This window comes from Toxotes jaculatrix, chromosome 1, assembly GCF_017976425.1.
Source record: "Toxotes jaculatrix isolate fToxJac2 chromosome 1, fToxJac2.pri, whole genome shotgun sequence".
NCBI classification, from domain to species: Eukaryota; Metazoa; Chordata; class Actinopteri; family Toxotidae; genus Toxotes; species Toxotes jaculatrix.
The window spans coordinates 10,527,192-10,815,549 of record NC_054394.1 but is presented as its reverse complement, the minus strand read 5'-3'; the positions used below and the strand labels follow the sequence as shown (position 1 = coordinate 10,815,549).

Here is a 288,358-nt window from a genome sequence, read left to right as displayed (position 1 = left end):
TTTACTCACTTTTAATGAGGGGCAGACCAATTACTCACAGAAGGATACACGCACGGCAGTCTTTGTTTTGACCGCCTTTCACATGGATACTGACATGCTTCAGTGTTGCCATGGTTGCCTAATGCACATCTCGTGTAACTAGATAAGATATCCCTTGAGTCAGTTTCTTTGACAGAAATTTGTTGAGGGGAAAAAGGAGAATTGCATGCATCTGTAAGTTTTATATTTAGGCCACTGCGTATGTTACACTGCCATGCATGTGGTCTAAAGGGGGGGGGTCCTGTGTGAGCTGATGGTTGAAGACCAGAAGAAATTCAGAATGTTGTTGTTGTTGGCTATAACAATCTAAGAAAATGAGAGGGAAGGTCTTCATAGAGTCTACAGGTAGTCACTGACAAATAACAGTAAGATTCAGCCAATACTTTTACACAGTAAATTTATAACATATTGTTAGACGTCAAATGTGGAAAAATACAAGCATTTACATTTACAAGTGAATTTCAAACTCTGACAACAATGCCAAACAGCTGCACATGGCCATGTGTAAGAGTCACCAAGCATGTCTGGCTACTACAGAGCTGCTCTGTGGTGGATGGGATCATGTTTGTAATACCTATCCTAGGTCACTAATAGAAATCTTGGTCCACAACAGTAACAATGGCTCTAACACTGTAAACATCTATAATCATCAATGAATGATGAATAAAGCTACAATCTATAGCTTTTCATAATTCACACTACAACAAGAGTGATAGAGCATCTAGTGTTGTGTCTGTGATGCTGTTTTACCTTTCTGCTGCTGGTATGCAGTGTAAATGTCACCGACTGATGGAAGTGTTTACTGAAGTGATGAAGTTAGACAGCAGTGGTATTGTCAACCGGATCGGTGTAACCCAACCAACAAAATCAACATTTCTCTGCAGCAAAATATGGAATGGACCATTTCCAACCAGAATATGTGTGCTATTTTTAGTGGTTCACATCTTTACCATAAGGATAGTGATTAATAATGATATATTTATTAAAAACCATTATGGATTTCACCTTTAAAGGTCATGCTTTTCGAAGGAACAGTAGTATAGTCATAAATCTTTTGTCTACCAAATTCCATTCTTCCCTCTGCCTTCCATTTTATAGAGGCAGCTGCTCTTGTACATATACATTCATTCATCCACCCAAAAAGAAGTAGTGAGTTGAGAAAAGGAGATCCCTTTCTCAGGCCATTACCAACTATTTCCCTGAGGTGCAAACCCCATCACACAGTGTTTTTAGAGACTCTGAGAAAGAGACTTGGCAGAGGAGAAGAATACATTTCTGCTTAATTAATCCCATTCCTTACTTTAGGTATTAAAAGGCAATGGTCTGTTTAACAACTTTCGGCGACACTAAACGGGTAATTAGTCACAGCCTAATCATTTTTCATACATTTTATGGGTATGTCCAGGGTGGGGTGTGCTCCCCGGAGGGTCATCCCACTAGCCACCTCACTTTTTCCACGCCCTTTTCACAGCTCTCAACCTCCGCACAGGATTAAGCAATTTCCTTTCATCTCAGCCAGTTCTTCATTAAACACGCCGCGCACTGTGATCAGATACCCACACCTCAGTAGTCCTTAGCTCCAGGTCCAACCACCTGCTTCTGATAGCATTGGAGACAAACCTGCATTTCCTCAATGTGGGGCAGCTAGAGGCAGCCTAATGTGATGTAGAAACCATTTTCTCCAATATGAAGAGAAAAAAAAAAATGGAATGAGAGTGGGTGCCTGGACACAATTGACTATGGCACACTGACTAGCAGCTTGTGCCAGCTGTTGCAGGCAGCCAATCCTGAAGCTGAATACAGTGTTTGTGACATTTATTCAAATGGTTGGGAAATTAGAATCATTTAAATGGTGAGAGCCGCCCACTGCCCAGGTGTAAATATGATTTCAATAATGCTCTCTGTTCTCTAAATAAGCACAGCTGTTTAGAAGAAAAGCCAGGATTGTGCGTTCAAAACACGGTGCAGGACATGTCATCCTTTTTCTCCGAGAGAATATGGACTAAAATAGCTGAACACACCAGTGACAGCTTTTATCTCGCCCTGCTAATAAGCTTTAACTGCCCACAGAAGCAGAGGCTAAAGATAAAATCATTTAAACCAAAGTGCACATCTTCACAGCCAACTCCCAACATCCATTTGAGAATTAAAATCAGCTAAGAACTCTTTATTCCTGCAAAACCTCATTAACATACTTTCAAAGTAATTTTTTGTCACGCAAAATTAATGGGTTTGAATGGTCTCTCCAGACAAGAGTGTTGTCCTCAGCTACAGGTTATGAAACCCTCCACTGGTCAGCATGGGTGTTCTATAATCCACCTTTGGCTGCTGAGGGGTCAGCAAACATTGTCTCCTTTGTTAAATTTTCATTACCCTTTTACTGTCAGTATCCAAACCACCGAAAATCATTTCCACCAGTCCCATTTTCATTATGCTAACTAATGTAAAATCAATCTTAACATATCAATCAGCTCAGAACAAGCCAAAGCTTCAACATAGATCCTGGGCTATTAACCCCTCAAACGCTGAGGTCACCTCTGAGCCGTTCATACAACGTAGTTTCATGTATCAAGCAGGCGAAACCCCGTGCCCCCTGAGCACATGGCACTGGCGCTAATGTCACACTGCTATGTGCCATCTGGAGTGACTGCAGCAGTTACACTAATATTGTTCATTCCTCACAGCTCTGTCTATTTCACCCTATCTGTAATTTTCCAGCAGCTAGCATTTCAATTTGTCCGCAGCTCTCCATGACATTTGTCTACAAATCAATGACCATGACCAGCAGTGTGTAGCAGTAAAAGCCACAGGTGGTGTGACTACACTCATCATTAACCTTTAAACACCCAATAGACCTTTTCTCATGGCAGATATTTTGACCTGCAGGAAAAGCACAGGTGTAACTAATAACATTAATGATGGCTCTGGTACATTAAGGCCTGTGAGTAAGCCATGCCAGTGAGCCACTGTTCACAATACCAATATCCTAAAAGTAGTTCACCTAAACGGACAGCAAATATTATTAATATTACTAAGCATCAAAATTGACTGTGTTTGACAAGTCTATTGACAACACAGGTGCCACAATTACATTTATTAGAAGAGATCAAACAAGGCTAGACCTAAACAGAGCCTTATGTGTCATTATCAAGGTGTGTTAAGGTCAAAGAAAGGCTGTTTCTACATTATTATTTATCTATTTCAAAACATTAAATGACAGACAACAGAATTATATTTTGTGACCTTTTGGGACAGAAAGACACAACCGCCAGAGTTGCAGATATGAATGTTTAAAAGAGGAGCGGGGTAAGAGTAATCTCAGGTAATTATGGTAATCATGTGTAGTTGCTGTAGATGCTCTCGGTGCAAAAGGTTCATTTCCAAAAGCAGAGATAAGAATGAGAATAAATCAGTGTGGTTGGATGATGTGACATCAAGACAGAAGTCTCCATCTAGTAACCAGTTCTTGTGAAACTGTCCTTTAGAATATAAGACAGAAGACTGAACTTGTACCCAAAGTCAAAAGTGGGACACAGCCCATAAGCGTTACTAAAGCCAGGCTGCGCCTGTATTGTCCTGCTTCATTCAAAGTTCACTGACAGAAGGCTGCACTCAAAGTACAAGAAAGTGTAAATACCAGTGAACAGCAATGATGTTTACAGTATGCACAAGCTTGCATCATGATACTACTTCAACACATGACAAACAACAACATAACAAGTTGAGGATAAATATATCAACAACATGCATCTGGTTGACAAGAAGTCCAGACTACTAGCTACTAACAAGAACAAACAAGGAAGATTTTACAGCACTCAGGTGTTAGGTTTCACCAGCCTAGAAATGTGTGAATCTGAATTGGAACACAGCTTGGGTGGTGAAAAGTAAATAGCTCAGACAGACAGAAAGATAGACAAGCACAGCTGCAGGTCACAGCGTAAGGCTGATTAGCAGCCTCATTAATGGGCTGTAACCATTTTCTTACAATGAGCGTGGCCAGAGTAGTTTATTCTGAGACTAGTCCACGATTGCATTTTCAACGCCTGACAGTTAAGCACATGAGTAATAGTAGCTGCAGTTCCATGTTTGCATTGCTGAGAGGGAATAAACAACACTGGTTGTGTTCACTGAAATAAAGGAATATGTCCATTTTGTGTTCACAACAGCATTTAGATTACAATGGAACACTATGGCAGGGAGGCATAGGTTACATTGGGCTGTGCTTATGCTGACAATACTGACGCAGACACGGCGAGGGCTCAAGTATTATGAAATTTAGTAAGACTGCCTTAGTGTATATACTGCTTCTACTGTTAGATTTTTTTAGACCTTGGAATTCAAATTCAAAGTGCCTCTCAAGTGAAGTGAGAATGTAAAGTGTTTTTCCCCATCCTATAGGATTTGTTTGATCGCAGCAGGGACCAAATTCATTTATTATTAATGGTTTTGGAAAAATGTCAGAGCCCCTGTCTGTTTATTGCTTTACAAGGCTTCTGTGTTGTTGTTAATCCTCTTGCCTTTAATTAACATAACAAAATTATTAATGTCTCCTTTCTATCTTTATTATCGTGCCTTAAATCCCTTTAGCAGCTGAGAAGCATGCATAATCGCGAGAAAATGGGTTGTGATATGTGTTATTTCAGCTTGTTTTCTGACTTGCAGCTGCAGTTGAATAAACTAAACCGGGGCTCATATTTATCCAGCGCCTGAGAGTAGGAAATTAGTCCTAACTGGCCCAAAATTCTCACAGTGACGCATATTTGTTCTTACTTTTAGATGTGAACAATTTTTTTTTTCTTTTTAAATGACTCCAATCTCATCCAGGATTAAGGAGAGCTTCAGCGTTGTCCTTAGGTAGCAGATGCTTCACCTAAGATACTGTTGTCTACATTGTTACATTGAACAGGAATTTATATATAATTATAATTATAATAATTATAGTTATGTACATTATATTATTAATTGGTTATACAATTATATATTAATTTATATTGAAAGATCAATAGGTGTACTGTTTTAAACTGTGATGTCAGCAATTTAAGATGAAATAAAATGAAACAGAACAGATCCCCTGTTCCTCCTTCTCCACTTTTCATAATGACTTATATGTGGAGGACGCATCATGTAATTATTCTGACACATTTTGAGGTTTCTACTATCAGACAACTAAACAAGTATATAATACACATTTAATCAAGGATCCTAAAGAAGAAAAATAGTTCCTAAACTATTACCTCTTAACCAGAAAACTGTATTTCAAGTGCTGCTGCACTGAGGCTGAAAAAAGGTGCAGAGGTGCTGGCTTTAAAGAAAATCTGTTGAACCCACACTCTTTTAGCTCTGATACATAATTTATTAGGGTAAAATTAGCAGTTTGGATCATGAGTATGTGGCCTCACCTCCTATTTATTCTAGCAGGCTACATACACAAATGTAATTAGTTTCAGTTTGCTTTTCTTTTTATACACAGACACCCTAATCCTGCATCCTGCGATATTTTTATGATTAAACTAGTACAGAATGGTCCCCTAACATTCAAATAGTGTGAACCCCTTTCCCACAGTTTTCCCCAGAGCTGAATCAGTTCTGAATCAGCTTACAGATTTTCACCTCCTGAACTGTGTCCATATAAAAGTGAAGCCACCCAGATAATTTCACATCTGTATAAGAATCTGGGCTTCACTGAGGAGGCTGAAGCAGACCAGCAATTAGAGATCAATTAAGGAGGACAAGAATAGGATGTTAGAGATGAAAATGAATCTGGTGTCACTTGGTGTCTGAAGGACAACTGTAAAGGAAAGGCTGATAGAAATGTGGTCACATTGTAGTGGCTTCAATATGTCTTCAGTGTACAGATAAAAACATGGAGACTTGGAGGTGAGAAAGACTATGTACGGTAGCAGGTGTGTGTGTGTGTGTGTGTGTGCAGCTGTGACAGAGATAGTAAAAGGGAGAGGGAGACAGATGAGCCTGTTTGTGAGAGAAAGTTAAGTGATGCGTACCCGCAATGGAAAGATTATCTTTATAATACCCTGTAGTCTGAGGTGCACTGTTATTTTTTAACCTTGTACTTTGACAGTGTGCGCGTTTTGAGAACAGATAATCAGTGAAATTTCTCTTTTTGTGCATGGTAAAACCCACGATCAGGCAGGGTTTTAAAACTCCTCTAATCTGAGCAGAGCTTTAAGAGTTGCTCTTTACAGCTCGGCCTTTGGAAGAAACTCTGAACTCACAGTGCGAGTGTGGGTGAGATTAAATAATTCACAAATGTGCAGCAACCCACCTGCAAGTAGGTTTGCTGTGATATTTTAAATTCTAAATTAATTACTCATTTTGAAGTATAAAATAATTGTACAATAAATCTAACATAGAACCATAAATCATTAATAATTGATAAAATGTTAATTATTTTCTTGGTGGCAAACCATTATAATGTTGAATGTCCTTTTTATTTGTTTTAATATACAGTAACAGCATAGTAATAGCATAATTCAGCACAATGACAATGGTTAATCTTAATACTGTATGTTATGATATATTGTACATTTAGCACAGTTGAGTACTCCGTTGTTCTTGACTGAAGAAATATTAAATCTTGTGTTATATTAGATTTTCAGGTGTATTCTAATTGAATCAACAATAACTTTAAGGTAAGTTTTGATTTCTGTGCTTAAAATCTATTCTGAACCCACTTAAAGGATACTTACCGTGTTTATATGCAATTCAGGCAACTATTCGTGGTTCACATTCTAGCAAAAGTATGGCTAAACAGCATTTATTTGTTGATATCATGGTTAGCTGTTCACACATTTATCAGTAATGGCCACTGGGATCAAATGCAGTTGCAAATGTAAACAGCTACACGCAGCAGCAACATCTGGTGAATATGTGAGTAGTTGGAGAATACTGAGCATACGGATGAACAGCACAGAAGTACCAGAGCTGACAAAGTTTAAGATTCACAATCCAATCTTATAAACATTTATAAGAGTTTGAATAAGGAGGATGCAATGTTATTTCCACAGGTCAAAGTCACTGGTAATCTGAAGTCTAGCCTCTGTCAACTTTATATTGGTTAATACACCATATGAGACGTCTGGAAAGTAAAGTTTTATCAGTGCCCCAGAAATACTACTTTATGCATAAGCAGCCTTCATACAGCTTTGTAACCTGCATATATCATAGGGTTACAACCCAACTATAACTTCACACTGGGTCTATTCATCAGGTGCTGTGATGCATAGTGTGATTTTCAGTGTCAGCACAATGTGTGCAGAACAGTAAATCAGATAGGCTATATGTGTGTGTGTGTGTGTGTGTGTGTGTGTGTGTGTGTTTCTGTGTTTCTGTGTTTGTACTATGCACAGACAGGAGCCACTGCTGACATTAAGTTAAAAGAGACAATGTGATTACAATTGATTAAACTGAGCTTTGTTGTTTGTTGGTCCCTCTGTGGTGTGTGCTAATGGTATTTGGTGAGAAAGAGGGTGCACTTCATAAACCATTTCTAAGCAAACAACTGGTAACATGAATCTGATGTATGCTCTGTTTATAATAGAGTGTGGAACTGTCACAATAAAACACTATGAAGTATTATTTTAGTGAGCTTATCTGAAAGGGTATGTCGCCGTTTTATAATTTAAGTTAATATCAATAACCCCTGCATGCGCACAAAGTTCTAAGGAGAATTATACACTTGCAAAAAGATTTTGATTACCTTGTAAACAGACTGATAGCCAACAGAGATTGTCGTATTATAGATAATGAGTGAAATTAATCATCAGATGTACTGAACTTGCTGTACATTTGCAAAATCTTATCAACACATTTACTGTTGATAACACTTCTCACATTACTTCCATAATTTGCTTGGCTCTATAATATACGGTATGTTTGTTTTTATGTAACTACATCATGGCCTTTAACTGAATTAACAGGCTTCATAATAGTGATGATGAAGTGCTTTGAAGCGCACAGCCCTAATTGTGTTTCTGGGCATCTTAACCGTAGTGTGTTGATGGAAATTAGTGATTCGTCCAAATGTAAGCCTCAGCAGTACGGGTGCTGAAATGCTGATCCGTCAGTCCACACAGTTCCCGGCTGTCTCAAATATCAGTCCTCCGAGTTACTGTAACACGCAGCGTAATTGCATAAACCTCAAGTACAACATTTCAAACTGGATCATAGACAGTATACTCAGATACCAGAGAACTGCAAGATGCAGAATTGATTTTCGCAAACACAGGATGACACACGCCTTATTTAGTTGAACTGTGCAGGGACACTCAGTATAATAGTACAGCCAATTACAATACTTACTCTGCATCCCAAAAGACAGTCAGCTCTGCACACACACAGCAAACATGTGTGTTACCATATGGAGACACACAGTGAGAGCAACGATATTCTCATACTGCAGGGTCGAGCGGCTTCATTTAACATTTACTCATGCACCATTGAGTGAAATTAGCCTACTTTAGGCCATAGCAACACAGTCAATTCACTGTAAGAGCTGCTCCCCAAGAAGTCAATAGAATGTATTGTATTACATGCTGGTAATGATGAGGGGAGCAGTCCAAAGGGATAACACAGACTGAAATGCTGCATACCTTAGAGGGTTGCACTGGAATCTACAGTATAATATGGGCAAGCAGAAAAATAACAGCCCCACTCTGTGGAGTGGAACTGGAGGATTCAGAGATCAAATAGATAAGCCACTTCAGACCTTTCCATTTCAGCGCATGATAGAGCTCACATCTCTAAATTCTTACTTGCCACATCATCTCTTTCCTATTTGATCTCAGCTACTGATGCTTAGAGTACAAGGTTTGACTGTGTTAGAGGATTGTGATCCAAACTGAAGCTTAATTAAATTCTTAATTATTCAATTGACCCAGCAGCTGGTGATCAGTGGAAATGAAGCATGAAGAGGGTGTTTTATTAAAACCCGTAATCTTAAATTATATAAGCACTGTCACCTCCAATGTGCATTAGGCGGCTTCTGCATGATGCTAATTAGAACAGGAACTAAGTACACATCTTATTAAAAATCACAGTTAGCGCCGACGTCTCGTGCTTGCACGGTGAGTAAACTCCAGGACTGATGTCACTAAATAAACAGATGTACTACGGACTGGTAATGAAATTACAGACAGGACTATTCCTGGCTGAGATCCAGGCAGGATAAACTGACAAAAATGAATCCATCAGCCTTACACGGAGGCTCTCCCACACACTTCACCCTTTGTTCAGAGCATTGCTAACTGCTCATGGCACCTGAGCTACACCACCACTGAGAGTATGGCACACACGGAGGAAACACTTAAGTAGATATTTACTTCTCTTCAAGGTCTTCATCGTGCATCATGCTTCCTCCCAGTGTCCCAGTGTAGCGGCCCCGCTTCTGTTTGTCAACACTTATTTTGTAGCAGACTGGGAGCTGGAGAGAGAAAAACCTGATTACAGAATCCCCAAGCCGTGCTTTCACGGTAAAGACACCATTTTGATTTTGCTGTATCATTTCACAGCAGAGCTAACACGCAGACTGGCATGAGAGGCCAAGAGCATTCTTCTGCTGTCAATTGAAAAAACCTTTATCTCTTAATTCTTCCAGGACATAAAACCCTAGACTCTAAATGAAGTAGTAACAGTAACCACGCTCCCGGCTTAGTTTATTTTATAATTTCTCCCCAGTTCAACGGATTTACAGTACTTCTCACTTTTGTACTAGGCTTTCGAGGGCTTTTGATATTAGAGAATCATCCACCTACTCACTTTTGTAAACAAAGTTGAAATATTGCTTTCAGGTTTCCTTGATACATGTTTACAAGCATAAAATGGATTTGGAGAGGACCATTATTCCTGCAGTAATATTCCTCCTGCTTAGTGGCATGAGGGTTTGGGAAGTGACAGTCTCACAGGGGCCCGAGTGTTGATAAAGGCCAGATGTTTCCTTCGAACGCACATCAGCACAGCATGGGAAGGATCCCTGTGGAATCATGCTGCTCATTATCCTGCCTGATTGGACACTACCCTGACACAGAAGTCCAATAAGTGGCGCGTCTTACTTGTATCGTCAACCGTAATTACCTTCCCACCAACCTGGTGAGAAGAGACGAACAGATTGTGGGGACTGTGCACGCACACACCCAATGATAAGTTTACAAAGTGAACCTATGTCCTTTCTTGGCATTCTGAACTCCAGCTCCAACTCATCAAGGGATTGCCGCTCACTTTGATGTGTTTTCAGTGAAACACTTGTAATTATCTTGTTTGTGAAGCATTACAGGTTTTATCGTGAAAGAGCCATTTGATCATCCTAAATCTTTGACACAGCCAGTCTGCACGCCAGTAATAACATAACAATGACAAAGAAGAGGAAATTTCCACAGCACTGAATGCAACATTATCCGGGACATTGCCTTTGGAAATTTATATCATTAAATTAATATTTAAAGTCATAAGCTTTCTTCTAAGTCTTCTTTTAAAGAGCCTGTAGGATATGTAAGCTTACTCTTTCTATAAAAAGCTCAGTCTGTGCGTTGCTTTTCTTGTTAAATTTCCTACATTTTAGCTATTGATATTTGAAAGACACACGTCCAGCATTTCACAAAGGTCACCAGCGTGCGTGCTTCTTCAACCTTGGGTGTCCAGTAATATCTTCACCCCCTCGCTGAGTGACAACAGATGGAACCAAATCAAAACGGTGGGAAATGAAGGAAATACATTTGAGTCGTACGGGCTGACAGGACTGGGCTGGAGCCAGACAAGCTGCAATGTAGCGGGAGCCGTGTTCGACATATGTGTTGCTATTTCAGTGTGTTCCAGAGGGGTGCATTTGTCATGACCCACATGGTCCAATATCCTGCAAGCAGATTGGGATCTCAGAGACCTTGTACCATTCAACAGGAGACCTGAGAGCAACCTGAGTGCCACCAACTCTCTGGAACCCTGACAAAGCATTAAAAAAAAAAAAAAAAAAAAAAAAAAAATCACATTAAATTACAAGCTAATTTATGAGACCTATCTGAGATATTAAACATTCATCTCCTGTTGTATTTGCGCTTGATTACATCGCCATGCAAATGTTTGGTAGCAAACAAAAGGTTCCTTTAATCAAACCGTAGGTGATTGTAATCAAACAAAAGCAACAGCCAATAACTGGTGTTTGCTAAACTGCCTCATATTTGCTAGAAATGCGTGAAATGTCAGTTGAATGTTATCAGCTGTGTTTGTACGGGTATGGATTTAATCATGTTAAGTATCCAAAGACAATACTTTGACTTAGTTTGTAAAAATGCAACAGTGAGATTTAATTTGGAAAATGAATGGGTAAACTAACAGATGGAGTTGCACAATATCCTCAATATTAGAACTAGTCAGTCTGGCCAGTCTAAAAAAAAGAATTGGTAACTATTTTGATAATCAATTAATTATTTACATTTGATGGTTCTATGTTCTAAAATGTCAGATGTTGGGTGAATAAAACAAGCAGATGAATACATCACTCTAGGCTGATGAAAATTATTATAATGATTAGTTTTCTCACCATTTTCTAACAATTTAAAGATCAAAGTGGTTAATTGAGAAAATAATCAGCAGATTAATCAATAATCAAATTAATCATTAGTTACTCACTTTCTTAATGACTGACAGAAAGACACAAAGGGGTAGAAACAATAAAGATTGTTGTTTTTATCAGTATTTCTGTTACCCAGACTTATTGACAGATTACAGTGAAATTTGGTCAGGAGTTTGACTATATACCAAGGCAAAAAATTCAGTTTAAGCACTGGCACCAAATGGTAGCCATTTGTAAAGCAGTTTATCTCGTCTCATAAATGAATTCCTATTAACAAAAAGCTAAATTCTTGTTTGCTGCTAAATTCCTTGGGCTGAGATTAATCAGACCACAACCATATACAACAAAACAAGTGTTCCACCATATAGAATTTCTTGCAGAGCACTTTTTTCCAACCACTCCTCCTCAAATTTAGCAAACCCGTGCAGTGCACATTCAACATGTGCCTGTCTGACCACTTGGCCTGTGTTAATCCAGTTTGCAACAATCTTGAGAGTATCATCCAAACAACCTCGCACATGGCACTGCATTTCCTTGGTTGTGTCCCCCAAATCTACCCAGAAATCTTGCACTCAAACAACTTGGTCTGCCTGTGAAAAGCACAGTGAACAAAATGTTACACAATGAAAGGCTGGATCTTTTTTGTCCTTAGATGACTCCAGGGGATCTGTACAAACAGTACCACTCATGAACATTCAGTGTAGACAACTCAATGTTATGTGTTACTGCTGGAGTTGGCTGATCTGCTCTGCTCCGACAGCGGGTGGGTGACAGAGTAGAAAGTGCTGTAGATTTTGAGTTCCACCTTTCTTAAAACCCTGACATGTGCTCACTGTAAACTGTCCAGGTGCTGCACTGCCCTTGCAGTGTAGTTCTGCCTTTAAGACACGCCATTGTCGTAATCGATAACTTCAGTTACGTGGATGCATCGCCCCAGTCCTAACCTGTCGTTTCATGTTTCTCTTTTTATGTTTTTCGAGATCCTCCAATACACACTTGACGTTTGAAGTTGATCGGGTGAGCAGTTGTCAAGAAAACTGAAGGACAGAGATTTCTCTATTTATAGGTAGATCTTTGAATGATCACAAAGTTAAGCTAACGTTTTAAACAACCACAGCACTCCTGGATGTGGATTTTTCTCTTCAAATTTACTCTTTAATCACATGGTTTTTTGATGCTTGTGTGACAAACACACACACTCCGATTCCAATCTTGTAAATCATGGCATTCATGGTGCTGCAGCAAAGTGATGAACTGTCACAGCTCAGTGGTGTAGATTCAAACTCAACTGAAATTTTTAACAATTCATCCTTGTAAAAAAAAAAACCACACACATTCTTTAAAGAAAAAGAGTATGACTGTCTGTTACTGGAGATTGTGATCCAGTTTTGGACCCAAATGCAGAAACCTCTTGTTGTCTTGTAGAAGGTATAGTGCACACTTTCTAACTGCTTCCTAGTTATAATGTGTTTCTTTTAAGGAAATTAATAAAGTATAATTGTCAATACAATAATAATTGTCTTTGCTAGTACCAAAAAGTCAGTCCCAGGCTGTCCATTTTAGTATGAAGAGAACAGATGAAAATCTGGACACATCCCTTAGCTGAGCGTCACCATCTGGGCTTGAACCTAAAGGACTCTTGATAATATAGGACTAAAGGCCTCAGCTTGACCTATACAAGTGAAGGCCCACTCCATCTCCTAAAGGCTTTTAGTTTGGTTGAGTGGGCTGGGCTGTGGGGCAGATGGTTGTAAGCAAGTGGGGGATAGACAAAAAAAAAAGCTGTGAATTCAGTGACCTCTCTGTCTCTCTTTCTCTCTAACGGATGATTTGAGAAGGATGATCTGAGATTTCCCTTAGAGCTATACCTTGGTCTCAGAGTGACACATTTATTGCCTGCTATTTCAGAAAGGACGCCAGAGGAGACAAAATAAGTTTGTGAGTCCACGCACACACACATACATAGAGAGAGAGAAAGACACACAAATTTAAGGTAGGATACAATAAATCCCACATCATGTACCTTTCATACTTTCATTTCAACACGAGTGCCAAATCCAATTGCAAAAATAAACGCCAATGACAGATATGTTGATGATTGTGATTTTTATTTTTGCAAATGATCGATGACCAAAAAACAAACAAAAAAAAGGTTACAGGTAGACATCATCACGGTTTAAGCTAAAATTGAACTGCAATGCCCAATGCAGCTAGCATTAAATAATGATGTGTCCTAAGTGAAGGGATTGAAGCTGGGCATCCTGTGTGATTGGAGAAGAAGATGACTGCAGGCACAGGACTGGGATTAGCCAAGGCTTTCGTTCTCCTGACCATACACTTGTATCTTTAGGCATGGCTTTTACTCTCCTCTTAAGGGACTGGGCACATAAATAAGTACATTAGACCTTCATCAATTATCAGTGGATTCCCATAGCAAAGCCCAGGTGAAAGCAGCATCCCATTAATAAAACAACTCATTTAATATGATCATATCTCTTTGGCTCTCAACACAAAGTGTGCATTAAAGTAATTCCCTTATGGTTTTACATTCTAAATATAATCAATAGTTCACCCACAAGGAATAAGGTCCGTACTGATGTTAAAACATCAAGTCTTACCACAAAGAATGCCTACTTAAGTTAAAACTATGATCAGACCTTACTGCTTAAGGATAAAGATTCAGCTTTGGTGTTGCTATTGGCAGTAGGGTCTACACAATGTAGGTGTGTATACTGTATGTGTGTATGGGAAGGTACATGTGCACACTTGCATTAGCTTCAGGGAGTTATGGTTGTACCCTGAAAAGAGGCAGAATAATAATGGCATGAGAGTAGTATTTATCACATGAAATAACTATTCTCCCTCGACACTGGAGCAGACCTTATCCCTCCAAGCCATCTGCACAAGAGAGAGCACCATGCACTGAGAGACCATAAAATCCAATGTTCATCTGAGCATGTAATATAATACCACTGTAAAGAATACCCATGTTGGCCAGCTCTTGCAGAAGCCTACTGCACATGCACATGGACATTTACCACAGCTCTTCAAGAGGAAGCTTGGCAAATATTATATACACTTCATCAAGCCATTATCCTTGACCACACAGAAAGGTGTAGACCCATGTTTCATATTAAAGGGGAAATCAATAGGTTCCTGGAAGAAGGCTGAAGGCTATAATGCTGCTGTGGAGCCAGTTTACATCTAAGGTTTCTTATACCAGTATCTGACACTTTGCATTACAGTATCAAAAACCCTGTATAGAGTGGCCTGTGTCTAAATATATATAGACCACCAGTTGTGTGTACTTATCTGTTTACTTTGAGCACACTATCTGCCCACTTTACTCTCAAGGCAATGTTCCTTTCGTTACACACTATCACACTGATACTATACACCGTGTGCAGTTTTTTCAAATTGATCACAGTAAAGTGGGACAGCTAAAGCTCATTCAGAGACGGCTTACCTGCTTGGCTGATCATCCTGGATGTTTCTGGAAGTGTCTTTTCTTTTATTTTTTCTTACTGAAAGTGCTGCCTACCAGCAACTCTCTTTCATGCAGAACCAATGTGTGCAGATTGCTGAGCTATCTTCTGTTTTCATAGTCAGGCCCTTAGCAAATGGTTGTCATGGAAATCTTTTTCTAGACTATGACCTGTACTGACTAACTGTACATTGACCTTCAAAATTGAAATGACAGTCACTTGGTGGATGAACAACAACAGCAAACCTCCCATACAAAATGTGTAGTCATTTTAGTAAACTTCCTAGGAAAGCCTCAGAAACTGATGGCTATCTGTGAGACCCTCGCATGCCGGTTTGTCATCTTAAAAATGGCTGTGAAGTATGAAAGAAATAGAGGATGACAAGGTTAACGGAGGCTTTTTCACACCACCGTGAAGTTGCAGCACATTTTTTGGACAGAGTACCATAATGTCTGCCATAGCAAAATCAAAGACAAAAGCACAAAACTGCCTGAGGGAGTTTTGTTATGAGCTCCCTGAGAAATTTATTTGATACTTTATGATGTTCTTTTATAGCATCCTCATTGGCAGATAACACGTATAAATATGGCACACTTGCTAACACTGGTCATGTGAAGTAAAATACATAAATTTGCACTGCGAAATGAATCCCAGAAGTAAATTATTACTGTACTCATTAAAAAAAACACCCTTGCTTGTGAAAAGGCACAGAAACTTCAGAATTTAGAACTACTTTAATGATCAAACATAAATACTGCAATAATCCAATGCTTCATACAAGAAAACGCCCATTGTCCTATTCATTGTATATCACAATTCATACGGGACTATTAAACACTTGGTAAGAGCACAGAATTGGTAAGTGGGCCTCACCTATAGTAAACATGAAGAGTATACAACCAAATCCTGATATTCATGACCAAGCACTAGTAGAAAGAGCCATAATAATTTTGCAGGCCAATTCTCTCTACTCAGTGTCTGGGAAAAAAACTAGAAGCAAAGTATTAGCTGACAATTTGCATTCGGGAATGAGGAGCTATAGGGGCAGCCATCTCTGTCTGCTCTCTTAATTTGTCTCACTGTCATTTCTTCCCTCAATCACTGAGATGCCACAGACATTACAGGCAGGCCATGGACCCTGCTGGGAGTGCAAACAGTGATGGGTATCAGTATTGACATTGGTCTAAAAGGATCAGTTAGCCTTCTCTTTACCCTGCAGGCCTCACAATTCCCTATTCACACTGAAACAGCCTGCAAATGGGCCTTCTACCCTGGTACTCTCTGGTGATCTCTAAGAAAATACAAGGAGTACTACTGCCTAATGCCCCATAAAATTCTGACATCACCTTTCCACAGAAGAGGAGGACACACTCGATTTGATGGGCTAATTGTGTGTGGCATAATTAATCAATGTCTCCTGAACGACAAATTCCCACATGCACACTCCCAATGTCGCGTGAATGCCGTCGAAAGCATAGGGGGTAATTGAATTTACATTTATTTATTCTACTTTATCAAGTGATTTAGTCATTACTAGCAGATATCTGCCACTTTTTTTCACAGGGAGATGGACTCCACGACTGTGCAAGTTGGACTAAGTTTACCCTCAGCAGGGTACAAAATACCAAACTATAAACAGTACTGTGACATAATGGCAACGATTACCAAGCTTAATTAACATGTGATATCAATATGTGATGACGTATCCACCAGTAAAAAAACAAGAAACGTGAGGCATTGTTGTACTCGGCTGAATTCCTAATAAATTGCATTATTAAATAAATACACAATGCTGATATGCCACTGTTTTCCACAGGTATAGTGAAATCATACACCATGTAATGTAGACAGAGCATCCATGAATAGCTAAATTGTCACAATCTGCCCATTGTAATGTTAGAAACAGATCACTCAAACTGTCTGGCAGAATGAAAACCACTCTTGCATTAAATCGTCTAGACTTACCCTCAAGGAATTTTAATTGATCAAAACGATAACTACCCCAAAATGAAGTTACAAGTATAGAACATGAACATAAAGAGGAATACAGTCCATCAAATAAAATTTATGTGTATTTACAGTAAACCCATGAGGTAAAAATAGCAAATAAGCCAGTGGTAAATGTTTAGGTTCCACTATCATCACATTAAGGAGGTCCACCAATTGAATCCCGCAGTGGATTGGATTTCCATTGCTCAGCAAACAGATCAATTTTTAATGTCTCTTCACTTAGTTGTCTCCTCCATTATCACTGTCCACAGTTCATACTGTGTACCACTACCAGCAGGCCTTAGCCAACATCTTGAGAAAGCTACAAAACAACATTTGAATAAATCTCACCAACAGAAGACGGGTCAATGGTGGTCACTGGTGTAGTGAGACTATATTGTTGATGTTGAACTTCACGGTGGTAAATAACAAATTACTGTATACTGGGTGGGGCTGATGAGTTTCCTTTTTTGTCATTAAAATTTCATCGATTGGCAGAAATGGCTGAAAGTGACCTAAATGAAGAGTGACAGAAGGGATGGAATGCCGAAAAGGAAGATTAATTCCACGCTGCCTCTTCAAGGTCCTCACAAAGCCTCAGCTTATTAAGAAGTCACATTTTGCAGTGTAATGTAAAGACAAATTAAGAAGATGTCACATAACTAGTACTCAAAATATCTAAACGTATAAAGTCATTTACATTCATTTAAATGCCATAACATGTCATTTAAATGGCATAACTGTAAATATTGTTCTGACCCTAAAATGGCTGCGTGAAAAAAAAAAAATTGCCATAGTACAAATACACAGAGAGGTTTAAATGTTTTTACCACTTTGACATGAGAAAAAAAACTGAGATTATAGCTGCAGGGACCATTGGGCTCCAGTCCAGCAATCGGATCATGGGGGAGGAATGGGTGAGTTGTAACATTTATGCAGAAACCATACTTCAGTATTGGAAGAGGCAGTGCCATGCTGCAAGGTTTGGTGTATTTTTATTCATGGAAAAGCACATTTTTTTTGGCAAAAGACATGATTACTAGAAGATAAATGAGCAAGGTCCACGCACGAAAGGTAATGTGAAGTAATTAACTGTACAAAAGGGATTACTGTGGATGGACTGCAGCCATAGATGAGTTTTGCTGATAAATTGAGAGTTGTTTTCCAAAACATTTGAAATTGGGCTGAGTGACCACTACAGCATGGCATTAAACATTTCCTCAGTCAGTGCATATGCATGTAACAAACTCTTTGAAATATATTTTAATATTTAAAATCCCACACTGTTTCCAAATGTTTACTACCTTGCAGTTGTCTACTCTACTGCCTTTGTTGGTGCATTGCTGCATTTCTTTGCACATTACCGCTGCCAGTGGTTGATCAGGGGAAGAGCATGAAAGCTACAAGTCTTTGCTACAAGTATTTGGTAATTGTGTCTTTTTAACTACAGTTAGTATGTAAGTTGTATGTAAGAGTTATTTTTGGTTGGTTTGGTGCACTCAGTGAGTAAGGAAATCAGAGACATTTGGCAGATAGATGGGTCCAGAGTGATTTGCATAAACCCTGTCTATTTTGGAGGAGCACTGCACCAGAGAAAAGAAAAAAAGAATGAAAAAAGAAATACATATGAAATGGATCCTTCACAGAGGATGGCAGTGGACACGTACACATACACTACAGCACAACAGTACATGATACCATGCACCAGGATACAAAACAGTACAATACAAAAACATGGCAGGATTTGATATGCGCACCATCTAATGTTGTAAGTATAATGGTTCATGTTCCCCACTGGGTAATTGAGCTCTTACAGCAGCAAACTGTAAATAACAGGCTGCTAAAGAAACACAAGACAAAAACAGAAATCTGAATGTAGCTCAAATGTTGGTCATACAGTAATAGACATGAGATACACAACCAATAATTCCACTACAAAAACATTCAACAACATAGGACATATGGAAGCACAGAGACATCCAGCAGCATTTTTGGAAAATAAATTTACTGTTTGATCCATTGTGATAAGTACAGGAAAAAGCCAAACACTGCCTCTTTTCTCTGTCTTATGTTATTCATACGCTGATAGCTACAGGCAGTGCCTTGCTTTTACATTTGTTATTGTGCTAACTATGTGCTAGTGGCTGGCAGTCTGTGATCTAGGAAGCAACAATCTCACTGTGTTTCTGTGTAGAGATTACTGACCAGCAAGAGAGAAATGAAGAGATGCTGTTTGACATTCTCTCAAGCATATGAAATGCAGCACCGCATGTAGCTGGGTGTCTGACTTTGGGAAGACAGATCTCTTTGATGGTTGCAAAGATCAAAGGCAGGAGATTTGCTACTATCTGCAGTAATTTCAGAGCCCCCCCAACACACATACACATACACACATACTCCTATATCCACTCACCCTCCATTAATCCATTTTTCTTAAACCAAAACAGTTCATGTAGATCATGAAAAATCACATTAGTAAATTTAATATCAATGGCTCCTGTTTCTCACTGATGAAAGAGAAACTAAACCGACAGTTTTACGTTACATTATACGGCAAAACGGTCTTCGTATTAAGTCTGTTCATTCTAATTCGGAGCCTGGTGCTAGCCAGTTTGCAAAGACTTGGCTGAAGTCAAAGGGACAACAGACATCTTTTCATCACAGTGTGAGCTCCTCTGAAAGAACTGGCAATAGCCGAGGTAGACACAAAATAGCCAGATGTCATTGCACTATCATGCACTGCTATAAAACATTTATGAGCCATTAGACTGCCATGCCAGAGGATGCTGCTACTGCTTATGAGGTCAGAGACGCATGGAGAGGGGGGGATGAGCACACACCAGCTGAATTTAGCAAATCACACAAGCCAAACCGCTCTTTTTCTTCATCAGTGTATCAGAGGATATTTGCACACGTAAGCCTACATGTGAATTAACTGAATCCAGTTGAAAAAAAAAAGGAATCATATTCTGACATTAAATCACTCAACGCCCTGAAAGATGAAACATTTCCTCTCATCTGCTAGGCCGTACCGTGAGTGGATATCACACAGCCCTCTTCACTGCATCATGTCAGCTGAGGGGCCAGCGTAGATATGGAAGCTAAAGCCCTTTTTCTAAGGGATTTCTCTGTAAGAAGGTGATTTTGTTCTCTTGGTGTCTGTTATATTACTTTCAGCATTTCTGCAGCTAAGACGAGATCTCATTTCAGCATCGTGCCTGAGAGAAGAGGCTTAAGGGAGATGACAGGCCTCTGTCAGAGCCTCCGTGCCAGGAAAATTAGGGTTACACAATTACACACAGTTCCACAAGCGTCACCAAAAAGCCCTCTTCGTAATTGGATCCATTTTAGGGGGTTTAAAGCCCGCTTCTTTGAGATATACAGTCAGAGGAACCCAAGGAACAAAATCCAGCCTCCTCTTTCCGTCTACATCTCTTTTGCATTTAGACTGGCCCGAGGAAAAACAAAACAGCAGAGAAGTTAGTCCTGTCACATTCGGTTGTACTGAACAGATTCAACATGTCACTCTAAATCTGAATAATTATATCAGCTTCTATTTTTATTTTTGTTTAGGAGAGACACCTCTGTCGTGAGCAGACCTAGAGAATTGTTGACTGATTTGACAATATAACACAAAGTATTGCATATATTGTGTTAAGTTCTATTTTGAGCATTAATTGCTTCTCCAGAGAGGTAAGTGTTTCACAAAAAAAGCTTGGCTGCATAGAGGCTGAATTACAGTGGCAACTTTTGTTTTTCAGCTAAGCCTGATCAGTGGCAAGTGTAAGTCAAGCCTACTACTGTATGATACTCCTCATTAATGAATACAATTAGTGCACGCTATTGCTTTTAATTTGAGAGAAAGAAATTACTGTTAACTAATGAAATCATAAACCTTAAGCATCCTATAGTTATAATCATTCAGATTTTCATTATATCAGATTCAATTTGTGACAACATTTATGGGTAGAATTTTTCAGCATTAGTAATTCCATGTACTTATTTCTGTCCTTACATGCATTTAGGTACTGAAATTAATGTTTGTTTAAAATGATGTTGCTTCACAATAAAAAAAAACAAACAAAAAAAAAAACAACAACAACATTAAACTGGTGAACCACCAGGTGTCTTTTACTGTGAAGCAAAAACAGGAATCATACTGCATTTGTCGAGCCTAGTGGAAATTTGATATTTTCCCTAAAACCAGCTGGTTAGGAAATTACCATTAAAATATCTTTCACAGCCTGTCAGCTATTGGCATGGACTTGTCTTGAACCTGTCTTGATTTTAATAACCGTGTCTGTAGCCTAATCTAGTCTGTAGATGTTTAAGAAAAAAAAAAGAAAAATCCTTAAGAGGTGTGACAAATTAACCATGATAATGGATGCATTTCATTTCAGTGTTCCAGTGTCACAGCCCTGATGTCATAAACAATGGCCAATAACAATCTACTGAACAAAATACCATAAAGTAGCAGTCAACCCATAGATTTCCCGATCTTATTTTTGCAATTGGTTGTTGTGCAGTGGGCTAATACAACAGCTCTCTAATCTTTAATTAATGTATTTATGTCCATTAAAGTTTCTCTTTAAGTTTTCAAAACCTAATTCTACATTTTGTCAATGGATTTTTCTTGAATGGGCAAAATCTTTGCAGGAGCACGCATGCACTCCGATGAATGGCAGAAATCCTCACTGAAAATTTGTTCCACGCACATGCGCTGAGTCACAGGGTCTTTTTGTAGCCTTTAACTACTGTAGGGGTGAAAGCAGAATATGGGCCTTTAAAAGCAGAATAAAAAGTCAGTAACTGCAAAACAACAATGAAACTGCCCTGCTGAATTTATGAGAAAAGGTCTTCCACAGCCTCTAGGGGTTGCAATGGACAGGCTCAACTGAGCACCGCATCGCCTGAAGATCTCGTGCTGAGCTTCAGCTCATAACCGGGGTGGGGAGAATCTTCTTCTTCTTTTTTTTCTTTCTTTTTTTTTTTTTCTTGGATAGAGTCAGAAGATTTCTGAAAAGGTTGAAAGAAATGAGAGCACAGTGCATGATTCTGCTACAAACTACTATCTATCTACTTCCAAGTGTGTAGCATACACTCATCAGTGTTCAAAAGAACAATTTAGTGGTTGAAGGAGCAGAAAATTCTGCCTGTTTGAAAAATGTGTTTTGATATACTGTACACCAGCCTACACACTGCAGCTCACATACTAATTAGATCCTTCAATCTTTAATGTCAGTTGAAGAAAATACATTCATGACAGAGTGGGCCATCACTTCTCTCTTATCACAAAACGCCAACTGCATGTCACCTCGTATTCCCCTGGGTGTTTATTACAGCCCCTGGGGATCAAACTGTCTGGGGGAGACTATAAAGGTGATTGCAGTGTTTATGAGAACTGATTTTCAATCAGGCAAAGCTGGTAGAGTGACTTTCCTCTTGAGCACAACTCAGCCCTTCACATGCTGAGCGATAACTCCAGCTCATCTAAAAAGACTGTTTTCTTGCTTTCTCTCAAGGTGCATCTCCTACATTTGCCATGTTCACCATTTTGGATCTGTTTCTTACCTGTGCACGACTCAAGGAAGTAGTAGAACACAATAAGATAAAGTTACTGGAGCACAATGTCATTTCCCTCAGGCAAGGTTAAATTAAACTTTATCAAAAGCCCAACTGTAAATTGCAGTTTTGTGCTCGGCAAGGTTACATTATTTGTACATCGGTGAAGAGAAGATATTTGAATCCTTTTGTGGTTTTGCCAGTGTTGAGTTTTAATGTGAGAGAGTGAGAGAGCAGAGAGGCAGAATCATCATACATAACCACACAGGACCATCCACAAAGGCACATCTACTGTACACCAACTCGTACAACCAACCTGGCACAGTTGTTTGCCTTCTAGCTTAAAGTACCATGCTGTCTTCCCTCCTCCCCCAATGCATACAACCCTTCTTCCTCTCTTCATTTTCATCAAAACATTGCAGATGAGGTCCTGAGCTCAATTAATCATCCTGCAGCCCCTCCTGCACCGCAACCCTATTAATCACCAAGCCCACCATACTGCAGGGCCAGGCCTCAGAAACCTTTCTTTCTGGGAGTGGGTGTGTTGTCACTGGATGTGTATACACACCCACACCCAAACGCACTCGCCTACACACACCCGCACACATGCATCTAGGACTGCCATTCTTGTACCTCAATGTATTTAGGGAATAGGAATGGGGCTTATTTCAGGGTCCTCCTTCTTTTCTGTAGAGAGCCTGCTCAAACTGAGGTGATAATAAACAATTTACCATGCAGAGAGCATAAATTAAGGAATTCCACTGGCAGTCTCATGGGAAAAAATATGTGTCGTGAAACATGAGCAGAAAATATTTTCTCCTACATCAAGCTGCAATTGTCCAATCATAGCTCAGTAACAAGGCATGGCAGGCTTAAGATTTTTCCAGTTGCCAAAATGGATATGTTACCCATAAGAGTATCTCAGGAACTTGGAGGGTAGTGTCTTTGTTTAGGCTTTACAAATCCAAAAATACAAGAGCAAAGCTGTAAGGGAGGAATGGATTAAACATTGTGTTTATCTGCTCTAACTAGGCTGCAGATGTTAGCATGCTCAGCTAACTTTACAGATGTAACCTGTCTGTTTTGTGTGGTATTGGTTATATATCATCTGTCCTGTGGAAGCAAAGATGCTCCTACATCAAACTTTAGAGACACAATATTGTTGTGTCTCTAAAGTTTTGTACAATATTGTACAAAATTGTTTGTTTTAGGAAAGTTTATACTCACGCAACTCTAGCCAAACTTACGTCAAGGGTTATTCCTCATCTTCAAATCCTCTTCTCTAGTAAAAGTAAAAGATTCAGTTTAAAAAAATAAACATCAAACAATAAATCTAACCACTGTCCGAGTACATTTTTCTATTGTAAGCTCTCAAATCCTCCATTGGTTTTGTTAGAACAGGTAACATTTTATTTACATTTTTAATAGTGTAAGAGTTAACCCTTAACTGAGTTACTAGTTACCAGAGCTAACTACAGCTAACTAGAGCTAACTAGTTAACTAGCTCTAGTAACTGCAAAAAACTGCATTAAAAAATGTTGCTCTTTTATTTCCATATTTCCATATTGTCTACATGGAACACAAGCTGATGATGATGTTGACTTTTTGCCTGTGAAGTGCAGCTTTAATCTTAGTCTTTTAGCAGCATATCATGTCTGTAGCCCCCATGTGCATATTTAAGACCCCTCTTTCAGGGTTCTCAAAAAAAAGAAAAAATCTACTCAAGACAGAGTTTCAATGTTAGCATTATCTGGCTACAGATGATAAAATCTGCTTGCAGAGGTTGTTATTTCAGCTGACAAGAACTCAGCATCCTCCTTCTGTGTGAAATCTAAGACTAGTTCTTTCAAAATTGACTGCAAATTTTGAGGGGTAAATCTGTCACCGCTGTAACTGTAAAGATTTCCATTGTAGCTGGGCACATGTGCCCAGCTACAATTGAAATCTTGACTGACATAGCAACAGTAACTAAGGATAGTACGGCTTAGCAAAGGCTTGCTCTTCACCCCCAAGCTGTTTCCTTCTCTTCCAAAGAGAAAACACCAAAGACAAGAAGTATGCCCTTGATTTCCTTCTATACTTTATTCTTTACATACATTATATTAAATTATATATAACTTCATAGTTAGATTAGATTAGTGACTAATGAACAGCAAATTAAACTTATTTAAACGTGGACATATTTCTAGAAAACTAAGAAACTTTTACAAAAGTCACAAAGTCCACTCAAAATTAGCATTCACTGTGTAGTAATACATTAATACAAGTAACTATGACAACTTTTCACCTCTGTATATTACAGCATCATCCAGCTGCAAGTTACTTTTGTTATATAATTAAATTATATATAACTTCATAGTTAGATTAGATTAGTGACTAATGAACAGCAAATTAAACTTATTTAAACGTGGACATATTTCTAGAAAACTAAGAAACTTTTACAAAAGTCACAAAGTCCACTCAAAATTAGCATTCACTGTGTAGTAATACATTAATACAAGTAACTATGACAACTTTTCACCTCTGTATATTACAGCATCATCCAGCTGCAAGTTACTTTTGTTATATAAGTGTCCCCAATTTCAAGGGAACTGATGTGTAAGCATTTGCTAAGATCAGCCCTGATATTACCCTGATACTACCCAATATTTACCAGCCATGACAGTGGGGCTGGTATTGTTTTCACCTTGTGAGTCTGTGTGTGGGTCATCATGGATAAATGTGGTCCTGGGGACACCTACAGTAACCGCAACAGTTTCACTGTAAGATGCAGTCACAAAACTGTAAAGGTGTGTAGTTCAGATCAAAATGATGGCCGAGTTCAAAGATGGATGTTGTCTGACTGACGAGTACTCGTGTAATAATGTAATACTAACTACCAAGTACTCATATAACAACGCAGTAATGAATACTGAGTACACATGGTTTGTAACATCAACATGTTGACTGGCGTCGCGGCTGGTGTGATCCCACTACAAGATGGTCTCTAGTTATTTATTATTCCCTACCTTCCTTTGCTCTTCTGCTTTGTTTTTTAACGGAAGTAGATAGTACAACAGCTTGAGAGGCAGGGGCAGCTTGCTTAATTATAATAAATTTGTGGCTCTTATCTGTCCTTAGTCAACCTTGGCAATTTTTACTGCACTCCTTTTACTGCTCACTTCTCCAAGGCACAGGAAACACCCATCTTTGTGTCAAATATCTGCTTAAAACACGACAAAGCCCTATCTACAGGCAGCTGTGAGCGTGCTAAGAGAGCAAATGATTCAGCTCCTCAGTACAGCACAGCTTGGCCAGTGATGCATTGGATTTCTCAGCATTCAGGAGACAGTAGACTCTCATTTTGTGAATGGACCTGCTTAAATTATTACTTGATAATACACATTATATCCAGAATATTAACAGACTGAGTGCTCACTACAGCTGAATTCCTATAAACCAAACTGTTATCAATCAATAAGATTCTTTTTCTTGTGAGGTTATGAGACGATACCTGAATCTCTCACTTACAGTGACTACTGAGCAACAATATGGCACAAACAGAGCTGTTGTCTTCCAAGTGCTGTCCAAGAAGCAAGTAAATAACAATCTCCCTGCAGCGGGAAAGTGGAAGACAGTAGTGCTGCATTACCAGACCAAAAGCACACTGCAAGAACACCACAAGAACGCCACTGAGAATTCACAACTTGGCTGTGTTCCTATCAGACAATCTACTGCTGGTGCAGTCACAGTCAAAACAACTCATGGCCTTTTTAGGCATCCTATATTCTACAGTGCACACATTATATCACTAGTACTGTATGACAAGAGACTGGGACTTCTGCTCAAGTTGAAGTTGGGTGGAGCACTGCGGGAAATTATGTAACGAAGAAAGATGAAGAGGTAACGTCCATGTCCTTACAGGTGCAATCAAGCTTTGATGGTACACGCCCACATAGTCTTCAGAAGAGGTCTAACTAGTTAAAATAAGTGAAAACACCTGTGACTGTAAAAATGGACTTTTTCCTCAGGTAGGAATAAATGGGGTTGGGGCTAAGTACCACAAACAGGATAGGGAAGTCAAAGGTACCGAGAGATGGACTAACACGTTGGTTTTGGTCTTTTCATGGGACAATACCAAAAATATAGAATAATGCCTGGGTCATCCTTTAAAAGGTAATTAATCTCTTGCAGACACTGTATTTGAAGAATTATATTATTTCATCCACATTAACCCAGGCAAATTCAAGCTCATATCAAGTACAATGACTTAAGATTAACTCTGATCATCCATGCCTCTAAAACTTGAGTGAAATAAGATAAGAAAATACTTTATTAGTCCCTCAGTGGGGAAATTGCATTTAGCAACAGCAGGGGTACAGTACAGTAAGTAAATATAAGTAAGAGGCCAATATGGCCAGAACAAGATTAAACCCACCTGTGACAAATTCAATAAGCATTTCTCACTGCTAACATGTTATAGCAGGAGAAGAAAAAGTGTCACTAATAACATTAATGAAGGCTCAGCTCCATCCCAGGTGTGCAGGGACCTGGCACTAGAGCACCTTCATGGAACGTTGCCATTAATAATGTTATTGGTTACACTTGTGGTGACAAGTCAAAATGTCTGCTGGAAAAGGTCTCTTGATTAGACATGACTTAGTAGGCACACACTGGTCTATATAAAGTCTCAGTTCACCGTATGTCATGCCTCTGACAGAACAAGTCTTGAAAACTCCCCTGTCCCCCAAGATCATTGAGCCTGACAAAAAGTTTTCTCTTAGATAACACAAGGAAAAATAATCTCCAAAAAGTTAAGTTTCTTAATGAACAGTGTTTCTTGATGAAAAGTGCTGTTGACCCAGCTGTCAATAAAGCATAAAACATGTTTCTGAGTTGTGTGCACTGAGAGTCATGCTCTTGCACGCCTCCAAAGAAGCATCAGAAAGGCCGCGAATGCTAGTTGCCTCTGAAGCTGCTGTCGGTGCACTCACGGGATGTGCCGGCCTCTTTGCAATGCAATGTGTTTGACAGCTGGTTGACTACAACTGGTAATGCATTATGCAAGCAATTTAAACTCTATGTCTTTGATTACACACCATCTATAGCTGATCAAAGGCTCATTCAGAAATTCAAAGCAAACAGACTCGACAAAGTAATCCATTTTAACCCATGAAAAAAAAAACATGCTGTTTAGTGTGTGTAGCTTATCTGGTTACTGATAGGGTGCTAGGTTGCAGGCAGTTTACACTGATACGTAGCTACTGTAAACTTTCTTCCTGGGCTGACCTTCTCTCAGTGTAGTGTAAGATACCACACCATATAGTGATACTTGATAAGGCCATAGAATGTAATAACACCCAGTTATTATAGTTTTAGTGCGAGCACCAAGAGAATCAATAAAAGTGAGGTAGCCTGTATCTGATTCTGACACACAGATTACAGCTTGGAGCAGTAGTGTACATTATTGCCACAGACATGCTGAATTTCTTTTAACCCTGGCTATATTCACTGTGACTGTTTACATCCTCTCTCTCAAAAAAATTGTAGTGCTGCAATTTGCAGTTCTGTTTCTATTTGAAAACCGAAGCGATTCCTGTATCACTGCAAGACTTAGGCGCTGCTTGGCCAAAAAAAAAATAAAAAATTGGAGCACTCCACATTCACACACTGATTTTATTCAGTGTTGAGATACTGAATACACTACATCCTCCACTGGTTCAAACCGTGCAAGCTGGAACCCGTTCTCTTTTTGCTCACATTCATTTTTTCCTCTAATAAAGTTTCTTGACTCCACAGGGAAGGTAATTAACAGAAAAGCAGTGGTGTGCACATTTGCAGTGCCCCAAAATCATCATTTGCACATCAAACAGCATCCGCCTTCATCCTGGTCAATTTGCATATAATACCACAAAGGTGCATCAATGTCAAATAGAAGTCTTCATTCCAATGCAGCATCTTCAGTATGTCTCCTCTGCTGGGATGCTGAGGTAGGTGCAACTGAGATACACAAAGCACTGAGTAAAATGAAGAAATAAGGGGGTCAGGTGAGGAGTAAAACAGATACTGAAATCATAAACTAAAGTGTGTTATACTTAAAGATGTTGTAACCATGATGAATAATTAGATAGATGAAAGCTGCTTTCATATCTCCATGTCCATATTTTGGATCCTGGAGTTTTTAATCACCATGGCCTCGACTCTGTCCCATAGATTGTGCTCAGGATTTCAGCAAACTCCAGTTGAAATCAATTTCAACCCAGATGGAAGAACAGGGAAGTTGGGCATCTTGGCAAGAACCAAATGAAAAAGGGCAGGACAATTTTCCACAAATGTCATAGTTAAATATACTGTGAGCAATGTATGCCACATGTAAGTATGGACATGTAAAATATGAAGCACTTGTAATTCACATGTGTATGCAACGGAACTGATGTTAAAAAAAAAAAAAAAAAAGTATCTTAAAACACAAACACCGCTCCCAGCAACTTGTCAGTTTAACCAAGATTAAACAATTATTCTGTTGGCGTTCATTAGCATGAGAACTGAATTGAAAGTAAGGAATAGTGTTATTGTGGTTATTATTATGTCATAATAATAGAAGTACTACACCTGCTACTACACTGAAATATTGGTCAAAAACACAAGTTGTGACCCATCTGCGCTTCACTCGCATTATTCAGCACACTGTTGATAAACCTCCGCTATTTTCAAACAATCCAACAATCCAAACAGATGTATTCATCACAAAAGTCTTGGGGGGGGTTGATAATGTAACCACTGACTGCGGTTACACTCTAACTATCCAGCTAGCATAACACACTAGTTTGGATACATGCATTATTCATAAATTTTCTCTCCTCAGAAGGACACATTAAATATTTGTTAACTTATAAAAGCATCATGCAACACTCTGCACCTCAGGACTACTAATTTTCCACACACACTTCATTGTAAAGCTACATCTGCTACTCCACTGGTCCTATTAAGGCAAAGGAGGAGGGCTTGGATATCGGGGAGAAACAGTTACACACACAAGGGAGAGACTCTATATCCACAAATAAATAAGGCAACATTGTGCAGCCGCTCTCAAACAACTATTGCAACATCTGAGCTCCCAGTGATGTTGTATATTGGCAAGAAGTGCACAACAAAATGAGACATGTGGCATTGTGACTTTGATAAGTGGTTTTTGTACTTTCAGTTGGTAGCTCTGTTCAAATCCTACACTTGTGGGCAAAACAATGATTCCAGTTAAAATCAAATTAACACAGTCAATGTCTGTTTACTGTAAAGGAACTGGGACCGAATGTCACATTTAAACTTTCCTCCCCTCTTTATCTTTTGGATAACTTTCAATAATCTTAGGATTAAAAGCAGGCTATGCATTGGATTAGTTATTGTTTTAATCTTTATTCTTTAAATAGTCCCAATAAATCATCTTTAATCACTAAACACCCCATGTTAGTATCCCTAATTTCACTTTATGCATGCAGATAGACTAATTACATTGCCTTATAAATAGAGTTAGGTTCTTGTCTGCAGTGATTAATTAGGTTCTATGTTGCTCCAAAGAAAGAATATTGCATTACATTATCAAACATGCTTAGACTCCAAACAAATGAACATGAAAGAAACCACAGTTCAGATTACTGTTGAATTTTACAGGCTTTTGTTTGTTTGTTCGTTTTCTTTTACTTGTTTTTTTTTTTTATTGGACAAAAAATAGGCCAGGAAACTCAGAACACAGAGCATTCTGAAACTTGTTTTCCTATTCATTTTTATAAATGAGAGCATCTCAGTGAGGCACTTGCTTTCACGCAGAAGTGCATTAAACATAATTCTGATAAGGAAAAAGAGAGTATCACACAATGTAAGGTACCATGAAAGGCTTCAAGGAGTATGTTTTACTCTATGCTATATTTTTGGATGTAAAGAGATAGTAGTAACACCTATAGCAAAAATAAGCATTTGCAATATTAACAACTTAAAATAACATGAATGCAATGATTATTATGATGAATACAAGCTAATACGCACCTGATTAGTTAATTTATAATCACAGTAGTTCGACAGACGAAAAGACTGATGTGCAGGATTATCAATACTTTAAATTCAGCTTAATTTTCTACCTTTCATTTATGTGATTATCCATTGTCAATGGCTGCTTTAGTCATCAGTCACGGTCACAGTTTCAAAACAGTTTTAAAATTCCAAAACTTGAAGCTTCCTAAACTCCTTGCAGTTCAGTGTGACATGATGCAGCAACACAAATCTTTAAAAAATAGCCACTGGCATTGAGCTCCAGACAGAAACAACCACAAAGGACTGAGGAAGTTGCTGTCTCACCTGTCTCTTATTCTTTCTTCTACCATGTACCAGCAAATATCGCATATTTGTTCATTTTCAGTTGTGTGATTCCTGTTCCTGTCAATTCAAGACTGTGCACTATGTGTCAGGGACTAAACTAAACTTAAATTTAATATTTAGTGGCTGGGAATGTAATATGCAGATGTTTTTTTTTTCTGACCAGCTCCCTGAAGAACAAATCTAAAAGCACTTTGTTAACCATTTCTGTTTGGTTCCCCGACCGTGGTCCAAGAGCACAGAGGAACTGTGAAAGCTCCAGGGACGAGTGGTACCTGCTCCTGGTTAACCCCCCTCGTCACTCACACTACGGCAGAACTCCAGCAAAAACGAGCTGGGAGTCTTGTTCACCTGGCAGGCTTTAATTTTATTGTTAACTCCTATGCTCACTGTGTTAAAACTTCTGCCGCTAACGCACAACTTGCTCATCTTAACTCTCCAGCATACCTCATCCTCTCGCACACACTCCTGCAAGCTCATCCACAGAACAGGCACACTCACACACACGTGCACGCTCACAAACAACAGGTACGCGCACACACAAACACACAGAACTTATACACTGCCCAGCTTCTAAGGACATGCTACTCTTATAACAATACCCCCACTCTGGATTGATATTATACCATATTACAATCCAGCTGATCCACATACAGGCAAATTTACATCAGTGGTTAAACTTGGAATTCACAACCCACATAGCAGCTTACAGCTCACAGGGGAATCACAATATAACCAGTAAACGTTACTGAGTCCAATACAGGTGGGCAGTAGTGAAAGTGCAGTCTGTAAGACAGCGAAGACCTGGAGCAGTCCTTTTCTCCCGAACTGTGTGCACATCACCCCAAAGAAAATTACTCTGAAAAGGCATCAATGCTGTTCGCCCAGACTACTTAAACTGTGCTTGAACTTAAGTTTACCAAAACACCTAAACTGCTTCCAGCATTACCACTGGCAACAAACAATCACAAATACAGTGGCACATGAAATAAACAGTTTGCTACTTCCCCAAGGCAGCCTCTTAGAACAGTGCATTTCTTTACCTTAAACTTCTTAACTGTCCATTAACAGTCATTAGTGAGCCACCCACTCCCCAAACCTGACAGGTGCCCTCTGCTGGCGGCCTTGGCTCTGGGGAAGACGGGACTGCTGCTCTTCTCCTGCCGCACTACCCCCACTATCCTGAGGGCCCCACACAGCAGAAGAGTTCAGATGAGGAGATGCGGGGAGGTGTGTAGTGGCAGAATCATCCACTCCTTGATCTCGTGAGGCACACCCGTCTTCTGTGTCGGTGCTGAAGAACAACTGGGACAGGCCCAGGTTGGCGTCAGAAATGTCACTGTCCAGGACTCGGGGTAGTACCTCCACTGGCATCCAGCTCTGTGCTTGCTGCATTACCCAGGAGTTGTCCAAGGGGTCACAGCAGCGATATGGCTTCAGCTGATCATGATGTACCACTTTGGCCTTGCTCCTAGGCCCCTTCTGGATACGGCAGGCCAGGTCATCCAGCTGTCCCAGGATGAAGTATGGCCCCTCATACGATGGAAGGAACTTCTTAACTTTGTTCTTGAAAGCCCTTGGACCTTTAACAAGGTACTACACAGCATCGCCAACTTTGTACTGCGTGCGGTAACAGTTCTTATCATACTGTCTCTTTGCTAGTTTCACAGACTCACCAAGAGCTTCCCGGGCAATTTGATGGGCTAGCTCCAGGCACGCTCTCAGATGCTGGACATATTCAGGGGCTGAAGGACTTATTTCTGAGTCTGGGGGCAGGCCAGCCACCAGGTCCACTGGCTCACTCACTTCTCTTCCAAATAACATGAAGTTGGGGGTGAAACCAGTCGCACTGTGCTTGGTCACCCTGTATGCTATGGTAGCATAGGGAATCATATGCTGGAACACCTCAGACTCAAAGTTCCGGCCTTGATCACTGTGCAATGTTTGTGGTCCCCCATAATGACACACCCACTCTGAAGCGAGCACCTCAGCCACAGTCACTGCCTTGTCATTTAGTAGGGGAAAGGCTTCCACCCACTTAGTGAAATAGTCCTGTGTCACCAACACATACTTGTTTCCCCAGTCTGTTTCATTCAGGGGCCGCATGATATCCAAGGCAACACGTTCCACTGGTGCTCCCACTCAAACAGAACCCATGGGGGCTTGTGGAGTCTTGTGTGGTCTGGCTTTGGATGCACAGTTGGTACAGGTGCCACACCAAAGGGCCAAATCCTCCCTCACTCGATACCAGAAGTATCTGGTTTGCAGTCGAGCTACAATGCGCTCCACCCCAAAATGTCCGCCAACCTGTCCCTCATGCATCTGCTTCATGACATCAGGCCTGAAGACACGAGGTAACACAATTTGGGGGTAGAACTGGGTATCATCCAAACAGTAGAAACGTCTCACCACTAATCCATCCTGGATGTAGAGCCGTTTCTACTGGCTCCAGTATGTCTTCGTGGCTGGACTGTATGGCGAGACTGTCTCCCATGGAGGGCGCCCTTTGTTTGCCAGCATCCATGTTCTGATAGGTGCAATGTCTGGGTCAGCTTCCTGTGCTTGGCACAGCTCCTCCAGAGACCAGCCACAGAAGAGCTCAGGTTGTGTGATCTTAGTCATGTAGATTCTCTATGAGTGCTTTAAGAGGTCACAACTTCCACTACCCCCACTGGACTCGGCATCACTGGGTTGATGTCAGAGTCCAACTCACACTGCACCGCCTGATCACTGTGGTTCACCAGTTGGGGATAAGAACTTGGTATTTTGCATGGACAGGACTGACGGCAGGGTCTCCGGGAGAGGCTGTCAGCGTTGCTGTGTAACCTGCCAGGTCGGTGGACAATGACAAAATTGTACTCACCGAGTCTCTCGAGCCATCTGGCCAACTAACCTTCAGGTTCCTTCATCTTCGTCAACCACCTGCTGCTGTGGTCGGTGCGCACGATGAAGGGCCGTCCCAGCAGATACTGACGGAAGTGTGATGTGAACTGCACTACAGCAAGCAACTCCCGCCGGGTGGTACAATAATTTCGTTCAGTCTTGGATAGTTTGCGGCTGCCATAAGCCAACACCTGCTCTTCACCCTCTTGCACCTGCAAGAGCACAGCACCGATGCCAACATCACTAGCATCTGTGTCCAATATCATGTCGCCTTCGTCGAGGGGGTAACCAAGGACTGGCGCAGTTGTTAGTCGGTGCTTCAGTTCGTCAAAAACTGCTTGGTATTCTACAGTCCATTGGAAGTGTGCATGTTTCTTTGTCAGGGCGTGGAGGGGCTCAGCTACGGAGGCAAAGGCTCTTACAAACCGTCTGTAGTACGATGCTAGGCCAATGAATCTCCTGACTTCCTGTAGTGATGTAGGTGTTGGCCACTCCTGCACCTTCTGGACTTTGTCGGGATCAGTGGCCACTCCATCCCCTGAGACGACGTGGCCCAGGTAAGTCACTTGGTGGTGAAAAAGGCAGCATTTACTGGGTTTCAGCTTAAGGTTGGTCTGATGGAGTCTGGCCCAGCCGCTCCAACATCTCCGACACATTCCTGCCCAGCGCGATGATGTAGTCCAGGTAGACTAAACAGCTCTCCCACTGCAGGCTGGCCAGGACACGGTCCATCAGGCGCTGGAATGTCGCTGGAGCATTGCATAGCCCGAATGGCATAACATTCCAGTCAAACAATCCATTTCTGGTGCAGAAGGCCGCTGCTTTGGGTGCTCGGGGGGGGGGGGGGGGTCAGTTCGACTTTCCAGTAGCCAGAAGCAAGGTCCAGCGTACTGAACCACTTAGCAGTAGAGAGGGTGTCAAGAGTGTCTTGGATGCAGGGCAGCGGGTACGCGTCTTTAACAGTGCAGTCATTTAATGCTCTATAGTCAAAACAAAGGCGGAACGTCCCGTCCTTTTTGCGTATCATGACTATTGGCGAAGCCCAGCTGCTATGGCTGCTGAGGGCCAGTCCAGCTTCCAAGTTCTGTTGCACTAGCTGGTCAGCACTGTGTTGCTTCTCCCAGGCCATCCGGTGTGGTGGCAGCTTAATTGGGACACCTGGCCTGGTGATGATGTCCTGCTGCACCAGATTGGTGCGGCCAAGGTCATGGGGCCCGGTAGAGAACACACTGCCATAGATGCACAGCAACTGTGCTAGCTGGAGCTGCTTCTCTTCCCTGAGCTCTGCGGAGCTCCGAATGTAAAGCTCTGTCAGGTGCTGGGGCACAGTGGGGGGCCTCCCCAGGGTCTTTTCAGGCTGGGCCACAGTGTTTGGAGGCTGCACAACTTCAGCTGGCTGGAGGAGCCCTGCAATGGCTCCCTCTTTGATGGTTACAGCAGTGCTCCCTGGGTTAAAGATGTGAAGAGGCACAGTCCTCAGAGGCTGAGCATCTACCACTAAGCGGACAACCAGCAATTTATGCTTTTCTACAAAGCCTTTGGTGGGACTTAGCATTACCTCGCCTTTCACTGGCTCTCTCATATGGACGTTGCCCCGCACCACATACTCCTCACCAGCCTCCAGGACAGTCCGAGCCACTCTCACAGCATATGCTTTTGTTTCAGTTCATGTTTGGAAATATGGCACCTCTTCCCCAAACAGCATAATCTGGCTCTTTCCAAAATCAAGGCGAGCCTTGGCGTGAGGAAAGGATGACCCAGCAGGGCTTCAGCACTAGCTATATCAGCAACCAGGAAATTTCCGACTACTTCGTTTTTGATCTGGACAGGAATGTGAGCTTCACCCAGAACAGCTATGTCACCAGGTCCAACACCAAGCAGAGTCTTTACAACAGAAGGCTGCAGTGGAGGGCGGGCCTCTGGGTGGATAGCATTGTAGTGACACAAAGGCAAGGCATTCCTACTCGCCCCACTGTCCAGGACAGCACACACTTCCAGTCCATTCACCAGCATGCGGACGCTCATCTCCCAGCTCTGGGATTTAAGATTAAGCACAGTGGGCTCTGGGTTTGCAGGTGCTGCTGCCGGAGCCTTGCCCCTAGTGTTTCTGCTTGCAGAGAGGCATTCTCTCTTCATGTGCCCTACACCAGAGCACTGGTGACAGCGTACCTCCTCCCAGTTGATGTTTTAGGGGCCCTTCCTCCTAGCTGTTATACGGCTGGGGTCATGGGGTTGAAATTTCTGGCTTGTGGCTGGGGGTGCAGCAGCAAGCTCCAGGGGTGCAACTGCAGACTCTGGTTCCTCCATACCAGTCGCTTCTCTGATGACAGCTGCTCGGGGCCTCCATTCTGCCATGCTCCGTGCCCCTGACTGCATGAGGCTAGTCACATATGATGCAGCCTGCTTCGTGGTTTCGTGGCGACGGGCTATATCATAGGCTTGGGAGAGGGTGTGAGGCCATTGCTCCAACAGTTTCTGGACAATTTCTGCATCACCTACAGCATTAGTGAAAACTTCAATGCCAATGGCGTCCTGTTCAGTCTCAGTCCTGTCGCTTTAGGCTACTGACACTTTATCATATATGTCGTCTTTCAAAACATGGAGGGCCTCGCCCACTTTACGGACACGCTGCCTCAGTTCAACAGCCACCCCTGCAGCATGCTCTGAAAGGGGCCATATGCAGTCTCCATCTCTTCCACTAGGTGGGCATAACTCCACTGAGCAGATCGGGGGTTTCTGTGGACAATAGAACCTGCAGCTCCTACCAGACACAACTTTAATTGGACAGCCATGGTCTTTTTAGACCAATGGTTAGCTTTGGCACAGCTCTCAAACCTTGGAACTCTTCCCAAGGGTGGGTGCCATCATACCAGCCAGGGCATAAAGTGGCGACTCTCTCTTGGTGGTCACAGTCCCCCTCACAGAGACAACACAGAGAAAAGGGGTTATAATGTCCATATCTTTCATTCACATTGTCTGTCTCTGCATTTGGCTTATGTTTACTGGAGTTAGCGACATGAACGGGTTAGCATAAGTCGTAGCTTGCTCGGACATGTGGGTAACAGTATATCTGCTGGGAGCCGTAATCTTCGTTCACTCCGCCCCATAAACAATGAACTTCGGCTACCGTAATTGTTGCGGTATCTTCTGCCGTTATTTAGCTCACCAGTACTGTGACTGTAGACGTGAGAGGGTCCCTTCGTGGTCGCCAGTGTTAACCATTTCTGTTCAGTTCCCCGACCGTGGTCGGAGAGCACAGAGGAACTGTGAAAGCTCCAGTGATGAGCGGTACCTGCTCGTGGTTAACCCCCCTCCTTGTCACTCACACTATGGCAACAAAAATGAGCTGGGAGTCTTGATCACCTGGCAAGCTTTAATTTTATTGTTAACTCCTATGCTCACTGTGTTAAAACTTCTGCCGCTAACGCACAACTTGCCCATCTTAATTCTCCAGCATACCTCATCCTCTCGCTCACACTTCGACACGCTCATCTACAGAACAGGCATGCGCACGCACACATGCACGCTCACAAACAACAGGTACGCGCACACACATACACACAGAACTTATACACTGCCCAGCTTCTTAGGACATGCCACTCTTATAACAACTTGCAGCCTCCTTGCTACATGCATTGCACAGAAAAAGGTTTTTATAATTTAACAACGAATCTACAGAATAAAACAACTTTTCTCTGAGCAAAAGAAAGTAAATTGGTGATTATGTGCTGATTTACCACATCTAATTGTTCAGAAGGGAACATAGTATCAGTTCATTTTATAAACAAAGAGGTTTGATTGCGTTGCATAACCAAAAGTTCCACTGCTTTGTTATATGCACCCACTAAGAATCCTTTAAAGCGCAACAGGAAATGTTTCAGAGCCAACAACGATAAGCACCTCCCTAAGGAATAAAACTCCTCTTCCTGTCTGTAGTTTCACCTCAGGATACAATCAAGGTCACTGTTATTTAAATTCTCTTTGTACCTTTGTGATTACATTTCAAACCATTAAAATGCCTCTTGTTTTTAGTGGATGAGCCACTGCATTGTGAAGTAATTTAACACTCCAGCTCCTTTCCTCTTGGTATAATTAACATATCCAGTGTGCCTCTAATTAAGAATCTGGATATGCCCATTAGTAACATGTTAAAAAAAAAAACACAAGAATATCATTGCCCATTTTTTATCAGATTTGATGGGGTATCAATTTCTATCTCCTTAATTGAAAATATGTTTCAGAGATAAAATGCAATATGTTCTATGCCCACAAGACATGATTATCCTCGTGATTGAGAATATCAGAAACAGAGATCGAGACAGGGAAGCTGACTTCAAAAATGTCTGATGATCATCCTGCGTATTGTCAAGACAGAAATGGGGTGCACAGGATTTCAGCAAACTATTAATGCAATGTCTGGTCCATCATAGTGCCATGAAAAGTCTACTAAACAAACAGGAGTTTAGAGGGCTGGTTGAGGCTGCCCAGAGGCTCATTAAAGCAGCCTGCCTTTCTTTTCTTAAAAGCAGCTCCACTGGAAGAGTCGCCCATAGAAACTCCAAACTGACAGAATATTTCATTAGAAGCCTTGAATATTTCATTTGAATACACATCTTCGGATGCATTTCCTCTTTCCTCTCATACACTGGGAATTAGACGCTGCAACAATTAAACACACTCATCTGCATATGAAGAGGAGCCTGTAAAATCTGCACTCAGTGAATGTGATCCAGGCCTGCGTTCTGAACGGAGTTATTACATGGGATTTAAGGGACAGAGCTTCCATAAATTCCCAGGCCTGGGTGCAGCACCGAGCCCCATCAGCTGGCTCGTCAACACACCTCACAGCGCTCATTACAGCTCTGGCTACTCCACACCCCGTCTCACGTCCCGTGGCCCATAGAAACCAACATCCAGCTCTCCCGGCCCGCCTGCCACTGCATCACCATGGCAACCAGTCTCTTGCTCACAACCCCACATAGATGTTTTGTTTTTTTTTTCTCCACAGCTACATTTCCTGAAGGCTGGTTCCAAGCATGACAGCTAGCCATCCAACTGGTGTTAAAGTGAAGTTGTGACATTGTCATGTCTTGATTCCCCCCATCCCAAAAAAAAAAAAAAAAAAAGTGAAAATAATTCAGGACAGCTGTGTCATAATCATTTATGAACTGATCTCATTAGTGAATTACCATAATGCAGTGAAGCTTCTGAGCTGTGGTGACTGTTATTGTATCGTTGCCATTTTGTTTTCTGTAACTGCAGCTTATTTATGAGATGCCCTAGCACTCAATCTCAGATCCCAGATCCGGATGGTCATTACAATAAGAGCAAAGGCTTTGAGTGAAGCTAATCAGATTATATTGTTATTTACATTAAATCCAGCACGGGGTACCGCCCTTAAAAAGGGAAGGATAGCCAATTCACTGACTCAGTCTTATAAAATATACTATCAATTTAGATCTATGAGAAATAACTAATTTAATAAGTACAACCAAAACTACCATAACAATAGCTAGTACAGGCTGAAGAGTTTGGAGCTCTGCAGAGTAGATGCTGGTGAAATTAACTCTCGTGCAACATTAAACCAGCAGGTATATTTAATAGCAGGACACCCAGAGGTCAGAGAGCAGCAGCTCATGCTGCAGAGAAGAGAGGAAGAGCTATGCAGGTGTTGCTGCCCCTGTTGAAGTGGTGAAGAGAAGAGAGAGACAAAGGAGCGCTGGCGTTAACACGGTTACGTGAGGGATCGTAGGCCAAACAGTGACCAATGTTAACTGGTTGTTGGGTCCATGGCTGGAGTTCAGGTATAGGTGCGACATCTGAGGGATTATGGGAAGCTGAGTTCAATTTAAATCAATTTGCTGAGTGAGTTTGTTAAAGTAAAATATTTCTTTTATATGAGAACTACATGTAAAGTTACTATAGGCAACTCTGTTCAGAACAAAATTATTAAGGGCATTTCTATTTCATTCATTCATTTAACCTGGGGCTTCTTTTACTAGCGAGCTTTAATTCCAGTGTGCAGGTGCCATTTGAAATTGCATTGCAATAATTTAGGCATACCCTAGTAGTTGATATAATTACTTGATGTAAGTACCACATTAGCTATTGTTCTGATTTTGCTTTTGTGCAATTGCATGTTTGGTAAAATATACAAATTAAGCAGCCATCAGCAGTGAAGCCTCAAAGGTCAGCACTTAGTTACTGAGACACCTTGTCCTGCCACGGTAACCAAAGCAATGGACAAACAGTCATTTTCTGTGGCAGTGACCTAGTTCTGTTTTCATCATACATTTATCTTCACTTTCTTGTTTGATAACTTAAATGTTACTTTATTTTTGTGTGATTTGTCTCTACTCATCTACTGTATCTCCCTCACTCAATTGATTAATTTTCCTCTTTTCATTGTCTCAGTGGACTGTTACTATATCTGGCATTCACTGTTCAAGCTGCACATGACAATTAGACTGACATGATGACAAGCCTTGTACTTACAACTTAACAGCGGCTGACATCTCAGCTCGTCACCTTTAATATCAAAGTAACCAACAATGACAACTCCATTTACTTCAGTTTTCTAAAAAACACACAGGCTATTGCATTTATTCAAACAGCACTGCAGGTTTCCATTAACCATGAGACTGATCTTTTCCTAATCTAAACTAATTAGTTAGTTTTACTTGCCTTAAAACCTCTAAAAATGTGGTTTCAAATATTTCTTTAGCGCAATAAATATTACTAAATACCAGCCTCATCAGTTTCATCAGGACTGTGTTGTTGTGGTTTTATCACATGACTGACAGGGCCTGGCAACATAAGCAAACAATCCACTGACTGTTATAAAATTCTGGTTCAAATATTGCTAAATCTTGATTGGTGCACAGAAATAGACCTGTTACCTGTTTCCAGCAGAGCCTCATCTCCTTCAAACCAGTGAGAAAGGCAGGAATTAAAACACAAACACAGAAATTGCTCCGGTGAACTAACCAAAACTATTCGAACTTAAGAGAGGCGGATTGAGAAAATGGGCCACTGCACTACTTGAATGATATCGTAGATGAGGCATATGAAAGCAACAAGCGTTTTCTGCACAACCTCGCTGCACTGGGACAATTAAATACTGAGTAAATTACTAAGTAACTAATGGTTACTTGCCTCCCACCGCCTGTTTTACTGTTGACTATCACAAGCTTGTATTTATGGTCATTTTAAAGCACACGGCTGTTCTCATAACTTCCATTTACAATGGGGAGGGAACTGAATGCTAGCACCATCTGGTACCATTCCTACCTCAAAGAGAAAATGCTTCAATTCTCAATAGGGATTTTCATTAAAACCTGATATGACAATGTACGATGAAACACTGCAGCACTGATGCCACTTAAAATTTCATTTGAGTCATCTTTTTCTGATGTTGACTTCTTTATGTAGTCACATACAAAACTGTTTTAAAGGGAGTAATAATCACTACGGCAACAATTAAAGTTGTGGTCGGATTTTCGGGCTTTCAAGTATAAAAAGTCTCATTTTAAAGCAAGATAAATAATAAATAGAGTAGTGCATTGTGCTATTCTCTCATCACACATCACTTTCACTGGATCTGTACCAATACCAAAATCTGAATGCAGTTAGATGTGATTAATTACATGAGAATAACATCTTAATCTGTGTATGGTAAGGTCTGTTATAAGTGGCGTCGCTTTACTGTGAGACCATGAGAGCAATTTGCAACAGCTGTGTCTATGGAAGTGCCTTTGTGGATATTGCGATAAATATTGCATACTCAGATGTGTCTTATTGGACTACATATGACAGCTGGCCGCAGCGTGTGAAACTGCAATGCATCTAGATGGTGCTTTTGGGTCAGAGACATATCACGACATCTCTGAGCAAAGAGGAATCTAGTATCAAAGAGGAGAGGGCCTCATCATGTTGAAGTGTGAAATATTTATTCGATATAACAGACACCTACACCTAATGTAGCTCAAGTGTAATATGACTGAAAGCCACAGGAAAGCCATTAATGTTTTACATGTGGCTACAAGTAAAAGATTAACCAGATCATGTTTTTTATTATTCTTGTATTATTTATATAGTCAACAAAGACATGTAGGTAATTAATCATTTTGTTCAGTTTTCTCCCCATTTTTCCGACTTGCCCACTGAACATATTGTTTCAACTGCAGGCGCCGCCTTAAATGAATTCTTATTAGCCATCTAAAAATAGTTTCCTGGTTTCAGGGTCTAGGCTGCCTATAATCTGACAAGCACAGAGGGAGCATCATGACCAGCCAGCTGCCAAAGCCTCCATGAAAAACATAAGGAATATGGGCATTATATAAATCTCCTGTGGAATATCAGTGGTTGTTATGAAAGATTTCTTGCTGATCATTAGCACTGGCAAATCAATATGAGGAGACAGCCACTGTTTGTGGCATGTTGCACAGTCTACAGGATGACTGCAGTTCTGGTGTTGATCGTTATATCCTGTTTTTTTCCAAGACAAATGTTCCATCATCATCATTCAACATGAATTTGCCATTCAGAGTTGTATATTCACACAGTGAGAATCCAGCCATTCGAGTTTTGGGATATGAACACAAAGGCAGGATTTTATGAGATCCCATTGCTGTGCATTTACACTTAGGCTAAACTTAGGCTTGTTATGGTTTTACTGCATGTAATGTTTTTAAGTTTTGTTCATTTATATTCACACTATGGCCCCATTCTTCTTCCAAATCTCTCTCTCTTTTTCATTATGTTGTCCACATCCATATTCATTTGTAGTGTAGCCCTGCAGCTAACACAATAACGTGCCCATTGTCTTGTTTGTGCGTTTGTGTATATGATTCTTGGCACTGATAACAGTCACTAGTCAGAGGTTCTTACAGGATGGTTTTGCAGTGCTTGTGTTGAGATCAGCAGTTTACTAATAGTACTACGGTGGCAAAATTCTTAAAACAAAACAACCACTGACGTTGTTAACACAGCATCTTCTGCACATACTGTATGTTGCAAACGTATCAGCCCTTAAAACAGCCTACAGTTTTTACAGGAGGAAATTTACATGTATGGTGGGAGACCAGAAAGATTATCAACATATCAAAGTAATGTTCGACACCCTGATGCTTTATAATAATGTGCGATTTAAAATTCTTGGGGCATTCATTTTACAAATACATCTACTGATGCTCATTGTTAAAGAGTAACCAAACTTGAGCACAAGTCAGCTGTGAAGGTCGGAGTCAGGGCACAAGCTGCAATTTATCTTCCAATATAAGGATACTGCTATTCTGGGCCATACACTGCATTTCAAACCATTTTATAGAAAGTAAATAGAGCAACTTAAAATAGCTTGGTTAACTCAACATTTCTCATTCAGCAGTCCTCATTCAGTCTAATTGCATGGTTACTTGGCTACAGGAGTGGCAAATATAACATTAAAATCAAGCTTAACTTTGCTTTCCTTCTTCCTTTTGTTCCATTTTCATTTAAGAAATTGTTTTGAGCACAGACTCAAAATAGAGTACCTGATTTGTTTCAATCCGAAGCTAAAAGGTGACGGGCTATGTATGTTTAGAAACCAGCAAGGTGACACAGAGCAGCACAATTGCAGTATAATGACCAAAAACTGATGGTAAAGAAAATTTTACCATCAGGACAAACATAAATCCCTGCCTTTTCTACATGTTCAAAACAAATGAGAGCAAGTTGTGTCATCTGCTTTGTTTAACTGTAACTCTTCAGCTGAAGAGAGATAAATGTGTGCTCTCTCTTCATTTAAAAAAAAAAAAAAAAAAAAAATCCTCACTGGACCATTTAACTCATGGGATCAATAATCAAACACCAATGCGATCAACACACATACACAGAAGCGATGGATGGTGAGAGCTCAAGAGGAGCAATTGCTTTGGGAATATCAGTGTCTTTGAGTGTAATCTGTCTTCCTCCATCCCCTTCAGTCACCATGGGCAAGTTTCAGTGTCTGCAGTGCAACGACCTGGATTCCAGTCCACTGGGAAGAAGGTGGGGATGCAGGATAACAAACTGCACGAGGGATCTCAGTGAAGATTGGCTTTAACACATGCACCAATTACAGTGAGCACAGCGTGCATCCTTTTCCAAACACTGCTGAGCGCGCCACACACCCCCTGAGAAAACATCTGCTTCTGTACACAGATCCCAATTCTACTCCCAAATATACACGGGTATTATTCTAGTATACATGAGCACGCACGCACACACAAACCTTGTAAACGCACATAATCATGCACTAAATAAAAATAAAATAACTGCTTTTTGTTAAATAATAAGGCACATTTTAATTTGCTTCTTTCACATCAGAACAGAATAGTAATGAAAATCTCTTTTGCTGTTATCCTTATGCTCACCAACTGTGAAATTCAAAATTATTTCCAAAAGTACCACAACAATAATTTAAATTTAATCTTTTATTATTTCTATTTTCATACAAATGAACAAACCATTTTATGAAATTCAATGCAATTTTAACTTTGCTAGTCTGTGAGATTCACAGACTCAGTGCTATATGTCCAACAAGCATGTCTTTCCTTTGAAATTAAAGTCTGTATGTACCATCTGATATTTTATTCACCCTTTTGGATCAGTTCAATGGTAACAGCTGTCTTGTGGAGAACAGTGGTCTTGGTAAAACGATACTCCGTTGAGCTTTGAGGTAAAGTAATTGAAAAAATAATAAATTATAATCAATCATCATGACGGTGATAACTATAAAAAAAATAAGATTATCCACCTACTGTTTATCTGTGTACAGATACACCTGTAGAGGTAAGAATCCAGACTAAAGGTATTAAGCATTCTTCAGAAGACAAGAAGGTATACTACATAAAATACATTTTCTTATTTATCCTATAATTGGGTATTCAGCCCTCTTTACATATTACATGTATATGTTGGGTTGCCCACTCAATGAACCATCATCTAATTAAAACCTAAGCTGCCACTGCAACATAGAAAGAAAAAATAACACCATTTGCATGCTGACTACTGGGACAAATGGAGATCTCATGATCCACAGTGGTGCCAAAATCATAATGAATAACCCACAATTTATATTTACAGATCACAAGCAATATATAATCCTATAGCCACTGAATGAGAAAAGCCTCTATTTCATTAGTTCATTTGACATTTCATTTAGGTGCAAACACACATGCTAAGTTGTTAATATAACCAGTAATATATGCAAAAAGAGTGTAATTTATTTTAGTTAAACATTTAAGAACCACATGTACACACATGTTTGTATCAACACCTAAATGGCACTTTCATGACATCATTATTTCTTGGTGGGTGTGGATACGTTCACACAGGTGCATGCTACACATCAATGCCAAATTTAGTTTCCAGAGGCTTGATTTGGTTATGTATGCATTCCTATTTGCAAATTTCCATGTCCAGGACCTGCACTTAATTTGCAACATCACAGGCACATTTGCACATTATCATTCATCTTTAGGATCAACAGACCAGAGCAAAGACACATCAGAAAGTAATCAATTAATACCAAATACCAAAGTTAGGACTTAGTATGGGTTATCTCAAAAATAGAAACTGGTTTGATAAGAGTTCAGAGTAAAAGGAAATTGTTACAGCCAGTTTTGTTAGATAAAACTCCAATCTCACCTGCTGACACAGAGGTGCGTGAAGTTTGCAGCTCAAATTGGCACAAATTTTGGTAGTGCCTGCGTTAATGCAGATATCCCATTCTTCCAAAGGCAGGTTTGAGGCTTTAGTAGGCATAAACAGATCTGAGTTTTGCCTTCTTTACTTTGATATAAATTTTCACACACATCAGAAAGTCTGTACTGTCTTATATTTATTTGCTGATTCATACCAACAGTCTGAACGTTGTTTTTTGTCTTATTGTTTGATGCTGCATACATTCAGGTAATTATTTCCAACTTTGAGTAAAATACTGTCACTGTCATAATCAACACTGTGTAACCACAAAAAGAAATCTTGCCTTCCTTCAGATGCATATCCATTATTGAATACTAGATATTTTTCACATATATGGTTGCTACTTTTGGCAGTGACTATCAAAGATCGTTGCAAAATGAGACGCAGGTGTTCCGGCCAAGGATAGCCATAATCTGTGTTTATCAACTTCCTGGAAGATGGATTAGGGGTCTTCCCCTTCAACTGGTTAAAGCGGGAATAATATGTGCACTGCATCTGCACTCCCTAATGTAAGGGATGTACTGTGTGTTCCCCAATCACAAATCATTAAGCACTGCACTGGTTGCAGATTCTGGTAGCATGACCTCCTTTGCTTTTCTGCACATCAAACTGTTTGGATATTCCATGCAGACACCAAGTTTATACAATGATATCATTCTCACTCAGATTATATAGGGATGAATGCACACTGAGCCCCCTGAAAGATCACACACCACTTTTTTTTCTTCAAGCAAACCTCCAGACACCATTTTCTCTGGATAATCAAAATCATATTTTATGTTGTGTAAATGGGATTATTATGAAGCCCTGTCACTTGATGAAGTCATGTACTATAAATGTTTTTGAACAGACTGCAGTTCCTTTTTGTGCAGCATTTACAGCAGTGCTGTTAGTGTGCAGATGTAAATGTACCAAATTATCACCAAAGCAGTAACAATTTCTTTTTTTGTCTAGAAAGTAAAGAAATAAATAGATATTTTACTACAAGCTGGTGTAGTTTGAGCCAGATGCAAAGATATCATTTTCCTGTGTCCATTATAACTAACGAAAATGTGGTGACAAGAATTTCAGTGTTGTCTAAAACATAAATCAAACAGAAAAAAAGGGTATTATCTTCCTGCATAACATATTTCGGGTGCTGCTCATTTATATTTTGAGTGCTACATACAATATTTGTGCTTTGGGACTTTGTACCTCCCACACAAGAACCATTTCCTCCTAGGAGAACAGGAGATTGGCCATTATTGAAGCCTACAGTGGTGCAGTAAGATTGCAAACTGTTGCAATATTCATATAAATTTGACAGTCTTCATTCATAGTTTTCTGTTGTAGCATAAAACATTACTTGCATACTTGTCACTAAATGAATGAGTACATGTCTTAGCTAAATTCCCTGATTTGTCATCACTCATTGCCAACTGTGTGCTGTCTCAGCACATAGTGACATGAATGATGTGTGTGGGCAAACAGAGGATGGTGGAAATGGTGATGGTGGAATTTCAGCCTGCGTCTTTAACAGAAACTGGACAAACGTTATGCACTGTAATTCTGCTTCAGTGAAAACCGACTTAACCACCCCCCTACACAGAGTAGCATGCTGATGACCAACCTGAAGAGGCAACCAAAAACTACATAGGCTGTCAAAACCCACCTCTGCATCAATGACTCGACAGTGACTATGTAGGTCATCACCCTCTGACAGACTCTATACGCTTAGGGAGTATAGCTGCACACTGCAGAGGCAACTGATGCTCACAGAGAAAAATACACACACACACACACACCCTTCAATCGTTAAAGGCCAAACGCAGTGAGGACAGGTGCAGAAAGAGGTCATGAACATCTCAGCACTGAGCAACTGATATGTCTCTACAACATCATAGAAGAAGAGGATGCAACGACATCAAAAAGCTCACCTCATTTACAGCACTACAGTACTTGACTACAAAAATGTTGTTATGGGCTAAAGTGGGCAGTTAGCATCCGGAAAGCTCCCAACATAGAAACCACTACAGTTCCACTCACAGGTAAGAGCAAGATACAAATCCACATTTCACGCAAAATTATGTTGTGATTAAAAGGCCCAACATACTTAAACTTATGTTCCAGAGCATTACTAGGTGAGATGTAATCATTCGCAGGCATCACATAGACAGATTTCAGCACTCACTGTAGCTCCTATACATTGGCAGGTTCATAAATGTAAGAAGATTTATTTAGCATGAGAAAGAGCCACAATACACTGGCCATAAGGCAGGAGTCCCTAATTACTGCCTTGTGGGGCCTTGCTTATCATCAGCAGCAATTTTTGTGTGGCAAATATTCCCACAACAGCCTTTGATGTAATTACTTTCCAAACAGCTCCCCTCTAGCCAATATCCTGTTCTAAATTCATGGCTTGGCTTGTTTGCAACGTCACTGGAACACACACGTTTTTCACTTGTTTCCCTGTAGAAAACAGAGACGCTGCAGCTCCACCGACACGAGGGAGCAAACCACACAATATTCACAACCACAGCAGGGAGTAAACAGGTGAAGTGCAGACTACTGAAGATGCACTGATAAAAGCAATTCATACATTAAAAAAATGTTTTCATTCAAAGATTAAAAAATAGGCCACATTTATGTGAAAGTGCAAAACAAATTTGAACCACATTGCATATCACATAATAAATGTGATATGCAATGTGATTTTCTAACGATGCAACTAAGAGACTGTGATAATGATAAGACTGAAACATCTAAAGCCACGCCAGCAGCTCTGTTAGGCTGTACTAACTGGTGCTAAATGCTAACACATCTCAGCTTGGCATGTTAGCATGAGCTAAACCAATGCACTGGACAAATTTTGTTTTTACCTGATGATGGCACTAGCAGAAATGAATGAGCGTGAATGTCTACATTTTAAGTTTCAATAGTTGTCAAGACAGTTCACTAAAAAGCACAAATGTCATATTCTGTGAACCATGAATGCATGAACAAATTGTTCTGTCTAATAGATGCTGATATGTGGACATGTGACAACTAGAAAGATAAGGACATTACAAGAGTCATAATCCTCAGCTTCAGAGCAACATGGATATGTTCCAAATTTCAAGGCAATCCATCACATAGTTGTCGCCACATGTCACTAAAAACCAAAAAAGTCAAACAGCTGGTGGTGATGAAAGAAAAGTTAGGGGGATCACCAGAGTCAGTAAGTGTCATCTTCTGGGGACCAAGAAAGTCAAAATTTCATCCTCATCTGTTCCAAGAGATGCTGAGGTTTTTCATTTCGGACCAAAGTGGTGGACCGACCAACAGACTAATAGGAGGACAGTAAATACAGTATACAGTGAAGCCATGCCACCAAAACAAAAAGAATAAAAGAAAAGTTATACCCTCCACGGTCAACATATTAAAAAGATTACTGCTAGTGTGATAGCAACTGAGTGAACATCAAACTTGAAGGCAATTCTAGTTACCAAGCAGCCATTACCATTTTCGCTTCGCCGAAACTGCAATTGTTATTAGAGGCAGAGAACTGACAATAAGTAAACTGAACTTCCAGGTCAGCGTGCTTGCTTGATAAACAATACACATCTCCAGGTGAAGAACGTAAGGATCAAAATGCTTAGTAAATAAACTCGGAGAGACTTCAAAAGCATTCAAAATTGTTATTTTCATTACAATGGCATCCTCATTAAGGAGAGCTAACTCTTAAAAAAAAATATGTCCGTGTACTGGGGTAGCCGGAGTTCAACATGCCTGTGCCATAACACGGTCATGTGAATAAATTGGAATTCATTTTATTTCATTATATTTTCATTCACTGCCCCACCACTTTTATTATGATCCGAGGAATGAAGTTCCTTGTAAACAGTGAGATGTGCCTTTTGAAAAGATCTTTTATTCATGTGCTGTTTCTATAAATATAAATCAAAAACAAATAAGTCTCATTGTAATGTAAAATAATCTGTTTTGGGTGCTTTTCATCACACTTTACGACTATTCCAACTTTACTGGTGACCAAAATGTTCAGCCAGGCCATCGACCTTGACTAAAGTGTGAGATCCAATTTCACTTCCAGCTTTGAAAGAGCCAAAATGATCATTTTAAACAGACAGACATAATTTTGCCTAATAGACTACATTATCACACTGCAATGGCCAGATTTTGTTTTGTCATATAAAAGATTGTAATGGCCTGCTGCAAGTTTGCTGTCACACACCATGAAATAGAGATCACAAACTAAAGGTTTTCAAATGAATATGACCTTTAAACTAGATATCTGTCAATGCTTTCACAAATGCATCGCCATCTTCATAATGATTTGATGAAATCTGCTTCAAAGGACCATTACATATTTGGGGTGGGGTGGAAAGGGGGAATGCATTTCTGCTCATGTAACTTGACAAATTGTGCTTCAAGGTTTCTATTTATATCTTTCTCATCTCACAGGGAGGGTAGAATCTTCCCAATTCCCTTGCCGTTTGCCAGAGGCTTAGTGTGACATATTGCTAATCTGGTTATTATGCAATTTATCAGCCGTCTCTCTTTTACAGCCGTGCATGGATATTATGCAGGTTTCTTATGAGCCTAACTGCAATAACACTGCAAGGAGCTAATGAGCAGCCGCTACTACTGTGGTAATACATCTCAAGTCACTTCAGGGTACTCTTGTTGCAACAACTTGTTAGTCTAAGTCACTCCATTAAACTAACCAAATTATTTTTTTGCTAATGATATAGAGAGCCTCTCAGGCTGGAACCAATGGATTGTGAACAAAACAAGAGAGAAAGATGCCAACAGAGTCTACTGTTTGACAGCAAATTCTTCAGGAAAGAGAAGTTACAGACCTTGCTGCAGACCAAAAGCCACACGAAACCGGTGCCCTGAATGGATGCAAGATGGAAGCAGCCATCTCAGCAAGGATTCATTATTGCCTCTAGCATCTTTCAACATATGAAGTATGGCCACAGCCAAAAGAGGAAGCTGTTTTTGCAATGCGAGCGTGGCTTGATATGGATGATAGATTGAGAGTGGCCTGAAGCAAACATCTTCCTTAGATGGTCATCCTTTTCAGCCGTGACTGCGTTTTTGCAAAATCAGCTAATTAAGAGTGGCCTGTCATTAAAGACGCGTAAATCAGACCTTAATGTGATTCAAGAGTCTTCGTGAGACACTGGGCGGGAAGAATGGGGTCCTCTGATTTAATGGGCCCTGAGCTGAAGGGGATATAAGTCTTGATAATGATGGCCAAGTACAGTGTATTGATCACCGCTCCCTCTGGTGTCTATGTGGGTTAAAGCAGCCAGGAAGGAAATTGAACTGGGATTTCTCAGCTGTGTAGAGCAAGCGTACACACAGGCGAGGTGGTCAAAATAACTTGACTAATGTGTTTGTATAAGACCACTCTGGTTCACTTTGTCATTTCTACTAGATGCCCACTCATTTGTCCATCTGACCACAAAAAGCAATTTCTGTAGGGATTTTGGTAATAGATTGTTCTTGTTACATAAAAGTATTTTCTTTCTACGGGGAAAAACACTAACTTTTGCTCACTTGCAGATGACAGCTGTCCCAGAAATACATGTGCACAAAGGATTACATTGTTCATAAGTAGGTCTATGATTTGTAAGTCTTTAACTGTCAAAAGGATAGACATTCAAACACAGTGGATGCCAAGTAGCAAATTAATGGTAAACTCTTCAATGTGCAGTCCAACTCTGTTCTACACACAATTCCCTTCCTTGTCACCACTCCTTCACGAGAGTGCTAAATGCAGGCAGAGGCTGCACTGGGAAATTGTTAAGACAGTTAGAGCTTCCTCTAATTACAAGACAACAGCAGCAAAAGTTTGACAGCAGTTTGGCATTTTGCATTCCCATCATTATTGAAATGAAACATTAAATATTTATCATATACGAGTCAGAGGGGGAATCATTTTGCCCAGTGTCATTAAGACTTTGGTTAATTATCATGGCCCATTGGGTCCAGCACCTCCTGCAATGTGCTACTACCCTCTGTCCATTATCCACCCTGTAATTATCAACACAATCTGTCTCGCCACCATCACAGCATTTACTCTTGAAAACATGTTCATAATTACCTCAAGATGTTTATTTGGCAAATGCTGTTAATGGAAAGCTCTTGTTAGTTTGTCTGGTTTTGAAATCAAAAGACATTTATGAAGACACTTGGGAGTGCTATCTGCAATTACCTGTTCCCGCAGTTCTCAACTCAGTGTTTTCAAAACTGCTTTCTTGCCGTATTTTCATCATACACCATTTTAAATTAAAGGTACAGTGATAATGTCCTGTCTTGGCGTAATGGCAGTCTACTGTCTGTCAACCTAGATATAGTATCTTTCAAAAATGAAATATTATTGTATTAAAGGAAAAGGGTTGCTTGTACCTCAAAATATACACAACAGTGCCAGGAATATCCATCACTTTCTGATACACAACATCGACAGAAAGATGTGATAAAAACAACCCACCGGACAAGACTGGCACAAACCTTGGGAAGATCTTACAGAGAAGGATGTCACTTCCAACACAGTCCTTTCCTGGATACAGAACACTGGGCAGGAAATAATGGAAGGTCCCTGAAAGAACACTGATTTTAAATACACCTCGCATTGAAAGGTCAAAAATTAAAAAAAATAAAAATGATGTTCCAGCACTTAAGTCAGATTATTTAAAGAAGAAGAACACATATTTGTTTATTCATATATATGTGTCATTTCTTAAAAAAAGAACATGAATCACAAACATAATTTATCCTTTATATAGTCCTGTAGTTCACAACATATGTCCTGTAAATGTAAAATTGATTTTTTCTTTTTCTTCCAGATATGTTTGTATTTATTTTTGTTGTATATTGTATACCTCCTGGTAAAATACTTTTATGTCTGGCAAAGGTTTTTACCACTGACAGTGTTACATGCACAGCGGGCAGCGAGTGTGAAAGGCAGTGTCTATTGTCGGACAGTAACTGTCAGACAGCAGTAACACTCACCAGGGTCCAGAGGATTTTACAGAGAAAAAGGAGTCCCGCATTCCTCTCCAGGTGAACAGCTTCAAACACATTTCACAGCTGCCAGAGAAAATAAGAGGGAAGGAAGTTATCATCGGCGTTTTCCTTACCTAAAAACAGTCTTTAATCATCCACTACTTTAGCTAACTAGTCATTTTGCTACTTACCCGAGTTAGTGGTAAAATATAGGCCACGCCAGGTGAAATATTATTTATATATATTTTATCATTTAAAGTAATCTTCGCTTCAAACGCCAATAAAGACGTTTCAGTTAGCTAAAGTTATACTAAATGCACATATCAACTGCTTAGTTCACTAATATTTTCTTGGACTTGCGCATCCCCCATTTGCATTAAAGGTCAAAGGACAAATAATCGTTATTGGACGTAATTTAAGTTCTATGAGTAGGTGCGCAGCCCTCTAACGCGCTTCTGTATTGGTTAAACTCTTCGAGGCTCCGCCTCTGCACCCTGTTCTAACGGCTTCGCTATTGGTTAAAAAAAAAAAAAAAAAAAGGCGAAGGTCGTTAGGTTTGGGCCACACGGCTTACCTCACCTGTACCGAGGGACCACTAGCAGAAGTGCTGCGGCTGGCATTCATGTATATTTCCACACTGGCAACGTTGCTGCTCTGTGGCGCTGCTACTCCCATCCCAATCTTCTACACTGAGTTTATCTTTGATAATGGCCATCAATAATAGAGTGTTTGATTTAATTTCATTATAATTTAAATTTATATTTATATTTAGTTTAAACAGAAAAAGAGAGTAATAATGAGCACACCAGAAAACTACTGCCCTCTACCTAATGTCCCATTAACTTATTGACATAATTATAGCCTATGTTGGGTCTTTGCCAGACTATATGGTAGACATGTAGCTTTCTCCTTTAATAACATGCAATTGCTAAAAGTGTTTTTTGCTGGCAATGTCACTATGACTATCAACAGATCTTTACACTATTTTTTTTTGTTTTTGAGAACAAAAATAGACCCACCACTTCATGCATAAAAAATAGGCTCCACACCAAAACTAGATGATACTGCGGCAAGACTCGTGCCATGCCACAGACATGTATTTCATGCCAGCTGTGGCTGCTCTTGGCTGTTAACATGAAATGAAAAGCAAGAGGTTCTGCCACTGTCACACAGTGCGGTAAGAGGTGTAGCATGGGTTTTAGGGACTTATACACTCCCAGCTGGACCCCCGCCTTGACCCCTAGAGGCCAGCTACTGACTGGACAAGAGAAAATCAAAACATGAGCCTCACCTCCCCTAGTGGAATGTGTCCCACTGAGTGGGTGGGGGGCTTGTACGAGCCATGGCCTCATAGCTCCTTTGGATGGCATGGTAAATCCAATGAGCAATAAGCAGTCCTCTTAGCAGAGATGAGTGCCAACAGGAATGTAGTTTTACTCAACATCATTTCCAGGCCCACCTGCTCCAGCAGCTCCAAAGAAGGGATCATCTAAAATGCATCTGCAGGTCCCACTGAGAAACAAGATGAAAAGCAATGGACCTTGCTCTGCAAACTGCTCACAGGAAGCTCTTGACTAGTTGGTGGCTTCTGGCCACGAAGCAACCCCAACTATCACGTCCACCAGTAATTGCTGCTGCAAACAACCCCAAGGTGGATGCAGCACAATCTCAACCAACCCTTGCAGAAACTCAAAGATGCCATGCAGAACACAAACATGGGTTTATGGCCCTGCTCCCACAACAGTCAGCAAACACACGCTAACATGTCCCCTAATCCTCGGAAGAGGAGGGGGCTTGAACGTGCTGGATCGTGGAGATAACTATACTTGGCAGGCATCTCTCCCTCTCAACTTCCAGAGCTTGAGGCACCACCCCAAGGCATGCAAAAATGGCATCCCCTGCCTGAGTCAGCGCCAAAAGCAGGTCTGGGATTAGCAATGATTCCGTGACATCTGAACCAGGTCCAGGAGCGACCTAACACCCACAGTCTCTGGCATCACCACAGTGCACAATAATGGCTTTATCTGGATTCTGTAGCTGCAGTACCATCAGTCAGCAGCCAGGGAGGAATGGTATATAGTAGGCCTGATTGTCACACCTGGAGAACGAAGGCGTACACTCCTGGGGTGGGGGGTTGCCCGCTATCAGGTAGAACAAGAGACACTGAGAACAAAAGAGGGCACCGCGCAAACCACTACCAGCTCAGGGAGCCTATGACTGGTGAGATGCTCCACTTGTGCTTGAGTGGCTCCCTTATCCCCCCTTCTTTTCCGACACTGAGGGTCTCATGATGGTCTACAATTTTTCTTATCACTTTTGGCTGTTCCCCGTCAGGGGGTTGCCACAGAGAATCATCACAATTTGCATGTTTCAAATTTGGCACCCTGTTTTATGCCGGATGCCCTTCCTGACTCAACCCAAGCAATTGCTGGTGATGTAAATATGGCCTAGCAATGTGGAGTAGCCAAGTAATCTAACGCGCATGTTTTTGGGATTGTGGGAGGAAGCCAGAGTACCAGACGAGGGTTCGAACCCTCTTGCTGTGAGGCAATAGTGCTAACCACTGTACCATCGTGCCGATGATGGTCTATGATGGTTAATTATTAAATACTATTGGGGTCAAAAAGCCCAGTCCTAGCACATGCATGCAGCACGCTCTCATGTGCACCCCAAATGAGGGCCTGTAAAGAGACAAGCAGGAATGGGAAAAACTTTATGGATTTGTTGACGGTCCACTGGCCCACCGGTGCGGCAGGATCTCTTCCAGTACCCCCTTTGGACAGTCTGACTATAACAGATGGGTCCGTTGTCAGTGTGTTTGTGAAAGAGAGAGAGAGAGAGAGAGGGCAAGGAGAGCCTGAGTGAATCAATGCACTGTGCACAGCTCTACAATGAAATAAGATTTTACCCATTTGAAATAGTAAAAAAATAGAAAATCAATATGTGGCAGTCAATGTTAATATTGTGGCGGGCCCCAAATAAATCAATGTATGAGAAACATTTGCGGTTCATTATGTGGCAGGCTAAGTAATTAATAGGAAACACTGCAGTAAAACACAATAGGAAGAAGCCAGGAAGGTTAGCAGTGGGTTGGTAGGTCCTCCTCCTTGTAGGCACGCCATTTGTCCTCCTCTTTGTACTCTTCCCAAGGTTTGGACATGCCTTGGAGAGAGCCACCACTGCCTCCATCACTGGTGCCAGGTTGGTATGGAGGAAGCGGATGGACTCAGTGAACTTTCACCGCTGTTCATGCTTCTCCTGAGGGAGCGCTATAAAAGTGGAACAGGAGTCAGCTTCGAGGTTGCGCCTCGAAAGATATGACCAATTACGAAGCCTGTTAGAGGGTGGAGCACACACGAATTAGAACTGACACCACTCACTGATTGGTTGACACACCCTCTTCCTTTGATTGGCATAAGTTTACTTAGTTTCAATTGATTAAACTTAGGATCTAAGACGTATGATACAGGCCTTACAGTCTCCTTTTGTGCAGATGCACAAACATGTCTTTTCTATGTCATGTATTATTATTATTAGTACAAAATACGTTTAATATAACACATATTAAAACATGTTATTTGTTGCTCTTTCCCTCTTCATGGTGCTGAGAATCAATAGCAGCACATAATATCTAAAAACAGTCAAGGCACTTGAAATATTTTGAATGCTAAGTTTATTTTGTACTCCACTTTCAGTGGTACAGACTAATGAAACTAGTTCCACTGAACAGCAGCATTTATCACAAACATATGGAACACAAGGAACATCACAGACTGATGATATAATCCTGTAAAAGTATCCAAGGATAGAAGCTCCCTTTTATGTCAGAAGGCTCATTAAAAAAAAATGCCTTTGACTTCTTCCTTGCATTTGGCTGTAAGCAAAACATTTCTGTGGAAGTTTAAATAAATAATAATATCATTTGGCTAGATCTGTTGGTGGGAAAATTAAGATTCATGAACATATTTCTGCATCACAGAGTTGGAGGCTGTCATATGGCTGAGAAACATTTCTTTCAGGCCCCCAGTGTGTCCAGTGATAACAAACAGTGGGAAGGATTGAACACAGCAGCGCTTTCCTTTGCTTCATGCCTCTTCTCCTGCTGAGATGCAACTGCAAGTGTGTAAGTGCTGAGTTTCCATGTAACGTGTTGCCTGTCATGTGCATTAAATTGCCAGTCGTTAATTACTTGTTTTGTTCATGAGTCCAGGCGTAGCATCTTGCTCTCTGTGACTCCTGACAGTGGATCAAGCGCGATCAGATGTGAGCAATCCTTCCTACCCTTTTTCTGAATCCCCTAGTCAATTACTAGGAAGCTGCAGGTCACATGACCTGCCCTGATCACAAACGGCATATTTGGCCATCTGTTAGTGGTTTGCTGCAGTCAGCCTGTGGTAGTAATGAATGAACTTTATGGCCAAGAAAACACATTTGCCTGCCTATGTCATATAAAGTATTGAACATCACATGTGCAGTATTGATGATGAAAATAAAATATCCTTGAGCAGATGTATTGCCTGACATGCCAAATCTAATACAGTAAATTTATGTGTCAGTTTGGAGTAAATGTTGGGGCTCATTTGTTTCTGGATCCAAATGCAGACACTGATAAGGTGCAAGGGAAAACTGGGTTTATTGTAGGATAAAGGGGAAATGGTTATGGTGGCAGAGATGGGAGCCAAGGTGAGGCAGAGGACAGGCAGACTGGCAGATGAGTGAGTTAGAAGCCTGACAAGCTGAAATGACGTGGGTGGACAAGGAGACACAATGGGGAAGAGGGTGCAGGGAATCCAGAATACATCAGAACAGAGTTCATAACAGGCTAAAGGAAACACGGGAAATAACTCAAGTATACCAGATACAGGAGCAGCCGAGAGTGACTACCACAGAGACTGGCGGAACAATCTAAGTGGGTGAAAAGGCTGAAGATAGGTGTGGCGGTGGAGCAGGAGCCAGGTAAGGGAGAACCACTCCTACGCCACACACCAACACACACCAACACACACCAACACACACACCACAAACTGCATAACCACAGCTCTGCTGACTGCATGATCTATAACTTCACCATGATAACTATGGATGCCTAGAGAAGACTTGTAGAATCAAATCCTCAAAATAGTTCAGAGGATTTATTCAGGCTTAATGTGAAAACATAATTGCAGTAAAGCGGTCTGGCTAGTGAGTGTGCTACAGTGACTCACTGGAAAATGTTGCAGACATTGTATTCAATCTGACATTGTAGTCTTTGTCATGAGTTTCCTCCCTTTCTATTCTTTTTGCTCATTCACCACATCATAGGCTGGTGTGCTATAATTCTCATATGCTATAGAAATGTAAAGGCATAGTTTGATATTTTGGGAAATACACTTCTTTATTGCTGAGACTTAGATAAGAATATCAGAAACAAAATCAGCCTACCACCTCTAATCCACACTAATTAACAAGAAAAGTCCCTGCTCAAGAAAAGAAGTGTAATCCAAGTCTGTGTTTTCACATCTTATGCCCTGAACGTAGCTGGCTATATGGTGGGGTTAACTTGATTTTAACCCCTGTGTCCCACCGTGGTTTTCTGACTGTGGTTTTTTCTCCATTGGGACTCAGCAACATCGCTGGACCTGACTGAAACACTCACGTTGTACCATGGCTGTAAGTCAGAGTACCTTTTTATTTTAACACCTAATTGTTTTAACCACTGTAGTACTATCTAGTTATGCAGCTACAGTAGTTATGGTTTGATTGCTGATATTTTGAGGTCTCTGCCTGTAAGACCATATTTTCTTATTTTTTTTCTGTCTGGGTTACCTCCTAGAGCTCCTAATGCTCTATTTCTATTCATCCCAGTTAGTTAGCTACACTGTGACACATCTGCACATCACAGTAAGAGCACAATTAATTTTGTGATTCGGTGTTTTCCTGTACATGTGCAGAAGAAAAAAACAAATAGGTCTACCCTCTACATTTAGCCCCTGTTATTTGCATAAGGGCCTGGAACCTGAACAATAGACAATTGATTGCTGGAGAAAAATTGATTGTGTCATGCAAAATTGGGCTCATCATACTAACTGGTTTGTAAAAGGAACAAAGGCCATGCTGTATGACTGACACAGCAACACAAGTTGCATTCCTAAGCAGGATTTTTTTTTGTTTGCTGAATAGCCAATGCTCATAGAGTTTCTTCCAGGGTGCTACAAGTTAATCAAGACAGCCATTGGGGTGCATCTTTCAAAATAAAGGATCCCTTGAGAAATGGAGCAATGTTGAGGGATCACAAGCTGAGAACTACTGGCAGAATTTCAGAGACTTCCCAAAATCCAAAACACGACTCTGGACTTGGAGGGTTGGTGTGCTGCATTTATAACTTAAATGATATAACACTCATAACTGAGGCTAGTTTGTTATCAGTAGAAAACAGTTTTCTGGAGGGTGCACAGAGGTGCATGCACTTTAAAATGCCTCATCATTTCTTTTCTTGCCAACCCTTTGAGCACACCTCTATTACCTTTTGGCTATAACCTAAACAAACTCATTTCACACTTTTCGTGCAGCCTTTTTGACATTGATCTTTGTATTTAGCATGTCGCTGGCTCATGTGGCTCTACCTGTCAGAATTAATTCATCAAGAATTAATCAAATATGAACTAAACACACCACACCGGCTGACTCCTCACTGTCCTCAATTTTTTTTTTTTTTTTTTTGTAGAAGTTTTACTTCAATTAGCAGCAGGTCAGTATTTGAAGACATGCAAAGGGAGGGTCATGGGGAGTTTCACCAGTCACCTCCCAGAGACAGACTGGACTATTTTCATTACCAAACACAGCTGTCAACATCCAATAAAAAGAAGAAAATAGAGAAACATAAAACTTAAATAACCTCACTTTTATTTTTCCCCTATTTCCTATTTTTTGAGCTCTTGACAGAGGAGGGGGTCATGGAGATGAATGTCAGTGAACAGCTGTGTTTATTCATTATTCTTATCCAGTGTGATAATCCAAAGTTTATCTGATATGGATTGCTCAGAGCAGAAACACACCACAGGAAAGCATGGATAATTTGGCAGAAATAGCAAGTAGCCCCAACACAACCACCCCTAACCCCACCCCCACAAAGGGCCTAATCTTTTATTGAAGAACCTGAATAACACAAATGAATTCGTGCATCTTTATTTGTAACATTCAAAGGGACCAATCATTATCTTTTAATTACTAGTACCCAGTAGTGGGGCCCATTAAAGCAAAGTAATTAATCTAACAGTTTGGCAAGGGAGGGGATCTGCTGTATAAACAGCAAGTTCACTGAAACTGATTTTGAGCTGTAATATTTACACATGAAGAGGCACTGAATAACAAATTAATGGTGCAAGCAAGGACTCAAGTGAGGCAGTACAAACAACTGAAGGCAGTCATGACATGTACACCGCACAATAGTTTATTAGATGCTGTTTCTGTTTTCGATGTTTCGTTATATTTTCTGGCTCCATTGCTGAGCAAAACACCCCTGGCACACTGGCTAAAGATAAAAGAGCACAATAAATCAATAAACAAATCATACACAATGACTTGTGAACTACACCTTTGTCCACATACAATACAAACGCTATTTATATCCCTTTTCCACATATTACATAGTGTGCTCTAGCAATGTTGATGATTGATTAACATGTCAAATTAAATCACTGTCAAAGTAACATTAGTGGTGCTGATATTCCAAACAGTCCAATTACAGCCATTAATTGACTGAACCCACGGAGCGCTCAAGGACAACAGGAGACAGCCACAAAGATCTGGTTTCACTGTCTGTAACCACTGCCATCTTTGGTGTGGTTAATAAAACCATTCGATCAATTTGCTGCATTTTTTTTTATAAACACCCAACACTGCAGCTCTACAAAGTGTCTTTTCGTTCCTGTTTCCAGCAGCAGGAGCAGCACCATGTTCACAGCAAAAAATTGCTAATAAATTTGTTAGCTACCACCCCAGCACCAAAAGACAGAAACGCAGGTTAACATTTGACAAACTATGAAATCATATTTTTCTTACAAATTGTTGGAGAACAATAAATTAGAGATATGAGTCCAAATGAATGCCAACTTTGCTACTGGTTTCAGCTTTTTGGAGAGTTCTTCTGTCCTTGTAGCCAAAAACAAATATCAACTCATGCAGCTTGAACAAATTAATTTTTGCTCTATTATAATTAAAACTTTGTCACGCTCAAATTTTACTTTCCTGTCCTGTAGTAGATACCAGCTTTCAATACTGCAGAGCAAAAACCCCGGCAGCAAATTTTAGCTTTCAGGGATATTGGGGAGAGAAATTATGGTAAAATACCTTGCAGTAAGGATATCAAAATAAATTACACTACATTTGTTTCATCAATTCAATGTATATATGAATATGGAATACAGTGTTATTATTGCTAGTCAGCAAAATGGAAGTGTTAGAAAAATAGGGTAATAATATATTATGATATAGAAGTACTAACCATATAATTTAAATTACAATATGTTAAGTTGCTGGTTGCTGCAGTTTTTGCACATTTATTGTACATGGTGGTGAGCAGACAACTGGCCAGAAATGAGACTTTGGGACAGAGGGGAGAACGTCTGGTCCACTTAAAGCTTCATGATAATCTGTGTCCTACCTCATGACAGATGGGCTATAAGCTCAGTCATTATCTTTCTGTTAAATATAGTAGCTGACTGTTTTATTGTGTAATATAAATCAGTTCGCAAGGGATAACTTGCCTCAGTTAACCGAATGTATAGAAATAATGTCCATTAAGTGAAATATGCAAAACATTGATTACAAAAAAAGACAAGTACCTCTGGCAATATCTACAGTATTTCCTAAATCTGCAGTGGGTCTCAATAATTCCATATTGCTGTGGCAGTATCCGTTTCCCATAATCGAAGTGGATATTGCTGTATTGATTTGCCATTTTGAAATTGCACATCCATTTTCTATATCAGTAATGGACATCTCAGCATCTATTTCACACAAAGGTATGGGTTTTTTTTTTTTAGGATAATAATTCTGTATCATAGTTTGGTGCATACTGTAAAACATTGCATAAAAGGACCAGTCATGGCACTGTGCTTCTGCTAGTTGGTTCTCAGTTTGCTGATGTGTGTTCAATCCATTTTAAGATAATTATTATCATCTATTATTATTATTATTATCATATATCTATCTTACTAAAACCACAAAATACTTGAGAACTGAGTTTTCTTTTAAAAATATAATAATAATAAAAGATATACCTTCATGTTATGAGAAAAAAATTGAACAACAGCCACAGCTAATTACACTATTTTGCAAACTTTTCATTTCTGCCTCAGGAAAAGAGAAACCATCATCACCATTGGAAGAAAACAACAATGTAAGGCTTTAGAGGGAGATGGTTTGGAGATTTGACAGCCCTGCGGTAATTTGTCAGGGTCGTTCTCCATGAGCGTCTCGACATCGTCCCCACACTTCACACAGGAAATGATTCATCTGCATCCAGGAGAGACACAGAGCGCCATTTCTAAATTACCTATGAGTTATCTCCTCAATAACTTCTAATCAGACAGCTGCCGTTTCCTCCACTGTAAACAAAAGTAATTACAGTAGATGTGATGGATGGAAAGAATAAGACAGCTTCTGCATGCTCAGGACCAGTCTGGGACTCTGTAGAGCAGAACACTTTAATTAGGGACGGCCTAGCCCAGCACAACTGAATGAGTCTGACAAAGCACACGTTTCAGTAGCTAAAATAAGCCTCTGCCTATGCATTGTCTTTTGTTTTCCCAAGTTTGGGCCAGTGATTTACTTCAGCGCTTCTGAAGAAGTTGTTTTGAGAAGTGAATAGAATCTAGCATGATACTACACTTCATCCTGATTAAAGGTAATGAGATTCTAAATAGAATTTAGGAGAAAAATCAAATGTGGAACCACAGAGTCAAATAAAAGCTGCAGTTTTCATTGGCCAACCAGGGGTGTCATTACTTATTTGCTCTTGAGTGCACCGGGTGATTGATCATTATTTATGAAATGTATAAACCAGGAGCAGACTGGGACACAAATAAACTGCATATCTTGTGTATATTCAATAATCTGTATTTGAACACACAAGAGAGAAAAGATACTGCACTGAGTGCATTTATTATACAACACTGGCTTATCAGGTAAAGGAGCTGGGGTGGCATTGCAAGTAAACCATATTTTTGTGATCAACAACCAAATATCAACAATAAACACAGCAAATATTAATTCATATATTATTGCTGGGAATGTGAATTCCTTTTTCTTTTGCTGTCTGTGGAATAAATGACTTGAGCCACACTTTATTTGTGGAGCCTAAAATGGACTGGCATCATTAGCTATTTGACTGAGGATATGGTGTTGGGTCCAAGTGCACCCCAAGGAGGTCAAGGGAAAACATTATTATTTTAATTCCAAAACACAAGCTAAAATGTTTGTAATAATAAATTAATTAGATTAGATGCATACAAGGAACATAAAAGTCAACAGTGACTCCAAGTGAGTCCAATAGCTGTAAGATTTTGAGATTCCTAAAAAATTGTGACAGTATGCTATATTAGCGATAAATTTTGTTGTTTTGTTTACTCATTTGTAGAAGTAGATTGAGATCGTACCAACTTTCTGATATGTGACCTCTTATGTTAAAGGTCTGGTGAAGTTTAGGCAACTAATACTAAAGCAACAAAGATATTGCCTTCATGATTTAAAGAAACCACTACTTACTGTTAGAGGAGATGGAACGCAAACCTCAGTCTCCTGAGTTAAAGTCAGCCCACAGCCTCCCACCCCAGAGTTTTTTTGTGGTGGTGGAACAATATCATGCCTTTGCTGCTGAGAGAGAACAATCAGTTATTTGCATGACCACAACAAACAGCTCATACACTGAAAAACAATCCATGTAGTTACCCTGTGGTAGAGAACTGATCCAAATCTTAAACAGTGTTTTACAGTAGATACACTGCAGCATGCTGAAGCATTGCTGCTTTACAAGAAGCAGCAGCTCCTTTGATTTTCATTGCAGCTCTGGGGTATCGTTTTCTGTGGCTCTGCATACCCTCCTCAGATTTGCTCTCTGTAATACGCATTGACAAAGTTGAAAATGAACCTAAGATGGAAGGTATCAACCTGAATTAATGTTATCCTATGTCCCAACATGATGTGACACGGATAAGCGGTGATTAAAGTTTAATGACATTACAAGAAAATGCTTTTACTTCACTGGAAACAAAACTTGCAGAAATCGATAAAGGGTGTAAATCGAACAAATGCATTCCACCACCACATTAAATATGAATGAGAGGTTTTAGGTGTCAGAAAACACTGAATCATGAATAGAGATGGGTCTTTATTGATTAGGATATGGTGGCAGAATATTTTAGCTACAAAACCTTGGGAATGGATACCCAGAACATTTTGAGCCTGAGGTCATTTCTACAAAAGCATCAGACTCAGTTATGCTTTTTCCACCCATTTTCGGTATTGTTAAGTATTAGGGTTGTATCTGCTGTGTAAAGCTGACTGCATGTCAAAATTGCATCTTTAAGATTTTGTGGCATAGTTTGGCACAAAACATATTCTCATTTCTCTTATTTATACATTTGACTGGATGATATTTTTTATTTTTTGTTGGTATTCCTTTTTTGTTGGACCCTTGACTTCATGGACATTGCTTATGAAAGTATTTCCGATTATGTTTACTATAGTATCAAGTGATCTTTAGCCTAGCAGTAGCTTACATATTATACAGTATACCACAACAGGGGCCCACCCCTCTGTGCCCAGTGGGTGGTGGTCCACTATGTGTTATACCCACTGCACCTGAGCATGTCACTGAGCATGTCTCACATCATACTGATCAATGAGGATAACTGCCAGTTGAAAGTGCAGCACACGGAAAGAACGTGTGTTCATGTTGGTGTATAAGGCATGCAGCTGTCAGTCATTCATTTGGCAGATCATCGTATTTTGATGAAATGCCTTGCCAGGTTCAGTTTTTTATTTTATGGTGCCAAAGGTTGGACCAAAGCCAGCTTCAGTGGCCAAGGATTGAACAGAATAAGTACCTATATGAAATAATGCCAGGTGCACTGCGCACCTGTTAAACGTGCAGGAAATCTGTGGAAATGTGTTAACTCATGCATACTTTTACTGAGTGCACTTGTGATTAATGTTTGAGTATAGACTGTTTTTAGAGAAACACCTATTGCTGATAGGGAAAAATCTCCTGAATCTTTTTCATCCAGCAGCAACATAAAACTTCTGTCAGTTCTGTTTTTGTACTGGGTTTGCCAATAACGTTAGCATTAAAACATAAATTCAAAAAAATAAACAGCTTCTAACAATACCTGTCCAAGTGTCTACTTCTACCCTTTTTACCTTCATGGATGGTCTTTCGCCCACTATGACCTTGACTGAAGTATTCCCTGCAAGAGGATGGCATTAGGTCAGTTTTATTAATTTTACAATTTGATTCTAGATACGTTTTACTCAAAAACTACAGTAATACTACTCCTTGAGAAGAATATAATACCCAAGCATACATGTGTGTACCATAGTTACATAATAAATGACATTTAGGAAGAAAAAAAATGTTTGAATTGTGTTTAAAAGCTTTATCCATTCATCCATTTTCTGTTGCTTACCTTGATCTGGCATCCCAGATGTGATTCCTCTCATCTGGGGAGGAAGACCTTCCCAGACCGATGTGTTCTTGGTCTGCCCAGGGGGCTGCTCCCAAGTGGACAACTCCAAAACACCTCCACTGGGAAGAATCCTGGAGGCATCCTGATTAGCAGTGGTGCCACTGTGAACTCACAGTGGACAATTATGTTCCCACACCCTGTCCCTTAGGGTGAGCCAGGAGACCCTGTGAAGGTATGCTATTTCAACTGCTTCAATCTGCAATCCTATTCTTTCTTTAACCAGAGTTCACAATCTTAGGTGAGCTTTGGAACCGATAAATCATGAGCTTAGCCTTCAGTCTCATCTCCCTCTTCACCATGACAGTCTGGTATTGGGCCCTCCACAGCATTAATGGCAATCTATGATCTTATCCTCTAGCTCACTGCTGTAAATATTAGTCGTCTTTACGCTGCCTTTTTTTTTTTTTTAAACTGTAGCGATATCAAAAGGTTTGACATGACAGTGCAATCTTAAAGCTATAGAGAAATCCCTTCTAGGAATTCTGTGTATATATTCACAGCTGGTATTCTTGAAAAAACTGGATTGAGGCTTTACTTCTTAGAACTTCAGTTCTTTTTTTTCTTCATTGGCATGTCTGCCCTCCCAGCAAAAACCTTCATTGTCTGACTCTCTTAAGTCCTTACACCAACATCTCATGCCCACTAAGGCTGCTTGCCATTCAGTAAGGATGATAAAAGTGTTATAAATTCAGGTACGTTTTAAAAGTTTTTTGTTTCTTCTCCCTCTTTCACATCACAATTCACTTGAGGAATTCCAATCAAACCTTGAAACCAACTTTTTTCCCTTGAAGAGGATACCCTGGTATGGACGTACAGCTTTGAAAACGACATGTGAAACATAAACAAGGACCTAAAGAGGTCCTTGTTTATGTTACCTAACTCTCTTATTTGTTCACCTCATAAACAGTTAAGGGAGTAGTTTGACATTTCAATTCTCTTGCTGAGATTTACATGAGAAGAACCACTCTTGTGTATCTGTCTATAAAATATAATGGTACAGCTAGCTTAGCAGCTTAACACAAAGACTGGAAATACCTGGCATGGCTCTACCAGGAACCTAGTCTGTTTGTTTTACAAAAACCAAAGAGCAAAAATGACCCCTTGTGTTTTACAATGTTTTTTGTGCCTGACTGCTTCTTAACCAGGGGTTTAGCTCAGCATAAAGACTACATGGAGCATAGCTAGCAGAGGTCTATTCAGCAGTAAAAAAAAGGCTACATTGCTCTGAGCTTCATAGGCGCTGATAAGCAGATTTTTCTTTTTTACCATTGGACAGAGCTGGGCAAGCTGTTTCCAGTCAAAGCTAAGCTAACCATCTTCTGGCTGGCGTTTCATATTTAATGGACAGCTATGAGAGTGGTATCGATCCTCTCATCTAACTCTCAGCAAAAAAGCAAATGAGTATGTTCCCCAAAATGTTGAACATTTTAATGCAATAACCTAAAATTTGTATGGTCATTTTTATTTCCCTCAAGGACTGAAAGGGGAAGAATCTATGTTTTAAAGGTTAAGATGTCAGTGCCAAAGGGGTTGTAGCAGTCCTGTAATAATTAGGCTATACAGAAACCATGTAATAATCCCATAGTTATAGTGCAAGTCCTTTTATCCCAAACTAGTGCGTGCAGCCTGCCTGTGCAATATGTTTGATAGAAGTACACACTATGACTAACAGACCCATAGTTTATTGTTTCTCAGTGATTATGATGAAATTAGGTTTTAATCTGCAGTAGCCTGATATTTGTAAATTTATATGTGCAATATATATGTAACACAAATATACTCTGGGAATTAACATTCACAGCCCTAAAACCGAGGACAGTCATCCTGGATCTCTATGGAGACCCATGGACTGAATGCTATCTCTGAGCATCATACAGTATTGAGTTAGTACAGTAAACAACAGTATGTTTTTAAGCAGTTTCAGCCCAAGTATCAGTTTGTCACAATTTTTTCTTTGGGCTCTCTTGTTCCCTCCTTTGGACTTGCCTTCCCTTTGGTTAGGATTCCTGTTTCAGGCCTGTTTTATTTTGGCCTCTGTCTCTTGCCACTCTCGATCCGTCCACCAGATGTCCTTGGACTTTGCTCCCTATTCCAGTCACCTGACTGCCCGATCCTCCTGCTCATCTGCTCGCCTGTTCCCCAGTCACCTGACACTTTCTGCCCTCTCACTCACCTCTTCCCACTTTCCTCATTTTCAGAACTTAAACCAGCCAAATCCAACAGCTTTTTGCCAGATTGTCTGCTGATGTTTCAGTGTGTGTACCTGCTACCTTCGTGCAGTAGGCTATCCTGCAGGCTACCTACTAGTCAATTTACCTGACTTTACTGTTCTCTTCAGTTCATCAATTAAAGTTCCTTCACTGGATCTGCCTACGTGTGTGTCTGCGTCCTCCCTGCCTCTGCTGCGACCATCAGCTGTGACATGGTCTCAGTATCGGCTTTCAAAACTCCATACTTGGAGAACATCATCACAGTTGCTTTGCCTGTTTTATGTTTTGCTCCAGCCTCTGCATACTAAATACATTATTGAACCTCCTCAGCAGAAATAAAACACAGTGCAAAATACTGGCAGTGTTTTCTCCTTAAACAGTAAACAAACCCAGCAGATCGTAAAAATGATGCAAGGATGCTCACGGTGAGCAGAATTTTTAGTGTTTACATATGATGCTTACATCCAGAGTAACTGACTACTGGCCGTAGCCAAATGCTATTTACATGCACCTTGATAACTTGTGATAGAGTATCCCACGTTTCCATGAATAAACCAATTACACTGTGGTCTTCAATCCTGGTCCTGGAGCTGGCTTTTGTTTACTACCACCTACTTAATTGCATTCACTTGCTGTCCCTGGTGTGAATCAGTCCCTGATTAGACTGCTAGAATGAAACGAGCAGAGATGTGGGTTCAGAGTACTTGGACTGAGAGCCACTGACCTCAGGTGTCCTATCCCAAATGGAATATGGGCCACTAGCAAGTATGAAAGGGAAAAGCTGCCAGCTGCCTCCTCTCTATCTGACTGAGGTTACTTTTAATAAGGGGGGACAGAAATTATTCATGTAGTAGTGAAATTATGTAAGAGGTGTACATGCTAACACTGAAGGGTCTGTTTAACAAAAAGGAGAAAAGAACTGAAAGGGGGATATTTACTGAAGAGCACACTAAGCATTTACTGTGTACTAAAATTTAAGAAGCACAGCTGGCCCTATTTGAGTGACTACTTTAGTACGACCTCATGTTCAAATCAGAAAACTTTAATGATCCCCACAGGGAAATTGCTTTGTTATAATTGCTCAATTGCTCAGTAAGGAAGTAAGTAAATAAGTAAAAAAGGTTGAAAACTACTGTAAAGTGGTAATAATAATAAATACACAGTAATGAATAAAAAAAAGGACAAATGCAAATGTGCAAAAAGGTAGAAGTAATGTGCGACGTAGAATCACAGTGTGGACAAAAGTGCAAAAATGGGAACAATTAACAGTAATTTAACAGTAAATTAACCATAATGTGCAAAAGTAAACTGAATGAAAAGTGTAATGTGGGTCAACATTAAATTAACAGTAGTTTAAGAGCAGAGTACTTGTAGAAAGAGGAGGAATTGTATAACCGGATGGTCACAGGAAGGAAGGACCTCCTGTGGCGTTCAGCAGAGCACTTAGTCATTCTGAGTCTCTGGGTGGACGTGTTCCTCTGGCTAGCCAGAACACTGTGTAGAGCGTGAGAGACGTCAATGATGGAGAGGAGTTTTGACAACATCCTCCTCTTTACATGCAGAGGGTCCTGCTCCACCTCCAGGACTAAGCCGGCCTTCTGAACCAGTTTGTTGAGTCTGTTGGTGTTGGCCACCCTCAGGCTACTACCCCAGAAGACCACCAGCATAGAAAATAAAGCTGGATACCAGAGACTCATAAAACATCTGCAGGACATTGAAGGACCGGAGCAGAAAATGAGTCTGGCTCTTCCTGCAGATAACTGCAGAGCTCCTGGTCCAGTCCAGTTTTCTGTCCAGGTAGTTATACTCCTGTACCATGGAAAGAGCAAAGGCAGGAGTGCTGGATCTCCTCAAGTCCACCATCAGTTCCTTTGCTTTCCTCATGTTGAGTTGCAGGTGGTTCAGCTCACACTAGTCCATAAAACTGTCCACCAGCCTCTGGTACTCTGATACATCCTCCCCCCGATGCACCCGTGAAGAAGTGATAATATAAATCTATGGTGGTGTGAAGTGCGCCTCTGTGTGTGTGTGTGCGTGCGTGCGTGCGTGTGTGTGTGTGTGTGTGTGTGTGGCAGTTTAGACAGATCAAAACTTACCGAGAACTCTAGTTGTCTCTCTTCTGGCTCCTGTCTCTGTACGTTCATGGAATGTGGACTTGGGGAAACTTGCACCTTTTTGTCAACATACATCTTTGCCTGAAGTTTGCTGCCTAGGTCGAATCTCTATTTGTTTGCCTCTGTTAGTGTTTCTTGATTGACTTTGTATGAACTCATGCCACCTCTAAATTTCAGTAAGAATTGTTCTTGTACATGCCCTTAAAGGGCAACATTCATCTTATTTGCTGTTGGATTTCAGCTGGAACAGGTTTTCTCTCACCATGAGTGGAGAGCGAGGGGGGCTGCAAGTAGAAAACATAAAGTGGCTGCATGCACAGTGATCACGGGACACTTTGAACAGGACTAGAAACAAATGGCTGACGCTCACATACCTACTGCTCTCAGCAAATCATGTAGTATAAAATCTAAATAAGCAGTAATTTCACAGGCAGATATTTGACGTGATATGTTGATATGATGATGTGATGGTGTTCTAATTTCATTCAGATTGTATCTAACACTTTTGAACATAATTTCCCCTCGATTCCAGTTTCCAAAACAAAAATGTAAACAATAAATTAAGAAATTGCTGAAAATTTGCCCTGGTTTAAACAATTGATTTATCATAATGGGGAAAGTTTCAGTTTTACTGTAATTGATCACTTCATCTACTGTTTTTCAGTGAGAATACTTAAAAAACATATTCACAAGGCCAGGTACCTCAAAATGATTCAGCTCCTGTGAGTTTGTTTTAAAAGGAACAGCAGTTGAGACAAGTAAACAATAAGTATGATTTACAGTCGCACCACAAGGACCCTCAAGCAAGACACAATGTCTTTTGTGTTGTGTTGTACTTTTAGATTCAAGACTGTTTAATCTGCAAACCTATTCTTTATGTATGTGTAATGCTGTCCGAGACTTGGCTGCAGGGCAACTCAAACCCTGCCAAGTGTTTTATTTTGATAGTTAAATAAAGATGTGGCATTAACATCTTAAACATTTCTCCTCTTGAGCCCGGGTCTGTGAAAGGTGACATTAAGTGTGATCAATTACAGGATGTGAAGTAGGTGAAAAACTACAACTTGCTGGAGTTGGCGGGTGTAGTCAGCTGAGAGCAGGTTTGTGCTGGATGTCATCTTGTATTTGGTTATATTTAAACTGTAAAATGAAATTTGGTAATGTAGCTCCATACTTTCCAAATGTCTGTCTGTGCTCACTGTCCTTTATGTTGTGTCATGCTGATCTACATTTGGACACACAGAGCTCCTGATTTAGCCAAATGAAGTGGGCATCCTCCAAACGCAGTCATTTCAGTGACAAATCAGAACCTATACTTCAAGTCAGAAGTTTTATTTATGAACTTATTGAAGTCATTCTTTTTTTTAATGCACCTTAGAAAAAAAAACAAAAACACAAAATGAAATGTGCAATAATTTTTTTCCCCTTTTTGATTTCCAATTGATGGTCACGTATTTGAATGTTGTTTGAGGTGAATGTAATTTGGAATTTTGGACTAAGAAAGGCTTGACAGACTTCCAAATTAATGAGGGCTTGGCATTTGCTCCTTTTGTCTCATATGAATGATTTTAATTTAATTTATAATTTAATTTAATTTCCAAGGTGTATATTCAGCAGGGTTAAAAGAAACAGAGCTGCTGAGGTGCCGCTTCACCAGATTTCTCACAGTTTGACTTCCCTTTTTTTGTACTTTGCTTCCAAGCACCCATTTTTCACAACTCACAAACTCATTTCCACTGGCTCTCTGTCCCTTCTTCCTAAGTTGTAAGATTTAGAAGTCTTTGCAGACATTTCAGTTTTAGGGGACCACTGGTTCCAGCGCTCACAGTCAGAAGAAAGAAAATGTCTTGGAGACTGGCATTTTCTTCTCTAAATCCCATGACATTTTTTCCAGTCCCTGAATGAGAGAATGAGCGCTTCTCAGAGAGGGGCCAACCAAATAAACCCCTCTTTGGGCCTAGAGCCACTAATCTGTAATTTAATTTCAGGCGGGTGTCTGGGCCATGAGGACACACAGCAAGGTCAAGGGCTACTGTACAGAGAGAGATCTGCGCAGTTGGGCAGAGCCTGGGGTTTGATCAACAGTCTCATCCAGCTTAGGAAGAGGACACAGTATGAGTATGTGTTCCTGTGCAAGAGTGTGAATGTGTGTGTGTGTGTGTATGTGTGTGTGTGTGTGGGTATGTTGGGGAGGTATTTCTGCACTACTTATATAAGTCAGACTTGATGCAAGGTAGCTATTTCGCATATGACAGCGACAAACAATCACAGGGAAAATCCATTATTCAAAACAAGTAAAATGTTTGGGATGACTGAGCATCTGCAAACAGAGAGGGATTAGCCCTAAAATAGGACTGCGTCTAACTGGGAACAATTCAACTTGTCAGTGTTGATCTGCATGTAAATGAAATATTTGTATTACTTTGACCATAATTCATGTTTTACTCATTATGTAGAATAGTCTGTTCGGCAGATAAATCAACTAATGGAAAACTGGAAGGATGAATTTGAGAAGCATGGCTTATCCTGTGGGTGAAGAAATGTCTGTAATAAACTCAACCTTGTTCCGCCTGAACGAGCACAAAGAGGTCCTGGGAACGGGGACCAATAATTACCAATGACCAGGCAGTTTCACCATGTCTCTTTAATGTAAATAGGCACTAGGTTATCTGACACAAATGGCTTTGGCATTCATACATGGACATATGGCATGGGGGACTTGCTCAAGTACCTAAAAAAAAAAAAAAAGCAATAAAACAACCTGTACAGGCCCTAGCCTGGGAGAGATAAAACATTCTACACCAGCAGTAGCAACTAGCTGAGATAGTCTGTGTTCATTAAAAACAATTTCGTACATATAAGGCTGTCAGGTCAGTGAGAAAATCAGGGTGTATCCCATGCACCATTTGCAGTTTGTTGGAGCTTAGCTGGCATTCAATTTCAATTCCTTCAAGTTACTGAATATAGGAGAGCGGCACACACTGACAGGTACAAGTTACTCCAACGACAGACGCTAATTAGCAAGTGCAGGAGTAATGGGAGAGCCAAGCTCTCTCTCTGGCAGAGAGACAGTGATGGCAATTGAGGCAGGGTCATCTCTTTAAGTGTCTCACTTCCTATTAGACAGGAGATCTCTGGCACATGCCCCATCACAGCCCATACAGACTGATGTCAGCGACAGAGAAAGGATCCTGTCACATCCTGTAGTTTTCAAACAGCTTCTCTTTTGCATAGAACACAACCCACTCAGCCGCATTCGCTCACTGCCGCGGCCCTCCATTGACAGAAAGGGAGGGGAGGCCAATAGAAAATAATGGCACATGATGTGTTTATGTGTTTTGATGGAAACTCGAGGGAAAGTCTTAGAAAGAAGATGATGGACTCATCTTCTGCTCAGCGAGGCTTTGACATTCTGTAGGGGACGCTGGAAATAGTCTCCAGGTTGATGGATAGGTGGAGTGGGATTACCCGCCAGACTCATCTCCTACCCGCCGTCTGGCCCCCGACTCCTGGAAAAAGACACAAAAGCAAAATACGTATAATGTCAGGCTGTTCACTGTGGGAGAGGTTATTAGCTTTGAAAAATAATGAAACACTGCAGGCTGGTCACATTAACCAGGCGCTAACACAATAACTAATGCAATCAGAATTAATCCCACTGATAAGATTTGGCCTCACATGCAAATTACTAATAATAATCTTTCATTGCTATTATTTGCAAAAGCGAGAAAGAAAAAAACTATTAATAAAAAAAATGCAGAAAACAAGCGAATTTGGATCATTAGATAAACAATTACACCTGGAGAAAGCTCATTGGATGTAACAACTTGAAGGATGTTGTATCCTTGGATGTGTGTTGACCCTTCAACTCTTTCTTCATCTACTCATCCTCTTCTGTGTATCACAAGAATCTTTCTGAACTTCTAATGCTTCTCCTCACTCGTAGCCCCTGTGGACCACCCCACCGCTAAGACAGCAAAAAAAAAAAAAAAAAACTGTTCTCCCTGCATCATTAAACAGTTTGAATTAACTTGGGTGGAATTTAATTATGTCACACATGAAGCTCTTCTACTTGAAGCTTTTAAAAGCAATATAGTTGGCTATATGCTTAGAGGTTCAGTTTTTAGATACATTATTCAAGGCAGTCAGCTATTTCTGCATACAACTGGACTCCTAAATGAAGACAGTGGGCTTGCCCATCAGGATGGATCTTTTAATTTCTGCTTCCTGGTGAGAGCTACAACATAAATACCCTGTGAGGAGCTAATAATCTCTGCCTTGTGGCAGTGGAAATGCTGCTCATGCTCTTTGTTCCACTCACACTTTAGCAGTTTTTCTGAACCTATCATGAATCTACTTTTGATTTAGATATACTGTAGCTTCAATAGCTTTGACTCTGCGCACTCAGTGAGCAGATGTACTCTCGTGTGTGAAGCACTCATTGTGTCTACCCTAATACTTCATCACAGGAAATACAAAAATAGTTCTGTTAGTGAGCTTCTCCTACCTCCTAATTGACGCTCATTATCATCCCTTTATTACATTTTACACGCGATAGGCTGGTGTGATGTAGATAAATCCTAAATGAAACCCTAAGGGTATTGCCAGCAGCTTCAAAGTGTCAAAGCGAAAACCAATACAGTCATAAAGTCTGTCATTCGAAATGATAGGAATCTTTGCAAATTGCAAAGCTCACTGCAAGAATATCTGTTTTATGGAGCAGCACTGTATTTGAAAATGCAGCCTGGCTTCCATTTGCTCCCTGTCAGAAGGTAATTCAACTTGCCAACTTAGCCATCACCAAAATGAACAAAACACAATTTTCACATGTGCATTTTCTCATCAGATTCACATCTACCCCTTTGTGCCCCTAGAGAGATCTAAGGACATGTCTCTAAAAGAGGAGTCACACAGAAATGAAAGACCTCTACCTTCACCCAAGCACCGGGGATGAACATCTACAGCAGAGTCAATTAAAATCTTACACAATAGCAGGAACAACCACCCTGAGAAGACTTTTTTTTTTCCCTGGGATTGTTAACACTCTATCAAAAAGTAAACTCCAACTTAAGTGTTCAACAGACAGCTTCTCTCCGTTTGAGAATCCAAAGCAGCCATGGCAGGGCTCCTCCACTCCAACACCTGACACGCAAGCTGATGGACAGATTCATTTAAAGCAGGTTCACGAGATTGCACACTAATTTATTCTGGCTATAGGAGATTGTTCATGTGAAAGATACAGCAGCACAGTGGATTCAATCTAATGAACCGTTGTAAATCCACACTGTGGCCCGTTTCTTTCCTAATTTACATTGAAATGTAAGTGCCATATCCCATTCTCTTTGTCGGTAACTTCCCCTTCTTTTGTTTTATTTATATATTTCCGGGGCAACACACCAACAAAAAAAGCAGTCCTGCTGCTTTTTGACACTGACAGAAACAACAACAAAAAAGTAACTATCAAACACAAACACCAGGCGTGGGACTATGAAAGTAAGTGTTTGGGAATAACCTTGGAGACGTATTCGGGATAATGAGAATGTAACTTAACCTTGGTGATACTTAAAGATCATTACCAGATGATCAAACATACCATGACAATTTAACTACGCAAAAATGGATAATTATGAAATACAATGCACACTTCTCAAAGAGGATATGCAGATCTGCTTTCATGGATACATTTACATTTTAACAAATAGCCCACAAGCCTCCAAGTGGAGGGCTGCAGTAGAAATAGGATCCCATGGGTCCTGTAGGACACAAATAGTGGAGTGTGGGAGATATTTAAATAGCAGTTAGTATCATCAGCGTGGGAAGAAATATAAGAGGCTATTATTATTAGGCTTAACCATGCGTGTAAATACACAGCCTTCAAGTAAACTGCGTGCTTTATGCCTCCAAATACACCACCCAATAAAGTTAAGCACTGCTTTGTTTCTTTCTTTCACTCCTGACCCCCCCCCCCCCCCCCCAGCCCAAAGAACATGTCAGTTAAAGTCAGCTATTCAAACATAACTAACATTAGAAATTATCATTCCCAATGTACAGCAGATAAATATATAAAAACACCATCACTGCTGCTTTTTAGTCTCAAATTAGGGCACCTGATTTGTATAATGTTGCTGTTGTAGCATCAGAGAAGCTTTTAAAGGCCTTTAATGGTGCTTATTTCCAGGTAATGTCTTCTAATGATGGCTCATTAAAGGAATAGTTTGACATTTTTAGAAATATGTTTTCTTGCCAGGAGTTAGATGAGAAGATTGACACCGCTCTCATGTTTGTATGATAAATATGAAGCCATCTAACCGAAAACAGAATCCTCCTACTAGAACTTTTAAAGTTAATTAAATAACACATTATATCATGTTTTATTAATCTGTACAAAAAACAAAGTTTAAATATAATGTGGTTTTATGGGGGATCATGCGCTGAACTATTTCTTGGTCAGGGAAGTGACTTGTGCCAGTGGCCTGGCCAGACCAATAGTCTCTCAGTTTAAAACCACAACTAGTCGTTTTATACTTAGTTTTTTGTAAAACAAGGCATAACTTATTACTGTGAGCTTTAGAGATGCTATTAGGTTGACTATTTTCCTCTTGGGCAGAGCGGAGGAGGATATAGCTGTTTCCAGTCTTTGTGCTAAGCTACGCTAACAAGCTGCTCGGAGAAAGAGGGCTATGAATCTTCTCACCTAATTCTTACCAGGAAATTAAATATTTTTTCAAAATGTCAAACTAGTCTTTTAAATGGTAACTTCAGTATTTCTGAGAAAGTTCACTAGGGTCACGTGTCTTTTTCCCAGCAGGATGGGGCAAACAGTTACTTAGCAGAAAACAGTTGTGCATGAAACAAATGAAAAGGGAGTCCTGTGCAGTGATAATTCACAATGATCACTATGAATGATGCAGTAATCCAGAAGCTCTTGCTACCGGCCTCTCCACTTTGTCCCAATAACAATAAGCCAGAGTGAGGTGTATGACAGGTCATTCTGTTACCACTCCACTGTTATTCCAAAGCAGCAGCATAAGCCACACTCCAACAATCTTTATCAGCTCTTTTTTTCTATGGCTGAGGTACCCCACCCTCGGCCTCACTCCAAAAGCAACCTGCAGCCCCCTGGTGTTAATTATAAGACTCCACCCCCCCGCCCTCAGAGCCTGGGTGGGACATGGAAATACATTAATCTTGATTCTTCACTTCAGTCTAAAGGATCGTTTGAAGAGACTCCTGCGGTAAGCCCCAAAGGCGAGGTGACTCAAGATAGAAGGAGGGGAAAAAGAGAGAGTCCCAGTTTATTCTGTGCTCACACAGGGATGCCAGTCACCTCAATAGGCGAGTCAATCATTTACCCTATACCACTTAAACTCTCTGTATGTTAATCTGGATGAATATTTAGAGTCACACAGGGTGACATGCCATGACAATCTTCCACCTGTGTTGTGATTTATTTGTTTGCTGATGTAGCGTGAAGGTGACTGTCACCTTATATACTGAACTGAACTGAGCAGAGCGGAAGGACTGTGATATGTTTATGTCAGTGATTTTACATTCAGCCCCATTTCATGGCACACTTTCGCTAATCATGTGTACACAGAGGTCAATCCCATAGTAACACGTTTTATAATGTATACATATACTATTTATCTTTTTGCTATTTTAATGATTTTTAATGTAAAATAACACCTTTTCATGATGTGTAAAAGTAGTTTGGTATCTATTTTATGGCAATAAGCATTTGCTGCCTGATGCACAATTACTGACACCCAACTCTGCACCTTGTTGCCAGTGTCACAGACTGCAAAATAGAGGGATAGAAACGACACAGACAAGCATGTAATTGCTTAAAAAAAACACTGCAGAATAGAGGCAGCAATGAAAAAGGCTTTAAGTGATAATAAGTAGCTGTCCTGAATACACAGGTCTTTTTAGATAATATTCAACCAGAGGAAATGAGGAAAATTATCATTTTAATTGACTGACTGACAGGTAAAATATTCACTAATGTGACACTAATCAGTTGCATGTGACACAATAAAACAATCACATCTGATGCTTTCGCGGTAACAAAAAACTTTTTTTCCCAAACATACTCAAGTCAGTGTTTTCAAGTACCTTTCAACAGCATCTTTTCTGTGCACTTGATTTTGAATGACTTACTCTGCACATTTGATCATGGTCCTCCTTATGTCATTAGTTACTGCTACTGCTACAATAAAAAAAAAAAAAAAAATTCTGTTAGTTAGCATGCAGAGACGTGCATGTTCTCCCTCTGTCTGAACATGTGGAACTTCACAGTAATGTGTGCACACTTCAGAAAGCTACACATAAAAGTCATCTCGCCATTCAATAAGCAACATGTTTAGCATATTCCCATCGCAGTGGGGGGACTGCTCAGTGTTTAGGTTTGTGCCATCTGTAAATTCTCTGGTGCTCAACATATTCTCTTTGATAGAACTCTTTTGTTACCAAAAGGCTGGAATCCATTTACAAACGCCAGCTCTTACTTGTGACAAGAATAATTTAGGTTTAAAGATCTGTATCCCAGGCATTGCTGGTTGCTGCAAATGGGATATGTCAAATGAGCAAAAGTTCAAGGACCTTGGGGTAGGCTATCACGTTGCCAAAAACAGAAAAGAGCTTTGGATGAATGGCCACAAAGCACTGTCTTCATTCATGTATGGTTCTCCAGACATGTTGGGTAGGTGGGGAAACTGAGGAGGAATATCAAGTGATGCTAATATGCTATGACAAAAGCCTTGGCCTAGTGACCAAACATAAAGCAAATCATGTCGTTACCATGGAGATCTCAACTGCCCACAACAACACTGCATACATCTGCTGCGGGGTCACAGGTGCTGCTGGGTGTGCTTGTATCTGCATGTACATTTAAGAGTTATCATGGAGACTACAGATCCAGTGCAGCCCTTTGCTTTTTACTTTATAGCTGTCATTGCTCCGTCCGAAGTCCATACTTTGGTGCATAGAGTCTTAATAAAAAACAGCCTCAGAGAATACACATTTGTGAGTGCATTAAGTGTCTATTTTGATTATCCTGATAATCACTTTCATTTGCTTGCTATGGAACTTTTAATGGAGCCATTTTTTTTAATCATCTATACATTGATGGCATAACCCAGCATCACAATGTCCCACTTGTCTGTAATCAGGCATGCGCTTCTGTTTGTGTGTGTTTTTCAACATCACCACATCGCTGCTCTTGTACACAGTCTCTCATCTGCATTATGAGTAATCTATGGTAGTTAATTGAGCCCAGAGGCAGTTGGTTTCAATGAAGGCTCCTGTGCTTTTCTGGCAAAAGCAGGAGAAAAGGAGCTCTCTGGAGAAGGCAGCTCTCTGTCGAGAGGCAAACAGAGCAGAACTCCTACCGTGTTCGTTAGTTGTCATTGATCAGTGATTCAGTCACTTTGCAACTCCTACCACAGCTCGCATATTACCAGTTTCACATCCTAAAAATTTATATAAAGGTAAGAAAGTGCAGCCAGCACAGCATTTTCCCTGTTATATTTTATTTTTCACTGCACTATTTTGATGTGGATGGATGTTTGCCAAGGTTTTCAACAGTATGCAGAGATTGCTACGCAGCACACTTGTCCATTCCACAGTTTTCTGATATCAATATGAGCTACTATATTCGGTTATTGGCTTCCCTCAGAGGCTATCATCGCCCCAGCCTATTCCATCACAGGTGATGTACTGTAGAATGAGACTGCAAGGTATAAAAATGCTGATAAATGGCTGAGACAAAAGTATAAATAATGCAGAGATCGGAGATAACTGGAATAGCGAGTCAAATGCCACTTCAAGACACCCCGCACCTCCCTGGAAAGAGTCCACTGCAAGTATCCTGTCTGACATCATCAGTGTCTGAAAGGCCTCACCTGCCACACACAGTAGAGAGGACCTGGATAAGCTCCCCTCTGTCTCTCCAAACCCCTCACTACCCCTCCCACCAACTAAAAAAAAAAAACAGAAAAAAAAAAAACAGATCATCTGAGAGCTCACGTCCCATCTCCTACACCTGGCTGCAGCAGGCTTTTAAAATCACTTAGACTAGTTTTCTCCTTTCAAACTTCACTCTATTTCACCCCCTTTTATCTCTTCCCCATCCTTTGAGAAATGACTCCCTATACACAGTCTGTACTTATAAAACCATGACAGAGTAAACCCTGAGATATTACTGCTAAAAAGTATAACAATGAGATATATTCTTAGCATGACAGTCCAGTTTAAGTGAATATATAGGGGTGAATTAAATTAATATTTCACAGCTCTGCCGAAGGAGCTGGGAAAGTGCCATTATGTAAAACTAATTGCACCTATAGGGCCTATCTTTTAAAAAAAAAAAAAAAGTCATCTGCGCTCTCATTGGAATTCATCGAAAGTCCTCAGGTAGATGACCGGGTGGTCCATGCTGCTCCTTATTTCACTGGGTCTTCTTTATTCCCTTCATGTCTGCCTTTGAATATTTATTCTCTTCTTATTTGCAGCCATCTCTGGCTAGGCCAAGGTTCTGCACAATACCATTCCTTATTGCCCCCTTTACATATAAAAAGAACCAAAAATGACTGAATCATTGTAAATTATGAACCCAGGTCTTACCATCCAGTGCAAAACCTCCTGTGGAAATTTGTAAGGTTTCTCTAGACAATGTTACTTCTAAGATATTCTGTTTTTGTGCCAGATGAGTCAGTTGTGTGATTAATGCATTTAACTCTAGTGCCCAAAGAACAATATACTGATATTCAGCTTTTTTTCAAGTGTTGCTGGAGCCAGCATTATTCAGACACTGTGGTTACGCAACAGTCAGTGAGGATCCTTCCACTGGCAAAAACAAAAAGGAAATTTCAAAAGAAAAAGCTAAAAACTGTGGAAAAAAACCCAGTGACTCACTCAGCTTTCAGAAGAATCACATTCGCTTATGGACTATTGTGGATTTTGACCCATATTTCTGACAGTTGTCTTGATGTTGACTTAACTCTGCTGGGGGCATGAAGAAGAGAAGGAAGGCTTGCTTAGAGAATTGTATTACTGGTAAAAGAACAGGGGGGAAAGACAACAGTGATTAACAGTCACCTTGAGGAAATTTCTTTGTGTATTACATGTGTCTATCGTATACGTTTCCAGAACCACTAGGTTGCCATAACGATCTGTTTGTAAAATTTGTAATAACACACAGTAAGTCTGAGCCCCTAACGACAGCAAAGCACACAAAGCAGTGTGCACAGTCTGCGAGATATTGAGCGTGCTGCAGATAGCCATTTACTATGTTATCTCTGATGGCTGCTAGTAATGAAACAATAAAAGTTGGAGTGGATAAACATAAGTCACGAATGAACACGTGTATCGATAGTGCAAAGGTTTATGAAAACAAAGTGCCCCCTGACTCTAAAACGACTTAATTAAATGCAGAGCCTTGCTTTATTAAATAAGATATGCTGCACTCTGCATAAATGCATTAATCGATAGCAAAACTGCCACACAAATATTAGAATAATTGATCCAGGATGATTCAGCAGCGGAGAGGTCTAGGGGCTAGGGGATATTACCTAGCAATAACAGTCTCGGTGAAGGTCAGTGGATACTACAGTAATGACAAATGTCCTCTCTTTGACTCCTACTGGCCAGACTTTATTTTGGCTAGTTACAGGAAATTACTTTCTGCACCTTCCCTCACCTTCTACTCACTCTGCGTGCTGTGGCTTTATGGCAATGACCAATCAGAGTATAATAAAAAACAAGCTGTAACTGTCCAACCTTGTAATAAAAAGTATTCACGCAACTGACACCAAACTGCTGGTTATGAAAGTAAGAGTTAGAGGCACATTGAAGCACAGCTATAGTATGGGTCCATACAGTATGCTAATGTGAGATAGTAGTGAAGTAAGTGTGACTCATAAACAGTGGTGTGACTGAGCCGTCGAGTCATTGAGTTTATTTTACTCTACCTCCTCCACAATAAATGTGTGTCCATACTGTACACACACACACACACACACACATGTGGATGCCAAATATACACATCATGTCAAATCCGTTCGGCTTTGAGTTGCTGCTAAGTCTTAGGAATATAAGGACTTCAAGTACAGGTTTCCCAGCTGAAAAAAGATGGAATGGTCTTGAACAGCAAGAAATATTCACCCCTCCAAAAAAAAAACAAAAAACAAAAAAAAAACGAAATTAAATTATTCAAATTCTGTCACACAATTCTGATCTGTCTTTTCTGACAAAAGACAGACCAGCTTCATTGTCCTGTTATCTCTCCAGCACCAGAGTGACAAAAAAAAAAATCAGTATGTGTCAAATCAAAATTGATGGAGTGCCGCTGAAATGTCTCCAAAAATATCAACATCCAGTATCAAAACATCTATGTCACAACAAAAAGGAAAAGATATTTTTCTCCTATGAACACAAAAATATCCTTTGCCCTAAAAACTTCTATGCTTTGTTGGTTATTCCTGGCCTGTGGAGGCCCATGTGCTGGGTTCATTGAGGGAGATGGAGCCTGGCCACACAGGCTGGCCATGGTTGAGTAAACATGGTGGCCACTCCTGGGAATGTCCCATTCCTCTGCCCAAGGGTCACAGGGTCCAACACTGCCAGCACCCCAGCCCCCATCACCGTGGGGAATGCCTGCCTAACTACCACTGTATTATTGCTGCTGTTCCAGGTCCAGGTCACCCTGCTACTGGAGCAGAGTCATTAAAAAAATAGGCAGCCATACAGTCAGCCGTCAGTCTGACAGTATAAGTGGGTTACTAGAAAAAAACACACACCATCTTTACACTCTGAGACACAGCTACCTACCAAACATTCAAACATAGTAAAGACAACACTTCTTTAGCAACTCGAGACTGAACAGGTACCGAGGAAAGGTCAGCATAAAAATGATGCCCTGCACCAGGTGATCATATTCAAATGACACATCATAACTGAGGGCCTACAAAGATATAAAATATAAATGGTATAAAAGTATAAACATCCTGCACTCTGAAGAACATGTGGAAGTCCTTTTCATGTGCACAATGGGAGAGAACATTCACAGAGTGGGATATAGTGAAACCAGGAGTCAGAGGAAGACATGAAAACACCTCTGGAGGGGCTATTCCAGATGATGTGCCCATAATATGTACAGGAAAAGCATCCTCCACCTGTGGTGCCATTTCCGGGCAGTTATAGTACCCATATGCAGAAATAAATACAATAACTCTCACATGCCGTCCCATCCAATGTTGGTGTGGGGACTGTAGCTGTCCATGGTGCTGAAAGTCTATTTACCACCTCCTTCCTCCCCAGATGAGGCTCTACAATACACAACATATACCTTCCTTTGTCTTTTTACTCTGAGAGATATTTCTTGTGACATAAGCACATAGTATTTGTAGTGTTAGATATCTTCATTTCAGTGCATAAAAACATGCAAATATTATGACAAGCTACTCCAGGGGACATTTTTATATTTCACTGTATTATTATAGACAGTTCATTTATGTATCGTGAATGGAATGTATTTTGTGATTTTGTGTATAATGTAACTTCATGCTCTGTTATCAAAGACTGGAAATAGCCGTGCAAACCACAGCAATCCACCTCTTAAGATCAACAGCCAAAATGAAGGTTGGGGGCCGTGGTTGTAGCTGCACGTTTGCTTTTCAGCAAAGAGGTAAAACTAAAACTTGGACCAATATCATGCCATAAAAAAGTTGCTAACGGTTTCAGTTTAACCAGTGCCAACAGGAAAAAAAAAAAGAAAAGCTGACTACTGTGCAAGTGTCTCTACAATGGTATCTGGGGTGTGTAGCTAGCCAGCATGATGGTGAGGGTGGCATATCCGATTGCAAAATTCACAGTGCATACTGGGTAGTGCAGGCGTGGTTAATGGGAACTTGCCTGTAAGCAAAGAATGTCTTTTTTCTCCTTTAGTTTTGCCTATAAATACATGTAATGTTCAAGATGGGCCACAAAAAAAAAGCAGTGACACATTGCTTAAATGTAGCAAAGTGATCCTATTAACCTTATTATGTAAGGCTTGTTGTAAACACCAAAATGGTCTGCTGCAGCTTCTCACAAGCTTAAGCTGGCAGGCTGAAAACTTCATGAGGATGACAGTGAATATGCATAGTTTCCGACAGAAGGAAAAAGAAAGACAGGCTGCGTGAGTCACACGTTAAATGTTTACAATTAATCAGGCTCTTACAGCGGATTTGAGCAGGCCAGGGAATTTATGTTTGCTTGCCCGATAAAATGAAATAGATTTATCATATCAGCCAGTGACCCTGTGATTCCCGAAATCAAAATGTCAGGACTTCTCATATTCCCGACTTTCTGCTGAATTAATGCAGCCTAGCCTCATCACAGCAGCACTTACCCATAGCCTCCAGAGACACTGAGTCCTCCAGAGCATTACTGCTGAGAATAACAGGCAATTGTGATAAGGAGGGAAAAAAAAGAGTGTGACACCTGAGCAACACATAAAAACACAGATATACTTAAAGACACATACATATATACGCATTGAAATCATACTCACCCTTATTCCCTTGGCCTTAACTTTTCAGTGGTGTCATGGCTGTAGACAAGAGAACAAACAAGAATGAATAGTCAGCATACAGCTCAAAATACTGTATCAATAAAAGATCTGTGAACAGCGCAACTGCTGTAAAGTGGTCATGTTGGCATCAGCTTTCAAGTCTATTGTCTCAGGGACCAAAGCATTATCACAGGCTTTGTAGTTGTTATCGCATCCCCTCCTCCTTCAGCATCCCTCCTCCTCCTCTGCTCCATCTCTGTGCGCCAACCTTGCCATGGCTAACAGGAAGCAGAGGGCACAGCGCTTTATTTAATTAGTCACAGCAGCTGAGTGCTCATGTGGAACCAAACAGGGGAGGCAGATTGGGGTAGTGAGATGGATAGGCACTCTCCCACCGGACCTTGGCTGTGCTGTCAGAGGAGCGTAGATTGCATGACAGAAGGGGAAGTGGGGGGGGGGGGGTGTAGGGGGTGGTGGATGGCAGGAGGATGTAAATGGCGCCTGTACAGAGGGATTCATCCCAGGAAAAAGATTGCCTTCTCTCCTAAAGAACCCCCGTCCTCTCACAAAAGCACTCTCACACTGTTACTTTTGTCTAATATGCAAACCAGCGAGCAGTGGGACTGGCCTGTTGTTGTGATGCACAGCACCGAGTGCTTTGACTGCTTTTATTAACTGTGACAACACTCATTATTCGAAATGATTTAGGAGCTGCTATTTTTCCTCTATCTCTTCTGACAACGATCAGGTGGCCTTTTCCTCACGGAGCAGCAGATAACCTCTGAGAGGTTGCAGAAGTTGCTCACTGTGCAGCACATTCTTGATGAGTTTCTTCCTAAACTCAAGGGAAGGGAGGGACAAAAAGGAGAGAAAAAAGTTTCTTGAACAATTGGAAATCTCCTTTTATTATATACAGTGACACTTTCTCATGATTAACATATGTAATATATAGATATTTCAAGAGAAAGCACAGGAAAAATCTACTTGTACATAATTACAGACTCTGATATAGTGTGAGACCTATATGATTTTTTAAATTAATAATAATTCCCATTATCATCAAACCATTGTTACCTGGCCTTCAACAACATAACAGCATCTCTCCGGGTTCACTCTTGGAGAAAACACAGTAGTAAACATGGAGCTTACTGCACGGTGCTGAACCAGCAAGGAACATGAGTGCAGCACTTAAATAATGTGAGCGCAACTACTAAGCAATGGTGTGCAGGGAGCTCTTTTAATTAGCGCTCTTGAAGTTATCCAGTGACCCACATCTAATAATGAAGGCAACATGAATGTTCTATTTACATATGTTTAGTCAGTAATGTGTGACCGCTGGGAGAGCCCAGTGGCTGAGTATGTGGCGCCAGCAAAGAGGGAGGGCATGTCAAGCAGAGCTGCCCGGGGCTGCTTTCTAGGGCCCTCTTATTACGAACTGTAGCAATGTGGAATGGTATGTAAGTGACCTGCAGGTCTGTCAAACTGGGTTATGTTATAGGAATACTGTATACAACTTTTTAATAAGCCTAGGTCGAGTAATGCCACATAGTCCAAGAATCCAGTTCTGGTCAGTTTTTTTTCAGTGGGCCGGTAAAACTCCATAACGTTTATGCTCTGTGGCTTAATGTGGGGCTTGTAAATTTATGCCAATACAGTAGATAAGAAAAACAAACTAGCTTAAAGGTTCCCTGTGGAGTTTTTTTGTAAACAAAAGTTCCACTTACACACACACACAGTGTTTCACACCAAACGATGTATCCTTGAGGTGTAACAGGCATGTTGTGCATTTCTTTACTAATAAAACACTAAAATATTTTAAATTGTGCATTGTTTACATCCATGTTTCTTTGATGGTAGTCTTTATTGCCTTTGTCAGCAAATTTTGACATTTGTTGCAGCGTTACTGACACCAAGTGCTGATCAGGGGAGTAACATGAATTAACAAAGTGCAGGATGTAAACTGCCAGCAAACAAACAAAACAGGCACCAGTTTATAAAACCAGTTCTCCATAACACTTCTAGTGGTCAAAAACACGACAGGGGTACCTTTAAGGTCAGATCATATTTAAAATGGATTACATTCCCCAAGGCAATAAAAATCATGTACTACCAAAGAACATACAGCTATACTTCATATTGAAATCTTTAAACTTCATTCATTTACTAAAGATGCTGCATTTTGTGTCCCATGAGAGACATAAGGTGAATATAATGTTGCTTGTGCATTAAGCTGTTGTATTTTCATTTGCAATGTGAATAACTCAATAGACAAGACAGAGGGGGGATTTAATAAGCACAGAGGTCACTTGGACTCAGGTACAGCTGTCCTTCTTTCTGTCTACCTGCTCATGAGTCACCTTTCCGCAGCCTTAGCTAGGTAGACTCTTAAAATCACACAGTATTTAGGTTGGTGAGCTACTGAGCTTTCAGTGGTGGACAGTGAAAGGGGGCTTCTCTCTGCTTCTATCTGCTTTAAAAGGCCTGAAATTCCCTAACCTTCCACCTTTGGGGGATCTTGCCTCAGTTAAGAAGGGTTAATAAGCCCGTTTTTCATATGGAGCTCCCTTTTCAGAGGGCGTGTCAAATTTCTTTCTGACAAGTCTTTGTCTATGAAAGAACTGGGTCACTGACTAACGCTCTCTTTCCGGGGTCTTGTTGCTAAGGCCTGACACCTCCGAGTGCAGGATTTAGGGAGACAGGGGCTAGTGCACACAAACTGAAGCCAACTTCTTACAGGAGGAGCTGCACTTGCGTGACTGCAGCCCCCCTCTAAACAGCACATCATGCTCAGATTACTGAACACTTTCAAGAGAGGAGGTGGGGCAGCGAGGGATGAAGGCAGGAAGAACTGTACACCCTGCACATCTCTGCAGGTGGATGTACATTAGTGCATAACTGTGCCCTTTCCTGTGTGTGGTGCATGTGCCCCTTTGCATGAGGTTGCATGTGTAGACCTGTGAGAGTGAGTGTGTTTTGCGTGTGAAAGGGTGGCTGTCGGCTTTAGTACCAGCAAATAAATCCAGAATTTGAGCTCCAGTGTTTGTTAAACATTATTTGCCTGTGCTGTAAAGGCAACAAAGGGATCCTACTCCATTGCAAATGAATGAGCCCAGGTCCCTAGTTATCACTGGTTATTGTTCCAATCAGGCTGGCTTTGAAAGGGAAGGCGCACTCTCCTTTGGACAGTTCATTAAGATAACACACAAACGTGGCTCCCCATCATCCTGGGTTTATTAAAGTGGGGCTCATTTCAGCTCCTTTGTCTCGTGCAGGAACCTCTGCCTTTGTCAGCGCAATTGGAGCCAGATGGCAAAACAAAGCTGCCTGTCTGAAGTGCTTACTGAGTGATCTCAGAAGGCAGAGCCATTAACTTGACTTCACCAGCTCGCTGCCCACAACGTCCACCTGGATCAACCAGGTGCATGGACGATGACGAGAGGGAGCGGGAGCAAAGGCGGCTGCAAGTTGCCGTCTTGTCACCGGAGTACAAGCATACTACAGTCTCCCGGTCCTAGTCTCCTTTGCCGAGCCTCTTTAGCTAAAGCTGAACTATTAAGTCTCACTAGCTGTGGGTTGGCTGACCCTGCCCCTGGCTGCACAGATCTCACTGAAACATTCACGAGAGAGGCATTAGAGAATAAAAGTCATTGTCCCCCCCCTCCTCCCCTCACTAAGAGACTCTCCTTCACCTCTCAGCTTATTAAAATCACATAGTATTAACTTTGCTGTTCACAGAAAGGCTAAATAATTCAATCAGACTAAAGAAGGAGTCAAATGAATAACTCTAATGACATTAACGCTTGAGGGAGAACTGCTCAGGACTGGGAGGGGTAGTCACTATGGCTGGGCAGGCAGAAGAAGCTTGCTCTGCTTGCAATTGGCGAAATTAATTCTGGACTCATAAGGTCATATTCATACTAAGCAAAATATCACATCACTCTCATCACGGCAAAATAAGCACACATAGAAGTATTTCGTCCTGGTTCACTAGCACTCTTGAAAAGCGCGAGATGAATACTGAGCAACACCCACGGCTTCTTTTAAATGAAGTTAGAGGAAATCCAAAATTTGTAACAGCCATTGATAGAACAGCTCAACTTTTTGGGAAAAATGCTCATTTGCTTTCCTGCAAAAAGGTAGATAAAAATATTGATGCCACTTTCACCTCTATATAGTAAATATAAAGCTATATAGTCGGTAGCATGTTAGCTTAGCTAGGCACAAAGACTGGAGGCAAAGGGGAAATGGCTAGCCAAGGTTCGGCTTGGTAAATAGGACCATCTGAGTGCAGGACATGGCCGTACTATTGTTGGAACTTGGAACTTGTGGAACTTGTTCCCATTAAATTTATAGACAAGATAGATTTTACAGTTACAGCTGCAGCTTTGGGGGAACGTATAATGTAAAACAGCTTGTTGGCATCACTAAATTAGTGCGTCCGTCTCCCTCTCTCTGCCTCAAACCCTTACAAACACACACACACACACAGTAGAAGAGTTATGCCACTGGGCTGCTGTGTTGAATGGATTCGGTGCCTGGAGCTGGTCTCATTTCTCACGTGCACTCATTCTTCACCAGTGTTCGCTCTCACTTCAGAAAACAAAGTTAACATTCAGTTACTCGTTCTGTTGGGTCCCTACCATGCTGCCACCTGGACTCCTTTTCAAACAAGGCAGACTAATCTGTGTGCGATTCTTATGTTAGATGATATTTTTGGCATTTAAACGCTATGCACAGTAAATAAATTAGCCTACAGGTTCGAAAAAATAGGATTCTAGATCAAGGCTCCAATAAGATTTAGCATGTATAAAGAGTGAATTGGCCTGTTTACAGGCGAAGTCTTGTTGGGCTGTTTGCTTGATACAGCACTAATTCTTTATTTCTGGTAGTCTCCAATGGATAAAATGTACTGATTCTGTGCCTGACAGTGTTTGCAGCCTTGCATGGATACACTGCTCAGAGTGCTGAATCCAAAACACAAATTTCAATATTTCAAAATCAGTTTTATCTAAAGGTGAATTTTCAAGTGCTGATGTTTCTTGACCAGAATTTACGATATGCAATGCTGGCTTAAACATACAGCGGGTCACTGATGCTTGACCAGGTGTGGATTGACTGACCTGTCTTTGACTCTTCTTCTTCCAGCTCCTTGGCCTCTTCAGCTGTGGGAAGACAGAGGAGCCATTATCAGTGGGAGCCACAGTACAAAGGCAGGCATACAGTGTAGTCACTTCATCACAAACCCATAGTGAGCTGATCCTTCACAGCTCAAAGGACAAGCTGTGATGAGAGAGCCTATATGACGACAAAGCTCTACACAATGGTATCCCCAAAACATCATATATAAACACACACACACACACACGCACATGCACACGTGCACACACACACACACACGCACACACACACAGAAACATACCCACCCCTTAACCTCCTATCCAGCCCTTTCACAAAGACAGTAATCACATTAGGCTTTAGCTGCTGGCTCTCTGAAAACCCACTGTCAACAGAGTTAGAGAGGCAACCCAGTGATGGCTGTCACACTTACAAACACATGTGGCACGCATGTGCACGTACGCACACACAAAGAGGCTAAAAATAGGCCTGTGACAGCGTATCCAAGTGGCTGATATTAATTCTGTGACACCGTTTTCACTGCAATTGGATTCGAGATCCAGTCTTTAGTGTCAGATACACAAGATTAAACTGATAATTGAGCAAAATTAAATGTCAAGGCAACGCAATTCATTTGTTTATATTCCTGTACATTTGCCTGATTTTCCTTGACTTTGACAGCAGCGACTACAATCCTCCAGGGAAATTAAGTAAAAATCCTTATTATTACAGCAGCAGAATGTGCTGAGTTTCCAGATTCAAAGAGCCTGCATATGCTTCTACCCACACCACATTCTTCAATATCTCCTCCTTTGTGTTAAGCTGTGGTTTGAAATCAGACTTTCTAAAAACACATTTTAAAATGGCAGGCTTTTCCTTGCCACAATCCCCAAGTGTGGGGAATTGTTGGGTCTTGGTAAATACTATTATAAAGAGTACGGTCTAGACCTGCCCTATATGAAAAGTGCCCTGAGATAACTTCTGTTATGATTCAGCTCCACATAAATAAAACTGACTGACTCACTGAGCGTATGATGCACTATATATGCTCATACATTATCACAACACATTATGATTAGTCAGCCTAAAATATGGCTTTGGTCATTTAGGTTAAGATTTTCTTTAATCTGCAGACTGGTACCCAGAGGACATTTTCTTGGGAACTTTTAATGAACGTCTCGAATACAGATTTGAGTTAACCTGTTAATAATGTGTACACTTTGAGAGTGAAATGTGTGAGTACGTTTACCTTCACTCCTTTATTCAACACCTCCATATCGACAAACAGTCCCACCGCTGTGGCAGCAGTGGAAATACCTTGGAGGAGGGGCAGGGCTTTGATAGGAGAGTGAAGCTCATTTAAAGGAACCTTAAACTCAGGGTGAAGACGAGGGCATCCACAGGCCAGGGAGTGAGAACTGCTTCCCTTGTACATTGAGAATGTTTCAATTTTATGCACCTATTGGCTGCATCCCAAATGTGTAGGGGGTAAGAGGGAGGCCAGTTATGGCTTAAGCGCAAAAGGTGGACAAACCACAAATAAGAAGAGAGAGTCAGGGGGACAGAAACAGCTAATCTCTGCAGCCAGAAGAGTGTTCCTGTTCCTCATCATCCTCCCTTCTGACTCTGTTTTCTTACGCTTTCAGCGGCGCAGCACTGATGCTCAATCTCTTCAAACACTGCTGTGACATCATGAGTGATTCAAATGTAAGCAAAAGCAAATGGCTCCAGTTAGTAAACCTATAGTGCTATAAATACACTGATTAGTGGGCCTAATTAATTCATTCTTGCACCCTAGAAACAGCAGAGCCTTCTTCCTTTTAAAACCGTTGTGCATATTGGGACATAAGTCTTAATGACTGCAGCGTTTGTGCTGCGTAGGTTTTAATTCATTTTCTCTCCCTTTGAATATCAACTATTGATGGCAAAAATGAAGCAATCTTGCTCATTAAAAACAAACAAACAAAAAAAAAACAACAACACAATGAACAGCTTTCTTCTGCCAATTTTCAGGGATCAGGGATTTTCCAAATGTCTGTTTTTTATGAGCAGTTTCTACATAGACTACTATTAATCCATGCATCTGTAATGCCATGGGTTTCATGTGCACACAGAGGCGATCAATCACAGCATTTGGCCATGGATAAACCTTGAGGGTTAAACCCTGTGAAACATGTGCACCACTTAAAAAAAACCCTCAGGGAATCACGGATTTCCTTACGACTTTCATCTGTCGCACAGGGGAAATCCGTCGCGTGTCACCTACACATGATCTCAAGAGTAGGTCTGATTAAATCATATGCTTATCTAAATGTAAAATGAGCTTTGGAGAAATGGAACAGTGGCACTGGATAGGTCATTGAGAGCATATATTAGATACATAGTCACAGCCATTATGTAAGGAACAGAGGAGGAGGACAGAGGAGAGGGATGAAAGTTAAAAAAATATATATATCAGAGAGACAGAGACACAACGCTGCCCCTGGAATGGAGCTTTCACTTGCAGCTGCAATTCCACAAGCTGCTCTGCTCTGTTACGATACACATTCGGATGCTCCACATACATTATGACAGGGAAGAAAAATGACTTACTCACTTCTCCACTTTTACTGACCCTTCCACCCTCACTACCCAGACACGGCAAAGAGAGAGTCAACTTCAATCTGGCCATATCCGGGAACACCATTAAAAGATAAGACAACCACAATTAGGTTGCATTTCCCTGCTTCTTGCCCTTCCCCTACCTCTGGATATGTGCATCACAATCCTATTTTAAGTCCCTCCACATCTGTATTCATATAGTATCATTCCATCAGGAGTATAAGAGTCTGCATAATATGTGAATAAGTAAGCGTTCCCGGGTCTTTGGATTCGTGCTTGGAAAACACCAAAGACTGCAGAAATATTGCTACAAGGGGGCAGAATAAGACTTAACATTTCAATAAGGCGGACAGTGGATGACCACATAATCAATCCCGCCTTTGGTATTAGAGTTGCAGGGGAAAAATGCAGGTCCTCATCTAACCCAGCTGAAGAAAAGGGCCCCATAACCCTGCGAGCCCTTTGCCCGTGGGAGGCACTGCATTATATTTCTATCTTTCCATTTCATTTGATTTCATATGTTCCACGGAGGTATTTACTCTTTCCTCTGAGTCTGTGTCACTTCCATATTTATTTTTAAACCTCTGGGCCCTGGTGCAGACACTGGCTGACCTTTATTTAAATGTCTCCTCCACTCTGAGCGGATCTCATTACAGCAGAGCTGGTGGCTTTGCACTATCTATCTCATTTCAAAACTTTTTCTCTTTGCACTTGCGGCGATCCTCAGCTATTCCGCAACGCTAATTACTGAACCCGAGTAATGATGTTCCTCTCTGCTGAAGATATGTGTCCCACCATCCGAGATCCTGCCTATACGCATTAAGCAGAACTCCCTCTGGATTCTCAAAGTTCCTTGAGCAGTTAACATCTCATCACTGCTTTCTGCTCTCTCTCTCGTTGCGCCTCCCACGTGATCTAGGCAACGTGTCGCAATTATGCATATCGTCTACTGGCCCACTATGTGAAGAGTATAAGGAGTCATTCTGCATTTTAATGAAGGCCCTGAGAAGGGTTGAAAGGGCCTGAGAGCATGATAGGTTAGCATTCATTATTCAGCAAGCCCTTGAACTGTGTACGCAGTAGGCCAGCACAGCCGAAGAAAAAACAGGAAAACATTTCATTACTCAGATTTTTTTTTTTTCGTTTTTTTTTTTGGGGGGGCATATAGCTCCAAAGTTACCACTGCTCTGAGATTCAAGTTTTCATATTGCTCATAATGAAGGCAAGACAGCCCAAAAACGTGCTTTTATCTAACCTTGGGGATTAAAAACAAATTTTCTTAAGACTCATCGTCAATGAATTGTACATCTTGTGTTGAATGTGCAGAGTCACCTCTCCCCCTTTTTTACTCCCTCTCTTCCATTCCCTCTACCTTCTCTTCTGGCCTCCTCGCAGCTCTCCTTGATCTTCCTGCGGCAGACAGCAGCCAGGGCAATGAGCAGCACCAGCAGACACACAGCCAGGCCAACAGTTACCCACAGAGCCACCGGGGGGAATGCGATGTTCTGACCTGAAGCAAAGGGCAGAGGGAGAGAGGGGGCAGAGAAGGGAGAGCCTCATTATTCACTCTTGCTGAGCTAAAATAAGAGCGCAACTGTCACCACTGTATCCATTACCATTATTTCACCATTTGACAATTTTGCTGTTAGAGTTCGTTGTCATAAAAATCCTGAATTATCCCGACTGCAGAACTACTAAAGCACAACATGATGACACTGATGATGATGATTGCCATCATCATCATCTCCGTCATCATTGTCAGCTTTGTCACAGCCACTCCATATTAGGCTTGACTTTCACAAACAGTGGAGCTGTCAGAGAAAACAGGAATGAGCGTGAAACTTTGCTTTATGTGAACTGAGAAAGATCTTCTCTACTAGTGTCCAATTAAGACACTTGAGTCTTTCAATTGAGTCCAGATGGCGCACATGACTGTGTTGTCGTTTCACTCAAACAGCATTGGCACAGCTTTAGGAAGATGTTGGCGCTAACTATCCCACCCCCTGCCTTCTGCTACGCATTGCTCAGATATTTAAAGGTCTGATGCATTCACTTTATCTCATTACTCTCCCATTATTATATCCCTGAAAGTGAATGAAATGTGTATATATATATATACACACACAATTACATATATATGCATATATTATGAAAAAAAAAATATATATATATATATACATATACATATATATATATACATAAAAATAAAACTGCAGTCATAACATATCTTTTATATAATGCTACACTAAAACCACCTTGGAGACAATTACCCATCAAAGTTACTGACACCATCTTGGCAAACTGCAAACTGATGAGCAGAAATAAAAACTGGTCAGCAGGACAAAAAAGATATCAGAGACACGAGCAAATTTCCCTGGGGTATTCAAACTGAACAGAGGGAGAAGAAAACAGCAGAGCAGAGCCACTAAATAGCTTGAGCCTGGCTGTTGCACAAACAGGCCTCCTTCAGAGAGTGCCCGCTCTGGGCAGATAGGAAGAAAAAAAAAAAAAACGGACTGAAAAATGACTGGCACTGGAAAGAGGAAATGATGAAGCATCTGTAAGGACTTGGCATCAGCTATGACGACAGGCAGACAGGCTATGATACAGCCCAGCCAAGATGGAGGGCAAATAGAGGCATCCTTTTGGAGGTGATCAATTCTCAGATGAAAATCCAGTCTGTCTGATGCTGAGAAACAAATGTACCTGATTGTTCCACAAAACAGACTTAATGAACGGCCACAGAGACCCATGGACGGGATGAGGATGAGAGATACGTACTCTCCAATTATAGAAAAGGGTCATTAACAAAAAAAAAAACAACAACTATTAACTCTTGTTTTAGCAGTACAGCTCTAGGGATGTGATCATCAGTCAGTCAGTCCACTGCTTGGGTGCAGACTAAAATATCACAACAACTATTTACAGTATCTGCCATGAGATGTACAGACATGAGCAAATATCTGCAAAACTAATGATATTTCCATAAGCCTCAAGTGTGCTTTGTGTTTAGCTCTAATTAGCAAATGTTAGCATGTGGAATAATTAAGGTACTATGGTAAATATATTAAACTTCATACTAGTTTAATATCAGCATGCCAGTATTGTCATTGTGAGTGTGTTAGCCTGCTGATGTTAACATTTAGCTCAAAGCACCACTGTGCCTAATTATAGCCCCACTGAGCTGTTAGCATGGATGCAGACTCTCAGTCTTTGTTATTGCTACTCTGTGCTATTTGTCCTAATACCTATCCTTGGTGACTTCATTGTGTTAAGTGGTAGTAACAACTTAAAAAGAATCCCCACAAAGAGGCAATTATTGTTGAGGTAGATATTAATATATGCTTCATATTATGTCTTTTATGCAATTATTACAATTTAATTTTAAGGTCACCGTAGTCTGTTTAAGCATATCTATTTCAGGAGTCTCAATACACAAGGCACTACAAAACTGTGGTACTGCCACTGCAAAACAGGATAAACAACCAAATGTCACAGAGAAAGGATAAAATCTGGAAAGTCAATCCTGTCATTTTGATGAAGCTGCATATGCCTCCCCAGGCTAGTCATGACTGATGATGCTGTGGCTCTCTGTCCACCGAGCCCTTCACTCTGCTATATTTAAAGAATGACCATCTGAGAGCCACTTTGTACCAACAGCGAAACCACAAAACATGTATGAAAGAGGAATAATCACACACAAGCTGTTCACGACTCATAAAGTCAGAGAAGTAACAAATGTGTCTAGCTCCATGTGACGAGTAAAGGAGCCGTGGTGTTTTTTGTTTCTATTGTCTCTCTCATTCTCTTTTTATTCTCACACCTTCCCACCACGCTCTCCCTCCCTCAAGGCAGACTGATAAAGACAAATGCCATAGTCGGCTATCATTGCTACGCCGGGGCCCAAAGGGCTGCAGGATCATATTTTTCTTTTTCTCTTGTTTGATGATGTGATTTTGTTTTCTTCAGAAATAGATTTGTCTCTAATGGCTCTGTTTACCTATCGTCTCTTTCCCCTTTTCCCTATTCCCTTGGTGCAAGGGTAAGGATGGAGTGCTTTGGGCTGCACAGTCACATTACCCATAGTCTGCAGACTTCAGAGCTGCACCAAGCAGGGTAAACTTCATTTCACACATTTGGCATTTTCTAGATACTATAAAGGTGTAGCACTCATCAGGATACACATTTAAAGTTGCACATAAGAAGAATCAATTAATATAACTTTAAAACCAACTCTGCAGTGAACACCGCTGGACGTGGAGACTGTGCCTACATTAAGCTGACGTGATATAGTAGAAAATGTTACAACACAGTCATAATAACAGACCTAAATGCCACACGTTCACCAGGGTTCCTGTCTGCATTTACATCCTTTACACTCTGTGTCAGTTGACTAGTCAGTGTACATGAATCACATCTTTTTTTTTGCCTTATAATTTACTACTTATAGCCTGGCGCCATGGTGAAATTCTGGACATTTCAGCATATTTAAACTACATGTATTTTATGAAATTAATTTTTATTGGATTGTATGTTTAATGTGTGGAAGAAAGGCACTGCCACTGTTTTCCAGGAGTCCTTCCACATTGCTTTACCGTGAAATTACCAATCTATAATTATTTTTTTCATGTGTACATGGTAAAATGTCAAAACACTTATTCTGCAAACACAAAAAATGAAAGCGAGCTGCTGGAGCAGAACACTGCATTCTCTTTTATTGTGAAATTATCAGAAGAATACCAGTTAGCTCCTGGAATTCTTGTAATTCATTTATAAGATGTCACTGTCATGTGGTGTGGTCTGGAGAGGGGCCACAATCCACAGCTGTCTGAACATGCGGAGGTCACATCTGTTTCATACATTACTGATAGACCAGAGTACGTGGACGTAATTACAGAAACACCCGCCCTGTATAATACAGCCAATATAACATCTTCCCTATGATGTTCAGGTTTTATGGAGACTGTGTCTGTGATGCACTGAGTCAACACTATGGTGGTTTTAGAAGCTATAAAATGGTGCTGTTGTATTATTTACTATTATACTTTTCATGTACTGTGATGTGCTATTGTGTACATTGCTTGAATCGTTTTTGTTGTTGAGCTCTTCAATAAAAAAATCATGAAAAGATACTACTGCTACAAATGTACTTCCAATTAATGTTTGCAGCATTTTTATATAGGTTATATCGACCACACCTGGAGAGTATCCTCTACTGTTACTTCTTATACAAGGTGGTGCTTCACCGTAGGTGTTTTGTGTATCATAGGAGACCACAGCAGGCTGCAAAAGTAAAAATAGATATTTAATGGGGGCAGGCAAGAGTATGATAAAACACCACCTCCATATGGAGCCTCTAACACAGGGCACATCACCAGTGAGAAATGAGACTCCCTTAGTCTCTGGAAGACACTATAGGGGACTCGCAAGGGGCCAGCTTAGGTATTGTTTGGGCTTCAGTGAATGTGAGAGCCAAGATTTGCAGGCATTTTTACAAGCCTGAGTGTTTTCTTTCCAGCACATTTGGTGGAATAAAGTGCTCCTAAGACTCCCTGTCATCTTGGTTCTGCAACGTGAAGGCGGTGGAGATCAAAGCTGCTTTCTCTCCAACTGTCACCCCAGTTTTACCTGCCTAGAAGAAACCTAGCCTCTTAAGCTGTGACCAAAGGAGAATAATGTCCTTTGACAGAAGGATGGCTTCAGGCTAAAAAGAGCCTCAAGGCTCATTGTAGACAAGCTGGAGGGACGAGGAAGAGGAGAGGAAGAGTCAATTACGTTTTTCTTTCATTGTCAGGATGAACAACCTGGTGTTACCCTACCTGGTTGTGAAAACAGAGGAAGAGAGAAATGGGACCTGTAGAGCAGGAGTGTTGATCACAGAATTGCGAGCTGGACTAGGGGTTAGCCCAGGGGTTGAGCAGCAGCAGGGCATAGCCCTGCTGGAGGGCCTATACAGCCCTAGAGACCAGAGAAGCGCAGTCAGGCCCAGGATTGGAAATAGGCTTATATATCTCTCTAACAATGAGTCACATGGCAGAGATAAAGACATTCATTCAGACAATACAGTAAGGCAAGGTAGAAACAGTAAAGTGAATGAGATATAAAACTCAGTGAGACAAAACAGGAGCTCACACTTAAATCACATTCACCCAACACTGGTGAGGTGATTGATGCATACTACCTCAGCGAGTGCAAACAGGCTTGCCGACAGTGGTGATTTAAACTTCTTTATTCAGTTTCTGTGTAGCACTGCCGATCTCACAGGAAAGAGATTGGCAGAAACAATAACAACAGTGCTAATGGAAAGAAGATGGCCTTGGTGTTAGAGGACACGGATTAGGCAGAATGAAAAACATGAGCATGAATATTAGCATCGCATTCAAAGGATGACTTTGAATTTGTTTCAGCTTCAGTTTCAATTACCAGCCATTATTACCATCCTCAAAAGGTGTCCATCAAAACCTTTAAACCCTCCCCATTCAGCCCGAGCATGAAAAGCTTGTGACCACGCGGGCACACCAGCTGTTCTCGCAATATTTCTAGGAACACCTCTCCTCTCCGGGAGAGGACAAGAAGCCCACTTGTGGAGGAAAAACTTGGCAAACTGAGATGGATGGCGACAGGTTTTTGTCTTGTCAGCATCTTTGCTCTGAGCCTTCTCTCCTCTTTTTGCATTTCAATAAATTGCTTTTCAGCGAGATGCTACCTCACTGTCTTATTGGCATGCAGAGAGGCAATGCGCTCATCTCTAGGACGACCTAGCCCCCATTTACTTACACAATTTGTCTGACATTATTGCCCTTCCCTTGACGCCATGGGCTTGTGGCAAACATGAGTATATGATGTGCAGACGTGCACATTAAAACAGAGTAATGGCTCTGCATTTATAGGAATAAAGTTTCTAACAGCCCTCTTTTTTCCTCAGCGGGAGAACTATAAAAGCCATCTGGTGGTGGTGGTGGTGGTGTTGGGGGATGTGGTGGAGGGTTATGCAAGAGAGAAAGGTAGATGAGGTAGTGAGCCACTGAAGGGTGGTTGAATGGGGTAAGTGGGTGACCTAAGTAGGTAAAAAACAAAAAAAAAACAAGCAGGAGTTTGTTGGCTCACAAGTAAACAGACATTAAATGCAGTTACCCAGATAACATTTTAATAATATCGAACGCACTGTAGAACAGCCACCTTTAAGTCTTTAGGGGGTGAGTATTCAGCATTCAAAATATATCTTTTCAGTAGAATATTCCTTTAATAGACCACTTGAGGATTTTAGTAGTACATCTGGACATTGAACTACTGCACATATGTCTGTATAAGAATGTGCATTTTGTGTGTGTGTGTGTGTATATATATATATATATATACACACACACACACACACACACTACATAATAAATACTAAACTGTAGCTTGGTGCTTCAACATTCACATTACATTAATTAAATTATTATTACAACATCTACATACAGGGAGAAGCTTCCAGCTGCTTTAATAATGTGGGGGACATCTCTTGGTGGCTAACACCATAGAAAGTGTCCAAACATTTCATAGTATCATGTATTGTAAACAAATGGTTAAAACTGAATTCACTGAAGTAATGAGTGTCAGTGATTGTTGGAGATGTTTCTGTGTATTACCACAGCACATGCAACCAAACCTACAATGACAGTCACTGATTTGTCTGGAAGGGAGGCAGGGGGAGGCTAAGTCAGAGGCACACTCAAAGGGATGATTTCAAGTGTTACTCAGATATGCCAGGGGCAAGGTTAGAGTGAATTTTCTCATCTTTACAGTTGAAGGTAATCCCATACCCAGTAGCTTGTCTAATTAACAGAATATACAGCTCAGAGCCAACTGTATGGTTGTCGTGTTAGTAAGACAGATGCTACATTTCAGGCAGAGGGGTGTGAGGATGTGTAATAGCTCAGTGCAGGAATATATAAAAACAAGCCTGGGGTAGAGGTGGGCAGTATAACCGGAATAAACTTCACACTAGAGGAGATACGTGCCCTGATGTGAGATTTGGCTTCACCACTTATTCTGGTACAGAATGGATTTTAAATGTCACGTCAAAGTGCACAGCGAGCATCAGCTCACTGCATGTTAACCAGTGAGCATACGCTTCTCTTTTACACTAAAAGAAACGCACATTTGCATGCTAAGGAAAGGGTGGGTGAGGAAATGGAGTCAGACAGCTAAATAGAGACTGGAGCAAACCATGAGGAAACATGTCAGCAAGTATGAGGGATGTTTGAGAATGTGCCCCAGTGCTGACACAAGCAGCACTGGCACTGGTGTAAAAAGAAAAACCACAATCCAGACATTGTTGCCAGAGTGCCTGTCCTAATGATGAGACAAGTTGGCCGAGGAAGGACACGGTGAAAACACAGGATTCATGGTACATAAAACAGACTCGCAAGTATTTCAGCCAAAACGAAAATGAAGCATGTGTCCCGCAGCTGTTGGGTTCAGCTGTGCAGTGTGTGCACTGAAGTTCCACCAGGTAAGAAACTCTCATCCACAACCAATGTAAAACTATATTAACAGATAACTGATCATAATCTTAATGCCAGGTAATAAATTCTCATCATCCCAGAGTTTTAGTTTTGAATCACATTCTATTGAAATTCAGAGGGAAAAAACATATACCATGATAAATGTCACGGTACTGTCAATATTTATAATACACTGTGATATAAATTTCATGCCGTGCTGCCCAGCCCTAGTCTGGGAGAGAGATGAAAGTGGACGACTATACTTTCTCACAACAGGTCTGCTCACCTCATCTAACACCAGCCCGGCTAGCTCTCTCTCAGCATCTCCCATGTCCCTCCCAGTCCCACTGGGGCCTCTATTAAAAACTCCTCTGATGTCTAGTAACTGACAGAGACTCCATCACTTCCACACATCCCTCTCCACCGAGAGTGGCATTAAGATGTTGGAGGCAGAGTGGACTATTGATTTTCTTTTTTTTTTTTCTTTTTTCTGGTCGCTCCATCTCTTCACTGGGCCATCTTTGCAATGCAGGCGGAACTGGGGCGCAATAATCAGTTTACAACATTGTGTTGTCTACATTTTTAATTGGCTTTTAAACAAGAAGCGCCTGTGAGACGCTGAGGATGTGTAGGAGAGAATCACTAGTGACAGCTATCAGTACCACAACAGAATATCTGGCTGCTGGATAATGCCAAGTGGAGGAGCTAAGAGCAGAGCGACAAGGACAAATAGGTATGAAAGGACTAAAGAGCCATTTAAAACAGAGGGTATGCATTGATCCTGCCAAATAGACCCAAACCTGATTGTATAATTGAGCTACTTTGTGTTCCCCTTAAAGCAGTATTAATGATTTTTTTACAAGCTGTAAACACAACACTGACACATCATCATCTTATAAAGCAGATGGTGATGATGAACCTACACATCCACATCCAGCAGACAGCAGAGAAACATTAGCATTCAATAGCAGTTGTGTTTCTGTCCACTGCACAAATCTAAGTCCAATATTCACTCTCCTTTTAGTTCTTTTCTTTTTCTCCACCAGCTGCTGGGAGAAATATCTTGCTCTTTAGCTGCTAAATGCCTCACTGATCACAAGGTAGTTGCTAGTGCTGTCAGCCTGCCATTTAGTGCTGGTCAAGTAGCATACAGTGTGTTTATCTGAGCTTTTTTTTCTTTCTTTTTTTTTTTTTTGAAAATAGCTGCCTGCCGCTGCTGGAAATAATGAGAGTGGTGAGGCTGAAAACCAAACACTACAGCATCAAAACAACGAGCTGAAGGACACTAAAACGCTCCATAGAAAAGAGGGTCACTGCATACTTCTGTTTTTTTGTTTTTTACTACATGTAAGTCCCTTCACATTGCATTTATTAATTTAATCCACTATCAATATAGAAATACTCTTTAGTGCAGCTTTAAACTGTGTATATTTACATGCTGATAGTGGGAAATCACTTTATGTACATGATAAATTCCATAAATAAAAGCATAAACAGGGCTCAGTATACACAGAATACTTCAGTGACTAACAGTCCGTCTTTTTACTGCTGGAAAGCCATGCTAACATGGTGGATGAGCTACAACTCCATTGTGCTTATAGCAATGGCTCACTGCACCAAGAGGAAACTGCAGCTTGAAACTCTCTGCAGTTAGTCTGTGAAGTGCACACCTATTGCTGAAACAACTCCTGTGTTGCATCAGTATAGTGCGAAGTGGGTGAGAAATATCATCCGGGATATGAACTTTAACATGACACTCACTGAACCATCCACTCAAGTGTTCATTAAGTCAGGAACACACCCAGTAGTTGCACTAGCTTTTAGTCTTTTGCAGTTGCTTTTTTTTTGCCCCTTTAGATTGCTATAGAGCTGTTAGCGCTTAGCCCTCCCATCTACTGTACTCTAGTTATGAAATTGTCTTATCTCCTGCAAAACCTTTCACAGTCACTGTTGATTCTGTCTAACATCTTACAGTTAGACTACAAAAAGTAATCAACAAATTTTTAAGTGTTAGTGCCATGGTTCAGATCCACAGGAACAGTTGCTGCTCACATGATAACATCTCAGAATACAAAATGATAGGATAAAAGCTTAGTCCTACATAACAAAGCAACGCAAGTTCTATCCGAAACATTAAAAAACTCCCTGGACCTCTTCAAAGAGCGCAAGTTTTTAGTATGCTTCTCCCACTGCAGTATTACTAGGAGAATATATAATGACAGATTTTTTTTAAAAGACATGTCTCTGTATGTCTTTGCCTAGGGCTCTCATTATAAAACAGCATTTCTCATTTTCCTCTGCTGCAGTCTTTGGTGGTTACTGGAGAGACAGATGAATATCCTCAAAGCACTCAAGCTCGGCCGGGCCCCAGACTTTGGAGCAGGTCATTCCTGTTAGCCATTCATCTCAAGAACAAAACCAAACCTCTTCACACAATTATTTGCTTAGTCTGGATGCAAATAAATACAAACACTGTGGAAAACACACAGGTGCTGCTCTTAGAGGTCAGGTTCAGCTACTGAATAACACCCCTGGTGCCAGCAGGGACACGGTGTCTTATTTGAGGATCAACATTCCTCACGTTGGTAAGGGCAGATCTTGACAAACATGAGGCTCTGCTCAAAGAAACATTCATATATTCAAAGCTTTTTTAAGAATGTGATGTGCTTGTTGGTGGGAGGAGACGGGACAGGTGGGAGAAGAATGCCTTGCTTAAACAAAGAAAAGTTTAAGGTAAAACACACATATGGTTTGTGCGATTCGATGCCAATGTGCACTGCATTTTATTATTTCTAATTTTAACCTAAACAGGTTACTAGCCTTGTACCATATCTGGCTAGAGGAAAGAAGCTTTGTTTCACACTGACATTTCTGAATTCACTTAACTCACTGCTAGCTTAAATAAATGGCAGCAGCCTCCGAGCAAGCACTTAAGTTCCATTGTTAGAGGAAATGATTAAAGTAGATATTTCAAAGATTTTAGGCTTTTAAACACTAAAAACATCTTTACCATGTCCATTAAGGGCTCAGCTGGATCAATACGTAGAGCTCCTCTTTAGTCAATTATTGACTTTAAATCAAGTAAGTTTCTTCACTAACTTTTGACTGACTGGGCTTGATGTTCTTGTAAAATAGCTTATAATCCCAAAATCACGACACAAACTGGTAAGAGTATCATTATTTAGTAGCGAAATTACATTAAAATGTAACATTTATGGTACATTTACAGTCTTTCTTTATTGCAGTCATTTTACAAAAGCAAAAAGCTACTTGGGGCTGTGCTTTGACAGTCCCTTTAGAAGAGTCCCTAACAATGCCTCTAAGCTGTTCCAAAATCACTGTCAAGTACAGCTTCTCATGGCTTATTGCTTAAATATACTTTGTCTCCTTCCAGCACTTTTAAAATATGATCTCTTGGACAGACTGAAAAAATGACTCTGTAAATCTCTCTCTCAGTGGAATATAGCTAATCACAGTCTCACAACTTGTGTGTAGCAAAGTTATTTAGCCTGTGAAAATGCTCAGCCGCTGGCTGAGAGAGGAGTCAGGGACTATATGTTCAAACCAATGTCCCACAAGGGCAGAACTCTCCACACAGCTAATACATTATGACTAAAATAAGGCTAGCTAATGCACAAATAAGGACATTTATCCTCACATTTACTGAGGGCTTAGAGCAATGTAACTGGGTTCTGATAAAGTCTAAGGAAGTCTTACAATGATAAAAAAAAAAAAAAAAAAAGAAAGAAATTGTAATTTCTGCTTGTTATGCCCTTCTGGCTGCAAGTCTTGAATAGATAAATACAGAAAAAGGGCAAAAGGAAAGAGGTAGAGAGAGAGACATAAGAAAGAAAGAAAGCATGAAACAAATGAGCAAATAATATCATTTTCACATTTTTTGAAAAGTTTACATGGCAGAGAACAATCCTCAGGGCTACTGGCTATTTTTTTTTAGCTGTCCTTGAGCAAGGCATTAAACCTTGTGGAGCTGCTCAGTGACTGGAGGAACGAGACTCTCTGGCTGTTCCCAGGTGTCAGAATGTGAACCAGGCCACTGCTATAAACAGCATGCATGCTAAGCAAGAATTTCCTGGGTAAATAAAAACAAAACTGACTCTTTCGCTTGGGCCATGACTTTGAGACAATGTTTTTCTAAATCTACGGATGTCTGGAAAACCACAGTCAAAACTTTTCAGTGTGTTTTCAATTTCAGTGTCTGAACTAGTTGAAAACACTGAGATGCGATTAAGTCACATTTAAGTACATGAGATGGCAGATGCGTCCAAATGTGTGCAATGCATACGGCTTAATGGCGCACATACTACATTGTGGATGATCATTACCTCTCCCGGCAGTTAATTCCTGACACTCTATACTGTTCTTTTGTGAGACAGACAATAGACCCCTGTCGCCCCCAGTACACCTAAATGACAGAGAGACCTTGGAGCAAATGTAAAATTGACTTTGTCCTCTTTTCTTCCCTTTCTATCATATTTTGACACTATTACGACGCACGTCGCTGTTGTCTTTGAAGCTGTCTGTGCCTTGCCTTAAAATGTTTGATAAATAACAAGAAAATACAGGGAGTAGCATTATTTAAGACATTCTTGCAGAATCAATGGCAGATTTACAATGTACAGGATTACAACTTGAATCCTATTTTACTCTGTAACCTTGACAGCTTCTTTCCCTGCTTTGGAGTACCGGCACTAATTCTTCTCGTGATACACAATACAAAACAGGACACACTTACTTTCATCTCTGGATGTAAGTCATCACTGTGCTGAAGCAGCACATATTTCAAACCTATAACCATTTACATCATTGCGCCCACAGTGCCATCGCATTATGCCGCGTGGCTCTATTGAGATGCAGTGAAATATTGAAATCCAAGGACATCAGTTGTGAGCCTTCCTGCTCTGTTATTTAACAAGTGCATACACATCCTACGATGACACATTAAATTTGTGGGATCCTGAATGAGAAATGTCACTGAAAATGAGAGTGCATAGTGCAAAAAACATGCGATACATGTGTGGGGTTCGTTTATTAAATCTGGACAGTTTTCTCCATCTCCATTTTACATATCAAGGATCTTATTGCTAATATTTGACTGACCATGGATGTTAAATGGTATTAATGATGTATTCAAGGAACATGTTTGGGAATACATTTTGGGAAACAGGCTTATTTTTGCCCTCTTGCTGAGAGAAAATTTCTGTCTGGTTAAAATAAGGTTACAGGTAGTTAGTTTCAATTCCTACCAGCACAAAATATAACATGTAAATTAGTGAGCTTTAGAGGTGTTCTCATACAGATTTAGGGCAAAGCCACATTAGCAATTTGTTTCCAGTCTTTGTGCTAACCAGCTGCAGGCTTTGGCCTTATTGTGTATCTAATGGACAGATATGAGAGTCACATCGATCCTGTTATCTAACTCTACAACAGAAAGCAAATAAGCTTATTTCCCAAAATGTCAAATTATTCCTTTAAATAATATTTAGTTTGTCAGCAAATCTGTTAAATTGTTTCACTTTCCAGTCCCTTTCCAAACATCCGTCTTCAGCTTGGCTGAACTGAATTTCTTGATTCCACAACACGGCCGCAGTTCTCTGAAACACTCTTAGCAGTACAACACTGTGAGGATTGCTTAACCCCTCTAACAACCACATCAGGAAAATGACCCGACATTACAAATGGCATCACTCTTCATCTGGTAGAATAAGTGGCTGAAAGCATCGAGAGAGATACATTATAGATATGACAGACTCTTGCGGTGTGGGTCACTGAGCTGTCTCAGCCGTTGACAGAGGGTTGCACTTACTGCGGCAACACACACGAGGAGGGCAAGTGATGAAATTAAACACAGTTGACAATATTAATAAGGTAAGAGGAGCGAGTTTGTTTCCTCGTTGACAGTTTGTCTGTAATGAGCTGCAAGTTGTCAGGCTCCGGAGAGACAGGCGTGGCTACGGAGTCCGTGCCTGCGGGAAGACATTAATGCAACCTGAAGGGGATGTGAGTCATTGCAAGCCGCTGTCCATTCAAACTGGTATCATAAGGACCACGGCTGCAGCATGGCTTAATCACAGTCATTACTGTGATATTTGACACTGGGGTTGAAATAAAGAGCTCAGTAATAGGTGCATTTCTTATCACGCAGCGAGTCAATGAGTGCTTACGTATTTTCAAGTCAAGCTGTCATATGCAGAGGGAGGTGAACGAGTTGAGCACTACACCCGCTCGAAACTCCTCTCCTCTGGGACACAGCCACACTCAGTCCGTTCTTAACTTCCATTTCACACTTGGTAATCAATTACTGGTCTCTAGAGCTATCGAAGAAAAGAGCCACCTATCCCGAGAATAAGCTAAATCTCTCAACGCCTCCTAATTGAAAACACATTATAGCACTAGACAATGCTCTTTGTGTGTAGCCAGCCACTAATTTGGACTGTTTGCATGCACAGAACAAAGCAATTTACTGAGGTTGCAAACATCCTTTGCAGGACAATAATTCATGGTGTTATCAGGTGCAGAGTTTAAACATCAAATAAACGGGCTGAATAATTAAATAACCAAACTTTGAAGGCGTGCCCAGCCATTTGTTGGTGGCTATTCTCCCAGTGAATCTGAAAAGCTGAAACTAATATGATTTCATATCATGAAGCCAAGACTGATGCCAGACCTCCCGAAACCAATCCCTCTTACAGGATTTAGAGGGAGCTGTGTGAAATGTACACTGCAGGGCCCCATCGGTCCCAATGATAGTCCTTGCTGTGAGTCCAAATCAAAATGAACCCGATCAATAACAAAAGAGGGCTTTTGTGCATTTACTGCCATCATAAATACAGTGTCCTGAAAAGGAAAGCCAGGGAGGACACAGAGAGACAGGTTTCTACCAGGCCGGGGACAGACATAAAGATGTCAGACTGCTGTTTGTGGGAAGGTGGTGGGGGGGTGTGCCATGATATGATGGTTTTGGAGCAAAGACAGACACTGTTTTTGATCACGCCCAGGAGACAGGAATAAACTCAAGGTGTGTGCATGTAGACATAAAGAAAATGTAGGCATTAATACAAATATGTATATACTCTGCAAGCTCACACACAGACTGATGACCTTTTCTTACAGAGCAAACATATAGCAAAAAGAAATACTCACTGTTCAGGAGAAAATATGATATCAATGCATCTTTTAATTGAAAAAATCTGACACCCGAACGTTGCAAAAAAGCCTTTAACGCTAAAAAGTCAAGGCGGCAGAGAGGAGGCTAGAATAAAGGGAGAATAAATCCCAGCACAAAAGAGAGGAGCTCATTTTATCTTTCTGATTGTACCGTTCTAAAAGAGCAGCACACAGACCAGAAACTGCCCACAACTGAATCCAACCCAACAATCCCTCAGAGCCACTAACAGTAAGACCGGGAGCATGACAAATAACTTTGCCCAGGCCATAATACAGGGATAAAATTTCCTATACTGAAGGTCCAGAAGAGGACGTTCAAATGTCTTAGAGTACTGACAGCGGCAAGTGGCCCCAGTTAATAATCCTGATAGGAATTAATGTGCTTACAATGGTGCTATTGCTGCCTACCTGAATTTATTTTAGATTGCCTACATTACTTCATCTGTCTATTCGGTTGTTTTCCCTGGCTGGGTTCCTGATAAGACAGAGCACGCATTCAGCAAGAGAAAGAAAGCCTGTTTGTGCACTGGACACTAATTAATACAGCACTCCGTCGGGAAAGTTGCCTGCTTGCTGCTCTACTGACAACAAATTCATTTATACTGCTGTTTTCTGCTTCTCCGAAGGCTCTGTTAATTGCATTTAAATTAGTCCTCATTCAGTAGAGAACAAGGACAGGCACGGTGGTTTGTTACAGAAGCTGGAAGCCAAAAACATGATTCTGGGCAACATATTAACCCCAAAGTTGATTGATGGAGCTTTTGATAGAAGATCCCAACCAGAGAAAAGGACAAACATGCTTGTAAAATATTTCAAGAATAACTGCAATTACTGCAATTTCACCAAATCAGTTGCTCTAATGAGAGAACCTTTGAACCTCTGCATTTTTTCCTGTTAAATCAGAGTAACATGCTTTTACTCTGATTTAAGACATAAAAATGTTTCAAACTGCCGCACAACATTTTCAGGGATTCTGTTGAAAGGACACAATGTATTAGACAACATTCAGAGAAAACACTGAGGGACAGGGACATTCACTGAGGGACTTCTTAGAAACATTATTGGAATGAGCACTTCATGGCTTGAGTAAGCGCGGCAGGTAGCTATTTAGAAGGCAACGTGCTGTCAGGATCAAGCTCTGAAGACATAATAACATAGACATGTAAAAGGGGAAAGAAACAAGCTGACACACATCTGATGAAGACAAGAAAAAAACTGCGTAATGAATAGCTTAATGCTCTCACGCAGACCACCTACCATTAGCACCTGTGCTAGATTCCATCTCCAAGATAAAGGTCAATGTTTATATAGCAATTAGAGATGTTTTTTAACCTTGATTTATCCAGCGAAGGTTGGTTTAGCACGCATGTGCTTCACAATGGTGCCATAACAAACATTCCCCTTGGGGAAATATGCCCCACAAAAACAGTGTTGTACCTGGAGGTGAATAAGTCAGCTCAGAAAAGACTCTCTGAAGGAAACTAGAAGCATCTGTCTGTAAACTGAGGAAATGTGCGAGTGAATGTAACTAGAAGACATGGCTGAAAAGTAAAGTGCACTTCTCAGCAATTATGTTTATTCCTGCACAAGGAAATTAACGTGGAATGAGCGACCACGTGTATTCCTGCACAGGGGCCTTACTTGAAGTTGACTTGAGTTGGCAAGTCCTTTAGAGAGTGTGGACTCAAGTAGATTCAACGGAGATTAATACTAGCTGCAAAGAAGGGCTGTGTGAGGGCCCATGACAGCTGGTTAAAAAACCATTTGACAGAAAAGTGTTGTTGATGCACAGAAAATAAAACAACACCCAGACAATTTCATTCAGTCCGAGAAAAAAACACACCAGCAGTTTAAAGACTTGCAGATGCCGGCTCTTGGACGTCGCCATCTACAGGCAAAGAAAGTAATAGCTTCTGCAATTCTAACAATGCAGTGCAATGTTCTGCAATGTTTTCTTTAGTTTCTGATAATGTTTGTGTGGGTTTGTTTGAAGTTTTACTTTATATTTTTAACCTGCAAAATGTAAAGGATTTGTTGACTGGAGTATGTTTTCTGCTAAATATTGGAAAGAGTACAGAGTTTAAACTTTTCTGAGTGTCCTCATGTGTCCTTTCTCTACAGAGGGAAGGAGGGGGGTCCTAACAAGATTTATTTGTTAGTTTCTGGCCCCTGCAATCATCTCTTTGGTCCATACCAGCCATGAAAAGATCATTTCCCAACATGGACATGTGAGTATTGTTTTAAAGGGGAACTCCACTGATGTAACACGTGAAAGTCTGTTTACAGGCTTTGTGAAGTGTGAAGAGCTGTGTGAAGTCTGATAGTCCTAAAATGAAAAAAAAAAAAAAAAAAAAAAACTGGGAGTGTGGAGTTAGAAATAAGTTGGTTTACCAGACCTCTGTAGCCTGCTCCCCATTTCTGTTTGAGGCCAGTGGCTAGAGGCTATGTTAGCCACTACAAGCATAGCATACCCAAATCACCGACAGAACTGTTGCCACTGAAGTTGCATTGTGGGTAATGGGCGAACCAAGTGTGGACAATTAAAAAGAATGCATAGATGAAAAAAAGACAAAAGACATTCTTAAATAATTCCATTAAATTAATTTATCCTGTATCTTAGCAAACATCTGGTCTTGTGAACTAACAAATACAGTCATACTTTTAAACAGTCAAGCTTCATAAATGAAGGCAATTTGGACTTTCTAAAACTTGTATGCCTTTAGAATGGGTGAGGAAATGACGAGCATGTGCTCGAAACCCACACAAACATGGGGGAAAGCATGCCAACGCCACACAGACAGGACTGAGAATGGGAGGAAAATCTGGGATCCTCTTACTGTGAAGCAACAGTGCTAACCACTGAGCCTGTGTGCTGCCCAGTGAAAGCCAGAGAATGCCAGCTAGATAGTAAAATTCAGCAGAAAGTCTTCTGCACCACGTGGGGTGATCTCCCTCCCCGTCAGCGAGTTCATCTCCTGCCTGTCAGGCCGTAGTGCCACAACTCTGAGCTCAGCAAACGTTTTCGTCTCCATCTTGCTTCCTGTCATCCACTTCTCACCCCTCCTAACCCTGTCTCGCTAGCTCCCTCTCTCTATCTTCCTGCCTCATCTCTCTATCTCCTTCTTTTCCCCACTCTATCTATCTCCATCCGCACACTGTTCACTGTAAATGCTGTGCCAGCAGAGTGATGCCGGGGAAATGGCGCCATCCTCATTGAGAGAGAGCAAGCAGACGGAGTGGGGGTGGTGCTGGAGGGGGTGTTCAGTGACAGGCCCTGAAACCCTGCCATCAGACAACACACCGCAATCACACAGCTCCAGTAGATGGGATACATTGCTAAAGCTCCGCATTCAGAAAAGGATCAGTAAAAAAATGATAGGATATTGACTCTTGATCCCCCAAAACTCCAAAAACATTTTTTTTTTTTAGGAGAACAAAGTGGTCAGAATAAGCTGAGAGTATGAGACAGTGCAAGCCATCAAGACAGGCGGTGGAGGAGGAGGAAGAGGAGGAGGTGGAGGAGGAGGAGGAAGGGGGGGTTGGTACACAAGCACACTGGCCAGGCAAGCAGACAGGCCACGGTTCATTTGAGGACTGAAGCTGCTCCTTTCCATCATTCGACTGTTCATTAATACCAGCTGTTCCTATGGGTCTCCCTGCAACCAAGCTTTGCTGCTCTCTGCAAAATATATCAATATCCCAGCAACACAAAAACACTGCCTATTCCAGAGCTGAGCTGAAACACTGACCAGCACTCCGCAGGGCGTGTTTACAAAAATAACCGTCTCCAAGATGTCTGATAACAGTGTGCATGTGCCGTGTGCGTATGTTGTTGACAGTCGGGATGTTTCTGGTGAGGTAGTTAAATTGGTGGTGACGATAAAAGAGGTAAGATTAACATGGATGGCTTAACACAGACTCTCAAAGTGCAGCTCATGCCAGCCCACATAGTGCTCTGCACAGTGTGGGTAAAGGGTTCATTTTCTCAAAATTAACCTTGTCAAACTCCTGTTCTGCCTGGGGGAGATTTGTATTACTATTGTAATTTTTCAATCAGAGATTGGGGAGAGTGTGAAATTTTAACATGCTTGTTCACTTTCGCCCCCCGCCCCCCCACCACCACCACCCACGCCCAAACCCCCTCATCTCTCTCTCTTTTCTTACTCTCCTATTTCTTACTCTGTTTTTTTTCCCACTCTCATCGTCCATTTAGAATTTTAAGCAGATTTCACCCATTCTTATAATAGGATTCTCCACTGCCTGAGTGTGGTGTGCAGTATGTGTATACAGCAAGCAAGTGTGTGTTTGCTATATCAACTGACGCTCAGTACACTCCACACTCTGCTACTCCAGCAGAAGAGTTCTGCTAGGTCAAAATTAATTACAAAAGCTGTTAAGCACACACCAGCTGTTGTAAACAAATGCAAATACATTTTCATTTCAAACAAGCCTCCTTGTATCGCGGCACACAAAAATACTGTAAATCTTCTGTGTGTTTACCAAAAACTTGGGCCATCATCAAGCTGTGCTGGTGCTCCTACTGAGAAATTACTCTTATTCATGTACACCCAGTCGCTAATAATCCCGATCGTCACCGTTTTAATTAAGGATTTTACTCAGTTTATTTGTGGATTTTCTTCTTTTGCTGTCTCTCTTTCAATCTGTGGAAGATGTGCAATCAAGGGTGCACCTGGGCGGGCTTGTGCCGTCCAATTTTGTGCTAATGCAACCTATTGCAATAACAAGAGAAGGAATGAAATCTACAGATAACAAAGTGTTAATTCAAATGGCACCAGCAGAGGGCACAAACTCAGTGAGGTGGCAACAACAGGCCTCAGTTAAAACTCAAAGAGGACTGTCAGTGATGTTGCTAGCTAAAAGTCCACAAGCTCTATACCGAAGGCGAGTCACCGCCACTGTTGAAATGGTCAAATTTCCACATTCACACCAGGGAACCAACCTGTAGAGTTAAAAGGTTTGGTTTTAAATGTATGGTTTTGAACTCAGTGGTATTGAAGAACAGAAGAGGAAATAAATCGAAATGTCATTGTCACAGTTTCACATCACCTCCAAGATAAAAATGCATGACAATTTAAATGACCAATCCAGACAACTCAATCATTTTTTTTTTCAAAATGAGAATCTCATTTGCAGAGGGGAAGTAGAGGAGACAAAAAAAAAAAGAAAACATGAAAGGTAATAAAACGATCATATCTGTTCCAACCAAACCTGAAATTGTGAATCGGTCCAGCAAAGGGAGAAGGGTAATGGCACCCACAGACTACTTTAACAGTGTTAACTCACAGTCGTATTTCATTCCTACCATGTGTTTAATACCTTTCCACTCCCCCAATGGTCCGTCTGACCGCTTATCTGTGCTGTTTTGAAAGTGGCCAACCAAACCGTTAGAAAGGCCACCCTCCCTCAGCCATCCAGCAAGCCAGCCCTGCCAATCGGCCATCCTGTTTCCAGACAGCACAGTCATTTCCCAGCCCAGTGGAGCAGCACTCCCTGACCTCTGCCTCGACCTCCGCCTCAACAGCCCCAGCTCCAGCACCAGCTCCAGCCCAGAGAGCAGGCTCGGGCCACCTCTACTTATTTATGAGCCATTTTACACAGTGCTGCTCCCATTAGAGACCCAGCCTTGGCCCACCTTACACAGCACTCTCCTTGCACTTAACACATAGAGTACACCAGCAGGGCCAGGGGGACGTGGGCGGTGGTTGGTTTGAGGAGACCATTAGCCCTATCACACAGGTACTGTCACACACCCAGCTCAAGATTACATCAAACAATCAGAGAAAGGCCAACATATCAATCTACTTCTTGGTTAGCAAACACTTCCTGCAGGCAGCCAATAAGAGACCAATCACTCCACCTTGAACAATCTCTTAATACTGTATTGCCTTTTAAAATGTATGATGAATAGTTATTTGACTATCCTCAGGGAAATAATCACCCACTGAACTCATTTAACGATGCACAAAAACTGATGGGTTATTCTTATTGGACCATAATTGGACATTTCATTATTCCTCATTCATGCCTTTGGAGGTGAGGTGTTACTCTAAGCAGGATACATAGAAAGACAAAGAAAAAAAGTTGAGTCTGTACAGCATAAAATTCAAATGACAAGATTGATTCACAAAAGCATGCAGGACTTTAATAAGAAACTCTGCGTATGCATGACTGAAAACAAGATTAGTCTGCGCTGGTAACATTCAAACACTGCGGGAAGCCAGTGAATATTAGCTTGTTTACTTTGCACTAGAAAGGAGGTGACGAGATGGAAGACGAACACCCACCTGTGATTGTTACAAAGGCGTAGCCCTCCTCGCCCAGTAACGGGTTGATCAGTCGGCAGCTGTAGGTACTATTGGGCTCCAGCACGACTGTCAGCACGCTGGTTATGGCAAACAGCCCTTCCTCATTGGCTACCAATGAAGTGGTGATATTGTCCGTCAGGTTGCGCCCGCCCCCATCCTGCCATATCACGCCAGCCTCAGGAAAACCACCGTAGGCCACACAAGTCAGGGCCACCTCATCACCTGGCCGCAGGTTGGATTCAGGCTCTAAAGTCACCACAGGCTTGGAATAAGGGGCTGAGAGAAAGAGGAGTTTGCACACAGAAAGAAGAGGAGAGGGGTGGGTGAAGATTCAAGAGAGGAGGGAAGAGAAAATGAGGTAGGAGAGGGTGAGAAAGGGGAGAAGATAGGGGAGAAGCAGATACATACTGAATTTAGTTAGATTCTCAGCAGCGAGAGTCACCCTGGGAACTGTTTGACATGATTCCCATTAAATTCTTAATTATATTTAGGGAGCTTAGCATAACACAGTGCTTATGATCCCACAGACACAGACAGCATCTGTGGCACATCCTGATGCTGCATCCCTACACTCTACCGCCGCTCTCTCTAGAGAGCCAAAGCACTGAGCCACTCCCAGAAAGGAAATACAGCGCCAGCCAGGAGGCGGAGGTGGACAGGTCTGGGTAGAAAACTGGCAAGCTCAGAGATTTGGGACGGCTCAGCCTGTGGCATGGAAAAGAGCATAGAGGGGTGGAGGTGAGCGGTGAGGCTGACAACACGCTTCTCCAATCCCTTGAGGTAGAACACGAGTACAGAGGTGGCGGAGAAAGGGGCTGCTGTATTCCCAGAGCCAATCACTGCACAGCAAACAACGGGGTGGAGCCGAGGGCCAGATGAAATAAGTTTGTCTGAGCTGCTTTCTGAAATGTGGAAGCTCAACATAAAGACAGGTTTAGCGTGGTACAGACTAACTTCCCCAACTGTCCATTTGACTGACAGGCAGATTTCCATCGAGGGGCTGCTTTCATTGTCTTCCAGCACAGCATGAAGGAAGTCTACAAAGTTAACTGTAAACGCTGGCTAAAAATAGAACATCTATAAATCTAATGCATAAAATGGAGCCAATTTGTCACTGCTGGAGACATTGTTTTCCCTCTCCCAGGCCAGGAGAAAAAAAAAAAAATGTTATTCATTAACACCGCCTAATGCACATCCATCCTTGGAGAATACAGAAACAATCTCACAACAGATATAGAAATGTGAGAAGGAAGGAAAGGCACACAGTATCATTATAAATAAATAAAAGGCTCTCAGCTGTGAAGGTGGGCAATATAGTCACACAGCAGAGAAGATGTTAGCGATGGGTGATTGACCGTAGCAACAGCTAATAATCAAAGTCAGCAGATATTGACCATGACAGAGACCACAATCAGCGCTTATTGACCAAAAACACTGCTCAGCAGCCCCGAGGAAACTGTTTATCACCTGTTTACGTCTTGTGAGAAGAAATGATCCTAACTCACAGTCTACATTAGCAGATGTACAACACATTTTATTGCATACCATTAGCGTATATGTGGGTATAAGCACTGGGGTCAAATCGCTTTCAACACAATCAATTCAAAGTGTAAAGTGAAGCTACGGTGCAAACACTAGCGAATGAAACAGCATTTAGCCATTATCTACTCATCATATTGAACATATTGTACAGAATGAACCCTTAAAAAAATTTGCCTTTTGTTTAGTTTTTGGGAAATTTAATACAAACATGTTCTCTCACTCTAACATGATGAACCTATAGGGGAACACTGCACCAACTTTACACATGCAGATCAGTTTAAACACCGTTAGGAATACTATTTAGCCTGAGGAAAAGGCTACATAGTGGGGAATTCATAGGATTCAGCCTCATCTAAGTGCAATGCTAAATTTACCTATTTGAAAAAAAAAAAATAGAAAAAAAAAAAAAATACATACATTTAGGTCTGCAACTAAGTTTCCTATTCTGCAATCCATCATTAAATCTATAAAATGTCAGAATTTTTTTGAAAATTTGTTTTGAAAAACAACACGTTGAGGTGTGAGAAATCGTGAGCCTGAGGTTGCGTTTTTCCTTGACGTTTTCACTTGAATCATCAATTTTGAAAATGAATTCAAGTGAATTCTGAATACTAATGTGAAGTAATGTAAATATTGTTTGTTTGCTCATTTAACTGAAAACAGTAGACAAACATAACTACAAAGGGAAAAACAATGCATCTGATGTAATTCACTGTATATAGGAGCTGTAGCTGGAGCTAATTTGCAGCCCTGTCACTGCTTAAGGCAGTGTGTTTGTTTTTATGTGTATGTGTCTCACTGTTTTCTGCATGCCACTGGCCGTAGCAGTCCATGTGCATGTTCATCTGTTTGTTTCTACACGTGTCATGGGCGTCACAGCTTGACTCACCGGCCACCTGCAGCAGCAAAGCAGCACTGCTATAGTCTTGCACCCTGACGAAGCAGGTGTAGCTGCCTTCATCAGCCACCACCACCCTGCTCAGCAGGAGCGATGCGTTGCCCAGGCCCAGCTGGGCGGGGAACAGGCTGGTACGGTTGGCGAACCTCTCGGCTTGGTCCGCCAGCTGGTCGCGTCCCTCCCAGTACCCGTGCACATTGCGTTTGGTGTCTGTCAGCTGCCAGAAGACGCTCAGATCAGACAGGTTGAAGGGGCTGGCGTGGGTGAAGGAGCAGTTGAGTATTGTGTCCCTGCCGTGCAGCGCCACCACTGGCTGCTCCGGGACTTGCACTTCCATCACAGCTATGAGAGAGAAGTTGGCACAAATGAGAGATGTCAATAAATAGAAAGCAGCCTTGAAGTGAAAAAATTGCAATTGTGTTTAATCAACTGGTATTTTGTTGTATGTTTGAGGATGTAAAACACAAGAAAATACATTAAATGAATTTGCAAAATCTTTCTTACAATAATCTAAACTCAGAAGCCTTCGCTGTGTCACCCATGTCGTCTACAATAGACAATCAAAAATATTAGTAAATGCTATTTGGCCAAGGTATATTTTGTATAAACATACAGTATTCACTGAATCACAGCATTAATTCAGTGTGCTTGGTTCAAATGTGACAGACTGGCACCTACTCAAATCTGAACGTCTTTGAAAGAAAGAAAAAAAAAATCAATGCAGCATTTAGAAATATATGCTGTTACTGCTTCTGAAACATCCACTTTGTTTGTGCAGCATGGTAGCAGGCAGCGGGTGAGTCGGGATGAAGGCGAGAGGGAAGAAGAGGAGGGATCTGGAGGTAAGCATTAGGACTTTGTTTGTGTTCCTATAGGCTTTGCCTCCTGGCGATGGCTCAGTGCACTGAAACTCAGAGATGGAAGCAACAACATCTGTACAGCTTTAGTTAAATCTAAAAAAATCTGCTGTGGGGGGGGGGATAACTGCAGCAAAACTCTTGAGTGTGACGCTCGTACTCAAATGCTCCTGATTTTTCAGTGCGTCTGTGCAAATGCGTGTGTGTGTATGTGCGTGTGTGTCTGTGTGTATTGTTTGTCTAGACAAGGCCAAGAGCAAAGAATACACGGCATAATCATTCTGGATTAGTAGCCATCTCAGGCAGTCCAGAGTACATCCATAGTATTCTCAAGAGTCAGCATTCTCCATTGATCCCTGTCTGCTGTTATACAACTCTGAGACACTCATCAGCATCACAGGGGAGGAAAAAAAAAAACAACAACACTCTGCCCCTAGAGCAATACACTCTACTTCATGCTCAGCCTCTCTAATTGTTATAATCACAGTGGCATTTTAGCCTCCTTGCCCCTTTTTTAGCTCTGTCTATCACACAGCTAACATCAGTGTTGAAACACTTCGCTGTGAAGGAGATTTGACGGCTGCAGAGGTGCAATAATTACTTCCCCTATTAACAACAAACAAGTCTTTCATCTGAGAGGGTTCATATATGGATGGGTATTGCTAAGTCGAGGCAGACCTATTTTCAATCATATTCAGCCAATCCCAGCAAGGTAGCTTCTCCACATCACACCCCCACTGAACTGCTCCTCTGTAGGAACAGTGCCACCTACTGCCTAAGCTCACAACTGCAGAGCAATGGGACAGAGAAATGCACAGATTGCTGCCAATTCACTAAACTCTCTCTGTGTGGTTCTTAACCTCAGTGTAGGGGCCTGAATTACTCATGAAGGACTCACAGAGTGATAAGAAGTTTTTCTGGATCACAGTAATTAAATACTTGCATACAAGTAATGGACACTAAAAAAAAAAAAAAAAAAAGATGAATAATGAGTTAAAATATTTTCCAGCTATTCATTTGTCATGTGTTCATGGGTTGGCTTTACAAATTCTGACCTGGAGCAAATCAAAGTCTCCATACCAACCAAGTGCCAGACACACAACCCTTCTCTGACGGCCATGGTGAAAATGGGAGAGGGTGTTTTTTTGCCTTTACTGTGATTACAAACGCTGCTCCACTCTGCTGTTGCAGTGGGGGGTTTTCCGTCACCCACAATCACCCAGGACAGAACCAGCATGGCAAACAATACAGAGGAGTTATCAGGGGCAAAGCATGGCAAAGGCGGGCGGTATTGTGCCACATTTCAGTAGGGATAACCGAGCAAATTTCTGGAGAGTGTATTTTGGCTGTCTTTGGAGGCGGCACAACCTTTACGGTAATGAATAGGTCGTTGATGCTTTTTGTAGGAGTGGAGGGTCAGTGACAGCCCTCTCCGAGACGTGCATGTTGAAGGAGGAGGAGAGAGAGCAATTAAATCACTCCCCGAGCAGCCTGGGATGACTCACACCACTGAGTTCATACGGGAAGGGGGGTGGGAAAGAGGGAAAGCAGACGAGAGAGAAAGGCAGGCCAGCGTCGAGCTCACACCTAAAGATAATATCTGGAAACAAGCCAAGGAAGAGTCTGCGGTTGAGCCTCACACACTAATCCCTCAACACGGACCAAAGCCATGTCAGAGAGGAGACAGAGATAGAAACTCCCCTTTCTCATTCTACATCTCTGCCTCACTGTACATCTTTCACTCACTGCTTCTTTAACCGGTGACCTGACTCTCGCTCCAAGGCCCTGGGAGGATGCAGCTCTACACGGGGACCTTGTGCGGAGACACCGACCTGCTCTTGTTAGAGAGAACACAAGGGGAGCATTTTGCATTGCATCGAGGGGAGGGGACTGGACAGGAGAGGAGGGCAAGCTGTGCTGGCTGACGTCATGGAAAACGCACATCTGATGTCCTACTCATCAGAGGTGAAATTCCATGAGGCAAAGCGAATCACTGCACACACTTTGATCCGGTGCTGCTTACAACAAAACACCACGTTCTGTACAGTAGCTGACTGTTTGATCCTCTCTCCTCAGGTCTGCTCCTGACATAAAAAAAAAAAACCTGTATTCTCCAAAGAGACAAGTGTAAGTAGTAGACGTTAAAGATTAGAACATAAGTGGTCTTTGGTGATAGGGCTGGGCTGCGCCTTGTAGCCAGGCCCACGGTGTCCTCTCAGGGGGTAAGTGGGGACCTCGCCTCTCCCTTCTCCCTCTCGATAAAGAGGTGCTCAGAAGCCATAGAGGGCAGGCTGGGAGACGTCAGACTGTGGGGATTTACACACTGCACTTTGTGTTTATGGGCCTCAGCTCTGTTTGAGTGCCCGCGAGACAGAGACGGGCACTTTCACAGCCGACATGAAATAAACTCATTACAGTCTTTGCGAGCGCTGGCAACGGGCCCCCGCTTAGCAGTGAGGCACAAGGCTGGCTAGAAAAGGCTGCAAGTGATCTTCATACTGCTCTCCACTACTCTACTGTCAAGACTACCCACCACCTTGTCACTATCAACACCTCCTTCCGTCCTGCTCTCCTCAGGTGTGCAAGGCATTGGTGCTGGAGCATTTGCTTCAACCCCGTGTTTTTCAAATAGTGAACCGACGCTAGGCACACAGTGAGTACGGAGGCTGAGTGTGAGACTGAGACAGCGTGGGATGCAAGCAGACAGCAAATAGGAGGATCACAGCTTTTATAGGAAGGGCACATGCAGGGTGACGCGTGAGGCTGTTGGTAAATAAAATCCAGTGATATCTCACATTCCCCTGGCAGATACAGATAGGCGAGCGCGCGTGCACACATCCACACACACTTACAGATACAGTATGTGCAGAAAATCAGATAAGTGGACTGAGATGAAATCAGGCCTCACCAGTCAGTCAAGCTTACATCTGATTGTGATGTCCACACTAAGTTAAATGAATCATACCTGTGTTGGTTTTACAATAAAACAAACTCAAACTTAATTGAGAGAAAGAATAAAAGCACTGCTGGGGGCTGGGGGCGGGGGTGGGAGGCGGGGGGCATCGTTTTAACAGGTGGATCCCTTTTCAAATATCAAATATAATCTATTTCAGATTACATTTATTTTTGGACACATTACTTACTTTTGTGTACCTCAGATATTCACTATATTACTATAAGAACAACATTCACCGTGCAGCATCACAGCGTTAGCATAATCCTGGATAAATGTGGGCATGATACAAAGCAAGGCACGCTTCAAAATGAGGAGACGTCAGTGCATCTTTAACAAGAACATTAACAATAAGCTACAACTGGTGTTCAAGGCATATATAGTAACACATCACAGTGAGAAAACTACAGGTGTAAAGTAATATAATAATGGCTTCATTCCATTTAAATGTGATAACAGGGCACTGGGATTGTGGCATGATTTATTGGAACACAAGGCCATTAATTAAACTAATCAAATTCCTCTGAGGTCTGCTTATTCATTGGTGAATACACAGAATATATTTCATTCATAGTAACATAACTTTATTTATTCATGATGTAGAGAAAAGGTAAGAAAACCAGTCGAAAGAGTCAACATGGTGCTTTTAGACACTTATTACGACTCTTATTTATGTCTGTGGACAATCAATGTTTTTTCTTTTTAAATACATTTTTAAAACATTGAATTATAAAAATTTTCAGTGATTGACAGGCTGAAAAAGGCACAAGATTTCGTCTGTATAAAATCACTTTACATGTGCAGTAAATGTACTGTACACTATGTTATACTTTTATTTCTTTCTGTTCTACAGTAATATGCTGAGTAATTATTAATGAAAATATTAGTACAATTTCATAAAATTTTTCTATAATTTGTATATGCAGTGTCATTTATCTTGTATTTTGGGTTTCTGGCAGCTTTACACTTTGTTAAATTGACAAGACTATAAGTCAGACTTATAGCTGAGTTTGTGCTGCAAAAGGATACCATGCAAGACAAAGACAGAAATAAACAAACAGAACGTCAGCAAATATTAACCAAATTGAACCGTAGACTTATATCTGCCAATATATGGAACACAAAAGCAAGCGCCCAGCTAAAAGCTGAATTTACAGAACATCAAAGTAACAAACCAAATGCTGCTGATGCAGCCACAATTTGCAATATTGTAAGTAACACTATCAAAACAAAAGCCAAGTGTGGAATGTTAACTGGAAACTTGTCCTTCCCTCACTTTCTTTCTGTCACTCATCCACTCACTCACAAACACTGCATACACACAAATGTGTGGCCCAACAGCCTACACAGAAAGTTTCATCCTATTTACTAATTTCACACAGATTTTTATTTTTACGTCTTATTCTGCAGCCCAAGAAGTCAGTCAACAAATGGCTGACGTAGGCATGTGAATGCAATGTGTACTGTTATATCACTACCAATCTCAGACAGACACAGAGATCAACAGCAGTTTAGATGATGAGCAAGGGAGTAGCTATTATCTACAGAATATCATTACATCTATCTCGATCTGTCGGTATCTAGTATCTAACTATTGTCGTGGAATACAACTTGCCAGGGACTGAAATGGAAATTGTGCGTTTGGCTGGGTTTTGGCAAACTGTTTGGAACATACTGAGGATACAGATGGACAGCAGACCAAGTGGATAATGCTGCAAGAGTTTTTATGGTCACTTGTTGCTTTTTTTTTTTTTTTTTCCACCGTGAAAAATCCATTAACTGAAATTAAATCAAACTTTCTACAGACACATTTCCCATCTACAAAGAGAGGGTTTGATACTCAAATTAAACCAATTTAACAGTGAGAACTTGAGAAAAACTGCAAAATTGCAAAGCTATGTCTTTCTCAGAGGCTGTAATCACTCTTTTGATCATCCTTAATTTATATCCATAGACACGAGTCCACAGCCTGAGCCGCAGCATACTCCAGTGGTTGGGAGCTGTATCAAACTGTTGATCATTGCAAAATTCTATCAGCGTGTCCCTTCTGGGAGGAAAATACTCCAAAAATCAATCACGCTGATACCAGAAATGATCAGTTCTGTATGAGTGCCAGTCTGATTTTCAAAATGATGGTTATTTCATTACTCCTGACATTTATTGACTTAAGAAGAAGAGAGGAATGGCTTTGCACAAGATCTATTGTGTAGAAGCAATAACAAGAGATCAGTAGAAATGTATTACAATGGATCTCTACCTCAGTCTCCCTTAGCACTATAAGGTAAAAAGCACAAGTATCAAAAAATCATGTCAATAAGCAGTTTCAAAAGTATTGGTATCAATACAATCCAGTCCCACCCAAAATAACACACACACACACACAATTTCAAACCGAAACAGACACGCAAAGGCCAGAAAACACATTGATATTCCACACCTGTATGACTGCTGACAGCTCCACAGCAACACTCTGTCTGAAGAATTGGACACGAGGTACACTGACACTACAATGGAGACGCTGTTACAAAGCTGCTCTGGAGCAGAGAGGTTTCCATAAGCATGACCAGCAACAGTCACACATACACAGGTATGTACGCACTGCTAGTACACAGGTGTTCAGGGGTCGCTGTGCTGTCTCTGACACACCGAAACACACACACACTCACCATAGGAAAGCACACTCTGTTGTCCGAGTTACTAATTTATACAAGTATTTGTAAAGGCTGTTTTCACTGTTCACTGGCCTCAGATTTAGTCTATATGTTCTGTCAATGGCCACTAGCATGCACATACACATTTAAACATGTAATTCAATACCAAGGCCTTCCAGCTCATTAAACAACACAACTCCCCTTCAGCTTGACTCAGTTCAATACCATTAAACCACACAAAGATTAGCATCTCACAGTCTTTCTTCATAAAGGTGATAATGGCGACAGTTCAATAACTGAGCAGAGCTATTTACCCAACCGGTGGAGCCATTCGATAAACACAGTAAGTACACATGTTTAAATGGCACGTCTGAAGCTCTGCTGCAACATATGATTTCATACATAAGGTAAATCAAGCGCCAGCACTGGAGGGCAAATTACAGGGGCAATATTGACACAGCAAAGTAAACAGGTGCAATACCAACAGACCGCAATGACAGTAGGTTTTAGTCGTGTGAGGAGACAAGCAGGGAGATATGTATGCTTTTACAACACTGCCCCCCTCTGTTGATAAATGTGACTGCAGCTCAACACATTTTCATTCTGGACAATTTTGCACCACCTAAACATCAAAGGATTCCCGCTCAAAGGATCTGTGAGCCCTTTCATAGCGATTATTCTTATGATATAACCAATCCCTGTTAAAGTCTGAAGGGAAAGCTAGCTTTTGATTTCATGCTGTCAGGAGCAGATGCAGATGTCCACAATGTCTCCCATTCGAAAAAAAAAAAAAAATTGCATCTGGAAAACATTAAGGAAGCATGTGCATAGTAAGCATGATTTGGTTGGGAAATTAGCAATGTGAAAAGAATATTTGTCTTGAGCAGTGGTTTCCAAATGGCTTCTCGGTGAAAGAGGCACAACCTGGATGAGATTAAGTGTGACTTAAAGCCTTCTGCAGTGTAAAGGGGTCACTTTCAACATTAAGCTCTGAACATAATCTCTTCCTATCCCATTTTTGCTCCAGGAACTCATCAAGGAGTGTGAGTGCCCTCGCTCAGGGAGAGATACAGGTGGTGGCAAATAGGGAAGACAAGGACTCTGACTTGCTTATTTTCAGCAATGTCATAAATCAGGATGGGACCCACTAATATGCTACTTTCCTGTTTTTTCTCCCTCACTCTGCTCCCTCTGTCTTGCTCCCTTCAGAGATGTATGCCGTCTCATATCCCGTCAATAACCTGTTAATGGGCTCCGGCACTCAGATAATAGCGCTGGCTGAAGAACAGTGAGCAGATAAGGGCAAGCCTCTGGCTTATGAGCCTGAGAGACAGAGAGCCTTTGATGAGCAGGAGGCTGGGAACAGAAGAGAGAGGAGCGGGAAAGGCGGACAAGGAAGCGCCTCAAGGTAGCAGGAGGGTCATGGGTTCAGATCTGATTTGAGTGCAGCAAATTTCAAATAATGGCTACACAGAGGTCTACATAAACTACGGACATCATTACTGAGGAGCCAGAAAGAGATGATGAGGGAGAGACAAAGAGGCTCTGTGGTGTTTTGCATCTGCCGCCTTTCGAAATGTCATTTTTAGCTCTGTCACGGGCTCACATCGTTTGCTGATTCATAGTTTCAAACACCAGGGACGATGTGAGGCTAAGCCAGGGTCAGTTTGTCACCAGCTGTGCGTTGTCTGGATGACAGAGCCACCGCGTCTGACATCACCACCGCCACGTCACTGAGGCAACACCCTGGAGGTCGGTGTCTCCCTGTGTCAGCTGCTGGGCTGCTTCCTCAGCAACTCGGTAGCTGTGATGCTTTCCAAGCACAGATCAGCATCCGATCAACCCATTCATCACAGCCCACTAGACACACAGCAGACCCACACATGGCTCCAGGCCCCCTCTTCCCCTCCAGAACTGCTATCTTGGCATATTACCCTATTCAATTTTTTAACGATCCCACTAGGCAGCCTTTTTAGGACTTGTTGAAATAATCATGAGGTGCTTGTTGGGTAATACACTCTATTTCAATGAGCGCCATGTGAGAAAAGAAGAGCTGGGAAACGGTGAGACAGCGGCAAGCCAACAGAGACTGGTCATTATGTATGCATTGCGGCGAAACCAATCTTTGTTGAGTCTGTCCTCGATTGTTTTTAAAAGGATACTTCACTGGACGCAATCAAATTAGCAAGAACATCACTGATACGGGGTAATAACCTTAAATTGAATTTCTGCACAGGCTAAAGTGTCCCCTCACTGCAGAATCAATTGCTGTGAAGAGAATAGGAGGACAGGAAGAGGGCATTCATAGTTAGCAGACCTTTAAAAAGTACACCAGAGATGCAGGCATGAGGAGGCCATTTTCACGCTCCGGGGCCCTGCCATAATGTGTGCCTGCCCAATACTACACGAGATGAAATCTACCCAATTATGCTAATTAATTTGAATTACCTTACAGCTCCCATCACTGACAGTGAAATCGGGGTCAGCTTTCCATTTCTGCATTTGCATGCATACGATTCTCTTTCATTGTTTGGGTGCTAAGAGCTGCACACTGCGAGCTCTGGCAGCCTAGTGGCTGCGCTAACTGGACAGAGAGTATGACAACAACAAGCAATTAGCAAGACAGCCTCCTGTTAGCTCTGCCGCTGGCTGACACTGCTGTACGCCGCGCTGGAGTGAGCCAAGGATGTTACTGTACTCTGCTGCTATTGTGGCTCTGTCATTACTGTACATATACATTGATATTTTATGCATTCTGCTGACATTTATAACCACGACAGGTTGTAATGAGTGGGACAGGAATAAACTTAAGCTTGGAACTAACCAGGAGGGTCAAGGGGCAAAGCCAGAGCGTGTTGGTGACGTAAATTTCTACACTCCTGCTTCCTCAATAGTATATCTGAGCACAAAAACAACTCGTTGTAGACAAGCGTCTTCACGGCTGCAGTGACACAACAGCTGTGCAGTGCTAGATGTGTAACATCAGGGAGAGGCTTCACTGCGAATGATCCATCATCTGACTCCTGAGTCGGTTTATAGCTGGGAGCTACAGAGACAATGTTACTGCAACGGGATGACAGTGTTGTCATGTGCTGTCCTTGTGTTATTCTTTCACAAATAGCGTTCTCACAATAGGAAGTGTTTTGGCAAAGACCACAAAGTGTAATCATTTCTACTGATATGGGCACTTGGAGTTGCAGTTATCGAGCAATGGCACGCCTGAATACAAGGAAGATAACAGCCAGTAATCCCAACGAGGGACCTGGAGACCCAAGAGACCCTGGACCATATCTACACTAATGTACACTAATACACAAACACACACACACAGCTGCTCATATAACTACACACATCTATAGGTTCACTGTTAACGTGGCCGATAAAAGCAAAATATAAATTATATAATAAATATAAAAATACACAAAAGGCAATTAAAATCACCTTTAATAAGTTACTTAGTTACTACTGTTGTCCTCTACTGGTAAGAAATAGAAATATTGTGAATTCATTTGTCAGTCCACAGTGTTATGAAGTACATACCACTGCGCCCAATCAAAAGTTACACAAGACTGAGCTTATGTGTTGTGAAATGCTTCTGAAACTCTCTTTAGAGGTGGTGCGGCACTTGAAGTTACATTAAATTAAATATACAGTGTTACATGTGCACACTATAGCATCAAACTAGACTCCAACTAATACACTTAGTTCTCCAGTTAGCAGAGAGAAGCGGAATCATTGTGTGAGCTACAATAGCCCATTACCCGTGAGTTAAAAAGCTCCATCAGTCCCCGCCACCTCCTACTCCTCTTCCCTCCCGGTGAGAGGAGCGAGTTAGGCAGTGGATGCCACACAGCCAGTAATGAGCAGGCCGCAGGCCCATTTGTGGTGGGAGAGAATAGGTCCCTAATGAACCACTGAAGACACTTAGGTCCACTGAGTCAAGATTGAAATGTGCCACTGATGGCCGATAGGAGGTTGTGTCAGCTCAACCAGAGAGAAGAAAAAAATAGCTCTTTTGAAATGATGGTGTTTTGGATGGTAACAGTTCTTTGTGAACTTTGTGGGTTTGCCAAAGTATGATGAGGCCATGTTTTACCATTTTGCTTTTGGCATGCAGAGGGGAAAAAAACCTTCCTCCCTAAGGCTCCACATTAATATAAAGGAATATCATCCACTATGAGATTTTAATTTACATTATGTGTCAGCCCCAAACCGACTGGGAAAAGGGGGGTATTAAAATATATGCACTGTTGATCCCTCTTTTGACATGCTCAATTCCCTTCTTTTATTTACCTCGTCGCGAGATGTTATCAAGCCAGCCCCGACTATTTGTTTCTTTTTTATGATGACACAAGTTTTTCTTCGAGCACCATTTCTACTGAAGTAAAACTTCTGAGCGTGTGAGTTATGAATCCTCAATTGCAACATCAACCACCACACTGCTTCCCAGTGTTATAAATATAAGAGGATGACTTCTTCACCGCACTCCCTGAGTCACAGGAGAAAAACTGCACTTCTAGCACTTTTCAGCGAGGGCCTCACCCTAGCCCCGAGCTCTCTACTCAGCACCTGTCTGGAAAAGGTCAAAGCTATTCTGTTTTACAAGCTGAATTACAAGAAAAATATTAAAAAAAAACCTCCCTCCCATATCACAGAGTTGTAACCCTGTAAAAACTAAACTTAAAGGAATTATTGTGAAACATGTCTTTTTACTCCCTAAGGCAGGATGTCTGTATAAATAAGAATATGTTCTTTGTCAGCTCATCTCGATGGATGAGCGTTTAAACAGGGAGGGTTAATAACTCCCCAACTGCTGGCACATTATTTTTGGGAGCAGTCTCATTTGAACTGTTGTTTTGCCCAGTGAAGCCTTTGAAAGATGAAGACTAATAGGCCCTGCAGGGTGTATTGTTTAACAGGCAGTGGCATTTCCCACCGCGGTGACTTAGATCTAATGGTGGGGCATGAGTAGGGGCGACACCCACCCACAGCTTGGACGGCTAGCATTGCAGGCAGCAGGAGGGACAGCATGGTCTTCGAGGGTGGATTCAAACTGCAGGTCAGCTTCGTCAGACACAGCTCTGCAGGGGATAAAAAAAGGGACATCTGAGGAGGAGGGAGATTATAATAACACAGAATACAACAGTACAACAAAATAAGAAGATGTGTGGATAGAAGGGTGATTAGAAAGCGACAGGAACAGGGAGGGGTTTCTTTTATGTCTTTGTTTTAGCTTGCTTGATATCTCAGGTGGGTGGAGACACTCCAACAAATATCATGAATTACAGGCTATATGAAAGTTTGGAATTATTTCTTGTGACTTATCTAAAAGTATGGTCAACGGTGACAATTTCAGTCTTTTCTCTGGCCTGCTCAAAGCCTTCCTCGTTCAGAGGGAGTGGACCTTCGATGACAAATGGGGACTTCCAAAGTTGAGAGGAAACAGCCAAGTCATTCTCTCTCTGCTTTCCAGAGGTAAAACACTACTTTAGGAGTGAGCAGAAACAGACAAAACTATTCCCTCCCCGTCTACTTCCCCTCCACCATGCATGAAATATTTATGAGATATTTATCTCGGAGAGATTGGTAGAGGTCACTATTTGTTTCTGTATTTGCTGAGACAAAAACTTAAATTTGTATTTTGGATAACACTGGAGGCAGGTTTTTTTTTTCTATTGATAAGAAGTCATTGTTCTACAATCCCTGATTATAAATAATTGAGCATATCAACAGTATAAGAACCCTTGGCTGCTTTGTAAGGTGTTTTTTTTATGTAAGGTGCTTTAAAATGTACTATTTTGATGTCACAGCTCCATGTTTCTTGCTGCATGTCTACTGGGGTGAATGCAAGGCTGTTTTCAGAACTTCTCACCACCAGAAAGAAAAAATTTATCTGTATTGCCACACCACACTGTGATAAAATAACTTACAAAGAAATTAAACAAAATATATGTACTATAATGGATTACCTATCTCAAAGGTAGGATAATAGTAAGTTTTGGATCATTTTTTTGTTTGAACACCCTTTTGCACTTTTAAAAATTGATATCCTGGAGTGGACTGTGGCTATGTTTTCTTCATAGGCTTTTCAATGAAAGTGATGCTGAAAAATAATAATAATATGATACAAACTAATAACTTGTGATGTGAAGAATGGGATAATCTCAAAGGTGAAGAGACACATACTGTACACATGTGGATAAAGAGTATGTACTGTGTGCAAGTGTGTGAGTAAAAAAAAAGAAAAAGAGGAAGAGGAAAACAAAGAGAGGAAGAGAGTGGGAAGAGTTTTCTATTATAAAACAGACACTCACCATTTTGAACACTAAGCTAAAGGGGTATTTCTAATTAATAAAAGATTAATAACCCCACTGTAAAATACCGTATATCCAGAAAGATTCTACAGTCGCTGGATATCTTTGTTGGATATCTTTATTGTGCTATTATTAATGTGCTGTATTATGTTGCTGTTCGTGTGCTACAAATAGCAGTTCTGCAGACATTTCCTTATGAGAAAAGGATGTGAGCAACAATCTACCAGCAGTCATACATCATGGTTTCAAAACAATAACTGTTTTAGCATGACATCATTTCTTAGCTTATAATGGAGAGGGCACAGGGATTAGCTTCTTTTGTGTTTCTTTATGCTCATTTCCATGTCCTTATGTCAGCCCCTGTAGTCTCTATTCCTCTCTTCCTATAAAGGCACATGTGTTGAGACGGTGTGTGGGAGCTGGACAAAGACAATTATGGTTGATAAAAGTGTGTGTGTGGAATTTTTACATGATTACAGAACATTTCAAATTACTCTCCACACACTTGCTTCTCTAAAAATGAGACAACGCTGGGGAAAACTGATGCAGTCTGTGTGCTGATTCTCACTTCACTTTGTGCCTGAATCGAATGAGGTGTGTGTGTGTCTGAGTGTATTTTTTATACTACCACTGGGAGTCACCAGAGCTAGACATTTTCAAATCTTGCACACGACCAACGACAACAAGCAGGACAATTAAGAAAGGAAGCAGACTCTATTTTTGGGCCAACATTAAAACTCAACACCACACATCAAGAAAATGGAAGTAACAGCTACTCATACTGTCAGTATGTATAACCCAGCCCAATGGAAAGAAAGATCTGGTCAAAGATCGTCCAATTTGCTGTTAACTAAGGGCGTGACCTGTGAAACACAAGCCGGTTTCCCAAAAACCTGGTATTTGTGATCGTCATTTAACGAGGTATAAGAATGTGCAATAAATCTGAAAATAAAATCCACAGTGTGAAAATGTTTTCTCTGCAAACTAGTGTTTTTAGAACATTTTAAAAAGTTCTACATCCACAGTGAAGCATCAAAAACAGAAACAGCTTTCCTCTCCCTCTCTTTTAGCTTCATGGCTGTAAACAACAAAATGGCACATTACTGCCACCATTACATAAAGAGTGTAGCTGAATTGTTAACGTCTGTCTGGTTAATCTGGTTGGTTTTGGCAGCACAACTCTCCATTTTGATCCCTGTGAAACTCAAGTCATCACACAGTAACATATTCTTTTTAAACAGGTTTATCTCCATAAAGAAAGAGAAAATGTGAATAAGCTGTGAGTCATTTTGAAAAACTTCTATATCCACACCCTAGTAGACAATCTTTCCTTTTTACATTCATTCCCTATTGAGCATGTTTTCATATCAGAAGGAAATATGCTTCCAGTTTTCCACTCTTTATCACATGAGTGGGGAGTCACCCAGAATTTACAGCAACCACTATGGGTGGAGCTACACTTTGAACATCAAGGTGTGGCTGAACGCTGGCTGACTCCCACCAACTCAGCAACAGTAATGAAACCTTACAACTGAGCCACTAAATGTCTGTACAAAACCGCAGCTGCAAGTTCAGCATACTTATATGTTCTGGACATATAAAAACGCACCTCAATTCAGATCAACCAGATCAGCTGTGGTGCTTTGGTACGATGAATCATTTCAATATTGCTGTCAGCTGTAGCTCCACCTCAGGACTTAACCAGAACTTTTTCCATGAGGCTCCATTTATGGCTTCAGCAGAGAGGATGTGGGCAGGAGTGCAGCTTCATCACAAACTTTCCATAACAGCGCTGCTCACCACTTGCTCTCTGGACTTTCAGAAGGCATAAGCCTGCCAGAGACCAGCCCAACACTCCGGTAACTATCTAAATCTTCTTAGGTATCTGTCCTCTGAGGCAGTGAATATGCACAAAAATTTTAAAATGGGAGTAAATACTAAATTAACAAGAAAAGAAAATAACAAGACACACACCACAGCCATTGTCTCCTTAAATACATCTGTAAACTTTCCTAAGGATAGCATGAACTGAACTATGCCAACACACCAAACCACAGTCTGACTCTGTCTGTATTGTCCAGACACCAAAAAGCCTTCAAAGGCTTTTTTACTGAATGACTCAAGTACTTTACCAACCCCCATGCCAAGACGTGCACGCTTTTTTTCCCCCCCTTTTCCTTTTAAGATTCAACTTTAACGATTCAGTCCAACGATAGAGGTCAAAACAAGTAAGTCACAACCTAAAGGCTATAGTGATACAATAAACTTTCATAAGGTACAAGGCTGTATTTTTTAAAAAGCTGCAATATCCTACATCACTACATTACACCAATGAATCAAAAGTATTACCAGCTCTTTATTCAAGTTTCAATGCTGTTCATGGAATTAATTAATAATAGTGCTCGCTAAAATGAAGACCATTAAAATGAAAAAGAAACAGTCAGTGAAAGGCCGTTTGACAGTCTGAACATCTTGAATTTCTTTCAGTGATTGGTCGTCAGCTTTTGAGCCATAATCACCAGTGTATTTCATTCTGACACTGCGCTAAGGATTATTAAGCTTCTTACTGAGGTCAAAGGAAAGAGAAATGATTCTTGAGGTACCACAGAACATTAAGATTTACAATTCTGCTGTGGTCATTGTACCATTGTAATATTCTTTTCAGAAATCTGTGACAGTGGTCCTCTAACAGTTTGTCTTTGTACTGACACCACTGCTCTTGAGTCCACTCCTCTCCTGGATGACGAGGCCATTCTTAAACACTAGTAATATAATGAATCTGACTGACCTTTCTGGGCCCAAATGTCTCATTGGCATATGGCTGGCATCATTGACGCCGAGCTTCTCAAACCATTGGGAACCATTCGGCCCTTGATGATGGGGACATTTCCAACCTGGGTGGCACCAGTCCCATCAAGGGGAAACTGCATCGTGGGATGAAAGTGAGCCTTTCAAATCCATATGGCAGCAGCGGTTTAAATTTACCAAGCCCTCTTTCATGAGGGGAAACGCTGCCCGCATGTCAATTAGTACATTACTTAGTCAAACAGTACATTAGTTTGTCAAACTGAGGACAGAAGAGCTCCATAAACTTCAAGAAAGCTTTATAGCTATGAAAGTTGTATGAAAGTTTTACTTGCCAACTTTCATTAAAACTATGGAAACTCTGATTTACACTTCACACTAGGCCATGCATCAGTCTCATACAGAAATCCAATAACAGGCAAGAGAAGGCAGCACTAGACTGTATATTTTTATCTGCCAGATAATTAGCAAGTGAGGCAGTGACAACTGTAAGACAGATGTGTCCTCTCAAGACCAGAAAAGTGTATAGGACCAGTATGGAATGTGACGGGTTCTCCAACATCCCGCTTATGTGAAGCCACCGGGGCCACTTTAATGTAACCTTTATCTTATGGCAGTTTGACATACTGTACCTATCTGTGCAATAATACGGAGATGAAATATTGGTATGAACCACCCTCTGTCACAAACCACAATCACATTCCCTGGCAAAATTTGCAGCTGAGTATCTCGTACAATGTCAGATAACATTATTATCTCTCCACCCTATCAGTGATCGTTTCCCATACAAGTTGTCAGAATCGTAAATACTACATCCTCCTACATCCCCACAGGAAGCTGTACCTGCCAGCAGAGAACAGCTACACTATCATGTGATAGGGACAAGCATGAGGACAGGCAACATCCTCGCTGCAGCCTAAAGCACATTATCTCCTGTCCCAGCGGTTCCCAACCTCTTTTGCTTACGGTCTCTTAACAGCTAAAGGAATGTCTACTTGCAACACATCACTGGTTGCAGATGTCTTCTTGTTGGGACCAGTTAAGCCAAAGACTGTTTTGTCATTTTCAGAGCTAATATTTCCAGTAAGTCACAAGAAAAAACAAAAAGAACAAAAATTATATGATTATATAGTGTAGCAGAACTTTTTTTTTTTTTTTTTTTTTACTTTTCCATTGTATTAATTATTTACTGACCCCTCACATTAGTCTTGTGACCCCTTGTTGGGTCTTGAACTGCAGGATAGGAACCACTGCGACTATCCTAATACAGTTTATTCCACCCCCACTCAAAAAAAAAGAGAACAGAGAAAGAGAGAAAATGAGACAGAAGAATAATTCTTTTATAAAAGTATTTTTGTAAGATAAACATTTATACAAGGGCCTATAATATAAGTAATACCACTGGGTAAGGATTTTTTTTACTAACTTGGCCTACACATGATCTCAGTGACAGACCGCGGACATAGTGCACAACTTGCCAATAAAACTTTCATGTCCCCATTTTGAGTTATGGAAGTTACCGTTACACTGATTAAATGCAGTAATGCAGTGTTCACTTTTTGCCAAGTGGGGGCGCAGTCCGTTTCATTCATAAACGTTACTTGCTCCAACTATAGGCAGTATTCCGTATAGCTTAGGACGCGTCTGACTTGCCTTAAAACTGCAATACACATATAGTGACCCGTAAACCAGACAGACTGTGGCACCGAGCCAGTGAACAGAGCCAACTATGTGGACCAGTTACCCTGCCCTGAGTTCATCAGGTTCCTCTATTCCTCAGCTGTTGCTCGTCTTTGACCAAACTTCACAGTTATCTCTTTCGTCGTTCGCCTACATATAATAACCTGCTCTGCTTTCTAACTCGTCTTGTGTGTGTTTTTATTCTCGGGCTTACCATGTTAGGACGGCGAAACTTAAAAAAAAAAAAACGCACCAACCATCCAGCGGCGGTGGCTCTTTTTCTTAGTGCAGCTCAGCCGACGTTATTTTCCAGAGTGGTTCATTCCTCTCTCAGTTAAAAAAAAAACAAACAAAGTAAAACTGCTGCCGACCCGATGCCAGTTTTGTTATGACGGTGGATAAAAGTGCAGGATGTGTTTTTCTTTTGTTTTTGTTCAGAGTGTGTAGGTATGCTCCATTGATTTGGGACGGCTCTCCTCACAGAAACCACTCCTTACTGCTTTGTCCAGCAGTGATGTCATGCCGAGGGGGGAAACAGCCTTCATGGTCCCGACCCCCGTGTTAACCATTTGGTGAACACACCGGTACCCACTTCCTTTTCTTACCATACAGTATACTGTGCGATAAACGCACGTTTGCAGTGATACTGTCTTTTTCTCTGAACACCCAGGATTACTTTTTTATTAAAAAAAAAAAAAAAAGCCTTCAACTCTGAAAGACTGTTTTGACTTTTCATATGGTCCTTGAAGGTATCACTGCAGTTTCTACTGATTCATAACCATATGCCTCCATTTTTTTTTATCATGTTGTATTATAAAGGCATGGATCTGTGGTCTTTGGACAAATATAGCTTATACTTTGTAAGCAGAGATTCGTCTGATAATGACACTTTTAGTTAAAACTAATGAACATTGTGCAGACACGTAGACAAAACTACTGTCCGGAATCACATTTGCCCAAAACATTACTCAGCACTGGAAAATCCTGAATTTGCATCAGGAAAATCAATTGGGAACACAGTGGTGTCTAGTACACTGGGGGGAAAATGTGTAGATGTTTTACTCTTTAAACAAAAGTGTATTGGCAAAGTGGCATTTATACTGACATATACTTACTTGAATATTTACGTTTTATGCTAAATACTTCACTACATTTCAGGGGGAATACTGCAGAATCGACTCATTTGACGGATTTAGCTAGTTTTAAGATGAAGATTTTACACACTGGATAAAAGCTTTTAAAATACAACCCGTTGTTAAAGATATAATAATATATATTTGTCAGAGGGACCAAACGAATTCTTTTAATTTAATACTTTAACTACATTTTGGTGCTAGCGCATGACTTTTAGTCGTAATGGAATATTTTTGCAGTTTTTATTTTTATTTTAGTGTTTTTACATTGCTGCATTGACACTTATACTGAAGTAAAGCCTCTGAATACCGCTTCCACCACTGCCTGCGGTTGAAGACAGTGAGAGACAGTAAAATCTCCTTTGTTTGGACAGTAGAATTAAACGTAACGTAGACCACGTGACTAAAACCAGGAAGTGAGTCGAGTGTCAACAACGAAAGGGTGAGTGTGCAGTTCATGTATAAAATGTACAGCCGTCGTGGCGTTTTTTTGTATGACATTTCTTGTAATGTTGTTAAGGGATGGTTTAAATCACTCGCACTATCCGGAACAGTTCGCGTTTAATTTTGCAAAACGGAATTTTTCTTTTGCAAACGCAAAGCAGCTAACCGGGGCTGCTAACATAGCTTTTTCATCCCAAAACCCCGAGTCCCTCCTCTAAAAAAGAAAAAAGTTAGGAATCACAGGCTCACAGCACTAACTGCTTTATTAAACTCTAGCTAGCGTGTGTAATAAGCGTTCATGCTCCCATGTTAAGGCTGTGTTTTGTTTGTGTGATGAGGCAGAGATGGCTTCCGCAGACTGGCACCTGTCTTTGAAGCTGATGGATCAACCCAAATCAATCTTCCACTTCCCAGAGATGATGCCAGGGGATGTTCCACCTGGAGGATACAGGGTCGCTACCTTGAAACAGCTTGTAGCAGCTCAGCTCTCAGACTCCGTCCTAGACCCTGAACTAATAGGTGTGTTACAGCTGTGGTGTTTGAACATAATAAATTAGCTGTGAATGAAATACCCCCTGCACTGCTGTGCTGTCTTTATGTGCCTTTATTGTTTGTCCTTAAAATGTTCTGTCTCTGTTCGTGTTGCATATCAGAGCTGGTCCACTGTGGACGGAAACTTAAAGATGATCTCACACTGGATGCCTGTGGGATCCAACCAGGATCCACTTTACACATCCTCAAAAAGACTTGGCCAGAGCCAGAGAGCAGTCCAGGTCTGTGGATGTGTGTGCGTGATTTAAGCATTGAGATTTGTGTTTAAGTTGTACTGTTAGTGAAGCTGAAATTCTGAACCTGAACATGTGTGTATTTGTGTGTTTTTCTTCTGTAGAGCCTGTGAATAGAGCAACTGCAGCCAGGGAGTTCAGGGTGTTTCATGCTGCTCTTCACTCTCTCAACTCTGCTTACAGAGACTCAGTGAGTAGAAGACACACACGGTGTGTCAAACATAGCAGTGATGCCCCCTGCAAAGTATTCTCCATCCAAACCTCCAAAGAGTGTAAATTATGTTCTATTTGATCTACTGAGGTGTTTTGTTTTATTTTAATAATCATTACTTAAACAGTTTAGTTCATTTTGTCAGTGTTAAGAAGCACAATGTTTGGTTCTCCATCCATGCATGATTGCTCATGTGATTTTTCTCTCTATGCCAAAATCTGTGGACACTCTTTAGGATTATATCTCAGCCTTCTATTACAATCAAAGGACCTAAAGAGGTTTAGGCCTCTTCTAGATTTATCATCTTGTATTCAGAAACATCTAGATGTGCCTGGCAGTCTATTTCAAACGCATGTTGATGAAATCCTTATAATCACATTTAACTACTCTGATTTATTTGGGCTCTGTTCCTTAATACATACATATGAAGTTTATCCTGTCCTCAGTCCAAACCTTGTCCGAGTTATTTAGCAATAAAGGCAATAAACCGGCAGTGTTTGGGAACTTTCTCATGCCTTACTCACAGTCACAAGTTGGTTCGATTTTCTGTCACCGCAGAATGCAGGAATGCATTGGAGTGATTGCGTTTTACTAATTTTTGGACACACGCATACTTGACTTGGAAACTATTTGGTTTGAGTAATTGGATTCTTCTACACTGTCCTTCGGGTGTAGCAGCACCTGTGTTCACAGCTGCTGAATTCTGATTGGATCACCCTAGCTGCATTTTAGTGTGAACAGGACCCTGGACGGCTAGGAGGTAGTCTGTGATTACCCTCAACAGGAACAGGTTTAGGCATTACACAGATTGGCAGCTTTCCATGGTATACTGCAAACCTACCACAATCAAACAGTCGAGCAGTTCTACAATACCGGCATGATGGTTTGAGTGATAAAAGGATAGTTCAGATAGTTCAGCTTCATGGACGTTGACTCAGATATCTGGTGCTGTAGATACCTTTCAGCAATAGATGGGGGCAGCTGACACACCTTTTACATCACAACACATCACTGAAAAAATGTTTCAACCACACAACCAACCAATGCTGCTGCTAGGTGTATGAATGGCACTTACTGTCTTTTCCCCACATGCAGGTATATAAAATGCTAACAAATAAAGAGTCCCTGGATCAGATCATTGTGGCTACACCAGGGCTCAGGTCAGACCCAGTTGCCCTAGGTAAGACCTGCTTGGGTTTGTAAACATTGTCATGCCGTCAAAATTTTCCATGCAAATATGTAAATAGTAACATTTCCCTTTAATCTGTTCAGGGGTGCTCCAAGACAAAGATCTCTTTGTGCAGTTCACAGACCCTAACATGCTGGATGTGTGAGTGTGGCTTGTCTTTGTTATTGGCTTTGTTTTTAAGAAAAAAAACACACAGATGAAGGTCATTAAATTCACATCTCTGCTTTTTCTTTCTGTTTAACAGATTAATCAGTTCACACCCAGCCCTTGTCAACGCCATCATCCTGGTCCTGCACTCTGTGGCAGGCAGTATGCCCGCTCAGTCCAGTGCCAGCTCCTCTCGCAACGTCTCTGCCAGTTCCTACAGTGAAATGCCAGGTAAGTCGGTCACTAACAGTCATCAGGAAATGCTGCTGACAAGTTAAAACAACAGAATTGAGGCAGACAATAGTTTAATGTTTTGATATTATGCAACAAACTACTGGTTCCGTTGCATTGTCTGGCCTTTTAAAATACAGCTTACATATGCGCTTTGAACATTAAAATAATTTAAAATTATTTTTTCACCCACATTATTGTTTACTTCTCCTCCTTGTCTTTCCTTTGTAATTGTTTTTTATGCTTTTTTACGAATCTGTTTTTGTTGTTTTCACTAGAAAATGAACAACAAATTATTTTTATCTGGCAGGAGGCTTCATGTTTGAGGGCATGTCTGACGACGAGGAGGATTTCCAATCTGTGAGTCACTCTGGTTGACGCTCAGCTCGTCAGATATCATGTTTAGGAAAGCTAATAATGCTGAGGGCCTAAGTGTATTCCTGTGTGTCTAAATGCATGTGACAGGGGAGCCCAGCAGGACCCTCCAACAGATCAGGGGTCTCAGCAGGAATGCGACCAGTGTCCCTGAGTCACAGTGGAGCGACAGGCCCTCGACCGATAACACAGAGCGAGCTGGCAACAGCTTTGGCTCTCGCTAGCACTCCTGACAGCAGCGCAGTCACTCCCACGACAGCAAGCCAGGTGAGATTTATTTTCATAATTTTTATTTAAACCTCTGGGCTAATGACTGAACTGAATTTATACATTTCAAAAATACAACCTCAGCCACAAACTTTGCCTACAGCCCTGCAGGTGAATGCATTTTTCTTTTTTTTTTTTTTCCCCTTTACTGTCTTTCTGTCTTTGATTTAGGCGGACCCCTCCAGCGGCGTAGCCCCCATGCCAGCAGGGACCCCAGTCAGCAACGATCTCTTCAGCCAGGCACTGCAGCAAGCTCTGCAAGCCACCAACATGTCTGCTCTACAGGTGAGAGTGGCAACTGGCTGATTCATCCCCATAATCAGTTCTTAGAGGAAATGTGCGGCAAGATGTCAAATAATATTTAAAATGGTAATTCACCTGTTTATACTTACTGTTAGAGGATTTGTATTTTTTGTGCTATCAGTGAAAGGTATACGCTGCAGCTGCAAAGCTCTTTAGACTGGTCGGTCTCTTCTGAATGTGTTTTTGTTTTGCCAGGGCCGCTGGCAGTCCCAGATGCAGCAGCTCAGGGACATGGGGATCCAGGATGAGGAGCTGATGCTGAGGGCGCTGCAGGCCACAGATGGTGACATCCAGGCTGCCCTCGAGCTCATATTTGCTGGAGGCCCAGGACTCTGAGCTCATACCCCACAGACAGGAGGCTTTTATAGAGGAGAGAGCAGGAGAAAGCTTGTTACGCTGCCACTCAAAAATAATAAATTATGGATTTTGACATGCAGTATGTACATTTTTTTATTATTACCCTAATTACCGTGAAGTATACAGTACATACATCACTGTTTCAACTGAGCTCCACAAAGCTCAGTTGACAGCTTGACAGCTTTTTCTTATTGATGTGACCAGACTTGTAATAAATTTAATCATGCTCATCAAGTCATCAATCTGTTGTCCTGTTATTTAATTGGTGGCACTGACTGAAAATGTATTACACTAATCTACGCACTCTAAGTTATCCGCTGCGTTTACATCGCCTTCCTGTATCAAATGTAATTCCCCCATTTGTACACTAGATGGCAATATAGTAGTTTATTTCTATCCAGACATGACCGACCATCACAGATCATCCTCACACACACACACACACACACACTGCCTATTTATTTGCCTTTTCTTCCTTTCCTAAATTTAAACTAATGTTCTTCACCTGTCCTCTGTTGAGCAGTGTTTGATAAATGGTTGCTGTATTTGTAGTTGTGTGGATTAATTTTTCAAAGAGGGCAATGTGCTTTGACAGTCAGTACCATAAAAATGAAAGTTGCACAGATAAGGTGATAGCTTTATTAACATCCTCTGAGATGTCGCTGTGCTTGTCAGAGCATTGCTACCATTAGCTAAGCCCCCCCCCCCCCCTCCTCCCCCAGCCTTATTACAGACGGCTACATTTGCTTTGTCTCGTTGTCTCCCATCAGGGTATTTTAGGGGAGGACATATTGCGAGCCCCCCTCTGCTACCTACCGTTCTCCATCTACAGTAATTGCCCTGCTTAGTTTTATTACTGCATCTGTGAATGTGACAGCTCAATCAGTGGATTGCCCTTTCATGAGCACAGCACCCAAACAGCGCTTTGTGTCCGTCTGTCCCCATTACCATTTTATATGCATGCACACCTGCGGGCAATTTCCACCTCCAACTGCCTCCAAGGGTATTTTAAAAATAAAGCATTTCCACCACGCTGAAGGAAACAGTGTCATAGCTTCAACTAAACAATAGTGAATAAAAGTGTCATTGTCTTTCAAGCAAATTTAAAAGGAGGCAGTTGTGCTTGCCCAGAAAAAATAGTTGAATTGTAAACCAAGCAGGGATAATGGAAAACAGTTTCGCATTGATTTCCAATCTAGACATGTCTTTTTTTTAGAGCTTCACTGAAATCAGGTGTTGCATCACACATACATTGTAGTATATCGTGTCTATTTACTGTTTTTAGTGCAGAGGCTTCTATCTCAAGCTTCTTAGCTGCAGCTTTCAGGATATTCTAAACAATTTACTGTGGTAAATCACCATGGAGACGCTCAGCAGTGTGTGACACCGCGTCACACATATGGTATAGAAAAGACGTCTTTGCACACAGTATGTTTAGGTCCCTTTTGTTGTCAACCGTGAAAAGTATTGACTGTATGTAATCTCTCAGGGCCTTGACTGATATTAAATTCTCAAAAGAGAACTGAAATTACAGTACGGTATATGAACTGACACGAACTGTTTGCACCTGTCGACTCTTTCATCACCTCTAAATATATACTACCTGGCTATTCCAAAAACATCTGAAGAATATATTCATTCCTTTAAAATGATATAAATAAAGATATTGAAATTGCAGTGAAATTGCCTTTTGAAAATCCAACACACGAGAGAGGTAAATCTTTAGGTTTTTCTTTTTTGGTTTCAACCATTGGTGACGCTCACCATCACAAGAGCACCACCAACTTTGAAGAGGCAGGGAGTAGTGGAAGACAAGCTGTTTCCTATCAACAGTGCTTCCTTATGTTTGAGATCTATGGAGTCCCTCTTCACTGAGCTTCGCCCCAGTCATCACACGGCACCTACGCCTCACTACAACCTGTGGTCAGTGTGGCTTTGAATAAGAGTCTGTGTTCGTTTAATTTTTCAAAAGTTACCACAATGACGGGGCGGTGGACGCATATCTGCGAACAACCTCTTCTGAGCGGGAAGAGGAAATGGCTTAAACAACGAGAAAGTTGCTTCCTAATGAATCGAGCCCGGGGCTTTGAAGCTGGCACATATCTGCCCAATTACTCCCACAGTGACCTGGGATTCAGGTAATGAGCAAGGTTCTGCACCATGTCATTATGGGCAATATGTTAAGCCAATAGAAATCATCAATGTCACATCTATTGAAATGGTGTAAAAGCTCCTCTAATCAAGCCTTCGCAGACAAGCAGAACAATACCGACACTATTCTCTCCTGATAAAATCCTCTGACATGCCAGAGGAGGAGGGAAGGATAGGGTTGGTATAATTCGCTCCATCTGCTTTTGTCTTTCTGAAAAGGGGCACTTCATGTGTTATTAACATAAGGTCTGTTACCTGAGATTGTTTTGTGCCTGGCGTGACTGAGCGGAATATGAAATGAGCCTCTGATGGACACAAGGCCATTTTATCCCCTCGTGGCCCATTCATTGCTTTCAAGCCATGCTTTTATTCTTCCCCTTCTTTTCCAGCACTCTTTTTGTCCACAAAAGCTTCTTTGATGCATTTCATCCCAGGTGCTTTAACCCTTGATGGAGCTTCTCTGGAGGAGAACAGAGCTACCGTGGAGGGAGAGACAGGGAGATCACGCAGGAACCACCGTGGGGAGTTGGAATGGAAACTTAAAATAGCAACTTCACTCCTTGTTCGAAGCCCTGGATTTGATTGAGTCAACTACTAAACCTAAAGTGACTTGTGGAGCCAATGCTCTCCTTGAACAATGTTTGTCCCGATTCTTTTTTATTTGTGTAGAAGTTCTATGATTCTTAGCATAGTAATTTGCGCAGACTTTTCTCCAAGCCCGAAGTGTGAGCATTACAAGTTCTGCCTACTATCAAATGGCTCGAGAGGCTGAGTATTCAATGTTTCCTTTCATCAACCCCCTACTTGTGCCATTCCTGAATGCCTGCCAGTTGTTTGGTGGCCAAAATTTTGCTTACATTAAAAAAAAAAAAAAAAAAGCAACAGTCTCACAATGCAACAGTTCTGGAAGCGATTTTAGGGTAAGGGATTAGGGATATCACTGTTAAAATTGCCTTTAGCAGTATTGAACGCTGGACTCCGAGCAGTTTCATTTACATGTAGCCATAACACCCCTGAAGGTGTAAGTATCCACAACCACAGTGGGGATTGCAGTGCAAATAGTACAGTTATGTATTAATACTGACTGTGGTTTTATTCTGTATAAAATATTCTAAAAGAATAAAACAAATGCAGCGAGTGCAGTTTTAGTAACACATGAATATTGAATGGGTATTTTTATTTCAAAAGAATTTACTATTTTGGCTATAATTAGGAGTACCAATGTACAAAGTTCTTCCAGGAAATTTCATGGGAGATTATTTTACAGACCCACAAAATAAAGTGTTACCAATGAAAATAAACACTACTGTTCTGGCTCCTCTTTGTTGGCGAGGAAATGTCCTCTGAGTCCATAACTTGAGGCAAAGACTCTCTTCAAATGCCAAGAATCATATGTGATTTACACTTCATTAAATACACAGCATGGACAAAAATAGCTCACATGCACACACTGCTGCTGTAAACCACTTCATTATCAAAAAAGGGCCAGAGGTGTGAATACTGGAAGCCAGGAAATATGGACAAGCAAGCTTTGGACAGACACATATGCAAATGCTACTGGCATGAACAACAGAATGAAAAAATATTACAGGACTGTGCCACAAAGTGGATCAATAGAAAACAAATGCTGGAGTACAGGCTTGATAATAGCTCCAGCATTCTGTCCTTGACTCAAACAATGGTCGCTCTTCACTATTTATCGAAGGGCTTCGCCATGGTAACTGGAGATGGTGAAGGTGCGGGAAGGGGCTCTGCTCCTACTAAATAATTATATGTCTGCTTTATTGTGTATCTGTCTGATACAACAAGAAAAAGGGGAATCAAAATATCAGATTGCACATTTAACTCATAAACCCAATTTTATTTATTTTGAACCTTGATGCCTCTATGTCCCCATACAATACATTCAGTATATACATTTGGCCATGAGGGACTGTACAGAGATATGTTATAGTAGTGCATACATACGTGGCACGAAAATGTACACAAAGGAAACTCATACATGCCACTTTACCACAGTAAAGTGATACACAAGATACACACGGGGGCAAGTCAATGGCTGATGGCTGCTTACACCAGTACATAAGCTCACTCACATGCACCCACACACACACACACAAACACTGTTTCATGCATGCACAATCGTGTGTACACACACACACACACACACACACACACACACACACACACACACACACACACACACACACACACACTTTAAGACACTTCTGAGGGAGGAGCAGGGCTCTTTCAGGTTCTCATAATAGAAACATACGAATGTGAAGAGTGTGTCTGCTGATCGCAGCAACTCCCTGCCCCTGTCCTAACACCCTCCGCTCTGGCTCTCCCTTATTCTTCTCCTCCATCTCTCCAGTTTTCTCTTTCTCTTTCAAAGCTAAGGCCTCTCTCTAGGCAGTGTGTCCATCATACACAGGCTCTTTCCTGTAGACGAGAGATACTCATGAGCAGCAGTAACTGAATAAAGAGCCTCTACTGTTTCATTTCTTAAACAGGGAACATTTAGAACATAAAGGATACATCACACGTATAGTTTATTTTTAAATTTGCATTTCTTCTTAGGATATCTTCTTTCAAGGAAATACGTAGGTCCACTGCAACAACATACTATTCCCTACTAAAGCTGTAGAGGTTGCCTCATCACACCAACAGGCACCCTCATGAGACGCACTGTACTTATCTGACGACAGCAATATCTCTCTGCTCACTTACCGCACCGACAAAATAAACGTCTGTATACATCTCACTTTCTGCAAACTACTTTGACTAATCAGGTCATACAGCTGATTACATTTCTTCCCTGTGGACATTTTGTACCATCACATGTCAGCATTTGGTGGAGGCACACACTCCAATCATCTTCCCTTCAACGACTGCAGTTAATAGTTGCATAGCGCACAGCGGAGATATAGTCAAAGCCAAAGTTTATTTGACTTTGTATATACAGTGGTCATGCTTGCTAAATTCAGCTTCTAATTCCTATTGTCAGTCACGTTCAGCTCAGACAAAGCCCCCAAAATTTAAAAGTTTACTTGCATTTGCTCATTGAACCACCAACCAAATGAATTTTGCAACTCATAAGACTGACAAAGTTTTTCTCTAAGGAGACAGTTTGACCATACAAGCTATTAGACACTCTCATTAGATGCTGTTGGCAAATCAGCGCCTTCTTGCTGTGACTGGTTAGCAGTATTAAACACTGGGGGCTGAAATATTATTGGATCTTTTACAATAAACTACAGAGAGCAGGCCACAAGACAGACATGTCATCCATATGAGCTGCTAAAATCAAATGTGGTTGATGAGTGAATGCAAGAAGAAAAAGAAAATTAGCAAGTCATGGGGCTAAATTCTAATTTCTTGAGGTCAAGGGAGGGAAAAAAAAGGTGCCGACAAACCAAATAGGTTCAAGCACTAAATGTCACCAGTTTGTACCAGCAGGCTTAAAAACACACTGGAACTCAGAAAGTCTGTGCACACTTTCTCATTTGCATACAAATACCGTACACATGAACGTGTTTGACACCTGCATACTCACTCCCATTCACACGTTTGCACATCTGGAAGTAAATGGCATATGACAGAGGGGGCTTTTAATGCTTTAAAGCGGAGGCATGACAGAGTTGAAGTTAGGTGTTAATCCGGGTTCTAACAGGCTGCGCTGTGATTGGTCCGCGATTGGTCTCTCATGTGAGGCTTGACAATCCCTTTGGTCAGGAGACGCCGTGACTCACGTCCCCAAGTCAGGCCACTGAGGCAAACGTGCATTTAGCAGAACTCGAAGCAACATAAAATGCAAAGCACCACAGTAAAAGAGGCTGGAGTAGTCCCCGAAAAACACGATCACATCGGCACAGGACAATGAGGGCGAGGGGGCCAACGGGCCATCACAAATGAGGAACACATCAGTAATAATTACCCCAGAATAAATTACAGTCACAGAACAATCGTTAAAAGCAGAACTGGAAATCATCTGATCTTGCGGACTGATTTGACCCATGCATTATAAGGCATTAACCAAACATTTGTTACTGACATCACACAGTATCATATTAGTGACTATACATACAATTGCTGATCTGGAAAATCTGTTTTTTTATGAAAATGTTTTCATAAAAAAAAAAATCTTGGATTAATTGAATTGAAAAAAAAAACTTATTCCTAAAACCAATGATGCAATTTTAAGGGAACTGGGAATGTCGAGCGGAGGGCAGATCGTTGTCTGCAATCCCATTGTACCTATTGATCTCCAGATGGGCGAATGAAATTGATTTTCTGAGGTAGACAATGCAGGCATATTTCATTCTCCCGATGCAAAGCCATTCTAAGCAGGGGTATCAGGGGTAATTTGGTCCATTTGGACAGGCTCTGGTCGCTAGCCTCAGCCAATTGTACTGTGTCGCATGGGATGACCCATCCATCATGCTCTCCTGCCTGTCTCACCACTATGGTACTTACACTGTCACTGGCGTGATACACCCACTCAGTGATGGATAGCAGACAGCATGCACTATGACAAGATAGAGAGATCACTCTACACAGCTCACAGGCCTGTTGTCTCTGTGCAGCTGGGGACACACCACTCATACAAGGCCAGTTTATTCAATATCCTGGCCACTGTATGGGGCCCATGTGGACAATATCCCTTAACATGCCTCATAAATGTCGCTTCCCTTACATGGGTCTTACAATCTTCAAGTCCCCTAACAAACAATTACAGTATCAGTAGAGCCTAACCAAACGAGAAAATCAGACAAACTTGTTCATACACAGTTGTTATGATGTGCACTCTAAGGTAAAAAGGTACAATGTTATGATAAAAGGTACATCCCAATGACAAATGTTACAGTGTTGTACCTTTCTTTTTCTTTGAGTGTTAAGTGCTAGGGGAAGTCAGCTCAAGAGTGAATGAAATGATGTTCATCAGACAGTCAGTCTATGATGTAATGGAGCGGGTGACTGTCATAAATAAAATAAAATAAAATAAAATAAAATAAAATAAAATAAAATAAAATAATAAAGACTTCTGCAAACATTGAGTCTGTAAGTATGAGATAGTATGAAGTAGGCCTTCAAAAGGTCTGGATTCTGTCGGCCAGTGAGGTGAGTCAGGATCAGCAGTTTGGGATGCCATTCGTCTTCCCATGAGCCTACAGGGTTCTGTCCAAAGGACAAGGAGAGTGGAGCCACAGAGTGGTCCAGTGAGTACTGCAGGGGACGAATGCCTGCAGGGGGCGATACCACTATAGTGTCCTGATGGCTACGGGGTAGAGCAGGGACATGTGTTCGGCACCCTTGATGGGCAGCTTGCGGCTAGAGTAGAAATGGATAATCTCAGGCACGCTGTCAAAAGGGCTGCTGTTCTGGCCCAGAATGTATTTGTTCTCCTTTGTTCGTGACAGCTTCATGTGCATGAAGCCCTGGCTGCTCCTGGAGACAGGGAAAGACAAAAGACAGGGACAGAAAACATCTTGTTAGTTCTATAAACACAAGAGTCTAACATTGTACATCATGTTTTCAAAAGTGACCGCTTCATCTTCCATTGCATGAAAATGAATTGTAACCTGTGTAAAATAAGGTTAACCAACAACGGAGATACTAGCACGGCTAGCATCTCCGTTTTTGGGTTAGGTACAACGATGCTTTGAGCTAATGCTAATGTCAGAATCATGAATGTCTGACCATCATAAAAGAGACAGGCAAACAAGATCAATTATTACTCTTTGCACTTTGTGACTTTTTAAACCATGGATGTTTGATAAATTTTCCCAGAGTCTAGAAAAGATACTTTTATTTGCATGATACATTACAAAGTAAAGTCTATGGGCCAAGCAGGACCACACAGGCAGAAGAAACATGAATGCACATGTGCAGTGAGCTGAACAACGTGAAAGCAAACGTGAAACCTTTTACTGTCTCGCTAAATTTAATTCAAATGAATGGGTGTCATCTCAGATAAGCATCCACTGTTAGCATGCTAACATGCTCACAATGACAGTGCTTTGACCTGCTGATGGTGCAACATGAAAAGTGAGGGGATCACCACCAGAGTCATTAGGATTCATCCTCTGGGAACGATGGATATCTGTACACAATGTCATGGCAAACCATCCAATAGTTATCTGGAACCAAGAGGTAGATCAACCGACAGACTGACTGACATTGCCATATGTAGGAGGCACGGCGCTACCATGGCTAAAGAATTTGTGGTTTAAAGAGAAAAGTATGTAAGAGTGAACCTGAACCTGAGGGAAACACAACAAATCACCTGTCCTTAACAGCCCATTTCTCATTTACCCATGCAGTCGTTGCTCCCTACAGTAAGTGACAATGTTCTGAAAGCTGGATTACCGCTGATAACTTTGGAGCTGTCTGGGGAGGAGACTAAAAGGCAGGTTGCTTAAGGTTCTGGGTCTCACATCCAGAGCACAAGGATGTTGCTAATGAACCCCCAGGATAAATCACTTAAGCTACAGCAATAAATGCACAGCAAATTAAAAGCTCCCTGTGTGTCTCCAGGAGCCTTCGATCAATACATTTTACATCTTGCTAGTAATCTTAAGCCTTAGAATAGAAAATGACTTTTTTTGGGGTGTTGTTAAGTGATGCAACAGTAAGCTTTAGCAAGGGGCTGGTCCCTATATCCTGCTGTAATTATACTGTTTTGATAATTTTTCATTACAAAAATACATTAGCATAATCGCTTTTTCAATCAGCAGCTAATGCTTCAAGCAAGTTATGATGGCTGTAGGCTCAGATACGATGCCCTCAATTGCTACAAGTGGGCATTATGGCCTGTCATCAACATAATGTGCACCCATTTTTAACAGCTCACTAAACTCCCACCTATTCTACTGTGTATGTTTTTTTTTTTTCTCCTATTCTGAAATGTAACTCCTGCTGCTTAAATGGAAAATAAAAAGCTGTGCCAAAGATTACCAGGTCTCACTAACCCTTTTTGTGACAAGCAGCCAAGCACACCACATCAGGTAGGCATGACGTCTGCGAACACACTGACTCATGTGGCCAGTCAGTGTTATCTGCACTTTGCATTCTGTTTGTGTCAAAGATGTTGAGGAACAGGACTCTCACGAGGACTGTGCACATGCAGGGCAAGTGTGCACAAGGTATTAAGTACGGGGGATATTATTTATTCTATCAACAAACCTAGGATGTGGGAATATTTTTCTGAGAGCGACAGACATAAGAGCACAGTGGTTTTGATAAGATGGGGTGGTCAAGAGTGTTGATGAGGTTTACAACCTCTATCACATGCCGTGCTCCTATTTTCCATTTACATTTGTTTCTATTCCTTATTAGTATATGAGTTCACAAATTGTCAGGCAGACAAACAGCAGCTACAGTTTTTGAGGCCACTGAATAAATTCCCACTGTAAATATATGTACATACTTGTGGATGTGCCCATTATCTGTGATGAACAGGAGCAAGAACTGGGCTTTAGGCATCTTAAATGTGAGGCAAGTCCATTCTTTACTTATCTCGTAATTGCATGTGTAAAGCCTGCGGATGTGTTCTCTCCCTGATGCACAGAGAGAAACCAGCACAAAGATAACGCTGAAGTGGGGGGAAAAAAAGCAAAGAATGTACAGAGTTCAATTTAGGGACATCCATCAAGAGTAAGAACACATTTAAACCAGTGAATGGTGATAGCTTCCAGTGAGATTATGCTTTATTTCAATAGATGAGGCTAATCCTTCTTTTAAGATTACTGTGATTATAATTATTACAGAGAGAGATATAAAAAGAAATCTATGAAGTTGTGGAATCTATGGAATGTACTGTATATGGTACATGATGGAGAATATTTCAAATATTTCAAACACTTCATTGCTAAAATTTTTTTTTTTTTTGTAGGCGAGCTGAGGTAGAAAGCTGCAGGCTGAAGTAAACACAACTATCAGGCTTCTCCATTACTGTGCCTCTGGCCTAGATACTTGAGCATGTCATTAACAAGTTCATCATGATTTGAGGAGAGCAGGACAAATTTCCCTCGCCACAGGTCTCTACAGTTCTACCATTCTGCAAGTGGTGCCAGGAGAGCTCATATTAAAAAATCTTCCCTGCTAAGTGCATTTGATGAATCTTCATGTGGAGCGCTGGGAGACAGGTGTTAGGTTACATGGAGCCACACTTAAAAAGGCAAACACATCAATAGCATCATTTTTAGATTCCCAACTGATTTTCCAGTCGGTGTTCAGGGCAGCTTATCACGTTACAGTCCTGCAGAGACAGAGACCGGGACAACAGAGCAATACAGCGAGGCTGCTGATAACATGAATAAGGGGCTATTTTTGAGAAGACAGGCCTTTGTGGTGTTATTATATCCCTGTGTTTGTGGGCTTCTATTGTCTAATCAGGATTAATCTCACAGGGGAGGTCTGCTGTCCTGTTTATTGAGGTTTATGACTTTGATTTGAACCCAGTGGACCTCAAAGCAGGAACAGACTGACGGCAATCACGGCTTATCTCCACCTTCAGCATATTGGATTGCTCCATGAATGATGCTCTCTGTGTTATGAATCTACAGAAACAGAAAAAGGCAACGTCAATTGCCAAAAGATAATGATCCTTGGCAGAGGCGATGACCTTTTTAAGCATTACTGGGCATCAGATATCCTGTGCGCCCATTATTTCATATGAGTACAAATTGAATGAGTCCATCCAGGATGATCCGTACCTTTTTGTAAGACACACCTGAAGAAAAATGGACATAGTGGTGTGAAGCGCGCTAAGAAGTTCAGAAAGAAACAAAATCCCTCATCTAGGTTGATGGACCAAGCAAGAACAATGAAAAATATTTGCTTTTTACTCTTGGATAAGATTTGCTAGAGTAGCTTCGATTTGTGTTCTAGACAGTCCAGTATCTCATCTGTGCCACAAATCTGATCTTAAGTGTCTAAACATAATCAACAACAACAACAAAAAAAAAAACACAATAAGCGTCTTTGGAAGAGGAGTACAGCTGCAGATGCAAAGACTTTTTTTGTTGTTCTTTCAATTGGCTATTTAGTTCGCCCCTTGTCTCTGCTCTGGCATCAAACAGATTCTGTTGGATAGAGTTTCTTCTTTCAATAACGATTTCTCTGCTCAGCCAGTGGAAACATGCTGCGCAGGACTCTGTTGTGAAGTGAGATTCAGGATGACTGCTCTGAGACACATGTGAAGGATTTAATGTGTTTCAAACACCTAAATGGCTTCTCTCCACAGAAAGAAAAACGGAGGGATGGGAGGGTAGGGGGGTGAGGGGCAGGTGAACAGAAAAAGGGGTTAGGGGGGCACAACAGACAGAAATTTCTTTCTGTCAGGCCATGAGTACTCCTGGGGCTGGGGGTCTCAGCAGCGTTTGTCCTTATCAATAATGCAATACACATACGTGCCATCTCATGGCCTTATACATATTTCAGCAACCTCAGACATGGAGGATCTTCACCTTGGGTTTCCACTCATTTTCAGTAGTAGCGGGGGGAAGACGGGTGAGCAGGCTATACTCAGAATCACCTGCGCCTGCAGTGTGGTGGCACCTGTCGTTCCCATGAATCAGCCCACTGATTGTTTTTCTGGTCTTGAATCTGACTGACACCAAAGGCGCAAGATATGAGGTTCTGTGACAAGAAGGAGCGGACTCACACAAATATACACATCAATGTCTACACACACACACACACACAGAAGCCGAAACCTTCAGAAAACATTTTCTATGTCAATGATTTGCCTCTTTTCTTTTTTCTGCTGCAGGTGCTTTCCCTGCCAGATATTCAGCTCGCAAATACAGGGAATTGTGAGCAGGTTGCTATGCTTTTACAATATAGAGGAAAAAAACAATTTAACTTGGTGTGTAGCAATGAAATCCATTAGCCTTGATGCCAAGATTTAACTATTACTCCTTAGAAACTTCTTTCATTACAACTTTGCCATCAGATTTGCCATCACTAAAGCCAACGCCATTAACTATAAAGGTAAGGAACAGTAGGGGAAATCATAGCCTGCTAAATGTCGGCTTAGGGCCATCAAGGCATCCCTGAATCTCATTCTGCTTCAGGCCCCAAAAACCTGTGGGCTGGAATCAACTAACTGTGAGATGGGGTAGGAGTATCTCTGCTTGTTAAAAGTCCAGGCCATCCTGTGCTACAGTTCCCACTGAGTCACAGAGATTAAACACCTCTCCTGCACCAAAAGTAACACAGTCTTTTCAGCATGGCTTTTTTTTTTTTTTACTCTACTTCTATGTCTCAGTGTGACAAACAGCTATTACGGGTGCCACAGAAGTCATCTCACAACTTGCTTTTAGTTTCTCTAAACCGTAGCCTTTAGGTCAGAGAGGCAAGTGTGTCGGAAGAAGATGGTAAAGCTAAAATAAAGTTTTGCTCACCTTTTCAACAGAGAGGCCCATTAGTAAAACACTTTACTGCACTCCCCTATTATCTGCTCTAATAGTGCAGCTCATTATTGAGGGTCAGTTGGACAGCTGCAGGATGTGAATTAGTGTAAATACATGAATGTTAGTAAGTACATTACTGAAGCAGAAAGTTGAAACATTTTTTAAACACACACTAAATCAAATAAATATTTCTTTTAAGATAAAATACCATGTTCTAACTATATCCTGGTAGAGTGCAATTTGTTAAAAAATATTTCGGCCACATAGGGCCTACAGCACTTTTCCCCAGCCTCCTGGTCTTCCTTCACAAAAAAAAGAGAAAAAAAAACTTAATTCATTCAATTAATCCAGCAATCAGCAATTTAATTTGAAGAGGTAAAACACCCAGCACTGGGTAATCTCCTTTTCGCTAAAACAGAAAGATGGAGAGAGAGGATTGATACAAAAAATATATGAGATATGATTTAACACTTAAAAATCCTGATTAAACAAACTGGTCCTTAATTGTGTATGGACAAATAGTGTTCTGTTTTTCTATGTGTTTGTGTGGTTTTGAACTATATGTTCTGGGCTTCTTTTGGGCTATAAAGCTACAGTACTGTATTGTTCATATGGGATACATAATCAATAGCTGTTAAGTTTCTGACTATCCTGGATGTCCCTGATGAAACTTCTGCATTGCCTTCAGGACAAATGCTATGCAATAAAAAGGTTAATCAATAAAAAGGCATTCACTGTCACCAGATCTGTTTTTAGTTTCAGTGTTTTTATTTCCATTTTTTTATGTTTGTTTGCATTAGATACAGGGATGCAGTGTATTTATAGGTTCATTATAGGTGTTTACTGTCAGACAGACATTTCTTCTCTGTTACCTGTAGTCAGTCATAGGTAGTAGCTGGTTGGCTAGTCAGTAGTTAGATGGGCAGTGAGCTAAAGTAGTATAAAGAGAATTGGAGCAGTGAAAAAGATTTGTTTTCCTGCCAAGATATATAAGCCTACAGCTAGATGTGTTCTGCTGTAATAACAAAGGCTAATCAATGTCGCTCAGGACGTTATAGCTTCATCTCATCTGAAGGTCATCACAGAGCTACGGAGATTTTTCTAAATGTCACATGGTTGAGCCTGTCTTGTAATGTAAAATGGGCTTTATATAAAGTAATTATGAAAAGAGCATTTGTCAACAAAGATACTAAGATTTCATAACTGAGACATTTAAATTTCGCAGTTGTTTTTTTTGTTTTTTTTTTGGCAATTGTTCAAATCGATTTCTGGTTAAGTTTCTGACAGTGTTGCCCGGGCAGCTGGTCCTGACAGCTGGTAGGGGTGAAAATCATCAAACCAAACCCGTCAAAAGAATGGGACGTGACCGCACCGCGTGCCTTCAAGCTAAAGTAACCTCTAGCAAATGTCAGACGAGACTAAACCAATCAGAGTGGCTCCTCTGAACTCTCTGCTGGGTGTGGCAGAGATCAGGGGTTGCTGATGAAGGGCACCTTTAACTGAGTTGCGGGCACATCAGAAAATTGAGGAGCCCGGGATGTCAGAGGGGTTACCGGGAGGAGGTGGAGGACACAGGACAGACAGGATGTAGGTGGGAGACAGAGGTCGGAAAGGTGAAAATTATTACCATACTGAAAAAGCAGAGTCAGCAGACTGGTGGGGCACAGGTATACAAGGACCTTTACAAGCAAGGCATTAGATTTCTCTACTATGTGTAATCCACCAGTAAGCCTGAGTAGCTACTGTGAGACTTGACTCATGTTTCTGTGGTCTGTGGATAAATACAGACACTTGATTTTGTTAGCTCTGACACTTTATCAGGCTAAACAGTATGGAGCTTGTGCAATTACGTTTTGACCCAGCTGTCATGCGCTTGTGTATCTAATAATACAGTATGAGACTCATTAGTAAGTAAAAGAGATTTTCTTTCCTTACTTAAGGGAGAGGGAGTAGTCGTTCTTGCTGGTCTCGCTGTTTCTCACCAGGTAGCTGGCCTCCTTACACAGCCTGAGCAGAGACTCTGCATCTGTTCGGCTGATCGCTCCATGGTACCAGCTACAGTGAACAATAGGAAACACAGAGAGAGAGTAGGAGGAACAAAGGAATTGTAAGAACAGGCAGAAAATAGAACAAAGGAAATCACAAGGGCCAAACCTGCTAATGAAAACAAAAAAAATGAACAAAAGGGCCAAAGTGGTGTTTTTGAAATAATTTAAAAATTCCAGTTGTAACAAAACACCACCAAGATCTGACTCACAACTGGTTCTCCAGGGGCATGGTGGGGTCAATACGCTCCCCGAGAGAGGAGCTGCAGTGGTCCAGTGACGTCATTTTAGTGTTGACCAGACAGCCGCTGGAGTGTCGCTGCAGCGGGCGAGTTTTCCCCTCCTTTGTCGGAGACATTCGAGACTTCTCCACACCATCAAATTGAACTGTAACAAAGGAAAATACAACAGTTGAAAGATTTTATTCTGGGAGGATATGTTTGATATTTCAAAAACACTCACAGCTCTCATGATAACACAGCAAAGTCCTTTACATACACTTCAGCTAGACTTCAGTTTAAGGTCACTTCAAAAAGCTTGTGTGCTTAACAGGAAGTAGACATTTGTAAAAGTTACGAGGTGAATTGCTGTTAAATATTTCTACTGAACTAGATCAGTGCAACGTGGGAGAGCTGAAATTCAAGTTTCTGCTTCTACACATGTACACACACACACCCACACACAGGTTATGCTTCTACACACACACACACACAGTGTCACTTTTGTGTAACTCATCCAACTGAAGGACATATACACACAATGGAGGAGGCATAAATCAATTCTTCCCTACTGTGTACACATTCCAGTGAGAGAAAATACACAAGCATGCAAACTTCCCCTGAACCACTCAAACAACCACGTGTCTGTAAATACAGCTATATATATATATATATATATATATATATGCAAACTACAGTATGTGTCACTCTTGAGGAACACACACAAATGTGCACAGTCATACAAACAAGCACACCTGAAAAATTCATATGCACAAATACACAAACTTGTGCACACACACACACAAATCCCACGCACAAGTGCTGCAAGTTAAACATTAAACTGGCTTTTCAAAACTCTCACGGTTAACTGTGGACACGACAAGCTCTCTTGGCAACCTCACAGGGAAGTGTTAGGAGGTATGTGGGGGCTGGAGGTGACCTGTGCTCGTGACATCGCTGGCGAAGGTTGCTGGGCAAATTCACAGCCAATCAGTACACAGAAAAAAAAACATTTACATTTATTTACAAAAGCTAAAGTGAGAACAAAAGAAGATAATATTCGGAGGACAAGTGAAAGTGAATTTGAGCTTCTGGCAGAGGGTTGTGGAGGCCAAAAGGAACAAAAGGCTCGACAGTGGAGGCTGGAGTGGTGCTGTTTGTGTACATCCTTGGCATTGGAAACACCTATTTAGAGCCACTGACATGCTTCTCAAGCAATAACGGAGGCCGGGCTTCTTAAGTCAACCGTATGACAAGCTTTAGCTGGAGACTGTTCGCTGCTTTAAGGTTTAAGATCAACATATCAAAGCTGAGCCATTGATGGAAGGCGTTAATGTATTCTGAAGCTCACAGCCACTGGATTGCGTCTTTGCAGCTCACTGTCACTAATGGCCAGTCTTGTGTCTAGTGTTTAATTACTTGGGCTGAACATAGCAGCTACTGTGCAGACAGACAGGCACTGTGATCTTCACAACATGTCGATGGAGCTGGGCCTACAACCGTCTAGACTCTGCGTTTCAGTCAGAGGATGCATTACACTTTGCAGTTTGTGAGCTTGCCAAGTGTTCCTATATCACACTGAGCTGAAGAGCTGACAGCATCGATCCATCAATTTAGGCTACACGAGACAACATCATGTCAACAAATTTCATTGAGCTTGTTGACACCCCTAAGTGGAGCTAAATGGGAAAACATATGACCTTCTGTAGACAATGTAAATTAAACAATACATACAAATGGTAAAACCTGCCAACAGGCTTTGAAAAAGATTAAATTTAAAGTTAGTTTGTGTGTGATTGGAAAGGCTTTATAATACAACAACTTCTACTGAGACAGTTAACCTGTAGTGCTGCATCCTGAGATCTTGGGATCAGCAGTAGAAAGTATAAAATTGTTAGAGATTTGTGTAGTAGTTTGCCATCTTTTTGGTTTGCGGGCCCCTACAAAAAAAAATGGTGTTCGGTGGGGTGCCCTGGGCACATGTACAGTTAAGCAATATTTGGCAAAAAAGTAAACACTTTGAAAACGTAGGAAAAGAGTTTGTGCAGAAGACCTTTTGTTTTTTTCTCTTCCATTCCATTAATCATATCACAACCCCTCAGACGTATCTTGCGACCTTCTGGAGGGAGCCCCAGCTCTATACTGGAAATCACAGGATTAAACTACCTAAATTACAGTAGTTAAATGTTTTGTCGCAGATCAAATGCTTTTTTTTCTTTGAGTACGTTTGAGTAGATTTTGCAGATAATACTTTCTCATTTCTACTTGTCAATACTGTTGTATTAGGACTTTATTAAAGTAAAGGATCTGAGTATTTCTCCCTACACTGCCTGTGAGGGAACATAATCCAACAGCAGCTTTCTGATGACAGAAAGCTGCTGTTTCAGCTCCGACCACCAGGGGCTCCCCTTCACCTCCACACTCAACTCCAGGTTGAACTCGCTGACTCTGAGCTTCACTGATGCATTTCCCTAAACATGAACTCATGGAAATGATTATCCCAAATGACTCCAACTACCGTTGTTATCTTGGCCTCTGCGCTTCTGTTCATTATAGAGCTACGGCTGACTCTTAAAATGACAGCCAAATTGTACTGTTGCATGACAGCTGGGTAAATTGTGGCTCTAACCTCAGACTCGTGGAGGACTAGGAGCTTCACTTCCTCAGGGTCTGATGCTTGGGCTACAGGCAGTCAAATGATGCTCCTGTGTTGCACGTAAGTCTGCATGAAAGACGTCATTATTTCTTGACTTTCTCACGCAGTCCATCTGAACCACACACTGACGGCTGAAAATACAGTGCGAGCTGCATGAATATACAGTATATGTAGTAAGGGTGAGAAATAGCGTTTCCATGGAAACTGACCAAGGGGACAAGGGAGATGCATGTTTGCTCTGCTCATCCCCGTCAACGCTGACAGATCACAACATGAAGACGCAGCCAATTGCTCTCTCTCTCTCTCTCGTGCTCTCCCTCCTTCACTTTCAATTTCTCTTCCTGTTTGCATATATCTGGCCCTTCCACTTTTTCTCCTCCTCACCTTCTCTTTTGATCTTTCCATCTCACATTCTCTGGCCTCATCACTCTAACTCGCTCTGTCATTTTTTTCTGCATTTTTACACACCAAGGACAGAAAAAGACAGAGGGAAAAGGAATGTGGAGGAATGTCACCTCAAAAAAAAGAAGGAGACTGAGCAGTAACAGGTTTGATCCATTATCTCCACTGTTTCTGATGGTCTTAATGCAAGGCTGCCAGTCAGTCACTGATTAAGTCTGTTCCTGCAACAAAACTGTTGCTGCTTACATGTTCAAACATAAACTATACTTTGAACAACATGTCTTTTTGTGTGTTTTTTTTTTTTAGTTCACCAGAGATCTAAACACACGAGGCTGGAAATGGTATCTGTTATTGTGGCATGAGGAGGAATGTTGCTATCTTGGTTTCTCCACACAGTCCATCTCTCAGTGTATCTGCAGCCCACTCAACCATCCGCCTGACCTCAGCTCTTCACATTTCTTCCATTCTCCCAGTGCCCACACTAATTCCTCCTTTTCCCTGAATTCTACACAATCAGTGCTTTATTTGACCTTGATTAAACCCTTTTTCCTCCTCCACCTAGAAAGGGTTGAGTGGCTATTCTCAGCGGAGCTCACCCGGTCAACCTTTCCTGTCAGAGCAGAGACTTTTCCAAAGGCAGAGTGCATAGTTCTACAAGAAGAATATTACCCTGAAGAGAGAGCCTCCAAACTAAACAAAAGCCATCATTTTATTTGCTCAAGTGTGAATGCTGCCATGTCTGCTCTGATTGCCAGCCATCTCACCAGCACTGGCTTCAAGCTGTTGTAGAATTATGTTTTAAGGCTGAATATCAATGGGAGTGAACTGAACTCATTCCCCTTTCATTCTCTGGAGCGCACACTCTGAGACATGGCCGACAGGAGATTGACGAGAGGATTGGGCCACAGGAGAACAAAAGCCCTGAGAGGCGGCTTAAGAGAGACGGGAGTGTGCACGTATTTCCCAGTGAGCACACACACATGCCGACACACATTCACACACAAAGACACAAATGTAAATGTGCAGGGGCATCTGTGTTATCACTATTGTTGGTTGTAAAGTGCAGCAAATGGAATCTGTGTATCAGATTGAACTGTCAGTCAGATGGTGACTGATGGCTGAAAGATCTGCCCTCTTCCAGAGCGCTATGAAAAAAAATAAAAAAACATAAGACGTTAGGGAGGGGGGAGTGTGTGAGAGAGGGAGCTGATTGGCTAAGACACAGATAAACACAGAGGTCAAAATGACATTTCCATGATTACACTGTGGCCAAAACAACACGACGTGCTGCAATGTAATGCAGCACAGCAAGGCACAGCATAGCACAGCACAGCACAACACAAAACAAAACACAATAACCACATAAGAATTCAAATAAGAAAACACTATAAAATGGATTAGTAAACTTTTCAAAGGTGTCACTCTCCTCATTCTCAATAGGCTTGTTTTCACTGCAGAGTAAACACCACTGCAGAGCCACAACACGAAAAAATGTAGCTACATTCATCCCTGGAATATTCTGAATAACCTGACTACTCCTCTCCCCCCCTCTGCACACACTCCTGCACAAATTCCTCTAATTAAGCTGGCTAATTAATTCTCATTTACTAATAGTACTCCTATCAAAAAGGATGACTAGACTGAGGGGCGAAGCGAGCCATCGACCGCGATATTGTGAGGTGAAAATTAAGTTAGCTTTCCAGCTAGGACGTGAGAAATGATTAACAGGTCTGCATCTCATTAGAATTCACTACACACTGAAAATAGCTCTCAGCGTGATACGATACCCCAGGAACTGGTACCTTTAAATAAATCACTCACTTTTATGTTGATATTAATTATGTGCTTTGGGATCTCAAACGATGGTTTGTCGGACGGCTTTTAATAATATATTTTTAGAGCCCAGAAGTTGAATCTCTGATGACTGCGACTACTAGGAATATATTTCCTTCTTTTATATAAATCCCCAAATGATATTCTAATCAGGTTTTCCAAGACAAAGGGATGACCCACCAAAGTGTCAGCTTGTGCTTCTATTCCAAATTAAATTTGGATATCTTTTAATTTTTTCTTTTTTTTTAGTCTTCTTACTGCAGATTAGAGGAAGGAGAAGGTAAGAGAAATGCTTCCAAGTGTGGATAATTAATCCATGTCAAAAAACAAAGGCAAAAAGCTTTTCATTATACTCTGACAAAAGAGGCCTCCATTTATATGTAGATGTAATATCTGCCCTGTCAAGCCTCATTTAAATTTTGATAATGAGGTTGAAAAGACAAGACAGATTTCCCAGAACTGTAATGGATATTGTTTTTTCCCGGGTCTATATTAGAGCAAACCACAACAGCCTTTATAAACACATACAGACCCTCAGCTCTTTACCCTGGCTGATTCAGTCTTGAGTATGTAAGCAATCCTGTGTATAATGGATGAGTAATGACTTGGTGTGTGGTGAAGGTTGTGCCTGTACGCTGAGGTCAAGAGAGTGCGTTGTAACTGTATTCGCAGGGGTCGTGGAGGCCATCAGTCCCCCCCATGTCTGCCAAAGTGACCTTTGACCCCAAAGATGTAGACTGGGGCCATACTGGCTCAGACAGAGAGAGGATCACGTTACAGCTGGATGCCAATCTTAAACCCACTCACATCACAGAGGGAACCAGAACCTTTCCCATGGATTTATGGACATAAATCAGCTCCTTGCCCTGTCCTCGCCTACAGCACACAGTGGTGTCATCTTACATGGCCTCACTCTAAGTCTTCCCACTCTGCCAGGGGAAATCCCATTCCTGGCATTAGTTCTGCTACACGTCCTTCTTTTCCCTGGGTAATTACGGCAGTCAGAGTGTGAATTTGTGCAACGGCTTCAAAAATCAACTAAAGGCTCTATTGGTTGAAAATAGATGAATTACTTGTCCATTGTGTTTGATAAGATGGTAAATATGGCTGAACCTGAGGTGAAGAGACTCAAGTCAAGAACTGAAATTGCCTCAAATGAGTTTGGTTTTTCAATTCATGTAAGCCACTTGTAGTGAACAGCGGGCCAGAGGGGCATCTGGGACGGTTATGAGTATGTTGACAAGAGGAAATGGGGGTCGCAGCGAATGGCAATTACGCATGCAGAAGGCAGTTCAGCACAATTAAAACTAATGAGCCTTCAGCCCTAAAAAACCTGCACAACAGTTAGTGATTTTCTGCCACATGTAATCCAGATGGAAAAGTACAGCCATTACTGAGCTAATACCCAAAGTCATTTTATACAGTGCCTCTTTAAGTAAGTCATCACTGACCAGCAAATTTAAGGGAATGCTTTCACATAATATATATCATACTTAAATGTCTCTGAGTTAGTGGGAGCGCACACACTCTTTATTGTTCAAAGTGTTCACTAATGAAATCAGATAGAGAGCCACACTGAAGGATGTTGTTGGATGAATGGACGGATGGGATGGGAAGATGGATGGATGGACAAATGGATAGATGAGTTATTGGATGGATGGATGAATGGATGGACAGACAGACGAGTGGGGGGGTAACTGGAGGGAAAGACACTGGACAATGTGAACACCAACACCCACCATGGTGGTGCTGGTCACAGCTCGTCTGTCCTGGCGAGGGCTGAGCTGTCTGGGAGGGAGACTCCAGCTCCTCCACCGGGGGAGGGCTGGTGTTGAGTTGCCCGACAGGAGGGGGCCATGGTAGGTCCTTGATCACTTTAATCTCTACTGCAAGTGTTGCCCAAGTCACCAGAGGAGAAGTGGAGTGAAGGAGAGGACAGTAACGAATAAATGGACAGCGGGAGAGAGAATGAAGAAAGGGGAGCAATGACAGAAAACAGAGGGAAGAAAAAAGAAAAGGAAGAAGGAGTAAGTGAAAAAGATAAGAGCAGAAGATGCCAGCATTGTGGTAGAGAGCTGGTTTATATTGTGATCCAAGAATCAGCAGCTGTAGACTTGAAAAGGAAGGAATACAACCAGACTGAAAAGGAAGATAAGTTAGTTCTAAAAGTTGAGTTGGGTTCTGATGGCTGGTTCCACTTTGGATCAAGTTCCAGGTTCATTAAAATAGACAGATTGCTAAAGAACTGAGAAGTGAAAGTTACAAAAGGGATCTGAAAGGTCATACAGATATAATTCTGGACTCAAATTCAATAAAACGCTCTTGAACCCCAACCCTACCTGAAAAGCCAGACCTTTTGGGCCTTCCCCTCTACCCCCGTGTGAACTATCCTCAGAATCAAGGCTCAGACTCTGCAGTGCAAAGTTCTGAATCCTGACTTTTACTTCTAAGTAATGAATGATGTGCTGTGTGACAGACTTGGCTGAAATAATACAACGCTGTGCCTTAAAGGTACAGGCTATAAAATATAAAGCTGCTACAGACAGTCACTGATACAGTGCATCAGCATACAGTCTGCTGTTATTCTTTTTGCTCACTCTGGAAAAAAAAAAAGACCTCAAGCCTTTATTAAGATAAACAACAATGTAGACAATATCCTTCACCAGAACAAACCTCAGAGCAATCCATCTTGGTAGTGGACACTCCCCAGGCTTTGCCCCTTAAATAATGTCCAGCCAGGGTATTACCAGGGTAAATTGAGCGCTCTTGCAAAAGCGTATCTGTCACTGAGGAAGGGCCACTTGTTAAATAGCTGAGGATATTTAATAAATGGGATGGAGAGGGGAATGTTTTTTCGTCATCCAAGCGAAAGCTAGTGTTAGAAGCCAAGGCTAATACAGAAATGTGGTCCAGCAGTAGCAGCTTTGCAGAGCTACTGCATGTTCCTCTGGAGGTTAGGATTGTCTGCCTATGACTGACTATTTACATTGTTTTTTCATCGATGTCCAAACACAGATCCTTCAGCAAGGCAAATCGTAGTCTTATTAAGAACAATTTAATGTAACTGTCCATGGTGCTGGAGATCTAACTGCAGTGGGTTAAAGTAAGGAAAATAAACTAAATTCAGTGTGATTTCATCAGTGTGGCTGCTGCTTATGAAAGACAATGCCCTTAAATGCAAATTAAGAGGCCTCAAAAACAGTGACAGTTCTTACTGCAGGTGTTGCCCTCTCAACTGTGGCAAAAACACCAGTCGAAATCCAAAAACCAAAAGAAACAAAATAGGAAATGATATCAAAACATACAATAAAATATCAAGAAATATGGATAGATGAAATTAAGCCTGATTTAACTTCAGAGCAAGTAAAGGCCAAAAACCCACCTACTTCATTAAACTAGACTGTTTAGGACTGAAATGAAACTATGGGTTAACACTGTGTTAGCCTGCACTTCTATCCATCAAAGTGCTCTGACATTTTCAGTGTGACAGCTATATGTCACATCAGTCATGTTGGTCAAGTAACAGTGATGATGGCCTTATTTGACCCAGTAAGACGATGATGAATAGAGAACAGCAACAGATTGGCAAATGTAAATTAGCCAGCACACAGCGAACATAGGGCCATATCAATAAGTTGTTCCTTAGGGTTCCTTCATTGTTATTGTAGTTTTGCTCTTTTCTCATTATTCCTATTGGTTATAACATGTATTATTTGTTGTATAATAACTAGAAAACAAAATGTCAATACTGTGCATCTTTTAAGGGCTCACGATTGTTTATAAGTCAACATCTAACAATGAGTTTAACTTAAATGAATGACAGCATTTTGATTCAGTGTTGACAAAGTACTACTTCATCTGCATAAGATGAAAACAATGCAGCTGTATTCATAACCATTAGTGTGTCACTGGCCTTTATCTGCTGGTATACGGGCTGGTTTTCAGTGGGAGGATGAGCATAATTTTATGGACCTGTCTGTCTTCCACCCTGCAAGGAATTGCAGCACAGTGGTGGTACAGGACATGCTAATGAGAAGCAATATCTGCAAGCTAGATGAAGGGGAAAACTGGAGAATATTCAGCCCGACAAGCAATTACATAGCTGGGCCTGCGGTGTCAGGGGGCTAATCTAGAGAAAGGTGGCTGGAAAGTGGAGCTGCTTGCTGTCTATGCTGATGGGAGAGGTGTGGGGTGGTGGAGTGGTGGGGATGGAGGGTGGGGTATGGAGACAGAAGGTCAGAAACTCTGGAAGATAATATAACTTCCTCTACTTTGGGGTGAAGTAAGGGACTCTCTTCCTATGAGATTTATAGCCTAATACTCATTTCACATTGCAGATTAGCGTGTAATTGTTTGGGGAGCAGTAGGCTGGCTGCACTCTGCAACCTCACAGTGAGGACGAGGAGACGATGTGGGCGAGTGTGGCTCAGATTCGCTTGGCTGCACAGTTGAACAATAGCATTTAGCACTGTGAAAATTAAGGTAAACGGATTCAATAGTCAGGTGTTTTGTTTTCGCAAAACTCTGGATGACTGGAATCTGCCGCACTTTGTGAATTCAAAAATACTGCCAGTCCTAAGGCCCTCCTGAATAATCATCGACTCTAGATGACATATTTCTGCTATTTCTGCTTGAATTAAAGACAAATTCAGTGACAAATTCAAAGTTAGGACTAAGATGACAACAGCAGAAGCCTACACACACTAAGAGCTGATTTACACATTGACCCTGAAAGATTATCACAGACATTTTCATATATTCACCCTCATCACACTGTCCTCTGTGGAACATTTACAAACAATGCTCAATAACCATGTAAACCGCTATACTGCCTGATGCAGATTTCAACTGATTATCAGCTCTGTGGGTGACATGTTGTAGTGTGTGGGAACAACAGGTTACATGTTTTAGAAATTCAAGGTAAATATCAGGTAGAAAATGGGCTCGATTTAAAGCACCATGAAAGGCAATGTCCAAAAATAAATGATTATTCTCCACATATTGGAGGTTCTGATTCTGATTACTGTAATCAATGGCACTGGTTTTTATATCTTACTTTCTTGAAAGAGAAAACACTGAGATCTTACAGAGTCTAATGACTGTTTCTGAAGGAATATGTAAATACATCCAAAGATTACAAGATCTTTGTCATTTAATCTGACTGCATTCAGATCAATATGCAATCTCTCATCTGCATAATCCTCAATCCACATTAGTACACAACGCCTCCTGTTGACATAGGAATAGAGGCTATTCGACAAAGCACCTGTCACTCAAATTAAATAAACAAACATGGCCATGTTAGGACTTTGAACAGGAAAATTTAAAAAACAGCTTGATGTATCTCACATGTACAGCAAGCTTTGGAAAAGTGAGATGTTGGCAGGATGTCACCTTGACTACACACTGCCAGTCCAGCATTCAGTGAATTGTCATAAATGGTGTAGCTGATTAATTATTTGCTTCACAGCTATGTTGACAGCACAGTTCATCAAAAGAACCAGAGAGTACTTGAACAATGGGCAATGGTCCGTTTTTATGGGAGTTTACCTTCCCTTTGTTCCTCCAGGAGCCGATCTATTTTTAAAGCCAGGTATTTGTTTACCCAGGCTTTTCATTAGCCCATGGCACTTCATCACTGTAAACAGTGCAGCACCATAAATCTCCAGCTATGCTTGTTTCCACCAACGCCATTTAATTTAGTTCTGCTTAATTTGGTTGGCTAATTGCATGCATATTCAAAACAAGCTGGAAGATTGTGATGTTTATGCTGCGCATTATGAGCAGAAGAGCTCGGAACACAAAACCAGACTCCTCTGAAGACGTGTTTGTTCCATCAGCACCCGAATCATTACAGATAACAACTGTGTAATGCTCAGGGGGAAGTGAAATACCACCTCATAATTCTCTGCATACTCTATCCGTCACATTATACAGGCCGGCTCTTTTTCAAAAGCACAGACCTGTTTTGAAAGACCACGTGTATGTGTACGAAAACGGGTGGTGGTAGAGATGAGATGACAGCTAGGCCTTTTCCTTGGTCTTCTACAAAGACAGAGAAGGGAGAGATGGGTGAGTGACGGCCGATCAGCATGAGCTTCCAGGGGGGGCTGGCTGGCGATGTGCTGCTTCTATATTTTGTGAGGGAGGTTTACAGTGCTGTTGTGTGTGACCAATGTGTGTGAGTGAAGATAACACCCGTGGCAGCGCCCAGAGAAAGATGGCAGGACACATTTGAGGCTCATGAAAGAGGACTGTCAGGAAGGTTATCAGCAGGGTGTTGCAGCAGGGGCCAGGAGGATGAGACAGACAGCGCTGGGGGGGGAGGGGACTGGATCATCCAAGCAGAGAGAGACAGAACCATGGCACCAACAAAACAGCTGGCTTTTACCCTGGTGCAAATCACCAGCGCAGGACTGTAACTGAATCAATTATTTATTTTAGGACATTAGACATGAGCCTCAGATTTCTGGGTCGTTAAGCCCATGAAGATTCATTAAAAAACCATAAAGCTCCCCAAGACTTGCGGGTGCAAGTGACAGCACCTCCTCTTATCTCCCGTGTTAAATGCATGGTACCCCGTTGGCCAGGAGCCAAGTGAAAGGAGTTCCTAGGAGGTAACAGAGGGCAAGGAGATTAAGTAACAATGGCTCTCGATCCCATTCCTGCTGTGGCGAGGTTCAGATTACAGATGGTGGCGTGTCCATGTCTGGGTGTGTGAGTGAGCGTGCCACATGCAAAACCAAAGCATACAGGCTTAAACTGATGGACGTGTGAGCCCATTTTTTTCTTGCCCTCACATGCAGGCTTCTTCATGTGGTCAAATTCTAATGTGTCTTCCTCACTCTTCACTTTCGGGTTCATCCATCACCTACTCAGCAGCCAGGAGGGAGGCAGGAAAGAGGCTGCGGCAAGTGTGTGTGTCTGCGTGCGTTCGTTCTAGAAGAGGGTAAGGGGGGGTGGGGTGGGGGGGCTCAACAGCGAGGATGAGTGATTAACCAAACCGCAAGTACACAGCCTCCCAGCACCCTAACAAGGCAGGGAATTTACATTCCATTGCATACCTGTCAGGAGATAGCCCAACAGTGAATAATAACACCAGACCAAGTGTTGTGAAGAGGCGAGCACGCAGGCAGCGATAGGGACAGCTGAGGAAAAAAGGGCTGTAGCCGGGAGCATTAGTCTGCTCTCCCTCCACTATCATTAATGAAGACAAATAGTCTTATATGCAGATTGCATTATTGTATTATACCATGGAGGGAGGGCGTAGGCAGCACTTGGTACTCATTTAATCCCTTTTCTTTTTACACCCACTCCACGGTTTAGTAAGGTTGTGCATCTTTTTTTCCATTATCTGTTAACACTTAGTTTACAGACACATAATTGTCGGCATATAAACTGTGAAGGTTTTGATGTTTGCAGAAAAGTGCCTCCAAAATCTAAATGGCGAACAGTATCATTAGTCACTTATATTACACAGCTACTACAACTATAGAAAAATAACTAGGGAAAATTGCTCTTTAGAAACACAACAGCACGTGGAGCTATAGTTAGACTGACTTTAAAACAGGCAATTTCAGTCTTGAAATTGTGACCGGGTGACATTTTTAGGTGCTAATTTAATTGATACTGCAACACCAATAGACTGGAGTCAAATTGGTCAAATACCATGAGTAGTCAGACAAACCACAAATTTTCAGTTCAACCATGTTCTCTACAATACTTAGCAACTGGCAATGAACTGAAGTAAAGGGTACACAAAACACTGTAAGACTGCAGGAAGCCAATGTTAAATCACAAGTACCTTTGCAAAATCTAGTGAATATTTACAACAGTTAGTTTGGGAAATCTAAAATTAGCATTTAGTTTCTCTTCCAAATAGGTGGTTTAGTTTAAAATGGCTAAACTGGGGATTTGCTACACCTTCTCTGACAATCTGTCAATCAAAATAAGATCTTTTTTTTCTTCTTAATATAACATAAACATATCCGACTAAATGTAAATTCACATCAACCTTTTTCCACATAGTATAGTCACTACTTTTTTAAAGAGAGTTCCAACAACTCAAAAAAAAGTTCAGAAAATGTATCTCTAAAGATGACCCTGCTGTGAGAAACCAAAATATCTAGTTACAGGATCGACTAAAGAAAGTAAAATATAAAATAAGACTCTTAAACTTCCCTGAAATCATAGCCCAGCCTGGATCCCACAGCTACAAGCACAAACATGTCCAGACGTCTCATATTCTTACAGTAAGCCCATGACCTCATGACTCCAGTCTAAAATTTCATAAACTGTACGTAACCCTACTTTGAGTATGGATGCATGACAATTCAATACCGCCACTATGGGACGTGAAAATATAAAGGATGAAATTCATTGCCAGTAAAAGCAGTGTTATGGAACAGCTGTTCAGCCAGATGTTTAAGATGGGGATCTCCAGAACAAGATCAGGGTAACCTGGAAAAATCTGAGAATATATTCTAGGCTGACTTTTTAAACAGTTCCAAAAGGGATGAGACAGCGATGACTTATGAAGTGGGAATTATGGGATTGTCAGCAGACTTAAAGAACTGGCTCACAAGTGGACTTAAATGCTGAAGCAGTGTATAATTTCTTGACATTGTAGGTAAGCTGGTTGCAAAGATCAGAGCCTTGGGTGCAGGCACACAAGCTCAAACCTTGAAAGGTGGGAAACTTTCTCTAAGCCTCTTGATGTCTGGATCCATCCAAGGCCAGTTTACAAAAGCAACAAGCCTGTGTTGACAAGGCTTGTCCCAGAGACGTCCTTCTCATCTTTCTTCCTTTTTTCTGTCTTCCAAATTGTGGGGAATTATTTCTGCTTGAATTAAACATAACACAGAATGAAGACGTGCAAATAAATCAAAGTGCTTTTTGGTCCGCAGCTTTCTTCTTTGAAAGACAACGTAAAGACTTATCTTTCCAATTCCCAGCCAACACTTTGACGTCCAATGGAAATTAAATTAATCATCATCAAAAGAGGGACGCTGTCTGTAAAGGGGAAGCTGAAAGAAGGATGTGTTAGTAAATAGCACCCTAAACAAACTCTTCTGAGTGCTGCTTGACAGAAAAATAATGAGGGAGAGAGGGAAAGTGATTAAGAATGCAACATCCTTTATTTAACTAATCACTAGCAGAGGCAGAACAGCGTGACTGCTCTGAAGACCTCAGTGCCTAGAATACACAGAAGAAAACAAGAAAAAGGAATTAAGTAATAGAAAATTAGGAGAACATAGAGAGACGATGTGTGAATAGGCAGACATATATGTAGGACATTATAGTATTAGTATAGTTTGATTTGAGCTTACCCAAAGATGAATAAGCTCTTTGTTCTGCTGCCACAATGCAATGAATCCATGTATCATGTCATTTATTCTGTTACTAAGCGTTAAACAACTGCTACACAAGCTGGAAATCATTTTACACATGGAGAAGTGATACTTTCTTTGTGTAAGGAGATACTGGTATAAAGTGGTGCGCTCATCACCTGCAGGTATGCACTAAATACTCTCTAAACGTGTCTCTTCCTCCACAAATGAGATTCATGAGCTTTCTACCATTTAATGCCACATAAGTGACTTTACGCAGGTTTAAAAATGTTACATATTACAGTGAAGTTCACTTCAGCATCATCTCTGTCTCTCTCCGCTCTGCTGCCGCAGCTGTTGCTATGGCTCACCTTGTCAATTAAACAGAAATTCAACCTAAATTAGAACTATCCTTGTACTATTCCAATTCCAAGTAATATTAACATTTACAAACACGAGATGGAAATTATGGCGTTATTATAAGTTTTTGATGCTACAATCTTTTACAGTGTCATCGGGGATGATTTACTAAGACTCATCCATCAACATGGGATTACTGACTGAATCTGTGAGCTCACACAATGTTTGTTTGAGACATGACATAAAAATTAGATCCACTTCCAGGTCTCTAAAGCAGTCCCCAGCGAGTCCATCAGCACTACTGCCAGCACCACACCATAAGGGATTAATCGCTCTCCCAATCTCTGTATTGTAATCAATTTTGCTTTATTGAAATGCCATGTAAATGCTATACAGCGCTCCCAAGGCACACAGATGGGAAAATAAGAGATGAATGAAACAGAGAAATATCTAGAAATAATAAGAAAAGCATTAAGAAGTAAATGATGAAAATGTACTTGTGCATTATTTTCACTGAGCTTCTTGCGCTGTGAGATTTTTATTTATACTTTTATAAAGCTCAATTACTCTTCCAAGTGTAAGAAAACAAATTGCAAACTTTACAACTTATTTTCCCAACTATATATTACAATGAGCCTTCAGGCCATGCGTACTTTTAATGGCTTTCATTCAGCTGTAATTAAAAAAGAAATCGCTCATTCACTGACGATTCAGTCGCCCTGATCTTACCATGCAGAATACACTTTCACACTGAAGACTTTCTGAATCTTAAACTAAATAATGGAAGAAAAAAATCTTCATAGAAGGCATTGTACACACCTAAAATCTTATGAAACATGGTTATTCATGCCTTGAATGCAGTGTTCACCATGTAACTGGCAAAGTACCTCGGTAAGAGCCGGGCCCTTTGTGTTCACTACTTGGTTTGTGCGTTCATTTGTGCCTTTTTATGCAGAAGGGAAACATAGTGTGAGCTTTGTACGCTGGGCAGCACAGAAGACATCGCAGTGTGAGTCAGCTCGAGGATGTGTGTGTAACATCCCCAAAGAGGAAAATTCACTTTTTCAATTTAGTTTTTTTCTAAATGTGTTGCTGATTATTCTCCTCCACCTCAGAGGTGTACAAGACACAAATTCACTCACTCAAATCCATACACCCCTCACCCCATCAGCCCTTCTTCTGAGCACCAAGATGTGTGCACTTGTTGCACTTGTTACCATTGTGTGTCCACTGAAAGACTGATTTGAGGAGATTTTTCACGGTGGCAGTGCCATTTTTAGTCCACTTCAACCACTGGGCAATCACACCAGTCGCATCCTGATAATGTCATTCGAATCAAGAAAATTTTCAAAGCAAGGTGATTAGTTTTTGAAGTGGATGACCTTTTCTCAGTCTACTGGTAGAGTTTATTTTGAGAATTTAGGGCTCATATGGTGAGACCTAAATTCTAAAGCAGCTAATAACCTGCAAAACATTGCATGTAACATCAGTTTTAATGCCATATTGAACCTTGATGCTGAGGATTTAAACAACAACAACAAAAAAAAAACCCCAAACCACAAGGTTCAGTGCAACCCAGAAAATTCAGGCTTCACTGTCATCTAAAATGAATAGATACAGACAGACAAGAGACAACCCCCAGCCCCGTCTCCAATGGTACCTGTGAGGGATTTAGAGGTGCAGTCCTTTCTTCTGTGGGGACCTGATCCAGTGGCACTTACTGAGCCCTCGTAGCTAATGCAGTCATAACAAAGCAGAGCTGTTCAAGGATAAAAAAAGAAAAAAATATAAAGAGAAAAGGGGCGATGAAAAATAGATTCAAGGGTTGCTGATTTTTTTTAATGAGTTACAAGGTTTGGCATTTTGCTTTTCTTTAATTTGGGGGTGCATATTTAAATTCCAAAGCCGTATTCCAGGAACAGCCCTGTTTGATGTTATGGCTGTGTTAGCCATGCTGAAGCTCTCAAAACACAGTGTCTACCTGCACCTACATGCACCTGCACAACCAATCATGCCTCCCCCCAAAACAGCACACAGTATACTGGACACCTGCAGATGAACTTAGCTGGAAATTTAACAGAGGAAAGAAATAAAAAATAGTGTTAACAGAGTTTAAAGCAGCAGCAGCAGCAGCAGCAGCAGGAGCAGAACCCTTAAACCTGACAGAGCCATAATCAGATTTGTTAGAGCTGGAAAAACAGACACCTGGGTTAGTTTAGCAGAAAAGAAACAGTTTCAGATTTAACTGTGTTAAAGGCTTGAAATTCAAATAAGTCAACCCTTACTGAAATGCAGTCATTGCTAAACTGAATTTGAACATAAGCAGATTCACTGTGTGAGCTTTTGACCTTGTAACTGACAATATGTAACGGGTAGGGCTGAAACCCTTTATGTTCTTTTTAAAGTTTAAATGTATTTTCATTTCAATTAGAATGAAGACAGATTTTCTGTCTTTTTGAAGAACAGGTGTACTTCTAAAATCATCTTTTTTTTCCTCAAATGTCATTTTATTCTATGCAGTAAGTTACTGATTTGTTAAAGCTACTTCTCCTTGTGTCCAATATTATGTTAATGGTTTTTTAAGTCATTTTGACAGGGTAAAATAACATTCAGTCTATTGTCTCTCTGCACTGCTTGTAGTACCTGCAAATGCTTTGGAAATCCTCTCCTTTTTCCACTCCCAGGGCTGGTCGTACTCCTCGGGGGGTCGCTCATCATCCTGGGGCAGTCGGCTTTCTCTAGGGCAGCGTGAGCGCTCAGGGTCCGAGTCGCCACCATTCTCGGCTGGCTCATACGGCGTGTCGTACAGGGGCAGCTGCCTCACAGGTCCTTCCTTAGGCCCTCGTCCACCAGATCGTATTTCTGCAAACAAGGAGAAAGCCTGGTCGTTAATCCTACATCTCAATAATATCACCTTACAGATGAAAACAACTCAGTGGGGGAGAACACTGCCAGCATCTAAGAAATTAGGATTTATGACCGTAGATGCTCTTACAAGATGCTACAGCAAGAAATTTTGTGAAGCCTAACTTGCACATTTCTTGTATAGAATACAGTGTGATGAATGTAAGGAGATATTTCAACTGATTAGACTGGGAGACAAAAAAGCTTCATAGTCACAGTTTCAGCTACGAGCCTCCTTGTTATTATATCGCTGAAATCACAGCCAATGCCATCAGTTTGAAGACTAAAGGCCTCAAATAACATAACTTTGCAGGCTTAAGAGTTGAATTTATTCAGAAATCAGCTACAAGCCCAGCAAGTCTCTCAGTTTTTTTATGGCTGGTAATGAAAATTTTTTTGGCGCTGCAGTACGAACGCATAAAGGGCAAAAGGGAAAACTAGGGTCAACGAATCTATTAAGTTCATAAAAATGGCGATGGTAAGTTGTAAATTGTTCAGTGAAGCTGTCCAAAAGTTGCCTAGTGTTGTACAGCTTTGATAAAAATGTGAACTTAACCTAGAAAATCAAGTTTCTTTCTCATACAGTAACTGGATGCATCTCAAACTGTAGCCTAAATGAATATTAACAGAAGTTATCCAGGCAGTGTGAGTCTTAATGGTGACATAAGATGGCTATGGATGCTAAATGTATGCTGGGCACACTCTCTCTTAGCCTCATTTTATATCTCAAGTGCAAATCCCCCAACCAGCGGTAGTAAATGCTATACAGCAGAATTGTGCACATTGATAGGACGTGTGACTGGTAAGGCAGGGGCCTCTTATATGAGGTGACTTCTGGTGACAGTTAGCTGTTCCTGAACTGATGACAGCAGGGGGAAGCCGAAGACAGAGCTGAAATAAGGAGAGAAGAGGGGCAAAAGTACACAGTGTAACCTCCCTGAATATGGCAAAATCACACCACAGGTCTGTGCAGCCTTGGCCCAGACCATCGACCAGCATCTGCACACTTAACCACTGTCAAATTCCTGAAGGTGGTCAATTTTCACACAACTGAACAACCTCAAGAAATTTCCTCTACAGTTAATAAAAAAAACAAACAAAAAAAACAAACAAAAACAAACAAAAAAAAATATATATACACACATACATATATACATATACATATATATATATATATATATATATATATATATATATATATATATATATATATATATATATATATATATATATATATGTTCTGCACAACAGCTTAAAGTACGACCTGTCAAAAAGGGCTACTTTACAGCATGTGCCACTCATTCAAAGATGGAGAGGGAGAGAGCACTTACAGTGCCAGAGAAGAAATCGTGGGACCAGAACATTATTAGTCTCTCAATATGGTGAGGATTTTATCTATCAAAAACAAATGAAGTCATAATGGTGTTTCTTGTGAAATCTTCACACGTTGCAGAAAAGGACCCACGTGTTTTGTTCTGAGATGCAACCTGATAATAAATATGCCAGCTCTCCCTTTTTTAAACAGCTCCAGCTCTCCACTTTGTCCGTAGATGGAGCTGTGTCCATACATTCTATATATGAAATCATGAATATGATTTATCTGGTAGTTTTTTTCTGGACACAATACTAAAGGATGCTGCAAAAAGAGGTATTTAAATCAGATTTTAAAAATTTCTTTCAAAATTGCATTTCTGAGAAATATAGTATAACTTGCTTCAGCGTTGTGGTCTTTGTCATGTTAACATTTCAAAGTGTCTCAACATGACTTTCTTCCTATAAATGTTCCACATAATGTTCAGAATCTTGAATCCAGCGCATATATTCTTGTTTTTATTTATATTTAATGTTATAAATGCACTTAATATTACCAGAACTCAACTAGGATGCATGCAAACCCTTTTATTCTCCACATTGAGAGGTGAAACAGACCTGACTCCTAATGAAGCATCATGCCCTTGAGAACTCTCCTCTTCTCCCTTTTCCACCACCTCCTCCTCCTCCTCCCCTCTTCAATCTCCCTTTACTCATATGAAGTTGTTAGCAGCCTGCACCCTTCCTCCTGGGCCACATGAAGCTGTTAGCGGCCAGCACCACCATAGAGTAATGCAATGTGAAGAGAATGAAATATTATGCCACACTACTGCATAATTGCCTCTTAGCCCAAGGGAGCTCTTGCGGAAAAATGAGCAATGCGTTGAGCCTAATGGAGCTACCCGCCGGTGGTGGAGGTGGAGGGGTGGGATGAGGTGAGGCTGCCAGATCCCGTATCTCAGCGTAATCCCGCATTAGGCAAACTTGCACTCTTTGATCTTAGCAGTTAAAAGACTTGGTATTACGAGATCTTGGCATGATTAGGTCCTACCTCCCCTGCAGGAGAACAAATAGCTGTAGAAGAGGGAGAAAGAGGCAATGGGAGGCTGCCATACGGGGTAAAATGAGTGGGGGAGAGGAGGTGGGTATTATTGGTGAGATGGTGAGTAAATCTTGTGGGAAGAACCTTTTAATTGCAGGCACGCTGCCTTCGATAAACTGCTGTGGTGGATTGAGACTCCCTGCTCGCTCCCAAGAACGAGGCCTTGTATGTGGAGATAGGAGCTTTGTTGACCTCCTTCTCTTCCTCCCGCTGTCTGTTTTGATTTTGTTCTTCCTTCTAACCTCCCTTTCTTCCTTGTTTCCTTCCATCCTTCTCTCTTTTCTTTCTGTCAGCTCCTGTTGAGGCATGCTTGGCAAACTGGGTGGGGACACATCTGTCTAGGCAAATTACAGTGATTGGCATGACAGTGGGGCTGCAAGTTGCAGCACAGCTGCAGTCTATCTTCCGTCTTTGACCTCTACCCTCTGTTTAGGGTAAGAGGTCAGGCACCACACCCTCCCTTGATGTACCTTGTACCTCCCCCTCCCCGGATGTCAGAGTTCCTGTCCAGATGCTGCACTTCCTTTCTTTTGCCTTTTACCCTTCACCTACTTGGCCTTTGCAACTCCAACATTCATGCCCCTGAAAGGCTTGGAAAATCGGATTTGTTTTCCCATTTTTACTTATATATTTTTTAAAGTGACTACAAAGTCTACAAAGACTCTGTTGTTCCTCCAAAGTTCTGTGTGTTTCAAGTATTTTAAGCCACAATTACACTACTACAGTGTGTTTCAACAAACGTAGTGAAAGCAGCAGCACTGACCACAACCATCTGTTTAGTGCCACTAAAAAAGATGAGTGCGGGGACAGCAGAGCATGCTGCTGAGAACCAACCAGCTGCACTCGAGCTAAAAACCATTTCTCCCTAATGAGAAAAAACACAGATTCTGGCTGTCATAAAACCTCAACTGTAAAGCAGGCGTCGGTTGAATGTAGGTTTTCACGTGTGAGCTAAAAATCAGAAGCAGTGAGGAGAAGCATTAAGATTTGAAACAAGTGACAGATCCGGTCTTTGTTATCGTCTTTCTCTCCAGTTCATGAACTGGAGAGATTAATCCTTTGGGAGAGAGAGGAATATATTCCTTGCAATAAATCCAAGGAGGCTCCTGTTCCACTTACTACAGGAGGAGCCCTCTGGGCATATTACCATGGCAGTGCAAGCGCAGGAAGAGAGCTCTGGATTAAATCAAAAAACATTAACTGCAACCAACCTGGCAGCCGCATCCTGCTGCATATCAAGGACTGACCAGGCCATCTAGACCTCATCATCCAGACCACTCCTCCTTCTTCTCCATTACTGCCAACCACTAAAAGTGATTGCATTTGCAAGAAAGTAGCAAACAACTGCATAATTGTGCTTTTATTGCAAGGCTAAAGCTTCTAATATGTAAAGGAAAATCACATTTATCTGTCTCTCTGGTTGACTGCCACCCACCCACTCCTACTGAGCCTGAGAGACTTCGCTGCTGCAAAGCGCTTGAAGGGGCACGGTGAATATCTGGATTTGATTGAGGGGATCTCTTGTGCACTAGTGAAGGATTAAATCCGATTAACTTTACACCCCAGGAAAACAATGGCCGGAAAATACCCAGGCTTCAAGGATTTACTCCACTACTTCCACCAGCGAATTCACTTTTAAGGGGGCAACATGTTTCATGGATTAACTAAGATTAACAGCAAGTGAAGAAATAACAGTTTTGACACTGTGTCAAAGATGCCTATGTATTACGTTGCAGAGGTATCTACTGAAGTTAGCATGCTAACCAGCCTCAGACAGTCTCGTCCTGTAATACAGTCCCTCAAGAGGCTATAGTGAGTCACTGTATTGTCCAGTAGGCTGTAAAACTTTGCTGCAGTTGTCCTCTATCAACGACATTCCTCTGTTCTTGTCAGTTCAGCTATTCTCTCACTTGCGTGTCTTGACTTCCCTTGGCTTGTCCTCTACTCCTGCCGCCACTACATCTTCCTACCAGTTACATAATCCCATTGCGAGGTACCTGTGTGGAAAACATTATTTGCCAATTCACGCAGGTTTGGCAACACGTCAACAACTGCACTTTACTGAGGTTATATTTATTCAAGCCAGTGTTAGCTCAGTGTGAGGGTGAGGGTTGAAACTTGGTTGTGAGTACCCAGTGAGCACAGTCCCAGAACAGGCACATAGCACACTCTCATGCACACCCTGAATGACAGGCACACAGATAGCGCAGGTAAAAACTTTGTGGATATTTTGGACAGACCATCAATTTGGCTGCCTACCTGGATTTCTCCTGATGGCCAGTCCAACTATGGCACAGGGGATGGGGAAGGAGGCCGAGGGACCAAAGAGTGCATTTCATTGTTTCCTATAACAGGGGTGGACATCCCCACTTTCTGGTAATATGCTGCCATACTCCATATTAGTTTGGAGTATGAATTCGACAGTTGGTCAATTCTTATACGTTGTCCCTTTAAAGAAATGTTGAATCTGTGTAGCTATTATCATTTCATTCAGATTAATAATTAACAAGGTGGATCTATACTGCCTGCTTCCATATGACTGAGTAAAATGAAGCCGAATATAGATTACACAAACAAAAAGATAAATGCGGATGCACTGCAGATGCTTTCTGATTCACACACATTGATTACTAAACTCATGCCTGAACCGCTTATGAATGCTTGTGCTTAAATGTATTTTCGTAAACCTAGCCATCTGTGACGACGGCTCAGCCAAGCTTTTTCCATGATAAAGATGCACATTTAAGAAGGTTCCAGGTTTTGATTAACAAAGCCTCGACAGAAAGGCTTGTATGTAGCAGAGAGACATTTCTGTGGCTTTGATTTCATTCTGCTTTATTGCACAGGTCTGCGAGGAGCAGACAGTGTCGATCTAGAGGCGCCAATCAGGTATTTGAGCTATATCAGGGGCCACCCACAGGTACTGTGTGTCAGCCGAAGAGCTGGCTGACAAGTGAAGGTGTTTGCTCCTTGACCCATGGCGCCCTCCTATTGAGTGTCATTTCACTTCTGTGAGTGACGCTGAGAGGAGGCTCTCGCCGCCAACTGTTCCCCACAGACCTCTGGGAGAATAGGTACAATAAGAAAAGACAAAACAACCCTGTCAGCTTTGTGCTCATATCTTGCCCCAATTCTGATTTCATTTTCATGTCTCATAGTGTTTTGAAGAAACAAAGGCAGCAAAGACAAAAGGAATAATTTAGCATGTCTGCTTCTTCTGTATGTCTTTTTTACAGCCCGCAAAATTTCCACATTTCTTACTTGACTTGATACTTAGAGACAATTTGTAAAGTGTCTGCAATGAATAAGCGCAGACTTTTCCAGTCATGCTTCTGTCTTTCTGTGAACATGACAGGTTTGTCCATTTGCAAAGAGTGTGTCTGCGTGCTGCTGCGTCTCCATCAGCCTCCTGCAGACAGAACAAAAGCAGCCATGGCGTTTGTTCTCTCTGTCTCCTTCTTCCTCCTGGCTCACACTGTGCCAAGCTTGTGGTGGGTACACTCTGAGGCCTCTGCCTGCCTGTCACACATGTACATACTTTAGGGGAGCCTGGAAGCCAAAGCGCAGGCAGAGTCTATTCTTGCTTTGGTCCAGAGAGAAGAGTATTTTGGGTCTGGCTTCACTATTTTTGGCTTGTGCTTTCTTATAAATGCCTTTTCTGCTAGAAGCCATACTTTTTGGCAGACGAATGACATACTGTGAGTGGTGCTTTTAGGCAGACCCAATGAGCAGGGCAAAATCTATCTAAATGTCATCAAACAAGCCGCAAATGTGCATTCATTTGTTCATAGACAACAAGCAGAAACTGGAAATCAAGACCATTAAAAAAGAGTTAAGAACTGTGCAGCCAGTCATATGTAATATCCGAGTGAAGGAATGGCTGTGTGGGTGTGTGCACTCGTGTATGTGTAAATCTGCTGTTCCCCAGATGGCCTGAGGGAATAGAAGCTGAAGAGTGTCTTCCACAACACGCTGACATGTATATGGATTCACTCCCATACTGGAGCAGGAGAGTAAGCCACAGAGACAACATACACAAAGCAGAAAACAAGAAGGAGGTGGGTGATGACGGAAGTAAGCCAGACAAAGTAACAGAGGCAGGGAGAGAGGAGGAGAGGGGAGCGTCAGAGGGAGACAGAGGGGATGTGTCAAAAAAGAAAGAGACAAAGAGCAACAGTGACTGAATAGAGAAAGGGAGGGGAAAAATAGAAAATTAAAGACAGGCAGGTGATGCAAGTTTGTCACAGAGGGAGAAATAAACAAAGAGACTGCGTCAGGAAGTCGAGGGGAGTGATGGGAGGAGAGAGTGGGAGACACAGACAGAAGGAGAGAGTGGTGAGAATAATAAATATGCACGGCAGTGAAAGGCTCTTCATATCCAGCAGCTAATGAACACGCATCATTTGAAAGCTCACTACAGATGAAAAAACTGTTAGGTAACTTATGAGGTTCAATATTAACAGGCCACTGCTTCTCTGTGCAGTAAACTTGTATCAAATTAGAACACTTCAACATAGCCTTCTTAAGTTCTTATTGTAGTCACTGTTAATCGTGTCAGTGGCTTTCTGTCTTCGCAGCAGTAGGGACGACATCCTAAACTTATACACACGTCAACCCGGCCTCACAGAGCTGTGCTTTCGTTCAGTACTGAACAGTGCTTTGAGGCAAATGCTCAAATCACCATATATCACAATAATAGTGCTAGCATGTTAGCATGCTAATATTTGCTAAACAGACATTTTAACCTGATGATGGAACTAGATGAAAAGTAAGGGGACTAAAGTTTCAGTTCCTGCTCTGGGGACCATGAATGTCTGAACCAAATACTATGCAATCCACCAAACAATTGACAGGATATTACAGAAACTCTGAACTGCTGGTAGTGCTAGATGTCAGGGGATCCCCAAACAATTCAAACTCCAGGGAACTTGAATATCCCCTTGCAAATTTCATGGCAATCCATCTCATTGTTGTCAAGCTATTTCACAAATGTAAATCTTGTGGTGTAAAAGTCAGTGGGATTCACCATCTGGGAACCTTGAATATCTGTACAGAATCTGACTGCGATCCATCCAATAGTTGTTGAGATATTTCAACCTGGACCTACGTGTTGGACGCATCCCCCAACCCGACAATGCCATCCCTAGAGCCATGCCACTACCATGGCTTAAAAAAGAAGTTTGATTCAACCCTCCAGAAACAGCACGAGGTCAAGTCCTAAACACAGACAAGCTTAAGAGGGAATCGAGTTTCCTGTTATCACTGAAAGGATTGCTAATTAACAAAGTCTGGCATCCAGTAATGAGTAATTAACTGGATTTGCTGTGTAACATGGGATGATGTAACACTATTGAGGGACGCCCTGTGATTTGATCCTGCCTCACTGTGTAAGACTGGCAATGTCTCACCTATGTAAATGCCTGTCCACTGCAGGGCCACTGTTTGGACGGTGCCATTGATCCAATGCGGGGCGCAATTGCAATTACAGCTCGTTAGGACTGAGGTGAAAGCTCATTAATAGAAGATGAATGGGGACAGCACCTTGGAAAGGTGCCCGTCTACCTATATGAATCACAGAACAGCCCTCACAGCTAACTCACGCAGCTCCGCAGTGAACAAACAAAAAGACGAGCAGTAGATCAGCATACTGACAAGGCGACAGCAAGTACAGATGCGATTAGTCATTTGCCGTTGCCGTCGATTGCGCTGCAGTAATAGAAATTCCATTTGGACGACAGTCAAACACACAGAAGCTGGAATCTTTTCTCGACACGCTGTGAGGAGGACTTAATGTGAAGCAGTGACAGCCTGCTTGGCTGACGCTGTTGGATGCAGAGGGGCCCACAGCCTTGTGGGAGAAGAGCTATTTTTCTGCAGGCTGCGGTTCTGAGCTGTGCTTGCTCTGTGGCTATTGTTCCTGAGCTGAGATAAGACTGACGGTGGATTAGAGGAGAGTGCACCCAGAGTTCAGGTTGTGTATGGCTGCTGGAAGGGGAAGACAGCTCCGGGATGGGATTGGTTCTGGGAAAGAAACTGGGAACAGGAGAGGGGATAAACAGAGGGAAGCAAGGAAAGGAAGGAAAGGAAGGGAAAGGAAAGAGAAGAAAAGGAGAGATGAGTTGGCCATGTCAGTGAGCGATTTTGTCATGATGCCTAATCTGCCTGTGTGGTAGCAGAGGAGGGGGGACAGGGGAGTCTGATGACACGTGGATGTGGCTGTGATGAATAGTTGCTTCATGCCCCCACCCCAAGGGGGGTCAATAGCCCATTAGTGGTGATAGGCCTCCAGCAACAGTCAGCAAAGACCCACTTGCACCCCCACCACCTCGCTGCCTCAACCTTCAACTGGCTCACATTCCCCCAGGGGATGTCAAGACTGTTCATTCCACTTTACTCTGTTGGAAAGAGAATAGCATTGAGGAAGAGATGACACGGGAGAGAAAAACCCTTCTCATGGCACAAGGGAAGCACTGTAGCAAAGGCCTGATGTAATACAGGATTGGGTCAGACAGAGGTCATATACGTATGAATTCACAGCGACTATAGACATTTCCATTTAGCTTTTAGAATGCTTGAGCAAACAGTGTCTTGGTTAAGGATGCTTTTAAAATCCTACACTGTATGTAGCTCCTGGTTGGAATCGAACTCAAGATCATCCCGGTGCTTGGCTCTTCAACCAATTTTTCCTCAATAACCATCTGCAAAACCCAGAGTTAAACAAAGCCAGCACACACAGATGTACACTTAAATTTGCGGCTTGCTGCGAGTGGGAAGAATCTCATACTTTTAAGTCTTTCCATTTTTTTTCTCGACATTTTTCCTTATTGTGTGATAATCCGATAATCTCTCCCCGCAGCACAACAACACAGACAGAAGCCGCTGCCGAGAAATCAGTGGGAAATTAAGTTCTATCACCTCCTCACTGAGCAGAGATGACAGACACTACGCTCTCTTTGGACTGTCTCTCATTAGCGGAGATGGATGTATGGTGAAACGCTGACATACTTAACTCACAAACTGGGTTACAAACAGAGAACCGAAGCAAATCTTTTCCTGTTGCAATATTACACAACCTGAACTTTGTATGACCTCAGTTTTACTATTAGTAAGACGCCAGAAAGGACAAACTATAGCAGCTTTTTACAAATACACCCCACGGGAACTTAAAAAATAAAGCACAATGCCACTTCTACGGTTCCTGAACTTCAAAGTCAAGGCTCATTATGAGGCATATCAACCATAAAACGAGGATGAAGCAAAAAAAAAAAAAATAGTGTAACTACTTCAACAGAGTAACATAAATATTCATTATGTCCAAAAAAAAAACAAAAAAAAACAGTTGGCTCTTCAGGCTAAGAGGGAGAGAGATAGGGAGACACTGGAACACTCTGTATTGATTTGTTCCCTTTATCCGAGAGGGCTACTTCTGCTGGAGCAGGATTGTGACCTGTTTACCAATCCTTCCAGTCCAGAGGACGCGCAAGTCCTCTGGGAAACGTGCATTAGCGGGGCTCTGGTAATGCAAATAGTTACACAGCAGTGACCTCGGTCTCTCTCTACGTGCGTGCTGTTTTGACCTTCAGATGAGTGCCGCCTCTTGCTAGGTGCTCCCCACATGACTATATGTGGAGAGTGTAAATACAGTAAGGGTGGATTACCACGGTAAGCTGCTAACAGTGTTTACATGACTGTATGTGATCTGATCCCTGTCACCCGGCGTCTGAGTGAATAAAACACAACATGACCGCCAGGAGATTAAACAATGGGAACACTAACCGTCCTTCATAAGAAAACTGGATGTTTTACGAAGGTGTTTTCAGGTCAGTGAACACTGAGACAGTTCTGCGAGTAGCCACAGTAAATCTGAGTTATAATGTAAAACCAGCCAACCATCATTTCATAAATGTTAACATCTACTTTCAGAAAATATGGTATTAAACATTTTAAAATAGTAGAAGACAACTTGTGTCCTTGACTCACAAATCCCTACAGACTAGATTCATTTTACGGAAATATAACTATGATAAATCAAGTGTATTTTGCCAAAATGAATATACTGCATTTTTTAAAAATGAAGTTATTTGAGGGCAGCAGCAATTTATAACCTAATCAGTCGGGGATTTCTCTGGTACATAACACAGCATGTAGCTTGATGCAAAATCTTATTCAGCTTGTGCTTCTATAAAAAGGCAGAGAAAATGCAGCCAGACAAATGGCTCCAACTCTGACATCCGGTGCATCCAGTCCAACTATCAGATATGAGACACTGCAATTAGCCACAGCCTAATTAAAACCTACTGTACAAGTGTCTGGCTACAGCTTGAGGCTGTATTGTTGTTTACTCCAGCTTAGCTTTTGTTCACACATGTGCACTTGGCAAAAAAACAGATCAAAACATGAAAGCCTTATGCATAATAGTGAATATGATATGCCTCACCCCTCTACTGCTCTGTCTAAACAATGTCTGTCCACTCTTGTCCTGCTCTTTGTTTATCTGTACTGTACCCAGCAAGCAGCACAGGACTAAAAGTCTACAGTGCTAGTGTGTGTGTGTTTGAGTTAGCGAGCCCGTCCTCTTCAGCTTCCATTAGATCAGACATCAGAGAGCCTGGAGAGAAGCTTCTGGAGTCCAGTCAGACCTTTCAGCTCTGTCCAACCTGATTCACCCTGACAGGTCAGACAGACCAGTGCAGAGTAGGGCACATGACATATGATCTAGCTGTAATACCACAACTTTCCAAACTAAACTGAGGAAAGCAGACATAGTGCAAAGGCCATTATATACTCTGAGATGCAAGCAAACGTGCATGAATGTAATGTTAGTTTACTATCACTGAACAGAGAATCAGAGAAAACAAAAAGTCCTCACACGTCTTCCTACAGCTTCTCCTCATTTTCATCTGTGTTTCATCCACATGCCAACCAGTTGGCAGGAATATGCTAACCAAGCTCCACGCAGGTGCAGCTGAGTGTAGACCTGTCCATATCCAGTACAGACTCCAAGAACAAACAGAGAGTAGCAGATGGTCATTTGCATTATTGTCTTCAGCACCACTGTTGCTCCAAAGATATGGCAGATTCGAAAACCCTTTTTTTTGATAAGCAGGCATGTGACATTCATGTACTGAATTTTATTTTTATTACAACTTTTCTGTTTTGCCGGTTTGCTATTTCATTACACTGTCTTAGCGTTGACATTTCATTACTTTCATAAGCTATCTCATTGATTTGTCACACAGCATCAGAATCAAAATTCTAAATCCCTTGTTGGCATTTGAGTCAATATTTGACAACACACTGCATGGTATGACTCATAATTTATTTATTTATTTTGGGGGGAGGGGATCCGTGTTTGAAATTTCATTAGCTCTTCACATGGCTCACTGTTGATCGAAGGGTTTCAAAATTCATGGGAAGATTTTAATACTGCTGAGCACCTGCCCCTGAGGAGTAAACAAGATAAAACACAACAACAACCACAACAAAAAAAAAAAAGAGAGGCTGTCATTTTAGCTGAAAAGGAATACATTTCAGTACTGTTGTGAATTTCTGTTGTTTGGACAACTGAGGCTGATTTACTGGTAAACTACTTAACAGTGATATCTACTCTACGCTGACATACAACAAACACACTCAAAACACAAATCCCACCAGCAGTATGAGTGCATTGTGACAGCATGTAACAAAACTCAAACTCAAATCACTTCAGTCTCTTCCCAAATGAAGTTCCTAATTCAAATCTTTTTCAAATTTGCTTTATTCACACTCTACAAAGAGCTGTCCCATAATGGCGAGCTCATTTTCCTTAACGAGTCAAACACACAACAAAAACTCCAGACGACTGAACAATGAATGCAAATCGACCCCGAGGGTGCACTGTAGAAAATGAGCTCTTGTAAACAAAACTGATTACCCACGAAAAAACAAGCTGCAATGTAAACCTTGACTAAGCTAGTTCTATCACTGGCTAATGAGCAAATCTTTTAACATCTCCTGCAGTACTGCTATTCTTACATGGGATATTATGTACAGTAGTTCATATACTGCAGGAGTGGGAGTGGTTTAGGGACTGCTTATTGACGGTGTGTGGGAATTAGTGTTAAAGATTTTTGGCTTATCCCTTAGTGACCTCAGGTTAAAGTACTGCTATGCCAATATAAGCGTGTAATGGAAAAGTTTACATTAGCGTATTTAATTTTGAAGGCTGGATTTCTGTGATTGCTTCTACAAATATGAGAGTAGAAGTCTAATTTCTGTCTTGTCTTCTATTTTTAGCACAGCTGCTTTGTTCTCAGACATTTACATTATTTGTTTTAGATAGTATCATATTATAATGTACTTTAAAAATTCTTGTTAGCCTTGTTAACAGTTTTTTTTCCAGGGATTAAGAAATTGGTTGATTTACAGGTTTCCTGCAGCAATGGTAGTAAATTAAGGATTAAAGTTTAATGCAAATAATTCCTACATGTGCCCAAACTTTTGTTCCTTACTTACAAACCCTCTGTCTGTGCAAAGACAGTGTTAGAACAAACTGTGTTCCTACAGCCTCTGATGCATGATTAGGACAATACTGAACCACAGGAAGTAGTACTGTGTATTTATATCAGACTGTTGAGAAAAGACAAGTAACAGAGGAAGACAGACTGGTTGGTCAGGGCTTCATTAATGATCTGAAACATTAGAAGGAAAGAATTAGATGGTGTCTAGAGAATTAGAGAAGAATTAGACACAGTCTCCTGGTTTGGGACGAACTGGACTGAAGGAGAAAGCAAAGCAAACAACAAAACAAAACAAAACAAAGAAGAACATTATAGAGAAATTTAGGATTTAAGATACCATGATTCATTAAAAAATGAATAAAATTACTTATTTGTTCAATGCTTTAATTTCACAGTAAACTGAAACATTACACTATGTAAATTTCAGTAACAACTGGAAAAATGGAGGTGCACTAAAACTTCTGACTAGTAATGTATGTGGAAATGTTAAAAATAGTACTACTCATCTGTCTTACACCAATAAATCTCAACGTCTTCATATCATTATAATAACCTGAAAAATCCTAATAAAGGGAAAAAGGCACAAAACAGTGTGAAAAAAGTCAGAAGTGGCATAAGACAGACAAACACGGCTGCCTTCATTAGTGCTCACAGCTGAATGAGGATTACACAGTTATAACACAATGTCAGTGTCTGCTGTGCCAGGCCCCATGCCTGAGTTTTTATGATGCCTCTCTGTTGGCTGGGCCCCAGACATGTGGCTGCAGCGTGCCACGTGGGCTTCTCCACCAACCTCGCAAGCAGCAACAGCAGCACCACTAGTCGCTTGGGAAATTCTGCCAAACATCCATCAGCACGCCACGGACTTTTACAGCCCAAGTCCCAAAAAAATACCACTAATGAAACTATGGCTTTGAGAGCTATCGCTGCCAGCACAGTGTTTTGGAAAAGGCAGTGTCACTATTTCAGAATAGTTATTACCATCTGACTGGAATCGGGCTTGGGAGTTGCATGGCAATGTCCCACAGAGCATCACTGCGCCCAGCAGTTAAAAGTCAATGGCAATCCCGTAAAAACACTCAGGCCAATAAAAATGGATGATGCTGAGTGAGTAATCTTTGCCTCATCCCCTTCCCGGATTCAATAACATGCTCCTGCCATTGTGGAAAAAAAAAATCCCAGCAGAAGGTTGATAAGGCTTTGAAGCTATGGATCACACCACTGATGTAACAGAATAAGTTAATGTGACAATACAAGGCAAGAGAACTGCTTGCGCCATTAACTCTTGGCCATGTAGCTGCAAAAATATGAAAATGTATGGCTGTGTAAGGAAATCTATTCTTAGATGACTTTAAAAGCAAGAAAGAAAAGATGAAGGACAAACAATTAACCTTTTTTTTTTTTGAAATCATGACTGAAAGTAGGTGAGGGAGCCATTGGAGGCAGTGAACATGCAGGGCTGCTGTGCCCAACTAGGTTTCATTCTCCCACTGTATCCGCTTTTTCCCTCAGGAGTGCAATCATCCTCAATGCGGTTTGGCTACCTCCTTCAACCCCAGCAGGAATGCCTACTCCGCTGCCAAAATCCCTTTCACAAAAAGTGAATGCAAGCTAAACACAAAGAGTCCGACCGTTGAGAAGGATGAAGCTCATTCTGTCACAAGGGCAGGGAGTGTGTTATCACAGCGTTATGAGGAGCTGCCGAGCATGTTTCATAAAGGAATGCCAGTGTTGATTTAAGCCATCTCCCTCTATACGTCATTCTATTCAGACGAAATAGCACACCGCTCATTTTCGACCATAATTATTCAAACGCACAAGCGTACGCGCACACCCAAACAGATACACACAGACTAAAAACTCCACCTTGTAGAGGAAAACCATCCATTACTGAGGTTTAAAATACCAGGTCAGGGCCCTCAAAAGGCTGCATATCTGCTGTTAGCATGGTATTCAGTCGGTGAGAGAACCAGCAAATGGAAGGCTTCTGGATTCCTCTCCTCCTCCAGCTGTGTGGGCGACTACGCTCATGCAAGTCTATGTTAGAGAAAGGTCAGCTGGAATACACACGAATATGAGGCCTGTAGTTACATGAACAAGTTGGAGGGCGCAGATAACTGGCACAAACGCATATACAACGCACAAGGTGCATACCAGGGGTTGACAACCACTCGCACACCCATGGACATACGTGACGCCACCTCAATAGTACACCCTCCCCCCTCCTCCTCCTTACAGTGTGCCAAGGGTGAGCTGACAAGACCCGTCCCGCTCAGAGCTGCTAACACATTCTTGCACCTGCTGCCTCCCTCCCGACTGCTGCTCATCCGCTCTCTTCAGGGAGCACACACACACACTGGATTCCACACTGGTGAGGTGGCTGAATGTCGAACAGTCATAATCTCTCTGCTATGCGCAGTTGTGCTGTTAACCTCTGACAAGTGTAATTCTAACTCGGGTTCTCTGTTTTCTCCAATGAATAAAACATATTTTTGCTGAGAAGGAGTCTCTGAGGGACTGACAGGAAATTAGGCAGATGAAGAAACGTTAGCAGGGGGAGGAAAGCAACCTCTGCCAACTCCGATAGAGTGTAAAAGACTTTTGATTTATGCTGAGTGGGAGTTTGGAGTCTATACTGTGCGTCTGCTTGGCTATATATGTCTCTGTGTGTGTGAAATGTGAGACAGACACAGGCAGAGAGACAAACTGACAAACATGAAGGCAGAATGTTCCAGCAGTGTACAAGACAGCCTACTAAACATATGGCGAAGACAGAGGCTCTGGTCCTGTGGGCGTGGAGATGAGAGACCAAAAAGTCTGACTTCTTGCACTTCCTGCTGAGACATAGGAAGCTACCAGAATCCTGTCAGGAACAGGAGGGGCCAGTTTCTTCTGGCTCAGATTCTCCAGAATTTGTCAGTCTTTCATTTCACACATTAGAGTCAAAGAAAATAAAAAGTTTCTCTGGTGACACTATCGCCTGTTTCTGTGCGTGCTCTGTGATCGTTCCAGACGAGAACAGCATGATTCATCACTTACTGCGCTTGTTTGTTGAGAGGCTGGGTTCTGCTAATTCTCCTAAATCACAGCGAGGTAGACAAGAATAATGTCACAAGCGTCTTATCACCATGCTCTCTATGTACTGACATTTTCCACTGCTGTTGTGTAAATTCTTGTGGACACGCTGTGGAGGATGTGGCACCAGCAAACACATTCTCTGCTGGCTAAATGATGGCTGACCTTTCCACTGGCAGTCTGCGAAACAGGGAGCTCGGCTCAGGAGCGAGTCCTGATAGGACACAAGGAGTGGAGTGGCAGATGTGGCTGAAAAATATCGACGACTCCAAGAACTCATGAATAAAAACATGAATGGGTGAAACAGACGATGCGGTTGTTGTGGATGAGGGGATTATTCCATCATAATGGTTTTGTTCCCTTGAAATGGTTACATTTGAATGCTGTCTGCTTGCATTAGCAGGCTTCATTAATAACATTCATTAGCCATTCAGGGTCTATTTGAACAGAGCGTGGAGAATCTTCAGGCTCCCCTGGCTCTAGTCCTGATACACTTACATGGGCCGTGTAATGCCTACAGGACAATTCAATTAGGAAGGAGGCATTTGATCACTATTAAGACTTAGGACTTGCGTCCTAAAAGCATAATTTATCACCATCAAGGTCTATTGTATGACAATGGTAGATTATGTGTCCTGAACATTTTCTGGAAGGTGACACATGGCTTCCTAGAACTGTTAGGGGCAAACAAGATTAGCCTTGTAAGTGTTTCTTCTAAAAATGGAGCCCAGCAGGACTCACTTTAAATCATCCACAAATCGAGGCCATGAACAACTTCCACCTAAAACAAAAAAACAACAACAACAAAAAAAAAGAAGAAGAAGCATTGTGTCGAAACAAAACCACTCCAAAAACACACAAGGTCTGTTTGCGCTGAGAGTTTGCCAAGTGGAAGAAGAATGTGCAAGAGCTGACAGTGAAAAATAGGAAAGAATGGGAATGGAGGGAAGGTGAAGATGCCAGGAAGTGAGACGGGGCAGTGTGTGAGCAGCCCACGGTGCCAGCTGACCCACTGTTGGCAGGTCTGGCTGCTGGGCTCTCTGTTGCTCTCAACAGTGCCCAGGCGCAGAGGGGAATCCTAGGTAATTTGTCCGCTTGTTTGGATAATCCACCATCTGCCACAATGTGAAAGGCCCCAGGCCCATCCACAAGCTCTCATGTTGGACCCAAATGTTAAACATATGGGGCTAGCAAAAATGGAGTCCAAGTTCCTCTGAGGGCACAAAAACTGCAGAACAAGACTTTATCGGGAAGCTATGGTTAGAAGGAATGAACCTCTAAAAAATGTCTTTACTGTACAAACAGTGGTAGCTGTGTAGTTTGACCTATTGTAAGTTTTGGATTTGGGAGCACAGTAATTTGGCCATTTTATCAGTATCAGTATCTTTTGTGTATGAAAGAAAGGACCAGATTTCCTTGTTTTTACTTGAGGCAGCAGCTTGATAGTCAGCTTTATACAGGGTATGTATTCAAGGATCCACCTGCTGCCGAAACGTTGTGTTTGGAAATGTTATGCCAAGACAAATGTTAGTGTTTTCTACATTTGACTCAAAGAAATTAAGTGATCCAGTAAAGTGCAATAATCCAAACACTAGGAGTGTTTATTAGACACCTCCATCTGCACCAAACATCACAGCCGAAGTGAAATAAGTAAACTGCTCTGCTGGAAAACAGACTGTTAACTGTGACTGTGAAAAATTCAGTTGTCTGCAAAGAATATCAACACTGTGCATCATATAAGGGACACAAAAATCAACTAGTGCTAGAGATCTAGTGCTGTACTCTGCACATTTCTGCCCGTTCTGGTTCTTGCTTTTTCAAGAGCTAGCTTATCTCCCCATCATGCAGTCAGTCATTCATGTACTGCTAATTTCACAGTCTGATAAAGCACTCATTAAAAATGTTCAGTATGAGGAGGAAAGCTTAGCAGGTGCTCAGTGACCATCTGATAAAAATGACAATTGCACTGCTGGATTTCCTGTCACAGCTGCCAGCATCAGCGGCGAGATGGCCATCTTCTTCTGTTTTCTAGCTGCTTTCATCAATATCTTTGTCACTTTCAGTCTTACGTAGAGTGTCCTCTCTTATCGGACTCAAACTGACCTGGCGCCTTTCTAGCATGCATGAACGAGATAGACTGAATCTGTCAGAGATGCACGAGCTACGCCAATGAAAACCACAGAAAGCACACTGCAAACTGCAGGATGTCAAAACAGCAGGTGAGGGCTCTAAAATGTCACGTTAGTGTGGAAGAACAGAAATACTGATCAGCAAAGTGATTTGTTGCAACTGTCTGCGCTCAAGTCTATTGACTCACGTCTTCTCTGTTAATACTGTAGATTGTCTATCAGTCTGCCCAGCAGTTTCTCCAACAGAGGACAATTAACAGACAGACTGCCTCTTCATTACAATCCCTTGGATCAAAGACCATTCTGATCCCTTGATGTTGTAAAAACAGCCTAGTGTTTTGCTTCCTTTGATGAGAAACAGAGCTCACTTGAGAATGAATGGATGAACGAATGATATTCAAATATAGATTGCCATACGAGCCACATGAGCGCAGGAGAAATGATATTTGCAGAAAGAGGCATAGAAGGATAGCACAGCGTACTAAAATGTCATGGAAAACCCATCTCAGACAGGTCTGCCATCCTGTCAAGAATTATTACATTCAATTTCCTGGTTGTTTACAGGGACTGGAAACAGAGACACGTGTGAAGCTTTATCTTTTACATGACTGGGTTCTCAAATGACCTTTAAGAAATGCGAAAATTACTTTCCAGATCCTTCCAGGGTGAGAGCAGGATCAGGGCAAAGACTGAATACTAAGGATGGCAATAATCCAGACAATAGTTTGGATGCCAGAACTGGTAACAAATAAATAATGTGGGTTTTAAAAAAAAATCATAAATATGCAATGAGCACTTAAGGGACCATTTTAGTTGACAAAAAATGTTGTTCAATATATCAAAAGACGATGTGATGAAGAATGTCTTTAGACAAAAAAGAAAGGAAACTGAACATCACCTGCTGGAAATTATTTATAATTTAATTCTTTAACCTTTAAGCATCTACAACATGACACAGCTCAACGACTGTACCTCAGAACAGTGAATAAATACGAACAGGTATCTCAGAAGAGAAATGGAGCAGTGAGTGAGATTGGGCAGAGAGAAATTCAGAGAATGACTCACTTTGTTGTGTGTCTAATATTGTACTTAACACTTGTTTTATTGTATTCCCTTTGACAACAGTGTACTGCGGCAACAGCACACAGAGCTTTGAAGTGCTGTGAAATGACACAAAGAGCAACTTCATAGGAGAATATACATTGAGTCACCATCCTGAGGTGTGACCACAAGCCTCATTTAGAAAACAGTGAGTAGGATCCATACTTAAAACATACATTCACACAAAAGCTGGAAATGGCGTGTGTAAAAAAATTAATCACACTTATAAAACTGTGCGCACACACACGCCTCAATGCAATTTGCCTTTAAAAATCACAATCAGCTTGAAAATGTGTGCACTTTGGCACTCATGCTCCTTCCAAAACACACCCATAATTAACCATAAATGGTCAGTGCAAATTCCTCAGGAATACTGAAAAACATAATGGAGACAGTGACACACAATGCAAAGTCTGAGTGTTGAAGGCTACAGCATCTGGTAACAGGACAATTTACAAGGTTAAGCCAAATGATCATGGAGGTGGATGCCTTGAACACTTTGTCGCAAACCCTCAGAGAATGGAGCGACCAGCAGGGACGCACCACAACTGACCACGAGTATCAGTATCAGTAGCATACAGACCGGCCCTCTCTTTCTGCTCTCTGATGGGGAATGGGATGGTGAGACAGTGCGGATGAAATATCGAGAGGAATTTGATTTTGAGATGTAAGTTGACTTATATCTTTTACAACTGAAAGGTGCTTATGGAATAGTTATGGCTGAAGCACAAGTAACACTGCCTGTGAAAGGCATTAATAGAGAGACATTAATATCTGCAATCCGGCCTCAGTTCTCCAAATGGTCAACTGCATCACCAATGTCCCCATCTCCAAAATGTTTGTACACATGGGTCAGAGTTTCTGTACAAGTACAAACATTCTCCCCTCAAGTTTGCGTTTGTAGATCCCAACATTCTGCGTGTCTTTCAGGCCCTGTTTTGTGTGTATGTAAAGGTAATAAATGAGGCCCCCAGTCTGGAGATGTTTGCTGAGGCTGTGAGGGGAATAATTTGGGTTATGCTTTTAGGATCTTAGTCTGGCTGCATCACTGAGCGCTACAAGGGTGGGCCAATATTTTAATTTACTCGACTGTGATTTATGGTCACTTGAAACAAATGACTAAAGGTAATCAAAGATGGGGTTTTCCCTTGAGTCATCAGCACCTGCTGGTCTTACACTAACACTTTTCCCTGGAGGACATATCACTGTGATAAATCACTTGGCAATTTACAATAACTCTATTTCACTAGTTAGACAATTAAACAAATATTACATAGTGTGCTCAGAAAATGGCCATTAAGCAGACTGACTTTCTCAGAGGAACAACCTTTTTCTGATATCTATGAAAAGAAGTTCAGATGTGCCACTAGCTACTTTTCCACTGAAGCACTGTATTTTTGCTCAATCTGAGAAGAGTAAAATGGTAAATGTACTACATTTATATAGCACTTTAGACCAAAGTGCTTCACAATTTGCCTCTTATTCACCAATTCAATTCAGACACACACACACTCACACACCACAGGCAGAAAACCACTTTGCAAGGTGCAGGTCTAAACACTGGGAACAACTGTGCTTCAAGGACCAGTGTAAGAAGAGTGTAACTGAGAAAGTCTCCACTTCACCCAGCTAAGAGAAGTGATATGATCCCAGGTACAATGTGTATATACTGCTCAAACTGACTTGGACTATGCTTGATAGGTGTTTCTTATGGACATTCGATATTGTTTGTTCTAACTGATCCAAGGTCAACTTCACCAGGACAGAAACGGCTACTACTTTGGGAATGAGTCATTTCTGTGAAGGCAGGTCAGTGCACAATGTTTTTTGGCTAGACGACTGCGATTAGTTGATACAGTCTTTCTTCTTCTTTTTTTTTTTATCTTAAGTATCCCTTTAAAGTCAGGGTAATTATAGGGGTCATAAATGTTGTGCTGATAGATTAGAGCAGGGAGATAAGGAATAAATCTGGTCTGAAGGCAGATCCTCAAAGGCCATGTTCCCACAGATGTCTTGCTCGTGAGAACCTCTTTTGAACTTCATGTATTTCTTTGGAAGACTGATTCGAACACCCTGCGACACGGCTGCACTAAAGAGCCTGAGTTTGAAAACTTTGATAAATGTATTTATCACCTTCTTAAATGGGCAACTGATTCATGACAGGGGTGTCAGAAAACCAGACTGTATTCCCACATACAAAGCATCTTCAGTGTTTGTTTCAGTGTTTTTTTGGTGTCAGCTGGGCCTTAAGTACCCAAGTGAAAGGATACGTGTGTGCATCTGAGTGTGTGTAGGTGTGTGTGTGTGCGTCAGAGAGAACAGAGAGAATGATCCACACCAGTTCTCTAAATATGCAATTTAAAAAACACATTACATAAAGTTTTCAATGTTATCTGAATGACTTGTGTTTTTGAAGAGTGGGAATAGTTCATTTTCTCAAAGCTTACCGGTGCAACTTGAGCATCTGCACGCTTTCCCAGAATGCTGAATGAGTGCAAATTGCTGTAATGAAGCTATTTCATTATGGGGATGAGCAGTGCTGAATAAACAGGAACAACAAGGCAGAGTGCTTCATTGAGCCATCTGTGGAAGTACTTTGGCAAGGAGTGCTGCTGTGTTTACAACACTCATGGCTGGCAGGAGGACAGAGATGACTTCTAGCTTAGTGGAACAACAGTCATCTCCAACTTCCACTGATCTACAAACAAAAGTAAGGCACAGCAGGGGAGAGAGAAGGACTTCACAACGTAGGTCATAAATATTCAGCTAAAACACTGTTGGTGTCATCTTTACAGCTGCTTTATCCCTGACACTGGAAAGAATCAACATTAACATGGAGTTTCTCTATTACTTTAGTGAATAAAATCAGGAAAGTGACATAAACATTCTGTTACCTTGTCCAGCAAATATCCATATGAATCAAATTATAAATTATATAGAGACAGGAAAAAAGAAAGACAAAGAACAGAGGTAGGAGTTACTTTCCAGCTGGCGTCCCTTTGATAATACAACATTTAAAAAAAAAAAAAAGACAACTTCTTCACTCCCCTTTTGCTGAGGGGTTTGGAATGACAAGATACAAGGTAACGCTAAAGAACATAGTGAAAGAGCCCATTTCTGCTGACTTCAGGGAGTATACAGGAAGCTGAAAATAGGCCAGGAGCAATTTCAGCATGTTTTAAAGACAGCCAGGAGAAAGACTGAACAAGAAAATGAGAGAGATGGGGATAAAGAAATAAAGTGTTACAACGGTTTTGATCCACTAGCTGTGAACTCACTTCATGTATTATGTTCACACTGATGTCACCAGCTGGTATTAAAGGTCAAAGACGGTTCTTTAACATCTGAAGCAAAACTTTCTGGCGCCCTGTAAATGGGAGACAAACAAAGCGACTCGGACCGAGCCACAAAACACTGTTCCAGCAAATAAGCAACAGGAGGTGTTTGTGTTCATACACAGCACAGCCTAATGCAATCAGTTGCACTCCAACCTCTGCCTCTTCCCTCTGCTCCCTCTTCCACATCTTCTTTCATTCTTACAGAATTTGCAATAAACAATGTTACATCATGTATCACTGACTGTACAACTCACTGCTACTGTTGAAGTTACTAGCAATAAAGCAGATGCTCTGGATTTGGTCACATTTCTTTTATGGTGCAATAGTCCAGTTGTTAGAATTGTCGCTTTGGCAATGTCTGTCCATGAATTTGGGGGGGGGGGGGGGGGGGGGTTCCCTAGGAGCCCTTCTGAGATGTATTTGTTTGGCTGTTGAGCTCAAATATCAACCATCTTTTTCCAGAATCGCTTACTCCTCCTTTAAAGGAGCATAATGCAGGTCAGTTCTCTCCTGTTAGACCTTGGTATTCATCACTTTGTTATTGGAAAAGGAGGAGATAGAGAAAAACATTCATTAGAAAAACTCCAAAAGCAGAATCAATATTGTTTTTTGAAAAGAAAAAAGAGCAACTGCAAGTTAACTGTGCAGAATCCACTTGATGCTCTGAGTAACATTTCAACAATGAATTTCAAAAACCGGCTCATATAAATCTTATTGTGTGGTGAGATGACATTATTCCATGGATTTTAAAACATCTGTGCATTTATAAGAAGACTGTTTCTGTAGTTCGTGACTGTGATATTCTTGTGTGCCAGCAAACAGCAACAGTTAATGTCTGCAGCGGTCACACCTGTGACCTTCTGCTCAAAAGGTGGCCTGTTAATTACCATCCTACTCTGCTGTAACAAAGACTGTATAAATCAGCTAATTTTCATTCACAAGTCATGCTCCACAGATGGGTATATGCTAAAGACGAATACACCCCATCACATAAATCGCTATTCTCACTAATGCGTCCGGATCAGCTCATTTTCATGCCAGAGTCACATTCTCCAGACATGTCATAATTACTTGTCTCCTGACATTCATTAAGTAACATGCTGATTTCCCTCCTACCATCAATTGGGCTTAATTGACCGCTTTTAAAAGCCAAGCCAGATCTTCCATTAGAACAAAAGCCAGACAGCTAAATGTGTCACTGAATGAAGTGTGTGTGCGTGCGTGTGGAGGTGTGCACGCCCCTACAGAGCACTGTGGATTGCAGTAATGGGCTGGGGCAGCTGGTCTTAGTTTTCCTGTCATCCTTGTCACAGTGATGGAGGCTGGAGAGTCAGCCAAACAGTGAGTGCTGCTCGCCAACCAGCCCTGCGTCTTATCCTCCCGTTGTGCTGCTAATAAACATCATCGTTAAATGAGACACGTCATGGGGGCACACTGGTAATCCTGAATCACTCAGGAATAGGAAGCTGGATTAAAATCTTTAAAACCTTTAATGAAGCGACACATAAAACTCCAGCGATTTGTAAACGTGCACCTAATTTCGCACCCCTTGAACTGAGAGTTTAATGTTTGCCTCTCGTGACACAAATGTAGTCACTTCATTAGCGTTATGTGTTTCGAAAAATGTACAGAATGCATCTAAACTAATGGTCGCAAATGTCCTTCAGGGGCTGAGAGAAAAAGCAGCACACCTGCAGGACAGAGATTTTTTTAAAGTCTACTTTGCACCTGCGATGTGCTGTTTCTCATGCCACGTCAAGCAAAATTAAACAAACATTAAACATTATTCTTAACAGCCCTCTTAATGGAGTGAACCAGATGGGTTTTATCCACAACGCATACATCTCAGGTCTGAACAGTTATCAGATTAACATAATCAGCAGTAACTGAGCTTGCCTGATCGCTCATTTTCCTGCCATTTAAACACAGCTTACCATTAGATTGCTGACTGTGTGCCACGTCTCAATTACACTTGCTCACGATGTTAATGCCCTTAATTCTTTGTAATACCATTAGATGTCACAGCCACTCATCCAATCATACATGTATTCAAGTTCAAGAGAGCAGAACAATTTCATTTCAGCTTCTTTCATTTAGCATTCTATTCGTTGTCCGTCATATCTGCACAATAAAATATCTCTGAACAGTCATAAAACTGAGGATATTTTATTTAAACGTGTCTTGACTCAATAGGTGTGTGCCGTTACAATCTAGAGTGACTGTCAGGGTTTCAGGGTCTGTCAGTTGGTATAATTGCACGATAACTGTACCGGAGATGGTGCCGGCAGAGGGTGGACAAAAGAGGTGGAGAGAATGGCTGGTAATTGAAAGGTGGCTGGTCGGATTCTTAGCAGCAACAGGAGGGTGTGTCCCTGCTGTGAGCTTGGTAAGTGGAGGGTGCTACTAAACCTCAAACTGCACCTGGGATGCTGTATTGTAGGTGGGTCTGAGAAAGAGAAAGAAATTAGAAACCTGCTTGAGCCAACCTCTGTGTGAAATCAAGAACTCAAATTCTGACTGAAAGAAATCTAATGTTTTTACTGAAAACTGTACTATGTGCTGTGCAAGAACAGAAAGCTTGACAGGCCTAACCGTAACTACGAAGGACAGGACATAGCTAACAGGTCTCTGTGTCTGGCTTGTCGGGTTTATGTTTTATGTCAGGGTAAAAAAGTAAAAAAAGTCAGTGAAGGTCTGCGGGCTGACCTTCACTGACTTGACTTCAGGACTTTTTTCTTATCATATTGAAAAGCCAGGCAGAACCAATACTGTCCTACGGTTTATCTGTTTATTTTGCAAGTACTTGAACAATGCAGAACTGGTAAAGGCAAACTTTGAAAGCTCCCCTGCGCAGGAAATTCCCTATTTGGAAGGGAGGCATTCTCTGTCCTGCATTTCCACTGAAGACTGATAAAAGATTTCTTTTGTAGCGTCAGTTGAGGCAGTGTAACAAGTGCAGTCAGATGCCAAATGCAAAATGCTTTCACATAGTTCCTTACAGTGACGTCTGATTCATAGCATAGATGGCAAGATGGTCTTACTCTGGAAATGAAAGGTTTCAGTTCATTGTTACTGATAAGGAAGCTGATGTTTGAGTCCCACACCAATAAGGTCACAGCCTTTGTCCTTACAGATGAAGTGTTTGCATGTGTCTTGCATATGTCCTGTCCTAAATTATAAAAGCTGTAATTATCCCACCTTTACTGAAGCAGTAGCATAACACTGGTTTGTTTAAATGAGTAAGAAATCTATATTCTGACAAGCTTACTTTGAACCAGGCAGACGTTCAGATGAGGTATTCTTGTTGTTCACTGGTTGCTCTGTTTCTATGAAATTATTTTACTTGAGTTCTAGAAATAAATTAGTTCTGTCATTGCTAAGCTGCACGTAAACATGGGCTAGTGCAGGAAATAATTACCATGAGAAAACACACCACCACCACTCCCCTTTATTTAGAACATCTGCAGTGCTCACTCGTTATTAATATTATGGTTACATCGATGTCCATGTGGGAGCACCGTCATAACCACGTTTATCAAGCACAGGGATCAGCAGGCTGTCTCCCTACAACAGGGACAATCAGATGTTTCAAATATGAAAATGTAAGGTCAGGTCAGGGCCGTGCAGGGCAAACTCTATGAATACAAATCAGCCATGAAGGAGAGCTGCCATTCCAGAGGCAGAAATTTGGCTGCTGCACACTCACGCCAGATGGAAGAGGGATGCACCAACTCCATGTGTCAGAAGAGTCTGAGAATAGCATAACAGCGCTACTGTTACTCCCTGCACTACTGACCCCTGGTCTACTGACCTCTGCTTTAAAGTCATCAGATGGGGAAAAAAATGAATATAGAGGAACTGTTTTCCCAACGATGCAAACTTTACCCTATTTTCTAAATAAGACTTGGCCACATTTTATTGGAAAATAACTAACCTCTGTGGGAGTGGGCCCTCTACAGTGTACTGTAATCTGGCCAATGTTACCAACAGTATGTTTTCACAGTTTACCTCTCCATGTCCCTCCTCATTAAAACTGCCCCTATGTCATCCAGTCGAGTTACATTTTCCAAACTGGATAACGAGAGTAAAACACATGGGTGGCAATTCCACAAGTGTGCTTTAACATTTGAGGTATTCTGTATTTTTTTGTTTTAACTTTTGAGTGAGTCACTTTAGCCTAGTGCCAGTGCATCTGTTACCACAGGTACACATTAAACTTCAACTGCAATGTGACATGTTTGGACAGTTTAAACAGAGGGAATGTTAAATTAACATTTCTGCATATTAAAATATGTATATTTTCATGTGAATTAGCTTCTAATAATGGCTGTCGTATTGGCTTTTAGCAGTTTTGTATTGCTATGTTTTGGAAAAATATGTATTTCTCTTTTAGCCAGATATTTTGCAGCAAATTTACTAATATTCAAAGAAAACACAGTTTTTCTGGGTGAAAAGACCTTAACAGAATGGTTTTTTTTTATCTTCCAGACAGTGAATGATTTGAGAAAGTGAAATTGAGGGCAGACATGAAAAAAACAACCCAGACTATCATTTGAAGAACAATAAACTGACTACAGAATAAGTATTGCAGTAAATAATGACTGTTTACTCAACGAATAATATGAGAGCAAGCAGCAATTAGCCTGTAATGAGTAAGTAATAATATGAAGAAAAAAGCAAAAAGAAAATTGTGCATGAGCAAACACTTTTTTTTAAATAACCTGAATCTAAGATTACACATGGAAAGACAGATAATGTCAAAATGGGCGTATCTTAAGCTGTGATTGATTTCTTACTGTATATTATTAATTTTGTGTTTTTCTTGACAGAAAGTGTAAATGAAAAACAGATTTAGGCCCAAGACTGTTGCAGTGTTTTGTGTCTGCGGATAAACAAGCATCCAACTGTTGAGTATTTACAGTATTATAATATAAAGCTTGTGTACCTGCATCACAAAGCAAATATTGGATGTATTTAGAAAACCCTGAGCTGTTTTCTTTGCCGTCTCAGCTCAGGTATGTTGTTTGGGCAATAAACAGTTTTTAACTGCCATTCAATTACAGCTCCTGTTTGAAATTATGGTAGTTGACTTATAATAAGAGCAGTAACAATAACTCTCTACTGGCAACACTATTGCTTGCCTGTTGTGAGAAGAAGTCAAGTCGCAGCAGCAGAGAGAGTCACAGCTTTTCTATGTGAAGACATCTGACAGGTCATTTTCAGCCACGCAGCAATCTTCAATGTAAATGTGTCCCGATGCTGACTCAGGCGCAGGTGAATCCACTTAAGTTAATGAGTTTCTACACAGAAAAGATCAACAGTAAAAAAAAAAAAAAAAAAAGAATTGTCTCTACAGCTAAACATCCACTCTACACTCAGGACAGCCACGTAAACAAGCTTAATGTGCAACATAATGTGCAAATTAGCATCTTTAAGGTCATAGTATATATATATATATATTGTTTGTTTTTTTTTTCTTCAAAGAGCTATTCTCACATTACCAACTGTGTCAGTGCTCTATTGAAATTCATTCTGAGTCCACAGAAAAAGCATCAAGGGAAACAATATAGGGAACTTTTCAAGTCCCAGGTCCCTACAGAGGTGGGTGGCCTATTTGCACAGCTCTTGTTCAGAGCGACTTTGCAAAATTGGCACTCTGTTCTACATCTTAAGGGCGTGTTTGACCTTCAAAACAAGCCCGTAGCCTGTCCTGAAGACAGCATAAATCAATCTCAAGACCAATATATCAAAGGAAGTGAAGGCGTAACGGTTACACCAGCAGCACTAGTGTCTGATTTATCTTGAGATTGTAGCTTGTTGTCGGTCAAACAGCGAGAAGTATTCCTAAGTATAGACAAAGATCATTTTTATAAAACTTCTGGATACCTGTGTGTTTCACATCTCAACCCACACTCCTAGGATAACAGTCTACTGCCAACATTTCTCAGCAAGGCAAGCATTCAGATCATGCTCTTTGCAACCCCGTCTCTCTGATTCAACACTTTCCAGGCCCTGCCTTAGCTCTCTTAGGCTATCTTAATTATGCATCAACTACTGATCAAAGGCAATTAATAGGCAGAGGAGCCTTTTGACTCTGTGGCTCTTAACCTTGTAAGGCCTTCAGTTCTGCTGAATAAATTATCAGCCAAAAGGATCTTGTGTTTGCATAGTGTCGTTAGTAGACTGAAAGGCCTGCTGTGCGGGCAGCGGCGCACACTTATCGTTTTAAACTTACTCAGGCCTCCTGGGTAAATCTGTAAGATTTAGTGCATCTGCAGCCTTGGCAATATCTCACTTGGTAGAAAAAACACAGATAACCATCAGCTGATCCAGTCCCACCTCCGTCAGTGGACGACCAATCCCCTTAGTAAACATCATCAACATGCTGACAGAGGCACGAGGATCGGGGCATTCGGGCTCAACAATAGGGAGCATGATTTAGGCACGAGAAGCCCAGACAAACAGGCTTGTATTCTCAGAGGAGAGACAGCTGGAGAAACAGATGCTTTGTTTATTTGCACAAGAAAGCACACATGCCCTTTGTCAGCATGACCTTGTTTCACATTGGCACTGCTACGCACCTGACCCGAGTATTTAACTGTGGGATAAAGAGCAGCTCCAGTGAGGCAAGAGGAAGTTGAACATGTCAGAGTACAGGCCACTGAACAGAGGAGCCAATCTTATTCAGGGATGAAATTTAAAAAATAAAACAAATCAATCAAAACCACTAAAAAGGGAGTCTAAAGCTAATAAGGAAACAAGCTTTAGTGTAGTTTAAAACATTATACATCAGCAACACCTGTCATCTCCAATTTTCCCCTGTGCAGGGACAAACAGGCACACATTTAAACCTTACATTCACCGGCAGATACCCATGTATTGCTGTAAGACTTGCTAAAAGTGTACATAAACTCAATACACAAACACATAATTCCCAGCCAACATCCCAGAAGGGTTCCTGCAATATTATTTTATTACAAAAAATAATGGTTCAGTACCTCTTTTATATTATTCTGTACACTAGAGACCAACTGTTTTGCTGCACTTTATTGCAGAAACAGCCTGCCTTTTGTCTGGACAGAAAACTGTGCTGGATGCGAACATTTTGTTAGACTCCAACTAAGGAAAAAAAAAAAAAAAGGAATCTAGGATCATTATAGGCAGTGCAGAGACAGGTGGGATGTCAGAATCCCCCTCTCTCATTTTGTTTTAAGAACATGGCCTATTTCTTTCACTGACTCCCCTGTACATTTCGTCTTCTTTCCTCCTTGTACATTTCCGTGCTTTCACAGAACTGAGGCCTGAAAAGGAATGGGAGTTTTCATTCCGGATCTCCTTTTCAATTAAACTCCACGCTTGCCAGGAGGAAAAGAAGTCCAGCTCTTATGCAATCCTCCTCCAAACACTGAGGCTAAGTGGCAGAGAAAAGAGAGAGAGACAGAGAGTGAAAAGAGGAAGAGAGACAGGGAGGTATGAAAGGAGCGCAGGAGGGGCAATCCTCAAAAGTGTCTGGCACCATCTGACCCAGTGAGTGGCTTTCCTTTGTCAGGATATGGAGAGTGTGGGTGGGAGGGAAGCAGGGTGCTTCCGTCTCCATTCACACGCTTACTTCACAGACATGGCCATTCTGTCGCCACACGCCTCCACAAAGCTCTCGTAATCGTGCCAGGAAACAGGTAAACACACAGTCAGCCCACCTGACGTCACGGGGACGCTGCCTCTAACCAGGTCCTCCACAGATCCATTACAGAAGCTGCACTTTCCATCGAGGGGGCTATGGAGCTGGTGCAGATGGAATAATAAAAAAAAAAAAGAGAGAGAGAGGGGGCGCCTGGCTGGAGCTTTGGAGCTTCAGAGAAACTTTGATAAATATACAGGGTGATAACAAAACTCCCCAGGGAACAGAAGAGCAGGAGAGAAGCTAGAATGAGAAATGGAGAACAAAGTCAAGCCGGAAGGTTTCCGAAAAGTAAAAGTGCTGCGGTGGCTGTGAATACACCCCCCTCCCCTCATTCCAAATCCCCCACCAGCCACTGTTTGTATCCTCGAAGTGCATAGCCGCTGCTGGAAATACTAGGTCAGACGTGTGAGAAAGGCTCAGGGATGCTCAGGCTGGGATTTTCTGCATGGCACTTCACTGCTCCAAGAAAGCCCAAAGAGTCCAATTACTCAAGACGAAACTGTAATTACACTGCAGTATCTGATCAGCGATATAGGAAAGATGTCCTCTCTGAGATGACAACACAGACTGTGATTTATATGTGTCCAAAATACAAGTTCTAGGAGTCCTGGAGATGGATTGTCTATGAAAGTAACCTTTTTTGAATCAGTCTTTCACAGATGAAAACACACACTCGGACAGTCACGTCACTCTGCTGGCACACTCACAGAAGTGCATACACAGACTCTGTTTGCCTGCAGTAGCCTGCATAATCACTACCTGCATACATTAATGTAATATTCACAGTAAACAATCCCAGTGGACTTCCAGTTAAAGATGAGGAGAGGCTCCAAGAAGAAAAGGCCTGTAAAAATCCAATACATCTTTCAAGTGATGAGGATAAATCCTGCTACATTTTGCCTTGGGATGTATGCACACGGGGGCTGAGCAGCTGTGCTTTAAGGAAATGAGGAACCAAAGGTATTACATATGACATCTACTTTCCAGAATACACAACTGTAGAATGAAGAACTTTGGAATACTGGAGTAAATAAAAAAGAGATTAAACTGAAAAAAAAAAAGACTAAAAAAGAGACTAAATTGAATTTTTTTTTGGTATACATCCATCAGTCTATTTTCTGATGCTCATCCAGGTTCAGGCTTAGGCGGCAAGAGGCTCAGAAATAAACCCACACATGTGCCTCTACCTAGCTACTTCCTCCAGCTCCTCCTGGAGGATCGCAAGGTTTTCAATGGCCAATTGGGATATGCAATCTCTCCACCATATTCTGAGTATGGGCATGTGCGTGCCCCAACCACCTCTACTGGATCCTTTCAGATGTCCTGCCTGCTGTTGTTCCCCACCCAAAATGTCCTGTATTTTTTGGAAGAATACCACACCCTATGACTTGGACCGTGCCGATACGCTTCCTGACCTCTTCACACTCAGCTGAAAATGGCCCCAGAGCTCGGTGTAGGCCATTTTTGGAATTACTAAAATTAGAAATGCTTATCTTTGTGTTTAGTAAAGCTTCAGAAGCAGCTCTGTCATTTGAGTTTTGCGCTACTGCCATCCGTCTCCTCAGCACTGTCTCAACAGCAGTCACAATGTCATAAATCAAATCTCTCTTGGTGTTCACTCCCCTTAACACTGCCGCCCAGCACTATCATGTTTATTTGATGCCTTTCAAGACGGCTTCGGTACTGTAATCATTTGTAGTCTGTTCTGAGCGAAGGGCTAATGCAGGATGAGAAGAGCCCATTGTTATTCTGATGGTCCTGTAGACTCCACACTCTGCCTTTCTTTCTCCGGTGAGGAAATGACCCACCTGGTGCAATCCAAGCATAGAGGCTTTACTGTTCAAGTGTTTTGTTGTGCTGAATACTGCCTCTTAACACAGAGGGAGCATTGGCTACTGAGCAGAGGCTGAAGAGGGTAAGGGTCTCTCTAACCCCTGAGGAGCTTTGGTAGGTTTCCTTTCAGGGGAATTCATCCCAGCATTATACATGAATGCACCGGCGCAGCTGTGAGGGTATATGAGGGTACTCACGTATAGTGGAAGCCCGGCTGAAAAATGAAAATGAGAATAGCAAATGGTAGTGGATATCCCGCACACGTTATATGCATGCGTATCCCAAACACTTGCATGAGCACACACACAAATACACACAAACAGAACCTGAGGGAAAGCAGTACTGGCTGGAAGGCAGACTGTCTTAGCCAAACGCTTTAATTTTGTTTCCAAGAACCACATGAGAAGGAGTTTGCTGTCAGTGTCTCTTCTCATTTGATCAGCGTAATCACATTAGCCTGTTTCATTCCTTCGCACTTTGAGAAGAGAATCTGAGTTAACACACTGCCTGACTAATTAACAACAACACATACAAGAAGCATTGTCCTCAACTTCACCCTCTCAGTGATTTTCAGAAGCTCTCAAGCAAGCTTTCACACGTGGACTGAGGACAGAGGAAATTAGCCTGGAGAATCAGGTCCAGACATTGTCCGGAGTTGACCTTTTACATGTTCAGTAGCAGCACACAACAGGAGACTGTCCATGTGAGACACATTCACACCTAGTGGAAATACCCTGGGTAGTGTGTGCAGGAGGCAGGACAGACACGTCATCAACACACCCACTCGCTTGCCGTGAATTCTTCGGACAATTACCTGCTCTGTTCACACATCGGTTAAGCCGAATATTAAAGGGACTTTGTACTAGGGTGCCAGAAGGTTAATGTCCGGTCCAACTGTCCGGTCCAACGGACATTTGCGTTCACACATGCAGCTCCTCTGAGAGCAGTTCAGGGTTGCAGTGCATGTGTGAAAGCAGCTTCTGATATTGCTGGTGAGACCATGCTCCCAGGTGAAAATCATTCATAAAATCTTAGTTGGTATTTGAACTTGAATGAAAATAACTATTCACCACATAGTTTATGGTGTTGAAAACTAAAGAGAATCATTCTGACTGAAGTTATTCACTCTCCCATTTACTCTGTTTACTAAGTCCAAACCGAGAAGGCAGCCAGGAGACACACAGACAGTGAAAAAATAGGGGAGAGAGAAGGGGAAGACACCAAGCCAAGTCTCCTCTGTGTGTTTGTGGGTGCTGATGAGCTAGGCTGAGAGGATATAGAGAGGGTTTCCTGCGGGGCAGCAGTCTGCTCTGAATGGGCCAGCTGTTCTCTGCTCATTCTCGTGTCCCAGTGCCCGCTGAGCAGCCAGGCTCTGCCAAGAAGAAGGACAGACACAGCCTCACTGCAGCGCACACAGTGACAAAGCCTGCTTTTATGAGCGGTTCCATTCAGAGGTGACCAACAGGCTCCAGGATAACTGGGGAGACCATATGCTCTAACCAGGGCAGAGCTTCTGCTTCTTTCTCCTCAGGACATAGTCCACCTCCATTCAACCCCACGACTGGCCCGGCCTGAACCGGCAGGGTTAGCCTGCGGGTGGCCTTGGGGCCCCAAAGGAGGTGTTGATGGGCTTGGTGTCCCAGCCTGGATGCACTGCTAGCGGCCTGCTGACAGTTACACGTGGGCCTGGTGACGGAGCACCGAGGGGGAGCTGAGAGGAGCATGGTGAAGCATAGAAGCCAGACATCTGTGGAATTGCGCGGGGCAGCAGGGGGTCAACTCTGAGGCAGAGTGGTGGAGAGTAATGGATGCCTCTACTTTGTTTGTCAGCGGCTGCAAAGACAGGTGCATACAGACAGAGCATAAGGACATAATGGAGGAATTGAGTGCAGTCAGTTAATCATTCACTTCTGCAACTGACTCTTCAAGTGGCTTGCTGCAGAGCGGCAGACCTTGAATGTTTTCACTCTGATGGGAATGACTTCACTCTGGCAGACTACAAAAAAAAAAAAAAAAAAAAAATCAGGAGGTTCAAATTGAAGTGTCACCTTCAGAGTCTCTGAAGGAAAGTTTAATGGTTTTAAAATTAACCCTGATTGCTTATCTCATTGAAATGATAGTGTGATAAAAAGCATGTATGCTCAGACCATGTCATGAATAATAACATGGTCCCAATCACCCACACAATCAATGCAAGAAGCAGAATAGGCGCTGGAATTGTCCTGAGTAAACAAAGTGATTGATTATATTCATAAGGCCATAATCACTGGATGTCATGATGTAATTACTCTTTAATCTCACTTCCAAATGAACTCTATGGGAGAATCCATTCGCCATCAGTAAGAAATTACACGCTGCTTTCAACATTTTATAAGATGTACTTGAGAGGATTTACTAAACGTTTCATATTCACAGTAATTTTCCAACATTGTCCGTGACATACGAGACGGCGTATTGTACATGTTAACACAGTCTTGTCACTTTGATACTGATATCAGACAAAGCCAAGCACCCTTACTCGCTGAAGACAGAAAATTGTACTGTATATATTGTCTGATATACAGACAATATATACAGACTGACACTATAAATATTTGGTTGACTGTCCATTGGTTTTCAATCAGAGCCAGGTTCCCAGATCCCACGTGCCAGAAATCCTTGCATGTAAATATAAAAGAAAAAGATTTGCAAAAATTATGCAAAGCTGTTAAAATGGACATTCAGATCATAGTTTTCAAAACCTGTTTTCCACTTTTCTTACCATAAATATTTGAAAATGCACTTTTTAAACAGTTTTTTTAATTTTTTAATTTTTAATTCTATAAATTGTAAATGTGATTTTGGTACATAAACCCAGTATCACATCACTGACACCTGTAAAAGTTCTAAAACAATTATTATATATTTATTACATTTAAAAGATACTAAGGAATTTCCCTGGTCAGGTCAGATTTGTGAGTAGGGAGGGTAGCTGTGTTGCATTAGGTAAACAACGACACACGCATACACACTGACTGTCACAGACACACAGCACTACTACCACTAGAATCAGATGAAAACTCATTGGGGAGACAAAAACTACCCACATCACCCCACAGTAATGCACACAGACAAAGGTGCGACATACAGACCAGTACTCTCGCCACAATCATGCAACACAAAGCACTCGCCTCTGTAATTCACCTTATGCCTTGTGTAAGCATCACATCTCTTTGTCTGCCACATCTGCTTGGGCTTAATGAGATCTGAGGCCTGATAATGATATTACGGCCTGCAGAGAACAGCGCTGAGAAGAGGCTTCCTTCCTCTGTGTGCATAGGGGACAAACTAAAAACAGACGTTCGTACGCTGTCAGTACTCATTACTGAGAGTGCAACGATGATGTGCCTGCGCATGTGAAAAAAAACAGACAGCATGTATATGGACATGCAGACATGTTGTCAGCCATCTTGTCTGCCGCCATTACCCAAAATACACTGATGTGTGTACAATGCAAATTGTTGCTCGTGCACTGGATGACATTTTCACCCCACATGTTGCTGCACTTGATGCGTCTACTCGGCCCAAGCTGACCGGTGATGTCAGTGTCTGGTGCCCAGAAAAGCTGCTCTTAAAAGGATGGAGGATTTCCTGTAACTGTCAGTGAGGCCCGAGGAGCAGAAACGTCAACAGCTGAGATTTTTACAATATTTATTGCCAGTCTCTTCACTTGTACTCCTTCAGCCCCAAAAGCTTTATGTGCTTGTCAGGGCCACACACACAAGTCCAAATATAATAGGTGCTGAATATTGCTCAAGACAGTAATGCAGGACATGATGTAGCATTTGATATTTGATTTGTTTCTATGGCTGTGCTGCACCAAGGCCTGATGTGTCTCTATCAAAGAAAGAAAAATATCAAACTTTTTTTTTTCTTTTTGGTGTTAGCAGCTGTGTATATCTGTGTGCTTACTACATCTATCTAATACTGGATCTGGCCTTGTTGTCCACGTAAGCCAATTTAAAGTAACAGAAGATCGGAGGGTACTCAGATGCTAAATTTATTTGAAAATTTTTCCAGCTATTGTCCAGGCTTTCTAGTGTGTGGCTCTGATTGCAAAGCAGGAAGCCGACAATAATATCTGCGTAGGTGGACAGCACATTAATGTCCAAAGAGCTGTCATCACCTTATAACATCATCGAACGCTATTTTCAGACACTAAGATGCTACACGGTCAGATAAGGCTTCAACACTGAGCTCAAAACCTGTCAGGCAGATGTAAAACATCTCAACCCTTTGGATTGTTTTACCTGGGTCTAAATTTCCTTCACATTTCCTCGGAGAATAATGCAGCATGACAGGTTTTAACAGGTATGAGTGTTTCTATTCACGTAAACAAATGCGAAGTTCTATATGACTCAGATGTTCTGTGCGCTCTGCGAGTGTGTGTGTGGATCTGATTACTCAGCAGCGAGTGTCAGTAACTCACAGCAAGAGACGCCAAGGAGGTTAAAGGAAATGATAGGAATTATTTGTGTGTGTATGTGTGTAGCCTTGCTTGCTCAGTGGCTAGCCCACAGTGCAGTGACAGGGTTCCCTGTTTCTTCAGAGGATGAGTCAAACCACACATGACATGTCTGATTGGACACAAGGACACATACTTGTTGAATGTCAGACTGATTTTTTTTTTAACATCCAAACCACTACCAACTACATGAATGCACACTGGAAGGTAGTTTGATGGCCGATTCCCATGTTTTTTTCACACACAAGCTTGTGATCGGTGGGGCGCTAATTCAAATACCGGACATATAACTGTCATGAATAATCTGGGAGAGGAAAATAAATGAGTAATGTTTCAAACTCAAGCTGTCCAACTCTTACATTCACAGTAAGGCTTGGTGCTGAGGATTGAGCCTACACTTGGCAGCTTTGTTGTCTCCAAATGGCAGAGAAGCTACTGGAAGTTTTATCATCCTTCGACATCCGAGGCATCATGAAACCTGAACCTAGTACTGAAACCTTACTTGACATACAGTTAATTCCACATCTCAAACTCTGGGAGTCCTCAGTTCTTGTTTGTGAAGAATTGAAAAAAAAAGAAAAGTTAATCTGAAAACACATGTAGGCAACATTACTTAAAACTGTAAAACAGGGGCTTCAGAAGAACTCCCTTCACTTCTTTTTTCCAAAAAGGTTAAAGATGACAAACCGACACCTACTGTGTCATATCAGGTGTCTAGAAGAAAAGTGTAGTTGAAATCTCAAACAGGCTTGGTTGTCTATCCCCTGCAAAAAAAAAAAATCAATAGGGGTTCTGTATTCTGCAGGCATGAACCAGAGCAATCAAAAAGTCTAAATGTCCACCACAGCGGCTCCAGGCCCAGGTCAGGCAGCCTGTGCTCCATCCCCTGTGGTGATCCCCTGAAGTCCCACACGAACAGAGGTCACCTTCCTGCTGGATTTCTCTTTCTACCTTCACATTCCACTGAAAACCACAAGTTTGCCTTTCCCTACTTTCACTCACCGACTCACTTTCTTCTCCTGACAAGATTACATCATTAAAACAAGTGTAGGAACTCGCTTAATGTATATTATTACTGTTTCACACCTAAGCCGGTGGTTTATGTTAACACAGCATCATTGTTTATTCAGCCTTTTTCCCCATCCTCTCTTCACTCCAACATTTACATCTCAGCCAAATGTAAGTTCAACAGAAAGTAACAGTTTGCTTTTCATTGGCTGCACTACATTCATTGTAAAACATATGGATATTAAGAAAAAAAAAACATCCCTCCACAGCTGAATGAATACACACAGTAAGTGTGAATTAAAAAAAAGTGTGAAATGGCCTATAAAAAGGGAGTCTTACGACTTGCAATCTTGAAATCAGTCAAGCTGCAAAAAAAAGTTTGCAGGCAGGAACATATCAAACTACCCAAATTTAAGAGATGTGTCTGTCAAAGCAACCAATTATTTTTGAAGGCCGTAATAGCAAGTCCATAGCAAGACAGAAGAAGAGGCAAAAGACAGTGAAAGAGAAAAACAGTCCAGCCAGCCGTTCAGTAGCTCTCAGCATCCAATGTTCCACATCAGTACAACGATCAGTATTTCCAGATCACTGAGCTGAGGGTTAACCACGGCTCAGTGTTCTGCACAAAGGTCACCCAGGAAAGGCTTGATGTGAGGTCCAGTGACCCACCCCAAGGAGTCAGACTCTGGGCTCCAGTCTGGCCTGGGCTCCCTTAATCACCACGACCAGAAAGTCAATACTGTGCACGAGTCAATTACCCAGGGAGGAGAAGCCATGGCGCCACGTGATCCAGGAGTTTTCCCTTATCCAGCCAACCAATCTTTCTGACAGCCGAATCATAGGCAACTTATTGGATTCGGTGGAGAAGAAGATCTGTACATTAATAATTCACTCTGTCCATGGCTGCATCTCATCTCCCTCAGTGCTACAGAGAGTGAGGCCACACTGATGCACACAGCAGGCGAGAAAATGCAATGCTCAAATGGAAATGAACCTCTCTCGCTGAACTATCTCATTCTCTGCTTCTCTGCCCCCTCTGTCCTCTTATTTGTTTCTCCATTCTTTTTTCTTCTCCACCTCTGTCTTCCTACCCACTCTGGCCGACTGGTGATAGCCTTCCTGAGCTTTTTCTTTCGCTGTCACAAATTCTCAATCTCTCAAACTCAGTCTCCTTACCAGTGATATGCAGCCGAAAACAAAAATGGTGGATAAATGACGGCCTTGAGTATAGTTTCTGACTTTCATATCACAAAGATTTATCGTAGTCTGAAATGGTAAGTAAACTATTCTGGAAAAAAAAACAGTGCTTAAAGTGTACTCCACAAAAAAAGAGAAAAGGTTAATACGCTTATTTCTGGTCTGTTGATACTCTTCCTCTATCTGTCCTCATTCCTATTTCCACTGACCCATGCTGCTCTCATGCTAACAGGACTGTAGTCTCTTCTCCTTTACTTCCATCCTCTCTCCAAATTATCTGTCTTCCTCTTCTCTTCCTCCATCTCCTTCCTCTCTCCTTCCCTCCATCCCATTTTGCTCTTGCCAGTTGTATCCTGGTGGTGATGGAGAGCCTAGTCTCCCTCTGTGAGCTGCTGTCCCTAATGAGGCTCCTCGGCCACACAGCGTATCAAATTAACAGGCTGCACCAACCTATTACAACCCAAAACCCACCAGCCAGGCCCCAGGCAGACCCACCGCCTCACCTCACTGAACCGGGGATCGCACTCCGTGATTGATAAGATGAGATGCAAACAAAGACAGTAGGGCGGGACACAAAGGGAGGGATGGAGAGATAAAGAGAGAGAGACAGGGGCAGCCAAATTAAAGATATACACATCTGTATTTTTCCTGCAAGGAAAAATATCAGCCTTTCCAACAAGTAATTATCCTCTTGATGGAATAAGTAATGAGGGGAAAAGGTCACAGATTGCCTGTGTGAAGAATATCCATTTTATATTCACTGAAGCCACAGTGATTATTGCCAAAGACTCTCAAGGCCTTTTTTTGAAAGCGTTAGACTAACAATACAGATAGATCATGTGAGAGCTTGCTTGTATATGCCTGATTCAAATTCATTCATTTTACCAAGTTTACGTTGTTGTCTTTTGGCAGAGGAGATGTTGAAAAACATCTGGATTGGCTCACACATCAGGCTTGAAATACACCACTTGGATGGGAATGTGTGCACAGGATAGTGTGCTATGCTATAACCATCCATCTGCCTAATTGGATCTCGAATCTTGGAACACACACTTGACATTCTCTGATAAGGTTATAATCTCCCTTGTGCCTTTATGATGCTAGTTCACTTTTTTAATTAATTAGCCGCCTCCAATTTAAGCATGGCATTCCTTTATAACTGTGAGAGAGGAGGGAACTCAGATGGCGGTGTGCAAGCAGATGCTCTGTCCAAAGTAAGGTTGGGTGGCACAGAATTAATATAGACAGTAAATGTGTGTTCATTGTTCATCAAACAGATGTACACAGATGTAGAAAAAAGGAAAGGGTAAATGTTTAAATCAAGCTACAATAATGGTAGGATTACCCTGCAAGGAAAGATAACTGTGTGTGTGTCTCTGGAAGACAAACCAAGAGAAGGTCATTCCTGAATAAATGTCACCAATAAATTGGCTCCCAGAGAGAAAAAAAAAAGACCCCAGGGTTATTTTACAAGACAACAAGACTCCTATAAAAGGGCTTAGTCTATAGTCTATCACAATGAAAACAGCAATGTCCCAGACAACTGCCTTCTGGCTAGACTGATAGAGAGGACCGAAAAAACACTGAGGGAGAGACAGATGCAGAAAATGAGACATGGAGGGCAGAGGGAGAAAAGGAAACTCAATGCATCTAGGACAGATGGAGACAGAAGGAAGTGGACAGATAGAGGGAGACAAAAATTGGCAAACGGAGATATGATGAAGACCAAAAAAAAAAAAGAACAGGGAGACAGAACAAAACAGACAGCGAGAGACAAGAGAAAATGTTACGAGGCTACATACAAGAGATATAGAGAGCAAAATACACAGACAAGCTCTGTGGAGAGATGCAGTGCTGGTTCAAGATGACGGCTTCATCACTGTGTGCTGGCTCTTCAAACGCTCCTCATCCAACCCTGTTGTCAACAGGCTTCCCCAGCTACATTACTCAAGCTGCAGCAGCAGTTACAGGCTAGTCTCCTCAGACTGCTCTGAGAGATAGTTCACACAGACAAACACAAGCAGACAGAGGCACAGACATTACCTGTCTCACCTAGCCAATATTTCAAATCATGATATTTATTGTAGAGACATTTTTAAGCAAATAGCATCATTTAATTTATTTATCTTGGCAATCGCAGTTCCAACACATTATCGCTAAAAGTATTCAAAGTAATAAGTCAAAAATATTGACGTTTTTATTTTAATTTCTAATCTGAGGCATTATAACTCTTAGAAAAGGTTGAATGCAAAGCCAGCCACAATGATACGCATCTAAAAATCTCTAGCTGCTGATGGAGTGCGAACATGCAAACACTCATTCACACCCATTCTCTGGTTCTGTACCTCTGGCTGTTTCAGTGTCCCTCCTCCATCTTTTTCTCTCCTTTAATCTCTCTTTCACACACACACACACACACACACACACACACACACACACACACACACACACACACACACACACACACACACACACACAAAGTCCAAAACAAGCTGGTGTGTGAGAGAAGATATAAGTCCTGGGTTATGATGGAAAAGCCTCATCAAACAACACAAGGACAAGGTGAATTCGAAGGTATTGATCTCTATGTGCTTAAACTGCAGATGAGCTTGTCCCAAAACACAAGGTTACAAAGTAAATTTATTCCAACACTGGCTCTGAGCTTTCAGCCCTATTTGATTGTCTGTGCAGCATTTACTCTGACGAGGGAAGGTGGAGGGTTTTTTTTTTTTCCTTGAGTTGTTCTTCATATTGTGTGGAATTTAAACTAATTCAACGTTGCATATGTGTCTTATTTTCACACACTCCCACACAACTCAGTACACTCTGATATGCTTGGTTCTGATTTCAGTACATTGTGCATTTGTGTCCCTGTGAGTGTTTATCTGGTGTTCCTGTGTCTGTGTGTTGTTTTTTTTTTTTTTTGGTGCCCATCTGTTCCTGTCGTGTCCTTCAGCAGCTGCAGAGCGCTCGCTGCCCACTCTCACACACTGACACCTAAAAAGCTCTCCGTCGCAGCAGTGTCAACAGGACCAATTTCCTTTCCCGTTTGACTGCAGCCATCCCAAAAAAACACAGGTCTGCAATCAGATTGGTGCCAGCCATCTCCCTGTCAGTTACTAATTCACTAAGTCCGTCATCCTCCCTCTTTCGGTCTCGCTCTCTCTCTCGCCAGCGAATAAAATCGGACCAGTTACCTCCATCAAGTAAATGCCTGCAACAAAGACACAAACTACAGCCTGAAGTTCCATCACCGCTTCAGGGCAAATGAATACTTGACACATAAAATGACCCAGAGGAAAGTGTGTGTGTCTGTGTACACAACAGCTGTGTATGCCTCTATCTGTGTATGTGTGTGTGTGTATTAACGGAGCTCATGCATGTGCGCTGCAGACGCCAGGTAACCAGCAGCGGGTATGAATTCTGCCCTGTCCTCCTCTGCAGTGGCCCAGACATGGATTAATGGTGTCATTAATCTTACCTTTAAAATGAATGACTTCAGCACCTCCAACCTGCGCCAGAGTGGCTGCCCAGTCCCTCCCCCCAGTGCAGTCCAACCCCTCCCTACCCACTCAGCTATAACGGATGGATAGTGGGTCTGCCATCCTATCCATCCTTGGCTTGGCACAGCCTGGCACAGCAGGACATCAGAGGCCAACAGGAATGCTCTTGCAAGTACACACCATTTCCTCTCAGTTTTGCGGCTGGTTTTCTGTGTCTATGTCCATGTGTGTGTGTCTATGTGCTTTCAGCTTGTCTGTTAAAAATACAAAACACAACATATTCTCACCATAGAAGGAATGGGAAAGAGTTTGTCACGTTTTTTGAGAAGATTGCCCAACCGCTGCTAAATACGTTCAAATGAAAAGCTGCTCTCTTCAACCTGAGGTCTCTCTGTCTAATGATGTTCACCCCACACGGGGGATGTTGTGAGTTATGGTGGAAGGAGAGAACGAGAAATATGCCAGTCATTACTGATAAAACGATGGCAAAACGGGGAGGAAAACGAAAATGTGTGATAGCTTTCTACAAGTTGTAACCTGTGCATGCCAAAAGCAGTTCTCTGTTTTGGTTGTCATTTTGCCTGGGGAAGCGCCACATTTGGGTCCACTGCCAGCCTTAGAGAAGGAATACGCAGTAGTTCAGTACAGCATATGCAGTAAGATTCACCATTCAGCGCTCTTCCACAACAGAGATGCACTGTGAAAAATCACACTGGCTCCTTAATTTCCATTACACCAACCTGCTTGGCTCCATCAAGCAGCTGTTCCAAGCTTTGAACTTGTGATGTTGGGTGAATTACAGTTGCTTGGCCGTGTTTTAATCAAAAGCACGAGATCATTTATGAATCTGCAGATTATTTTCTCAATCGATTAAACATTGATCTACAGAATTTCAAAAAACTGTGAAAAAAATGTCTTACACAGTTTCCCAAAGCCCATCTTGTGAAGTCAATGGCAAAAAACCCAAAGTTGTTACCTCTACTGTATGAAACAAAGGTAAGCACAAAAATGCTCACATTAGAGAAGAATGAACCTGAGAATGTTTGGCATTTTTGATTGAAAAATCACTGAAACAATTAACTGATTGCCACAACAGTTGTCAACTTTCCAATTAATCAACTAAACAGTTTCAGTACTAATGTATGCAGTTGCTGCTATGATGTTAATCATCCTTCACAAGCCCTTAGTGGTACAGCACAGAGGAATTTTATATTATTTCCAAAATAAAAATCACAAAAATGAGAACAGCTTTGCATGACTGGGCACTTTTGAAAGTTTATCGTTTCTTTAAGATGCATACAATCTGAGAAAACATAATCTATTCACAATAATGGCAGGCAACATAATGATTCCCTCTCACCAGCACCGTATGTGTCAATATATAGAGGAAATGTCAAATATTGACAACTGTCCAGCACCAAAGCCCTGTGTGAGTTGTCTGAGGTCCAGTGCTGGGCGACATTCATCGCTAAGTGAGGGGGAGGGAGGTTATCAGACTGGAGAGAGAGATTTCTCATTTCATCAATAAGTCGTCAGTCTTCCTGCTCTTCCCCTCTCCTCCCACCTCCTACACCTTCCGCTCTTCTGCTTCGCCAAGTCACCCTCCATGCCCCAGAGACCGCTGGCCATTATCTGGTGGGCAGGATACACACACACACACACAAACACACACACACAGCCATAACCCTCTGGACTGTATGTCACTGTCAAAGTGAGGGAAACACACAAAACTATTTTTAAAACATCAGTTTATCCAGGAAATGTTTTGCTGAGCACGCGTGGTGTTTCTCAACACAGTGCAGTCACACAGCTCAGTACAACCTCGTTCTTCTTGTTCTGGCTGCTGAGCATCACATAAAAATTACGGCTCTTTTCTTCAGCTCTTTGAAAATTCTTGACTGGTTTTCAGTTCCTGCTACAAAAACAGTTAATGAGGTGAGATCTGCCGCTGAGTCACCGGTAACAGTCGAGGAAAACGAGGGCACTGCCAAACCACGCTCATTTACAAAGTGAGTGTCTTTTGTTAAAGCTAAAGTTTAATGTCTTGTATAAAAATTAAAATGGGATTTTGTGCTTGTCCCAGGACAAGGATCAACAAAAGAATCACACTGATGTGTAGGAAGGAGAAGAGGAACTGATCTAGGAAGGAAGTGCAACTTTAGGAGGAGAATAGGTTTATTTTATCATGAAACCGAGAAACTTTGGTTTATTACATAATAGAACGAGTCCTATCTGTCACCATCCTTTAAGCAGCATGAAGAATAAAATTTACATCAGGCTACACCAGCCTGCCACAACAGTATGTAATGAAACATCATCACACCCACACTTAATATAAAATATCACTTACTAACAGTAAGCTTTCCAACAAACCAGCTAAGTTAGAGATGCACTTAAACTCTGGTTCAGTCCTGGGAGATCTTGTTACTGTCCTGTTTTTTTTTTTTTTTAGAAATAAATCCAACTCTGCTCTCATTACATAATGCATTTTTTTTTTAACAAGACCATTTCTAAAACTTTAAATAATATGGCTCCAACAATAGCACCGAGCCAAGAGGAAGAAAAAAAAAAAGAAAAGAAAAACACCACCTGACACCAGTTCTGGCATTGCGGAGCACTGGTTTTTGCTTCACTCAGTACCACCCTGTCAGATCAGTGCGTAATAACTGTCATTCATTTCTCATGGGATCATGTAGATGTGACATAAGTGGGTAGATCGTGTCTGACCAAATCTGGCAACCACTGAATGGGGTGTAGACGTAATGACTTGTCAGGGAGCAGGGTGGGGGAGTGCGCTGTTTCACTATTTTCTGTTAAATAAGTTTAAAGAAAATTTTACAAATAAGATATTGCTAGCTATGTAGCTTAGTTGAGAACTTGAAGCCATGTTTTTTGTACCTAAAAAGAGGCTGAGTTAAGTATTGGAAAAGAAACTTTCTTACTTTTTTAAGTTACCATGATCATTAATAATGTGCTGTGTTGCAGGGTGTCTTATGTCATCATTTAGAGAACTTATTGCTTTGTGCCTTTGTGGCTATAACTTATCCAGCCCTGCAGCAGAACCCAAAGGTACTTCCACTATTCTTGAGCTTTGTCATCACTCAGCTGAGGAAACAAAAGTCATCATCATTCACAAAGTATGTTTCAACAAGTCAACACATAAAATAAATATAGATCCTACTGCGAGGCTCTGACCTGCGTAGATGTCTTAGTCATTTAGCAGCTCCAAGCTAATAAATAATAATTTTAGCTTTAGGGTTTTGCTAGATTTTACATGTGATTTCAAGTTTCTGATGCTTGGTTGAGCTTGTTAGTGTGGAGTATGACCTCAGCCATTCAAATGCTCTGTGTGTAAAAACATTTCCTGCTAAACACTGTGACTCGTCAATGGAAACTTCTCCCACATCATGTGTTCATCTCATGTCTGTCACAACTTGCTGGCTCCATGACTTCATTATTAAACCTATGCAGCTTTTTTTCCTTTTTCTTTTCTTTCCTTTATTAATGTTTCAGATTATTCTATTCAAAATGCTTCTTCGCTTGAATTATCAACATTTTACTTGTCACTATATGTGAACCATGTCACATAGACTTTAGTCTTGCCTATACTGACATTAAAGAAATAATGATTACAAAAGGTGGTGTCAAAATAAAGATTACAGTTTTGAATCATTTGAGCTGGTAAAAAGAGCAGCTGTGAGCTGACTGCATGGCACAAATACCCTTAAACAGTAGTTGTTGTGAGGCGCGAGATGAAGGAGAAGGGTGCTAATTATTCACTTCCCCATCCAGTTTTCAGCTACTGGCCTTGCACCCCATGCTTATTTATAGCTGCCTATAATCAGCTGCAGTAATGCATAAATGTGCTGCTGAGGTAAATCTTAAGCAACCCTTCAAATGCACAGAGGCAGATGTGATTGAAAAGAAAACAAAACCAGAGGTGAGAGGATAGCTGCAAAACTGATGTACATTATTCTAACAATACACTAAACCTAAATTCCCATACTTATAGCACAGGTTTCCAGAAGTTCTGGGGAAAAAAAAAAGAAAAATTGATCTTTGGGAAGGTGCCACTGTCGGTACATGCTCCGGATATTCCTCAAGTTACAGCTCGGGGCAATAAAAGCTGGGTTGCAGGCCAGGAAATGTGCCACCACATGTACCTGCCATAGCCTGAGGTGAGTTTTCACTCTTGTCAGTGAGTGAGGTGGATATGGAAACCATTCAGCTCACTGTGCCTCCATTCTTTTCTTTTAAACCGTCCCCACAAACTAGCACACAGGTGCTGTAATATGAATTTGTTCCCACTGTGTCTGCCTCTAGGTCTCTCTCTCCTGTCGCTCTCTTTACTTTTCTGTTTCTGTCTCGGTCAGTCTCTCTCAAGTCTTCATATTCAGTTGTCTTTTAGTCTTATTCCACTGCTCTCCCTTTCATTTCTATGCCTTAACCTCGTCATCTATCTCTCTCATTATCCCCACCCCTAAATGTGTTCCCTCACCAGCTCAGTCCGTTGCCAAATTGGTCCTGTTCCTGGCATTTATTCTGCAGAGCCAACTGGGGGCTTAGCACCACACTATCATGAGTAATTGAAATAATCAACTACATCGCTAATGATTCATCTCCTTGGCACTGGATGCTTGTCTCCACATCATTGGGAGTGTGGTGCAGGAGGTGCCAGTGCCGGGAGACATTTCCCAGCACATTTCTCAGACAGAGAGTGTGAGGGAAAGAAAGAGAAACAGCGAACACCCATCTACCATGAGTCAACCATTATGGAAAACATCAAGGTTTTTCCCTCCGGGCGTTCTGGCCCTGTTGCACAACTCTCCTGCCGCTAAATGACTGAGCATGACCTGAAAGATGGGATGAGGAGAAATTGAGGTTACAACTTTGACACAGTGCGTAATAAATTCACACCAGAGGGGTTATTCTTGTCCGATAGCCCCCACACACACTTTAGGTGTGGTAGTGTTGCTATAGCTTGAGGACTGGCAAGTGGACTGGAGTGTGTTTGTTCGGAAGAGCTCAGTCATGCAAGTTGTTTGTACAACAGGCCTCCTCTGCACTGTGGGAAAACTCTCACATGGTCGTCTGCCGGCCTGGCTGACTGAGTGGGGAGTACAAGGAGGAGTGTGCGTTCATTGAGAAACGGCTTGACGCAGACTGCTCTGCAGTACTAGCCCAGCCCCCTGTACTTGTCAGTGTAACAAGTCTCAACAGCTACAACAATGTATGAGTGAACAGAGTCAAGTGGAGCGGATAAAGTAACATCGCAAAAGTTGATTCTAGCTTTGTTTCCAACAGCTCCTCCTGTGATTAGGTGCTGCTGCTTGTGCTGAGGTATGCAGGGAATGGCCATGCTGACAGCTGAGGAGGCATGTGTGTGTGTGCGTGTGTGTGTGTGTGTGTACTTGTATGGCTATAGAGTGTGTGGACCGGTTTGAATTTTAAACCACTGAAGTGAGGACATTTTGGGAAAGTGAGCCTTGTCCTCACATTCTGACACAACTTAAAATGGCTGTATGAGGGTTAAGACTTGGTTTGAGGCTCCAGGTTATAGCTGGGTTTTGGTCAGGGTTAGGCATTCAGTTTTGATGGTAAAGGTTAGGGTAAGGGGTTAGGGAATACATTATGTCAATGAGTGTCCTCACAAACATAGATGTGTGTGTGTATGTGTGTGTTGGGGTCACTGCGAACGTATCTGTGTGTATTTATACATGTGAAAGAGACAACAAGATTCAGAAAGAAGGTTAAGTGTGAGTGTGAAATCGGTCGTGACCTTGCATTTAAAATACATACACCCACCTACAGTACAAGATACACACCTTCAATACAAAAACTCAACATGCCAGAACACCAGCTGACAATGAGGGGGAAAAAAATGCTCTCTCTCTCTCTCTCTCTCTCTCTCTCTCTCTCTCTCTCTCTCTCTCTCTCTCTCTCTCTCAGGTTCACGCACACACACACGTTCAACAGACTTACGCGGATACAAAGATAGCACATGCAATGGCTGACGCGTGCAGACATGACAAACATTCGAGGCACTCTGGAGACACACACGCAGGAAACGTTCTAACGACACAGTGACTGTGAACATGTATTCACATAACTGCAGGTGGTGCAGTAAGCCCCGGCCGGCAGCCCGTGTGGAGCAGCTTATGAGGGGGGGTTGGGGGTGGGGCTGGCTTTTCAGGTTAAGGAAGTCGTGACATGCCCCTCCAGCAGGCCCATAAATCAGACAGCTCGACCTCACTAAAGATGGCTCATGAGAGAGAGAGAGAGAGAGAGAGAGAGACATGAAGCACACAGCACACTCACAGGCGCGAGTGCCAGCCAGTTCAGCTTACACACAAAGTCCTGTATATGTGCACGATGGTGTGTGTGTGCCAACACACACACCCACAGCAGGAGTGCACGCACTATTATGTAAACGGCTGTGGCACTTTTTGCCCGGGGCCTTACACGCCGCTCCTCCCACTATGTGGTCGAATGTGTGTGTTTAAGGTGTGAATGTTGTGTAATCAAGGAATTATAATTGTATCTTCAAAACAGTGCATGCGGTTTCCACATAATTTAACATTACAATTCTTTTGTGATTCTTTTCAACATGCATCCGAACAATATGCAAACTGTTCTGTCTGTTCTATCGCAGTGTGGGTGGGGCTTTAGGATTCTTGCATCTATGCAACAGTCTCTCTTTGGTCTGTATGCTCTTAGATGACAACGGAGGAAGTGTTACTTGGAACACATAGCAGGTGACGATAAAGGCGTACAGAATCAGCAACCCTGACAGACTGTAAATGTTTTGAATGTTTCTAAGCAAAATAGAGCTCAATAATGAGAATGACGTCAGTGTCTGGAGACACTAGAGGCACATGCAAACATCTGACCGGCTGTTCATGGCCGATGGTGGTAATCGATCAGGTTGTTTAACTCATGAGGTTGCAATGGCTCATAAAATGCAAGAGAGAGAGGGGAGGAGTGTGAAAAGCCTTTTCTAATCAGCATATGACACTGACCTCACACTTGCTGTTAACTGTGATGCTTATATGTTCAATCATTGTACACCCTGAGCTAACTGACCTTAAGGTTTAGAGATAAAACAGGTTAAGTTACCTACAGAAGCAACAGCACCTAAACATGGTTTGGTAATCTCCTAACACCAGTAATTTTACCTCCAGGTCATTTGGTATTTATTTTACAAGGAACAATCTGAACAGAAATAGAATCGGCTGAAGAGCACTAACAGCTGCAGACTTTAAAGCTAATAAAGCAAGACTTAATAGAGGTTCTAAACCATTTACACTCCATCACTGCAGCTTTTTTAATAAAATCTGATTTTTTGCAAAACATGTTCCCTCAGTTTTCTCTGTACAGTTGCCATTCGCACCTTATGTAAATGAGATTGTTATGGAGACTTGTCAGTCCACGGAATCAATTATGGAACAGCTTAGTCACACTATTGCTTTACAGAGTAGATACTGTCTGATCACCACCAAATCTCTGCTAAGTGCAGCGCAAAACCACTAGCGATTACACAACACTAAAGATACTAATCTGAGAAGCCCAGTTTCAAGAGTTCATGACATGGAAGCGTTTCCACATGCGTCAGAAAACACTGAACTATGAGCAACAAATCTCGTTGATATGCAAGATTGATATCGAGGCCACTTCTCATAAATATCAGTATCAGCAGATCCTAAGTATTAAATTACTGTGATTAATTGGTAAATCAAAAAAAAAAAAACTTGGCAGAGCAAACAACATGCTTGTATGTGTGTGTGTGTGTGTGTGTGTGTGTGTGTGTGTGTGTGTGTGTGTGTGTGTGTGTGTGTGTGTGTGTGTGTGTGTGTGTGTGATAAATCTTGTGCTGAAACTTGAAACCTAAAGGTTGTCTGTGAAGACACACTAAAACAGTCTGATTTATTATGGAAACACTTTTTATAAGAGACTATCCTTCACACACTGAATTTTACAAGTTGAGACAGTTAAAGTCCATTTATGAGGAGGTAGCCTAACCATTTTATAGATGGTATAAATTTGGCTGGCGGTAAATTAAAAACTTGCTTTGACAGCCATAAATAGTAAAGTTTCTGATGTGTTGGCATGTTTGGGGTTTGCTGTCCATCTGCACCCATCTGTGAAAGCAAGAGCTGAGAAGAGAGGGAGGCTGTTAGAGCTTCAGCTCTATCTACAGCCAACAGTCTGAGAGCTGAAGAAAGCTCAAGTATTAGCAGTGCAGGTCGGCAGTGAGTAAAAAACAAAAAAAAACAAAACTGTGTTGCCTGGAGAGCGACAGAGAAAAGAGATGAGAGAGCAATAGTGACAGAATGAGACAGAGAGGGAGATACAAGCCTCTAGCTTCATGAGTGGGGAGGTCCTTTCTTTGCTACAGTGCAGCAGCCTCTGCAACGGCTCTTCTTTTTTCATCAGCTAAATCCTGAGGATGCAGTTCTGCCTGAACAATACACTGTCAGAATGAGAGATGCAGCGATTACTCTACAAGAATCCAGCACCTGACCCTCACTACATCCTCGAGGTACCCTTCAGCAAAGCGTTTAACCCAAGTGGGGCTGACCTCAACTGTGAATGTGTGCCACTGTGTGGATTTGGAGCAAGGTATTGCTGAAAAACCTGAATGTGTGTTCAGTGTTTCTACCCTTGATGCTTAAATGTTTAAAGTAAAGTAAATGTTTAGTCACTCATGATTATACATTTTACACAAATGCATTTAAGCATGTCTTAATTATTATGAAAGCTATAATCATGATTAAGATTACATTCTAACCCATGTTTTCATACATTTGATGGAATTATTCTGTAGACAGTTACAGAATCACCCTGTTTTCAGGTGGCAATTTCAAATATTATCAATCCACTCTCCTCCCCTTCAAAAAAAAAAAAAAAAGAATTCCTAACTTTGCATCCAAACGATTGATGTAAGTGTATTATTTAAAGCTTGTGAAACCATTCATCCATCACTAGGAAATAAATCCATGGATTGTTAAGAATATTAAAAGGATGACAGCAGAAAAGAAATCCACATATAGCTCTGCTTAGAACAACGCCCTGCCAGCTCAGTCAAGGCAGCAGAACAAAAAAAGCAAAAAAAACCAGGAGCTGGTAATCAATGGATATGATGGATAAAAGCAGGGAGCCTGAAAACAACACTACCTCAGGTTTCAAAGACAAGAGCAACCAGAAACGACAACAACAACAATAAAAAAAAGAAAAAAAATGAAGACATCATCAAATGAACAGTTGCTGCCAACATAGTTTGGTTTGTCAATACACCCAAATGCAGAGCCGTGTCAAGTTAAATTTTCAAAGCACAGAAAAAATTGGAACAAGTTCAAGATTCAAGTGATACCGCAAAAGGCTTGTTCAGATTTTATTTTTCTGTGCAGCTTCCTCCACCTGAGAGAGCCGATAAATCTTCAGATTTTGTACTCAGCTGGGGCGATCACTGAGCCAGAGGTCAAACCAGTAAGACAGATGAAAACAAGAGATTGTCTGGGGGCCCATTAAAAGGAAATTGCTGAGGAGGGACAGAGACATTCATGTCCTGTCTTTGTGGGAGCAATGGGGGAGAGTGTGTGTATGAGGGTTTATAAGAATACAGTATGTGAGGGAGGGGTGAGAGGTACGGTTATATGGTAGATGATATGACTGTGTCAGTATATCAGTGGTCTAAATAGTGATACCTTGTAGTCATCTGAGTTCCAGAAAGATCCATTTGAGGTCTGACATTCATACAAACACTTTCAGGGGACATTCTTTTCATAGGTCTGTTTAGGAGAAGAAAACAGCAGCCACATGTTTTGTTTTCTCCACATTTTTCATCATTTCTCTTCCCTCTCTGCACATTCTTTGTTCTTTGTCATTGCTGTGCTCATTTAGCCACAGAATGAATGTGTACTCTGACAAAGCTGTGTGGAGAATGTGGTTCGGCTGAATTCTTATGTTAGCACACAGCTATTGTTGCCTCCCAGAAAAAACAAAAACACAAAAAAAAAAAAAAAAAAACTGCCTTCCTGGAAATCCCAGCAAGTTGCTGTCTCCACGTGCACACAGCTCAGTGGAATGGACATTTAAAAAGCACCTCTCTCATTATTGGTTCTATATGTTTTTAAATCATTTTTAGGCTGGTATGATTTCTGGGGGCAAAGGCTCTGCATTTGAAAAAGTTTCGATGTGATTCACGACACTCAGGTCATTTCTGCTCTGCTGCACCTGTCATGTAAATTGACAATAAGCCTTCTGAGCCTCTTCATTCATTCCCAGCTTGGAAACATAGGGCCAAATCACACTGCATATTAATTAACACTCCACTAAGACATACGATATGAAGTCATAGCAAAGACACAAATCCCTCACTTATCACTTAACCTGCAATTACTGAAGGTGTGAAGGTGGATGGAGACAGCAGGGTGACGCAAAAAAGAGGGAACTCATGAACCAGTGAAGGGACTGAAAGTGCTGATATACCTGCCATCATCTTCTGGGCCTCATATGGCTCCATGTAGCCATCATTTTCAGTTGTTCCCTTTTCCGTGGTGGTCTGCGTGCCACCAGCCTGCTCGGCATCGAAGGGGTCCGCATAGTCTTCAAGGATAATGAGCTGCAGGAGGGGAAAAAAAAGGAAAGGTGAGATGTTGGTAGGGGGGAGAAAAAGTAGCAAGAAAATAGCAAGAGGGGAATTCGTTTTGCTGCTCTGTTGAACACTACAACACGGGTAGGTGCCACGAGAGTTGCATGACAGATACCGCTGTGGCCTAGGACAGGACCAAGTGATATCCACCACGGCAGGCCAGAAGATAAAGGGAGAAATACATAAATAACACCCCACCTCTGTGTGCCTCAGCACACCACCACAATGCCTCAGCTTTTAGCCTTACAGCACGCTCTCTGCTACTGCTGGTCTGCCTAATTATATGATAGCCCAGTGACAGGCCTACATTTCAAAAGTAAGAGGAAAAAAGAACCAAAACTGCTCAACTTTCTTAAGAGAAACAATTTGGCAGATTTATGCCGAGCTGGCAGTGAGCCACGGCTAATTGCAGTCTTGCTCTTTCGCTGAGTATTTTGTGCAGTGGATGGCAATTAGGTGGATGTCCGGAGACCCAGAAATACAGCTCAAGCCTTTAGGGAAAGGAGTAACAGTCCCCGTCTGCACCGCCTGGGGTGGGGGGGGGGGGTATTTGTTTCCTTGAAATGTTTGCTTCATCTACCAGGACGTTGCTTCAAAAGTAAAGATCTTCCCTTTGAAAGGAAATAAACTCCCATCTGAGCCATCTGTTCTCTTGGACATTGGATCTAATGAGGGGGTGTGAGTGCAGGGGTTTGGGCCAGCTGTTAGAAAATGGACTTTTCCTCTGTTGAGGCTCCTGACAGTCTAGTCCTGCCAATCAGTGGGCAGAGGAGAGGGAAACCGCATGTTCTGTAACTTGGAGACATCTTGGCAAAGGGTTTTTAAGGTTAAAACCAGTGCACAAACAAGGAAACGGTTATGCATACACCTAAGTGAGCATGCAAATACGTCCATGACTGGCACTACACCCTATGAGTCATGTGTAACAGGAAGGGATTTGGCCTCATTATAAACAAGCTCATCACTCATCTGGTGGATGAGGCAGGGCGGGGCAGACTGGAGGTGGACTAAGTCTCATGCCAGCCATGCTGTGCCTCCACCTAGCCACCTTTCCTGAGCACAACCACTGTCCATCTTTGCCGCAGAGAGAGCACACTTCCCAGAAGCAAACTCCATATGCAGGCCACCCATGAGAGTGAAACACACACACACACACATACACACACACCTGCTAAGCCTCAGGGAAGCAAGCAGAACATATATATCCCATTAAAACTCTGGGATTTCTCTTCAACTGGGAAAACACCAACATTTTCAGAGTAGCGATCAAGGTCAAGTGTCGTTATCAGTCATAAATTTAAAAAAAAAAAAAAGATGTCTTGAAAAGTTTCCAAGTGTTAAATGCTGGAAAGTTCACTTGGGATAATTTGTAAGCTTCTTAGTGACAGAGAAATGCTGGCAGGTATATTCCTGCACAGATCATCTGCACTATACATGGATTAGGCAATAATAGAAAAGGAAGTAAGAACCACGGATGTGTTTCATAGCAGCTACTGTGTGTTAAATCCGCCTTCTTCAATATTCCCTCTCCATCTGTTTTGGGGAAAATAACTAGGACTTTTCTGCCACAGCATAATTATGGGTTCCTCAAATGTTTTGCTTCTGTGAATTCAAGTGTGGGGGGGTTCAAACATTGTCCTGGTTTGTTTTTGCACCACAAAAAAAAAAAATTACATATTTCATTCACAAGTTTAATTCAAATTCAATCATTCTGATAAGCAACATCTTTGTGGCCCCAGAGACCCCAAACCTCCCTGAAAATTATGCATCACGGTCAGAGTGTCATTACCATCTCACACCTTGTTGCATGGAAACACAGCCATCAGTAATCATAGTGTTATGTGCCAAACCGGATCCAGATACAGTCACTGCAAACACAGCCCAAACCTAAGAATAAGTACTCCTCGCTAAAAAAACATATGAATCACCTAAATGGGAGGGATGAATACCAGTGCCCATCTGACCGCGGTCCACATACTGTAGCAGAGTGGCTCGAGGTTTGAGACCAAAGCCCACAAATGTGATAAAGCACTTCAACTGCTGTCTCTTACATTCTCCTCAGCAGCTTTAGATGACAAAAGTAGTTTATGTCATTGCCCGGTGGTGAGGTGAGGTTTTAGCAGAGCTCACACCGTAAGCTTCTCTCACCTTTACCACTTCATGTACCTTCATCACTAGCCAAAGGATGTTTGGGCATGTTTCAGGAAATAACGGCAATCACTTATTGAGCTGAGTTATGTGTGGAGCCACTGCAAACACATGACATCATCTTTTGCCTTTCCTGTTGACATAATGCAGGACAAATAAAGGGCAGGGTATGTGATGAAAACTTCTGATAGCATCAGACGGAACGATGTCTAGGGATTAAACACAATCACAGACTAAAACTAAAGCTCGGATTTAAGACTCAAACACAATACCTTCCTTATCCCACAAGGACAAAGAAGGCAAAACACTTCACTTGGAAGCTTGTAACTCTAATATATGTGCTTCTCTACCCTGTTTTACCTTCCCAAACAATCAAAATCAGGCTCAACCAAAGTCTAATAGGCATTCTGGTACTCTGAAAGCAAAACAGGAATCTGCAATCAGTCACAAGTGGGTCTTGGTGCTTCTACCCTTCTAAAATACTTTCTGCAGAGTCTGAGCAAGCCTCTTGAAACCTCCTTTTATATAGTTCAACTAAAATACTTTGCTTTAAAACATATTAAGGGGAAAATGGAATTACTACATATTACATTACAAGTATCTACAATCAAGATTCTTCTATTGAAATTCTTTTGGCCTGATTTAAGAAATACACCCACAGCTGTTAACACTGTGAGCATTTTAATTATGGCTCCCGTGTCCACATACACTTAAATGAGGTTACAAAGACTTGTAATCAAACAGCTTACACTACAAAAAAAAAAAAAAAAAAAAAAAAAAAAAAAAAAAAAAGATTTACATTTTACAAGCATGTGTATATTTAGCACTGAGTTGGGCAGTAAAAGCTTTTTTCAGCACCTGGCTCATGTTCTCACTCCAATCAGCAAGGAAAGTCAACTTTTCTTTTCCCATTAAAAGTAAATTTAAGCTGATGACAGACCAGTTTCCAGTCTGCCCACCGTTTAATAAGAATGAAACAAAAAAGAAGTTCAGTTGCCTCTTGCTATTTCACTTTCATTTTGAATTTTGAGGAAAACATGTTTCTAGCGGCACAGTGGTGCAGTGGTTAGCACTGTCACCTCACAGCAAGAGGGTTCTCTCCGGGTACTCCGGCTTCCTCCCACAATCCCAAAAACATGCATGGGTTAGGTTAATTGGCAAACTCTAAATTGCCCATAGGTGTGAGTGTGTGCGTGTGTGGTTGTCTGTCTTTGTGTGTCAGCCCTGCGATTGACTGGCGACCAGTCCAGGGTGTACCCAGCCTCTCGCCCATAGTCAGCTGGGATAGGCTCCAGCTCCCCCGCGACCCTGACACAGGATTAAGCGGTAGAAAATGAATGAATGAATGAACATGTTTATAAAAGTCTCCACAAAATGGCAGTGCTGTGGAGTAGATAAAATAATCAGCTCCGCCCAGTGAAACATTTGGACTTTTACACACCAGTAATGTGCACATCCACAGTGTTCTGTTGTCACTCATTAGCAGATGACAATGTTTAGCCTACACAGATCCTTCCGGGGAATCATGAGGATTTGAACCATCAACTATTTAGATCAACAGACTGTCTCTATAAGGCACCATCACCCAGACTCTGCAGCCTAGTTCATGTTTGGGTGGAGTATGTGGTTAATATTTCCAAATTGTTCCAATGTGTCATGTGTCAGCCCTGTCCCACTGCACTAATGACTACTCGACAGCAGGAGGAGTACGGAGTTGTGAGGCGAGGGGTGCTAGAAAGTGGTGGCGTCGCCTGGGGACACACCATCTGCCTTGTGGCGTGCCAGGGTGTGTCAGGACTGCAGCCAAGCCACACTTGTCATGAAAGTAAACCCCCCCCCCCCACCCCAGCACAAGACTGCAGTGCCTCAAGATATCAGGTCTTTGCTAAGCTGCGATGTAAGCCTATATGAATCTCACAAAGCCACCTCACTGGCTTAGGCCATGTCCCGGTGGTAGTTGGGTCCTTCACTGGTCTGCAGCATAGGGAGAGAACTCACTCAATTACTTTCATTCCACAGCTCAGATCCCAGGTTGGCCATGTCTTACACCTGCCAGAGCTCTGGCAGCTCGCAACGGAGAGAGAGCAAAAGACTTCTTGAAATGCACTGCGGCTCTCGGGCGATGAAGCTGACTTCAAATCAGTGGGAACAGAGGGAGAACATTAGAGAAGGAGGGAGACTATAACAGGCACCTGCCACTTTGGCTCATTGTTCAACCATGCTAGAGCTTCTCGGATTACAATTCGATTGGGCCCCAGTCTTCCATTAGAAGTGAGAAAATAAGGGCTACAATTCTCCTTCTGCACTCTTAATGGAGAGGGAATGCGTCTGGCTGCCTTATCAGATAATCAAAAGCAAGAGAAAAAAAAATCAGAAAATGTAGTAGTTGAAATTTGAGCACATGGAAGGAAATTTGGTTATAATAATTAGAAAATAGGCTGCTGCATTTTGAACAAGCTACATGCCCAGTGCTGGGGATTTTAGTACCATACACAACCAGAAGCAAATGCAGCGTAACAGTAGAATAATTATTTCACCGCGTGACAACCAGATAAACACCTTCAGACATATTCATCGATGAAAATACAAGCTAGTCTCACTCCTGCTGAATGAGTGCAGACAAGAATATGATATTAATGTCATGGCTAGTCCAGGAAGGATTGAATGCGTCGGGGGCTAGTCAAGGTTGAAGCCCCTTTGAGACTGCCAGAAAAGTCAGCAGGCTGTAGAACGAGGGAGGAGGGAAAGAAAAAAAAAAAAAAAGCAAGGGGACTGACATGTCTGATTTATGTCTCATGCCACAAGGGATTTCAACCACTGATAACCTAATACAACTCAGTGCTTAGCAGCTCAATTACATCAAGGCATTTCAAATGGCTTTTTTTTGTTTTGTTTTTTTTTTGCTGCTATTGCTCTTTTGTTCTTCAGTGCAACAAAAAAGTAAACATACCACTATTGTCAGGACAGAAAGCCATTTTACAGAAGAGGAGGGGAGAGAAGACAAAAAATGAGAGGACACTATAAAAAAAAAAAAATCTTTCCACAGATCAGAGCTGCCATGCATAAATTGTGTTTAGTCCTCATGCCTGGAAAAATGTTCATGGTCATTTGAAAGCAAAACTCAGCAAGCTGTAGCTCCTTGAAGTGACTCCACTGATAGCTCCTCCACCTTATCGTTGTCTATAAACACAGGATGAATGCTTTGTGTGCACTGTGCAGTCATCTGAAGATAATTTGGCCACTATTTTTTTTTTTTTGTTTAGAAAGAACATACTGGCAAGAAACACTCCCCCAAGGCAATTTATTTGAGCAAAAATGATCACAGCTTCTCTGTTGACATAATGCAGTTACTATCAATAAGATACTTTCATGTTTCTAAGAAGCGAGAGCAAATCTGGTTACAATTCATTGAAGGCCCCTTGTGAAGACTGAGCCCTCCTGGGTTCTATATCTCTAGAAACAGATTAAGCTGATGGAAAACTGGTTTCGCCCGTAGAGGAGAGACAGTGCAGGAGTGCATTTCCCGCCCTACAGAGCTGACATTAATGAAACTTTATTGAAATGTTCCCTCAGAAACACGGTTGCTGCTTGAGCATTCTGCCTCTCAGTGAGCTTGGAAGAGGGATGTGCCTCCTCTAAAGGCCTACTTAGGAGTCTGCAGAGGTAGCTAATCAAATTATTATATTTGCTATAAAGACACTTTTTCACAATCAATCACAAGCTACTGCAGCCCACACACAGATGAAGAGCATTTCACTGGAGATTTAAAAAAAAATCTGTTTACTTCCAGGTACACTCATTTGCTTTGCTTTTAATCTAATTGGACAATCATTCAAGACCAGCAATTCAGTGCTGGTAAGCACACTAGTCATCCTTGTGAATAAAAAAAAACCTAATTTTTGACTTCACAGGAAAAAGGATGAAAGCATGTCCACACCTCTTCACATGTATGACCTAATAATTATTTGAAAAACAGCCTTATGAAAAAAAAAACCCTCCCTCTATGTTGTTTCTTACCACTCAGCCTCAAAAGTGTATTTTCTCTGCCATAAGAGCTACCATTCGCAGGACTATTATGGTCTGTGTGCAATGTATACTTTACACTATATGTTTAAAGGATTAGATTTAGCATCCCCCTTTGCACATCACTGTACTCAGTCATCAGTTACACATGTGTCTCCCTAAGAGACATCTGTGCTGTTCAAAGAACAGCTTCACTTCGGGCTGCCGGCTTATTTATTATACACCCCCCTCCCTTTAAGATTCAGACCACATTAAATGTTGGTTCTTCAGATCTCTGCACTCTTGCCCATGTGGGGCAGCTTTCGCACGGCAGCCGGGATGAAGCAGGGCTCTTTTGGCACAAGTGATTTAGCCTGTTGTTGATCATGGTTTGCATAGGAATGCTTCCAGATGCAACACCAGCAACACTGATACTGTGCACCACACTTCAGTGGAAAAGAACACATCAGCAATGCATAAAGGAAAAGGGATGTAAAACACATCACGTACACCTAGATAATCCTCACATGACCACTGTGAGTATGGGTTGCACATATGTGCTCACAAATCAGTCACGCGTCCGCCATTTTTCCAACACGGTTTAGATGAAACCACGCTCACTTCAGAATGACAAATGCCTCGACGAACAACCGAAGCCTGCAGGAAGCTGGCGGATTGTCGTCTAATCTGGACTGGAAAAACGATACAAGCATCAGGTACGTGTGTGTGTGCCTGATTTGCACACTTGCTCAAATGGAAGAAGGTTTAGACTAGGTCTCAATCAATGCTCAAGTAAGCTGTCTAGTGTTCACTATCAGTGCTTAATCAAATCAGACATTTAGTCTGTAAAAAAAACTCAGGCAATCGCAAAGAACTTCTAGAAACCAAACTTTCCTGAGTTAAAAAAAAATCTAAATTTAGACCATCAGTAAGTTATAAATAGGATCATCTTCTGTCATTTTCTGTGATGGCAGTGGCTTTTCTTACTATAAACCTTCTTCTAACATCACATCTCTGTCTCTTACAATAACCAGGGACATCTTTACATTAGTGCAAATAAACACCTGCTGTGACTAAACAACAGCTTGTGATACAACTGATTAAATCATCTGTCAGATAGTCATGACAGCGTTGTGTTACCACAAGAGATCATATGCAGCTGTACATACAATTTACAGGACATTTTCTATGATGATATATTTTGCTAAAACAATCTGTGCAGCATTATGTCTTGAAACAGCTGGACTTACCAACCCACAAAATTAAGTTGCTGCATTTCTACCCATGCACACATAAAACAAAAGTTAGTTTTGAATAATAGCTAAACTTCAAAACACTGTGCGTCTTTTAAAAGTTCAAAAGGTCAGAAGTATGGCTTTGAGTTAATATGCTTAAATTATCCACATGAGCTGCTAAGTGGGCTAAACTGTGCTTGAGAAAAACCATAAGTCCTGCTCATCCATTCCTTTCTATACTTTAAACTCTACCTGAACAAACCGCCCACTGGGTAATTCTCTGGCTTTCACCATTTTAAACAGCTAAATGTATGACCTCACTTTTCAGTAAATTCTTTCTCTGTCTCCTGATGAATGAATGCATCATTCTCGAGCCCCCAAGGCGGTGAAGCACAAAAAAGCACCCCAACCTGTCCCTAAGGACCTCCTTCATTGAAACACACTCCACACAGCCACTTAAGACCTCCACTGGAGAAGAGAGAGAAGGCTGTGGGTTGCACCCTATGAAGGTGCTCTTAATATGCGGCAGATATTCAAGATTAAGTACTTGACGACACGCTTGACAAAATCCAATTTCCTTCCTCTGCCCCCATCCCTGTGTGACAGAGTTATTGGCAGTGTTTCTGCTACATACAGTTAGTGGTGCAGCACAAGACCCGAGAATAATGCAGGTGCTACAATGGAATGTTGGAATTTCATAAAATACGATAATCCTGTGCCCATGTGAATGAGCGATTTGTCCTCAACGTGTCCACAGCAGCTTCCTTCATCACAACGGTTATAATGATTCATTTTAATTTGAGAAAGATTTATAGTTGGCTGAATTTGACTGCCCACCAAACCCGCGAGTGTGCCGACTCATACGCACTCAGTTCACTCCCCATGTCATGTTTCTCCCACAATACACAGGCAAAAACACTATTGTTTATCGTGGCTTTGTTTTTAAGATAAAAACTGACACAATTAGGAAAACAGGGCTTCACGAGACAACAACATGAGGATCCAGTGAGATAGAGGCTTTGATTTTGGGACAGTGATTTATAGAGAAAGGAAGAAAAAAACAAGCCGCAGTCTGGCTGTAAACAAAGTAAGATATTTGATGTGAGGACGCCCTGACTGAGGCTGGAAGCTCTGTGGCCTCAGATAGCCTCTGTGTGGTGAGGATGCACTGAGGTCCCTGCGTATCGCCTACACTGACAATAGGGCGAGCGAACAGGGTGGAGTCCCATCCCACTGCCATTGCTACGTGGCTTCACCTCTCTGAGCAGGATAGCAAAAAGGCGAGAGAGGCTATACTCAGAGGGGCGAGGGACAATCAGCAGTCTGCGGCCACAAAGAGCCCTCAGTGGAGCACGCAACAGCTATGTGCCGTCACCATTTGTCACTATTTCCGACATCTAGATTGCTCAAGTCGAAACCCGCCGAGAACATTAACCCTGGTTATATTTTAGCAGGCGAGCAGCAGCAGCCAGAAAAGCCTACACAGAGGGGCAAGCATAGACTTGTCAAGTTAAAAAGGGAATGTCACCAAGTTGTAAACACTTCCTGTCAGGAAGGGAGCACTTCCTTAATCCTGGAGCAACCAAGCCATTCCTTATTTTCCACAAACCAACTGCAGATAGTGGCTTTCTTTTGCTCTCCGTGCTTCTATCACAATAACAGCTAATTTTATCTGTTTAAAAAAACAAAAGCAAAAACTGTGAAATGTGAAACACAAATTTAAGCAACATTACAACAGAGTCAGAATTATTCGGCAGTCTCATTTCTCATTCACAGAATGCATGAAACGAAAGTCTGGAATCCCACTAAGAAGAAATGGAAGTGTTCAGCTTCCTGGTGGGCAGTCAGATCACAGGGCAGCTCTGTTTGCAAAACGGAAGTCTGGCTGCCTCCTGCAGTGTGACACAAAAACAACAGCCTGCACTCACACACAGGTGATACAAATGCAAATCAGCTCTCTCTGACCTCTACCGTATACTGTATTTTGATGCAAAAATAACTATTTGGTTACAGCTGGAGTTTGCAGAGTTTGTACAGTGGGAGGGCAGAGCATCTCCTTTTTACAAAAATAGTGCAAAAAAAAAAAAAAAAAAAAAAGCCAGTACTTCATCTAGATTCCCCCTTTGTGCCTCAGATGGCATGCAAGCTTAGGGCTCAATTTGTTTCCTTTTAATCGGTGTGTGACGATCTGCCTGCCCACCAGGACTCCCTCCTTCTAGACTCAGCTACACACACACTGTCATTAAACAAAACAGAGCCATGTGTCTACAACTCCCCAGTGGCCAGAGCTGCAGCACTAGTCTGCAGGCTAATTGTAACCTGGTGGAATCATGTGACTGATGTTCCGGCGCAAAACTGGAAAAAGCAAATCGAGTCACAAACACAACAGACTCCATCGGGACTCTTCAAACTGGAAAGAAGGCTCCCAGATGGAGGGAAAGAGGAAAATAAGCAAACAATGGCTAAAGGCCATCGTTTCGAAGACCTATAACTTTCAGGCACATGTGGTGGGATGGTTGTATATAAAACCAAACCATGACTAGTCATTACACTGGATTACAGTGCCATGATGTAAATGCAATAGGATTTGTGGATTCACCAAAATGATATCTTGATGAAAAGCCGAACCTTTCAGTGCTCAATTGAATAACCATTACATTACTGCTTCCAGCGGATCCGCCGCTACAGGATGACTTCATCCTGTTTCAGGGGAGGCGGGGCTTCCACATGCACACTGTTAGGCTGTGGACCAAAGAGCACTGTGCTCCTTCCTTCCTTTCAAAGTGCCCTTCCAGGATTCTTGTTCAGGTCACAGGAATGCATTGTGACGCTCTTTTCTCAATGAAAGCAAAGCATGAGAAAAACAGCGAGTATAAAATATGTTTGGCATGAAAAGAAGAATTTGTTGTACTCTAAGCAGCGAGTGATTCAAAACAGAATATATTGTAGTCTTGAACTGGCCAGGGTCACTTTGAGAAAATGCTTTAGATGCTTAAAATAGCTCAGGAAATGCATGAAATTCTTTGACACCTCAGTGACCAGTGTGTCAAACTGGAAACAGAAATCTCACAACCTAGCTTAGCATTTTATGGCAAGAATATCACAGTCTAATCTTTCCTGTTATGAGTCAGAGTAGCCATAGCAACACACTGTCTTATTTACTTACACAATCTATCATAATTATCAAAATAATTATCTGCTTACTTAGGATGTGAGTCACAATGTGCCCATTGCCGATGGTAAGGAATTTGTCACCAGTGAGCATGATTAAGAAAAACACCAGCTGCAAAACCCAAAGACATGCACAACACAGCTTTCACACCAATCTGTTGATTATTCCAACCTGGGAAGTGAGAAATTACCTTATTAGTACAGCTATATATTATTCCCATTATGTATTTATTCTGGGGGATTATTTACACATTCAGAGATGCACACTTTATCAACTTAGAAAGAACATATTAGATTATGTTTATCACCATGACTTTTACTCAGCCAAAGAGCGCAAATAAACAGGTTTGTGGAAGTGCTGAGAAACAAACACACATCCTGCAGCAATCTGACATTCAGTCAGGCCTGCTATCAACCTCACCAGCCTCTGCCTGATACAGAAAGGCAAAGAATTGCACTTAAAAGAAGTGCTATGACAAAACATGATGGGCTCTCATGTTTTCATTCATTTTCTGGCTCCCTGAAGAAAACCTCTCTCGCAGACCCAGGTGATATTGACGTTTGTGCTTGACATTTTTCCCATCACTTGCAGAGATGAGAGCATGAAAGGCCGGTGGGATGCATTTATAAAACGGCACTGATGTCTGGAGTGCCCGGGTGAAAGGCCAGGCAAAGACATTCACGCTGTGGAGAGATGAAGCTGAGCCAAGTTCAATCACGCAATACTCACGGCACTGTAATCTGCAGGCCAGTCAAACGAGCGACATCTACCCATACAGGAAGACTGAAGCTTGGAAGGCGTGTCCGGTGAGGATAGCTCTTTTGCATACAGCAACGCACCACCTCAATTTTAATCTGATCATTACACATCCAAATGGACTCAAAAGTATGTAAAACGCAAAAGGAAGGACGTCAACATCTATTCAATGGCAGCCAGTATTGCAGGATCACTGCCGCCAGGGCAGGCAGTCACATGTGACTTCTGACTAATATTTTAAGTTTGCTGAAGTTGAATTGATGAACTTGTGATCATGATTTTATCTGATCTGCATGTCGGGAGTTTGGTAAACCAGTAAAAGCAGAACATTCATCACGTTTGGACATGCTCTCTCATCTTCTTTGTGTCTTCTTTGTAATGTTGTAGTGTGATTCATCCATATTTTAAATGACACAAACTTTCAAAAGACAACTTTCTGTCTTTTTCCAAATTTTCTAACCCAGCTGCATCTGAGCCAAAAGGGCGAAGCAGCTGATGTTAACCTGAAGCATTTGTCTTCAACACCTTCAACATGGCAAACAAATCATTTAAAGATAGAAAGGATAATGTTCATCCAAAGGGAACACGTTAATATCAATAACTGGGCTACATGCCTGTAAGGTAAAAATGCACCACTGCACTCCAGAAACAGGAGATATTGTTGTTTTTGTTTTTCTTTTTTTTTTTTTAGAGGACACAAAACATATTTGACAGACTCAAGAGGCCAAATACTTCTGTTCTTACCTGTAGGATGGTGAAAAAAATCAAAATGGCAGAAAATCTCTTCAAGCAGAAAAGGGCAGGGTATATTTTGATAGATTTTTCTTGTACCAAGGAATGCAGGAAAAGGGGATTTTGCTTCCAGGACTCAGTTCATGAGTCATGAGCGAAAATAGAAAGTGCTTTATAAATGGCCCTACAGTGGCACTATGCTTGCCAAAATCTGATCAAGTCTTCTTTGACCAAAGGGCCTAACTTTGCACCAAATTTCACTGAAAAATGTGCAGTCATTATTAAGATATTGTGCTACTAAGAAAAAAACACACATACATACATACAGGATCAAAAGCATAACCTTCCTGGCGGAGACAACAATGGTTTTCCACCTCCAGCATGATCAATTGAATTGCTGAGCCAGGTCTTGTGAAAAAAAAGGCGCATGGAAGGGATGTAGGAAAATAAACACAGAGGAAATCTTTCGATCCAGGAGCCTCTGTTGGCTGCATGGCAACTGTCTCGGCTTCTGATCCAACTCCGTGCCTCTATAGATAGACTTGCAAGTTGGCTCGTAGGATCACTGAGTCAAAGGGACCCTGAGCCCTGAAGGAAGCCAAAGTTAGATTGGAACAGCAGTTTCCCAGGTGCACAGACAGATACTGATGATGACAGGCTGCGCTTAACAAGAATGCCGCCGCAGCCTGTCGGCTCCGCGCTACTGCTTTTGTTTACACATTTCCAAGTGGAGCCCGTCATCAGTTTTGGGTGTCCTTGAGAGAAGTTAGGTTAGTGCTGAGTAGAGCGATGAGCTGGGAGATGAGGCCTTTAATTAGCTCCAAGGCAGGATGATAATTGATCATCTCGCTCAACTCACTCTACCATGAAGGGCTTGGCATCATTAAAAACAAAGCACATCACAATGCCTTGAGAACTCAAAACTACAAGTAACTATGTGCATATAAATAAAGCTCCATATGAAGAGGGCAACTCCAAACAAAGACAAAAATCCTGACACCTCTTAGGTGATGATTGGCACAAAAAAACAACAGAGAATTGGAACACTGTGGGATTCAATAGGACGCCAATGAAAGTGTAGCAGATAGACAGTACATCATTGCATATCAAAACTTCTATATCTTGCTTTTTTCCCCTCATGGGAGCCTGGTGAATAGAAATGGACTTGGGAAATTCAGCTATTGGCATTTCAGGAATTAGGTAAGCAGTGATATAATTAGCATTCATGAGTCAAGTAATTAAAACGTCAATGTAACCAAGCAATGCTGCTAAGACACTCGACTCTGTGCTCTGTCTCCACCAGTCAGCGTTTAGTCTGTGCAAGTAGAACAGCAACAACAAGTAGAAAATAACACAGTTTCTGTAAAGTTAGTCGCCATGTCCTATCAAACTAATATGCATGTATGCGTAGAATCATGTAGAAATACTTTTTTCTCACCATCCACGTCTCTCTTGGTTTATAAAAACCTTTCAACCTTTACAACCTTTCGACACTAGCCTGAATGGAGAGTAAAAGACTGCAAACTGTGTGTGTGTTGAAACGAGAGTCTATTTAATTGGACAATCCTACACTAGAAGAAATTTCTCACCTAGTGGGCTCTTCTAACAAGGATTTACAAACAATCATCATGGCCAGCTACAGCTGGAAAAGAAAATCCTCAGCTTCAGGTCAAACTGTAATCCTCACAAAAGTTTGAACATAAAGCCTCGCAGCACTCTGTGAAGCAACAGTGTAGTCACTGAGGAGCACGGCGACTTACTGGAAAGCTTTTTAAGCACAAATTATTCACCCACTATTTCAAAAACCATAATACATAATGAGACATCCTCGTGTACGTGCGTTCATTTTTTTGACATTTGAGAAATACTTGACCTTGAAAGTAAATAAACATGACAACAAAGACTGCAAGGCGATGTGTTTTGTGAGAGGTTTTCCTGCTGCAAACTTCCCTTTCCTCCTGAGGGTATCAGGTGACTGACAGTAAGCCATGCAGTTAAAGCACTCCACTCAGCACAATGTAAAAAGCCAAAACCGAGACACCTTTTACAAACCCACATTGGGGCTTCATGATTATTATGATGGATTATGCAGCACTGACACTTTTCATGTCTGTGGAAGCTTTTTTTTTAATACACTACAATATACACAGAAACAAATTCTAAAAGGTGGCAAAATAGAGCAAGACATCTCCAGCTTACAGACACCAGCCGAGATGCTGTGAATGGGAGGAACCACTTGGGCAACAGGTAGATAAAACACACCAGTATTATTTAGTATTATTATATTTTTCCATCACACTTCCTTCTCCACTACTACATCCTTTTTATTTAACCTTCAGCCCCTGACAAAAAAAATCCTTTAAACCCTTCTCCTGACATATTGCTTAAGCCCACCAGTTGTCAGTAGTGATTTAGCTCATCTGTAACATCATTCACACTGCTAGGTGTACTGCACAATCAAGTGCCTGTCTGTTAAAGCCATATGGAGAAAGAGGAGGGGCAGAGGCAACTGTATTCCTGGCTGAGGGAGATCCAAATAAGCATCAATTAACAAGAGACATCTATAATCTGTTTAATCAGCTCGAACAGCTGTAGAGGCTGAGTGAAAAAGGCAAATTCTGGTTTCCTGCTTGTTTTGCTGATATAAGATAATGTTATTTATGAATATTAAACCTGCAAATTCCTCCGAGTTCACGAGGGCTGCATGAAAACAGCGGCTGACAGCCTGGGAACACACACATCAACGCAGAAGATAGTTTTATGAGCCTCACTTCCTGATCTCTGTGTTTTGGAGGCATATGGAAAATACAGATGACAGTAACAGTTGTGTTTTGTGTGATCAAAACTGGGGCAGAAAATAAATAAATAAAGGCACAGTCTTCCTTCACACAACACTCTTGTTCGTGACAGGTTGCAGACCCTGTGGAATATAAATTAAAGTGTTGAGCTAAAACCAACTGTGAGCTCGCCACATGTCACAAGACAGGTGCGAAAGCAAACACAAGCGAAGGGGGAAGTAACGGGAAGGTGAAATCAAGATGACCACAAAAATTTTGGAGCCCGGTTGTGACTGAAAGCGGTAACCCGGGAAGGAAAAAGGGGTGTACGGTGTGTATTTTCACATAGCTGTGCTTTCTCCTCTGTACACGAGCAGATGCAGACACTGAAACATTCCTCAGCAGGATCACACTCATCATACAGTATGTCCTTAACCTCACTGACACTGAGCATCTCAGGTTTCTCCAAATGAACCCACTGCGTGTGAATTCCTGAGAAGCCTGACATGACGCCGTGCTCCGAGGAACAGTCTGCATGCATTCTGCCTGTATGTCTCCACAATCACTTGGGGCTGTGGAGTGTGCAACTGGCTCCATGCAGGGGCCTCAATTTGAGACGTTAAAAAAAAAAAAAAAAACCTGCAAGGGCACAAGGCTTGAGCTGTTATACTCAGAGAACAGTGCCAGAAAAGGCTCAAATTAGAGCCGTATATCTATAAACTTATCACAAGTAATTTCCCCCCAAGGTAGCAGGCATCACTGCAAAAAGAACATTCACTAAATTGATCTGTCCAGTTAAATAAGATTAGATTAAAGTTAAATTAGAGACACTGAAGATAAGTCTAGACCACACTGAGATGCGCACACACCGAGAGCTCACACTTCACCCAGCAGAGCACAGTTTGCCTGCACTTAAACTGTCACTAAGCGAACAAAAGACACACAGTTTTCAGCATTAAAAGGCATATCTGCTGTGATACGGGGACATGTGTCAACACAGGACATAGGCTGCTCTCTCTACAGCACTCCCTGTAGCGCGGGTTAGTTATCTGACAGAGGTGGATGTCGCAACTCGTGTGGACGGCCGTTGTGATAACAAGTTCTGCCGGTTGTAACGATTCACTCTTTACAGGAGTAGGTCAAGTGCTTTATAAACAGACCACGATCCAGTATGAGGGGGGAAAGATAAATTAGGCACCGGTCGTATGAGTAAAGAAAAACGTATTTCTGTGATTTATTACCTTCGAGAAAAAAAATGAAATGTTTAATAGGATTAATTAGACTAACGAGAATAAATGTGTTTTGTTTCTTCAGGGTTGTAATAAAAAAAAAAAAAGCCTGTGGGGAAGTTAAGAAGCAAGAAAGTTGTTGCTCTAAGTTTGACTACTAATGTTTGGAGTAAGCTTCACCCACCTTCTCCTTGTTGTCGTGGTCCGAGGGAGGTGAAGTAGGAGATTTAACACTCCCTACAGCAACAGCCTGGGTGACTGTGACACCGCCGCCCGGAGCTGGGCTGCTCTTTTCGATTGTTTCCACCTTGATGAGTCGGTGCTTTGGTGACACGTACTTGATATCCGGTGACCCCACAGTGTTCAAGCTCGTCCCAAATGAAATATTTCCACCTGGAGTGTACGGGTCCTCGAAGTCCAGCTCCTTTTGAAGTTTGTAAGCAGCGAGGATGTCCGGCTGAGCGGGGCTCGGGAAGGTGGCCCCGGAGCTTGTTTGTTGGTAGCCAGGCGCACCGGGAACACCGGTGTGACAGTGTCTGTAGTCCGGTTTCGGAGGCGCCGGTGGGGGTGCTTTGGTAGTTTTGAATCCTAGGTGCTCCTTGAACCACTTGGCCATGCTGCCAGTGCATCGCTCACTAGTCAATGAATGTAGTTTAGTTCCACCACCTTTTTCCTGCCAGCGGAGCCCGGGTCTCTTCTCGTCAAAGTGAAATCCTCGGGTCACCCGCGGCCGGCAGACCGGGTTCGGAGAGCGTCGCCAGTCTCGTGCGACTCTGTTGGTCCGGAGAGGAGTGCGCGAGCCGGGAGGAGGGAGAAAGAGAGAGAGCAGTCACAGGCACTTTCTGATCTGCCCTGACGCAACTCTGTCACTCACACACACACTCACACGCGCTCACACGCGCTGTTGTAGCTGCTCTGACTGTGCGGCTGTTCTCCACGTCAGGTTTCCAGACTACGCAACATGGGAGCGCTTGTGCAAGAGGAACACACGCCCCCCCTCCAACACACACGCACGCACACACACACACACACAACCTGCCCTCCCTACCTGAGAACATTCACTGCCACCTACCGGACTTCTGAAAACTCCACTGACTGCTCACTGCTGTAAATAGCAGTAACAGCTGCACGAAGGCGTCGTCGGTTCTCAAAACCCACAAGCACCGAGCACCCATCAGTCTGCAGGAATCCAGAATAATTTAATAGTGAGATGAGGCCAACAACAGAAGGGTAAAGGAAAGTTTAGATATAGGCAGTGTAGGCATTTATTGAAAGAATAAGGATTAAAAAAGAAAAACAAAGTTCTGTTTGTATTTCCCATCCCTCTCCAGAGTTAACTCTACATTATATTTCCAGAAATCTAGACTTTAAAAAGGTAATAGAGCTCAGTGCTTAAAACCCCTCTCAGGTCAACATCCTCCCCACCAATTGGACTCAAGGGTAAAATGTCCTTTGCTCATCTTCAGTGCTCTCATGTCCAGATGGCCAGCGCAGACTGTTTTAATTGCAAATTGCATTGCAAATGACCAGTGGAGAGGGTTCTGTAGTCTGTATTAACACTGGGCACTGTTCTAGCTAAGTTCATTACACAAATCCGCAAGCAAAAGAGGTGAATTGTTCAAAGCAGAAATACAAGTAAACATTTCTCTCTGAAGTGTCTTTCAATCTCTTTGACGCTGAGGGTCATGGGTTCACATGCTAAAAACTAATTGCCTTTGCAATCAGAGGACAGATGAAAAAATAAAATCCCATTTCCCCTCCCAGGGACATTCTCCAGCTACGGTCTGCATTAACAGGAGTCATGGCTGCAGCACAGTGGGTTTTTATGAAGCAATATTTCTTGTTAATAACACCACACACACAGCCTTAAGCAAGTCACAGTGTACAGATCAGAGTTTAACCCTGGCAGGCCCCTGGGAGAGACAACTCCATGCTCCAGAGATCAAAACAAAATCTATTATTTCTGTCCTGAAATCCTGCCATCATTGCACTTTGGGCACGCACAGAGAAATTTGACCAGTGCAATTTCCTTGCACTTTAAAGGAATAATTTCACCCCACAGCCAGGATGTTAATCTGTTTAACTAGTGTATTATACATAAAAGCTTTAAAACAAAAGACCAGGGAAATGAATTCAGATGGTCCTTATTTTATTGTAGCACTGGTCTTTTTTGCTGCCAGTTTTGGGGAAAACAATCTCCCAGACAGAAGAGCACAAAGAGAAAGCCCTGACCCAGGCCACACATTACATGGTATGTTTTGGGGCTCCACAACACATACTGTAGGTGTAACTTCAGCGCTGTGTTTATTCATGCACAGGATGTGATATAAATATTACCAGTGCTGCATGGTAATAGCCCGTCTCATGCTTTAGGTCTTAGAGGGCAGGAGCAGGTGTGTCATTTAGGTTACTGAGCTTGACTCACATCACAGACCTTTTATTGCATTGCTACAATTGCATTTACCAATTTCCCTCGGCTGCCTTCACCCTTTAAAATGCAAATCCTGTAATCCACTACCTCATAGGATGCAAACAGTCCTCTTAAGTATTCTACACAGTCACAGTGATTGCCAGGAGGAAGACTGTAGAAATGTATAGGACTCTGCTCAAGTTATCAAATTTAAAACGATATAGGGGATGCTGGTAGTGTATTAGCACAAGCAGTCAATACTTCATATAGAAGAAACTGAAAAACACTATAAACTGACAGGTGTTGCACCACTTTCTTCCAGAAATGGCCTTGAATCAGGATTGTCAGGTACATCAGCACAAATCCCTAAAGTTGTAGACCTCCACTTTTTCTGGTATTGTTTTAAATGTAGAAACCCATCAGTTATTGCAATATATGCAACCATTTACCTGCTGTTCCTATAGGCTGCATGGCTTAGTAAACTGACAAGCAGACTGAAGAGCAAACGTTCTTTCTATATATTTGTCAGTGATGGGGATGTTGGCATGTATATAGTAGGGATTTAATTTAAAAAGCATGCAGTTATGTACAGAGTTCAGACAAGATAACAGCTTAGGCTTGCTGTAGGTAAATGTTAATGCCTTCAACAGTTGCTGCACAGCTCAGACATTTGACATGCTGAGCAAGACTTGTGACAAGTTTATTTTCCTCTTCATGTCTGTTGGCTTCAGGGTTTTTTGGGGCACTACCGGAAAGGATTACCAAGCAGGCCATGGTGAGGGCTGAGGAAATCATGGAAAGGATTTATCAAAATACATCAACCCAATATTTGGGGCAACTTAGTGATGCAAATTTCTCCTAACCTGTATGTGACCTTTCCTCTCTGTACTGCACTTCTAAGGCTCTAACACAGTGTGGATATCTGTTGCCTGCTTTAATCTCAGTTTTCGTATTATTACAACGACTTGCTTTCTTGCCTCAGCAGCCCAGTGCATTACACAGAATGTCATGGCTCAGGTTTGAGAGGACTCGACAGCAGCATGACTCAGAGACACCGGAAAAAGTTCAAAACAGTCCAACTTTATTAAGGCTTGGCAGCCATTCACCCCCTCCAGCCATTGTCTCCATTGCTACAGAGCTAGCTTGATGGCTAGCAGCTCCAGATTCTGGATGTTGGAGGTGGTAAGAGAGTTTATGGGGGCCACTACAGTACTGTAGCCCCAGGTGAATTGTCTGAAAAGCCCAGGAAGCCCTGCAGTTGTTTGCAGAAACCTGAGGTAGGCCAGTCCACCACCACTTTGACATTTGCCTGTCTAGACCACAAACCCCCAAAAGGACACAGTGGACAAGTGAAACTTGTGCGTTTTCTGCATTAAAGGCTTGGCTCTCCAGCACTGTGGAGTGCTCCTACCTGGTCTTGGAAACGATAAAAATATCATCCAGATGAACAAAGAGAATCGTATTCAGCATGTCAAGGAGCACATCATTTACAAGGGCCTGAAAAACAGGTGAGTGAGGGTGAGGCAAGTGGCTGAAAGGCAGGACAGCTGGGGTTACTGCTGGTCAAGAGGGCATGGCAGGGCCTGAAGTGAGTGGAGAGTTAAGTAAAATGACAAAAAGACAGGCAGGTAATGAATGAATGCATGAATGAACTGTGACACAGAATGCTTCTGAATGTCAAAATACTTCACCAGTACACTATTCACGTGCTGCAGTACTATTGCACCAGGCTGGAGCAAAAGTGCCAACTGAAGATTTTGCAGCTATCTTTGTAACATTAAAGCTTTTCTTGTGTTTTAAAACAGGTGGGTGGAGACTGTAACTGTGTTAAGTGATGCATCTGAAAAGAAATGACTGTATGTGGAAAAAAAAAAAAAATGCTGCGCAAACAACTGAAGCACTTTGCACAAATGGGTATGTTTATGTTCAATTTGTCTGATGCGTTTCCCAGAGGTATGCAGCAAAGCCTGAGATGACAAAACAATAATTTACTGTCAAGAAAAACAAGAATTAGAAATTAATTTGGCTGCAATAATTTTATCTAAATACCAACACTGAAACCAAAATATCTTATTTAAATGAATCTTTGGGAATCAGTTTTATAGCCAAAGAGGCAAGGGAACTAAATCTTTGTGTTAGGCTATGTTTTGCTTTAACATTTTAGTGTAACCTGAAATAAATTGACCAACTAATCAAAAGAACCCCAAGTGTTAACAGAAACAAATACTAGCAAGTAAATATTCATAAATGGATGGACTTCATCCTTTGTAACTGTAATAGTTTCACAAAAAAATATTTTGTGGTAGCAGCAAGTTGTCTCTCTCTCCGCTTTACTTTTTGCCCACACCCATCCCATGTGCATACATACAGTATTCACAAACACACACGCACATCACGTTTCATGTGATTCCGAATGAGCTCCTGCAAGTCGTTTCAAACTGTGCTCTTTCTTACACGTCAATAATTTATCAAAACATTTACACCTTTTTTGAGAAACATACGGAGCATCTACACCCCAGTGGTCTCCATGGAAACATGATTAAGTGATTTAAGCAACTGCTGGACATTTGAAGTCAAAGCTGCGAAAGTTGTGTGCTTTGCATCAGGTGCTTTTTTCCAGCAGTGTCATTCAAGCATTTGGCGTTTGATTCGGTTCTCCAGACTGAGGGAACATCTGTGAAGGCGTAAATTTCGCCTGTCTGTCAACGACTGTATCACCAAGGTCCTTATCAGGGAAATCAATATCTAATTGCTCAAGGAGACAAGCAGAAGACTGTGGTTGCAAAGCTCCCACCGTGAATGTACTGTAGGAAACAGTTTGAACAGGAGGCGAAGCAGCTGCTGATAAACAGGAAGTATGCTTAACAAAATGTCCTGCATTAATGACAGCTAAATGGAGCTTAATCTTACATCTACATGTCCCATATAGCTGCAAAATTCAAATCATCCAAGTCAAAGTCAGAAAAAAGGAATGTATTCAAAGCCCTCTCAGGGGCCTGTCATCCTACTCTCATTTTCATTTCAGATTAATCATGATTAGTGATTAATATAGTCTTTTGGTATCAGGTTAGACTCTGAATTTGGGGCCACCAGTCTAATATCAGTTTTTTTTCAATGATGTATGAAGACTTAAAAACATGTCATTAAGCTGTCTTCTCCCCTCAATTTACACCTCCACCTCATGACTTAAGAGGGTATTCAAAGAATTTATGAATTTTTGTTTACTTTGATCAGTCAGTCACTCTGTTTCACTGAAAGTCTGTGTATGACATTTAGGACACAAACTGCACAAGTGCACTATCCAAGCAAATGAAGGAAGCCAACATAAAACTGATATACATCCATGGTATCAACACAAGACATACACAGGAGAGGTTAGAGCACTATGTAATATTTTGCCTGCTGTTCCCTAATAATGTTACCCTGTGGGGCTCCATCCCTTGTGTTCGAGCCTGTGTGTGCGGATCAATCCTCCCCATGTCTTCAGTCTGCACAGCTTTGTTTGATTTCCCATGCCTGTCAATCAAAGTGCAGGCTGGGATCTTAAAAGCTAGCTCCTTTAGCTTCTCATCCAGCAACTGTGTGGCTGTCACCTTTGGCTGTTCCAGAAAGGCTCACCACTGCAGAGATGAAATGAAGTATTAATGGGTGCTTCTGCTGTGAAGGAGGACAAGGACAGATTACTAATCTGATTTATGTGTGTGGCCCCCCCTGTATGCCCGGACGCAGGTGTGCATAGATATGAGCTAAACATACGTTCACTCTTTTATTACAGATTTTGATGGCGACAGTGGAAACAGGTGCAGTTTATTGCAATGTAGTGAGGCCTGACCTCTGTCTAGTGGGGCTCTATATATGTCTTGTGCCTGATTTGGTAGTTTCCGCTCAGCCAAAGAATTTATTAAAAAAACACAATTTGTACTACAGTCAGTGATGGAAGAAGCACTTAGATACCTGAGTAAAAATCCCTTTATTACAGAGACTTTCTGCTTGATATTGAAAGTAAAAGTCCTGCATTCAATGTTCACTGTAACATATAGATATTAGCTTTAAAAGTAAAAGCTGTCATTGTGGAGAGTGTGCATCTCAGAGTGTTATTATTATATTACTGCTTTATGTAATGGTTAGTTTAAGATACACGTTTTGTAAAATAACTTGCAAATTTCTAAGAAGCTATGGCTGTCAGAAACATCTAAGTACAGTATATTTTCTTCTGAAGCATTGGAGAAGAGAAATATTAAGTTGCATGAAATGGAAATACTTATGTTAAGTTTCTCCAAACCAAACTGAAGTTCAATACTGAAGTAAATATACTTAGTTACTATAACCACTGCACACAGTTGAATTTACCATAATACTTGACGTTATTTCACAGAAGTGCAAGAATGAGCACAAGATGTTTGTTTTCCTCACCTTTCAACAGAGTAGCTAAGAGGGCAATATCACAAAATCTGGTTCTGATCTTATACCAAGTATTAAATTACCCCTGACTGATATTAAGCATTTCTTCTGATTATTCTGTATTAATAAGACTGTTTTAATGATAAATAACAGTTAAAAATGTCAAAATGTGTGTATTCTGTGAATTCTCTGAAAGACTGAGGTAATGCACACAAACAGAACCAACAAACAAAGAGTGCATTCACTAAGAAGAGTGTTCATGTGCCCACAGTGTGATCTAACATGAGACTGATCCATTTTGTTTCTGGTATGGATCTTATTGACATTAGCACTGATACGCAGAACAAGACTTTGTGTTGGTAGCATTGATACTTTAGGTATCGATCCTCCCACCCCTACAGCAGAGAGCACCACCCCTTTCACACTAACCTAATATGCCAACAGTAATTCCAGTAAGTAGTCCTTTTTGTTCTGTGCATCCAGATCTTAATTACTCTGCCCTTCTTTTCCTAAAAAGCATTAGTGTATCTAACTTAGTTGATAAAGTTTATCATATATAAGGCGTTATAATATCCTCATATATACATATATATACGAGGACGGCTGTTTAATTTTTCTCTACTCGTTTTGACTGGAGCTGCTGCAAGCTCAAATCACTGGTATATTTCCTTTTTGATGTATATGTCAGACATATAGCATAGATCCAGGCTGAGATGCCCTACTTTTTTTTTTTTTAATGGAATTATTCAAGGCATTTCGCTGGTTCTCCTAAAGGCTCATTCCTTACACTCTTGCACAAATCATGAAATGCTGTTATTGCTGGGTAAACAGACTATCTGCAGACTGGCTCAGTGAGGGAACAGATCTAATCTCAGGTGTTTGATGTTGGCCAAGTGTGACCCTTCCTCAGCGGCAGCTTCTCTCCATTTTGGCAGTTCCAGCTCCGGGCAGTCCTCTGATTCAATCTTGTCTCACTGGACCCTCTTGTATGCTTTTTGCAGATATAACAGTGAAACTTGCCGCCTAGTCAATTATTTATCTTACTAAATATTTTCTTCTGGCCTTAGTTTAATGATTCTCCTGTCACTCTCCTGTGGAGGCCTAAAATTTATTGGCAAGAGAAGCGCTCCAGTCGACATGTTACCTTTTGAACCCGGCTAAGTATGTCACCCAGTTTGATAGAATCCACACTGTCGAACTGTGCAAAATAAGGATTTACTGCCTATTAACTGGTATCCAAGTGTGTAGTTGGAATGCTTAAGAAGCTGCAGACCCCTGCTGAAAATGAGGCAGAATATTTGGCATATATCCTGAGTGATTTATGACCCTTATGAAGAACATAAAAGGACGGGGAACAAATGAAATTATGTGCAGTTTCTAAAGATGGACGACATATTTAAAGATTGTTTGCTCTAAATAAATATTCAAAATACCAGAAGCTGCCCAGGTGTTTGTAGAGAACAAAAAGTATTTGCTAAACCTGCACACTTCAAGATAAATCTCACCACTATGGGTGCAAGAATGACAGTTGTTCACCATCATAGTTAGAGATGTGAGTGTATTGTGTGCGGCTGTAATAGATCAGAGCGGCATGCTCCACAAGCCTACTTCTTCACTCAGTCTGACACAGTCAGTGGCCTCTGATGAAAATTTACTGCGAGCACACTGCGAGCACACTGTTGATATGCAATAGCATATTAGGACCGCACATGGGGTGGGAGGGTTAAAGTCCTCAGAAGACTGCTACTGTGAAATGATTTAGATAATGCTATTGTGAGGTGACATCCTGGCCAGTCCAATTTTGTCAGTTTTTAAATCCAAATTCTCATTATGGGGTCATTACAGCCCCCATAATGCCCCTTAAAATCTATCCAGTAATTTCAAAACTCCATAGTTGCAACATTATTGCTGTTTTTATTTTAGAAAAGTTTAATATTTTTAAAATGCAAGCTTTTCTCCCAGTAATAATAATTATCTTCATCATTTTTCTCCCTTCCTCTCCCTCCGGTTCTCACATCAACAAAATGATTATTTTGTCGGTTGTGCTTCACCTTGAATACGATTTCATTATTCCAAAGCGCAATTACCAAAGTGAGAATTGCCAACAGTTATGCTCATATTGATTGCCTTGCTGGAGGGTGCAGTGATTGGATGCCCCCCAAACCGCCCCCCCTTCTTTTTTCATTCCAATTTTAATTTCTAATGTATTTCTGTGACAAAGAAAGTCTCTAACTGTGCAGGTAAACTGTGGTTGGTGAACGATAAGGTGAATTTGGCGATCTTAAAGACTGGTCTCATAGCAACCTATTAGTGCCAGTCTTGTGGTGGATGGTGAAACGGGCTCTGGGTGTATATAGAGGGGGAATTTTGCTTAATGGTGGAGCTGCAGAGAGCTGTAAAGAGCCATAGAGAGTCTCTGGGGCGTTTCTGGCTGAAATACTCTGTGCTGCAATTTTGGAGGTCTGTAAAAGATGAGAAATGTTTCCCAGTGGCTTCTTGCATTACTGCTATTGTCATGCTAATGTGCATGTGTCACAACCAACAACAGGCTGATTGGAGCTTCGATGCCATGTCAGAGCCAAAATCGGTGATGAGTGGGTCCTTAATTCTGTCTTGACTGATATCTTTTCACACTAATGGCTGCCTATTTCATTTTTCCCAATGTGGTAAAGTGCACAGCTCTAAACAGATAATTCAACAGCAAAAGCAATATGCCCCCCCAACCTTCATGGATGCAGGCTGCCAGGAAGCAAGTGAAAACAAAGAACATTGATGGGCCTGCTTGATAATTAATTGCCAAAGTGATGCTCAGATTGCTGTGCTGTGTTGTAGGGTGTGTGGTTAAGAACTAAACCAGGAAACATTTTCATAATGAAAACAAGCTGACGATGGCACTGAGGCTGAAGCTGACCATAGCTACTTGGATTTTGTGCGGTCATAAATATCCTTCTAATGTCAGTTCCAGAAATGTTTTGGAAATGAGCCTCACCATGACATAATGCTATTTTGTGAAAATGTGCAAAAGATGACTGCATCATAAAGTTTGGAAAAACTGGGATGGCATGGGATTCATAAGGATACTTCTTGTTCCTCTAAGAATGTGTTTCGATGTAAGTTAACGTCATGTTTAATTGCCTGAAATATAAAAATTTGTGTGGCCACTGTAATTGTGTTAATTACATATTGATCTCTGGCTTGTGTTTTAATGTTGTGGTTGGCTTGCTCTTCTGAATCTTTAGTATATCAATAATTGTTTGTCTTGTAATTGCATATTGATTCAACAAATTCAATGCAACTGTTAGTGCAACCTTTTTGCTAAATTCCCCTTGAAGATAGACCAAATCCCTGCAGCCTGATACAATCTTCATTTTCTTTTTAGAGGTGTACAAAAATGTTTATTTGCTATGCAGGTGCATAATAACTATCATTAGTATGCCTTTGGAATTTGTCGAGCACTAGGAGACACAGACAGTTTACCGTTTACATGCAAAAACAATGCCTGAGTAGTGGAGAACTGCAGCTGCTGAAAGAATCAGCTGTGAGATTTCACATGCCACTAAACATGAGCATCCAGCATTCTTGAGTACCTCTCTAACACCTTCCTAGACAAATTAGACACAGCTCAGTAGCACTCAATGGGCTTCACCCCAGGGAAATTATCAAAAGACAATGGGCTTCTCATCTTCATTTTATGTTCTGAGGGGGAAAATGGATAGAATGGGGTGAGGGAAAAAAAGAGGGTTTTGAGACTTCCCTTTAAGAAACAGGAGAGACTGGCAGTATTCGACAATCACAGGGCTGTGAATGATAAGTAATTTCCTCACGGGTTTGTCAGCGCGCACAGGAGTGGATCCCTGAGACTCCATAGAAGTGGTGTTTTCAGAGGGATGATTACATCCTGAAAATGATGGATGTGTGCTGGGTAATGTGGGAGACAGGAGGATGTCCAGGCTGCTCAATGGCTGACGACTTGCCACTGGCAGCCATAACCACAGCCTCATTACACACCTAGCAAGAGCTAAACTCTTTATCCTATTGCATGAACAGTAGACAGGTGATCACAGTAGTCCCGCTCAATTAAGCAGAAGGATTCACACGCCTTTCTTTTATGTGGAAGTCTGTTAAAGCGCTCCAAACAGTAAATGAGGATGTTATAAAAGGAAGTGCTGAGAATCTATTGCGCAGTCTGTCACCAACCCCACACTCTGAGGTGCACAGGCAAAAAAAATGATGAATCCCCCACTTGGAAAATGTCAAATTGATGTAATGATATTCAACACATCCAAAAGTGAGACTCATCTTGCTTTGGAGGGTATGTTACTGCAGCTCATCCTCGGTGTGAACTTACAAAAGGTCTTATTTGCATAAGATTTTGGAATGGAGCAGTCAGGCAGCACTGAACCCTGTTATCCAGATGAACTGACCTGTTTCAAGCTGATGACCCAAACAAACCAGAGCACATTTCCTCGGCTACTATGGTTCAGTGACAGAATGGAGAAGACAGTTTGAGTACTGAGTCAGAGCCTGTGGAAACAAATATGTCCAACTATGTAAAATGTTACTGCTGAACAGAGAGGAAAGGAATATAGCAATACAACAACTACAATATTCTCAAATTGTTGCAGTAGAGACCAGGAACACAGGGAAAGGACCCAAATGCAGACACTTAAGCAGGAAGATTAGTTAAGATATTTTAATAGTAAAACTTGATTACAAGCTGATGGATGAAGAAACTAGAATTCAGGCAGACAGGAATAGAAATCAAGAAATCCAAAAATCCATGTAGGAAAAAAAACAAGAAAAAGATACTCAATGGAAAATAAGGAACTCTTTAATGACCAAAACAACAAAGAAGACAAGTCCTGAGATATGAGTGAGGAACTAGCTCAGAGAAACTGACAAGGAGAGAAGGGAACACAGAGCCTTAAATACACAAGGAGGCTGAGATAATTGGGAACAGGTGAAACATCAGGGTGGAGCAGACAATCACAACAAGATCACAGTAAAAATGCTAACATGCTAATGTTTAGCGGTTATAATGTTCACCATGTACACCACCTGGGTTTAACATGTTAGTATGCTAATGTTTGCTATTTTGCACAAAACACAAAGTAAAGCAGAGGCTGATGGGAAGGTCATTGGTTTTGCAGGGGTTTGGTCATAAACCAAAGTGCTGGACAAAATAAAAATGTTGAACTGATGACCTGACAAAAGGTCAGGGATGACCAAGGGTATTAAAGTTCATGGCAATACATCAAACAGTTTTTGAGCTAGTTCAGTCTGATTTAAAGTGGTGAATGACTGATGTTAACGTCACATCATACAGCTACATCATTAGCATGGCTGAGAATTAAAACACAAATCTATAATGTGCAACTTGACAAAACATCCAGATCTCTTGGTGCAACTAGAGTTGAATTCAACCTTACTTAGTTCTGTCATCAATTCAGTTGGTAGAGAATTGAAACTAGCAGGGCTGTGGTTTGGTTCTCTCCTAGATATTCTAATCTGTTTGGAAATTCTTTGTATGTATGACATCCTGAATGTATGCTCACCTGCCCATTGCCCACTGCTCCACTGATCAATCAGTCAAGCCAAGTCAAGTTAAATTTTATTTATATAGCCCAATATCACAAATAACACATTTTCCTCAAGGGGATTAACCCCTGAAGTCTGTCAACCTGATGGTGTAACAAACACCAGACAAGCATATATTTCCCTTTGAAAGATCCAGACTCTTGTTTTCTCTTAGAAATAGCCACCATGGTAATAACCAGCAGTGCTTTATTAGATGTATCTTTATGTGCTGTGAAAGCTTGGAGAGCTCCAGGCAGTTGTCTTTCCCCTCCTTTTCTCTCTGACTATTGTCTCAAAGCAGCTGTAATTCTGAGCCTGTTAAGCTGATAGCAGCCATCTCAAAACCTCTGAGCAATGTCTGAGGACAATAAAATTCCACCAGTGTATCTCTGACAGGTGCAGTGATCGTCAGCATAAAGTTACCAATGATGACGCTCTAGCACATTATACAAAGGTCTTGCAGGTGGAACCTTGTGCAGTTGTGTCAAATTCTTTCAAGTCCTTAGACCCTGATTTTGCCTGTAAATTCCCCATATTGCTTGTTTCACATACTTTATTTCAACATCATCACATGAATATCTCCTTTGCTTCAGTGCCTCATTGCAGATACAGTACATACTGTGTGAAATATTCAAACTCTAGATGAATAGAGCATTTCTAGGTCTATTACATGGATTCCTTTCAGACACATTTCTGTGGAATTCAGCATGATGTTGAATGCTATCTTTGGAAACCTTGGAACCTTGACTTGAATTTAAAATGAATTTCTGCGGATTTAAACAAAGCTTGGCCATGCAACATGTCTCTGAGAGATGGACTGGAAAGGTTAAGCAATACACAGTCAAAACGCTCATAATGACTGAATGAACCCTCTTGTGCTCTTCCAAGAGTTCAAGACTTCACAGTTAACATACTCAAAACCAAAGTCACACTTAGTATAAAAACAGACTTGGAGTGTATGATTTGCACCACAATGTCTGCTCTCTTCAGTGCAAAAAAAAACACAGTCTACAGTCTCTACACTCACATTTGAAAAGCTGTTTACTGTGCAGGAATAATTTAAATTCCCAGTTGCACAACTGGGCCTAACTGTCTACATGGAGCATGTGCACATGGCTGCACACCAACCTCAGAATGGAGCTTTAATCAGATTCCATTGGATGGTAATACACTGATGGTCAGTCAATTGAGTTTGTGACCAGAAGTTCACTAGTCTGTAACCAAGATTGACTGGTAAGGTGAATGAAAAAAACGTCAAGGTCAAAACCAGTTTCAGACTTGCTAGATGAAAAAACATCTAGGTGTCTTGAATATATTAAAGGTGGCTGCTTTTGGATAAAAAATGAAGTGTCCTAAGCATTTGTGCTTTTGGCAGCTGCAGTAATATATCTTGCAGTGATATCTAAGAAAGTAAATTTTCCCAACATGGGAGAACCCTCCAGGATGCATTAGGAAACCATTTAACACAGCTAAGCGAGCTAAGTGCACAGAAACCTGGTAGTTATTTTGCATGTACCTTGGCTAGCTACCTGAAATTGAGTTCTAAATGGAGCAGTGCACACCTTTTCTGTTTCCCTCAGGATACAAGCCCAGTGACAGCTCATCCCCTGAGAGAGCAGTCTGTATCTTCACACTGAGAAAGTTCTGGGAACAACAGAGAGACAGACAGACTGTAAGAGAGAGACAGAGAGAAAACTAGGTTTACTATACTAAAAATATCCTCATGCACCAAATAAATCCACTGCTACAAGGTCATGACCTTTGTGTTGTCTTTCATGGCTTAAATTACAACCATGGAAGAAATAATTAAGAAAATGGAGACTGATAGGACAGTATGTGAAAGCTCCTTAAGACAGACATATTTGTTTCACTTGTTTAATAAGAACTGCTCATGTCGTCTTTTGTTTTTTTCATAGTTAAGTTGTAAGTCAATGATACACTTTCCCAAAAGAGATGAAGTGCTGCTGCTGCGATTATTACTGCAGACAGACATTTGACCAGACTGTAACCTACATAGTACAGGGCTGGAATGACCAATGCATACATAACATGATACCTGAAACAGCCTATTCTTCCCATGCAGAGCTCAATTTTATCATTCCCTCGGATGGATGCAAGCCATGTCTCATCTGAGTGAGCATAATTAACACCCGGTGATAAAATTGAGCCCCGGGGGAGCTGTCCACTCACAATATATTTAATTAAAGTAAATGATATAAAAGCGATAAATTGTGAGTTATATTGCGCTGCCTTGACCAAAGGGTTCAACCATAAACTATTATACAAGGCACAGTCATTTTCTTTGGAGCATTCATTAAATAAAATGGGTCCAGGCACTGAAAACCAGGTGGGTTCCGGACAGTGATGCTCACTCTCCCCATCCAGCTCACTCTTCCCTAACAATATTGTGTGGTTGCGTGTGTGTGGATGTGCACATATATGTGTGTTTGTGTTGAGTATGCGCCTATGGGTTGATGTGTGTTGTGCTTGTGTGTGAGGGTTTGTGCATCTCTTCATGCTAATAAGCCACTTCCAGTGGTCTGTACTCACCTTCCTGCCCTGGTCTGATCAGGCCTCTGACAAAGCATCACAGAGGTCATGGCTTCTGCAGACAGGCTGCTGGGTTTCTGATCCACTGACTTCATCAGCATGCACATATTCACGCAAATCCATGCAAATTCAAGTGAACAGTTTCTACCTTTGCCCACTCACCCACACAAAAATACACAGAGCCACACATAAAAGATGAAAGATTGACATGTATAATCCCACATTTACTAAACAAATGCATGTGCGCACACCCGCCTCCAAGCTCAAACACGTGTCTTGAGTGCTTCCTAAACACTTAGACCCTATTTAAACCAAAAAGATCCAATTAAAATGTGAGTGAGAGGTTTGCCAATGTATCACATCTACATCTTCTTACTTCCAACGTGCCTTTTCCCTTTCCAGGTAAGAGATCCAGACACAGATTGCATTTTAACACCAGGTACATGAGGGTTTTTGTCAGCAATCACAGCAACAAAACAAAGCAATGTGAGAGCACATATCCCAACTGCTCTACTTTAGATCACTGTGACTTTTGTTGTACAACTTGTTTCAACTCCTCAGCACAGTAGATACAAAGAAACATTTGGGTAGTTCGACTATTTCTATATAAATGTCCTCCTCTTCATGGAATGCAAGCCTGTGGAGACACTGAGGGAGTAAGTGTAGGACAGTGTACTCCCTAAAGTCTAGAGCAGACAGTGGTTATGGTAGATGGTTGGACCTCGTCAGTTAAATTTCCCACGTTAATCTCAAGTGGATCAGTGGAGATGAGGAAGGTTCTGTGCAGCACATTACACAGTCTGAAAGAGAACAAAACTTTTGCAAATACATTTCAAGATATGCAGCCTCTAACCAGCTTGGATGATAAAGTAACGAGTGAAATTTGTGAATGAGTGGAGGAGAGAGACTGAAACCCTGGGACATTTATGAATGAAGACTGACTGCAGGTAGAGATTTAGTAGCAGAAGAACAAAAGAGGAAAAGCTATATTAACAGAATATTATCTGGCTCATTTAAATTCACAGTGGGATTTCACAGTGTCCTGGAATACAGCTGGCACTGTTATCAAGAATGACATACAAAGCATGAGCAGGTGAAGGGCCAGTGGTGTGTTAAAGGTCACTTTGACGAGCGGCTTCAATCTTTCACCTGCGACCTTTTGATGACAGTAAAACCTGTCTAAGCTTGGAGCTTCCTTTCTGCCCAGAAAAGGGCTACAGTAAAGTAGTCTCCACAGCTAGTCTTCACTGGCACTGATGGTTGAGGCGCATCCACATGACTGCACTGTCCACTGTTTGGTTGCCAGCTGGGGGGCCTTTGTTGTCATGTCATACCCCTCTCTCCCTGAATGTCTGCCATGTCTCTCTCTACACTGCCAAAAAAAGAAAAGAAAACATTACTTCTCCTGCAACTGAATGAAATCCTCACTTTAGGGTATAACAACAGGTTTCTTTGAATCCAACCATGTTACCAGGGCAGCAACTAATAGTAATTTTCAGTGTATTTTGTATTTTTAGCCATAGCAGTACCACATTTCTGTTTTTGGTAAAATATCTTAACAGCTTGAAGGATTGCTTTGAAATTTTGTGCAGACTGGTGATCCCCTGACTTTTCATCTATCAATTTGCCTAATACTCACAGATTAATGACCAAATACCTGCTAACATCGGACATTATACCTGCTAAACATCAACATGTTAGCGTTCTGTCATTAGCATTTAGCTCAATAAAGTATTGCTCTGCCTCAGTAGCAGCCTTGTACAGCTGCTAGCATGACTGCTGTCTCTTTCTTGTTCATTCATCAGCTAAGCAATCACTCTGTACGATGCCCAAAGTAAACTATGATTCAAAACAAAGGAGGAAATCCTCTCCTTTGAGAAGGTGTAAACATCAAATGTTTATTATTGTCACATAATAAATGAATGAATCAACTATAATTTCTTTATCAAACGATTTACTGTTGATCTACTAATTGATTAATTTCCTAATCATTGCATTCTTAAGTCCCATATAGTTACACACATCTTCTTTCACTGTGTCACTGATCCTTTCTTGGCTAATAGGTTCTGCACTGACACATGATCAGATGAATCTGTGTGAATCTGTTTGAGTGTGTGTCTGTGCATAAACGCGTGTTTCTATGGTGAAAAGTGCACACTCAGGAAAAGCCATTATGTTTACTAATGGTAAAATGATATCAGAGAGGCTTTTTGAGCCACTTAGCTTTGCAACCAGATCGATAGTCTAGCTTTGGGATTATTTTCACTGTCCACGTCTCATTTTAGGGTTACGTCCTGCTCATCACTCACAGTTAAATGTATGTTTCTGTTGCAGGCAGCTCAACAGAGCAGTTGTTTGGGTCAAACAACCATTTTCATGAACCTGATTAGATATAGTGGGTGTCTATTAGACTATTGATTTTTGAGTCATTCTGGTTGAGATCATCAGCTAAGTGGGGTGACACATAGAACTGAACATAGACCTGAATCTGCAGGGAATTTATTGACCACGGAAAAGAAGTGCAAGCTCACATTTAGAGCAGTTCTGTTAGATCCATCTGAGCTCAAATGGATTATTTACACTGATCACATTTCCTTGAAAGAGTCTAAATGAAGCAACAAACACACACACAAGACTGGATTGTTAAAGACACAGGAATTTACAATATATTGACAAAGAGAAAAGCTGGCAGAGTGATTATCTGATTTATCCGAGCTGAATGCGGGTCATATGAGTGAATGACAAAGTAGTATTGTCTTATTGATTCCTCATAATTGTACAGCCTGAGCAGTCAGCCGAAGGGTGTTATTAACATTTTGCCAAACTCACAGAGATATAAAAAAATCAATGTTTGACAGATGTTTGGTTCACCAGCAATCTAAAAATATTTGTTTCGCAAAGCAGTCTGAGGAAGATCAAGTTCTCCAGAGTTTGTTTACTGCTCCTTCCTTTTCAGTAGTCCATCTGTTTGAGTCTGACATCACATTGTTTATTTCTGTATTTCCATGCCTGCCCACAGAGGCCAAGCAGCGAGGAGTGATGCTAAGATCTTGTAACATTGCATCTTTGATTCCTGAACCTTTGCCACAGTCCTGCCAAAGCCCCCCGCTGTGCTTTGCTCCCATGCCTCCCCACCTTTCCCGCCCCGTCACAGATGAGAGAGGAATACAAATATCTGCAGTCCCTTGAAGCCAAGCACCCACCCCTCCACCCCCCATACTCCCCCCACCCGAACCGCCCCCATTCCCCAGCTCTTTTCCTCCTCCTACTGCTGTACCCCTTCTCCCACATCTACACCACCCCCTTCTCGCCTTCCTCCATCCGTGACTGCTCTCCTCCAAGGACGGCCAAAGACATTCTCCAGAGCAGAGATAAGAGTGATTTCAGCCGACACAACACGGCAGTGCTCACATGGCCGTTTGCAGCCCGCAGGCGGGTGCTACTGGCGGAGCCACACTGAGATTGAGACTTTGAATGCATATGTTTGACCTGCTGTCTCGCCACCAGTGATATGTTGTGTTGAAAAACCAATCCGTATTTGTCTTTCTTCATCAGTGACAGCGGCAAAGGCAGCAACATCAGAACCACAGCACTTCAAAGTGTGGGGTGCTTGTCATGTTATAGATATACTACATGTGGCCCAAGTTTAGAAGCCAAGGCCTGCAGCATGAATGATGAATGAATGGGAACTATTCTCAATTGTCAGCCAAGATACCATATGATGCATGTTGTGTGTGAGTGGCTCCTCTCTCTCTCTCTCTCTCTCTCTCTCTCTCTCTCTCTCTCTCTCTCTCTCTCTCTCTCTTTTTTGTTGTTTTTTTTGGATCCCAATATTGGAAGTATCAATATAAAGTCTTTCACATGACTGATCACTTGATGCTTGTTGTGCACAGAGGCTCTCTCAGCTATGTTTTCATTTTATTCACAATGAAAACCAATAAGTGATGTGTTTCTTGGACATGCTGTTGAAGGTATCAGTACATTTTTAATGACTGCCTTCCATAAACAATTCAAGGATTCAACAGCAGACGTAAATCACGGCCTGTCACCATTCAACCTGCTGAATTACTCAATAATCTAATGAAAGACAGGGAGAAACATGGTTAAAAATGCAGCAGGTGACACGTGAGCTCCAACATCGTGAATTTATGTTTGTGCCTGCTTGCAGTTCTTGACAGGGAATGTATAGGTTTTATGACCATCATCTATGAAGTTATTTGGCTGCAGAAGGACAAAGCAGAGAGAGGTGATTAAAAAGCAGAATGGAATGTCACACCTAATAGATACAGAGCTGGTCACAGGAAATAGGAAAAGAGAGTGGGAGGAGGAAGGGACAGGAAAGGGGAGAGGAGACAAAATGCAAAGAAAAAAAACGTCCATTTAAGTTTCGTGTGTGTGTGTGTGTGTTTGTGTGCACGCGTGTCTGACAGAGCATATCAAAGCGTGTGCATACTGTGTGTGTCTATCCACATCAAGGGCCTGTAGAGAAATTGGAGAGTGTGCGACAGGAGGTGTTCTTGGCTCCCCCAATTTCAGGTGTAATTACCCAGAGGTAAGTGCAGAAAGTACAGAAAATGAGAGGTAAGTGGACTAGACAGAGCCCCCTTGAGTCCCCTTTTCTTAGATACAGCTTTCTGCTTCCTTTTCTGTACAATACCAGGAGGACAACATTTACAGCTATGAAAGGTATATATAACCTTGGCCTGCAGGATGAAGACAAGTTGCTACCATCTAATTTTTTTGAACTTATAAAGTTCTAAGATTATTAGATTGATTCACATGCACTAGAAAATCCTTCATGAGGTGTGAAGAGGACCTTATGAGGACATTTTGTTCTGTACACCCTCTATCCCCTACCATCGCCATGTCACACACCTTGAAAATATACACAGCTATGCAGCTACTACTCACCGCCAGGTTCTGTAAGTGATAAATCTGCAGTATATCTTTTAGGCAGTTTTCGTAGACAACAACAAGGTCTAATGTCAGCAAAATCTTCAACTGTTAACCTTCCACAGTGTCTCCAAATAGTGACTTGCAACCGTTTCTCTAAGCTGATAGACAGTCTTTGAAATAGTGTAGTGATATTTGTTGCTTTCACCTTCATCAAAAGCTGACTGCTTTCTCATAGCCGGCTGTAAGCCTGTCTTCTGACCTAGTACAGACTGTTTGTTGCCACACCTGCTCTGCCTCCAGACTCTTCTCTTTGGCAGTACATCTGTGATCCAACTTTACAAATATTGTCTGGGTGACAGGTTGCCAAGAAAGTGCAGCAACTGGAAGCTGCCTAGTCCTCCCACTCTCTTCAACATTTGGCTGCTGATCCGTTCACTGAAGCATTTCCAAGGTAAGGATGCACATGGTACAGAAACAACCCAACCCTGGATCTATAGTATGTACCCTACACATTCTTTAGAGTGTACATGTGGTCAATTTCATCATTTATGGTTTTCTTGACAAACCCAATGTTTTTGTGGCTATAGAAAAATCTTTTGTGACCATTCTAAACCACTCCAAAAGGTGCAGGATCTCCAACCATCAAATTTACTCGCACACCACTGGCATCAACTGTGATATTGTCACTGTTGCTTTTGTTATTGTTATAGCAAATGAACTTTTATCTGTTCTCTTAACCATTTACCATAGGATATACATTATCTGAGTGCCATGCAGTTATTAGAAATAAAGGTTTATATTTACAGAAAACCTTTGTTATTGTTTTCCATTTGTACTGAATGTAGTAAGCTACTGACTGAAGCCAAAGGCTGAAAGAAAAGGTAGTAAAAATGTAGTACCTTATTTACCTTACAATACTCATGTACTTTCTAGTGCTTTACTGAGGAATTACTGGAATTACTTTACTTTCATTCCACAATTTTTCAGAGTAAAGTTGTACTGTTTGTTCCAATACATTTCTTCCTGGCTGCTGTTACTAGTCACCGTGCAGATTGTTTCTCTGCCATTTGGAGAAACAAGTGACAGATGTAGCAATCTAGCTACATCCATGATGTGTAAATTACTATAAACATGCCAAAAAGTTTGGATGAGACTAACATAGGTTGTTGTAAGTCAACTTACAGAAATAACACCTTCTGAAAAACAAAAAGAAAAAAAGTTAATTGCTGCTGGCAACCACTGCCACAGCTTCTTTGTGCATGCATAATTTTTCTCATTTGAGTCCTTGTTGCTGTTCAAAGTAATGTCATACAAACCTGGGAATCTGTGATCTGTTTTGTCTCCATGTTGTTATGCAGGCAACACCACTGTGCATTCAACTCCTGCAGTAATAATCATCAAAGGACACATAAACAAAAGCCCCATGCCAAGCTGTTGGTTACCTCTTCGTCTCACTGAATCTCTGTTTCCAGCACCTGCTTGAAGTATTGAAGCTTCAATTGAAAATGAGCTGTGTCCAGCCTCATCCTGTGTCTTTGTCTCTCTGCATGTGAGAATCCATGCAGCTCCCAGCTAATGCTGTAATGTACCTCTATACTGTGAGCTGAGCACTCAAACACTGGACTCACTGAAAACACTGAAATCTGTTGAAGGTGTGACATTTTCAGGTTTTAGGCCCATTTGGTTGAGACATCATCACTAAGAGATGAAGACCCTCTGCACTTTCTCTCTTTGCACTGTTCACCCAAGGCTGCGTGGATGGATGGCTCCCTGTCAAATTGCTAAATTGTTAAGCCTATAATATTCAGGTCTCTGGCATTTGTGTGCAGTTTGCCAGAGCGAGGTCGAAATGCAAGGAGACATCTTTTATAGCGTGACCTTCTCAACAGACACCCCTGCTCTCTCCTCCTCCTCCTGTTGTCTCTCTCCCTACTTCTGCATTCTCACTCTGTCCTTGTTTGTAACATTTCCCCACCCGGCTCCATGGGTGGTTTTGTTTATCTGAGAATCCCCTGCTTTCACCAACCGAAGAAAACAGTGTCCGCTGATTTATACAGAAACACAAACTACATAGACAACACAAACCGATAATGGAACGGGAAACAAAAACAATTTCAAGTACCCAGAAAGAAAATTACAAATACAGATTCTCTCTCATCTTTTGTCATCATCTCCCATTCATTTTTTAATTAATTTATTTACTTTGTGATTATTAACCACCAGATTCAAACTGTGAATGTAATTTTCTTTCATTTTTGTCATTTGAAAATTAAATCATGGAACAAGGGAAGCTAGAAAAAAAGTCAAACAAAATCATTATCAGGAGAGTCACAGACCACTATTCACCCTTGGGCAAGGTGATGGAGCTGGCAGGTGGTGGACACAGGGAAGGCTGGAAAAATAAGAAAAAGAATTATATATATATATATATATAAAGTGCATTGGGGAAATAGCTACTGATTTGCTTTAGAGAGACAACACTTCCTATTCTGCTCAGTGGGTGTAAAGATTATAAATATCCAGTTAAATACCAAATGTGCTCACCAGATGTGTGTGCATGTGTGTCTGTTAAAACTGTTAATACATGTGTGAAGGCAGGATACTTATTCTCCTTCTGTCAGTGTTAATGTGGCCTGAAGATGACTGTGTACTGCAGGTGTGTGTATTTTGTGCAGGTATAAATAATTTGCATGGATGCAAATTTGAACCTGGCTTCATGTGCACGCACCCTCTTCTTTCTGTCCCTTGTTTTCTCGGTCTAACATGTAAACACTGTAACCAAATACAGATCCATTGTACAGATGGACAGCATGCACTTAGGATACATATGAATATCAGACTAAATGTAGTGGGGTTTTTGTTTGTTTGTTTGTTTTTCTTTTTTTCACATGGTTGATAACTCCAAGCAGAAAGCCCGTTTATTGTAAGCTGTAATAAAGCCTCTTTTGAAACAAGCTCCTCACAGTGCCTCTACTCTGAAAACAGTGAGTAGACTTCAGTCAAACCTGCTGACAAGAGCTGCACACACACACACACACACACACGCAAAAGCAGCTACACACAACTCATTTCACTGTCCTTTATGTAATTTAGCTCTTCAAACTGAAAATAGTTATAGTGTGCACACCAAGCACTTGGTAATCATGTTTTTTTTAGCTAAAATTGGAAAAATGTAAATTAAGAGTTTCTTGTGAATATTTGGTTTGGTGGAAAAACTATTGGTTACCGCTGTGACCAGTACTCCAATGATTCCCGCTTCCATCTGAATAGTGATAACTTTGCTTACTCCTAAAATTATCTTCAGTATTTACAAGCCAGGCAGCTGGGAGAGAACGTAAAACCTGCTCTCCTGCTGAAGAAAGAGACCCCTGGATGACTGCTTGTAAAAGCCAAACATCAAACTCAAACTGAGGAAAGTATCAGAGGTCGTTGTTCGGTTTGTTGACTGGTTAGCAACAGCTTTACTGGTGCAGGTTAATTTAATTATGAACTTTGGATATCGGCAGTTAAGATAAACAAATAGATTTTATGTGCTTCAAATGATGCTCAGCCAAATAATTGACTATGGTAAGTAGGAAAGATTGTTTAAATTGATTAAATTTATTTTAAATGATTGATTGATTAAACGGAACTTCCCACTATATTCTTGGACACCTAATAATATTAACATCAAGAAAGTACAACAAAATCCAAGTAAAGAATGGCTGTATGTCACTCTGGTGTTAATGCAGGTTCAGTTACAGCTTCAATAAGTTTCCACCTCCTTGCACTCTGTATTGTACTGTACACACACACACACACACACACACACACATATTCAAACTCACAGATGCGTCAGTGTCAGCAGAAAGCAGTTTTATAATCAATTTGGACCTGGGGGTGGAGTGGGTTGATGTTCCTCACAGCAAAGTAAACCCCAAAGTGACTGTTGCTCATATAGTGCAAGCAGGGCAATCAATTTCACCAGTCTGACCACTGGGGAGCTGGGTGTTGTGAAAGATATGAGCTGAGCCAGAGTTTAGGCAGAGAGCGACAGTTTCCTCGTGTTCCTTGGGGCATCGGAGCGTGGGTACACTTAGTACTGCATGTCCCCGTGCAGATCTCCATTTTGACTTTGAACAATATTTCTTCCTCGGTGCTTGTTGAGATAGCCACACATCAAAAGATGATCCATGATTCCATTTGCGGCATGATAATGCTCTCCTGTTGAGAAGATGAATATTCACAGACAGTACCAAATATTCATTGGAGTTTCCTAACTCTAAGTTACCTTCTGAAAACCAATATCTCAGTTTCCTTAAAAATCCCTTTTTAATGCGTTCCCTCATGTGTTAGATTTCCTGGCAGAGGAGAATACTAGAAAATTACAAATACATCCAGGGAAGAAAAGTGACAAGTAAAAGAAGCAAGAAAAGATAATTTCCTTCTCACGCAGTGTGGGATTTCAGAGCAATATCTGAGTTTAAAGTTATGCACTTTAACAGGATATGCCAATTTGATGTAGATTCGTCAAAGTCATTTATATTCCTTTGAGGTCCTTTGGTTTTACTGGCAATCTTATAAATGTGATTCTCTGAAGATGTGGGCTGCATTAACAGCAGGGGCATCAGGTTTTAATCTAGCTTAAAAGCCCATTAAAACCTGTGAATCAGTTGGTACGATAAGGAACTGTAGAGGACACTGTCGCCTTTCCCCCTTTAAGAACTGTGTAATTACTTCTCTCATGTTTTATACAGATTAATGAGAACACAATTTTCTGGGACTCACTGGTGAGCTAGTTCTAAAAAGGAGGACAGCTATTGCCTTTGTTGGGCGAAGTCTTTGTCTCTCTTAGATTTCGTGACTTCAGATATTTTATAGTTATTTTTATCTCTTGGTTAACGTCTTGCATTAGTGGTTTTACCGGTTTCAAGGCTCTTATGGAACCTGCTGTGGGCCCCACATGGGCTACAAGTTGAGCCCCAGTTGGGAAACCAAATGGAGCACAAAAAACTGATCCCAGTGGTCTAATGGCTCCATGTCTGCCTGCTCATGTTGATCAGTAAAGGGGGCCAAGGAGGGTTTAATTCTGTACTCCAGAAGGTGGATACAAAAAAGACAATCCTGATGCCTGAAGGTGATTGCTCACGGGCCCAATTTGCCACAAAGGACCCATGTGTTGCCACCATTGCAGTCCACATGGTTAGACATATATGGGAGCTGTATGGAAAAAAAAAATTGGGCTGCCCAAATAGGACCCAAATGCTAGCCCATCACTGACTCCGTGGTACCACACATGGACATGTTTTCTGGGCAGTACATGATCATGGAAACATGTGCAACACACGATTCTTCCTTGTAAGGATGCACCAGGAAAATGAATGTCAAATGAAACTTGAGCTCGATCTGAGAATAAGTTAAATCACTTCCTCATCATTGTCTACCATTAATGACTAAAGTAGATTTATCCAGGTGAATCATTAGGATTCATAGAGCAGCTTTTACCTAAATGTAATCAGTTTGATTCTCCCAGTGCATTAGATCGTTCATGTAGTTCAAAGCAGAAGCCTGTCTCTCAGTTCCTAGACCACTGCTTCTCACCCTTTTCACAGCTGTTGTAAAACATGAAAATCCATGCCAGTGAGCCAAAGCACACCTGTTGAAATCCACTGGTTTAGCCAAAATCCACCTCTTCAAAAAGCACCAAGAGAAAAAGTCAGATGCTCCTTTCATTCAGCAGCGTGTACGCTCAGTGCTCCACTCAGGCCCACGCACACCTGTTCAAAGTGCTGGGCTCCTCTTCCTGTCATCTAATTTGTGATTCACATCAAATGGATGCATGGCTAATGTACAAAGTACTGGCTTGCTATTTGATTCTGGATATTATCTGGATCTGTTCCACAAGTTGAGAATGATGACAGCTATCCAAATGTGTGCGTGTGTGTGTGTATGCATATACATGAGACATACTGAGAGAGACACTGATTGTCCCTTGCTCCATTTACAGCTATGAATGAGGCACCACAGTCATCTTTTATACCATCTCCTCAGTGCTGATGCCAAACCACAGAGTTTCTTACTGCCTATGGACCACTGTGTTTCCACATAAACTGAAACCTCCATCAGCAGCTCCAGCCTGGAGTGTTTGTCACTCCCATCACCCTTACAGTATCATCGCTCTGTCTGTCATATTTTCTCTTCCCAGCCATCTCCTGTAAATCCTAGTTGCTAGGGACTGTACAAAGAAAAAATCAGAAACTAAATGGTAAATAAAGGGTAGTACAGATTTTTCCAGTGGCATTATAATACAATACTCGTGTCATATATAAATTGAAAGAGTATTTTTGATGGTTGTAATCATCTCTCCTCTCCATACTGCCTTTCTACACTGTGATGGTAGGGAATGACAGCCTTTTCTTTTGTGTACAAAAAAAACCCCTCCTGATTTGTAATTGCAAGGACAGAGTTTCACAGTGTTGCTACAGCAGATGTGCTGATAGCTGCAAATGGGTTTGTTGCTGACACACAACATTGATATTTGCTTGATTTGAGTGGTTCAGACTGATGAGGTCTCACATTCATTTAAGCTGAACTCCAGATTATACTTTACACAGAGTGAGGACTGAGGATTTTGTCCCTTACATTGCATAAGGAAGGAATCTCCTCCAGGATGGAGAAGCACAATGTTTACAGATGTATATGACATGAGTATTGGAGAAAACAAACCTGACAGAGTCCAAATCTATTCTTTAATGACTCACTAATAAGTAGTCAATCAAGGACTGATAATAAATCAGATGAGAACTGTGAGATACTGTGTTCATGAAATATTATAATGATTGGATACTAAATCTGTGAATCATTTATTGATCCTCAATCAGCACTGAATCAGCTGGTGAGTGGCACAAAACTAATCATTACTTTTGCTCACCCCCAAGTAAAGCGGTTCATCTTGTTGAGTAGGCATTGCTTCATTAGTTCATGATTACATTACCATATTTGTCCCCCTCAAGTAAAGTAAGAGGTCATCTTACCACACTGACAAGCAGCTACTGCGTTTTCACAGGGAATCTACAGCTCCCAGCTACAGCCCGTTAATGACGAACCAAAGACAGCAAAATAATTGAAAAAGATTGTAATCAATCAATTCTTCATTTATACTTCTGCCTATCAGTTTCTCCTGTCACTCTCTCCACTCCTTCAATCTCTGGTCCTATTTTTATGTCCCCATCTATCACTCGCCCTCTTTCTTCCTGCTTATCCCCCTGCCTGCCTATATACAGAATTTATCTAATGTGTCCTTCAGCTCACTCCTCTGTCCCCCGACCACCCCGTCCCCCCAATCCATCCCTCTTTTCTCTTGACCTTCCTCCCTTTTCCTCTTTCCCTCTTTCTATCTCTTAGTTTTTCTCTCCATCAGTGTTATCACACAGCGCTACAGTCTCACTGATATAAGCTGACATGTGAAGTATAGCTAATTGGAAGGTCTGGCGTTACTTAATCCCATCTGACAAAAAATCCATTTTTCCCCGTCCCTCTTTCTATGCAACATTCATCAACTCGGAAACAAACTTGTTGCTTGAGGTATGTAAGGATCAATTTTAAATGAGACATGTGTTTCCTATTTCAAAAGAAGAGGAATGACAGTATATTTCCAACACAGTTTTTGAGACTCGGGCCACATCAGTCTTGATATCGGTGGCTGATTGTCAAGAGTTCGATTTTATCGATGTGGGGTAAAAATGAACCTCTTTGTTCATAGCTATACGGAAAGTATTGACATTCTTTGCCTTTTCCACATTTTTTTCGTGTTGCAGACTCGATGGACTCTTCAAAATCTGGGACAACCCTCCCAGAAAACAATGGTCCATTCTTACTTATCACTTACTCTTGCTGGTGCATTGCTGAATTTCTTAGCTTGTTACCGCCACCTGTAGATCAGCCGAATAGTAAGAAACCATTTGCAGAAATGTGCATTAACTCAGCTGCATGTTCCAGTGGGTGCACAAAAAGAAACAAAACAGGGATCCACTCATAAAAACATTGCTCCATAGCACTGCTACCTCAGGGTACCTTCATGTAAAGAAATGTAGACATTTTAATTTAACATGTATGACAGGAAAAGGTATTGTGATGCCGGAGCAGTGCGGTAATCATCTCAGACCGATAACTTCACGACTTGTATGGGACTGTAAGCAGAATCAAACGACAGCTCTAACCACCTTAGGGCCTTCCAATTTCAAGTGAGCAAAACAACAGGAACAAGACCTACAAATTAAATGTCAAAATACATTATTTTTGAACAGGATGTCATAAAACATGTTTTCTGATCTGATACCCCTATCTGCAGGAAGATATTGTTTGACTGTACCGTCCAAAACCATTATAAATCACTGCTGAAAAATAAATCCTTTTTGTGATGTGGCAACACTATAGTAAGAGGCCACATAGAAATAAGATTGGATTAGGATTCGGGTAATTACTACTTTGTTAAAGTTATGGAACCTTCATTGTCATGGTTTCAATAATCATCACTTGGTTAAGAGTGGGGAAAAAGCACCAACATTTTCTGTTGGTAGGAAATGGGTAACAAACCATGTCTTGAGTGTGTCCTGACTGAAAAGAGTCATGATTATTGTGGCTGCTAGAAGAATTTGTCATTTGAACACAAACATATTGTTTTAGGGCTTTTGCTGAGAAAACTGATGTTGTTGTTTTTCTTGGGGGAACAGGTATCAAAATAACAGATTTTATTATAGACAAAAAGAGAGAGAAGTCAAAATGATGCCTACAGAGCAAAACTCAATTTATCATTCAGTGTCTGTGATCTGATACTTACCATTAACCATGAGCTTTAGATAGGAACAACAAGAATTAAATTGCAAATAAATATTCAGAGAAACAAATCTCTACAAGATGGCTGGTCTTACTCTCCATGATAGAGACAGGAACACAACAATCAGTGAGAGCAGAAGGTGTGATTGGAAACCTCAATTTAAAATGGGTAAAAGCATTGTGTTGTAGTTGAAATGTAATAACCGGCCCCATATTCTGCTGTTTATTTCTATTTCTCAAACAAACTCTGGGCTCTCTGCAGTGATGGAAAGTACAAAGTAGTAACCAAGTACATTTACTCAAGCAATGTTCTTTCTTCAGGTGCTTGTCTTTACTTGAGTATTTTCATTTTCTGTACACGTTATACTTCACTGCTACATTGTGAGAGAAATGTTGTCCTTTTGACTCAACTACTGTTATATAGAAAATATAATAAGATGACCTTATAAATATCATGTGTTGATTAACCCAACAATAGATAAAGATGTAAAAGTTAGCTCCATCTCAGCCAACTACCAACATGCTTACACATTATGCATCAGTAATATTACATACATTATATACAGCATTTTTGTACCTTTACATCACTAGTATTTTCAAACTACCTTATTATTATAATTATATATATATATAAAATATATAATTATATTATTATAATTATTAGTTATTAGTAGTTGACTCAGGATCTGAATTCCTCTTCACTAGTGGCTTTGGTGTCTCTGTCCACAGCACCTGAATCCTGATCTAATGTCCATGCATTGCTATCACTACCAATAAGTAACTCTTGTTGTCTTAAGTGAAAAAAATCTTAACTATCCCTTTACCACATTAATGTTTACTCCTTTGACCTCAACTTTCAATATAATTCCCTTGTGACCGATGGAAAAATTCATTCTTGTGATCAGGGCGAAGGCGCTTCCGAGCTCCTCTTAGCATGTCATTTTGTCATCCACCGCCGCATAATCCTTCTATCTCCACAGAGCGGGGCCAGGGCCGTGAATTAATAATACTCTCTGAAGGCTGTGGCTCAAACCTCTCTCAAAAATGAGGTCCGACAAAGTCTCCAATCTAATTGTATGAGCGTTGCCACTTTTTGTCCGCTTCCAGGCACATCAGTGGAAGTGATGCTTGCAAGAGCTGCCCTCTTGGCCCCAGCACTGCTGTCATATCTGTGCCCTGGCAGCTACCCCCTCAGTGGGAAATCAAATACACTTAATGGAGAGAGGAAACATTACGGCTGTAATCGAACCTGGAACGAGATAAGTGTGTCACCAATCACCACCTTCCTGCATATCGTCGCTGTGGTGGAAAAACCTTTTACTGTAACTCCAGTGTCAGCAGTCTTCATGATTTCACTTGAATGGTGGGATGACATGGTGTTTCATGCACTGAGTGTATTCAACGACCTTGAGGCACATGAAAACCTATTCAAAGCCCATAACACAATGTCACCAATGCACAGCGGGCAATCCTAAAATTCAGAAAAATTACATTTTAAAATTACATGGTGTCAATACTAGAGTAGCTATGCAGAATAATGTGAAGATATGGAACCTCGGGTTTTGTATTCTGGTATTTGATGTGTTTGTGTTACTCACAGATGGTCACTCAGAAACACTCACACACCCATTGGGCCACACATGTCCGTCCACTTATGGCCTAAGCAGCTCCTGGTGGGCTACAGAGTGCACGGCCAGTGGATCAAGTTCTCCCGCTGATTGAGGTCAGTGTTCCTGAGAGCAGGGGCTTAGTGGTGCTCGGCTCACCACAGTCCAGCTCCTGTTTCAGGGGAAATGGACAGACCTCAGAGGGCAACCTCAAGGTGAAAGACATGATAAGTGTTGGGGAGTACTGGAGGGTTGATGCTGTGTCCACATTAAAGATGTGGATCGGTTCTGTTGAGTCAGAGGACTGGGGTTTCTGAGAGATGCTGACAGACTTTGAATAGAAAGTCACTAAAAGTACTGATGTTTTATATTAAAGTAGTTCAAAGAGTCAGCAGATTTGTGAGAGGTGCTGCTGGGTTCAAGAAAGAGTGAATAACTGGCAAATAGTTGTCTTTGCATCATGGTATAAATACAAAAAAATAAAAAATCAAAGACCCTAATGAGGATCTTAGGGAAGATAAATATTAGATATAAGCATTTGGAAGTGATTAATATTAAATAGCCACTGACAGCTTCATAGTTATATCTAATTAGTTCATTTAAGTGAATACTGTAGTTAAAGAAATACCACTATGTCTTCTCATAAACTTCTGTTTTGTGAAGCCTTCTTGAAAATTTCAAGGCAAGACACTTTGTCAATTCTCTGTGAGAATCAATACAATCAATATTTAATCCCTCAGCATGGATGGAAACTGACAAATGAGTCAAAATCAATCTGTAGTACATGGTGAGCCTTGAGGAGTTAAATGATCAACTGAACAGAAATCTTCATAGTCCACTGTTTTCAAATTAGTTGCTCTACTCTTTGTCATCCCTAGTATCTGTACTGATAGATTTTGCTTTATATGTATTTCAGCATACATTTTCAGGCCCACGTCTGTGACATAATATTCTACTGCTCACAGATCATAATCATCAGTCATACTGATCATATTTACAATGCATGATGTGGACAAAAAGTATTTTCCAGTGAGATAATCACAATGACTAACAGTAGCACATAGTATAGTTCATCTATGTACTGTAGTACATAGTTGGACAGAGTAGGCAATACTGTGGGATATTTTGTATTATTGAATTGCACAAATGGTAGCTACCAGTTGGTTAGCTGGTACTTGAGGAGCAGTATGTACTACACTGTACACGGTGATATTTGTTTCACTACACTTTCCTTGAAATAACAGGGCAGTAATTAGTTGTTTCCCAGGATTTCTTGGTAAAGTCAGAGAGGCAGTGTAAACTGGTCGTAAAGAATTAACTGAACAGAAATTGTGAAAACTTTCAAACCTGTACATTTCACTCTCAAGCATGGCTGGCAAATCACAATTACACCTGACAAATTACAGTTATTTGAGTGTTGGAAATTGCCTGTCCACAAAAAAAAAAAAAAAGTGAGCACTTCTAAGGAAAACAATGTCAGTCAAGCACAAAATTGTCGAGCTAAGTATTCAGCAGTTCTAAATAAATCTTTGCAAATGAATGTTAGCAAACACTGAGTCTGAAAACTGCAACTGAAAGCTTCTGATGTTACATACACACAGACCCTGCGTATCACAGTCCAAAGCTCTGCCTCGTAGTTAATTCTTTCACTGTGTCATGCTCACACAAGGCAATGCAGTGTAGAACCAACAGCCTTCTCTTCACATCACGGCGATACAGTAATACATTAACAATAAATAATGAAGAAATTCATCAGAAGAGACTTTGCATATAGATAGCCTACTTAAGCCGGAAGCTACCATTAACATAACTTGCGGGGAGTGGTGGATAATTAGAGTGGCTCTTCTTCTTTCCTTCCCTTTCCATGACTAATAGAGAGGCCATGGTGACAGAAGGAGGACACGGTTCACATCTAACAGTCACCAAAGTCTGCGCAAAGTGGGGAGGACCCCTTGAAAGACTGCAGACTTGCACCTTGCATTAATCAGTCTTCAAAGCCAGAGAATTATTTCACGAAGGAGAAAGTGTTTGATTGCAGAAAGTTTTAATGGCCTCTTAGATACACATTTGCCTCTTAATGGATCTTAGCTTTCTGTTCAGTGGTTCTGGTAGTTCTCTGGTGGTTTCTGATATGGACTGCAGACTACATAATGAAAAGCTATCTGAGTTAGGAATTCCTTAGTAGTAGAGCTGTGACTTACTCAAAAACACCTCATCAGAATTTGCTAAGTTAGGTGTGTTGAGTCATTACAATCAAAAGATTTTCCTCCAGGTTCAAACAACTTGTCTTACCATGCGATGGTGTGGCTGGGGAGGGGGCTATCTGGACTGGGGCTATCTTTTTATTATGAGTGCCAAAGCACTTTATTTTCTATATTTGATCAGAATAAGTCTACATCCAGAGGTTTTGCTTTGCTATCAAGTGACTTTTAACTCAAGAGTTATTTAGCGAGTGCCACTCTGGTTTGATTTTAGACCAAACATTCCTCCTAATCCTATGGGCTCCTGTAGGTAGACACTTCTAACCACCATACGAGCTTTCATATCTTAACCTGACAGATGAACTGCTTATCCCTGCTAGATCCCTGCCAGCACTCACCTAATTATACAAATCTCTGGGAACAGATCAGGTCAAATACAGGATATATTAAATATCATCAGGATTTAGTCCACATCCATCAAACACCCTGCCTTTACTCCCTGGAGGATCTAACACACATCAATCAGAGCAGGGCTATGCTATATATTCAGCATGTAACAGTTGGAAGGGTTGGGGGATGTGTTGGTGAGCTGGACTGAATTTCAGAGTGGTAACGTAGACTAAAAACAATGCCTATTGTATAATTAATCTTGGCAGGCCTGTAGCAGTTTTTAAATATGCATGCAACTGTTTCCCTCATAACCTTTCTAAACTCATGTTTCCTGCTGTCAGAAGATTATCATTGGCTCTGGCAATCTCAGTTGTTGTGGAAACTTTGGCTGGTTGGGGATGTTAGTGCTCTAAAACCGGTGTTTTAATACTTACTCCTGCTAACATATGATTCTCATTTATTCTCAGAATTTCTTGTAACACATTAAAGAAAGTTTAAAAAAAAAAAAAAAGTAATAGCTAATGCAGTTTGGCTCAAGTTTGGATGATGCTGCAAATTAAGGAATGCAGTACACGCCAAAAATGTGCTGAGGTGCTATTATTATGATGCATGAAACTTTCTTAAGGGCACCACCTGCAGTGCCAAGTGATATTTAAACAGCTGGAGACACCGCTGCCATTATATCACAACATTTTTCATAACTTTGGATGGCAGTTGCAAATAACACATTTTCCCATGATTCCCATAACCGCAAAAACCTGCAGGTGTTCTTTGGGACATTAACTTAAGAGAAAAATGCAGCGCCTGTGTTTTCTCCATAGCATTTAGGCGACTCTCACATTATTCAGAAACAAACAATTAATTAAACTCTGTCAAAAGTTCAAATAATATTATTGATATATCCCAGCCAAGACTAGAATTAATGTGTAAAATGTATATTTTCACATTAATCTTCACAGGGCACTTGCACCATTTTACCACTACAACAGAGGAAAATACCTCGGCAGTTTAGTCATTTCACATCACTGCCGTGGCATGAATGGTATGTTAGTGGTGCAGCCCAGTGATTTGAAAAGTGTCATGTCGGGGACCTGAAAATTGATTCAAGGACGTGACAGAGCCCACGTGCTGTTACTCATGTGCATGACTGCTGCTCTCTAAAGTTCTGCTTGAGGTTTCCAGTCATGCATGTCAGGGCGAGAGTGAGATGTCAGGCTGTGAAAATAACACATTAAGACAAAAATAGTCCATATCTATGCCTTACATACGATCTTACCCTGAGACATAACATGACAAACGAGGAAACTGTTCGTTCGTCACATTCATATATGTGACGAGTGTGTGGGTGAATGTATATGTCTGTATATTTATAATGTGTGGCATGCAAATTTGATCTTGGGTTGATGGAAATGCATGGTGTTGTTTATAAATATCAAATCGGACTTAATATCATGTGATAGTTTTTCCTCCATGTGTAATAAAATGTGTGGCTACACTGATCTAGGTGATGTCTGACTGCTGAGAAAATATATTCTAGCATTGATTGGTTAATGTAGCAATGATCAATACTTTTACAGTAACAATGTATCAAAGGACAATGTGAAAGGGGTCACTTAGCACCAAACAGAGGCTGAGTCTGAAACCCCTTCCTCTTAACTATATAATGTGCTACCTGTCTGACTCAGATACATGTCAAAAGCCCATTAATTTATGTCCAAAACATCCATGCTTCAGTGTGATAGCTGTGTTTGGGAGGTGGAGCAGAGGATCTAGCTGAAGAGGATGCCAATGACATGTCCCTTGTTGAGGACAAGCCAGAAGAAAGGAGAGAAGGTGGAGAGATTGTCGGCAGTGTTCATTCCCTCTTCTCAAAGTTGACGATGGATGGCTACACACTCCCCTCCCTGCCGGCCTCTGATAAGCCCCCTTTTTTAGGCCCAAGGTGGAGGGCCCTCTTAATGGAATTGCTCCCATTCGGGTAGCACTGGTCTATCGACTGCTCTCACCAGTGAAAGAAGACCCCCTTTGTGAACTAAATGAACCAGGAGATTGATGAGGCTTGGCTGTGTGAAATCGGCCCAGCCCCATCTCCTATCTAGCCCAAAGGCTCCAAAGGACGTCTATTTAGGGCAATATAATTCATATGTATGTGAAAATGAAATGGCTCTACGGGGGTTGTCGGAAAAGCAATGTAATGCCAACATCTGTCACACTCAAGTTTAACAGCCAGGACATCCTCCATGTACTTGGCGACAGAAAAAACAACATAATCTATGTCTCTGTCTCTCTGATGTGCATCATCAGCCTCTGAAAATATGAGAATATAGACTGTAGAAAAATGGGGGGGAAAAAAGGAAAATGGTTACGTAACCGTACAATAATAACCGGCACTGCATTCACTTACAGCATGACCCACTTCCTGCCTGAGAGAAAGGAAGCATGGGTTAATTGATATGCTGTCAAAGGGATATTTTTCCTTAAAAGTGCACTGTGCAAAGGTACAAAAAAAACAAGAGTACTTTATCTGCAGGTAGCAGTGGCTGTCAAACATTCTGTAATACAACAGGTACCCACTGAGAGTTCAGGAGGCAGACGACAGGCTGATAAGATACTTATCACTGCTGAGGCTCTGCAGCCTTATCTCTCTTATAGAAACTCTTGCCTTTTGGCTCAGCCAGACAATGATTCTTTCTCAACAGGAATTTCAGCTCTGTGTGGAGAAAATAATTTGTTTTCTTGATTTTAATGTCAGTTTTTCTGTAACATGAAAACTGTCTGAACTGATATTATGACTTCATATATATGTATATCCAAGAAGAGGTGGAAAAACATACATGTTTTAAATTACTATAAACTGTGGACATTTGGATCAAGAAGTGCAATCTTTTAATCAAACAATTGAAATTCTCTTTTTACCCATATCTTAATAACATCAATCTGTTTCCGTGTTCTTGGTGATGATTAACACTAGCATTTACTCCTGAAGATGTAGTGCACTTCTGTGCCAACAGCAATTCAAATATTACATCATGGCAAAAAGCCCATTCTGTTAATTCAATCATTCCCCAGCTTTGGAAAGTCCTTTGTCTTTTCTGTTCACCCCTGTCTCCTCCATGGTGGTGCCGCCATTTAGCCAATGTAGAGATCCCATTCATCAGGTCTGTGAGTGCCCAAGTGTCTGATCATCTGTCACCAGCATCTTTACTCCTCCGACATCCCTCCTGCTGCTTCTCAAAATAGAGCGGGAGATTAGGATGAGGGGAGCATTTTAGCCTGATCCCAGGAGGTCCATCGTCCCCCCTTCATCTCTCCTTCAAACCTCCCCATTGTCCCTCCCCCTCCAACCCCTGTCCCTCCTTTAAACATCCAGCTTCCCCACCCTTCCTTCCCTCCCTCCCTCCCTCCTCCCCTCCCACCCTCCTCCCCATTTCCTCCAGCATCTTCACCTGATGGAGCCATCGGGGGAAATCATTGTCCAGAAGATGTGTTGTGTGCTTCGCGGGGGCCACCATCACTCACAGGCAGACACACTGGTCCAGACATGGACACACACTGGTGGGGGCAGAAAAAACAAATATTGACTGGCTACAGATGATAAAATACACTGCCAATTAAAAGTTTCTGAACACCTACATTTTAGTGTTGCTGGTAAAATCTTGAACAGTGTAATTGTGAACTTGCAAATGCTCAAAAAAGAGAAAACATAACTAAAGAATAAATATAGGTGAATTGAGAATTGCTTGCTAGGGTTAGTTAGTATTATTATAATAATAATAATGATGGAAAATGGCCAGTTTATACAAACATGTAAACAATCAATGAAAGTAAACAATAGTTTTCTCATTGCTGTGGCTCTATAGTTACATATAACAGTAACCAAACCAAACTGAATCAGTCTCTGCCCTACACAAACCTGCACATGCACAAGCCACAGAGATGATATGTTGGATCTGGTTAGTAAGCCCAGACTAGTTTTCTTCAAATGCAGGAATCAAAACAGCAAATAACCCTAACCCAGGTTTTTTGGCCTCACAGGTCGACGTTTCTCTATATACTATATTGCACAGTATAATCTCATCACAGGAGATGGTTGTGCATGCTGACTGCAGACCGTTGTAAGAAGTGGAGAATCCCCAACAATAGGTGAGAAGGTTTTTAAGGTCCGATAAAAATAAACTGAGCTTAACACAGCTGAAAACAAAAAACAAAAAAGAATGTTCAATAAATGAAGAGCTTCATCCCTCCACCACATCTTATGACGTGCAGAGAAAGCTGAAGGCTTTAAAAGGGGTGTACCAGCTCGAATTCAAAACACATCACAACAGGGTTTTGTATCTAGTTTTCTTCGGCAAATTAGCCATTTTCATTAAGGTCCCGCAGAACTTCTAACGAGATGAGAGAGTGCTGCTTCTTTAGACAGTTTTAAATCGATGCTCAGACAATAATTCAGTTCCATCTCAGTTCTGCAGTCGGGGGGCTGCATAAGGGAATCACTGTAAGATGGATGGTCCATTTCACCGAGATCATTGCTTTTCCTATTGATCGTCCGATGCAGGTCTAGCCTGAGTCCAGACATGGTGCTGAAGAGATATATCCATGGCAGTAGAGGAACATAACATGCACTCACTGCCGTGGGCTCTCCTACATACACACAAACAGATGCTGATAAAATGGGCAGTTTCAGCAACGCAAGCTGATGGTTCAAATATACATTTTCACAGAAGTAATTCCCATTAAGATTGTCTAGCTGTTCTTTATTGCTTACTTTGCGGTAGCTCAGGAGCTAGTTAGCAATCTGTCTTTCTGTTTTCTCTTGCTTTCTCTTGTGTATAGCTTCTTTGTAAAACAGCACCCATGCTTTAAGTCTCTGCTGCATGAAAGTGACAAACTCCTCTGCTGTGATAACTGGTAAACAAGGTATGCAAAAGGTACAAGGCACAGCCTTCCCTGGACACTATCTCATACAAGAGTGTTTGGTTTTTGTTGTCCTTTTTGTTCTGTCTGGAGGAAACTTTCTGCTACAGTGCCCACACAGTATTGAGTAAGCATCTGGAATGAGTCATAGCCCCTCTAATGGAAATCCATTTAGCTTGGTCTGAAGTATAAGTCTGCGCAGGGAAGCATGTCGTCACGCTGAACTGAACCTCTGGCTATCTTTCAGCACAGGGAGGACAAGCAGGCAACATTCAAGGCAAAAAGACCAAAACAATCAAAGAAAAAAAAAAAGGGGGGGGTATCATGGGATCATTTTGGGACCAAACAAAGAGTAGAGGTGGGTTTTTTATTCAGTTTTAACAATATTCCCACTGCATACAAAATGATGTAGAGCTTCTGAAAGAAATAATGGTTGTATTTTTATGTATGCAGGCGGTGGTAAGCACCTACAGTAGTCTCGGGTGATTGAAAACTGAAAGAATTATCTGATCTGAATAAAAACAGCCATGTGAGCAGCAGAATATGGAGAAAAATGCAGATCCATGGATCATTAATATTTACATATACTTCAAGCCAGGGAGAATTGGATTTTAAAGCTGCTCTTTTAGAGTAATGTATGCACTGTGGCTCTTGATTGTGACATTGCTGCAGCCTGAGTGGCAAACTGTGAATACATCTGAAGTGAATCTTTTAATGGAGACATGAAAGAGAGCCTGTGAAGGTCAGTCTCCCAGTGGTGCTGTGAGCAATTGTGCTCCACTAAAATGTTTGGGTTGCTCAAAATTAAATAAGACTGGCTTCCCTTCCAGAGTGGAAGTATTGACTTAATTGTGCAGTCTTCTCTTTGCTGGTGGAAATATGAAGCGAAATGTTTTCTCTGGACTAGGTGATGATTTTTGTAAAGCACAGAGGTTGGTCGATAAAAAACACTGAGTCTCTAAAAAGCTCTTGTCAGGAATACCAGCACTGATATTCTGTTTCTCATAACATTAAAATTTAAAAGTTTTTTTTTTCATTTCACAAACCTAGATTTATGAAACTTATTCTGATACACCACAAGTGAAGGTGACATATGTTAACTTGACATTCCCCTGCCTCCAGCAGAGGTGGCATTAGTGGTGCTATTAAAAATGAAAATGATGATATGGTTCTGCGGCATCACCCCTAATCATCGTCCATCGTGAGTCTGCCACTGTTATAGGAGTGCAATGCTGAATCAGTGGAGTACTCATAATGCTAGAACTAGATCTTAAGACGTGCTGTAAGACCACCTTGGACATCAATGGCGAAGTGAACTACCGACAGAATGAAGTGGCTGTGAAGGTCAGATCGTCAGTTTAGGAAAGTAACAGGAATGGTCAGAGAACAATGGTTCAAGCAGGAAGACCTGCAGCACCCAAAACCTCCCCTGAGTCAATCCAGCAAAAAAAACACCTTGAAATTGTTTAAGAAAAAATAAATAAACACAGAGCTCCACACAGCATATTTTATTCAGCAGACGTTCCCTGCGCTCTCCCAATGAAAATTATAATCCTCCCCACATTGCCATTCACCACCAGCAGAGAATCAGAATTCATTAAACTTTCTTCATTCACTATCCTGATTATCCATTTTCCTCTGCACTTTGTAACCTGTTACTGCCAGTTTTGTGTTTTTTTTTTATGTAATTCAAACTTCATATGTCATATGAGAAAATGTCATGAACTTACCTAAATTAAAAAAAAAAAAAAAAAACATGCTCCAAAAGCAACAAAGTGTGAGCAGTGGAGACTTTTATGGCTGTACACTAGCGGTGTCTGTGGGGGTGACACCTGTCTTATTGCTCTCCAGATGCTCTGCTCTGACACCAGGCCATTCAGAGTCACAGCGGGATTGGTTCCTCAGCCGTGTCTTTCAAAGCCAGTCGTCATTACTGCAGCTCTGTGCCTGCGTTCTCAATTTGCTCTAACAATTCTTCGCACAGACCACTATAAAGCGTTGTCTTGTCTATTAATATCAGGAAGCACCTGCTGTCCGTAAAAGCATCTGGCTGTGTTACTGCACTGCTTTAAGTATCTTTGGGACCCTGACCAGAGGAGTTGGCAGGAACAGATTACATTAATTAAATGAATCTGAAAAACGAGATAACTGCAGGCTCTTAAAGTTAGTTACATACTAATGAGACTGTAGACTGAAGAGGTGAGAAAACTTGTGATGGCAAGATGATATAGTGTATATATCATTTAACATAACTAAAATGTTTTTTGAGAGAGTAAGATGATGAAGTTATTGGTAAATAGTCTGTGCATGAAGAGTCACGGGTGCTGGAAAATAATCCTTTTCTTCGCAATTATGCTAATGATTGTTGAATAGATACAACGTTGGTGTTTTAGGATTTTAAATTCCTTTTTTATATTGTGTGTTAAAAATCAAACTGATGCTTTTTCGACAAGGACCTAAATTTAAAGTTGAAGCTTAATAATTCAAAGTTAGCTTCTTTGTCCTTACATTAAATATGTAGGTAGCTGTTAGCAGCTGGTTAGCTTGGCTTAGCACAAAGACTGGATCTGCCTGGCTGCCAGCATCTATAAAAACCCCAATAATTAGCATGTTATGCCAAGTGAGATCAAGTAAGTAGGGTTATATGTGTGATTATATCAAACTGTTCCTTCAACATTCATTCATTCATTTTCTACCGCTTAATCCTGTGTCAGGGTCGCGGGGGAGCTGGAGCCTATCCCAGCTGACTATGGGCGAGAGGCGGGGTACACCCTGGACTGGTCACCAGTCAATCACAAAGACAGACAACCACACACGCTCACACCTACGGGCAATTTAGAGTTTGCCAATTAACCTAACCCATGCATGTTTTTGGTATTGTGGGAGGAAGCCGGAGTACCCGGAGAGAACCCACACAGGCACAGGGAGAACATGCAAACGTTCCTTCAACATAACTGCTTAATTTGTTGGTAGCAGGGGGTGAGAGGAAACTGTCGGACTGGTCTGTGAATGGAGCGTGGCCAGCAAGGCAAAAGTCTAAAATCCTCACGGCTTCTCTGATACACTCAATCTGAATCTGGGTTTACATTTGAGTATGTTACCGACGGAAGGCAAAGCAGCGAAAGTGACGGACGCAGCCGCTAAGCCGCAGGCCATCAATCAACTCCAGCTGATTTTGAATACGGCCCACCCTGTGCTGTGCTCTGGCCCAGGGTGAAGGAGGAGGAAAAGTCAGCTTTTTCTCACTGTCTCAGTGCAGGCACTGGCCAGTTAATCACAGAGATGCACAGCCTCTCTCCTGCAGGCCCAGAAGCCTTTTCGGTCTGCTCACAATGTTGTGTCTGAGGCGAGCGACAGGCTGGACAAACAGATTGGCTGAAGCCGGATAATGAGGCCTGCTCCTCTCCAGCCATGAGGCCAGCCAGCCAAACCCACACATAAACAAAAATAAAAAACTGCTGCAATAATAAGCAATTAGCCCTTCACTGGCGAACAGCTCAGTTCAACTTCTTGATCTCCTCCTCCTTACTACAACCTGCCCTTTAATTTGAATTAGACATGTGGTCCCAAACCCTGCTATCATAAAAAAAAGCACAATCTGATGGTTTGACTGATTTCTAATATCAGTAACTATCCAGGCTGCTACAACATGATCGACCACACACTCAATAAGTCACCCTGTTATCTACTACAGCTCTTCTGCTCCTCACATGAACTGATAGGAATTGATTTGGCTATTTATCACAAACTTGACATCTATGAGAGCAACCCAACATAACAATATCCGACTCAAAGACACTGATGGGAGAGTATGAGCTGTCCATATCAGACTGTACCCCGTCAACAGCAGTCCTCTCACTCAAACCGATGACCTTATTATTCATTCATTCAACCTTGAAGGAAATAAGCTGCAGAGACGGTAAGAGCAGGAACAAGCGTATTAACGGAGATGTTTCAAGCAGACAGGACTTCTACTTGAATGTCAGCAGTGGGAAAAAAAGGAAACATCCCACAGTTTCAAGAGTGCTCCAATACCATCTAGTGGTGACTTCTACCACACACACACACAAAGTGGAAAACCAATGAACCCAACAAAAGGAAATCTTTTGATACAGATACAAAGCAGGATAAAACCTGTTCATCCCACTCACCCAACACACCACCTGTTCCCACTGTTGCCATCTGGAAGGTGCAATAAATCACTGCCACCCAAGACAAACTGGAACAAAAACAGAATTTCCTCCAGAGCATTAACAGCACTGGTGTCCTCAGGTGTAGCCCGCACAAACACTTCTCTTTGCACTACAACTATAATTGTTGATTTGTTGTGTATACAGCATGTGATATGTTGTCAGATGCTGGACAGTGATACGTTCCGTATTTTTAAGCACATTATGCTGGTAAAGTAATTCCACCTGCTTGGGTAATTAAACTGAATCGAGTCAGACATTTGGCCATGGGATCGTTGGATTTCCAGTGCCAGGTGTAGTGCTTTGGTTTAAGTAATTAGTATAATTAAAGCCACGCAGGCCCTAATATATACTCAGTTTAATTCCACAAGGGCTGCATTTGTGAGTGGCAGGGATTGACAGAAACTGACACCTAAATGTTTTAGCAAAGAACACCATCTACTGGAAAACATAAGAATTACATTACCTGGGAAACATGGATGCACATGAGCAACTGTAGCTTGGGTGGTTAAAAGGGTCACCCTCTGATTACAGGGTCAGCGGCTGGATCCCCACATCCTCCGGTCAATGCGCCTAAGTGTCCTTGAGCAACACACTGTGCAGAGGAGTAAGAGATGGAAGTTACTTTAATGCAGCATCAAATAAACATCACGTATGGCAGTCAAATTCAGCTAACTAAGCAATACTTAAAGGTGTTCCTGTGTGTCAGTGATAGATTGTCATTCAATACCAGGAAGGTTTTGGCTTCTGTCCTTAGCAACTAATGAGACATAAGAACAGAAAGAAAGAGATAATTCATAAAATTCTTTATTCATAAACTTGATGCAAGTTTACAAATTACTTTACATGATCAAAATCACCCTTGCAATGTTAAAAAAATGAAACCAAACCAAAGCATGCTAACAGTGCATAACTTTATAACCCGGCCAACGCAGTTAATGAAGCAAGGTAAAGAACCCAGAATCAGGCTAGTTCAGACCTCAGACCAATACGTCACTCGCCAAAGCAGAGAAGGGTTTTTTTTTTTCTTTCCTTTTTTTTTTTTTGTTAGTCGGACAACTGGTGTTGGTGTGAGAGGAGCTGTTATGTCAGTGCACAACAGACTTTGAGTACACCATTATTCCAAAGATCAGGTTAAAGATACCGGCCTATGACTGCTCCGATGGCACATAAATCTGACCTGCTACTTCTGTCGGGAATCCTGGAAGATTTAAAGGTAATCTAAGCAGGTAGGATGTCTTTTACGTCCTTGTGTCTCATATAGTTTCTGTTGTGGTTCAACACACAACGCATAGGGAGAAATTATCCTGTGCACTGATGTAAGAAACCACAAAAAAAAAAAAAAACAATTCATGAAAAAAAATTGGATACATCTAGTTGTTTGTTGTTTTTTTTTAACCACGCAAACCCAACCACTCTTTGCCTTCAGTAGCTTGGGGAAAAACACCCATTGATATATTGACATGCAAAATAAAGCAATATCAAAGACACAGGGCAGATGTGTTCTGAACCCCTGATCAGGCTCAGGATAATCTGAGAGTGGGAGCAAATCCTTACTCCGACTCATCTGATCATTCCACAAAACTTGCTTGGTAATTATTTGTCAACCTCAACGGCATTCAGAAAGTCTAAGTGTGTGCAACTCAACAGCAAAACACACTGCAATGTCTACTGGTAAAACAGGGGCGCCACCATTTTAAAACGGCCCCCAAAAAACGACCGACACATTAAATCTTGCATTTTATGACGATATTCTGAAGCAATCCTTTGCAAAGTCGAGTGTGCAGTATGTATTCCTGAGTTTGCTTCTCCAGAGAATGCAGGGGTGGGCTCGACAACGTGACCAGAACGAAGTGATTAGTACGTTACCAATGGCATCACAACAGTTAACAACCATGCCAATGACTGATAGTCATGTTAAGATTTTGCTTGTGGTGAAACAAGAAAGGAGGGTTAACAGCTGTTACATCCTGCAAGTCTAAACAGATGTCAGACGTGCTGAACATGAACAAGCTCAATGTTTTTACACCCATCTCTACCCGTTTTGAAGATACTGGTGTTTTGACTGAGGTTAGTATCACTGAGGAAATTCTAAAAAAAAAAAAAAGAAAAAAAAAAAGAAACAACAACTCAAACATGAGGAATGACCGTATGAATTAGCACAACTAAGCTTTCTATGCTGGTTTTCAGGACAATATACTCAAAACAATGCAAGTAACCACACAATAGAACACCCACAACAAACGTGTAACTGAATTAACTGGAATGCTCCACACAGTTTTCTGCATATTATTCACATTACATCAAAGACCCAGCACACTGAGGGGTACAGCAGTGCCGCGAGTGGTTATGAATAGTAACCAGAGAGGTGGTAATGGGAAGAGCTGGGTCCCTCCTGTGGCAAATCTGGACAAATATTTATCAAACCTGAACAAATAATCTGGAAAATGGAACAGACTCCAGTCGATCTTCCCAGGTGTGAAGCCAGAAGGTAAATGGTCAAGACTATTGCTGTGAATTTGTAATTCTGGCTGCGTTTCAAAAAAATAAAAAAAATAAAAGCCACAAGGTCAAGGAAAAGTCAAAAGGTAAAAGGTCACTTTTTTTTTTCCCAGACTGCAGGATTGGCAAAGTGGTCAGGATGTGAACCAGCTACAAGAACTAAGCAGGTGACTACACTGTTCAGCTGTTAAGACTAATTTTCTTCAGTACAACAAAACTCCACAAATCTGTGTCTTCGCTGCATAGCCTTACTGAGGTTCATCCGGTTTGAGTGATTGGATATGAATAGCCAAACCTCTGGAATGCCAGAAACAGCTGTGTCTATGCCATTATTGTTACGTCCATTGTGGTGAAGAGGTGCCATCAAATAAGGGGAATGGTACTGTCATTGTTGCCAATAACATGAGGATTACAAATCAATATATATATATATATAAAAAAAAAAAGAATAAAACCGCAGTAGTCATTAAGCTTACATAAGAACATGGTGTACTTTTGTTTCCTTCTGCAAGAGTATCCATGAAGCAACTTTTTCTTATTCTAAATGGGTCTTGAGAAGTTGCAGTGCCCCTGCTGCTAATAGTCAGGGGTAAATAGTAATACAGTCTCTGCCTAGCCAAAGACCCAGACAAGGTTACATTATAAACAATTAAATCCTTTTGCAGAAATACAAATTTACATGTTTACATGTGGAGTTAAAATCAACTACATTACAGTGTGATCCAATCCAAACACACCCCTGCTTTGCCCGGTCATGTTTCTCGTGTTGCCAGCCTAGCCACACACCAAACCTCTCCTGCAGGGAGTGGTCCAGCTGCTGCTGGTTGTGATGATGACAGTGGTCTCCAACCTTAGACCTCAGCAGGATGCTGTTCTTCATTATGGGCTGTCCCACCCAGGCTGCAGAAATCTCTTCATCTTCATCCACCTCAGGGCTTCAAGCTTTAAAAGATAAGAGGTTTGAAAGCAAGCGAGCCTCAGAAGCACGTTACTCCAGAGGAGGGATCTTGGCATTACAAAGATAATACATGAGCACAATATTAACAGAGGCCGTCCATGGAGAGAAAAGACTGCGGTTCTTCCCTCCACCAGCATTTGAGTGTCCTTCCCAGCCACCACCGCATCACGTCAGGGAACGTTGCATGCCATTCTCAGATCCAGTCTGTGGCCAGAGAGGCACTGTCCGGTGACTGGAGCATCAGACTGCCACCTGCTGGAGGATAAAGCCATGCCGCACCTTTCAACTCGCAGCCAGCAAATAACCTTGGCATGCTCAACGCCAAAACCAAAGGGTGAGTTTGCGCGCTATTTAGTCCGTCGTTCTCCTGGAGCACAGAATGAATGTCGCAATGGAAAAATTAGATTGTATCAGACAACAGATGCACAGAGAGATAAATATCCGGGGAGAGGACATCCTCGCGAGTAGCTGATGAACTTGGATGGAAATTTCAGATGGGGGTGGGGGTGGAAGTGTGTGTGTGTGTGTGTGTGTGTGTGTGTGTGTGTGTGTGTGTGTGTGTGTGTGTGTGTGTGTGTGTGTGTGTGAGAGAGAGAGAGAGTGTTTGCTTATGTGCTAGTTTTGTGTGGTCACTGAATGAGGAATTTGGTTTGGAGTTCAAACTCTCATGAAGAGAACAAACTGGTTTGCAGGATTAAAAACAAAAAAAGAAAGAAAAAAAACATATTGGTCGCAAGAAAAAGAAAAAAAAATCTAAGACATGTGGTCCCAGGGCAGGAAAGGCAATAGTCTCTTTTAGCCATCCTCCTTAGGGGGTGTGTACCAGCCTGTGGGAAGAAAAGCACATCAACAACAGAATGACTATTCAGTTAAAAACAAATAATGAAATAAAAGTACAATCTACAGTCACCAGATCTCCACCACCAATAACATTTGGGTTATGTGCAGATGATTTTGCCTCATTGGAATGTAACCGAGTTTCCAACCTTGTCTGGTTTGTGTAAGAACCAAAAGACACCAGGTTAAAAAGTGTTCAGTGGTTGGACTTAGGGCGCCTGTGGTCCAGAATTTTAACAAAGTTCAGACAGGCTTTCAGTGCTCAACTTTTATATTCCACTGCAATTAAATATAGCTCAGTGTAGCCTGACGGAGTTAAAGTAATTTACATATTTTCACCTGTGCTGTTTCTAAATGCAGTGTGTGTTTTCACCGGGGTCAAGGACAACAGAAAAGCTGCATAAATGGTCATCTTCAAACAACTGACTTCCCACTGCTTTTTCTCCAATAAAACTGTTCAACTTTAACATGTGAATGTTGCCGTTTCTCTTTGTTGATTTTATTTCCAATTTCATACTAAACTGCTTATTCACCAGATTTATATGGGCATATCACTTATTTTTATTTATTTTTTTTTTGCTTTTGGTTTCCCACAGATACCAACAAGAGCCCAAACAGGAGCTGAACTGTTTGCTGCTGTTGGGTCAGTAAAATTTAAGTGTAAGTGGTATGAGCTACGGGAGCACAAAATGGGCTGTCAGTCACAGATTATAACAGTCATGGTGACAGCACAGACAAAGTGGAATAGTTGCTGTTGAAATATGAATTCAGAGAGAATGAATTTCATTGAATCTTATAGCTTGTATACATTTTCCTGTTATCTAGATCCCTCTTGTATAAATCCCTAAAACCACTTTACACCAGTCATACAAAGAGGGTGTAATAATGTGGACTACATGCATGTAAATGTTGCCCATGTTTGGTCCACGCACAACAGTCCAAGCACTAATTTTCCTCAGCTTTGATGCATGGGAGGGATCTGGTTTCAGTAAACAAGGTCAGTAATGCACTCTGTGTGAAACTGGAGACAAAAAACACTCACCGTTCTTTTCATGGATCTGAACCAGGGATTTGTAGGACTGCTGTGCTCTGGCAAGATTGTACTGGTTCTGCATTAAAAGATGAAAATGAAATCAACCTTAGAGTTTGCACTGGCTTTATGATGACAGCACAGAACAGGAAACAGCACTGACAGCTTTTTTCTACAAGCCAAAAGAGAGAGAGAGAGGGAAAAAACAGCTTATTGCACCATCTCCATTTTCCAGAATAAAACCCTGTGAATGTTGCAGGGTAATGGACACACATTCTGCCCTTGTTTCATCATTCATACAAGACTGCTGTCAAGCACACCTGGTCATCACCATAGTTGTGAACACATCACTGCTGAACCACAGAATGACACAACACTTTGTACAACTCAGACAGACGCTCTCTTCATTAAGAGTGTAGCGGTGCTCGTAGCTTCATACCGGGGGTCGATTTCACAAAGAATAACTCTAACTGTGGCTTATAGTCAGACTTCAGATAGACATCTAAATTCATCAGTTGCTCAACGATGTCAGGATGGATATCCAGTGCTGTGCAGATCTGAGCTGAGACCCTGAGGTTTCTTAATGTGGCACAGCTCTGTACTTCTGCTAACTCATCAGTCAGGCTAAGGACACTTTCCCTGGGCAAACATGACTCATGATGTCCGCACTGGTATATATACATATCTCCAGTGGGTAAAATGAAGTCTCTTAGAACTCT

General features: G+C 41.4%; 4 protein-coding genes across 11 annotated transcripts in view; 1 reads left to right on the top strand and 3 right to left on the bottom strand.

Annotated features, from left to right (window-relative positions):
* Positions 1-72,292: 72,292 nt before the first annotated feature.
* On the bottom strand, positions 72,293-134,103 carry cd276 (CD276 molecule). Of its 5 annotated transcripts, XR_005894278.1 has the most exons (10): positions 133,875-134,103; positions 127,808-127,903; positions 116,353-116,703; positions 113,901-114,197; positions 93,294-93,431; positions 89,326-89,367; positions 84,206-84,244; positions 84,044-84,081; positions 77,815-77,863; positions 72,293-73,163 (listed from the first exon to the last, which is right to left on the bottom strand). XR_005894278.1 is itself a non-coding variant. In XM_041041749.1 (8 exons), the coding sequence occupies exons 2-7, from the start codon at positions 127,851-127,853 to the stop codon at positions 84,222-84,224; spliced, it is 897 nt and encodes a 298-aa protein (XP_040897683.1). In that variant the 5' UTR covers positions 127,854-127,903; positions 133,836-134,103; the 3' UTR covers positions 72,293-73,163; positions 84,206-84,221. The 5 variants fall into 5 exon arrangements, 2 of the variants coding, with proteins under 2 accessions (XP_040897683.1, XP_040897662.1); XR_005894277.1 differs by lacking the exon at positions 77,815-77,863; XR_005894279.1 differs by lacking the exon at positions 84,044-84,081.
* A 1,049-nt stretch (positions 134,104-135,152) lies between these two features.
* LOC121197191 (ubiquitin-like protein 7) lies at positions 135,153-139,323 on the top strand. 2 transcript variants are annotated; one of them, XM_041060685.1, is made up of 11 exons: positions 135,153-135,196; positions 135,541-135,717; positions 135,852-135,971; positions 136,088-136,173; positions 137,290-137,374; positions 137,467-137,524; positions 137,628-137,761; positions 138,072-138,121; positions 138,227-138,403; positions 138,575-138,688; positions 138,902-139,322. In XM_041060685.1, the coding sequence occupies exons 2-11, from the start codon at positions 135,543-135,545 to the stop codon at positions 139,040-139,042; spliced, it is 1,140 nt and encodes a 379-aa protein (XP_040916619.1). In that variant the 5' UTR covers positions 135,153-135,196; positions 135,541-135,542; the 3' UTR covers positions 139,043-139,322. The 2 variants fall into 2 exon arrangements, with proteins under 2 accessions (XP_040916619.1, XP_040916707.1); XM_041060773.1 differs by having other exon boundaries at positions 135,167-135,196; positions 135,537-135,717; positions 138,902-139,323.
* A 3,583-nt stretch (positions 139,324-142,906) lies between these two features.
* LOC121197016 (SH2 domain-containing adapter protein F-like) lies at positions 142,907-241,256 on the bottom strand. Of its 3 annotated transcripts, none has more exons than XM_041060393.1 (7): positions 240,547-241,253; positions 224,149-224,281; positions 171,119-171,337; positions 170,136-170,234; positions 153,890-154,064; positions 153,568-153,687; positions 142,907-146,662 (listed from the first exon to the last, which is right to left on the bottom strand). In XM_041060393.1, exons 1-7 carry the CDS (start codon positions 240,976-240,978, stop codon positions 146,476-146,478), a joined length of 1,365 nt encoding a protein of 454 aa, XP_040916327.1. In that variant the 5' UTR covers positions 240,979-241,253; the 3' UTR covers positions 142,907-146,475. The 3 variants fall into 3 exon arrangements, with proteins under 3 accessions (XP_040916327.1, XP_040916493.1, XP_040916413.1); XM_041060479.1 differs by lacking the exon at positions 142,907-146,662 and adding an exon at positions 150,485-150,823 and having other exon boundaries at positions 240,547-241,256; XM_041060559.1 differs by lacking the exon at positions 170,136-170,234.
* Positions 241,257-283,103: 41,847 nt separating this feature from the next.
* The window catches only part of LOC121182327 (ubiquitin-conjugating enzyme E2 Q2-like), a 12,872-nt gene continuing 7,617 nt past the window's right edge, over positions 283,104-288,358 (bottom strand). Inside the window, exons 12-13 of the mRNA XM_041038773.1 lie at positions 287,652-287,718; positions 283,104-286,599 (exon numbers count right to left, since the gene is read on the bottom strand). Coding sequence (XP_040894707.1) covers positions 286,568-286,599; positions 287,652-287,718 — 99 coding nt within the window. The 3' untranslated portion in view covers positions 283,104-286,567. The remainder of the gene's footprint in view (positions 286,600-287,651; positions 287,719-288,358) is intronic.

What these genes read in the sequence shown, in the direction of transcription:
- cd276 (XM_041041728.1), bottom strand. An exon ending in TTTGCTGCTGCAGGTGGCCG is followed by an intron (nt 114,198 to 116,352) that starts GTGAGTCAAGCT and finishes TCTTTCTCTCAG; the next exon opens with CCCCTTATTCCAAGCCTGTG. An exon ending in CGAGGAGGCCAGAAGAGAAG is followed by an intron (nt 89,368 to 93,293) that starts GTAGAGGGAATG and finishes GTCTTCCCACAG; the next exon opens with CTGAAGAGGCCAAGGAGCTG.
- LOC121197191 (XM_041060773.1), top strand. Translation starts at nt 135,543, where the DNA reads ATGGCTTCCGCAGACTGGCACCTGTCTTTGAAGCTGATGGATCAACCC. An exon ending in ACGAGGAGGATTTCCAATCT is followed by an intron (nt 138,122 to 138,226) that starts GTGAGTCACTCT and finishes TGCATGTGACAG; the next exon opens with GGGAGCCCAGCAGGACCCTC. An exon ending in CTCCCACGACAGCAAGCCAG is followed by an intron (nt 138,404 to 138,574) that starts GTGAGATTTATT and finishes TCTTTGATTTAG; the next exon opens with GCGGACCCCTCCAGCGGCGT.
- LOC121197016 (XM_041060393.1), bottom strand. Translation starts at nt 240,978, where the DNA reads ATGGCCAAGTGGTTCAAGGAGCACCTAGGATTCAAAACTACCAAAGCA. An exon ending in ACCACGACAACAAGGAGAAG is followed by an intron (nt 224,282 to 240,546) that starts GTGGGTGAAGCT and finishes CCCCTCCTGCAG; the next exon opens with CTCATTATCCTTGAAGACTA. An exon ending in GATTTCCAAAGCATTTGCAG is followed by an intron (nt 170,235 to 171,118) that starts GTACTACAAGCA and finishes ATCCTTGAACAG; the next exon opens with CTCTGCTTTGTTATGACTGC.